The sequence below is a fragment of the Oryctolagus cuniculus genome, chromosome 20 (assembly GCF_964237555.1).
Source record: "Oryctolagus cuniculus chromosome 20, mOryCun1.1, whole genome shotgun sequence".
Classification (NCBI taxonomy): Eukaryota; Metazoa; Chordata; class Mammalia; order Lagomorpha; family Leporidae; genus Oryctolagus; species Oryctolagus cuniculus.
In genome coordinates, this window is record NC_091451.1 from 46,365,304 (window position 1) to 46,609,832 (window position 244,529).

Here is a 244,529-nt window from a genome sequence, read left to right on the forward strand (position 1 = left end):
CCTGGACTTAGGCGAGCTCCTTATCCTGATCCCCAGGGGACAAGCTCCACCCTGGGAAGGGGCCCAGGGCGGGCCCCCAGCAGAACCCTGGGGGAGGCGGCCTCTGCTCGCCCACCCAGGCCCGGTGGAGAAGCGGGCGCGGGAGGAGCCGGGCAGGCGGCAACGCGCAGAAGCGGGAAGCTGGGCGAGGGAAACCGCAGCTGAGTCAGGAGCCCTAATTCAGGCTCGGGGCAGGCGCCGGCGTCGCCACACAGCGGCCCAGAGGCTGGGCAAGACGACTCCCGGGGCGGGAAGTCCACTTCCTCCGGGGCGCAAACAGGGGGTGACTCAGGGGCGGGCGCATCGCGGAGGGGGGAACAGGGGTGGGGGCCGCGGACGGGGCTGGAGGCGGCGTCCCGGGCGCCCCAAGGCTGGCAGAGCTCGGGCCTGGCTCTGCCGCGGCCTGGACATCCCACTACCGGACTGCAGTAGCCTGAGGCCTGGGTCGCTTCCAGCCGGGGCGGGCGGGCTTCTCCCCGGTTCTGCCCCGCCCAGGCCTCACCCGGCCGGGGGCCGAAGCCGTCCCATCCCGTCCTCCGACATCCGCCAGGGGCCCAGCAGGGCCGCCCCCGGCGGCGCACGGTGCAGGGACCCAGTGTCCCCCGCGATGGGGGGCGGGCAGCGGCCGCCCACCGGCCCTAACTCGCGCATGAGGGAAATCGGGGCGGGCCCATCCCAGCTGGGAACGGGGGGCTTTTATTTTTGTCCTGGCTGGGGGCCCCTCCACCACGAGCGGCACCCACAGACCCGTCGGCCCCCCGCGTCCTCTGGGAGCCACGCCAAGGGCGGCCCGGCCGCTCCCAGGAGCCCGCGCGGGGGGGCGGGGCATCGTGACGTCATCCCCGCGCGTCCGGAGCCGGAAGCGCCGGAGCTGCCGCCGAGGTCGCGCGGCCACGTGTGGAGGCGCGGGGAGCAGGAGCGTCCCGGGTGAGACTGCGGGACCCCCGACGCCAGCGCGGGGGGGAGGGGCGCGCGGGCCGGTCGCGGCGCCCCGGGCCTTCCGAGGCCGGCCCTGGGGCGCACCTCCGCCTCCCGTGGATCGCCCCTCGGCGGCCGGGCCTGGTTCCCTTCCCGCCTTGGGTTTTTCTGCCCTCTGCGCCCCCAGCCCCATGCCGCGGACGCTGACGCCTCGCACGTCCCCCTCCGCCTCCTCTGGGGGAGGCTGAAGGAGGCGCTCCCGGGGTTCAGCCTGGCTCGGAGGCACCCCACAGGCCGTTGGCTGCACCCGGCTAGCGACGCCTCCCGAAGGCCTCTGCCCGCCGCAGACCCGGGGCGTGGAGCCAGGCCTGGGCGAGGGTTCCTGGGCCCAGCCTCCCCCCCTCCGTCCCTGGGTTGAGCTCAAAGGCCCTGTCTCAGGCTCCAGACCAAGAAGCACTTCCGATGTCCGAGCCCGGCGCTGTCCAGCTGCCCTGTCCCGCAGAGCCTGGGCCCGAGCCCGCCAGCCCTCGTGCCCGAGCCCCAGGCCCCTGACCTCGTGCCCACACCTCCCCAGGTCTCTGGCACGTGCCCGACAGTAACACCATGAGCTTCGTGGCTTATGAGGAGCTGATCAAGGAGGGTGACACGGCCATCCTGTCCCTGGGCCACGGCGCCATGGTGGCCGTGCGTGTACAGCGAGGGGCTCAGACCCAGACCCGGCACGGCGTCCTGCGGCACTCGGTCGACCTCATCGGCCGCCCCTTCGGCTCCAAGGTGACCTGCGGCCGGGGGGGCTGGGTGTACGTGCTGCACCCCACGCCCGAGCTGTGGACGCTGAACCTGCCGCACCGCACACAGATCCTGTACTCCACGGACATCGCCCTGCTCACCATGATGCTGGAGCTGCGGCCCGGCTCCGTGGTCTGCGAGTCCGGTGAGCGCCGCGGCTGCTCCGAGCTCAGGCCCTCCCCGCGGCCCGGGGCGGCTCTAGATCTCTCTCTGCAGGATGGGGGTCGACGGCAGGAAACCCGCTGGGAGCTGGGCTGTCACCTGAGTGGGAGGCGGGAGGTGAGGGGGACGGACCAGTGATGACCCCTGGGGGAGATGGTGCCTGGATGAGGCGGCCAGGGGTGCGTGGCGCTGACCAAGGTGCTGACACAGGCCCCGTCCCTGTGCTGTGGGGTGGGGGAGAGGAGCTCTCCTGGAGAGAGCCAGGGCTACCCCAGAGGCTCACTGTGGTGGGGCCGGCCCTGTGCTCGTCCGTCACTGGGCCTTCACCGGCCTCGGGACGTAGTGCCCATGTTGCTGGGCCAGGGCCCAGGGGTGGATGGAGGTGCCTGGGAGTCAGCAGTCCCCGTGAAGCGAGTAGACTGGCGGGAACAGCCTGGTCCCTCATGCAGCTGGACGCCGGGTGGCCTGTTCCCCGTCGGCTGGGGAGCTGGGACCCAGCTCAGGGAACGCTCTGAGCACCACTGCTGCTGGCTTTGTGAGGGCCTCAGGCCACCCTGACCCCTCCGAGGGGTTCTGGGCAGCAGTGGTGTGCAGAGCAGGGCTAAGAGTCAGCACCATCAGTGCTGTTCCCCCCTCCCAGGCCCTTGCCCCACTGCTCCTGGGCCCCTGCGATGTGCCAGGTTCCCCTCACGGAGCGGGGCAGGAGCCCTGGCCCGGTGCTGTGGCTCAGGAAGTCGAGCAGAGGGAGTGGGCCTGGCTGACCACCTCAGCACTAGTGATTGCCATGAAACCTCTAAGCGCTGTCTGAGGGCGACTCGGGGTGGGGGGGTCCCTCCAGCCATGGCAGCCGGGAAGGTCTCTGAGGAGTGGACATTGAATTGAAAATGACGAGCGTGCCGAGAGCCGGGAGAGAGCCCTGTACCAGGAGCAGCCGTGCAGAGGCCCTGTGGTTGGAGCCCGTTGCGAGTGTGGAAAAGGGAGTGAAACTGGGGAGGAAGTGTGCACCTCAGGGTCGATAGCAGGCCGTTCGTCCCATAGTGAGAAGCAGAGTGTGCCTGGCCGTGCAGATGTGGCCTTGTCTGAGTGAGCTGGAGAGGATTTGCTGGCTGTGTGTTTTTGTAAACATATATTTATTTATTTGAAAGAGTTAGAGAAAGAGAGAGACAGAGAAAAGATCTTCCTTCCATTGGCTCATTCCCCAAATACCTACCATGGCTGGGACTGGGCCAGGCAGGAGCCAGAAGCCTCCTCCGGGTCTCCCACGCGGGCGCAAGGGCCCAAGCACTTGGCCGTCTTCTCCTTTTCCAGGCCAGAGCAGGAAGTGGAGCAGCCCGGACTTGAACCTGTGCTCATGTGGGGTGTCAGCGCTGAACAACCAGGGCCCCTCCTGATGGCCAGCTTTAGACAGTATTAAAGGCAGCCTTTGTGGAGAGCCAGGAGGGAGGGGCGGGGATGTGGGAAGAGGGTTGGCTCCCAGAGATTCAGGGAGAGCGGTGAGTTATTGGTGAATTGGATCGGGGAGAGGGGAGCCAAGGGCACCCCCGCGGCACCGGCCTCGGCAGGGGTGGACATGGGCTGGGTCAGTCCAGCTCTGCACTTGCTGACCCTGAGCACCGCTGGTGTTAAGGGAGGCAGCATGTGTGAGCAGGCGCTGCAGCAGGAGTCTGGCAGGACCGCCCAGCGCCGGGAGGGCTCGTCGTGGAAGCGGCCCCGAGGCTGATGGGCGGCTGTCGGGGAGCACTCAGGATAGCCCTGCGGGACGTGGGGCGGGTGCAGTGAGTGGGAGGGAGAGCGGTGGCTGCCGGGCCACGTGGCTGAGGCTGAGCAAGGTGGGAGGAAGGAGGGGTGAGGTGGGCAGCTGCTGACGGGAGTGGGGTATCTGCTGTGTGGAGGGATGAGAGGCCAGGGCTTATCAGCTCTGCCCAGACTTCCCACAAGGCCAGCCCGTCAGGTCTCAGCTCCACTGTGCCCGCGCAGTAGGTGGAGCTGCCACTGTCCTGGCTCTTGTCCACGCCCATCAGTCCCGGCTGGCCTCCCCACTAGCACGGGGCCGGTTTGAGCACCCCAAGCCCAGTGGGTGGCCGGACGGACAGCCTCTGGATTGGACCTGTTTCATTGCAAGCCTGGGTTGGCCTCAGGGGCCTCTTCAGGTCTGCAGGTGAGAATGGGTTTGTTTGCTGGGAGGCAGTCCCCGACGCCTGGCCTGCCCCATCCCACCAGGCACTGGCAGCGGTTCTGTGTCCCACGCCATCATCCGCACCGTGGCGCCCACCGGCCACCTGCACACCGTAGAGTTCCACCAGCAGCGAGCGGAGAAGGCCCGCCAGGAGTTCCAGGAGCACCGCGTGGGCCGCTGGGTGACTGTGCACACCCAGGACGTGTGCCGCAGCGGCTTCGGTGTGAGCCATGTGGCGGATGCCGTCTTCCTGGACATCCCGTCGCCCTGGGAGGCCGTGGGCCACGCCTGGGACGCCCTCAAGGTCGAAGGTGTGTCCGCGGCTCGGGAGGGGTGCACGGCTCGGGAGGGGTGCACGGGGCTGAGCTCCCAGGCCTCGTCCTGGCTCGGAGGCACGTGGAGCCGGGAGAGTTCTGAGGACCCCCAGGCCACACAAACAGCAGAGGCCGGGCTCCGGCCCTTCTCGGCCAAGGTGGGGAGGGGTCAGGCTGGCTGGAGGAGTCCTCTCCCTGCTCGCCCTCTCCTTGGCTGTGCCCCCTGCCCACGTGAGATGGGAGCCATCTGGGGGCCAGGGTGGAGGTTGCAGGGGTAGCCCCTGCTCCCAACCATTTCCTGCCAATCCCTTCCCCCACCCCCGGCCCCGCTGCTGCAGCGCCTGGCAGGCCGGCCCCTTTTAGGGAAGATGCTGCAGGCGGAGGCGGAGCGGCCTGGGAAGGTCGGCCCTGAGCCAGGGAGGCGGGCGGCGGGGCCCAGGGTTTTTCCCTTTTCTGGAGAAGGAGCTGGCGCAGGCCACCAGGGCCCCTCCCCCTCCCAGCTGTAGCTGCCTTCAGGAGGGCCTGGGAGGACGGTGGGTGGGAGCTCAGGCCAGCTCAGATAGCAAGTGGGGGCCCCTGCTTGCTGGCTCAGGCTTGGCCCTGGACCGCGTGTCCCTGGTCTCTGCTGAGATGGCCTGGGGCCAGGAGTGGGGGGTGCAGCCACTGGGCCCCCACACGGACATGCCTTCCCGCTTTGCCCACGCTGCTCGGACCTTGGTCCAGGCCGCTGGGGACGCTGAGCTGGGGCCTCATTCTGTCTTTGCTGTTGCTGTGGCGCCTCCCTCAGGCTTTTGGCTGTCTGCTTCCTGGCCTGGGCGCCCCTCCTAGGCCTTGCCTGGACTTGGCGTTCTGGGCCAGAGGCCCCAGCCTCTTCGTGGACTGGGTGTTCTGAGGCAGCTCGCTTGTCTGGGGGCGGGCCCTGCCCTTTGGCCCTGGTGCTGAGCTGCAGGTACCTCTTCCCACCTCAGACCGCCCAGGGGCCCCTGGTCTGCCACGGCTGAAGGCGGCAGACCTCGGGGTGTGAGGACCTGCCACGCTGTAAGCTGTACCAGGATTGGACTCTGATGCGCTGCAGGCAGGCCTGGGGAAGCAGGTGGGCTTCCCCAGTGGGAGGCAGCAGGGAGGGGCTGTCAAGCTCTGTTCAGAGTGGGCACCGCCTGTTCCCAGGAGCAAGCGACAGCCCCTCATTTCCTGTGACAGCAGCAGCCCCCGCAGCCCCGTGCAGGCGGAGCTGTGAGGATGGCTGTGCTGGCACAGCCCGCCTTGGCCCGGCCCTGGCTGCCTGCTGGCTGGAGACAGTGGGCACAGGACAGCTGGGGGTGCTGTCTGGAGGGCTTGGCCTGGGCAGGTGAGCTGCAGCCCCAGGAGGGCTCCTGCCCCAGGGCAGGCCAGTTGGTGACGGTGAGGTCTCCACAGGGCCCTTGAGTCCTGGGGTTCCAGCTGTCTGTGGCCCAAGGCTTGGCATCTGTTGGGACTGTCTTAGGGTGAGGTCAGGTCCCAGGAAGGGCTTCTGGGGGTTCTGCTGGCCCCTGCCCTCTGACCCCATCTCCTGCTCCTCACAGGTGGGCGCTTCTGCTCCTTCTCGCCGTGCATCGAGCAGGTGCAGCGCACGTGCCAGGCCCTGGCAGCCCGCGGCTTCACGGAGCTGAGCACCCTGGAGGTGCTACCGCAGCTCTACAACGTGCGCACAGTCAGCCTGCCCCTGCCGGACCTGGGGGCCAGCATCGGGCCCCCCGCCGGCTCTGACGCCAGCCCCTTCCGCAGCGGCACGCCCATGAAGGAGGCCGTGGGCCACACCGGCTACCTGACCTTTGCCACCAAGACCCCAGGCTAGTGGGCTGTGATGGGAGCCCCCAGGAGCTGGGAGCACCACAGGCCTGGCTAGGAGGCCAGCGTCTTCCTTGTATGGTCAGCAGAGCCTGTCTGGCCTGTTTTGGAAACAGATGGCAGGGCGGGGCTTATGGCCTCCTGGGTGGCCAAAGGGGGAGGGTACGGAGGGGTGGCCTTGCTGGAGGCCTATGGGACTTTCTGGTTCTTAACAGGGGAGACCTCTGCCCACGTCACTGTCCAGCTCAGGCCCTGTCCCTACTGCTGTGTTGCCAACATGAAGTCTGTCACAGGCTCTCCCGGTATTGAAGCCAGGGGCTCTAGGTTGAGGGTGACGGGTCTGACCCAAGCGGCAGCGGGCAGAGGAGGCAGAGGAGGCCTCGGCCTGGCCCTGAGGCTGGTGCTGGCCTCCAGGTCTTGGCCGTGTTCACCCTGTGCCTGTTGCAGGGCCGTGGCTGCTGGCTGTCCTTGAGCTTAGCCAAAAGCTGAGGGTGGAGCTGACCCCAAGACCCATGCCCTAGCTCCTCTACCCTCGCGCAGTGCTGAGGAGGACCAGGGGAGGTGACTCTGCCATGTGTGTCCCCTATGGGTGCCAGTTCGAGTCCCAGCTGTCCCACTTCTGATCCCAAGGGCAGGGCAGCCGCTTCCCACCAACTCTGGGGACCTGCCTCCTGCTGCCCTGGCCCAGCCATGGCTCCCACCCAGAGGACAGCGTTGCCTAGGGTGCCCTGGTGGGCTCTCTGTTGAAGCCAGGGTTCACAATCCTAGACTTCCTCAGGTACCCCTGCCTCTCATGAGACCCTGGGGGTCATGGGGAGCCCCTGTAAGGGACAGTGGTGTGAAGTGGGGCAGAGGACCGTAGAGGATGGGCGCCCAGGGCCTGGTGTGCTGCCAGTGTGGCCACCCTGTCGCTAATGCGTGAAGGCCCAGGTGCCAGCCTCAGCTTCCCCAGCGTCTGGATGCCAGCCCAGGGCACTGTGCTGCTAAGAGGCCAACCCTCGTGTGCCCGACAGGGCGCTGAACGTGCCGCCCTTACGTGTGCCCTGGCTCCTGCTTTTCCCTTCCCCATCCCAGGGTAGGCACCACGGAGGCTTTCAACTCCAGGACAATGGCCTGACTCAGTGGACAAGGGGGCGAGTATGTGGCCACCCCCATCCGACTGCAGAAAGGGCCCCTTGTCCCAGAGGTTGGGAGGAGTGTGTGTGTCCCTGTGTGTGTCAGCACCAGGCCCTCCCTCTAGAGCCCTTGGCCTTACACCTCACTGTGTACACACCCCCTCCTAAACCCTGGAGGGTCCGCCCTCTTGATTCCTGGGGAGTCCCTGGAGCTGCAAGGCCTGTCCACCCAGCTTCCTGGGGGACAGCTGCTGTTGGAGCCCCGCCCCACCTCAGGTAGCCCTCCAGCTCATCCCCCAAACATGAGCTAGGCTGGCCGGGGCAGCAGCAGCTCCTGTGCTCCTCGAGGCCCTGTTGATGTGCCTTGCTCAGCACTGCTTTCCCAGCCTGGCCCACCCTCCAGCAGGGGTGTCCCACACAGGTCACCTCCCGGTGCTGCTGCAGCTTGGGAGCCCCCCGCCCCGCCCCCAAACGCAGCAGAGGAACTGAAGTCACGCGGTACCCAGTTCTGCAGACGGGCCCTGACTCCCAGAGGAGCAGGCTGGGCTTGCAGTGAGCCAGCGGTCAGCAGGTCCCTGCTCACCTCTGAGTCAGTAGCACGGGGTTCCTCGCACGGCAGGGATCCATGGGAACCTGCCCAGCCCTCACCCAGCCCTCACCTCGGCCTCCCCAGGCTGGCTGAAGCACATCTCCCTGCGGGCCTGGGCCCCACCGCCTCGCTCCCCTGCTCTGGTCCAGACCAGGACCCACCCTGGAAGGCTGGGCCAGGCTGGGCCTCAGGGCAGGGTCTTTGCACCGGGGCGGGGGGGTGAGGGACACTGGGATCCAGGGGCTTGGCCTCTGTCCAGTGGGATGACGGGGATGCTGTAGACTGCCCATGTCCCTTGTGTCTCTTTCAGGGCCACGCTGTCATCTCCCAGTCTTTGGCCTGCATGCTGGAGGTCAGGGCCTCCCCTGCCCCACCAGGGCCCACTGTGCAGCTGGGGGAGCTGCCTGTCTGCCTTTAACACTGCATCAAGTGCCCTTGTTTCCCTGTGTGACCCCCACCCCCTGTGGCTACAGAGCCAAAGGGCAGTCATGGAGGACTCCTCAGGAGAGGGGCACCTGGGGGGCAGGTGTTCAGGCAGCCACTGCCAGTCCCCGGGCTGGAGCAGCTGCCCCTTGCAAGGGTCTGAGCGTGGTGCCCAGCAGGCCTGGTGCCCCACTCTGCCTGTGGAACCTGAGGTGCTCCTGCCCCTGCCAGGGAGGGCCTTTCTCCAAGTCTTGGCTCCTGATGCCTCTTGGGCAGTTGGATGATTTATCAGGATAATGTGGAGGGGAGATCAGAAAATCCAGGCTATCATCTAGAGGTGTGATAGGCAGGAAGCTGCCTGGGCTGGGTGTGGCCAGGTGGCTCTCACTTGACCTCCGTGGGTTGCAAGGTGGGCACCATCCACGTGCTGACGGCCACCTCCGCCGAGCATGGGCATGGTCTGCCACGAGCCGTGGTGCTCCCTGGTCAAGGCCCTGTGGCTGGAGCAGGGGCCGTGCGCTGGGAAAGGGAGCTGCCCTCTGCATGCTCCTGGTTGCTTCCTGAGACGGAGAGCGGCAGAGATGTTCCCGTGGGCTCCCTGCGCCCAGACCTGTGTGCTGTGCCAGGGGCCCGCACGGCCCAGCCCAGGCGGGACGAGGGCGTTTCAAAGTCAGGCTGCTTCCGAGGCAGCAGCGTTGGCGGAGGGAATAGCTCGGCTCCCACCAGGCTGAGAATAGCTCCGAATTGGGTCACGCTCACCCGCAGCTCCGGTCACAGCCTGCAGCCTTGGTCAATAATCAGCTTTCTCCCCGACATCTGTCCCTTCAGAGGGGGCAGGTGGTGCGGGCACATTGTTAGAAGAAGCAAAGCAGAGGGCATGGAGTGAGGGGAATCTATTTTGGAAGGAGAGGCCCCCTCCCCCACCCTGTCCCCCTCCACTCTGCTGTTAGCCCCCAACTCCCTCCATGCCCATGCCCACAGGTGCTGCGCCAGGTGAGGATGCTGGGTTGGGTCAGCTGAGAGGGTAGCCGCACCCTTGCCATCTTGGGACAGTGGGGAGGGGCTACCCTACTCCGAGGATTCTGGGAGGATTCTGGGACTCGTTCCTCCAGCCCTGGGGCTCCCACTGCCAGACCCTTACACCCCACATCCCCTAGCCACGTTTCTCCAAGGCCCCTGGCTGTGCATGCCGCCCCTCCCACCCCCCCGCTGGCCACCATTTCAGTTCAAGGAATGACAACTTCCTTAGGGACGCTGCAGTGTTGTGCAAGGATGGGGGCTGGGATTTGCCTGAGAATAATCCCAGGCGGGGGAGCGGGGTACGGGATTCTTTGTGCAATCTCTGGTATTGCATTTCTGTGACATTTTTCATAATCAAAAAAAATTTTTTAAGGGAAGATGTTGGATCTTGGCCTGCTCTTCCTGCTTTAAGGAGTGTAGTTCCTCTCTTCAATAAAGGGGGCTGGGGAGCTTTTGGGGGGGCGCCTAGCACAGGGGTTCAAACACCTGCAGCCCATGTCCGAGTGCTGGGGTCTGAGTCCCGGCTCTGCTTCCAGTTGGGGCTTCCTGCTGATGTGTTCCCGGGAGGCAGCAGGTGATAGCTCAAGTGGTTGGGTCCCTGCCACCCACTTGGGAAACCTGGATAAAGTTCCAGGCTCCTGGCTTCAGCCTGAGAACTTGGGAAGTGACTCAGCCGATGGAAGTCCCTGTCTGCCTTCCAGGTGAATGGAGGACAGATGCGCAGGAAGGAGTCGGGAGTCATTGCCCCCAGCCGTGCCCTTCCAGGGCTCCAAGGGTCCCTTCCAGGGGACTGTGTTGTCCCCGCCGGTTCTCACGCTCGGGGCTGGTAGGAGACCAGGTCGCCTGGTCCCTGGCAGTGCGCTCAAGGCTGCACCTCCTGGTGTGGAGCAGCTGGCTGGGAGTGAGTGCAGGGTGGGTGTGCTCAGGACCACCTACTTCTGTCCCCACAGCCCCAGGAGGCCTTCCCTCCCCCCAGGCCTCTCCCCACTGACCCAGCTCCTGACCGGGGCATGCACCTGTGTGGTCACTCCCAGCCCTTTCCAGCTCTGTCCTTCAGGGCTGCCGGCTGCTTCCTGCACATCACTTGCTCGTGCCCAGAGGAGAGGTGGGGGCGCGGCAGTTCTGACCATTGTGTGACCTCAAGGGCGTCCTGGCCGTTTGTGCCTGCAGGCATCACCCAGGGGACAGGGCAACCTGCACTGGGCACGAGATCAGCATCTCGGCTTCCTCCGGCAGGCCCAGGAACGCGGGCAGCCGTGGGTGGACGGTGGGGGCTGCAGAGGCTCATTGTGGAGCTCCAGGCAACAGGGAAGGAGACGTTTCTTGGCGGGAATGGGGGTGTCCCAGGCAGCCCTTGTCTCCTGCTGTGCTGAGTGCCCCCGCCCCGGGAGGTCTGGGCACAGTGGCTGTGTGGCACCCTCCTGGGGCCTGGAGGCTGGCCCGGGTTCCCTGCCCTGCCCCCCTCGTCTGCTGGCACCCTCCTGGCTTGTCGCAGGGCCCTGGCTGCCCCTCAGGGCCAGGGCTTGGAGTTTCGGTGGGACCCACTACCTGCCTGTGGACTCGCTCGGCACTCCCGTCACCCTGAGGCCGTGCCCCGTGTCCGACTGGCCTCTGCTTGTCAGAGAGGAAGGGTTGGTTTTGCTCCCTCAGGCTCCACTTCCTCCTTCCGTGGAGAGACTGCTAAGGAACTCGGTCAGGGCCAGCAGCGGGTGGCCCAGGCCCCTTGCCATCCAGGGCCTGCTGCCACGTGGCTGCCCCTCACCCCGCCGTGCTCCTCGCACATCTTCCACGCTTGCTGAAGCCTCCACCAGGGCCACACTCCGGCTTCCCACTCCTGTAGCCCTGCGGGCCAGGCCCGGGACCCCCAGAGCTGCTGGCCTTCCCCACGCCAGATGGGGGCTCCAGGGCTCCAGCCACACTGCACATCCGTGTGCCTGGCACGCCACAAGTATTCAGGGAGTGCGCAGCCCAGCGTGACCACCTGTCTCTGGTCCTCACTGGCCCCACCGGACAGCCCTGGCCTCTGCCCATGGAGTGTGCAGTGCTGATGGGAGGAGGCAGCTCACCCTCCTGGCCCAGGCTTTGCCCTCTCCCCGCTATAGCCCCCAGCTCCTGTGGGATGGGGCACCCTCGGCAGTGTCCAGACTGCTTGTGGGGAGGCGTCCAGGAGCCAGCCCGCGTGCGCATGCAGGGTGCAGGGAGGTCCAGCAGTGACCCACACGTCTTGTCGCTGCCCCTGGAGCCCCTCCTGGACAGGGGATGAGCTGCCTGGCAGCTTCCTAGCCTCTTAGACCCCTGACGCCTTCCTGTGCCCCAGACACTTGCTCCTCTGCCTGAGACAAGACAGACAGCTGAACACGGACCCCTCCCCAGGCCCAGCAGGTGCAGTCCCCATCAAAAACAGTGGGGGGGGGGATCCTCCCCTTCCCTCCCCCACCCAGTCCTCTTCCCTGCCAAGGCTGAGCTGGGCCCCTGGGGTCTCTCTTAGGCCAGGAGCTGGAGACAAAGAGGCAGCTGCCGACGGAGTGAGGAGGGGGCCACGGCCTTTGTGTGCACCCGGCCCCTTCTGGTGACCTCACCGCCGGCCAGAGAAGGGCCCTTTCTTCCTAAGATCGGCCGTTGGGAGTCCGTCTGGGGACAAAGCCGTGACCAGGCAGGGGACCAGCGAGCGGCTGGCTCCCCTCACAGCATAAATTAGGGGGGGGCAGGTGGAGGAGGGGAGGGTGGCTGCAGCTGGTATCTGGGAGGGGGCACACACTTGGGCATGCAGCCCCCCCTCAGCTGACACATGGGGTGTATGGGCTGCCCCCTCCCAGCCTCACTCATTCATTCATTCCCCCGTGTTCCTTCATTCATTCCACAGATGGTGCTGGGCACCGGCCCAGGCAGCCTTGTCTGGCAGTGCTAGGCCGGGGCTCCCAGACTGGAGGGGGAGTTGGGACGGACGGGTCGCGGCTGTGAGGGATCCTGTTGCCCAGTCTGAGGTCACACAGCAGCAGGAGGGGTCAGAAAGGCAGCTGGCTCTGCGTGTGTGTGTCTGGTGACACCCACGAGTGACCACGAAGGGCTTTCTGTCCCTGGCCATGCTCCACAAAGCATCCCCGCAGCCCTGCTGGCCTCCAGCTGTGTCTCGTCCCCTGGCAGGACACCCTTGCTGGAGACTGCAGGGGCAGGGCTGGTCTAGGGCAGTGTGGATGGCACAGAGGCAGGTGGCTGTGTCATCCGGAGTTCTGGGCAAAGACTGGCAGCCCGGGCTCCCGAGCCGGGCTCCCCAGCCTCCCTGGACACTTGCCTCATCCCTGCAGCCCCGAGCACGCCAGGGCCAGCCCAGGCGGGCTTCCTGCAGGCAGAGGCCGTGAGCTTCGGGCTGGGCAGGACTCCAGGCCTTGGATGTTGCCCCACAGCCCTGGGCCATGTCCCGACTGTGCCGAGGACAGGCCAGCCTGGTGTCCAGGGTGTGAGGCCCTTCCTGTGAGGCATGTGGCTTCTGGCCTGCCCACTAGGCCAAGAGCCCCAGGCCTGAGGACTCGGACGCTGGCTGCCCGGGAGCACCGAGAGCTCTGAGCTGGCGGGAACTGGGACCCCTCCACGCCCTTCGCAACCACTAGTGTCAGACCTCCTGCACCCCAGGCCCCAGCATGGATTAGGAAGTGCGCCCCCACAGGCCAGGGTGAGGCTGCCAGGGCCCCAGTCCCCTGAGGCCGGGGCGCGTGGCCCCCCCAGGAGCCCCAAAGGCCCCACGCCCCTCCCTAGAGCTGCTGCCGTGGCGTCGTGGGGGCGGGGTGGAAGTAGGCCAGTGCTTTGTGCCGCGTTGCCATGGCGCTGTCCCAGCCTGCACAGGCAGTCTTCCTCTGGGCCTGTTCCCAGCCCCTGCCCAGGCCCAGCCCCCCAGGGGTGCTCCCAGGCCTAGCGCCATTCTCTACCCTGGCCCTCAGCCTTGGGCTGCTGGGGAGGCAGTGTGCCACCCCAGTACACACACTTGGAACCCCACACTGCGCACAGAAGCACAAGGTAGGAGTGCACATGCTCATACATGCAGCACACGTGTGCACCCATACAGGTGTGCACACTGCACACAGGCAGCACACATATTCCTACACACGCATGAGCTTACGTGTGCATGCACAGACCTGCCTACCCCACACATGCATGTGCGCATAATGCACACATACACGTGTGCACACACAACACCCGTAGGCGCTCAGCCAGGCGGTGAGAGCCACAGATCTCTAAGGGCTTTGTTCTTAAGACATCTGCAGGGCAGGGGGACGCAGGCTCTCAAGACCCTCTGGGGCTCTGAGGGGTGCCCAGCCCAGAGCGGGGTCTCAGGGGTCTCAGGGTCTCCCACCTCATCCAGTTCTGAGACCCAGCTCACGCCTGAGCTCGGGGAAGGACAAGTGGCCTATGAGCAGCGGCGTGCGCCTCCCACCCCCCACATCCCTGGGCCTGCTGGGCTTGGGACCTGTCCAGGCATCTGCTGGCACGATGCTGTGTGCCGTGCCTGGAGCTAGACCCGTCACCTCATTCTGTCTGCACAGCCCCCACGCTGAGGGGTGTCAGCCCCATGGACAGGCAGGACGCACGCAGGCAGCAGCAGGAGCAGGAGGCGGCAGTCCCTGGGGACCCCAGCAGAGGGGTGGCGTCTAGCTCCAGGGAGCCCAGGCCCCACTGTCTTCTGATGTCAAAGAGTGGCGTCTGGGTGTCTGGGGAGGGAGGTGGCCCCAAGGTCCCTAATTCCTGCTGGGGACAACAGGTGAGCAGAGGTGTCAGGGCAGGGTGGCTTCCGGGGCGGGGGGCGGGGGGGCAGGGAGAATACCCAGGCCCTCTGAGCACCACAGCTGGGCCCACTGATGCCCTGCCTCCACCTCCCTGTCCGACAGCACAGACCTGCCGAGAGATCCCAGTCCCCGTGAGGCACGCGTGCTGGCCCCTGAGGAGCAGGTGTGTGGCGCAGGACACGCCTCTCCCCGCGGGCGCAGCGTCCTTCGCAGTGCTGGGTTCACAGCCTCGCTGTCCTGGGTGTAGCAGCCCAGGCGAGGGCGCAGGCGGCCCCTGCGCGTGGCCCCCAGGGTGGCTCTGGGCCTGGGCAAGGCAAAGGCGGTGCTGAGCAGTCCCAGAGGGCTTTCTAGGGCAGGGAGCGACGGCGGGGGAGGGGCCTGACCGGCTCCTGCAGCTGCTGTGAAGGCATGGGGGCCGGGGGGCAGGAGCTGAGTCTCACTGCACCCGGCCTCCCGCCAGCCCCAGGGAAGCACAGGGGCCCGCAGGCCTGGACCCCCGTCCCACCCCCGACACGCGCACTGCATGGCCGCTGCCTGGAGCCTCAGCTGCCCTGGCTGCCGCCGTACATCCACTGTGTGGAGTGCGGTGGACTTTTTTTTTTTTTTTTTTTTAATTATTTGTATTTTATTTGAAAGGTGGAGATACAGCAGAGAGATCTTCCATCTGCTGGTTTGCTCTCCATATCTCAGCAGCTGTCTGGGCAGGGCCAGGCTGAAGCCAGGAGCTTGGAGGGGCCCCACACACATGGCAGGGACTCCATAACTGGGCCATCGGGTGCTGTGCTGCAGGGCGTGTGTTAGGTGAGCCAGGTACTCTGACATTGAGGCAGGGCCCCGACCAGTGCGAATGCCCGCCCACTGGATGGGCTGTTTGTGCCTACCTGTCCCGGCTCTGGGGGCAGGAGAGCAGCTCCAGACTGGGCTCCTGGCTCCAGCCAGGCCGCGTGCCCAGGCCCCGTCCCTCACTCTCCTTTTCCTGCCCTGGACCCTGCAAACACAGGTACGCCCTGGTGGGCTCCCTGGCCCCTGGGTGGGAGGGGACGGCCCAGCTCCAGGGTGTCCCTGAGAGGCAGGGCATCATGCAGCCCAAGAGGCCTGTGCACGATGGGGCGGGAGGTCCCCAAAGGCTGCGGCAGGAAGCAGCATCGGCTTGGGCTGTGGAAAATGCACACGAATCTCTCAGGAGGCAGACCCCGGGGTCCCAGCAAGGGCTGGAACTGTGCGGAGACCTCCTCGGGGAAGGAGAGCCCCGCCACCTTGATGCCAGGGCCTGACAGGCCAGCAGGCCCTGTGCTAACTGGCGACTGCGCCAGCACCGTCCATCGCCAGGCTCAGAAGCTGCCACCCAGGCGGTACCAAGGCCACCTGTCCACCGTGGGTTGGGACAGGTGCAGCTGGCGGTGGCCCAAGCATAACAGCCTCCCAGGCTGGCTGGCCCAGGCCCACTCACTTCCGGTCAGCCTCCTGAGCCGCTCAAAACCTGGCCTTGGGTGCCGCCTGGTGGCCAGACCTGGGAGTACACAGCAGGCAGGTGTAGGTGTCCGGGAATGCCAAAAGGAGCCCCGAGCAGGTCAGGACTGCCTGGGGTTCCCCCTCCCAACCAGGCCCCACCTGCTGTGGGACAGGACAGATGGATGCAGAACCTTGAGCCTTGGGGAGGAGCCTCTGGTGCAGGACGTGGTGACCCCAGTGCCCAAGGCCTCGTGGGGTCCTGTCCCACGGAACCCCCTGACCACATCTTTGCACCTGCTGTTGGCTCCACCCACCTGCACACACTCCCCTCGCCCGTGTGTGGCCCTTGCCCACAGCCACCCCGGCTGTTGGTCCTGGGATGGCTGGTCAGGATCAACGGCTGTGGGATGCCCTTTCCTGGCAGGGCGGAACCCAGGGCCCCAGGGGAAGTGAGGCCCATGCACCTGGGCTGAGGGCCAGTCTGCAGGGGGCGCAAGGCCAGACTTCATCCCAGAGAAGCTGGGCGTGACGCTGTGCCAGCCCTGTGGCCATGGCTGGTCTCTGGGCCCTGAAACTCCTTGCACCTCTGAAAACCTCTTCAGCGAGGCCCAGGGGTTCCGCCACACGCATCTCCTGTGGCCGGAACCTGAGAGGCCCCCAGGCCCCTGCTGCCCTCGCTGACCCCCAAATCCTCTCCACTCTTCCTGCCCCCTTCCCTGGCTCTCCTGCCCAGCCCCATTCTCCCAGCGAGGGGGCCACTGCTGCCACCAGGGTGAGCACTCGGCATAGTGCCCAGTCCTAAGATGCCCACAAAGTCCCACGGGTCACCCAGGGCCACCGTTCTCCTGGCCCGACCCGGCAGGTGGGGCTCTTGCTGCAGGCCCCAGCTCAGTTAAAGACGGCAGCCTCGGGGGCCCTTCCTGCGCCCCAGGTAGGCAGCTGCTCATGGCTGAGCGGCTCAGACCCACACCTGGCAGGGACCCGTGGGGGGGATCCCGCCCCCAGCCCCCCAGCCGGCTCCTGCAGTGACCGAAACCCAGGCACTCCGGCGCGGGTGCAGCGTCTCACTGGCGTCCTCAGCGCTGTGCACACGCCTGCCCTGCAGTGTGAACATGAGACGCGGGGTTTAACGTCTGCCTGTCGGGGAGCCAAGTCCCAGTGGGTCTGTAACAGTGTCTGAGGCGTGTGGCCCAGGCGTCAGGGGCTGGGGCAGCGGCTGGGGCAGAGGCGGGTGCTGCGCAGGCTGCCGCAGCTGGGCTCGGCGGCTGGGCTGTGGCTCTCACAGCCCCTGGGCTCCTCGCCCTCCTCCAGTCAGCGCTGGGCCAGGCACACCATGAACGAGCAGGTCTTCCCCCGGGCGGCCATCAGGTGGCCCTGAGTCCATGTGCACCTGTGACCAGGCACCAGGTCTTCATGGAAGAGGGGCCTTGGGGATCCTGGCCAGACCGCCATGGCTCTTATGCCCACAAGTAGGCACGGAGCCCTCTCCTCCCAGCCCAGGAGTGACGGCACTGTCCCTGCTTGGGCTGCAGTGCTGAGCCCTTGCTGCCAGCCATGACACCTGCTGGCACTTCCTCCCCCAGGCCTGGCTGGGGGGGACGAAGTCCCAGAGGCCACAGTGTGCACCTGCAGCCTGCTTTTCTTCTCACCTGGCCGGGCACACCCCTCCCCCATGCTGCTGCTCCCTGGGGAAGGGACTGGGCACACGCTGAGCCAGGGACAAAGCACGGAGCAGCTGTGTGGGAATGGCGGGCAAGGGGCAAACTGGGGGCCTTGGGGCAGGTGTCCCAATATCTGGTGCACCTGACCCCCAGTCCAACCGCCCACCAGCACCAACCCCGCCTTGCAAATAGGAAACCGAGAACCATGGCGACGAAATGCAGTTGTCAGGTCCCAGGTCGGTGGCAGCAGGGCGAGCCGGCATGGGGTGGACCTCGCCAGCTACCGGCCTTGTCTGAATAGGGCAGCCTGGCCCAGTGAAAGTCCACGGGGAGACGGGGCTCTCTATCTTGCCCCTCCCCCTGGGGCCTGGACAGCCTGTGCAGCTCTGAGCACATCTCGGGGAGGGTCGGCCACAGCTGGGCAGGGCCCGGAAGCTGGACGCTGCCCACCACATCCCGTGCAAGCCTCATCAGCAAAGTGGCGTGGGCCACGTGTGGGGGCGAGACAGGCAGATGAGGTGCCCAAACTCATCCTCTCGTTCAGCTACACAAGTGCCCCCCGACCCCCGTCCTCCACAGCCAAAGCCAAGGGCTGCCAGGAGTCAGGGACCGGAGCGGAGGGAGGGCCCCAGCACAGGCCCGACCACCCTTCCTGGAGGCTGCTGACCCGAGCCTCGGGGCTGGCAGCCACCACCTCTCGCCACGCCAACGCCCTGCTCTCGGTTCCAGCTCTCAGCAGTCATCAGACCCAGGACAGCCAGGGGCAAGGTGAGTGCCCCGAGCCCTTGAGGACCAGTCCAGGGACCAAGGCGTGGGGTCTGTGTATGCGAGGGTGGGGGGCGGGGGAGGGCTGGCTGCAGGACCTGGATGGGGTCCTCGAGGGCCACCACGGGGGCAGAGGTCACAGCAGCACCCGGTGCCCAGCGCTGGCCCTGGGTGTCCTCGGTGCCCCTCCCCGGCCGCCCCACCACACTCCAGCTGTCCTCCCCGCCCCTACCAGAAGCCCCGTTCTCTGCCAGGGCAGCGAGCAGGCGGCTGCTCGGATTCCAATCCGCCCTGAAGGAACCCATCTGGGGGAACCCGCGGAGGGAAGCTGACTCTGCTTTCAGATGAGGAAGTGCTAAAGAATTAGTAACAGCAGGGGCCGGTGCCGTGGCGCACTTGGTCAATCCTCCGCCTGCGGCGCCGGCATCCCATATGGGTGCCAGGTTCTAGTGCCGGTTTCCCCTCTTCCAGGCCAGCTCTCTGCTGTGGCCCGGGAGTGCAGTGGAGGATGGCCCAAGTGCTTGGGCCCTGCACCCCATGGGAGACCAGGAGAAGCACCTGGCTCCTGGCTTCGGATCAGCGCAGCGCCGGCCGTAGCAGCCATTTGGAGAGTGAACCAGCGGATGGAAGACCTTTCTCTCTGTTTCTCTGTCTATAACTCAAATAAAAAAGAATTAGTAATAATAACAAAGGGACAGCACTTCCTGAGGGCGTGTGTGCACCGGCCACGCCCTCACCCACTTTTCAGAATAAACTGATTCAGGGAGCTGGGCAGTTCTTCCAGCTTTTTTTTAATAATTAAATTTTTTTTTATTTTTCAAAATTTTTTTCAAAGATTTATTTATTTATTTGAAAGTCAGAGTTACACAGAGAGAAGAGAGGCAGAGAGAGGAGAAAGAGAGAAAGAGAGAGAGAGAGAGAGAGAGAGTGAGTCTTCCATCCGCTGGTTCACTCCCCAAATGGCCGCAATGGCCGGAGTTGGACTGATCTGAAGCCAGGAGCCAGGAGCTTCTTCCGGGTCTCCCACCTGGGTGCAGGGTCCTTGGGCCATCCTCCCACTGCCCTCCCGGGCCACAGCAGAGAGCTGGATGGGAAGAGGAGCAGCCGGGACTGGAACTGGGATGCTGGCAGCGCAGGCGCTGGCCCCCCAGCTTTTGCTTTTAAATCTTCAGTTTTATTTATTTTCACTTGAAAGCAGAGACAGAGATCTTCCACTGCTCCACTCCCCCAAATGCCTGCCTACAGCTGGGGCTGCGTCAGACTGTAGCCAGTGGCCAGGGACTCCATCCAGTCCCCTGTGGGTGGCACCTGCACCTGCTGCCTCCCAGGTGGGCACTGGCAGGAAGCTGGGCACAGAGGCCGGGACTCAAACCCAGGACTGCAGTCTGGGACTCGGGCATCCTGAGTGACATCTCAAAGGCTGTGCCAAATGCCCCCCCCCCCAGCTGTGAAAGTGGCAAAAGTGACTTGAACCCAAGTGGCCTGGCCTGCCTGGGCTCCTGCTGCACAGCCAGTGTGCTCACGGGGGTGGGGGGCTTCTGTGAACCCTGCGGCCCAGGCAGCCACACGCGGATGCAGGAGGCTCTCTGGGGGGGCCCGCGCCCCGCGTCTGCACATGCTGAGCCCTACCCGCCACGTGGCCGTGCAGGCCTCTGGGGAGGTGATCCCGTCTCAGAACCACCTCTCAAGTCGACTCAACACCAGCACCTGCCCGGGCCTCACCGCGCCCCTGCCACACCTGCAGAGGCTCGGCAGGGGGTGGGGGGGCGACCAGGGTCAGCTCACTGCAGCGCAAACAGGACGGCCCGGCATGTGTGGACCAGCGAGCAGGGGCTCAGCCTCCCTGGGTGCTGTCCTCCGTCCCCGCCCCCCCAGCCCAGCCCCGCCCCGCCCAGGCTTCCCCACCCCCTCCTGCCTTAAGCACGCAGAGGGGGGCTTCTTGGTCTAAGGAACCCAAGGTCGTGTGCTCACCTCTGAGTGCAGAGGACTTACTGAAGGTGCCAAGGTCTTCCCAAGTAACCTTTTCTTTGAGAGGCGGACAAATGAGGTTCCAACTGCTGGTTCCCCCCAAAATACAGCCAGCTCAGTCTAGGTCTCCCGCATGGTGGCAGGGACCCAAGGGACCGACTGCCTCCCAGGTGCACAGTAGCAGGAAGCTGGAGTCAGGGTCCGGAGCTGAGAACAAGTCCAGGGGCTCTGATGTGGAACACAGGCATTGCTAGCGTTAAGCCAAACACCTATACTCCGCAGTGTCCTGTTCATGAGGTGTTGGAAAGACAGTGAGACACCTTCCATCCTCTGGTTCTTTCCCCCGATGGCCACAATGGCTAGGGTCAGTGCAGGCCAAAGCCGGGAGCCTGGAACTCCATCAGCGTCTCCCACGTGGGTGGCAGGCCCCGAGCGCTGCACCGCCCTCCGCAGGGAGCTGGGTTGGAGTGGAGCAGCCGGGACTCCACCCGGCACTCACGGGTGCTGCTGTCAGGCGGCGGCTTAACTCCCTGCACGGCGCCAGCCCCTCCAGAGTATTCTTTCCAACCCACTCTCGGCTGGCTAAGCCCGCACGGCTAGAGAGGCTGTCTCTGCTGCATCACGGGCTCACGTGGGAGCTGGAAGCAGGCAGACGACAGAGGTACCCGCAGGAAGAGGCCGGGACAGAGGTACCCGCAGGAAGAGGCCGGGACAGAAAAAAGTTGGTGCCACCACGGAACGGACTGAGCGTCAGCAAACGGCTGACGGGAGTGGACCTGGCCGCGCAGGCACCAGAGCTGGAGCGAGGCTGCCGGGCCCAGGCGGGGCTGACCCCGAGCCCTCCTCAGGGCTCTGCAAGAGGCGGGGCCCAGGCACCGCGACCGACCGCACTCGGTAACTCTAGACTCCTCTCCCAGAAGTTTCCAGAACCATGTCCCAGAGTTTCTTCCTCTTTCTATAAAAAGGTCAATTTCTGTGTCAGACCACAGCCCCGCCCCCAGCTGTTGGCAAGGGGACAGAGACCCACTCACTGCCACCAGCTGCAGCAAGGAGCCCACCCGCCACGCTCCGCCGGCCTGGCACTACAGGGACCCTCCCACGTCACACACGTCAGGTGACGACGGGCGGGGCCAGAGGGAACACACCAGACTCAGCCTCTCTCCACTACAAACATGAAGCCGAGATTTATTGCGTGGATCACCAAGGGCGCTAATCGGTACCAACGGTCCCGTGGTTAACAGGGGCGGGGACCCAGCGCACCGCGATCGGCCACTCCTCCCCAGGGAAAACACCGGCGTGGTACAAGCTTTGCAGACAAAATGAACACAGACCCCCGAAACCAGATAAAAACCAGCGACGTAAAACAAGCGCGAAAAGCTAACACACCCCGGGCGTACAGGCGTCGGCTCGGGCACACGGCGGCTCCCACGGGCTCGGGCGCCACAGGCCCCGTGCGTGAGGGCTGGTTGTGGGCAGCAGCCGTGGCACAGACAGGCTCGGAAGGGACGCAGTCCGTGCTGGACGGCCACTCAGGGCCGACGCGGACCGCTCCAGTGCGCCGGCCGCACGGCCGCAGAAACCAGACGTCAGCTGTCAGAGCGTCGGGCGCTGAGGGGAGAGGCTGACGCTAACGTGCCCACAGCGCCGGGCCAGATGAGCACTCCAGGGACTGCGCTGAGCACCGGCAGGCGCCAGGGCTCCAGCCCCAGCACACAGGGTCTGCGTGTGCAGCAGGAGGGGCCGCACCTCTGGGGCCGACCTCAGCTCCTCGCAGGCACTTAAGCCTATTCCTCTACCTCTCACCTCCTGCCCGGCTGCCGACTCGGGGCACCGTGCCCTCGTCAGGGCCGCTCCGGGAAAGGCACTGCCAGGGCACGGGCACACGCGGTCCTCGGGAAGTGCGGACAGGGCCGCCCTGCCGCGTGCCGGGCGCAGCCTCTCCCTGCCGGCGGTGGGCTCGGAGCGGCCCCGGGCAGCAGACGCCGCCTCCTGTGACCGGCCCGGGGTTCTCATCCTCCTGGCACCGGGCCCTCGGGTGCAGATCCACAGCAAACCCAGCCGAGGGCGTCTGACAGCCGGCGCTCCGCTCCCCTCTCCGAGGCTGCTGGGTGTCTTCATGATCACGCGGCACACAGAGGGTTAACTTCTCAGAGACAGAGACCGGAGCAGGACACACCCACCCCCGGGCTGGGCGGGGCCTCAGCGCAAACCCGGGGTGGGGGGTGGGGGGGTCTGTGCCCCACTGCACTGTGGAACCAAAACTTCCCCCTTCTCATAATTCTTCCAGTATTCCGTGAAGTCATGCCCAGTTTACGCTTAAATTTGCGTATTAATACGTGCACACCCCCACTTACAATCACAAGAACTACATCTACTTCCCTTTCTGATGGAAAGCGGGGAACACCAGCCACAGACCTCGCGCCCGCCCGGGAGGGAGGGAGGGGACGAAGGGGCCGTCCTGTAATGACAGCTGCTTAGCGACATCAAAAGCAGCAGGTACTGAATATAATTTCATCAAGTTACAAATACTGAGACTGAAATATGCAAGTACAAACCACAGCCCGGCTGGGGAGCGGGCGCGCCACGAGATGTGGAGGTCTCACGCAGTGCAAAACACGCCGGGCCGCCGCGCGGGCTCCGCACCCGCCGCTCAGTGCTCCCACTCGCGGGCGCCCACTCGCGGGCTCAGTGCCCCACTCGCGCCGGTGCCCCACTCGCAGCCAGTGCCCCACTCGCAGCCAGTGCCCCCTCGCGGCCGGTGCCCACTCGCGGCCGGTGCCCCCTCGCGGCCGGTGCCCACTCGCGGTCAGTACTCCCACTCGTCCGACTTGAGGTCCAGGTAGCTGAGGATGTTTTGCGCCAGCTTCACGGCCTGCTTGCGCGCGGCCTTGCACTTCTCCTCGCCCTGCGGGTCGACCGCGTCCAGGGCCAGCAGCTGCTTGGTGAGCAGCTCCTCCAGCCGGATGTAGTTCTTGTCGCTGCGATTGCCGTCGAAGGACAGGACCTCCCCCTGGATCTCCGACAGGTTCCCCAGGACGCTCCAGACGGCCTGGTGGGACGGGTGCTCGGCGCCCACGCTCTGCTTCCTCTTCTCCAGCGCCTCCTTCAGGTCCACGTAGGTGACCAGCGTCTGCACCTCGATCACCGCCCGTCTGCGCGCCTCCCGGATGCAGGGGTTCTTCTCCAGGCTCACCTCGTCCAGCTGCCCGATGAGGCCCTGCAGCTCCGTCTTGGAGCTCAGGTACAGCTCGGCCGGGCTCTGCGCGCGCAGAAGCTCGGCCCTGACCTCCCGCGTCCTGGCGCGCACCTTCTCTATCTCGAGGATGGACTGGTTCTGGCCCAGGTCGAAGGCGCGGGTCGTGTCCGCCTCCTCCTCCAGCTCCAGGTACTTGAGCAGCTTGTGGATGTCCTCCACCACCTCCCTCCGGTAGTTCCTGATGTCCGGGTGCCCGGCCACGTCCAGCGCGTCCAGGTCGGCCAGCAGCCCCGAGAGCACGCAGGACAGGTGCCGGCAGGTCTCGTCGGCGCACACGCCCATCAGCAGCGCGACCACCGTGCCGCGGGCCTTGCTCACCGTGCACATCACGGCGTTGATCCTGGCGACGCACGGGTGCGCGTCCTCGGACAGCGGCAGCGACGGCTGCTTCCGCAGGCAGTCCTCCAGGATCTCCTGCACGGCGCACACCCTGCTCAGCGCGCGGTAGCGGGCTTTGCGCAGCGAGACCTTGCCGCCGGTCTTGACGTGCGTCAGCCGCAGCACGATGTCCTGCAGGCGCTCCTCCACCTCGTCCGCGGCGCAGCCTCCCCCGCTGTGCAAGGGCGCGATCTCGTCCTGCGCCAGCGCCTGCGCCTCGCGGAACAGGTTCCGGATCTCCAGGCGGCGCGGGTGGCTGGCGTTCTGCTCCAGCTCCTTGAGCAGCCGCTCCGTCTCCTGCGCCGCCCGCTTCCGCGCCTGCTGGACGTCCCCCCTGCCCTCGGTGTCCACGGAGTCGATCTCGAACAGCTGCCGCGTGAGCATGCGCTCCAGCCTCCGGTAGGCCTTGTCGTCCGCCAGCCCGCTGAAGCCCAGCACCTGCGGCTCCACGGCCTTCACCTCCCGCTGGATCTCCTGCAGCCTGCTGATGGCCGGGTGCTGGTTTCCCATGTCCATGCTCCGCTGCCTGGGCTCACGAGCGCTGCGGGGCGACAAGAGAGCTCATTCAGAGCGGCCGCCGGCAGGTCCGCGGACCCCGGCCGGCAGGCCCAGGGCCAGCCCGAGGGGCCGCCCGGCCCGCGGCACAGAACAGCCCGCAGGGCACGCCCGGGCCAGCAGAATGCGGGACAGGCCCCGCGACGGGGCCCCAAGCTCCGCCGGGGCTCCCCGCCCGGGACAGCGCCCACTCTGCCTGCACTGCCTCCCACGAGGGCCCGCGGGCGCCGCCGCGGGCCCGGGCCTCCCTCCCTCTCGCACTTTACCCGGCGGAGGTCCCGGCTCCCCGGAGGCGCGGCGGCGAGGTGGAAGATCAGCCCTTCACCGGGTGCGGCGGCGGGGCCGGGCCCCTAACGGCATCCCCTTCAGCCCCCCGGCTCGGTCTGGACGGGGCGGCCGGTGAAGGGGCCGGCGGCGGCGGCAGCTACTGGCCGCAGCGGCCGCTCCGGGCGTCTCGGCCCCGGGCCCCCGGCTCGCCGCCGGCCCTGACCTCACAATGGGCGCGCGGGGGAGGCCGAGGCCCGGGCGCCCCGCGAGGACGGGCGGGAGGGGCGCGGAGCGGGGCCCAGCCCGGCGGGGAACCCGGCCAGGCGCGGCCGCGTGGGAGCCCGTGGGGGGGAGCAGGGTGGCCCGGCGGAGCCCCGCGCCGGCGCGCGCGCGGAGAGAGCAGACGCGATCGCCGGCGCCCCCGCACCACTCACCCGCGCCATCACGCGCTCCGCTGCCGCCCACGACTTCCGCAGAGCCCGCGGCGCCCCCGTCCGGGGCCGACCACCCCCAAGCCCTGGGAAAAGACGGCTCCGCGCCCGCGCCTCACCTCGAGCCGCGCCCCGGGCCTCTGGGACGACAGGGATCGGGGAACTGTCGCCGGCGTTCGCCCGCGCTGCCCGGTCCCGGCAGGCCTCCTCCGCGCCGCCCCGTCCCCACAGACCCCCTCCGCGAGCCGTGTCACCGCGGGAAAAGCGCGCGGTCGGCCCCTCCGCGGCGCGCCCGCCGGCTTTGCGACCCTGCCGTAAGGCAGCCCCGCTCGCCGTCGCGAACGCCGCCGGGTGCCGCGGGAGCAAGGTGGGCGCGGCCCCATGGCGGCGGTGCGGCGGGCGCCGCGGACCCTCGTCCCGCCCCTCTGCCGGGCCTTCGCGGGCGGCGGCGGGCGGCGGGCCCCGGAGCGCGGTGCGGAGCGCAGGGAAGCAGCGCCGAGCGGGGTAAGCGCGCTGCCGGGGCTGCCGGGCCGCCCCCGGTCTGGCGCCCACCGCCGCGGTGCACGGACCTGGTGTTTGCCCGAGGGCGAGTTCCAGAAGCGCCCGGAGGGGCTCGGCGAGTGGCTGCGGCCGCGGCGTGCGGCCGGCCGTGCTTGTCCTCAGGCGCTGGCGGGCCGGGGCGGTGAGGCCGGCGCGGAGCCGGGCCGGGCAGTGGTTACGGAGCGAGGAGAGGGGCGGTGAGGCCGGCGCGGAGCCGGGCCGGGCAGTGGTTACGGAGCGACGAGAGGGGCGGTGAGGCCGGCGCGGAGCCGGGCCCGGCAGTGGTTACGGAGCGACGAGAGGGGCGGTGAGGCCGGCGCGGAGCCGGGCCCGGCAGTGGTTACGGAGCGACGAGAGGGAGCCCGCTGGCCGTTGCGACACTTTGGGCCTGCGGGTTTTCGTGCGGCCGCCGCCCCGACTTCCGCTCCCACGCGCGCACACCCACCAGGCTCGCGGGTGTCTGGGGAGGATTCAGCCTCTGAAAGGCGCTGGCGGGGGCAGCCGTGTAGCAACGAGAGGGTTGCGCGGGGTGCGGCGTTTCCGCGGCCGGTTTGGGCGCCGGTGCCAGCGCCGCAACAGGTCCCGCAGGCTGCTTGCTGGAGAACCGGACCCGCGCAGGGGCTGTGCGGGCCGTGTGGTCAGGTCCTGTGCGGGCCGTGTGGTCAGGGGCTGTGCGGGCTGTGTGGTCAGGTCCTGTGCGGGCCGTGTGGTCAGGGGCTGTGCAGGGCCGTGTGGTCCGGGGCCGTCTGGGACTGTGTGGTCCAGTGGCGTGCAGGGCCGTGTGGTCAGGGGCTGTGCGGGCCGTGTGGTCCGGTCTGTGCGGGCCGTGTGGTCAGGGGCTGTGTGGGGCTGTGTGGTCCGGTCTGTGCGGGCCGTGTGGTCAGGGGCTGTGCGGGGCTGTGTGGTCCGGTCTGTGCGGGCCGTGTGGTCAGGGGCTGTGCGGGGCTGTGTGGTCCGGTCTGTGCGGGCCGTGTGGTCAGGGGCTGTGCGGGCCCGTGTGGTCAGGGGCTGTGCGGGCCGTGTGGTCAGGGGCTGTGCGGGCCCGTGTGATCCAGTGGCGTGCAGGGCCGTGTGGTCCGGTGCTGTGCAGGGCCGTGTGGTCCAGGGCCGTCTGGGGCTGTGTGGTCCGGGGCCGTCTGGGGCTGTGTGGTCTGGTCCTGTGCGGGTCGTGTGGTCGTGTCCTGTGCGGGCCCGCGTGGTCCAGTGGCGTGCAGGGCCCGCGTGGTCCAGTGGCGTGCAGGGCCGTGTGGTCCAGGGCCGTCTGGGGCCGTGTGGTCCGGTGCTCTCCGGAAGAGGCAGGGCAGAGCCGGAGCCGCTTGGCCGCGTCCAGCATTGTGACCCCCGCCGTGTGCTCGGGGTCCGAGTGTCCGTGCTGCCGGGTGTTGGAGGGAGCTGGGGAGCCGCTGTTGCCCAGGGCAGTCGTGTGTGCTGGGCCTGCTGCGGGCGCCCCAGGTCGGGTGTTCCCGAGGGCGCCTTCCAGGGTGAGTACGTCTCTCCTATGTGTCCACATCTCTCCCACGTGTCCACGTCTCTCCCACGTGTCCACGTCTCCCCCACGTGTCCACGTCTCCCCCACGTGTCCACGTCTCTCCCACGTGTCCACGTCTCCCTCGTGTCCGTCTCTCCCTCGTGTCCACATCTCTCCCTCGTGTCCGCGTCTCCCACGTGTCTGTCTCTCCCTCGTGTCCGCGTCTCTCCCTCGTGTCCACGTCTCTCCCACGTGTCCACGTCTCTCCCTCGTGTCCACGTCTCCCCCACGTGTCCACGTCTCTCCCACGTGTCCACGTCTCCCTCGTGTCCGTCTCTCCCTCGTGTCCACATCTCTCCCTCGTGTCCGCGTCTCCCACGTGTCCGCGTCTCCCTCGTGTCCGCATCTCTCCCTCGTGTCCGCGTCTCTCCCTCGTGTCCGCGTCTCTCCCTCGTGTCCACGTCTCTCCCACGTGTCCACGTCTCTCCCTCGTGTCCGCGTCTCTCCCTCGTGTCCATGTCTCCCTCGTATCCGTCTCTCCCTCGTGTCCGCATCTCTCCCTCGTGTCCGCATCTCTCCCTCGTATCCGTCTCTCCCTCGTGTCCATGTCTCCCTCGTATCCGTCTCTCCCTCGTGTCCGCGTCTCTCTGGTGTCCGTGTCTCTCCTTCGTTCTCTGTTCCGCCCCTGAGTCCGTCCCGCGCGCTGCATTCCCTCTCTGGCCCCTGGCTCCTAACAGAAGCACTGCAGAACTCCTGTCAGGCGTCGCTCTCACCCCAGCCCAGCGAAACCTCAGCTGCCCAGTGTCCCCGCACCCTGCCCCTCCCAGACCGCGTCCTGGGTGGTGTGCGCCGGGGGTCTCGTAGCTTACCTGCAGGATCTTTAAGGCATGCATACATTATTTATTTGAAAGGCAGTTAGAGACAGAGAGAGAGAGATCTGCTGCTGGTCACTGCCCAGACAGCTGCTGTGGTCAGGGCTGGGCCAGGGTGAACCCAGGAGCCAGGAGCTCCACCTGGGTCTCCATGCGCGTGGCAGGGGCCCAAGGGCTGGGCCGTCCTCTGCTGCTTCCCCAGGAGCGTTAGCAGGGGCTGGATGGGAAGTGGAGCAGCCAGGACTTGAACCTGTGCCGGTACGGGGTGCTGGCACCTGTTACGCCGCGACAGCGGCCCCTCTTGTGCTTTTTGACCGTGAACTGTGTTGCTGAAGCAGCGGTGGAGTCGTGTGTGGTGGTGCTGGTGCTTCCTGCACAGGCTCGCCCCGTGGCCCCGTGGACACCGCCACGCACAGGTCCCGCCCGGTGGGGCCACGTGGCGCCGCGTGCGTCCCCGCTGCCTGCAGTGGTGCTGGTGCCAGGGCTGGTGTTGTGATGCCACCAGATCAGCGTCCCCTGCCACAGTGCCGCTCTGAGACCCGGCCGCTCTGCCTCCGACTCAGCTTCCTGCCAGTGCGTCTGGGAGGGCCGTGGGCAAGGGCCCAGGTGCCACCATGTGGGAGACCACGACGGAGCTCCTGCCTCCTGTCTCAGCCCCGCATCTGGGACGTGAGATTTTAGTTATTTATTTGACAGGTAGAGTTACAGACGGGGGGGCGGGGGGGCTTCCATCTGCTGGCTCACTGCCCATTTGGCCACAGCGGCCGGAGCTGAGCTGATCTGATCTGAAGCCTGGAGCCAGGTACTTCCTCCAGGTCTCCCATGTGGGTGCAGAGGCCCAAGGGTTTAGGCCACCTTCTTCTGCTTTCCCAGGTCATAGCAGAGAGCTGGACTGGAAGAGGAGCAGCCGGGACTAGAACCGGCGCCCATTCGGGATGCCAGCGCCACAGGCAGAGGATTAACCTACGGCGCCACAGTGCCGGCCCCTGCCTCTCTCTCTGTCACTCTGCCTTCTAAATAGTAAATAAATAAATCTTCAAATGCAAATGCTGGTGCCAAGTCCACTCATCCCGAGGCCTCCCAGGGAAAGTGTGACGCTCGCAGCGCTGGACTGGCCCACGGCCGGCGGGCAGCCTGGCTTGAGAGCAGTGGAGCCGGACAAGCTCAGGACACTCTGTGCCGGCGCTGCCAGGTGGCAAGGCCGTGGCTCTGGCCACGGGGGCGGGAAGGGCGAGGTGCGTCCTTAGCAGGGTGATGGCGTCCGTGGGATGCCCTTCCGAAACCAGGAGACTCCCTGTTGGTTTCCGAGTGGGAAGCCCGCTCGGCGTGGGCTGCCCTCTCGGTGAGCTGAGGGTGTGGTGTGGCGTCTGTGGAGTGGGCATGGTGGAGGCGTGGGCCCCGGCCCTGGCCTGGCAGGAACGCTGCCCCTCTTTCCTTCCCCGTTGCTTTGCCCACGGTCACTGGGTTGAGCAGGGCACTTCCAGGAGGAGGTGCCCGGCCTGGCACCGCACGGTTACGGAGGCAGAAGGATTCGGCTCCCGCCCCCGACAGGCGAGACGGGGCTTGACCCTTCCTCTGAGATGCGCGCGGGCCGGCCAGGCGGCTCCCGGGGAGTGTCAGGCTCGGGCTTGCCAGGGCCCGGGGAAGCCAGGTTTCAGGGCGCCGGGCGGCGTTCCGGCACTGTGCCCCCTGACGGGACTTTCCTCTTACAAAGCGGTGTTCTCCCAGGGCGCAGCTGCTGGTGACGTGGAAGTGCCTGCTCACAGGGCCAGAGCGAGGGCCGCAAAGGCCACGCGGGGGCATCTGTGGGTCAGTTTCTTTTCGTTTAAGATTTACTTATTTTATTTGAAAGGCAGAGTTAGAGAGATCTGTCTGTTGGTTTACTCCCCAAAGGGCCACAGTAGCCGGAGCTGGGCTAGCCTGGCGCTAGGTCTCCCACGTGGGTGCAGGGACCCAAACACTGGGGCCCACCTCCGCTGCTTTCCCCCGACCATTAGCAGGGAGCTGGATCAGAAGTGGAGCAGCCGGGACACGAACCGGCGCCCATGTGGGATGTTGGCGCTGCAGGCGGTGTCCTCACCCACCATGCAACAGCGCAGGTTCTTCCCTCGGTGGCTCCTGGATGTGGGAACGTGAGCTTCTTGTTGCGCAGGCTGGGATGGCTCGGAGCATTCCCGGGGCGGGGCCTGGACGGGGCGGGCCCAGAATCTCAGGCCCGGCCAGTGGGGAAGCAGGGAAGGCCGGGGTGGGCGGGGCTGCTCTGGGGACCAGCTCCAAGACAGCCATGGGACTGTTCGGCTGGCTTTTCTGTGGAACACTGGAGATTATATTGACTCTAGGCTGATGAATAAAATACTGAAGATCAGGTATTACAATCCTGCCTAAAAGGATTCAGTTGCTTAGCACCAATAGTTTTTTTTTTTTTTTTTTAATTTGGAAGACAGTGACAGAGCGCGAGCGAGCGAGCGAGAGCAACCAGGGCTGGGCCAGGACTGCCCAGGAGCCTGAAACCGCGCCCGGCGCTCCTGCGAGGGGTCGGGCTGGGCACTCGGGCCGTCAGTCACGTGCCGCCTGCTCAGTCATCAGAGCAGCGGGGACTTGAACCCCGCTGGATGCTGACGTCAGGAGCAGCGGCCTAGCCCCCTGCAGCACAGGGCTGGTGTGGCTGCAGGCCCCAGCTGGGCTGTGCTGCTCTCCGCTCAGCTGTGACGTTGCACTGAGACTGCCCAGGCGCCAGACAGAACTGACAGTGAGAGGCGGGAAGGCGTCTGGGTCTGCGGCAGGAAAGGCCTGCGGGACGTGAGGAGGGTGCGGGGCAGTGCCGGTTTCACTAAGCCTGGCCGTGGGCCCCACCCCCAGCAGCAGCGGCTGCCCAGGCCCAGCTGTGTCTGGACCTCTGCGCCAGCTCCCTCTGCCCTACTCCAGCAGCTGGCCAAGGCTGCCTTGCGTCGCTGACCTGTCCACTGGCACCGGGGCCTCAGGAGGACCGGGGTCCCCTCTCCCGGCTGCTCGGAGTTCACAGGGAAGTCCTGGACAGGCTCCAGAGCCGGCCGTTCAGGGCACCCAGCCCCAGCCATCAGCTCGCTCAGCACTGCTGGGCGGGGAGCGACACCGCCTGCAGTGCCAGCATCCCATGGGGTGCTGGTTCGAGTCCTGGCTGCCCCACTTCCGGTCCAGCGCCCTGCTATTTTGCCTGGGAAAGCAGCAGAAGACGGCCCACGTGCTTGGTCCCTGCCACGCAAGTGGGAAGGCCCCAGGTGAAGCTCCTGGCTTCAGTCTGGCTGTTGGAGCCATCTGGAGGGAACCAGTGGATGAAAAATCTCTTTCCCCCTCCCTATGAATGAATGAATGTATATTTTCATCTGTAAAGATGGCTGGCTTGGCCAGCGCCACGGCTCACTTGGCTAATCCTCCGCCTGTGGCGCCAGCACACCGGGTTCTAGTCCCGGTCGGGGCGCCAGATTCTGTCCCGGTTACTCCTCTTCCAGTCCAGCTCTCTGCTGTGGCCCGGAAAGGCAGTGGAGGATGGCCCAAGTGCTTGGGTCCTGCACCCACATAGGAGACCAGGAGGAAGCTCCTGGTTCCTAGCTTCAGATCGGCACAGCTCCGGCCGTTGCGGCCATTTGGGGAGTGAACCAGCAGAAGGAAGACCTTTCTCTCTGACTCTCTCTCTCTAACTCTGCCTGTCAAAAAAAAAAAAAAAAAAAAAAAAAAAAAAAAGAATGGCTGGCTGTCCTGGCGGTGTTTCCATTGTCGCCAACCCTGTGTAACGTAGATGACACCACGACATGGTCTGTAAGTTAAGCCCTGCCAGGGGAGAGTCCATGGGAGGGACTCCATTCCCCCAGCTGCTTGGTGCCACCGAGAAGAGGGAGGGGCCCCGGGGACCCATGGGCCTGCGGGAGAAGCAGCTGTGGGCAAGGGGCCACAGCTGGGGGGCCCCTCACCTGGGGCTGAGCGAGAGCCCGGAGGGCCCGGGGCTGCGCCTGAGGCCTGCTGAGGGGCTTCCGAGGCTTGGGGAGGGTGGGGGCGGACGCCAGGAGCCAGGCAAGGCCCCGGATGGGAGGGGGCAGGAGACACCTGGAGTCTAGGCAGCCCTGGACGGGAGGGGGCAGGAGACACCTGGAGTCTAGTCCCAGAATTGTGGGGGAAGAAGTGGGAGTGCCCACCGCATCCCCGGGAGGTCACCTGGGGCGGGGCCAGCCGTGAGGACCGGGTTTCGTGGCTGTGTGGGCAACACCGGGGTGAAGGTGTAACCGAGCAGCCCTCCGGAGGCCTGGTTGGTGAAGAGCAGAAGCCTGGAGACGGCCGAGCTGGGACAGCCTCGCTCAGGAAGCGCTCGCGCCGCCGGTCTAGGAAGGTTTCCTTCCGGCGTCTCCAAACACAGGGGCACAGATTTGCTTCTAGAGGACCTACGGATAGGAAAGTCTAAAGACTGCATTGACGTGGTGATCTTGAATGTTCTATCATTCCGTAAATATCTTTGGGGGAATAAAACCTTTTTAGGGGGGCTGGCGTTGTGGTGCAGCGGGTTAAGCCACTGCCTGTGAGGCCAACATCTCATGGGCGCTGTTTCAAGTTCCGGTTGCTCCGCCTCCGGTCCAGCTCCCTGCTAACGGCTGGCACCTTCCTGACCGCTGTCGGCCTTGGCCGCCCCTGGCTGCAGGCAGAGAGGCAGCCCTCCCTCCCTAGGCCCTCGTCCAGTCTCTGAATGGCGTGGTAACTCTCACTGGTCTGCAGCTCATCTGGACGGCGAGGGGCATTTTCTGTCGGGTTTTGTGTTTGTTTTTTTACCAAAACTCTAACTTGAGGGTGTTTGGCACGATGGTCAGAGGCTGTGCTTGGGACACCGCATCTCGTGGCACAGGGTGTCGGTTAGTGTCCGGCTCCACTTCCAGCTCAAGTGCCGGGGCTCCTGCTGCCCAGGTGGGGTCAGGTTCTGGCCCCCTGACTTCAGCCTGGCCTACCCCTGCCCTCGCAGATGGAAGATCTCCCTCCCTCCCTCCCTCCCTCTCTCCCTCCCTCTCTCCCTCTCTCCCTCCCTCTCTCCCTCTCTCCCTCCCTCCCTCTCTCCCTCCCTCTCCTTCTCTCTCTCTCTCTCTCTCTCTCTCTCTCTCTCTCTCTCTCTCTCTCTCTTTCTGTCTTTCCAGGAGAAAGGCAGGACTCTTCCTTGACCTCATCTGTTAAGATTCTTTCACTCTGCGCGTCTGGCGCGGTCACCGCCTGCCGGCTCTGCTGAGTCACGGCGCTGGCTCGGCTCTGCGTGGTGCCTTCCGGAGCTGAGCGCAGGCCCCAGGCGCTCTACTAGCTGAGGGCAGGGCTGTGAGGTGACCGCGCAGCAGCTCTGTGTGTGACCCACGTCCCTGTGGCCACACGATAAAACTGGGCCTGCGCCACAGGAAGTGGCCGGGCGCCGCCCCGTCGGGCTGCCCCAGCGTGCGCACTACCGCTCACTCCTGGCACCCTTGAAATCCCTATTTTTAGAGCGCTTGGAATTGAAAGGTTTGGGGACATTGTGGCCCAGACTCACTGGGCTGCTTTGGAGAGAGGCCGGCTCGGTGTGGAGCTGTCGGAGGGAGAGCTGACGGCTGCCCCACCCCCCGCCCCTGCCGGCCTTCTCTTGGTCTTTAGGTGACTGTCAGGGTGGGGTCCAGGGACCTGCGAGACCACCAGACTCGAGCTGGGGACGGCGTAGACCTGGATGGCGCTGATGAACTTTAAGCTCTCCACGCCCTTTCTTAGAGTGACCCAACCCCGTCCCCTGCTGCCCGTGGCTCCTCTCCCTTCTGTAGCCTGTGGTCACTGTCAGCCCGCCTGGTCAGCTGTGTCAGTTTCTGAGACTACTGTCTCTGCCTTTGCAGATGAATTCATCAGTGGGCATCGGGTGGGCAGCAGCTGGTCTGTGTTAGATGTCGCGAGACCTGCATTTTTCGGCTGCTAGGAGGCGCGGCCCGTAACGCTGCGGCGAGCTTCGGAGGCCTCCTGGAGGAGGTGCCTTCCAGCTGCCGAGCAAATGTTCATTTCTTTGTTTTATTTTATTTTTCTCTTGGATTAAATGGAGTTTCTTTTTTTTAAAGATTTATTTATTTTATTTGAAAGAGTCACACAGAGAGAGGAGAGGCAGAGGCAGAGAGAGAGAGAAAGGTCTTCTATCCGCTGGTTCACTCTCCAATTGGCTGCAACGACCGGAGCTGCGTTGATCAGAAGCCAGGAGCCAGGAGCCTCCTCCGGGTCTCCCACGTGGGTGCAGGGCCCAAGGACTTGGGCCATTTTCTGCTGCTTTCCCAGGCCACTAGCAGGGAGCTGGATCAGAAGTGGAGCAGCTGGGACTTGAACTGGTGCCCTTGTGGGATGCAGGTGTCACAGGTGGTGGCTTTACCCACTGCAGCACAACACCAGCCCTGGAAGATCTCTCTGCCTTTTCTTTTTTCTTTTTCTTTTCTTTTTTTTTCTTTTCTTTTCTTTTCTTTTATTTGAGAGGTAGAGTTATAGACAGTGAGAGAGAGAGAGAGAGACAGAGAGAAAGGGCTTCCTCCCATTGGTTCACTCCCCAAATGGCCGCAATGGCCGGTACTGTGCTGATCCGAAGCCAGGAGCCAGGGGCCCCTTCCTGGTCTCCCATGCGGGTGCAGGCACCTGGGCCATCCTCCACTGCCCTCCCGGGCCACAGCAGAGAGCTGGACTGGAAGAGGGGCAACCGGGACAGAATCTGGCGCCCCGACCAGGACTAGCACCTGGTGCTGCCCCCCCCACATTAAGATTTATTTATTTATTTAAAAGGCAGAGCTGTAGAGAGGCAGAGGGGGCTGTTTTCCAGCCGTTGGTTCAACTCCCCAAATGGCTGCAGCGACCAGAGCTGCGCCGATCTGAAGCCAGGAGCCGGGAGCTTCTTCCAGGTCTCCCACGTGGGTGCAGGGGCCCACGCACTTGGGCCATCTTCTACTGCTTTCCCAGGCCACAGCAGAGAGCTGGACTGGAAGAGGAGCAGCTGAGACTCAAACCGGCCCCCTCTTTTTACCTTTCAAGTAAATTAATTAATTTAGAAAAAATTTAAAATACATTTAAAAATAGCTTATATACAGTAAAATGAGTGTGTCCATTGTAAGTGTGAAAAACTACGCTGAATTTGAGAGATGTGTAAATCTGCAGTCAGCACCCAGGAGGACCTGAGGTCCCCGAGGATCCTCTGTGGTCTGCCTGGCTCTCCCTGGGCGCCACCACCCTGCACCGGCCACACCGCCCCTCTTGGCTGCGGGCTTGCGAGCTGCTTCCTGGCAGGGCCCGTGGGAAGTCTCGGTCGTGGTCGTGGTCGTGGTGGCAGCCACGACCGTAGAGATTTCCGAGCTGAGTGCATTTCGTTTTTTTCTTCCCTAATGTTCACGTTGCTCTGTTGACAGCCTGGTGTTTGATGGTTCAGCTGACCCTCTGTTCTGAAGGCCAGACGCTGCGCCTGCGCCACAAGTCAGGGTGCAGAACCGCTTCACTCCCAGCTTGCTGTGCAGTAGTGTCCCTGCCCCGGCGCCTGTCTTCCAGATGCTCTATAAACAGCCACAGAGCGTGCAGGCTCTGAGTAGCAAAGTGCGTTTCTGACTGCTGGTGCGCCCAGAGCGCCTGTGGAGAGGACACGCCTGTGTTCCCGCTGCCCAGGGGAGGGACTGCTGCTAACAGATTCTGGTGGTTGTCCGCAAAGGCACTTCTTTTTTTAAAGATTTATTTATTTGTATTTGAAAGAGTAAGAGAGAGGGAGAGACAGAGAGGTCTGCTGGTTCACTCCACAGATGGCCTCAATGGCCGGCGCTGGGCCAGGCCGAAGCCAGGAGCCAGGAGCTTCTTCCGGGTCTCCCGCGTGGGTGCAGGGCCCGAGCACTTGGTCATCCTCCACTGCCTTCCCAGGATACAGCCGGGACTCACACTGGCGCCCACAGGGGATGCCGGCACTGCAGGCGGCGGCTTTACCCGCTACGCCACAGCGCCGGCCCCCTTTAAATTTTTATTTATTTGTTTTCATTTTATTTGAAACACAGAGGGGGCCAGTGTTGTGGAGTAGAGGGTAGGCTTCTGCTGGAAACACGGACGTCCCAAATCCGGTGCCGGTGCCGCTTCTGATCCAGCTTCTTGCTTTGTGCCTGGAAGGCAGCGGAAGTCCTGGCTGTGAAGGCTGTCGGGACACTCACTTTACATGGAAGATCTCTGTCTCTCCGCCGTTCAAATAAATGGGCCTTTCTTTCCCCAAGAGAGGAGCAGAGGAAGAGCTCCCACTTGATGGACTCTCCAAGTGCCCTCGGCAGCCAGGGCTGGGGCGGGGAGGCTGCGGCTCAGCCCCGGAGTCCCGCCCGGTGGCAGAGACCCCAGTGCCTTGGCCAGGGTGCACACCAGCAGGGAGATGGAAGCAGAAGCAAACCAGGACTCGAACCAATGTGGGATGTGGCCCTCCCAAGCGTGCCTCACCCACTGTGCCAAATGCCTGCCCGGCAAGCAGGTGTTGATGGGAATATGTGCATAGTCGTTCCCCCTTGTCCTGGAGGCACACTCCCCAAATGGCCGCAATGACCACGGCTGTGCCAGGCCGAAGCCAGGAGCCAGGGGCTTCATCCAGGTCTCCCACATGGGTGCAGGGGCCCATGCACTTGGGCCATCTTCCACTGCTTTCCCAGGCCACAGCAGAGAGCTGGATTGGAAGTGGAGCAGCCAGGACTTGAACTGGCGCCCATGTGGGATGCCGGCACTGCAAGCAGCAGCTTTACCCACTGACCACTTTTTTACATATTTATTTTCTTCTACTTGAAAGGCAGAGGGACACACAGAGAGAGCTCTACCATGTGCCGCTTGATTCCCCACATGGCCACAACGCCAGGGTTCGGGCCGGAACTCCGTCTGGGTCTCCGTGTGGGTGGAGGGTCCCGAGCTCTTGGGGTGTCTTCTGTGCTTCGCTGTCAACAGCAGGGATGGGGCGGGGTATCGGGCTCGGACCGCATTGCGATGGGGGACGCCGCGGCACAGTGCAGCTGTGCGGTCTGCCTGCCCTGCCGAGAGGTAAGTGAGAGATGAGAACGAGAAGGGTAGTGAGGACCTCTGTTAAGTCCAGACTGACCTTTTGGAGCGACAAGGGTGTGCTTGTTTGTGTGTTAATCCCGTTCCTTTTGTTGAAGGCCTCCGGGTTCTGCCCTCCGAGGAAGTCTTGCCATGACTGGATCGGACCCCCAGACAGGTACTCAAACCTGCGACCTGTTCACTTCTACATCCCGGAAAACGAGTCGCCGCTGGAGCGGAGGCTGCGGGAGTTGAGACAGGAAACACAAGAGTGGAACCAGCAGTTCTGGGCGGCTCAGAACTTGACTTTCGCTAAGGTGAGCTGGGGTCTGAGTCGGCAGGGAAAGAATAGCACAGGTGGCCACGCGGGGGCGCCAGAGCCGCGCGCTCCCTCAGCCTCCGCCCCCTGCGTCACTGTTGACGAGCGTGGGGGCGCCTGGAGGCACAGATCGGGGCCCCCAGGGCGGTGCTGCCTCCTCCTGGATGAACTGTGGAAGGGAATAATTAAGCTTTATCCCTCCGGGTGCATTTTAGTCTGTACATTTGTGAACGGGACCCCCAAAGTTTACTGCACATCTCATTTGCTTTTTTTTTTTTTTTTAAGTTAATTTATTTGAAGTCAAGTTAACAGAGAGGGAGAGACAGACAGAGACATCTTCCATCCACTGGTTCACTCCCCAGATGGTTGCAACAGCCGGGGCCAGGCCAGGCTGAGGCCAGGAGCCAGGGGCTTCCTCTGGTCTCCCACGCGGGCACAGGGGCCCAAGGACCTGGGTCATCCTCGCTGCCTTCCCAGGTGCACTAGCAGGGAGCTGGATGGGAAGTGGAGCAGCCGGGACACAGACTGGTGCCATGTGGGTGTTGCAGGCGCAGCTTGACCTGTCGCCACCGCGCCGGCCCCTGGGCCTCCCATTCCAGATCCTGGGCCTCCCATTCCAGCCCCTGGGCCTCCCATTCCAGATCCTGGGCCTCCCGTTCCAGCCCCTGGGCCTCCCATTCCAGCCCCTGGGTCTCCCATTCCAGCCCCTGGGCCTCCCGTTCCAGCCCCTGGGCCTCCCGTTCCAGCCCCTGGGCCTCCCATTCCAGATCCTGGGCCTCCCATTCCAGCCCCTGGGCCTCCCATTCCAGCCCCTGGGCCTCCCGTTCCAGCCCCTGGGCCTCCCTTTCCAGCCCCTGGGCCTCCCATTCCAGATCCTGGGCCTCCCATTCCAGATCCTGGGCCTCCCATCCAGATCCTGGGCCAAGCAGGAAGCTAACACGGGTCTTGAGAGGGACCATTTCTCAGGATGCCGCCCGCCTTCCCTGGAGCAGAGGGGCGGAGCACAGAGCGATTCTGACGGCCATCTTCTTTCAGGAGAAGGAGGAGTTTATTCACTCAAGACTCAGAGCGAAAGGCCTGGGCCCGAGAGCTGAACCAGGTCAGTACGTCTCTGCTTCTCCTCGTTGTTGGGTTGAGCAGCTCCGTGAGAGGTCAGGAGAAGGGGTGCCGAGTGAGGGAGGGAGGCTCTGGGGTGGGCACTCCCGGGCAGGCGGGCACTCCCAGGCAGGCGTGTGGGGAGTGAGCCAGGCAGGTGAGCACTCCCGGGCAGGCGGGCACTCCCAGGTGAGCACTCCCGGGCAGGCGGGCACTCCCGGGCAGGTGAGCGCTCCCGGGCAGGCGGGCACTTCCAGGCGAGCACTCCTGGGCAGGCGTGTGGGGAGTGAGCCAGGCAGGCGGGCACTCCCAGGCAGGCGTGTGGGGAGTGAGCCAGGCAGGTGAGCGCTCCCGGGCAGGCGGGCACTCCCAGGTGAGCACTCCCGGGCAGGCGGGCACTCCCAGGTGAGCACTCCCGGGCAGGCGGGCACTCCCAGGTGGGCACTCCCGGGCAGGTGGGCACTCCCAGGCGGGCACTCTCAGGCAGGCACTCCCAGGCGGGCACTCCCAGGTGGGCACTCCCAGGTGGGCACTCCCGGGCAGGCGGGCACTCCCAGGTGGGCACTCCCGGGCAGGCGTGTGGGGAGTGAGCCAGGCCAGGGAACTCTTCTCCCTCTCTCTGTCCTGCTGCCTTTCAAGTATACAGAAATAAACATTTTTTAAAAATGGTTTTTAAATGGTTTTTGAGCAGAGTCTGGAGAGGCGTGGACGGTAGATGGGTTGGCCCGTGGGCCACGTGGGGTCTCTGGTCAGCTGCCGAGTCTTCTGGTAGTGTGGAAGGACAGACGCAGACGAGCGGGCGTGAGCTGTTGCAGTCAGTGCTGTGAGGTGTCGTCCGTTGACCCCTGCTCCAGTCTGTTCTCTGGGCGTGGTCAAGACTGTTGCACTGGACACGCAGTGACAGCTGTGCCCTCCCCTGGTTCTGCCTGTCAGTCACCTGGGTCTCATCCTGTCCCTGCCCGGGAGCCAGGCTGGGTCAGCTCCTCCACCTACCGTGCGGAGCAACAGAGAGAGAGTTACCTTCCATCTTCTGGTTCATTCCCAAATGGCCAGCTGAGGCCATCCAGGTCTCCACGTGGGGGCAGGGCTCAAGCACCTGGACCGTCAGCAGCTGCTTTCCCAGGCGCGTTAGCAGGGAGCTGGATTGGAGGGAGCTGGATTGGAGGCGGCTGGGCCTCAACCTGTTGAGAGAGAGAGAGGGGCTGTGTTTAGAGGAAGGCAGGCGCCCTGAGGGCTGTTTACACAGGAGGTGGTGGGGAGGGGCTTGTGTCCTGGCAGCGTGGAGGCTGTGGTCCCTCAGCACTGCCGCGACGGTGCGCGTGGTACCTGAGCTGGTCTGCTAGGCCGCCGAGCCACTCACGACGTGGGTAGCCCTCAGGACGCCCGTGTTCTCAGTGAATACAGAGCATCTACCTGCCGGTTACTCGTGGCTGGGAGACTGGATTTCCGTCGCGCCCTCTGCAGTACAGACGGGTTCCAAATGGGCAGGAGTCAGCCCACGAAGAGGGAGAGCAAAACCAGCCCGGCGTTGTCTGGGGAGCGGCCGCTCTCTGCGCGCGGCCCGCAGGCCCCGGCACAGACGCGGGAACCCCCGTCCAGAGCCTTGCTTCCTGGACGGAGCGCTGGGACCCAGGGCGGCTGGGGCTGAGTCCAGGCGGGAGCTGGGGTGGGGGCAGCTGCAGGTGCGGGGCCTCGGCAGGGAGGAGCCCAGGGGCTGCACAGCCGGCGTCAGCATCCAGGAGAGACGTCCAGTTAGCCCCGAGTGGTGGGTGGCGAGTGCCCGTGGCAGAGATTACACGGGCCGTGGGACTGGAGGAAGAGCCGCTGCAGACGCGCGGGACGAGCACACCGGGGACTGGTGCCTGGTGCAAGAAGACGAGGTTGCTCCGATTGTAAATTCTGCATGCTGGGGCCGGCACTGTGGCGTAGTGGGTAAATGCAGTGCCAGCGTCCCATGTGGGCACTGGTTCGAGTCCTGGTAGCTCCACTTCTGATCCAGCTCTCTGCTGTGGCCTGGGAAAGCAGTAGAAGATGGCCCAAGTCTTTGGGCCCCTGCATCCTCGTGGGAGACCTTGAAGAGGCTCCTGGCTCCTGGCTTCAGATCGGCTCAGCTCCAGCTGTTGTGGCCATCTGGGGAGTGAACCAGCAGCTGGAAGACCTCTCCCTCTTTCTCTGTAACTCTGATTTTCAAATAAATAAATCTTTAAAAAAATAAAAATAAATTCTGCTTGCTTCTTAAGCAACAAGACCTCAGTCTACACTCACCAGGTTCATGGGGGAAGGTGTTGGTGACGAGGCCTGGGCTGGTGGGTTCTCTTGATGGTTTTCCAGGTTTATCTCCACAGCGCGTGCCAGGAAGCAGGAAGGGGAGCGTGAGCTGAGGGGGTGTTGTCACGGGGAATGAGCGGCGCTCTGCTGGTGCGCCTTGCTGCGCTTTCTGTGGCTTTTTTTTTTTTATTGAGCAAAGCGGAAGTTTTATTGACAGGAGCCTCTGGGTGCGGCAGCCAGGAGGCGGTGGGGTCGCCCTTGCTACATTGTCCGCAGTCGCGGAGGGGAAGGGTCTCCGCACTCCACACTCCTAGGGGCCCACCCGCTCTGCGCGTGTTCACTGGGAGACGTCCCCGGGGCAGTTCTGTGGGGAGGTCTTCCCCCAGTGTTGCGCTCGGGGGAGAGGACGGCGTCCGTGGGGTGGACGTGGCTGGTTCTCAGTGCGGGTGTGGCTGGGGCCTGCTCATAAGCACTGGCAGCTGTGCGCTGTGAACAGTCAGCAAGCGTCCACGGTGCTTCTCCTCGGCGTGGGCCTTGGTGTGGGCGAGTTTGGGTGAGGAGGACCCGTCCATCCTGGCCGCTTACGGCAAGGGAGGGGTCAGGTGGGGGCCGCCCTGCCCACCTGCGCCTGCGCCTGCGCGGCTCCGACAGCACAGCCCCAGTGAGCGCCTCTGCCTGGGCCTCCTGCCCTGTGGCCAGTGCTGCCCATCCCTGATGCTACAGTGAGTGGAGCTGTTTTCTTTTCTAAGGATTTGTTTATTTATTTGAAAGGCAAAGTGACAGAGAGACAGACAGTTATCTTCCATCTAGGGTCACTCCCCAAACGCCTGCCTTAGCCAAGGCTGGTCCATGCCGAGTCGGGAGCCAGGAACTTCATCCGGTCTCCCCCGGGTACCAGGAATCCAGTGCTTGAGCCACCGTCCCCGCCTCCCAAGGCCGCGTCAGCAGGGAGCTGGGCTGGAAGCAGAGGCTCCGGCGTGGGGTCCGGGCGCCCAGGCAGCGGCCTCGCCTGCACACGGTGCCTGCCTCAGGGTGGTCCCGAGCTCGGTTCAGAGTTCACTGCTGGCGTGCCGAGGGGAGGCTGAGGGGCCTGCCCTGTCCTGCGGAGCAGGGCAGTGCCCGCCCTTGCAGCGGCCGCTTCCCTTCGGTTGACCCTTTGAGTTCCTGGCTTGCAGGTCCGAAGGCGACGCTGAGTGCAGAGGAAATGGCCGACTTCTACAAGGAATTTCTGAGGAAGAGTTTCCAGAAGCACATGCATTACAACAGGTGCGGATTCCCTTTTCCCTGGACGTTTGAACGGCACGTCCCCACTCCTGCCCTTGACGACATTCATGCTTCTGTCAGAGTAGAGGTTGCATGACCCTAGCTTGTTTTGCACTCCTAAGTAAAATCGGCAGCTTGGGGATGCTTGTGGCACCTGCGTAGCGGCGCTTGGGGAGTGGGCCCTGAACACTCTGGACAGGGCTCTTCCTCAGAGGAGACCCGCTCTGGGCTGGAAGCGCAGGAGCAGGGCTCGCGTCCGAGTGGCGCTGGGCCCCGTGGCCAGGCTCACGAGGAGGGCGGCCGCTGCGGGTGGAGAAGAACCGAGGCTGCGAGCGCATCTGCCACGCGCTGCTGCCGACTCGCTCACCGGCCACTCACTCACCGGCTGAGAGCTGGTGGAGACTGCGGGGCGTGTGCGGGGTGTGCAGGCTTCCCCTTGGGCCCACCGTGTCGAGGCAGCCAGATGAGGCGGGTGCATCCAGGCAAACACCGTCCACAGCTGTTGATACGCGGCCTTGGCAGGCAGGCTGGCCCCTGGCACCCCCACGCCGCACAGACTGGGCAGCCTCTGGTGACCTGGGCAGAAGCACCTCCCACCACCCAAGAGTTGCCTGCAGAAAATGAAGTGTCAGTCCAGTTAGGCCTCCAGACCCAGCGCAGTGCTCAGGAAATACGGGAGACGCGCCGCCGAGCCCAGTGTTGATGTTCTACAAACGCGTTTCTTCACTGCTCCGTCGTTTGTTTCATCAGATGCCGCGACGGTGTTGGGATTGTGTCGGGTTTTCCAAAAGCTTTTTTTTTTTTTTTCTTGAAAAAAGAAAAAGAGAGAGGCAGAGATCTTCCATCTGCTCATTCACTTCCCAAATGACCACAACATCCAGGGCTGGGCCAGCCAGGAGCAGGAGCCTCGTCTGGGTCCCCAGCGTGGATCAGGGGCCCAAGGACTCTGGCCATCTGCTGCTGCTTTCCCAGGCCATGGCAGAGAGCTGGAGCAGAAGTGGAGCAGCCGGGTCTCGAAGAAGCGCCCTCTGGGATGCTGGCACTGCAGACAGAGGCTTTACCTGCTATGCCACAACACCAGCCCCTCAAGAGCTTTTTTTTTTTTTTTTCTTTTCTTTTTTTGACAGGCAGAGTGGACAGCGAGAGAGAGAGACAGAGAGAAAGGTCTTCCTTTGCCGTTGGTTCACCCTCCAATGGCCGCCACGGCCGGCGCACCGCGCTGATCCGATGGCAGGAGCCAGGTACTTATCCTGGTCTCCCATGGGGTGCAGGGCCCAAGCACCTGGGCCATCCTCCACTGCACTCCCTGGCCACAGCAGAGAGCTGGCCTGGAAGAGGAGCAACTGGGACACAATCCGGCGCCCCGACCGGGACTAGAACCCGGTGTGCCGGCACCGCAAGGCGGAGGATTAGCCTAGTGAGCCGTGGCGCCGGCCCCTTAAGAGCTTTTAAACTAGTTACAAATACATGACGACCTGTACAACTTGACTTCAAAAAGTTTGTGGAAAATGAAATTAGATGATGTTTATTATTCTGGTGCAAAAAAAATTTTCAAGTGCCTGCATAGTTCCTTCACGATTTGCATTTTTCATGAATTTCGTGAAGGCCCGTCTATTTCCAGGTCAAATGACAAGAAATCAGGTTTGAGAGTTGCTTTACAATCTGGCAGTGATGGGGCAGCGTCGTGGTGCAGCAGGTCAGGCTGCCATCTTTGACGCTGCATCCTGTATCTCGGTGCTGATTCGAGTCCCAGCTGCTCCACTTCTTCTTCTTCTTTATATATATATATATATTTATTTATTTATTTCAAAGGCAGAGCTACAGAGGGGCAGAGGCAGAGAGGTTTTCCATCCGCTGGTTCACTCCCCAAGTGGCTGCAGCGGGCTGGAGCTGCGCCGATCTGAAGCCAGGAGCCAGGAGCTTCTGGGCCTCCCACACGGTGCAGAGAGCTGGATCGGTAGTGGAGCAGCCAAGACCGGAACCAGCGCCCACGTGGGACGCGGGCACTGCAGGCGGCGGCTTTGCCCGCTACACCACAGCACCGGCCCCTGCTGCACTTCTGATCCAGCTTCCTGATAATGTGCAGGATAGACTGTAGAGGACGCCCAGGCCCTTGGGCCCTGCCACTCACTGGGAGACCGGGATGGAGCTCCTGTTGAAACATCTGGGTTCTGTGGTTCGTTCTTTTCTTCCTTTTTTTTTTTTTTCTTCTTATTTTGTTTATTTGAAAGGCAGTTATATAGAGAGGGACAGATAGGGAGAGAGAGGTCTTCCATCGGCTGGTTCACTCCCCAAATGGCTGCAATGGCCAGAGCTGGGCCAATCCAAATCCAGCAGCCAGGAGCTTCTTCCCGGTCTCCCACGTGGGTGCAGGGGCCCCAGCACTTGGGCCGTCCTCCACTGCTTCCCCAGGTGCATTAGCAGGGAGCAGGATCGGGAGCGGAGCAGCCGGCCCTGTCACCCAGGCACTCTGACGCGGGATGTGGGATGCGGGTCCCAAGCGGCTGCCCCGGAGAGGGGAGGTGGAGCCGATTCTCCCAGTGGGTGCTCGGTGCTTTGTGTGCAGATGAAGTGCCAAAGCCAGGACCACTTCCCCCCATGTTTGCTCCTGAGACCACCCCCACCCCATCCCCTGCCCCCACCCCGTCCCCACAGTGGGTCTCCAGATGCCGCAGAGACTTAGCACTGAGCAGAAGGTGGGGGAGCGTGGGGCACACGGCAGGGGCCTGACCCTGGCCTGACTCAGCCCAGTCAGAAGGGAGGGGCCGGGGCAGCGGTGAGGAGGCTGGGGGCCAGTCGGCTCACCTTTCCTGCGGCGCCGGGCTGCGACTCGGTGCTTCTGCTCCTCTGCAGAGACTGGTACAGACGTAACTTGGCCATCACCTTCCTCATGGGCAGAGTGGCCCTGCAGCGCATCTGGGACGTGCTGAGACGGAGACGGAAGACGAGCACTTAGGAGCCCACCCAGACCCGGGCTGACCCGCAGTGGCCGGTGTCCGTGGGGAGTGGACGGCAGCAGGAGCTCATTTTGTGAGCCTAAAAACTGTATGTGACCCGGGTCCCACGGCTTCCCGGGGAGCCCTCGGCCCGCGTCTCGGGGCCACCTGGCTCCCTCCTATCTCTGGATCTCGTCCTGCCGTGCTGTGAAGCCCAAGTAATATGTGCAGGTTTTCTCTGTTTGAATTCTATCAGATCAAAATGGAATAATATACAAATACTAATAAAGTTTTACTTGAAACCTTGCCTCTGTCAATGGATGATTGGGAAGCCGGCTGCCACACTGCCCTGTTCCCTGGCCTGGGCCTGACCCCAGAGCGCAGTTGTCCCGTGACGCCGCAGCTCCTGTCAGAGCCTGACTCGGGCAGCCCCTCCTGGTGCACCGACTTCCCGCCAGGCCATCGTTTCCGTGCTGCGTGGGACGGAGGCTGTGCCTGTCCCGCGAGTCGGCCTGCAGGGGACACGCCGCCTCTCCTGGGGGGAGCGGATGCTGCCGTGGATCTTGCCGGCTGCCTGGCAGTCATCGGTCACCTTGCGGTGACAGGCGAGGCAGAGCGCTCCGTGGCTGCGGTGCTGCCGCCAGGTCTTCCCACGGGGCTTTTACTGTCCTGTGGGGACAGGCAGGTGGCAGCAGAACCTTCGGCGGCAGCCTGGGGTGTGACCGGGGCGCCCCGGCAGCTCCTCACGGCCATCTGCAGCAGCCCCCGCCTCCGTGGTTAGGGCTGCTGATCTGCCCTGCGTGGTCCTTCTTCAGTCACGTGCGGGGCCCAAGTTTAGGGCAGACAGTGCTGCCGGGCGGGCTAGGCCAGGCCGACGCCGGAGCTAGGAAGTCCACCAGGTCTCCCACGGGGTGGCTGGTAGGAACCTGTGTACTTGGAGCTGGAGCCGGGAATCGAACCCAGGCACCCCAGTGCAGGGGGTGGCTTTCCAGCCGCTAGGCAGTGCCCCTCCCGCTCACCGGCTCCCTCCGCGTCTGCAGTGACTTCACAGTCAGCAGGGGCGAGGATTGAGAGCTTTGCGGCTCAGGAGAGTGGCCCCTGAGGCACGTGCCGGAGACGCTGCTGGTGGGCGCAGGCAAGCCGTGGGCAGTGCTGTGCAGCCAGGGGCCTGCGGCTGACCACTGGCTTCTGAGATGCTCTGGGGTCAAGGTCGCTGTGTCCCGGGGGTGTCTGCCTGGCGCAGATGGCTCAGTTACTGAGCAGAGTCCGCCCGCAGCCAGCCTGGCGACCAGGCACCAGTATTTGCGTGGTACGGAGACCCGGTCTGACCACGCTGTGCTCCTCTTACCCGGCCTCTTCCAGACCCCCGGCTCCTGCGTCGGATTCCGGAAGCCTCACGCGAGAGAAGCTGACTCAGTGCCAGCTCTGGTGGGGGCAGCCCGGGTCGGAGGACAGAGACCCCCGGGGACAGACCGCCCGCTCCCTGCAGCTGGGAAGGCCCCAGACCCGGGGCCCACGGCGTCCCCAGTGCCAGGCAGGCGCAGTGCGTGGTCTGCCTGGGTCAGAGGACAGAGACCCCCGGGGACAGACCGCCCGCTCCCTGCAGCTGGGAAGGCCCCAGACCCGGGGCCCACGGCGTCCCCAGTGCCAGGCAGGCGCAGTGCGTGGTCTGCCTGCACGCCAGCTGCCGGCCGTCCGACAGGAAGGTGCCGTCCAGCGGGCAGCAGCCGCGCACGCTAGGGCAGGACAGGCAAACTTGAGGCTCTCGTCCTTGAGGCCAAGGACACCATCTCTGGAGTCAGGTGAGTGACAAGCAGACGCGGGTCTGTGGTCAAGGGGAGGGCCAGTGGTCTCCGTGAAGCTGTCAGGAGCAGTGGCCCTGGGGCCGTGCCCGGGCCCGCAGGGAGAGCAGCAGTTGTGGGTGGCTTCACGCCCCTCGGCAAGGCGCGCGTCACCGGTACGGTGCTCGTGGGGACCGCTGGACAAGCAGGACAAGGGGTGGGCGTCTCCGGTCTCCGTGAAGCTGTCAGGAGCAGTGGCCCTGGGGCCGTGCCCGGGCCCGCAGGGAGAGCAGCAGTTGTGGGTGGCTTCACGCCCCTCGGCAAGGCGCGCGTCACCGGTACGGTGCTCGTGGGGACCGCTGGACAAGCAGGACAAGGGGTGGGCGTCTCCTCAGGGCGCCCGAGTCCCGTGTGGGAGCTGGGGTCAGCCCCTGGCTCCCGCTCGGTCCCACCGTGTGAGGACGCACATAGTTGGTCCCCAGCACCCCACTCTGCTGTGTGAGAGGAGCATGGGGAGCCTCCGTGGTGGTCTTGGCTAGGAGGGAGAGGAGGGGTGGGCACTGGGTGCAGGGGTGAGGACGCCCTGGGGACACCCACATCCACACTGCAGTGCGCAGTCCCAGTCCTGGTCCGGCCCAGCCTCCTGCTGAGGTGCACCCTGGGAGGCTGACTCAAGCGCTTGGGCCCTGCCAGCCTCGTGGGAGACCAGACCGAGCTCCAGGTCCAGGCTCCAGCCATCATGGGCGTCTGGGGAGTGAGCCAGCGGATGAAGACCTCTCTTTTTTTAAGATTTATTTTTATTTATTTGGAAGGCAGAGTTGCAGAGAGAGAAGGAGAGACAGATTTTCCATCTGCTGGTTCTCTCCTCAAACGGCTGCAACATTGGGGCAGGACCAGGCTGGAGCCAGGAGCTTCTTCGGGGTCTCCCACGTGGGTGCAGGGGCTGAGCACTTGGACCACCTGTGCTGCTTTCCCAGCTGCATTGCAGGGAGCGGAAGCAGACATGGAGTAGCACCCACAGGGGGTGTTGGCCTCACAGGTGGAGACAGCCTGCTACGCCACAGCGCCAGCCCTCTCCAAATACGTGTTAAATGCTAAAATGCTAAGTTCAGTGAGTGTATTTTACCTCAATGTAACGGAAAAACAACTAGGAAAGCACAGATGGTGAAAACAGTACAAAACACGTGCCGGCGCCGCGGCTCACTAGGCTAATCCTCCGCCTTGCGGCGCCGGCACACCGGGTTCTAGTCCTGGTCGGGGCACCAGATTCTGTCCCGGTTGCCCCTCTTCCAGTCCAGCTCTCTGCTGTGGCCAGGGAGTGCAGTGGAGGATGGCCCAGGTGCTTGGGCCCTGCACCCCATGGGAGACCAGGAGAAGCACCTGGCTCTGCCTTTGGATTGGCGTGGCACGCCGGCAGCAGTGGCCATTGGAGGGTGAACCAACGGCAAAGGAAGACCTTTCTCTCAGTCTCTCTCTCTCTCACTGTCCACTCTGCCTGTCAGAAAAAAAAAAAAGTACAAAACACGACTCCATGGCTGCATCCCAGCAGGACGACCCAGCACGAGGGAGCTGACTGAGCAGGCGTTTCACAGGACAGTGGAGATGGCCAGGGTGCGCACGGCGGGCCGCGGGTTAAGCCACGGCTTGCAGCTCCAGCGCCCGTGTCTCCCGCCGCCCTCTTCCAGTGCCGCCCTCCCGGGAAGGTGCAGACGGCCCAAGAACTGGCCCCTGCCGCCCGCCTGGGAGACCAGCATGCAGTCTGCATCCTGGCTGTGGCTGTTCGGAAAGTGAATCAGCAAATGGAAGCTCCCTCTCTGTCATTCTGCCTTTCAATAAATAAATAATCTTAAAACAACAACAACAACTAATGGAAATGGGCAATAAGTGCCTGCAGAGATCAGCAGCTTAGTGGAGAGGGAAACGCAGACCCAGCGCAGGTGCAGAGTGAGGGGCTGGTGAGGGCGGGCACCCAGCGCAGGTGCAGAGCGAGGGGCTGGTGAGGGCGGGCACCCAGCACAGCAGAGTGAGGGGCTGTGAGGGCGGGCACCCAGCGCAGGCACACGAGGGGCTGTGAGGGCGGGCACCCAGCACAGCAGAGTGAGGGGCTGTGAGGGCGGGCACCCAGCGCAGGCACACGAGGGGCTGTGAGGGCGGGCACCCAGCACAGCAGAGTGAGGGGCTGTGAGGGCGGGCACCCAGCGCAGGTGCACGAGGGGCTGTGAGGGCGGGCACCCAGAGCAGGCACACGAGGGGCTGTGAGGGCGGGCACCCAGCGCAGGCACACGAGGGGCTGTGAGGGCGGGCACCCAGAGCAGGCACACGAGGGGCTGTGAGGGCGGGCACCCAGCACAGCAGAGTGAGGGGCTGTGAGGGCGGGCACCCAGCGCAGGTGCACGAGGGGCTGTGAGGGCGGGCACCCAGGCCGGGCAGAGGCGTCAGGCCCTTAGGGGAAAGGTCCAAGCGTTCCTTTTCCCTTCAAACTGGTTCTGTATCACGTGTTTTATTAAACTGCTATTTACTTTGATTATATGTGAAAGGCAGAGAGAGAAACAGACTCTCATCTGCTGAGTCACTGCCCGAGTGCCCACAATAGCCAGAGCCTGGAATTCAGTCTGGATCTCCCACATGGGGGGCAGGGCCCAGCTCCTGAGCCTGCACTGGCTGCCTCCCAGGCTGGGAGTTGGGGGACGCTGGGTGGGAAGTGTAGGAGCCAGGACTGGACCCGGGCACTCCAGCGGGGGCGGCATCTTCACTGCTGAGACCAGCATGGCCCCTGGATGTTTGTTTGTTTTTTGTTTTTTTGTTTGTTTTTTAACAGGCAGAGTGGACAGTGAGAGAGAGGGAGAGAGACAGAGAGAAAGGTCTTCCTTTTTGTCGTTGGTTCACCCTCCAATGGCCGCCACGGCCGGCGCACCGCGCTGATCCAAAGGCAGGAGCCAGGTGCTTCTCCTGGTCTCCCATGGGGTGCAGGGCCCAAGCACTCGGGCCATCCTCCACTGCACTCCCGGGCCACAGCAGAGAGCTGGCCTGGAAGAGGGGCAACCGGGACAGAATCCGGCGCCCCGACCAGGACTAGAACGCGGTGTGCCGGCGCCGCAAGGCGGAGGATTAGCCTAGTGAGCCACGGCGCCAGCCGTTTGTTTGTTTTTAACATTTATTTATTTATTTATTTGAAAGGCGCAGAGGGAGAGGGGTCTTCCATCTGCTGGTTCACTCCCCAGATGGCTGCAATGGCCGGAGCTGGGCCAATCAGAACCCAGGAGCCAGGAGCTTCTTCCAGGTCTCCCACATGGGTGCAAGGGCCCAAGGACTTGAGTCATCTTCTGCTGCTTTCCCAGACCATAGCTGAGAGCTGGATTGGAAGTGGAGCAGCTGGGTCTTGAACCTGTGCCCATGTGGGATGCCGGCACTGCAGGCAGCGGCTTTACCTGCTACACCACACCCTGGCCCTTGGATGTTTATTATAAAGCTAAACATACAAAGTAGGATCCAGAAATTCTATTCCTAGGTATTTACTCAAGACAAATTAAAAAGTATGTTCCTAAGAAGACTGGTGTAAGAAAGCTCAGGTGCACATTCATATCGACCACAGTTAAAGCAGCGCAGGCTCCTGTCGACAGTCGGCGGCCAGACGCAGGGCAGCATGGATGGATGCCAGAAAGAGGCGGGCCGGAGTTGTGCAGGGCTAAGGTGCTGCTTCTGACGCCAGCATCACAGACCCAAGTGCGGCTCAAGTCCCAGCTCCTGCCGGTGCGCCTGGGAAGGCAGCAGAGGATGCCCCAGTGCTCCGGGCCTGCACCCACGTGGGAGGCCTGGATGGAGCTCCCGGCTCCTGGCTTTGGCTGGCCCAGTCCTCGCTGTTGTGCCGTTTGGAGAGTAAACCAACAGGTGGAAGATATTCTCTCTCTCTCTCTCTCTCTCTCTCTTTCTCCCCCCACCCCGTCTTCCACATAAACAAATGAATGCAGAATAGAAGAGGGCTGAGTGAAGGACCCCGACACAAAGCCCACTAACACAGTGCTGGAACAGGCAGATCTGGTCTACGGTTAGACAGAAAGAGACAGAAAGCAGCGCAGTGGTTTCCGGGCCGTGGTTGGCGGGGCCGCGGCGGGCAGCTGTGCCCTGGGGTGGGAGCGTCCCACAGTTGCTGGGATTCTGAGATTCCTCAGACCTCCTCGGCTCCCTGGAGTTGTGTCAGCCCCTGGGATTGATGCCTGGCGTGCAGGCGGCTGTGGGCTCTGGCCCCAGAGTTGCATCCACTGTTGGCCTGCTTTTCCATAAAACTAAAATGGCAGAACAAACAAACAAACAAACACCCAAACTCCTTTTTTTTTTTTTTTTTTGGACAGGCAGAGTGGACAGTGAGAGAGAGAGAAAGGTCTTCCTTTTGCCGTCGGTTCACCCCACAGTGGCCGCTGTGGCCGGCGCACCGCGCTGATCCGAAGGCAGGAGTCAGGAGCTTCTCCTGGTCTCCCATAGAGTGCAGGGCCCAAGCACTTGGGCCATCCTCCACTGCACTCCCGGGCCACAGCAGAGAGCTGGCCTGGAAGAGGGGCAACCGGGACAGAATCCGGCGCCCCGACCGGGACTAGAACCCGGTGTGCCAGTGCCGCAGGCAGAGGATTAGTCTAGTGAGCCACGGCGCCGGCCCAACACCCAAACTCTTAGTGAAAAAAGCAGGCAGTCTCTGAAGTAAAGGTGGCTGTAGCATAAAACAGACCCTCTCCCAGTGTGCCCCTAAGGTGTGCACTTCCCTGTTGCGAACGTCCCCTAAGACAAACACTGAGCCTGCTGATGCTATGAATGCTGAAGCCTTCTGGGTAAATTCTACTGAGGTTTGCAACGTAGTACTCTTATCATCATTATTTTAAGGTTTATTTATTTGAAAAGCAGATGGCAGGGGTGAGAGAACAGCGTGAAGAGACCTCTCCCCAGGTGGCTGAAGCAGCCGGGCGGGGAAGGCCTGAGCCCGAGAAGGGGCTCCAGCCGAGTCTCCCACGTGGGTGCAGGGGGCCCAGCACTGGGGCGGCTCCCGCTGCCTCCCAGTGCATCGGGGGGGCTGCACGGGAGGCGGCACGGCCAGGACGCGTCTGGCACCGGAACCGGCTCTCTGAAATGGGTGCCGCTGCACCCTACTGTGAAACGCACCCAAGAGCGAGGCAGAGGGGTGGGGGCGGGCAGGGGAGCGCGGCCAGCCAGGAGGGCGGCTCGGCCGTCTCTGCGGCGGGCCGTGGGTGCTCCCTGCACACTTTGCTCACTGCCTCTGTGAATGGGAATGTGTGGGGCCTCAGCGTTCCCGGGCGGCTTCCAGGGATGCCCGTGGTTACCCAGCGGCACAGGTGCCACCCCTCTCCCAGTGCCCGACATCCTCCTCTTGAGATAACCACGCAGAATACATCGACTCCGTGCCACGTAGCGTGGGCAAGTCCACTTCCCCTCTGGGATGCCTCCTGATGCTGGATAGACGTCCTCCCGGAACACGGCCCCACCCCCAGCACCTGGCTGAGCCCAGAGGCAGGTCTGGGCTCAGGTGGAATGTGACGGACAGACAGATGGTGCACCCAGCCAGGCCCACCTCTGCCCCGTCGTCGCCCCAGACACTGCGGGTGGGCTCCCCAGGGTGCTGCAGGGCCTGGGATGCTGTGTTTGGAGAGAGGCCAGCCTGGCATCAGCGTGACAGGGACAGTCAGCATGTGACTGCTCGGGGTTGGGTCACGGGGCCTTGGGAGGGGACCAGCCGCCACACCGAGGCGTCCCGTGGGGTCTGTGGGGGTGTGGGACACAGGGTCCCTGGTGGTCTTGCGAGAATCCCATGCTGCTTTCTTGGGGAGCTGGGTGGAGTCCCCCTACGGCCGGGACAGCAGAGCACGCGTGAGGGACGGGGACGCAGAGGGTGGGCTTCACTCGAGCCCCCACGTGCCGCTGCTCCCGCTGTCTGGGCAGCGGCTCCTGGAGCTCTCCACAGCGCATCCCTCTCTTTGAAGGAAAAGCTCCCTGGAGATCGGGTGGACTCCATTTCTAGAATTAGTCTGACAGCAGACAGGGTGTGACCGCGGGCCAGAGCCGGCAGGACCCAGCCCAGATTAGCCCTGGGTCCGGAAGCCGAGCCCGGGCACACCCAGTGACTCGTCCCCAAGCCTCACGCAGACGGCTGCCTGGGCTGGGAGGGGCAGAGCCTGGGCCTGTGACTCAAGGACAGCCCCCCCCAGAGCCCCCCATATCCAACGCCCCTCACCGGCATCTGTGGACTGAGCTTAGACCCTCAGAGTCTAGGACGAAGCCTGCCCCCACCCCCCAGAGAATTCACATGACAAGAAGTCACTTCCAGGGGTTGTGCACAGTGGGGCTGAGCCACCGCCTGTGACACCGACGTCCTGTATCGGCCCCAGCTCCCTGGGAAAAGCGGGGGAAGATGACTTGGGCCCTGCATCCACGTGGGAGCCGGAGGAAGCGTCTGGCACAGCCCGGGCAGCTGCAGCATCTGGGGAGTGAACCAGCATGGGGAAGACCTCCCTCTTTTTCTGGAACTCTTTCAAAATAAATGGATAAATCTTAAAAAAAAAAAAAAAAAAAAGTCAAGCTGGCACCGCGGCTCACTAGGCTAATCTTCCGCCTTGCGGCGCCAGCACACCAGGTTCTAGTCCCAGTCGGGGCGCTGGATTCTGTCCCGGTTGCCCCTCTTCCAGGCCAGCTCTCTGCTGTGGCCCGGGAGTGCAGTGGAGGATGCCAAGTGCTTGGGCCCTGCACCCCCTGGGGGACCAGGAGAAGCACCTGGCTCCTGCCATCGGATCAGCGCGGCGCGCCGGCCGCGGCGGCCATTGGAAGGTGAACCAACGGCAAAGGAAGACCTTTCTCTCTGTCTCTCTCTCTCTCACTGTCCACTCTGCCTGTCAAAAACAAACAAGTCACTTCCTCTTCCATTTGGGGCCCTGTGTTGTTCGTCCACTTGTGGGGTCCTTCCCGCCCCTCTTTCCTGGGCTCCCCGAGGGACACAGGCATCCCCCATCTCCCAGCCCCTGCTGCAGCTCCGAGGCTGTCAGCTCCCCTGCCTGGGGCCCCTTGTTCCCCCACTGCCCATGTGCCAGCGCAGGCTCCTGGCGCTCTCTGAGGGAGCAGCAGGAGGTGGGAAACTGCCACGGGACCTTTTCACTCCGGCTTGGGCAAGGATCGGGACCCTGGCTCCCCCTGGGCCCTGTCGCTGCGCCCGGATCTGTGACTCCAGCCCAGGCTCTGCTTAGCGTCCCAGGCTGCCTGCCCATCTCCCCAGGATGCTGAGCGGGGCAGGGAAGGGTCGGAGGTGGGAAGGGTTTGGACGTCGGTGAGTGCAGAGGACAAAGTATGTCCATTTGGGAAAGGAAAAAGGAGAAACAGCCGGCGAGGAGGGCGAGGGACCCGGGTCAGGGCCTGCCCTGCACGGCAGGACCAGGGGCTCCTATAGCGACAGCCGAGCGGGGAGCAGCTCTCTCCCGGCTCCCTTGGAAGTGCTCTTCCATCTGGCAAAGGGTCCCTGGACCCTGGCTGCTTGTCCAGCTCTCTGCTGGCCGCAGGGCTGCTCAGTGCCGTTGGCACTTGAATGAACAGGTGATTCAGGTTCCACCCGGGGAGCCCCGGGGTCCTGCTCTCTAGGTCCCCCCGACAAAGGCGGAGGCCTCTCGGACCTGGGCCCTGGCTGAGTTAGCACCCGCACAGGAGGCACGGAGGGGCTCCCTCCACTCCAGCCTGCGTGACAGTGCCTCTCCAGGGCCAGCAAGGAAACCCCAGGACGGCAGTGCCGTCTGTCAGTCAGGGACAGGTGTGGGCAGCACAGGACCAGAGGGGACTCAGCATCTCGGAGTGAAACCCCAGGACAGGATGACCTGGAGACCGCCGCGCCCTGGTGCCGCCGCCAGGTGGGCTTCCTGAGGTCCCCGCTGGAGCTGCCGGGTGCTCAGGGCGTGGGGCACAGCACCCACATTTTGATCCAGGGCAGCGCCCCGGGGGCCCAGGCTGCCTGCTGATGGCTCCAGGGCTGAGCAGAACTCCTGAGGATCTTGACGGAAATCAGACTCACGGGGGTGGGAAATAAGCCCACCAGAGACCACCCGGCCTGGAAGGATGGACTCTGACACACAGGTCAGAGAAAAGCCAGGCTCTGTTCACAGCCTGGCAAGGGCGGGTGTCTGGGGACAGCACACTCAGAACAGGGAACGAGGCACACACACCTGCACACAAGTCCCTCCCCCCTCTCCTCACTGGCCGAGGATTGAAAAGTTCACACACCCTGATGCACAAGTCCCTCCCCCCTCACCTCATTGGCCGAGGACTCACAGGTTCACACACACCTGGTGCGCAAGTCCCTCCCCCCTCTCCTCATTGGCCGAGCACCCACAGGTTCACACACACCTGGTGCACAAGTCCCGCCCTCCCCTCTCATTGGCCGAGCACCCACAGGTTCACGGCCCACGCCCTTCCCAGCCGTCTCCCGCCCTCTGGGTTTCTCCTGTCTCAGAAGCCGGCCGTTTGCTGTCCCAGGTCAGCCCCTGTCCCCGCCAGGAGCCAGCCTTGCCGCGCTAACACCCGTCTCGTGTGTGAGCCCTGCGGGTGTGGCCGCGCCTGCTGTGTGTGAGCGGGTGTGGCCGCACCTGCTGTCCGAGGGATGGGTCAGCGTCAGAGATACTGTGCAGCACCAGCCTGGCCTCAAGCAGCAGCCAGCACCCCCTGGGGCGGACGCGGACCGAGAGCCCGGCCGGCCCAGGATCTGCGGGGAGCCTGCCCTGCCTGGATGCGGTACCTTTGAGAAGGGACCGTGCACTTGCCTCCCACGCCCCTTCCCCGTGCAGGCTGGGGAAAACCTTTGGCAGCAGGACTGGCGGAGCTGACGGTCTGCTGTAACCCGGCTGCAGACCCGACGGGTGGTGACCGAGTGTGCAGTCCCGACGCCGTGAGGCGACGGGGCTCCTGTGGCTGCACGGTGATCTGAGAACCGACCCTTCCTCATTCCCCGCGAGGGGAGGGGTGAGGCCAAGGAGAGCCGGGTCAGGGGCTGAGGGGACGCAGGCCCTCCCTGCCCCAGTGCCCTAGGCTGACCACACAGAGCACGGGAGGCTGGTGCAGGCGGGGAAGGCTTCCTGGAGGAGGTGCCTCGTGGCTGAGTCTCGGAGTGGCTGGGGGAGAGGGGCATTTTAGGCAGAGTGGATAGCATGGACAGCGGAGCGAACCCAGGGGCAGGGGAGGGTGGCAGCCCCGGTCCTGGGGCCCTGCAGGCCAAGCTGAGGAGTCTGAACCTGACGGCAGTCAGGACGCGGGAGCGGTGGGCGCCACGGACGCGTCCGCCTCTCCCCTGCCCGGCGCCGCCGGGTCCCTCCTGCCGGAGGACTGTCTCTGCCCGGGGACCTTGCCGGTGCTGCCCGTCGGCGTGGCCTCGCCCTAACCCTCAGTGACGGAGGGAGCCGCGGGGGCACTGGCATGGGTCAGAGGTACCCAGGGAGCGGTGCGGGGCCGCCGGGGGTCCTCGGGGGGTGCCGAGCCGGGGCGCAGGGCGCGAGCAGGGGGACGCCCGGCCGCCGTGACCCCCGCGCGCGGGGCCGCACCGGCTCGGGCGCGGGCCGACCACAGCGCCGAGGGCGCGGCCCCGCGCCGGCCCCTGAGTCAGCGGCGCCCTCGGCCGGCTGCTGAGTCAGGCCGCAGCGGGGATGCGGCGGCCGCGGGCACCGCCCTGCGGGCCCGGCCCGCACCCGGGGGGCGGGCGGGGCGGCGTCCGCGCCGGGGGGCGTGAGCGCCTCGGGGCGCGCTCGGGGGCGCACGGAGCCGGCGCGCGGCCCCCGACCCCCGCCCGCGGCCGCTCCCGGGGAGGCGCGAGTGACGTCACGCGGGCGCGCGGCATTGTGGGCGGGCGCGACGCGGAGTCGCCATTTTCGGCGGCGGCGGCGGCGGCGGCGGCGGCGGAGCGCGCGGCCGGGGCGAAGCTGCGAGGAGGGAGGCGTCGGGCGGCGCCGGCGGTGCAGAGCCCAGCGCCGGGCCGGGGATGCGTGGCGGCCGCTGCGCCGGCGCCCCTTCCCCGTGACCCGCGCCTGAGGCGGCCGAGGCCGCTCCCCGAGCTGACAGCGCGAGAGCGCACGGCGGCGAGCGGGACGGTGAGTGCCCGGCCCGGCCCGGCCCGGCCCGGCCGCGCCCGGGGCCCCGCAGGGTCGGGTCGCCGCGCGCCGGCCGCGCATCCCCGGCCCTGCCTCCCGGCCCCGCCCCGCATCCCCGGCGGGGTCCGAGCCCGCGGGCGGGGGCGGCGCGGCCGGCGCTTTGTCCGAGCCGGCGCTGCCTTCCGCCCCCGCCCGCCCGGCACCGCCCCGGCGAGCGCTGTCAGCCCCTCGGAGCGCCGCGGCGGGCCTGACGGGGGAGCCGGCCCCGCCGTCGGTGTGGACCGGCAGAGCGGGCGGAGCCGGCGTCCGGGCGGGTGGGCTGGGAGGACGACGCCCTTTGAGGTGCGGGCACCGGAGGCGCAGGCGGAGCGCTCGGCCCGGTGGGCGGAGGGCCGGGGCTTGTGAGAATGCACGGCCGCGCGGACTCGGCGTCTCGGGTGGTGTGGAATTGGGTGTGGGTGTGGGTGTGGGTGTGGGTAGCGCAGCCTCCCGGTGCAGCCGCGCCTGGCAGCCGGCGGGGCGGGGAGGCCGGGGCGCCTGGCCGCAGCCCCTGCAGGGCCGAGGGCCGAGGGCCCCCAGGGGCAGGGGCGCCCGGCGACAGAAGCTGCGGTTCAGATTTTACGTTCTTGCGGTGCTTCGTCGCACTGGAGAGGGAAGGCCCTGTCACTCTCCGTGAGGGCTGGAGAATAGACGAGGCAGGACAGGGCAGAGCTGAATGAAACGCAGGCGTGGCGCAGGCTGGCAGCGTCCTCAGTGGGTGGGTGGGTGTCAGGCCGGCGCTTCGCGGTGAGGAAGCGGTCAGCGCCTCCACAGAGCAGGTGCCGGGCAGTGAGGATTGTGCAAGCTGGACGGAGCAGGTGCTGCGCCGACGGGCAGCCCCCGGCGGCGGTGTCCACCAGCAGCAGGCCGCCTGGCCTGGGCAGCACCCCGACTCCTCATGGCAGTGGTGGGGAGACGCTCCGCGGCTGAGCCCAGCGGCTGTGCGGGGGCAGCTGGCCCGGGAGCCGGGTGGGGGCGGCCGGATTAGCGAGGATTGCAGGGGTCACAGTGACCTGCCCTGGGGTGCAGGCCGAGCAGCCCCGTGAGAACCCCGGGCAGATGGCGCGGCCCTCCGCCGAGGTTGCCCAGTGTCCCCCAGCACCCCACCTCCTCTGCCGCCTCTTGTGCCCAGGCTCGGGGGCCTCCAGGGCACCTGCCCCGCCCGACCCCCCCAGCCTCCCTCTGTCTAAACACCGTCACCTGGTGGCGGCCGCAGGGCGGGTTCTGTCGGCCCGCTCAGCGGCAGTGCCGCGCGCCTCATCCATGCTGAAGGCCTGCGTCTCCAGCGGCTTCCTCCTCTCTGGCTTGCGCGGCTCACTTCCCACCAAGACGGGCAATGGGAACAGGACGGAAGCAAGTTTGGTTTTGGATGCCTTAGATCCCAGGCGCTTGTGGGACCCCAGGCGGCCCAGTCGGCGGTTGGGAGGGGTCCGGACACAGGTGGGCTGGAGGTCGGGACTGGAGAGGCTGTATCCTGCTGTGAGAGGCCAGTGGCGTCCCGACGTCCAGCCGTGTGGAGAGGCCCTTGGGAGCCAGGGGAAGGGGAAGGGGTCGCGTTCAGAGTGGCTAGGCGGCCGGAAGGGCTGAGGAGAGCTCAGCTGGGTTAGGTGGTGGCAGTTGCTAATGACTCAGGTTCCCTTAGAATTCCCCAGGAGGCTGGCTGTCTCCTGCAGCCCTGCTGTGTCATTCTGCTCCCCGTCTCGGGTCAACAGGGAGTTACAGTTTACTTCGCCTTAACTGACTTTTGGAGGCAGATGGAGGGACTTGGTCTGCTTTGAGTGTCCCTGGCGTACTGCCTCCACTTTTAAAGGATGAACGGGACTTCCGGCTGAGTTGCGGTGCAGATTGAAAGCAGCCGGTAGGGCGGTTGTGCGGGCTGTGAGTGAAGCTCCGCTCGGGCGTCCAGTTCCTGCTGATGCATCCTGGGAAGGCAGCAGATGTGTGGGAGGCGTGGATGGAGCTGGGGTCTGGGCCAGCCTCAGCTGTTGTGGACATTTGGGGAGTGAAGCAGAAGGTGGGAACTCTTTGTTGCTCTTTCATATAAACAAATAAAAAACAACCAAACAAATAAATAAATCTTTTAAAAAGATGAAGCGGGGGGGGGGGGCGGCGCTGTGCGTAGTGGGTAAAGCCATGCCAGCTTCCCATGTGGGCACCGGTTCTCGTCCCGGCTGCTCCACTTCTGATCCAGCTCTCTGCTGTGGCCTGGGAAAGCAGTAGAAGGTGGCCCAAGTCCTTGGGCCCCTGTACCTGCGTGGGAGACCTGGAAGAAGCTCCTGGCTCCGGGCTTCAGATCACCTCAGCTCCAGCTGTTGTGGCCATCTGGGGAGTGAACCGGTGGATGGAAGACCCCTCTCCCTCTCTCTCTCCCTCTCCCTCTCCCTCTCCCTCTCCCTCTCCCTCTCCCTCTCCCTCTCCCTCTCCCTCTCCCTCTCCCTCTCCCTCTCCCTCTCCCTCTCCCTCTCCCTCTCCCTCTCCCTCTCCCTCTCCCTCTCCCTCTCCCCCTCCCCCTCCCCCTCCCCCTCCCCCTCCCCCTCCCCCTCCCCCTCCTCCTCCCTCTCTGTAACTCTTTCAAATAAATAAATACATCTTAAAAAAATGAAAATGCAGCAGGAGTTAGTTTCTTGGTTCTGCAGGGGCCCAGCTATCTCCGTTTGAGCCAGGTCTGTTCCCTGACTTGAGCTACTTAAGGTGGGAGTTCAGGCCTTTCTGAAGCTCCCTGTACCACCACTGCCAAACTGACAGCCGGTGGCACTGCTGTGGGTGGGGCAGCTCTGTGACATGCCGTCCAGTGCCGACACTGAGGGTGGACGGGCAGGGCACTCCACTCGGGATTCTGCTTCCACCCTGCGCCCCGCGCCCCGGCACGTGGACCGCGGCCGTGCTGCCCTGAGTGCTGCAGCTGCCTTGGCCTGCAAAGGCCTTGCTCCGCTTCTTGTGTTTGGATTGCCATTTTTGCTGGTAAAAGAAAGTTTTTTTTTTTTTTTAATTAATTATTTGAAAGGCAGAGTTAGACAGTGTGCGCATGGGAATGATCTTCCATCTGGCAACAGTGGTCAGAGCTGGGCTGACCCAAAGCCAGGCGTGAGGAGCTTCTAAGTCTTCCAGTTGGGTGCAGGGGCCCAAGGACCTGGGCCATCCTGCACTGCTGCCCAGGCCATTAGCAGGGAGCTGGGTCAGAAGTGGAGCAGCCGGGACTTGAACCAGCACCCGTGTGAGATGCCGATGCTGCAGTGGTGGCTTTACCACCTGTGCCGCAGTGCTGGCCCCAAGAAGGTTGTTTTTAAAAATGTATTTGAGAAGCGTAAAGAATGCACCACACACGCACCCCCTTCCCATCTGCTGATTCACTCCCGGCTGGCAGCTGGGAGCTCAGTCCAGGTCTCTGTGAGTGGCAGGAACCCAGCGCTGTGCCGTCGTCACCGCCGCCCAGAGTGAGCAGCAGCAGGAAGCTGGAGCCAGGGCGGGGGTGGAACCGGCACCCTGAGCTGGGACTCCTGATGTCCTCAGAGCTCATCTGTGATTTCTGTCGCTTTAAACTGAGCGACCGTTGAGTGTTGATGTGGTTTTAGGATATTTGTGTTAGTGTTCCATTTCCTGTTTAACAGAGTCCACGAGTTTAGTGGCTGAGAATGGCATCCCTGGGACGGTTTCCGAGTGGAGGAGCTGGGCCAGGCGCTGCTCGGGTCTCCTGTGCTCCGCTCGTGGGCTGCAGGTCTCTCTGGACCTGAGCCCGGGGCCCTTTTTTTTTTGTAAAGTTTTATTTTATTTATTTGAAAGACAGTTACAGAGCGGTAGAGACAGAGAGAGAGGTCCTCCATCCGCGGGTTCACTCCCCAGTGGCTGCAGTGTCCACAGCTGCGCAGATCCCAAGCCAGGAGCCAGGAGCTTCTTCCAGGTCTCCCATGCGGGGGCAGGGGCCCAAGGACTTGGCCCATCTTCTACTGCTTTCCCAGGCCACAGCAGAGAGCTGGATCGGAAGAGGAGCAGCTGGGACTAGAACCAGCGTCCATATGGGATGCGGGTGCCTCAGGCCGTGGCGTTACCCACGCGCCACAGCGCCGGCCCCAGAGCCTTGCTCCTGGGGAGCTGGGACCGATGTGCTCACCTTGCTGGCTCGGCACAGGGCTGTGTTCGCGCCTCCGATTGCCCACATTGCCTACCCCGTACCCAGCATCTCCGTGGTCGTCCCTGGCTTCTTCTCAGGCTTACGGGGCCCTTGTGGTCAGGGCAGGCCCACCTTGTCCTGCTGATGTGGGAGCACTTATCCCCAGGACGCTGCTGGTCGCGCTGCCTCAGCGCTCGATGGAGCAGCTGGTGTGTGCCCCTGGATGTTGGGACCAGGGCTGCCTCATCGCTCACCGCCACATCTCAGTTTTCCTGCTTTCTCAAAACAGAACATTTGTAACCAGCCTTCTGTCATTTGTCACAGGAGGGTGCAGCTCTGAACACATGCAGTCCTAAGTGGCAGGAAATCCTTGTCAAAATTGAGATAATTTTCATACTGTAAAATGCTAAAATTTTAAGTGTACTGTCCAGTCAGTTTTGATAAATTTGTATGAAGAACTGGGCCAGAAAGTTCTTCCATGCCACTTGCCAGTCCTGGTCATCGTCCCCCCAGCAGCACTGACCTGGTTTCTGGCACTGGAGGTTTGTGTTTGCTTGTTGCAGAATTTCACGCAAATGGGATGTTAACGTCGTATTTTGCTTCCAGTCTTTTTCATGCGTGTGAGGAGTTTGAGGCCACCCTGTTCCTGCAAGGGCGCGTGGTGGTGGCGCCTTGTCGGGCGCGGTCGCCCTTCGCCTGCCTGCTTTTGTGCAGCTCTGCCTAGGTCGCTGCCTCTTCGGTGCTGAGCGTGGGCGCTCTCTGCGTGTCGCGCGGGAGTCCTGGGCAGGGACTTGTCCTCCATGTCCCCTCCGTCTGTGACTTGAGTGGAGTTGCAGAGTGTGAGGAAGCCCAGTTTACCAGTGCTTCCTGGACGGTTCCTGCTTTCTGTTCTCTGAGTGTTTGAGTCGTTGCTCTCTTGGGAAACTCGTGACGCAGGTGTAACGGTGCAGGGAGGGTTGTCCCGTTCCTCTCTCCTGAGAGAATGCACTGCTTAAAAATGTTTTCTTTAATTGCTTTATTTCGTTAGAAACGTGCGTGGGTCTTACGACGTTGCGCCCACCTGACACGCTCCCACTCCGTTGGGTGGCTTCTCTGCCACAGGGCCAACAGGTCTGTGTCTGTGCGTCTTTTGCCCGGGACCCCGGGACCCCGTCACGAGTTTCTTAGCCATGTGGTCAGTCCCTGCCACGTACTCAACCGGACTTGAGACGTTTGCATCCTTAGGACTCGTCTTAGGAAAAGCAGGGTTTCCTGTGTTCATGGAGCCCCCCCTGTGGCATCGGGGCATCATATGTGCCTGTGGTCTCAGGCACGGAGCAGCCGGAGAAGGCCCGTGGGGGCTGGTCAGGGAGGTGGCCGCTTGGGAGCGCCGTCTCCTCAGGTGCAGTGTGGGTGCTGGCAGGCCTCTGGTCGATCCTTCCAGGATGCACGCACACCCTGAGACAGGCGGCCTGCTTGGTTGTTGCAGCGCTACCGGATCCAAGCACAGGTGCAGCCAGTTTCAGAATCTCCCCAGGGCCCCTCTGAGCCGCCGTGGGTGAGCACCCTGAGGGCTGGCTGGCCTGGTTCCTTCTTCTGAACTGCCCAAGAGGCGCCCGTGTGCCTTGGCTTCCGTGATGGTGTTTGGGGCGGCTAGATGCTGTTGTGGTCTGCTGTGCCAGCAGGTTTCCCTTCGCAGCGTCCTGTGGCTCGTAGGCCAGCGCCGTCTCATTCAGCCCCTCTCTGATCCAGGGTTAGCAGAGGAGATAGGCAGGTCAGATGGGGAAGGGTGGTCGGATCCCAGGAGGCACACTTTTCCTCCGCGGTGTGAGGGCTTTTGGGACGCTCTGGGGTTCTTTCTCAGCCATAGCCTCCGTCAGCCCCGGGCCGGAGATAAACTTCTGCCCAGGAGGTTCCCCATGGGCCCGTCCCATGATGGAGTGAATCACCTCTGTAGAATATGATTCTTAGTTGGGAAGGGGGCAGTGGACAGCTGGACAGAATCATTATTGGGGCTGGTGTTGTGGCGCTGTGTGCTAGGCCACTGCCCGTGACACCAGCATCCTGTGTGAGCAGTGTTTCAGATCCCAGCTCCTGCTGTGGCCTGGGAAAGCAGTGGAAGACGACCCCATACTTGGGCCCTGCACCCGCATGGGAGACCAGGATGGAGCTCCAGATTCCAGGCTTTGGCAGGGCCAGCCCTGGCTGTTGTGACCATCTGGGGAGTGGACTAGTGAATGGAAGATTTCTTTTTAAAGATTTATGTATTTGAAAGGCAGAGTTACAGAGAGGCAGAGGTAGAGAGAGAAGACTTCCATCCACTGGTTCACTCCCCAAATGGCCTCAACGGCTGGAGCTGGGACTATCAGAGTCCAGGAGCCTGGAGTTTTTTCTGGGTCTCCCACATGGGTGCAGGGGACCAAGGACGTGGGTCATCTTCCACTGCTTTCCCAGGCCACAGCAGAGAGCTGGATGGGAAGTGGAGTGGCTGGCATTCTAACTGGTGCCCATATGGGATGCTGGCACAGCAGGTGGTGGCTTTACCCACTAGCCCTCAGCACCGGCCCCTGGAAGATCTTTTTCTCTCTGTCTCTCCCTCTGTTTCTGTAACTCTGCCTTTCAACTAAATAAACACATCTTATCTACATCTATATGTAGATATACATATTTATCTGTCTATCTGTACTGATTATTGCAGAAGGTTTTTACATTTAGAAAATGAAGTAACTGGTGGTTGAGGAGTGTGGCATTTGTATGCTTATCCAAGGAGGTCATGGTTTGAAAGAGATGGAGATTCTCCTGGGAGACCTTTTGCTCAAATGCGAACTTCTCTGTTACAAAGACATGGTTCTTCCTGCGGCTCCCACCAAACCTGGAACAAACATGGAGGATGTGCCTGCTCTCAGGTTGTCCCCCTGCTGGCTTGGCACTGTGTAATTTCTGTTCTGAAGTTTCAGGGCCAGAACATATGTACGTTTTACTACTGACATTACCATTGCTTACTTTGCTTTTTAGTCACAAATTTTTAAATGAATTGAAGACTTCATAGCAGAAGAGCATTGGATGAAAAGATTGGGAACTGGAGCGACTGTTGTGATGTAGCGGGTAAAGCTGGCATCCCATATGGGTGCCGATTTCTATCCTGGCCGCTCGACTTCCCGTCCAGCTCTGTGCTCATGGCCTGGGAGAAGTAGTGAAGGACTGGCCAAGTGCTTAGGTCCCTGCACCTTTGTGAGAGACCCAGAGAAGCTCCAGGCTATCGCAGCTGTCTGGGGAGTGAACCGGCAGATGGAAGATCTCTCTCCCTGTTTCTTCTCTCCCCCCTCCAACTCTGACTTTCAAATAAATAAAATAAATATTTTAAAAAATGATTAAGAAATAGTTTTTTTTTTTTTTTTAAGATTTGTTTATTTGAAAGGCAGGGTTACAGAGAGAGGGAGAGACAGAGAAAGGTTCTCTATCCACTGATTTCACTCCCCACTTGGCCACAATGGCCAGGGCTGGGCCAGGCCAAAGCCAGGCGTGTCTTCTAGATCTCCCACATGGGTGCAGGGGCCCAAGCATTTGTGCCATCTGCTGCTGCCTTCCCAGGCACATCAGCAGGGAGCCGGCTTGGAGGCAGAGCAGCCGTATAAGAACTAGCGTCCACGTGGGATGCTGGCACTGCGGGCAGTGGCTTAACGTGCTGTGCCACAGCACCAGCCCAGAAATGAAGCTTTTTGTAACTTCTGGAAAAAGCTGAGAGAGGTTTGTGTCATTTAATATGGACAATTCAGTGTGTATTCTGTCAAGGTGTAACTCACCTGTGATAGAATTCACAGGGTTGTGCAGCCGTCACTGTCTGAGAACAGCCTCACTACCCTAAACAGGAGCCCTGCACCCGTTAGCAGGCACACACTGCCGGCCCCCTCGCCGTTCCTCCTCTGTCACTGCGGTCAGTTGGTGGACACTGGAGGGTCTGCACATCTTGGCCCTGGCCTGCAGCTTTGCGTTGCTCTAGCGGTTGCTGTTTCGGAGCGGTCGCTGCAAGTTTCTACGTGAGTGTCCGAGGGTGCTGCACAGTTTGGGGAAAAGGGAGTTAAAAGAAACATTTATTTTGGTGCAAAAAATTTTTGAAATCCATTCATAGTTTTTCACAGTATGACGTTTTAGAAGACCCTTGTACGTTTTGTTTTCAGTTTTGGGGGAATATATACCTGAGGGTGGGATTTCTGGGTGCTCATTTAATTTTCCGTGTGGACATGTGCCATCGGATCCACCGCACACTCTGGGCTTGAGTTCCGAGATACTGCGTGTCTCTTGTCTGGACTCCGGCGTGGGCTGCCCCTGCAGGCCGGCCCCTCCTGTGCCCGGTGCTCCCTGGGCTCGGCCTGCGTGTGGAGAGGTGGGCCGTGTGCTTGCTGGCTTCCCTGGGCTGCCAAGGTGTCCGCTGCTCCAGCTCGAGCTCGAGCTCCCGGGAAAACCTCCCTGTGCACCCTGCTGGGCTCTGCCAGGCGGAGGCTCCGGCTTCTCGCCTCCGTCCCGGTTTCCCTCAGCACGCACCCTTCATCACTCTGCGTCACTGTCAGAGGGGCTCTCGGCCTCCCCCGGCTGTGCTGCCTGTGCCCCAGACCTGCCGCTGTCGCCGTTGGGCCCGCTGTCTCCAAGGGTGCGGTTCAGGGGTTGTGACGCGAGCTGTGCTGTGCAGCCGCCTGCTCTCAGCCCCCACATCCCGGGGTGCCTGGGCTGTTCTTCTCCTTCTTTACACCATGCTGGCTGAATTGCACGTGGTGGAGCCAGGGGACGCAGCGGGACCGGGACGACAGCCTCGTGGCTCTCTGGCCTTCGCTGTCTTTCTGCTCATGTTTGAGAAGGGGAAGGGTGACAGCTGTGTTGCCTGTGGGTCAGCAGAATGCTTGGTTGTGGGCACGCGTGCAGTGCCCGAGGCTGAGGGGTCTGCGCACACTGACCGATCAGGCAAGATAGACACGGGATCCCTGCATGACAGAGGGACGCCTGACTCTGGAAGCTGGTGTGACCGAAGCCCACTGCGTGAGCTGCCATTACCTTTGAAGAGGCTGATCTGTAGTCTGGTCTATAGAGCCTAACTTTTTTTTTTTTTGGCAGACAGAGTTAGAGAGACAGAGAGAAAGGTCTTACTTCCGTTGGTTCACTCCCTAAATGGCTGCTACGGCCGGCGCACCGCGCTGATCCGAAGCCAGGAGCCAGGTGCTTCTCCTGGTCTCCCATGGGGTGCAGAGCCCAAGCACTTGGGCCATCCTCCACTGCACTCCCGGCCACAGCAGAGAGCTGGCCTGGAAGAGGGGCAACCGGGACAGAATCCGGCGCCCCGACTGGGACTAGAACCCAGGGTGCTGGCACCGCAGGCGGAGGATTAGCCTAGTGAGCCGTGGCGCCGGCCTGTAGAGCCTGACTTTTAGAATATAACCAGTCCTGGGGTGGGTTTTGTTTGTTTGTTTCATAAAAAATCCACTCTAGTCAGCATTTCTGTTCTTGCCTCCGCGTTCGGTTGGTGTGCTTTGTTAGAGTGGAGTGTCAAGGCCTCTTTGTGTGAGGGTCTAAGAAAAGCCTGCAGCTCTGGGCTGCCTGCTGGGGGTTGTTTTTCTTACTCGTGAGCTGTCAGAATCGCTCCTCAGGACGCACAGGGCTTGGGATTCTGTCCCTGTTCTGGGCGACGTGAGCTGAAGCCACTTCCGCTGCCTTGTCTCCTCAGCAGACGGGGTTACAGTGGCGACCGACTGACTACTACAGGTGTTTCTGTTCTAACACACACGAAAATGCTGGCAGGTGGAGACTCTTAGTTCACGTGTTGCAGGTGTATTTTTCACTAGTTTTCATCTAGTTCTATATGTTTTGGTATTCCTTGTATGTACAGATTAAAAACATAAACCTTTACATTTTGTGATGGTTTTAGATTTATCAAAAGTGGCAGAAACAGTACTGGCAGTTTCCTCAGTGGTGCCGTGGTTCATCTGTGGCACGGGAACTGGCACCGGCACGTTGCTGGTAGCGGAACTCTGCTGTGTGTGGGTCGTGTAAGCTTCCATCCACGGCGCCTTCCAGAAGAGCACATCGTGTTCTGACGCCACAGCTGGGTGGTCCACGCACAGAGCAGTTTCTCTCTCGAGTTCTGGAAGCTGGGGAGCTGGGACCATTGTTGGGTTCTGGCGAGGGCGTTTTCCTGGGTTGCAGATGGCCACCTTCTCGCTGTGTCCTTACGTGGTAGAGGTGTGCAGGAGAGCGCTCTGGGTCCCTTTTATTTTATTTAAAAATTTATATTTGTTTTCTTTGAAAGGCAGAAAGACGGAGATCCCTGTCACTGGTTCACGCCCCAGATGCCTGCAGCAGCTGAGGCTGGGACAGGCTGAGGCCTGGAGCCAGGAGCCTGGTCTGGGTCTTGCACGTGGGCAGCAGGGCTCCGACCACTTGAGCCACCCCGGTCTGGGTCTCGCACGTGGGCAGCAGGGCTCCGACCGCTTGAGCCACCCCGGTCTGGGTCGCACGTGGACAGCAGGGCTCCGACCACTTGAGCCACCCCGGTCTGGGTTGCATGTGGACAGCAGGGCTCCGACCACTGGAGCCACCCCGGTCTGGGTCGCACGTGGACAGCAGGGCTCTGACCACTTGACCCACCCTGGTCTGGGTCTCGCATGTGGGCAGCAGGGCTCCGACCACTTGAGCCACCCCGGTCTGGGTCGCACGTGGACAGCAGGGCTCCGACCACTTGAGCCACCCCTGCTGCTTCCCAGGGTGTGCATTAGCAGGGAGCGGTGACTGGGAGTAGAGCCGGGACTCGAACCCAGGCCCTGCAGTATCACACGCAGGCCATACGGGATCCAGGTGTCCCAAGCAGTACTTGCGCCCGTGCTTGTCCCACGGGGCACTTTGATCAGGACACTAATCCTATCACCTGCTCCACCCCCGCGGCCCAGTCAGCGTCTGCACCATCACACTGAGGGCTGGGTTCACATACACGAATTGGAGGGTCACACACGCAGTCCACTGCAAATGACCCTGATGGTTCTGAGAAGTGCTGGTCAGGTGTTTCGTAAACTGTCCCTCACTTAGTCTGTGTTTTTCTCATGGCTAGGCCAGGGTTTGGGTTTGGGTTTTGGGAAGGAAGACCGCTGGTCCTGGGCCGGGACTGTGGCCTGAGTCAGCAGGTTGAGCTGCGGGCTCCACTGCTGACATCTCCTGTCGCGGCGCTAGCTTGAGTCCTGGTGCTCTGCTTCTGATTCCCTCCCTGCTGATGCGCCTGGGCAGGCAGCAGGTGGTGGCCCGAGTGCTTTGGACCCCGCACCCAAGTGAGAGACCCAGAGGGAGCTCCTGGCTCCTGGCTCTGGCCTGGCTCAGCCCCAGCCGTTGTGGCCATTTGGGGAGTGAACCAATGGATGGAAGATCTCTCTCTGTGCCTTTCAAATAAATAAAAAGAAAGAGACCCCTGGTGCCCATGTTGGATTCTAATCCCATTTTGTCACAAGACAAGTCAGGGCTCTCGGGAGACGTGGCTGATTGTGGGGCAGGAAGCACGATGTGGCACAGCAGTCCGAGCTCCATCTGCAGGGCTGCTCTCGGCTGTGTGCTTCTAGTCCAGCTCCCTGCTGATGACCGGGCACAGAAGTGGGGGATGACCCCAGTGCTTGGGGCCCTGCCACCCATGTGGCAGACCCAGATAGAGTTCTGGCTGTTGTGGGGATCTGGAGTGAACTGGTGGATGGAAGATCTCTCTCTCTGCCTTTCAAAAAAGTAAAATAAATATTAAAAAAAAGTCTAGATGATCTGTAGCACTGTGAGTAGTGTTTGTTTTTTTAAGATTTATTTATTTGAAAGTCAGAGTTACACAGAGAGAGAAGGAGAGGCAAAGAGAGAGAGAGAGAGAGAGAGGTCTTCCATCCGCTGGTTCACTACCCAAGTGGCTGCAACGGCCGGAGCTGGGCTGATCCAAAGCCAGGAGCCAGGAGCTTCCTCTGGGTCTCCCATGTGGGTGCAGGTGCCCAAGGACTTGGGCCATCTTCCACTGCTTTCCCAGGCCATAGCAGAGCTGGATCTTTTTTTTTTTTTTTTTTTTTTTTTTTTTTTTTTTTTTTGACAGGCAGAGTGGACAGTGAGAGAGAGAGACAGAGAGAAAGGTCTTTCTTTGCCGTTGGTTCACCCTCCAATGGCCGCCGCGGACAGCACACTGAGGCCAGCGCACCGCACTGATCCGAAGGCAGGAGCCAGGTGCTTCCCCTGGTCTCCCATGGGGTGCAGGGCCCAAGCACCTGGGCCATCCTCCACTGCACTCCTGGGCCACAGCAGAGAGCTGGCCTGGAAGAGGGGCAACCGGGACAGAATCCGGTGCCCTGACCGGGACTAGAACCCGGTGTGCCGGCACCGCTAGGTGGAGGATTAGCCTAGTGAGCCGCGGCGCCAGCCTGGAGCTGGATCCTAAGTGGAGCAGCTGGGACTTGAACCGGTGCCCACATGGGATGCCAGCACTGCAGGTGGCGGCTTTACCCGCTTCGCCACAGCACCAGCTCCAATGAGTAGTGTTTATAAAAAGAAAAGAAAAATGACAGGGCAGTGTGAGAACACAGGAAGCAACTTTAAAAGGCTGCAGCGGCCAAGGCTGATGACAGCGATGCAGTGTTTTTAATGATTATTAGTGTTATTTAAGTCCAGTTGAAGTGTAAAATGAAAGTCCATGTTGATGTAAGTTATGAGAGAATCTAACGTGGCAGGTGCAGAGCAGGGACAGACCCTTCTCAGGGAATTCCAAGCTGTTGCAGTTGCCCGGCTCCCGGGGAGGTGCTGCTGGAGTCTCCTCCCTGCCCCTTGGAGCGAGGGCTGGCCCGGTGGTAGTGGGCAGCAGGGGGGGCCTGAGCGTCGGGTGTTGGTGCGTGTGACGCGCCGTTGTCAGAGCTGCGGGGTTTTGTAAGGCCGGGGTTTCCCTACTCCCTCGCCCGCCCCATCCGTCTCCCAGAGGCAGCTTTCGCTCGTTGCAAGTGAAGTGGTTTCCCGTGATTCCCGCCGTTCCTGACCAGCGCGCCTGTCGTCTGCCGCAGGTAGCTTCAGTTCCTGCTGCGCTGCCCTGCACGGGGAGACCCGTGTCTCCCTCGCCGCCGGCGTGCTTTGTGCACGCGAGACTAGCTCAGGACGCTGCCTGCAAGCTGATCAGTCTTCCGGGCCGCCCTTTTGTTTCCCTGGGAACTCATAGCCTCGCAGTTGGCACTGATTCAGCGTGGAGGCCTCGGCGCTTGTCTCTGGCTGGGGGCAGATCTTCAGGCACAGGTCCTGCCCCGTGTCCCCGTTTCAGTTGAGCACGGGGTCTAGCAGCCTGAGGAGGGGTGCGTGGGAATCCATTCTTGAGATCTCACGTGTCTGAGCATGCCTGTGGATTCTAGTTGAAAGAGAGCCACGTGTCTGAGCACGGTAGGTGTCCGGCTGCCTGTGGGTTCTAGTTGAAAGACGCTTACTCAGAGTTGGAAGGTGCTTGCCGAGTCACCTTTTGCTTCCAGTGTTGCTCTTGTGCAGCCGTTCTTGTTCTGCATCGCCTGCTCTCCGGGAACATGGAGGATATTCTGTCACCACAGATTTTTGTTTCCTAATAAAATTGGTGGTGTGTGTGTGCGGAGATTCCCCGCTGTGCCTTGGAAGAGCGCCGGGTGTGGAGCCAGGCTTGGGAAGGTTACCGCTGTCTTTGGTGGTCACGTCTCTCGCAGGCCCGACCTCGGCTTCCTGAAGCGGGAGGCCCGGCTGCCATTGCCGTCCGCTTCTCTGGGGGAGCCGCGGCCTCCTGTGTGGAGGAGTCTGCCCTGAGCTGGCGCTGTCCTCGTGCGGTCAGAAGGCTGGTTGTAATTCTGAAGGCTTCTGTTACTCTGTGGAGCGTTAAGAAGGCTAGTTGTAATTCTGAAGGCTTCTGTTACTCTCTGGAGCGTTAAGAAGGCTGGTTGTAATTCTGAAGGCTTCTGTTACTCTCTGGAGCGTTAAGATGAGCAAAAGAGGCACGCTCGTCCCAAAGAACATCCTTACTCTGCCTCTCAAATAAGTAGATGATCCTAAAAAGTTAAATAAAGTGACAACTTTACCAGCTCATAAGAACTGTGTTGTGTTTAACGGTTGTCTCTGCTGGACTGTTTCGGAGTAGTGGAACTGACCGACCACGTGCACGGGTGGTGTTTCTGTCCAGTGCTGCGCCCGCCTGCAGGTGCGGGTCTGTGCGTTGAGTCTCACCGCTGTCCTCCTGTCCACTCACTCTTAGCAGTAAAGCCCCTGCCTGTCGAGCAGGGTGTGGGGGATTCTCTGTTGCCGGCAGAGTCCAGTTACCTGCTCTGTCTGTACTGTTAAGTCTTATTTCAGGTTTGAGCATGCGCTTTTTTTTTTTAAGATTTATTTATTTATTTGAAAGCCCTAGTTACACAGAGAGCAAAGGAGAGGCAGAGAGAGAGAGAGAGAGAGAGAGAGAGGTCTTCCATCCGCTGGTTCACTCCCCAGTTGGTTGCAATGGTCAGAGCTGCGCCGATCTGAAGCCAGGAGCCAGGAGCTTCTTCTGGGTCTCCCACGTGGGTGCAGGGCCTCAAGCACTTGGGCCATCTTCTACTGCTCTCCCAGGCCATAGCAGAGAGCTGGATCAGAAGTGGGGCAGCCAGGACTTGAACTGGCGCCCATATGGGATGGCGATGCTTCAGGACAGGGCTTTAACCTGCTGCATCACAGTGCCGGCCCCTGAGCATGTGTGTTTTTTTTTTTTTTTTCTTTCTTTTCTTTTTTTTTTTTTTTGACAGGCAGAGTTAGTGAAAGAGAGAAAGAAATGGAGAGAAAGGTCTTCCTTTTTCCGTTGGTTCACCCCCAAAGTGGCCATTACAGCCAGCGCACTGTGCTGATCCGAAGCCAGGAGCCAGGTGCTTCCTCCTGGTCTCCCGTGCGGGTGCAGGGCCCAAGCACTTGGGCATCCTCCACTGCCCTCCTGGGCCACAGCAGAGAGCTGGCCTGGAAGAGGGGCAACCGGGACAGAATCCGGCGCCCCAACCGGGACTAGAACCCAGGGTGCTGGTGCTGCAGGCGGAGGATAAGCCTAGTGAGCTGTGGAGCCAGCCAATAAATCTGTTTTTAAAACTATCATTGGGGCCGGCATTGTGGCATAGTGGGTAAAGTTGCTGCCTTCTATCTGGCCCAGTCCTGGCCATTGCAGCCATGTGGGGAGTGAACCAGTGAATGGAAGATTTCTGTCTCTTCTCTCTCTCTGTAACTGTACTGTTCACCTAAGAAAAAGTCTCTTTTGGGGGGCCGGTGCTGTGGCATAGTGGGTAAAGCCGCCACCTGCAGTGCCAGCATATCATATGGGCACCGGTTCTAGTTCCGGCTGCTCCACTTTGATCCAGCTCTCTGCTACAGCCTGGGAAAGCAGTAGAAGACGGCCCAAGTTCTGGAACCCTGCTCCCGTGTGGGAGACCTGGAAGAGGCTCCTGGCTTTGGATTGGCGCAGCTCCAGCCATTGTGGCCAATTGGGAGTGAACCAGTGGATGGAAGACCTCTCTCTCTCTCTCTCTCCCTCTGCCTCTCCTTCTCTCTCTGTGTAACTCTGACTCTCAAATAAATCTTTAAAAAAAAAAAAAGAAATGCACTTGGATGTTTTGCTGCTTTTGTTCTTTGGCAGTAATTTCTGTTGCAGTTATTTCTTCCATAAAAAACAAGTCCAGAGCAGAAACAGGACAAGACGTGCCTGTTCCGAGGTCATCACTGAAATGCCGTTCGTTACTCACCTGTAAAACGTGGACGTGAACGTTCGGACGCTCAGGTGGCGAGAGGTGCACGGTGAGACCTGCTCTGAGCTTCGGCCTCTCTCCCAGCAGCGTGCATGACGACATGTCCACGATGGTGTACATCAAGGAAGACAAGCTGGAGAAGCTGACTCAGGATGAGATCATCTCCAAGACAAAGCAGGTGATTCAGGGGCTGGAGGCGCTCAAGAATGAGCACAACTCCATTCTGCAGAGCCTGCTGGAGACACTCAAGTGTCTCAAGAAGGAGGATGAGAGCAACCTGGTGGAGGAGAAGTCCAGCATGATCCGGAAGTCCCTGGAGATGCTGGAGCTCGGCCTGAGCGAGGCGCAGGTACGCCCCCCCGCCCCCCCGCCCCCGCCCCCGCCCGAGATGGGCGCCGTCCCTGGAGGCAGAGGCACCGGCCGCTTGCTGGGGTTGTGTGCGTTACGTGAACACCTGTGGATTGGGCGTGTCTGAATTTTAAAGAGGAGAGACAAAATAGAGGCCCCTGTAGGTGTCATTTGGGTTTGCTTTGGGCCCCTGTGCGAAAGAACAGCAGCTCAGGTAGTGTAGACGTGAGTGAGACAGGCACTGAGGCAGGCTGTCCCAGAGAGGTTCCCCTGTCAGGGCGGCCCAGGCTGCTGCCCCCTGCTGCCCGCGCGCCCGTTCCAGGAGCAGGGAACCGACGGGAAAGGCATGCCTTCTCCCTGGGGCGGCGTCCTGGGGCGGTGCACAGCCTCTCGGGACAGAGTCCTGGCCATCCAGCAGAGGTGGCAGTGGGGCTGGCGATGCTGTCTTGCCCATAGCAGTTGGAGGTGCTGAGGCCTGAGGGGAAGGTGGACGCTGGCCAGCCGCTGAAGCCTAGCAGTGCCCAGGGCCACTGTCCAGAGCTGCTTGTGTCTACTGGACGCAGAGATGAGAAACCTGGAAGTCCCTGGTTTTCCCCTCCGTAGCGTCTCAGGCTGCCAGTGGGTCTGAGTGAACGCGACACACTGACCCGGGCTGCCTGTTCAGTGAACCGAGAGGGCGGAGGAGGGCGGCTGGGTCACGGTTCTGCTCTCAGAAGGAAGTGGCCTCCTGGCCCCTGGTTCTAGAGCTGTTCCTCGTCCCCGTGCTAGGACACTCAATGGATGTCGTGAATCCCATTTCCCAGGTTTGAGGTTTCACGGTGAAGTTAGTGTGGCAGATAACATGTTTTAAAAAAGAAAGAAGGAAAAGCCACCATTTGGAGTTTCAGGTTTTCACCCCAGGAAGGAGGTGATGTGATTGCCACGAGAGCAGGGGCGGGCTGCAGGTGGCTGGCTCCCCTGCCGCCCCTGCCCCTCTGCTCCTAAGGCCTGGCCGACGGCCTCAGGCGGGGCCTGGTGCAGCCGCTGGGCTTTCTGGCAGCACCATAGGCCTGTGACTGCGCCACGGCGCCCTGACTCTTGCGGTAGCCACGAATAACTTCCCTTCCCCCGGAACAGAGAGGGCTTTGTGTGGCCTCCCTAATCCAGTCCTGCCAGCAGCTGCCCACCTGCCGGTGCTCAGTGCGCACAGCCTCCCGTGTGGGAAAGGGCCTGTGAGGGTGGGGGCTGTCCAGGCAGCAGAAAGACAGCAGCAGAGTGGCAGGGCCTGTGCGAGCTCCGAGAACACCAGTGTGTTTCCCAGAGCTGCTCTGATGGGGTGATGGTTCCCATCGCACCCACCGTGTCGCTGGTGGCCCTAGGGTGCAGAGAAGTAAACAGCAGGTTGTACTTCCAGGTGCTCTGGAGACAGTGTCCGGGCATCAGCCAGAGCAGGTGGGTGGAGGGACCTTGTTGGGCAGCACTGCAGGCCGTCACCGTTTCCACTGCCAGGTTATGATGGCTTTGTCCAATCACCTGAATGCCGTGGAGTCGGAGAAGCAGAAGCTGCGGGCGCAGGTCCGCCGTCTGTGTCAGGAGAACCAGTGGCTGCGGGATGAGCTGGCCAACACGCAGCAGAAGCTGCAGAAGAGTGAGCAGTCTGTGGCTCAGCTGGAGGAGGAGAAGAAGCACCTGGAGTTCATGAATCAGCTCAAGAAGTATGACGACGACATCTCCCCGTCGGTGAGTGCTGGTGCCGCGTGCGCGCTCGGCGTCCAGGGAGCCCACGTCCGCAGCAGCCTCGTGATGGCACCAGGGACCACCCTTCCCCTCGTCCCGTCTCCTCGGCTCCCTGCCAGTTCACCGCAGGCATTTCTCACTGTCTCAGGGTGAGGTGTGTCTTACAGGGTGGGTTCTGGGGGGGCTGTCCTCCTGCCGTGCGTTGTGTCCTCATGGAGGAGGGGCAGCCGTGGAGCAGATGAGCCGCACTCGCCGCCCTTAGGTCTCCCCTTAGGGCACTAATGCCATCGGGAGGCCCTGCTACCCTCGTGACCTCACACGCGTGGTCCGTCAGTAGCACTCGGTCTTACTAGGCGCACTGCATTTTGCCTTCCTGTTCCTTAGCTGGATGTTTGGATGTGAGAGACGCACTGCCGGGGCCTGTGGTGGGAGTGAGAGTGCGTGGAGGTGTTGGTGCCAGCTAGTGATTGCCCTGAACACTGGAAAGTGCTGAGAAGGGGAAATCTAGTTCCGTAGAGTCAGAGACTTTGTAAGCTTTTTATTTTGAAAAAATGTCAAACGTGGGAAACATGTACAGTGAGCTAATTCTCCCCACCTCCAGGCATGCCTGTGAGTGCGTCTGTCTGCACTGGCTCCAGCAGGCGGCCCTGCCACAGGCCGCTCCCTAGGATGAGGGAGGGTGTTCTGGGAAGCCCAGGGTGGGGGCAAATCAGGGAATGAATGATGGATTTTATCTATTTTTTAAAGATTTATTTGTCTGTTTGAAAAGCAAATTTACAAAAAGAGAGAGAGATACAATGAGAGAGAGAGGGAGAGAATCTTCCATCCATTGGTTCACTCCCCAGATGCCCACAGTGTTGGCTGGGAGAGGCTGAAGCCAGGAGCCTGGAAGGTAGCAGGTATCCAAGCACTTGGACATCTCCCATTGCTTTCCTGGGTGCGTGAGCAGGGAGCTGGATCAGAAGTGGAGCAGCCAGGACTTGAACCTGTGCCCCTGTGGGATGCTGGTGTTGGCAGGTGGCAGCTCAGCCCACTTGCCTCAACACCAGCCCCAAGCCAGGGGATCTGGAATGCCACAGTGTGTCATCTAGCCCCTTTGGTGCTTGTGTCCCAGCGCCTGTCACAGCACATTGGGGTCCACAGGGTCAGGGACACCTACCCCTCTCTTACCTGCCGTCTGCAGCAGTCTTCAGCCTGTCTGTCTTTCATGACCTTGGTATTTTTGAAGCAGACAGGCGGTTGTTGATACGTCAGTCCTTGGTTTAGCTGTGTCTCATGCTTGGATCGCGCGTCCCACAGGGAGTACTCTGAAACAAGTGCTGTGTATTGCCCAGATTATCCCTTCCAGAGGCGAGCTATGTCTGCCAGGGACACTGCCCGGTCTCACTGCCCGGCTGTGGTCTGTTTCTCCGATGTGCAGTCTCTGTTTGCCCCCGGCTGTCGGCAGCATCTGTGGCGACAGAGCAGGGTTCCCACCTGCCCGTCATGGTGGGCAGCAGAGGGAGGGGCCCAGTCCCTCTGTTCCCATGGTGACCACAGCTGCACCATTTCAACAGGTCTTCACATGTCATTTCCAAGTAAGATTTTAGTCCAAGTAGAGGTTCCCTGTTCAACATGAACTTGCTCAGAACACAGCCCGAGAACCGGAGGCAAGGGAATGGGGTCCTGGCTGTGCGGCCAGATCTGGCCTGCTTGGAGGTGGTTCCAGTCCAGCAAGCCTCTCATTGCTCCTTGTTGTGCTGGTAAACATGCCGAATTGTGGCTGCTCTTATATTCGATTTTAATAAAAAAAAAATACTTATTTGAAAGGCTGAGTTACAGAGAGAGGGAGAGACAGAGATCTGTCCACCGCTCACTCCCTACATGGCTGCAGTGGGTGGAGCTGGGCCGGTCTGAAGCCAGGAGCTTTCTCCAGGTCTCCCACGTGGGTGCAGGGGCCCAAGCATTTGGGCCGTCTTCCCCTGCTTTCCCGGGTGCATTAGCGGGGAGCTGGTCGGAAGCGGAGCAGCTGGGGCGGGAACCAGCGCCCACATGGGATGCTGGTGTTCAGGTGGTGGCTTCGCCTGTCATGCTGCAGCGCCGGCCACATTCATCTGAGTCCAGTGAGAATTTTCAGTGAGGGACTGTTCTCTCCTTTGTAGGAGGACAAAGACACGGATTCCACCAAAGAGCCTCTGGATGACCTGTTCCCCAACGATGAAGACGACCCAGGTCAAGGAAGTGAGTGCTGACACTGATACAAAGGTGTCCTTCCCTGAGCACACACGTGCCTGCCTCCCGCAGCGCCAGCCGGCGGGTGTGCCTTTTGCTTCCCCAAAGAATGTGCAGTCGCTTTGTTTCGCTTGGGCCATAGCAGCTGTCGGGCCAGGCCCCGGGGAGTGGGTGTGCGCAAGCGCAGGGGGTCCGTGGGTTCTCACACGTGGCAGAGGTTAGAATTTCTCTTTTTTTTCTCCTAAGATTTTTTTATTTATTTGAGAGAGAATTACAGATGGAGAGGAAAGTCTTCCATTCACTGGTTCACTCCCCGAATGGCTGCAGCAGCCAGAGCTGGGCCAGTCTGGAGCCAGGAGCTTCTTTTGGATCTTCCATGTGGGTGCAGGGCCAGAGCACTTGGGCCATCTTCCACTGCCTTCCCAGGCCACAGCAGAGAGCTGGATCGGAAGTTTAGCAGCCAGGGCTCGAACTGGCCCCCATATGGGATGCCGGCCCTGCAGGCGGAGACTCGACCCACTACGCCGCAGCACCGGCCCTGGAATTCTCTTTCTCGTTAGTCTCGTGCTGCGGGAGGTCTCAGCATTGGCAGTGGACGAGGCACCGGACGAGGCACCCACCCTGCCGACGTGCTGTTCAGCTGCCTCGGGGAGGGCTAGGCAAGGACTTCGGCGGCTGAGGGAGGAGCAGCTGCCCCGCCCTGACCGGAGTGGGTGCCGTGTGCCTGCCCTGGCTGGTGTGGGTGCCGAGTGCCCGCCCTGACCAGTGTGGGTGCCTGGCTGGGGTGGGTGCCGTGTGTGCCTGCCCCGCCCTGACTGGTGTGGTTGCTGAGTGCCCGCCCTGACCGGGGTGGGTGCCGAGTGCCCGCCCTGGCCGGGGAGGGCGCCGAGTGCCGCGCCTCTGAGGTGGGCCTCTCTTACAGTCCAGCAGCAGCACAGCAGCGCCGCCGCGGCTGCCCAGCAGGGCGGCTACGAGATCCCTGCGCGGCTACGCACACTGCACAACCTGGTGATCCAGTACGCTTCGCAGGGGCGCTACGAGGTGGCCGTGCCACTCTGCAAGCAAGCCCTGGAGGACCTGGAGAAGACCTCCGGACACGACCACCCTGACGTGGCCACCATGCTGAACATCCTGGCCCTCGTGTACAGGTCAGTGCTCGTTCTGGACGACTTTCCGACCAGCCTGCCCGCGGGCACGAAGTACCCTCCAAGCTGGGCGTCTGCGTCTGGTCACACGGCGGAGGTCAGTGGAAACTCTCCCTAGCAAGCTCTGTGGCGAGGACGGCCTCGGGCCGGCCCTGCCAGGGCAGCCCTGCCTCCGCCTGACTCCCCACGGGCTGTGCTGCAGGGTCTGTCGGTCCGGGCGTTTTCCTGGGTGCCTGTCGGTGCCCTGCCCAGAGCCTAGGTAGCTCCCTTGGGACCCTGGGACCCGCTCGCCTTCACCGCGTGGACGCTCCCTAGGCCTTTTGTCTGCAGCAGAGACCACGCCGTGTGAGGGAGGGCACTTGGCCGTGGCGCCCACTGCAGGAGAGGCGGTGGCCTGGGGGCGGGCAGCGTGCTGGGAGGGCCTGGCAGAGGGACCGGAGCCTGAGCAGGGCCGGGGAGGGCGGGCCGTGATGCTGGAAGAAGGCAGGACGCAGCCGTCCCTGTGGGTGGCCGACGGCTGAGCCGGGACAGCGAGCGCTCTGGCTGTCCCACGCTCCGACTGCTCTCCTGTTGCAGACGTGGACTGTTGTGCATGTTTATGTAGAAATTCTTTAGTCAAGAGTGTTTGCTTTTAAGATCTTGCTAGACTGTGCTAGGTTTCGTTCCAGAAAGCTTTTTTTAAAATTTAATTATACGCCTCCTAGCGCCATGTGTGCGTTCCTGGCCAGCAGTAGTTATTACCCGTGGAAGCGAGCTCAGTGGACGTAACCGGGTTCTTCCTCTTCTTTTTTTTTTTAAGATTTACTTATTTACTTGAAAGTCAGAGTTACACAGAGAGAGGTAGAGACAGAGACAGAGACAGAGACAGAGAGAGAGAGAGAGAGAGGGGTCTTCCATCCACTGGGTCACTCCCCAGATGGGCACAGTGGCTGGAGCTGCACTGATCTGAAGCCAGGAGCCAGGAGCTTCCTCCAGGTCTCCCACGTGGGTGCAGGGGCCCAAGCACTTGGGCCATCTTCTACTGCTTTCCCAGGCTGTAGCAGAGAGCTGGATCGGAAGTGGAGCAGCCGGGTCTTAAACCGGCATCCATATGGGATGCCAGCACTGCGGGTGGCAGCTTTACCCGCTACGCCCCGGTGCCGGCCTCTGTAACCGGGTTCTGTCGTCGATGTCCTGGGTGTGCACATCACACTGCATGGCCTCTCTTCCGTCCTGAGTTCTGTTACACTGTAAGAGAGACTTGCAAAAGACCTGATGGGTGTGTGTTCCGGAGACAGTGGTGTGTGGACGCCTGGTGCCTCCTGGAGGCAGCCTGGGCAGCGTCGGCCTGAGGAGCGGAGCCCTGGCTGAGGCTTCCCGTGCTCTCCGTCCTCCATGAGTTTCCTGAGGCCTTGCTTATTTCTCAGTTAGGACTTTCTTTTTCTTTTTTAAAAAAGATGTATTTATCTGAAAGGCAGAGTGACAGAAAGCAGCCATGACAGCCAGAGCTGAGCCAGACTGCAGCCAGGAGCCAGAAACACGGATTCTGTCTGGGCCTCCCACACAGGAGGCAGGGGACCACGCGCAGGGGCCGTCCTCGGCTGCCTTCCCAGGCTACTTAGCAGGGAGCTGGACTGGAAGTGGAGCAGCCGGGCCTCAGACCAGTGCCCCGTATCACAAAAATGGCCCAGGGTTTATTGTTCACAGGGTCCACTTTGCTTTCATTTGGAATTTTGAGTTTCTTGGTGGGCTTGTGCTGGGCTTTATTTCTGAGATCCTGATTGGGCAGATCTGTAGAGGTCCAGGTGTCCAGCAAGTTCCAGGTGAGGTGGTGCAGCTGTCTGGGGCCGCACCTGAGAGGCAGGGCTGTGACCTGGTCGTTGGCGGGTTAATAGTCCCAAGAGTGTTAGAGCATGTCCCAAGTGTGTTAGAGCGTGTCCCAAGGATGTTAGTGCATGTCAGTTTCAGCAGTACTTACTGTAACTCGTCTTAGTTCTCAACACACTTTTAGGTAACTTTCTTTTTTTTAATGGTGTTACTAGTTTTTTTTTTTTTTCCTCACTTATTTGACAGGCAGAGTTAGAGAGAGAGAGAGAGAGAGAGACAGAGAGACAGAGAGAAGGGTCTTCCTTCCATTGGTTCACCCCCCAAATGGCTGCTACAGCCGGCGCTGCGCCGATCCGAAGCCAGGAGCCAGGTGTTTCTTCTTCCTGGTCTCCCATGCGGGTGCAGGGCCCAATCACCTGGGCCATCCTCCACTGCCTTCCCAGGCCACAGCAGAGAGCTGGACTACAAGAGGAGCAGCCGGGACTAGAACTCGGCACCCATATGGGATGCCAGCGCCACAGGTGGAGGATTAACCTAGTGAGCCATGGTGCCAGCCCCAGTGTTACTAGTTTTTTAAAACTTTGTTTCCTATTGCTTAGTTTCACAGAATGCTCAGAACAGCTTATGATGTATACCAGAGTGGTTGGAGAAGAGAACAGTACACGAGGCCCTGCGCTGTGCACTGTGGTAACCCCGCCCTGCGACCCAGCATCCCATGTTGGAGCGCCAGTTCGAGTCCCGGCTGCTCCACCTCTGATCCAGCTCACGCTGATGCTCCTGGGAAGGCAGCGGCCCCGCCACCCACATGGGAGACCTGAATGGAGTCCCAGGCTCCTGGATTCACCCTGGCCCAGCCCTGATCATTGTGGTCTCTTGGGGAGTGGACCAATGGATGGAAGATCTTTGTCTCTAATGAGTTAACTAAGCAAGAACAACAGCTATAACATACAAGCACTTGGGTAGAATTTGTGGGATTCAGAGGTTCTGCAAACCTTGTTAATCCTGCTGTGCAGGGCAGAGCCTTGCTGGGCAGCTGTTAGCTTTCAGTTGGGAATGTGTGTGGTAGGTCTCTGGAGCCAGTTTTGCAGCACGGCGGTGGTCGATGGCACACTTAACCCAGGATGCACTGGGGCTGCTGGTTTTTTTTTTTTTTTAAAGATTTATTTTTTACTTGAAAGTCAGAGTTACACAGAGAGAGGAGAGGCAGAGAGACAGAGAGAGGTCTTCCGTCCAGTGGTTCACTCCCCAATGTGCCACAATGGCTGGAAATGTGCCGATCCAAAGCCAGGAGCCAAGAGCTTCCTCCAGGTCTCCCACATGGGTGCAGGGGCCCAAGCACCTGGGCCATCTTCCACTGCTTTCTCAGGCCACAGCAGAGAGCTGGATGGGAAGTGGAGCAGCCGGGACCAGAACCGGCGCCCATATGGGATGCTGGCGCTTCAGGCCAGGGCGTTAACCCGCTGTGCCACAGCGCCGCCCCCTGTCTTTTTCTCTGTCTCTGTCTCTCTCTCTGAAGACTTATTTATTTGAGAGGCAGAGTTACAGAGAGAGAATGAGAGTGAGAGAGAGAGAGAGAGAGAGCTCTTCCATCTGCTGGTTCACTCTCCAAATGGCCACAACAGCCAGAACTGGGCTGATCTGAAGCCAGGAGCCAGGAGCTTCTTCTAGGTCTCCCATGTGGGTGCAAGGGTCCAAGGACTTGGGCCATCTTCCACTGCTTTCCCAGGCCATAGCAGAGAGCTGGATTGGAAGTGGAGCAGCCAGGGCACAAACCGGCACCCATATGGGAGGCCAGCCCTATAGGCAGCCCCCCTACTTAATTCTTACTTCACAGTGGTAAGGTAGCATAGTCAGAGTACACGTGGGAGGGCAGGGACCTGGGGAGGTTGGGCAGTGTGGAGGCCACGTGGTCGTTACCTGGGAGCCTGAGCTGAGTGCGGTCAGTCCTGTCTGATATCCACCTGCCCTCTGCTGCCGTGCCTGCCCCGTGTCGGCAGCCCCAGGACAGCCCTGCGTGGCCAGTGGTGCCCAGTGGTCCGGGTTGGGGGACCCAGGCGAGAAGTTTATGAGATCTGATTTTGTAGCTCACCTGGCTGCCAGTGCATTTAGTGATGGGTTTCCTTGCAGTCTTCCCTCCCATACATAAGAGTTTTTTTGTTTTAGTTTTAGTTTTTTGGTAACTGAAGCTTAACTTTTATGTTCATAGTTCTAAAATGATTTTTCAATGATGCAGCAGCACTCTGTGTGTTTTTCCATTTAGAGATCAGAATAAGTACAAGGATGCAGCGAATCTGCTCAACGACGCCTTGGCCATCCGTGAGAAGACCCTGGGCAGAGATCACCCTGCGGTTTGTATGCCTGGTTCTTCCCTTCTCCATGCATTTGATTTTCCCCAAGGACTTGTTTTATCCAACTCATTTTAATATTAAACTCAACAGGGAAGGCTTAGGAGCCGCCTGTCCTAGCGGTGCAGGTAGGAGGCGTCTCCCAGGGCTGGCCAGCGGCTCTGCTCTGGCATTTGCCCATGCACACGCAATCCCTTTAGAGCCACCACTCAGTGGACCACCCGCTCTGTGTTCTGATCATAAATCAAATTGCATGTACCTCTATAAATTTGTTCCTCAAGCATTTATATTTTTATTGAAATCTGTTGAGATTTGCATACAGATCTATTTTGGTTGGCTTTGTGGCTTCCAGGGGAATTAAAAAAATCATGTTGTTGACGTTGATTTGTTTACTGTCAGTGTGTGTTCCGCCGTGTTACTTGGTGTCATCTGTTCTGTGAGTTGCTGTCTTGTAACGGAAGTCCTCCTCCTCTCTGAGTACAAGTGAGTCTGTGATGTGTGAGTGCCCTCGTCCGGGTCTGTTGCTGTTCTTAGTGGCTTTCTGTACTGGCAGGTGGCGGCGACCCTGAACAACCTGGCTGTCCTTTACGGAAAGAGAGGGAAGTACAAAGAAGCCGAGCCTCTGTGTAAGAGAGCCCTGGAGATCAGAGAGAAGGTAGGCAGGAGAGCAGGATGCAGCATTCTGTGTTTAAAAGACATTTCAGAAAGTCTTATTTTTTTTTATAAATATTTATTTATTTATTTATTTATTTGAGAAGCTGAGTTACAGTGAGAGGGAGAGACAGAGAGAGAAGTCTTCCATCCGCTGGTTCACTCCCCAGATGGCTGCAACAGCCGGAGCTGAGCCAGTCTGAAGCCAGGAGCCTGGAGCTCCCACGTGGGTGCAGGAGCCAAGGACTCGGGCCATCCTCCACTGCTTTCCCAGGCCACAGCAGAGAGCTGGATGGGAAGTGAACAGCCAGGACTCGAACCAGCACCCATATGGGATGCTGGCACTGCGGGTGGAGCTCAGCCTACTGTACCACAGCACTGGCCCCCAGGCTGAAGTCTTATTTATTTATTTGAAAGTCAGAGTTACAGAAAAGCAGAGGCAGAGAGAGAGAGAGAGAGAGAGAGAGATCCTCTATCTGCTGGTTCACTCTCCAAATGGCTGCAATGACTGGAGCTGCACTGATCGGGAACCAGGAGCCTCCTCTGGGTCTCTTCTGCTGCTTTCCCAGGCCATAGCAGAGAGCCAGATGGGAAGCAGAGCAGCTGGGACTCTAACCGGTGGCGGCCAGCCAGCACTGTAGGCAGCGGCTTTACCCACTACACCACAGCGCTGGCACCAGGCTTAAGTCCTGAGAAGTGACTATTGTGTTTTGTCATTACTGAGTGTTTCCTGAAAATAGCTTGTTTAATAGGATAGAAAGCTGGGAAACAGGTGGATCAGACTCACCTGAGAGGGGTGTGTGCTAGAAAGGGCAGCCCTGCCGGCCGCGAGCAGGGGTCCTGACATCGCAGGTGTCACGGGGTCTGCTTGTCGGGAAGTTGTTCAGTTAGATGCAAATCCCCCAAGTGTGTTTATGGGGATAGAGACTGAAACCGTTATTCTCAGAACTGAAGATGAGCTAGAGTGTGGGTGAAGTCAGCATCGTGGCTATCCAGTTCTCTGCTACCTTTGGTGGTCGCCAGGAGTCAGAGCGGCGAGTGCTTGTGCCGGCAGCTCTGTGGCTGTGCGGGACGTTAGCAAAGTCGGCCGTCAGCTGCACAGCGAGTAACCACAGGCAGATTAGCTGGGCATTGTCTGCAGTTACTTATCAGTGACACTGAGAGATTGGCCACTTAGTTTTGGGCCATAATGGCAAAGAATAGGCAGAGGAAAAATGAGAAGAAGCTCATTATAAAATTGTACAGGTGATTTTCTTTTAATAATTTATTTTATTTATTTGAAAGAGTTACAGAGAGGGAGAAACAGAGAAGGAGAGAGATCTTCCATCCGCTGATTCACTCTGCAATGGCCGCAACAGCCGGGGCTGGGCCAGGCTGAAACCAGAAACCAGGAGCTCCATCCAGGTCTCCATAGCAGGAGCCCCAAGCGTTTGGACCATCTTCTGCTGCTTTCCCAGCTAGCGAAACTGGGTCAGAAGTGGAGTGGTTAGGACTCGAACCAGCATTCATGTGGGATCTGACCTCACAGGTGGTAGCCTAACCCACTGCCACAGCACAGGCCCCTGCACTGAACCTTGAACTTCTGAGTTGAAAGTGCCTCAGCAGCGTGAAGCAGTGGGTTAAAACCGCCCCCTGCAGCGCCAGCGTCCCGCATGCCGCTCCGTGTCCCGGCTGCTCCACTTCTGATCCAGCTCTCTGCCAAGGCTTGGGAAAGCAGCGGAGAATGGCCCAAGCATTTGGGCCCCTGTCACCCATGTTGGAGACCTGGGAGAAGCTCCTGGGGTGTGGTAAGGGCAGCCCGCTGCAGGGGTGAGGGGCAGGTAGGGGGCAGGAGAGGAGTTGGTGAGTGTTTATTCGGCCTTCGATACAGTGTACGCTGCAGTGAGTGGTGCTTCGGCAACAAAGAATAAGCAGGAAAGCTTGGGCAGCTGTAAAGGTGGAGAAGCGGGTGATGTGCTGGTGAGTGACTGTGGAGGCGGGGACCTCCCCTCTGAGGCGCTGAGGAGAGCCCTCAGGGTGAGCAGCTGCGCTGGGAGAGGTGTGGGCCCAGAAGCAGGGAGAGTGGTGGGTAACAGGGTCTTCATCACGTGCAGTTCCCTTGTCTGCAGAGCGCTGCGTCCTGATGGCTCAGGGCTGCCCTGGAGGACTCGAGTCAAACAGGGCAGCCGGCGAAGACGAGCACGGTGTCCCCTCCCCCCAGGGCCTGCAGTGCGGCCTAGCGGGTAAAGCTGCCGCTTACCAAGCTGGCAGCCCAGAGGAGGTAAAGCTGCCGCTTACTATGGCTGCTCCACTTCCACTCCTACTCCCTGCTCATGTGCCTAAGCAGCAGAAGATGGATCAAGTACCTGGGCCTCTGCATGTGCGTGGGAGCCCCGGATGGAGTTCCAGGGTCCTGACTTAGGCCTGCCTGGCCTCGGCTGTCGGAGCCATCTGGGGAGTGAACCAAAGGATGAAGATCTCATTCTCCATGTCTCCCTGTCTCTGTGTAACTCTGTCTTTCAAATAAGTAAATGGACTTTAAAGAATGAAAATGGGAGTTCAAAGGGCTCCGGCGCCGCTCCTCTTACTGGTGTGCCGTGGGAGCCGTTGGAGGTGTGCAGCCTGGAGGTGGCGCGCAGTCGCGTTTCCGCTTTAGAAGGAGCTGTGACAGGAGCGTGCGGAGTGGACGGCTGCAGAGACGCGAGCCTGCGTTTCTGACTGACTGTGTTCATCCCTAGGTTCTGGGCAAGGATCACCCTGATGTTGCCAAGCAGCTGAATAACTTGGCCTTGCTGTGCCAGAACCAGGGCAAGTATGAGGAAGTGGAGTATTACTACCAGAGAGCCCTGGAGATCTACCAGACAAAGCTGGGCCCCGATGACCCCAACGTGGCCAAGACGAAAAATAACCTGGTAGGTGACGGCGGGCCGTGGCGTGGCCTGGGCTGTTCTTGCAGACTCAGAGCAGCCGTAACTCTGCCTGCCCATCGGGGTGTGTGCGTTGCTGCCGTGTGAAGGACACCAAACTCTTTCTTTCACTTCAAGGCTTCCTGCTACCTGAAACAAGGGAAGTTCAAGCAAGCAGAAACACTGTATAAGGAGATCCTCACTCGGGCGCACGAGAGGGAGTTCGGATCTGTAGACGGTAAGACGCTCTCCTGACGTTCACGCTGTGACGTGGTTTGCAGCGTGCAGTTGGTGATAGTGAAGTCCTTAGGACCTTTTCCAGGGTAGAATGCGATCTGGGACCACTGTGTAGCCAAGCGCTGAGTCACCGGGTCGGGCGGCTGCGTGTCCTGTCCCACAAGGAGTCCGTGCTGCCTCTGCTCCTGCCTGCGGCTTCCTGCTCATCGGCCCCGCCAGGCAGTGGTGACGGCTCAGTGACTGAGTCCCTGCCGCCCGTGGGGAGACCTGGGCTGAGCTCTCATCCCCCTGCCCTGGCCTTGCCCTGAGTTCCAGGCCCATGGGGAGGCCACCAATGCCTGCCTCGGGCCGCACTAGTTCACCTGCCTGTGAAGCTCACAGCCGTTTTCTCAGCGCTAATGGCCACTGAAGACTTCAGATACGCCGGCGTGACCGTGCTGCACAATGACGCAGAAACAGGACGGTGGCCTGCCGTTGCCAGCCAGGCCGTGCATGCCACTGTGGAGGCACAGCAGGGGGGTTGGTTTCTTCTTTTCTTTTTAAATATAGTATTCTTTTTTTATTTTTATTTTATTTTTTTATTTGACAGGTAGAGTTATAGACAGAGAGAGACAGAGAGAAAGGTCTTCCTTTCGCTGGTTCACTCCCCAAATGGCCGCTACGGCCGGTGCACCGTGCTGATCCAAAGCCAGGAGCCAGGTGCTTCTTCCTGGTCTCCCATGCGGGTGCAGGGGCCAAGCTCTTGGGCCATCCTCCACTGCCTTCCCAGGCCACAGCAGAGAGCTGGACAGGAGAGGAGCAACTGGAACTAGAACCCAGCACCCATATGGGATGCCAGCACTGCAGGGGGAGGATTAACCAAGTGAGCCACGGCACTGGCCCCTCTTTTTTTTTTTTTTTTAAAGGCCATCATTTTATTTGCAAGAGTTACAGAGAGGTAGGGACAGAGAGAGGTCTTCCATCCGCTGGTTCACTCCCCAATTGGCTGCAGTGCCGGAGCTGTGCTGATCTGAAGCCAGGAACCAGGAGCTTCCTCTGGGTCTCCCACGTGGGTACAGGGACCCAAGGACTTGGGCCATTTTCTGCTTTCCCAGGCCATAGCAGAGAGCTGGATCAGAAGAGGCGCAGCCGAGACTCAAACCAGCGCCCATATGGGATTCCGGCACTGTAGCCAGCAGCTTTACCTGCTACGCCACAGCGCCGGCCCGGTTTTTTCTTGCCTGGGGGGTCTGTAGAAACCACTTTTGAAAAATCTTCCAAAGGTGTCCTTTTTTCTGGGTTGTTGACGGGAGCGGTCAGTCTCTGCCGCAGGTGTCGTGGTGCTGGGGTGCGCGTGGTGCAGGCCCGGCATAGCCCTCGGTGCCCAGGTCCGGAGGTTCCGCCCTGACCTGATGCAGAGGCTTCGCTGAGCCTTGGGTGTCCCTAGCCCATCTCCTTAATTAATGCTGCTCCTCCCAAATCCTGCTCTTGGGGTGGACGGCTTCCTTGCAGGTGGCTGGCTTCTTCCTGCTAAACGCAGCTGTGTGCAGTTAGCTGAGCTCCAGTTAAAAGCAGTTTTTCTCGTGATTTATTCTCTGTGCGCGTGAAGCATGGGCTGATCAGGCGCTCCTTCCTGAGGCGGGTGTTGGTGGGAGGGGTCTGTCGTGGCTCACTGTAGCCAGAGTGCATTGGGTCCCAGCTGTGCCAGTTAGGGGGTATATTTGTACTTGTGTTCTCACAGTGGAGCTAGTTTACAACCATTATTTAAAAACACTTGTACTCTTTCCCTCCTAAGATGGGAGACCAGGATGAAGCTCCTGGCTCCTGGCCCAACACTGGCTGTGCAGCCAACTGGGGAGTGAAGCAGCAGATGAAAATCTCTTTGACCTTCTTTCTTTCTTTTTAAATTTGTTTATTTATTTGAAGTCAGAGTTACACAGAGAGAGGAGGAGAGGCAGAGAAGGTGGGGGGTCTTCTATTCACTGGCTCACTCCCCAAATGGCCTCAATGGCCGGAGCTGGGCCGGTCTGAAGCCAGGAGCCTCCTCCAGGTCTTCCACATGGGTACAGGGGCCCAAGGACCTGGGCCATCTTCTACTGCTTTCCCAGGCCACAGCAGAGAGCTGGATGGGAAGTGGAGTAGCCAGGACTCGAACCAGCGCCAATATGGGAATCTGGCACTGCAGGCGGTGGCTTTACCTGCTCCACCATAGCGCCAACCCCTCACCCTCGTTCTATGCTACTCTGTCTTTCAAATAAACAAATAAATTAAAAAAAAAATACTTTTATGACCAGTGGTAGTAGTTGTTAAGCATTAAGTCATGTGTTAGTTACTGAATAAACAGATTAAATGTGTGCTCTCGTGTCACTTTGTCAGCAGTACTGTGACTGATTCCATTAAAAATATTTTTATTTGAAAGTCATAGTGACAGAGCAAGCTCCCAAATGCTGATTCACTCTCTAGATGTCCCCCAAAAGCAGGGCCTGGGCTAAGTCAAAGCCGGGAGCTAGGAACGGGTTCCCTGCATTGACGGCAGGCACCTGGCTACTTGAGGCTACCTCTGCCTCCCACGGTGCGCGTTAACTTGAAGCTGGGATGGAGCGCGAAGCTGAGACTCACACCGCATGCTCTGAGAGGGTGCGGGTGTCCCAGTCTTAGCTGGCATCTTCACCGCGCTGCCCAGTGCCAGTGCCTCCTCCGCTCTGCGCCTGTTCGTTTGCGTAAGTGAAACCGTGCTGTCCGCATTCGCACTGCTGGGAGCAGCAGGAGCTGAGCTGGTGTCTGATGAGGTCATGCCTGAAACGCGTACGGGTTCGTGCCTCTTCTGCTTTGCTGCACTGTCTTCACTGCTCTTCTCAGACTTTCGTGTAGTGGCAGATTGTTGAGATTCTGGAGTTCCCAGTGTTAGCCAGACGCTGGCGTTTACAATGTTACGAGTAAGCTCTAGCACTGGGCAGGCTGTCCTGACTCCGTCTCCTTGTCCCTCGGCACCGTGTCTGGCCCGACAGGCTGTCTTCCAGGGCGCACTGGGTCTGTCCAGGTTGTAAGAAGTAGGGTCCAAGAGGGTCCTACAAAGACTGAGCCACGCCCTGAGTCACTGAGACCAGCAGCCTCGGTGCCGCGTGGTTCTGTCGCGCTCCAGTTGAACCTGTTTCTTCTTCCCTAGATGAAAACAAGCCCATCTGGATGCACGCTGAAGAGAGAGAGGAGTGCAAAGTAAGGACGCGCTACTCAGGCCTTCTCTAAATTGCTGTACTGCGTTCAGGGTAACTGCTCACCTCGCACTATGTGTTGTCAATTAGGGGAAGCAGAAGGACGGCGCGTCTTTCGGAGAGTACGGCGGATGGTACAAAGCCTGCAAAGTCGACAGGTGAGAAAGCCACAGGGCTCCTGGGCAGGCTGGGCAGGAAGCTCCTCGCGCTGATTGTCCGACCTTGTCCCCAGATTCCAGTAGCACGCCCACCGTCTTTGTAAATTAGGCCATTTACAGACGCAGAACTCACTGTCCGTCAAGCGCACTGGAGGACGGGAAAGCGGCTGCTGTGTAGGGGAGCAGTGCGCTCGGGCAGCCCTTTCCGGTGCGCAGCTGTGACGCCGCCACGGTGCTGACGCAGGCATCCTCCCCTCACTTCCATGCTGGGAGTGCGAGCCGGTGTGGCTGCCGGTCCCTCCGTGCCCTCTGAGCCGGTGTGGCTGCCCGGTCCCTTCGTGCCCTCCGAGCTGGTGTGGCTGCCCGGTCCCTCCGTGCCCTCTGAGCCAGTGTGGCTGCCCGGTCCCTCCGTGCCCTCTGAGCCGGTGTGGCTGCCGGTCCCTCCGTGCCCTCCTGTTGGGGGCTCAGCCCGGCCTGCTGCCTTCTTCACTTTCCTCGTCCTTTTGACGAGGCCTGCTGGCATCTGCTCAGGAACCTCTCTGGAATCAGCATCCCACCCTGGGGCTCCCCACGGCACTGACTGTGCTGCGCTGCACACGTAGACCCCGCGCTGCACACATAGACCCAGTGCTGCACACGTAGACCCCGCGCTGCACACATAAACCACACGCTGCACACGTAGACCCCGCGCTGCACACGTAAATTACACGCTGCACACGTAGACCCCGCGCTGCACACGTAGACCCCGCGCTGCACACATAGACCCAGTGCTGCACACATAGACCCAGTGCTGCATACGTAAACCACACGCTGCACACGTAGACCCCGCGCTGCACACGTGGACCCTGCGCTGCACACATAGACCCCGCGCTGCACACGTAGACCCCGTGTTGCACACGTAGACCCAGTGCTGCACACGTAGACCCAGTGCTGCACACATAAACCACACGCTGCACACGTAAAGCCCGTGCTGCACACGTAGACCTAGTGCTGCACATGTAGACCCCGCACTGCACACATAAACCCCGCGCTGCACACATGGACCCCCTGCTGCACATGTAGACCCCACTGTACACATGGACCCCGCGCTGCACACGTAGACCCCGCGCTGCACACGTAGACCCTGTGCTGCACACGTAAACCCTGAGCTGCACACGTAAACCCAGTGCTGCACACGTAATCCCCGTGCTGTACACATAAACCCAGTGCTGCACACGTAGACCCTGAGCTGTACACATAAACCCCGTGCTGCACACATAAACCCAGTGCTGCACACGTAGACCCTGAGCTGTACACATAAACCCCGTGCTGCACACATAAACCCCGTGCTGCACACGTAGACCCTGAGCTGTACACGTAGACCCCCTGCTGCACACATGGACCTCCTGCTGCACGCGTAGACCCCCTGCTGCACGTGTAGATCCCGCACTGCACACGTAGATCCCGCACTGCACGCATAGATCCCGCACTGCACACGTAGACCCATCTGAATGTGCATTGTATGCCACAGCACATTACATCTTTGCATTTATGTCTATATTTTGAGTGTATTTTTGAAGATTTATTTATATATTGGAAAGAGTTACATGTAGTGAGACAGAGACTTCCATTCTCTGGTGCACTTTCCAGATCGCACAGTGGCCGGGCGGGGCCAGACCAGAGCCAGGAGCCGGGAGCTCCATCCAGGCCTCCCAGGGGTGCAGGGCCCTGAGCACTCGGGCCGTCCTCTGCTGCTTTCTCCCAGGCACCGTAACAGGGAGCTGTATCGGGAGTGTAGCAGCCGGTACTTGACCTGGTACTCAATTGGGATGCCAGTGTCTAGTGGCACCCCCTGTGCCTCAATGCTGGCCCCAAGTTTGTTTGTTTAAAAGGCAGACAGAGCCGGCACCGCGGCTCACTAGGCTAATCCTCCACTTTGCGGCGCCGGCACACCGGGTTCTAGTCCCGGTCGGGGCGCCGGATTCTGTCCCGGTTGCCCCTCTTCCAGGCCAGCTCTCTGCTGTGGCCCGGGAGTGCAGTGGAGGATGGCCCAGGTGCTTGGGCCCTGCACCCCATGGGAGACCAGGATAAGTACCTGGCTCCTGCTATCGGATCAGCACAGCGTGCTGGCCGTGGCGGCCATTGGAGGGTGAACCAACGGCAAAAGGAAGACCTTTCTCTCTGTCTCTCTCTCTCATTGTCCACTCTGCCTGTCAAAAAATAAAAAAAATAAAAAAAAAAAAGAGGGATTGTTCACTTCTCAATCCTTTCTATAAAAAAAAAAAAAAGGCAGACAGAGAGAGAGACCAGTCCACTGATTCATTGCCCAAATGCTCTGAACAGCCAGGGCTGGGCCAAGCTGAAGCCATGAGCCTAGCACTCTATCTGAGTCTCCCGTATGGTGCCAGAGAACCATCACCCACTGCTCCTGGTACACACGGTAACAGGAAGCTGGCACCAGGAGCAGACTGGATATCCTGGCCTGGGCATTCTGATGTGGGGTGGGCATCTGGCTATTAAATTTGTTTTTAAAGATTTATTTATTTATTTGAAAGACAGAGTTACAGAGAGGTAGAGAGAGAGAGGGAGGGAGGGAGGGAGGCAGGGAGGGGCTTCCATCTGCTGGTTCACTCCCCAGTTGGCCACAATGGCCGGAGGTGTGCCAAACCAGAGCTAGGAGCTTCCTTTGGGTCTCCCTCGTGGGTGCAGGGGCCCAAGGACTTGGGCCATCTTCTACTGCTTTCCCAGGCCATAGCAGAGAGCTGGATCAGAAGAAGAGCAGCTGGGACTCGAACCAGTGCTGTATGGGATGCCGGCACTGCAGGCGGGGGCCTTACCCGCTGTGCTGCAGCACCGCCCCTTCCATTTGTGCATATTGTCTGCACGTGCTTCCATCTTAGTCATCATCTCAGAGACATGGGGTGCTTCTGTGCCTCGAGTGCTGCCGTTAGCGGAAGCAAAGCTCTCGAGGCGCACGTGTGTCTGCTCCCGTGGGTGTGGGTTCACTTCTGCGCCCTGCAGAGCAGGATCGCGCCGGCCTGTCTGCAGGGGGCCTCCTGCCCGCTTCATTCACAGGGGACACCCCCGGGCGGGCTCCGGGCTGCCCCGCTCTGCCCCTTGGTGCTGCAGAGAGAGAGACGTGAGCGCTAGCATGACCCCAGCACCCCTTGCTGCCTGCACACACCAGCTCTGCCTGACTGCCACACAGAGCCGGCACAGACACCTGTGTGGACAGTGCCAGTGGTGTGTGGCTGTGGCCAGGGCCTGGAGGGAGGAGTGTGTCCCCTGCCTCAGAGGCTGCCGTAAGCAGTGTCAGGGCTGCTTGAGCTAGATGGACTGTAGACTTCACTTCTGGAGTGGAGTGCCCGGAGGCTGCAGTGGGCCCTGCCCACACGTGTCCACCCCGGAGGCTGCAGTGGGCCCTGCCCACACGTGTCCACGCCAGAGGCTGCAGTGGGCCCTGCCCACACGTGTCCACCCCGGAGGCTGCAGTGGGTCCTCGCCACACGTGTCCACCTTGGAGGCTGCAGTGGGTCCTCACCACACGTGCCTGCCCCTGGAGGCTGCAGTGTGCCCTGCCCACACGTGTCCACCCCGGAGGCTGCAGTGGGCCCTGCCCACACGTGCCCGCCCCTGGAGGCCTCAGGGGTCCTCACCACACGTGCCCGCCCCTGGAGGCCTCAGGGGTCCTCACCACACACGTCCGCAACCTTGGGGGTCCCAGGGCTGCTCCCAGGGCTGCATGTGCTGTGCTTTCCTGCAGCCCCACGGTCACGACCACCTTGAAGAACCTCGGCGCACTTTACAGACGTCAAGGCAAATTTGAAGCTGCAGAGACACTGGAGGAAGCTGCCATGAGGTCACGCAGACAGGTGGGTGGGTCCCCTCCGGCTCCCACTGACCTGTTGGAGCTCTGAGTCGTTGCTGCTTTTCAGTTGGAAGGTAGAGGCAGAGAGAGAGCTCCCACCTGCTGGTTCACTGCCTGAATGCCTGCAACAGCCGGGGCTGGGCCAGGGCGGGGCCAGGAGCCAGAGCTCCATCCTGGTCTCCAGCACGGGGGCAGGGCCCACGCTCTGCTGCTCTCCCAGGCGCACTAGCAGGAGCTGGATTGGAAGTGGAGCAGCTGGGACTCGAACCGATGCCTGTGCATCAGCGTCGCAGGGGCAGCTTAACCCGCTACACGCCAGTCCCTGGAACTTTTTTAATGCTTGTTTCTTTGCATGACTTTGAAAGTTTGATTGAGAAATAGAAAATTTTGACTATTTTTGTTAGTACAAATAAAAGACCATTAATAAGATACTGAGCACGAGCAGCAACAGCAAGATCTGATTGTTTGATTCCCCAGAATTCACCCTCTGAGGGCACCACGAAGAAAGTCAAACCACAGCAGAGCCCAGGACTCGAACCAGTGGGAGCCTGTGTGGGACGCTGGCACTGAGGCTGCGGTTTAACCCGCCGGCACCACAGCGCCTGCCCCTAGTCCAGTAATTTCTGTGTTATTGGAAAGAAGAGAATATTATCATATTACGATTCTGATTATCAAGTACAGTTGAGTCACGTGGTGTCCATACCCCTGTTCTCTAAGGCAGTGTTTGTTACAGGTAGAACGTTTCATTTATGTTACCTTTTTTTTTTTTTGTCAGCTGTACTTAGAAGTAACATTTGTATTTCAAATACCCGAATTGCACTGTGTCTACATCTTTCCATCCCTAGCTCTTCCCGGCCCTCCTTTGAGAGGTGGCGTTGATGTCTGTAGATTCGTGCATTCGTATCTTGGGAACAGCAGGGATCTTCAGTGTTATGAAAATAATACATGTGACTTCACAGTTCTTGCACCAAAGTAAACCTGTTTTTCTTTCATTTCCCCATAAAAAAGAAAAAAGTGAAGGGACAGCCCACTCAGCGGCGAAGCTGCCTGCAGGTCATTGCTGGTGGTCAGTGTCAGGTGTGGAGACGCCTCTGACAGCAGCAAGCTGCCCCTCGCGCCCGCTAGGATGGCCGTTGTGAACCACGTGGGACGTCACAGGGGCTGGGAGGGGCCTGGCAGCCGGCGCCCTCGTGCTGCCGGGAGGGAGAGCAGTGGTGCAGCACCGTCTGGTTGCTTTGTGCAGTTGCCGAGCGTTGCTTGGCCGGGGGACCCAGAGGGTGGAGCACGGGCTGGTCATCACTGCAGGGGGCCGTGCCCAGTGGTCTCTGCAGACACTGGACTAGGCGGAGGTGCTGTCTGGGTCGCGGTGAACTGTGTTTTCCAAGTGGATCTGCAGATGTCCAGCTCTGGGCCACTGCCGCGGAGGGGCCCACGCCCGTGGCCACCCTGGAGGCCTCTCCCTCCCCTCGGAGGAGCCGCTGTTGTCATGTGTCCCTCTGGAACTGGGGGTTCCGATTTTCCCAGCGAAGTGAACGCGAGCGCTGACGCGTCCCGTGCTTCCCGTCCTGGCCCGCAGGGTCTTGACAATGTTCACAAGCAGAGAGTGGCCGAGGTGCTCAATGACCCTGAGAACCTGGAAAAGCGCAGGAGCCGCGAGAGCCTCAACGTGGACGTGGTCAAGTACGAGAGCGGCCCAGACGGAGGGGAGGAAGTGAGTATGGGCGTAGAGTGGAACGGGGTAAGTACAGCGCGGCGCAGCCTGGCAGCGCTCGCCGGGCCCCCGCCCCTCCGTGCCAGGCAGTCGCCCGCTCTCGGATCAGCTGCTGCTTTCGCTTCCTTAACTTGCGCTCGCTCTGTGCGTACTGGAAGGGGTGCTTTCTCAAGCGGTCGTGGGCGCTGTGTGGCTGAGTTCTGAGCACTTAATGCTAGTGAGTGTCCTTGCTCCAAACTGTCATCCTTAACCTGATTCACGTTAACGCGGGGTCAGTGTGGCGGACAGCTAACTCGCGTCTTTAACTCACCCGTTGGGTCGCTAACTACAGTGCTGCTAACCTCCGGGCGGGCGCTGCAGGTCTGAGGAGTTCAGGAGGGGGGCCGTAGGGCAAAGCCCTGAGGTCCTGCTCCCCCCTCTGCCTCAGCTCTGGGGCTGTGCCGGGTGCTGACCGCTGACACAGAGTGGGCCCCTGAGCCTGGCCCAGCCCCGGGTCTCTCCCATGCGCCTCTGAGCTGTTTGTCCAGTGGTTGCCAGAGGGCCTTTAGCGAGTGAGTGGAACACACGGGTAGCTTCTGTACATGGAGTGGTGGCTTTGGGATTCTGCCCCTACCGGGCAGGCTGAAGGCAGGCCCCACCGGTTCAGGTGCACGCTCCTCGTCTTGGAAGCTGCATTTGCGCAGCCTGATTAGCTGTAGTAGTGGTTCTGGCCTTTCTTGCCGTCTGCTTTAGTGTGTGACTGCAGCGTGTTCTCGGGATTTCCTGTAGCTGTAGCTGGGTGAGGAGCTGGCGTTTTGTAGGAAGTGTCAGTAGCAGGTCCAGGGGAGCTCTCCCACCGTCTGTACCTGGCTGCTTTCTTGCTCTTTCCTGTGCCGAGACAGCCAGTGAGTGTCTGCTCTGACCCCCCCCCCCCGCCCCGGGTCCTCTGCCCCCCGCTGCAGCCCTGCAGAGCCCCGCGCTGCTTCCTCGACCCAGGGTGCAGCATGAAGTTTAGAGGAACCTTGTTGAGACAGATTTCTAGTCCACATTTATACATCACGCGAGTCAGTGTGTTGGGAGGCTCGGACGAGGGAGGTGTGCGGAGGGGCGTGGGGCTCGTGGGCTGTCGCCGCAGCCCTGCACGCCTGTGCCTCCCCACCCTGGCTCCCTCTCTGGCCCTGACACGTTGTGCACGAGACGTCGGGTGCTGCTCCTGAGCAGCAGGACGGCGCCCTCGGCTGCCGGGGGCCTGCGCTCCGTTCCCGGAAGCCACCCCAGGGCAGTGGCCGCTGACCCGACTGCGCGTGCGGGGGCTCCCGCGGGGCTGTGGCCTCTGGAGGGGCCGACAGGCCGCGGGGCTTCCCGGGAGGGATTTTCCAGCTGAGGGCGTGAGGAGGCTGTGCTGCGCTCCCCTAAGTTTGATTGAATTTTATTTTCGAAGCCTGCCTTTGTGTCTTAGAAGAGGCAGAGGTGGCAGTGTGCGCCTGCGCCTCCCCTCAGCAGCTGGGTTAGTGCGATGGAGATGGAGGGGCGCGGGAGGCGAGCGGGAGCCGGGGCCGCCGCGCTGCGTCCCCTCCTGCTGTGTCCGCACCGAGGTGAGACTGGGAAGTTCCTCACGCTGTTCTCGCACAGCAGAGTGCGCTGAGATGGGGGACGTTTGAGAGCCGGGACCGCTGAGGCCGGCGCTGTGGCACAGTGGGCCCAGCCTCCACCTGCAGTGCCAGCATCCCACATGGGCGCCAGTTCTCGTCCCAGCTGCTCCACTTGGATCCAGCTCCCTGCTAGTGGCCTAGGAGAGCGGTGGAGGATGGTCCAAGTGCTTGGGCCCCTGCACCCGTGTGGGAGACCTGGGAGAAGCTCCTGGCTCCTGGCTCTAGCCTGGCCCAGCCCTGGCTGTTGTGGCCATTTGGGGAGTAAACCAGCAATGGTAGACTCCTGTCTGTCTCTCCCCCTCTCTGTGTAACTCTTTCAAATAAGTAATAAAGTAAATCTTAAAAGATAAATAAAAACCAGTACCAATTCAGCTATTGATAGGTAGGTGTACATCAAGATTTTTTAAAATCGGGAAATAAATTAATTGTTGAGGTAGATGTTAGTGCTGTGACCGTCATCTCTCTCTCTCTCCTTTTTTAAGATTTTATTTGAAAGACAGAGTTAACAGAGAGAGAAAACGCAGAATGATTGTGTATTCCTGGTTCCCTGAATGGCCGCAATGGCTGGGGCTGGGCCAGGCCAGAGCCAGGAGCCAGGAGCTTCTTCTGAGTCTCCCATGTGGGTGCAGGGGCCCAAGCACTTGGGCCATCTTCCACTGCCTTCCCAGGCTGTTAGCAGGGTCCTGGAGAGGAAGTGGAGCAGCCGGGACTTGAACCATCGACCACTGGGATCCAGCACGACAGGCAGCAGCGTAGCTCTCCGTGCCGCAGCGCCGGCCCCGTAACCATCGTCGCAGTGCACAGTGCGGATTCCGAGTTTTATTAGAGTAGCTTCATTGTTCTTATTATAATAAGAACTTATTATGCATCTATAATGAGAAAATACCATTTAGATTGCACCTTCTGTTGGGGTTCTGCATACGATTTTTTTTTTTTAATTTTTTTGACAGGCAGAGTGGACAGTGAGAGAGAGACAGACAGAGAGAAAGGTCTTCCTTTTTGCCGTTGGTTCACCCTCCAATGGCCGCCGCAGCCAGCGCGCTGCAGCCGGCGCATTGCGCTGATCCAAAGGCAGGAGCCAGGTGCTTCTCCTGGTCTCCCGTGGGGTGCAGGGCCCAAGCACTTGGGCCATCCTCCACTGCACTCCCTGGCCACAGCAGAGAGCTGGCCTGGAAGAGGGGCAACCGGGACAGAATCCGGCGCCCCGACCAGGACTAGAACCCGGTGTGCCGGCGCCGCAAGGTGTAGGATTAGCCTAGTGAGCCGCGGCGCCAGCCCTGCATACGATTTTAACCCTTTAAGAAAGGATTTTAGTGCTTTTTAAAATGTTGCAAACTGCTGAGAAGACCTTGTGCCACAGTGTGGGGCGGCTCCAGACTCAGCAGAGGTGCGGGCAGGGGCTGAAGTCACTGTCAGTGTTTCCACCTCGTGCGCGCAGGGGCCCAGCGCTGGATGCAGCTGCTGCCTTCCCAGGCTCATTAGCCGGGAGCTGGACTCGCTCCCAGGCTCTGAGAATGGGACGCAGGCGCCTCAGGGGAGGATTCACCTGGTGTGCCACTGTTGGGGAATGAGATGATTGCAGTTAGAAATAGATGCATTTTAATGTTTTTTGATTTTTTTAAGTTCTGAATTTAAAACTTTCTGAAGAATTTTGAAGGTGACCAAGATATATACCACAAAGAAATAAATATAAAAGATATATATATATAAATGTAAAAACACGAAATCATCAGAAATTCTGCTGTACATAGATAGTAGCTAGCACTGTGTTTTTTTTTTTTTTTTAAGATTTATTTATTTATTTATTTGAGAGGCAAAGTTACAGAGAGAGGGAGAGGGGGAGAGGGAGAGAGAGGGAGGGAGGGAGGGAGACAGAGAGAGAGAGAGGTCTTCCATATGCTGGTTCACTCCCCAGATGGCCACAATGGCTGGAGCTAGGCTGATCTGAAGCCAGGAGCCAGGAGCTTCTCCTGGTCTCCCATGGGGTGCAGGGCCCAAGGACTTGGGCCATCCTCCACTGCCTTCCTGGGCCACAGCAGAGAGCTGGATGGAAAGCAGCCAGGACTTGAACCGGCACCCACATGGGATGCCTGCACTGCAGGCGGCGGCTGGGACTCAAACTGGTGCCTTTATGGGATGCTGGCCCCATAAGCAGGAGATTAGCCCACTGTGTCACAGCCCAAGTCCTCACTGTGTGCATTTTTAATCAGTTCATTGTGCGATGCATTTCTGGTCAGAAACCCCACGTTAGCAACATAAATATTCTCTCACTGCAACTGACAGAGGCAGACAGGTTTTGAAAGTTCTGGAGTGGGTGGATCCCACGTGAGGTGGCGGCCAGCCTTCCTGCTGGGTCTCCGGGGCCCAGGGCCTCGGGTGGCAAGAGCAGGCTGGGCAGGTGGGTGGCCCTGTCAGCCCAGGGGCTGAGTGTGGGAAAAAACCAGACACAGACATGAAGTGCCGGTGTGTACTGTGCCGAGTGTCCAGGTGCGGTCCAGCAGAACCAGCCCCGCCGCAGTGTGCCCAGGGCCAGCAGCTAGCGGAGCTGTGGGGGCGCCCGCGTCCTTCCCAGAGCAGCCAGGACGTGTGTGTGCGGTCCAGCAGCGCTCTCGAGGCGTTGGTAACAAGTTTTATTTTTCCATTTAAAGATGAGAAAAATGAAGCTCGGGCTGGTTAAATGACCTGCTCAGCGGCCATGGTGAGTCAAGTGGGCGGGCGCAGGCGGCTGCTCTGCGAGCTGGCACGCCAGGGGCGCCACTGCCTGTGGGCCACTCCGGTCTGGAGCGGCCCCTGCATGTTCAGACGCGGATAGGCTGTGGTTTCTCAGGTTCCGAGTGTCTGCCACGTCAGTGTTTCAGAAGTGGGAGCCCCTCCTGGCCTCAGGGAGGACGTCGGGGTCAGGGGAGCAGCGCCCATGGCTGCGGGGCCCTGGGGCTGCGCTCAGTTCGGAACCGCATTTCTTACAGTGGCTTAGAAGCCCGTTCACTGGGGGGAACTGCGGACACAAGCCCCTCCCTGAGACGCGTGCTCGGCTGAGCCCCCGGCCCAGCAGAAGCAGGCACAAGGCCGCCCCAGGGCCAGGCCGTGCAGGGCAGCGCGGGGCGGGGCTGTCCTGTCTGGCGTGGTTTCACGTGCTCTCTCGTTTCTGTCTGACAGGCCTAGCCGCCCGTGTGCCTCTCCGCCGCTCCTGCATGCCGGGCGGCGCTCCTCCAGCTCCCTCTCTCTCCAGCGCCGCCTGCTGTGTCTAGCCACCCTAGGATCTATCAGACTGCACCTCTCTGTGACTGGCCACTCCTCTCGGTGCTGCTGTCCTTTGTGGGGGTTCCTGACTCTGTATACTTGTAGCTTTGCCAGATATGTACTTAGGATTATAACTGTATTAATAAAACCCATTACTGTGTAATACATGAGTGTGAGAGTTAAGAACGACTAGCTGTTCACTGTAGCAGGCAGCTCCCAGTGTCACACAGGTGTTAGCCAAGGCATGAGGCCCCTGCACGTGCTCCCCTCACTCAGACCCCGCGAGCGCCCCGGGCCCCCGGGCCCCCCAGGATTTGCGAAGTAGCATTTGCTGTGTAGTCTTTGTGTGACATTTTGGCAATTCTGCTTTTCTCTACTAATCTTCAAGTGCTCGGTGGTTGTGTATTTGTGTCTTTCTAACTTCTAATAAACTCACTCCAGCTGACCTGTGTCCCGTCTGTCTGCTTCCTGGCACTCTGCTCACTCTGGGGGCGCAGGCTGGGCGCTTCCGGAGGTGACGGGTTCCTGCTGCTAATCCTACTAAGTGATTCCTGCCAAGAATAAAGGTTCTGTGTACACACTGTTCGCGTGTTCTTGATTTTCATGTGCAGACAGACTGGATTGTGTTCGATTGCTCATGTCTGAAACTGTGGGCCACAGCCAGGCCACCCTTTGCTTGCAGGTGTCTAGGATTTTTGGTGATTTGCACAGTGAGCATTCTGGTTAACTCCCAGCCATGTGTATGCTCACATGCAGGGCAGACATCCTGTGAGGGTGCTGGCGGGCAGAGCCTCTGGGTGGCGCTTAGGCGGCCTGTGCAAGGGACGCGGCCGCCAGGTCTGGTGGCACTTCCCTGGCACGTCCCTGGCACGTCCCGGGGGGATGCTCACGCAGTAACCAGACTCGGCGGGGCTGGTCCGCCCGCAGACGGCAGCGTCAGTTCTCCTTGGGGGATGCAGTTCCTTCCAAGGAGCTTCTGGCCTGGACGGAGGCGCAGCCTTCGGGCGGTGGGGACTGCTGGCGCGGGGCCTGGCGCGGCGTCACCGCTGTCGCGTCTCTTGCAGGACGGCGGAGGATCTCTAAAGCGCAGCGGCTCCTTCACCAAGCTCCGGGCTTCCATTAGGCGCAGCAGCGAGAAGCTGGTCAGGAAGCTGAAGGGCGGAAACCCGCGCGAGAGCGAGCCCAAGAGCTCCGGGTAACTGCCCCTCCCGCCTGCGCCCGCGGCCCGCCCCCGCCGCCCGGCCGCAAAGCCTCCCGCGTGGCTAGACAGGAAACGTCTGGACCTCGGGTCCTGGCCCTCCACGGGAAAGCCGCCGTCGTGACGGGTTTTGACACGGAAGTCTTGAAGGGTTAGCAGCCCACGCGGCAGGGAGCCCGCTCTCAGGCCTCTTGCGATGTTGAAACCCGAGGTGGCGGGCGGCAGGGTCTCCAGCCGTGCCATGCCGTTGGCGGGGGAAGCCCCAGCTCGCTCAGCAGCCCCACCCTCAGCTGTCCCTGGAGACCCAGGGTGCCGACGCACGTGCCCTTGCCACGCTCGGCTCTCACGGCCTCGTCACGGCCCTCTCACTCAGTGCCGCTCGTGACCGGGCCCCGCCCTCTCGGTCTGAGAGTTGGCCCTGCGTGGTCAGCAGGGAGCCGAGGCCCTTGACGTGGGGCGGCCTCGCGGTGACTGGTGGGCCGAGACCTGTGTGCTCTTGTCCGGAAGGCTGATGGCTGTGGAACCGCAAGGACAGGTCTTCGTCGGGCCGTTTGTGCTGAGGGTGCGCAGCGGGGTGGCCCGCGCCCCTCCCACGCCCTCACGGCTGTCGCGACTCCTGGAGGCGGCGAGCTGGTCTCGCAGGCCTGCCGTCCTCACGCCTCTGTGCCGGCTCTGAGTCTGAGTGTGGAGCGGGCCCTGCCCTCCGCGTGACAGCGGGGTGTTCCTGCGGTTCCCTCGCTCTCCTCTGTCTTTAGCAGGATCACAAAACTGAACACAGCGTAGCAGCCCCCGTGACCAGAGCCCTCGGTGCTGTCGGGGCTGGCACCACCCGCCCTGGCGTACAGATGTGGGCACCGGTTCAGGTGGGCGTTTTCCCAATCACTTAGCAAGTCCCACATCATCGAATGACCGCCCAGCTGGGCCGGTCCACTCGGGCTCCCAGTTGACCTTTCTAGTGAGTTCGGGGTCGCGCTGGCCTGGATGTCGCGGGGCCAGTGTTCGCAAGGGCAGGAGGCGCGGTGGCCGGGAGTCAGGCTGCCCCTCCCACCTGCGGGGGCAGCAGGAGGTGGCACTGAGCGTTCAGAACGCGACTCACCTGGATCCGGTTCGATTCCCTGCTTAGTCCGTCAGCAGTTTTAGGGAAAAACTGAACGGACTCCAGCAACATTTGTGTAGGCTTTGGGGGAGCCGTTAGTGTATCCTGGCTGGGACATCTTGGGGTGAGCTGATTGGAGGGAAACTGCCGCTCAGGAGTTGCCAGCCCTCGGGGACCTCGGGGAGCGCTGTGGGCACTGGCGCGGCTGCGGCGGCGGTTAGTTCAGCCTTCGCGGCTCGGGCGGCCGTGGGAAGGCCGTCAGTGACCACCGTCCACACCCACACTGTCAAGTATGGTCACAGGTGATGGCAGGCTATTGGTGATCAAGTATTTCAAGACCTCAAATGGGAGAAGATGTGAGCGTAAAATCCCTGTGATTTTTTAAGTGTGTAGCCATAAGTTGTGTTTTTTTTTTTTTTTTTTTTTTAAGATTGATTGATTGGCCGGCGCCACGGCTCACTAGGCTAATCCTCCATCTGCAGCGCCAGCACCCCGGATTCTAGTCCCGGTTGGGGCACTGGATTCTGTCCCGGTGCCCCTCTTCCAGGCCAGCTCTCTGCTGTGGCCCGGGAGTGCAGTGGAGGATGGCCCAAGTGCTTGGGCCCTGCACTCCATGGGAGACCAGGAGAAGCACCTGGCTCCTGCCTTCGGATCAGCACAGTGCGCCGGCCGCAGCGGCCATTGGAGGGTGAACCAACGGCAAAAGGAAGACCTTTCTCTCTGTCTCTCACTGTCTACTCTGCCTGTCCAAAAAAAAAAAAAAAAAAAAAAAAAAATTGATTGATCTGAAAGGCAAAGTTTTACAGAGAGAGCTTGGTCTTCCATTCACTGGGTCATTTCCCAGTGGGGCTGGGCCAGGCTGGAGTCAGGAGCCTGGAGCTTCATCCGGGTCTCCCAAGTCGGTGGCAGAGGCCCACCTTCCGCTCTCTCCCAGACACATCCGCAGGGAGCTGGGTCGGAAGTGGAGCAGCCGGTGCTCATATGGGATCCTTGTCACAGGTGGCAGCTTACCCACTGCGCCACAGTGCCGGCCCCTAACATAGAAGTTTTGGTTTTTAAGTGAAATACCAGCTCAAGTTCATTTTAATAATGATAAAGTTATTGTTCCTACTTTTTTTTTGACAGAGTGGACAGTGAGAGAGAGAGACAGAGAGAAGGGTCTTCCTTCTGTTGGTTCACCCCCCAAATGGCTGCTACGGCCGGCGCTGCACCGATCCGAAGCCAGGAGCCATGTGCTTCCTCCTGGTTTCCCATGCGGGTGCAGGGCCCACACACCTGGGCCATCCTCCACTGCACTCCTGGGCCAGAGCAGAGAGCTGGACTGTAAGAGGAGCAACCAGGACAGAATCCAGCGCCCCGACCGGGACTAGAACCTGGGGTGCTGGTGCCGCAGGCAGAGGATTAGCCTAGTGAGCCACAGCGCCTGCCTGTTCCTACTTTTTTTTTTTTAATTTATTTATTTATTTGAAAGTCAGAGTTACACAGAGAGAGGAGTGGCAGAGAGAGAGAGAGAGAGGTCTTCCATCCAATGGTTCACTTTCCAATTGGCCGTAACAGCTGGAGCTGTGCTGATCCGAAGCCAGGAGCCAGGAGCTTCTTCCAGGTCTCCCACACGGCTGCAGGGGCCCAAGTACTTGGGCCACCTTCTACTGCCCTCCCGGGCCACAGCAGGGAGCTGGATCGGAAGAGGAGCAGCCAGTCTTGAACTGGTGCCCATATGGGATGCCAGCGCTTCAGGCCGGGGCGTTAACCCGCTGCGCCACAGCGCCGGCCGCTATTTCTACTTTTAATATAGAAAAATACATTCTGCATCTGCGCTTGAGTGCGAGTGCCCCCAGGGCCACCCACTCCCTTCCTAAACGCACTTGGCTGCACCAGCAGGGGGCGCCACCTGCAGCCCTTAGACAGGAAGGGAAGGACGCGGTGCTTGGGGAGAGCATCTGGCTGAGGGTGGGCACTGGACACGGTGGACGGACGTCCGTGTGAGGGGTGCGTAGCGGTCAGGGCGAGCCAGGTAAAGGCCGCCTCCACCCGTGGGCCGTCCCCAGGACCCCCAGTGGAGCAGGTCACTGCGGGGCGAGGAGGGACAGCTCTGCCGTGTCTCCTGTTGCCGTCTGACCCATGTGCTGATCTGTTTGTCCTCGCATGTCCGTGTCCGGGGCGCAGCCTGAAGCGTGCCAGTTCTCTGAGCGTTCTTAACCTGAGTGGCAAGGCCTCTGAAGACCGCTCGCAAGTAAGGAGCCTGCCCCGGGGCCGCTCTGGGCTGCACGGCTGCACGGTGGCGGCTCTGGCCCCCGGTCTCTCCCCAGCGTGACGGCGGTCGTTGAATACCCCTCGTCACCACGCCGATGTGCCGCGTGGCCGGCTGTGTGTCACTCACTCACTCCTTGTCTGAGTCAGCTGTCGCTCCAGCTCCAGGGACGCAGTGACTGACACGCTGTCCCCGTCAGTGTCCCTTTCCATCCTTCGGGTTGGCACCCATGGGTCCCCTCCTCCTTAAAAGAATGGCGTCTGCGTTCTCATTTCTCTTCGCAGTCAAGTATGGCCGCCGCAGTGTGGCCAGGGCCGTCCGTGTCTAGAACCTGGTCCTCTTGCCCAGGTGCCTTGAGCAGACGTGCCAGCCTCGGAGACCGTGGCTTTTGGCAGCGGGCCTGGACTGTGGCTGGTGGGGACACTTCTAGCTGACAAGCTATTAGGTGGCGATGGACAGCAAGGGCCTTGCCGCTAGCCTGCCCTCACCGGGCCTCCCCGTGGCACCCTTGGGAGGTGGCCTCTCACGTGCTGCACCCCCAGGAAGCCTAAAGGATGCTGGGTAGTTTGCTTTCAGCACTCCTGGTAACGAAAGGGTTGCTGATGAGACAGTCTCTTTTTGAAGATTTATTTATTTTGAACGGGTTAGAGGGAGAGACACAGGGATCGTCCATCGTGCCGGTCACTCCCCGGAGGGCCAGGCTGGAGCCAGGCGCTTCATCTGGGTCTCCCACAGGGGTGCAGGGGCCCAGACCCTTGGGCCCATCCTCTGCCGTTTTTCCCAGGCCATGAGGGCGCGGCGCGGCGTGGGTGGTGGCTGCACCCCTGCCCCACAGCGCCAGCCCCGAGCCTTTTAGCTTCCCGCTTCCTGAGGTTCACACACAGGGGCTTCAGAAACTGGGAAGCCACGTACGGACTTCGGCACCCGTTGCCCCAGGTGAACCTTTCGTTCCTCGTTTCCACCAGCGTTTGGAAGCCCTGGTGTCTGCCCGGGGCCCGGGGCTGGGAGCGCACGCTTGCAGGCCTGCGCCGAGGCCTCGGCACCGCCTGAGTGTAATTCTCCCTGTTTTTTCACGCAGGAACGAAACCTCTGAGTGCCAGCCATACCGACCTGGCCCCCTGAGGTCAGGCAGAGCCAGCTAAACCGGGAGGCGCCGGGCCCCCGCGATCTAGCTGACCTGTGGGGGCAGATGTAGTCCACAGCGGCCCTGCCCGCTCCCTTCTTGCCATGACTCCGAGATGTTTAAGTTCTGACACCATAACGGGCCGCACCGAAGAGCCCAGGACTCGGCCCCGTGTCCTCCGCGTTGTCACCTGGGCCGGAGAGCCGCCGACGTAGAAGTGGTTCCCCAGGGACCGGAGGGGCTTCTCGGCCCGGGGCTGCGGTCACCTGCCCCCCCCCCCCCCCCAGCCAGTTTCTCCCCCTGTGGCTAAGTGTGTGGAGGCATGCTTTATTTTTAAAAAAGCTTTTCTTTATAAACAACACAGCGGACTTTGACAGGACGTCAGGTCAACCCCAAGGCCTCCTTTAAGGTCCTGTCTCGGCAGCCGCTCGGCGAGCAGGCGTCCCCGGGCCTCCCCGGGACGGGGGTGCGGGGCCGCTAGCTGGGACAGGTCGGCTCTGTTTTCATTTGCTAGTGTGGGCGGCCCCAGCCTGCCAGGTGTTGTCACGCAGGGCTGTTCAGAATGTCGGTGCTGGGTGAGGAGAGGGCTCTGGGCAGAAGGCTCCCGGCCCTGCCGCCTGGCGCCGACGCCGCCGGGGGCAGAGCCTCCCCTGTGTGACACCCAGGGGGGTTCTGGGGGCTCTCCCCACCAGGAGCCCTGCCTGCCCCCACCCCACGCTGCCGCCTGCCCCGCGTCAGGCCCCTGGCGTCCCTCGGCAGGGCTGCTGCTCGCTAGAAGGCCCGCGTTTGGGAAGCGCACCTGGTGCTGCCGTGGCACGTGGCTCCGGAGCCGTGGGCGCAGACAGGCCTGGGCAGTGGCCCTCGGGCGTCCTGCGGGCCTGCATCCGAGGCCGTGCTGGGGGGCCGAGGGCTCCGCAGGCCTGGTCGTGAGGAAGGGGGCTTCGTGCTTCAGGCCACGGCAGCTCTGGGCGCCGCAGGGTGGTTGTTGAACTCCCAGCACCGCGCCGGCTACGGCCAGTTTGCAGTTCCCGGGAGAGGCGTGCCGAGGGCCCCACGCGAGGCCCGGCCCCTGGTCCCTCAGTTTCCATGAAATAAGAGTGAAAGGCGCCCTGCACGGCACACAGGCGGGGGTGGTGCCCAGTCGTGTCCTACAGGGAAGCCCGTGCTGGGTGACCGAGGGCGGCGGCCAGGTCCGGTGCTGGTGGGACGCACACAGTTAATCTTCTGGAATGAGAAAGCTGCTGGGATATCATGTAATCAGAAGTTTAGGGTTGTAGTAAAATCCATCAAACATCTCCAGTGTCCTTGTTTACGTCTTGCAGGGTGGACTTTGCACTGCCGTAGCCCTGGAACTCCCTTGGGAGATCCGTGTCTGTGTGTGCACGTGGTTCTGAGCCGTGCAGGGGCCCGGTTCCCAGCCCCGGCCAGAGGCAGGTGCGGGCGCCCGTCTGGGCTCACCGGCCCGGCACTGGGTGGGAGGGACCTCAGAGCCACAGAAGCGTTTACAGAATGGTGGAGAGGCCACCTGAGGGGTCTTCAGGGAGAGGACTGGGCCGGGGCCGGCTCTGAGGCTGTTTGGGGGTCGCCAGTGCTGGACACCGCCCAGAGAAGGGCCTCCCGCAGGGCCAGCCGCAGCCGCTCCTGGGAGCAGCCTTTGTCCAGGGGCCCGTCCTCCTCTGGCTGGACTTTGTCTTGCCTGGAAAGTCTTTGGGACTGTTTATAAAATGCTTTATTTTCTGCTCTAAAGGTTGCTGCAGAAAGGCTCTTTGCTAAAAATCCAATCCCAAAGTAGCTTTCTCCCGCCACAGCCGCACTGGGGACGTGCCCTCGGCCGAGCGGGGCGTCCTGCCCCAGGAGCGCCCCAGGAACTCTGCGGCTCCAGGGCCGGCGCCCCCCACCCAGTGCCACCGCAGGGGGCCGCTTGCCTGTCCTGCGTCCCCGAGAGCAGGGAGTGACTCATTGTGACGGCGTGACCCAGAGCAGGGGTTCCTGTGGTGCCGGCAGGCGACAAGCACCAGCAAAGAGGCGCTGACGCCCAGAGGCGACTGCTCCCAGGGCTGGCCGGGCGGGCGGCGCCTGGAGGTGGGGGTGGCCCTGGGTGCACTCTGGGGGTGTGGCATGAGCAGGGTGGCCCCCTCACCTCCAGCCAGCAGGGAGCTTGCCTGGGGGCCACAAGTGGGGGCGGGGCCTGAGGACTGCCCTGCCGGGAAGGGAGCCCCTGTGGGGCTGGGGCAAGGGCCACCAGCCTCCGAGGGTGGGCCTGCGCGCAGTCGGTGGGTGGGTGCGTCCCAGAACCCGGAGGAGGGGAAGCACAGCGCCCCCCACACCCGAGGTGGCCCCTGGGCACTACAGCAAGGGACCGCCCAGGATGCCGGACACACGACCGGTGCCCAGGGCTTCAGGGATGTGGCCAGACGGGGTTCTGTGGACCTGGCCAAGCCACTCTGCAGCCACCCCGTCAGTGGGGCTCCGTTCCCGGGGTCCCACGCACCCCTTCCGAGTGGATGGTGTAGGCGCAGGAGGAGGGGGGCAGGTGAGGGGAGAAGAGCACCCGCAGGGTCCGAGCCGGGCCGCCAAGCACCGCCTCCTCGCCACGGCGCCGGTCGGCCATCAGCCTCAGCAGGAGCTGGTTGGCCCAGGCTGTGCCCAGGGCTGGAGAAGCGCGCGTGTCCCCGGAACTGCGAGGACAAAATGCAGCCCTGACGCCTGTGCCCTCGGCACCCTGCCCCCTGCACCTGGGCCACGCCCACACTCATACTCAGCCCTGCCCCCTGTACCTGGGCCACGCCCACACTCATACTCAGCCCTGCCCCCTGCACCTGGGCCACGCCCACACTCATACTCAGCCCTGCCCCCTGCACCTGGGCCATGCCCACACCCCAGCCCCTGCCCCTGGGCCACGCCCACACTCACCCCTGCAGCCCGGGTGCTGTGTCCTGCTCCTCCACGGTGTCTGTCACCTGCCAGAGCCACGGCAGTCAGCTCGAGAAGGCCTCGCGGGGTGCCCACGCCACACCCACCACACCCACGCGTGCCCCAGCCGGAAGCTCACCTGGTTGATGCACAGCACCGGGCTCTGGAAGGCGTGGCTTAGCCGCCGCAGTGCCGCCCCCAGCGCCTGCAGACGCCTGGCCCTGGGCACTGAGGCCTGGGCGTCAAACTCACAGCGGAATGGGGCTGCCACGGAGTCGATGACCACCAGGCGGGCCATGCCCCGAGACAGCAGGACAGGGACCTTCCGAGTCACGCACTCCAGCAGGGCGTCCTGCGCAGGGAGAGGCGGGGAGGGAGCCCCAGAGCCTGTGACCCTCGGCTGCTCTCCTGCGAAAGGCTCAGCCCTTCCCTCCCGCCTGCTGCCCCACAGCTCACGCTGGCTTCCCGGCATGCCCCCCTCCCGCCCTCCCCGCCCCCACTGTCACCGCGGTGCCTGGTCCCCGCCCTTCTGTGGCTCCACCCGGTGCTGAGGCCACAGAAACCTCCAGCCAGGGGCCACCCTGACCACCAGGCCGCTCTGGACGAGCCCTGGGAACAGCCGGCCTGTTGGTGTCCGGGCTGGGGGGACCCAACCGCCCGGGCACAGAGCTCGGGTGCTCGCGGGCTGCAGACAGGGTGGCCGGGCCGTCTAAGGCGGCGGCCACTGCCCCCCTGAGGGAGTCCCGCGTGTGCTTTGTCCCCAGGGCGTCCATGGCAGAGTTCCTCTGTGCGGAGAATGACAGCAGCAGCCTAGAGGACGCTAACGTGAACGTGAGTTCCGCCGCCTCGCCCACAGCGGGCAGGGGGTGGGGCCTGTGGCCACTCTGCAGGCCTGGGCGTCCGCATGTGGGGGGGACAGGTGCAGCCCCAGGGCTGCCCGTGCAGGTGAGGAGGGTGCGTGCCTGCCCCGAGAGCACGGGTCCCCCCGTGGCACTTCAGGTGGACACTGGACAGAGCTGCTGGCCACATGCAGGCCTGACCTGTGGCCTTCTCTTGCAGTGAGCCTGGCCTGCCCTGGACTGAGGACACCGCAGGTGGCCTGGGGCCGGCCCCGTGACGGCCTGGGCTGGGCTGGAGGGCCTGCCGCCTGGCACCCGCGGTACAGCGCTGCGGCATGGCCCTGGGCGCCTGCTGGGCGGGGGCCTCGTGTGGCCTGGGGCCCCAGGGCCCGGCTGTGCCCGTGCGGCAGATCCAGGGGCTGTGTCCCGAGCCTGCTGGGCCTCTGTTAACTTGTGTGTGTGATAATGTATTTTATTGTAAATTTTTTTAAAATTAAAAGTTTATACAGCTCGTCCTTTACTTGAAAACGTTTCTGTAACAACGCTTCAAAGTCTGGCCGGCTCTCCCCGAGGTGGGGGCCCTGCCCAGGAGGCCTGGCACACGCTGGGCTGTTCCCCCTGCCCCTACCCCACTGTGCCTCCCGGACCCTCGGCAAGGCTGGGGCAAGGCCGGGGTCCCCTGGGCCCAGCCGTGTCTGTGCTGCCACGAAGCCAGCATCTGAACGGTAGCCAGGGCCGGGTGCCCGTCAGGCCCTGGCAGGGGGGCAGAGCTGCCCGATCCCCTGTTCCCCGTCAGAGGCGGGGGTGGGGCACCAGGGCAGAGGCTGGAGGGCAGGAGGTGGCAGAGGAGGGTCCTCGGCCCGGGGGGGGGACCCTGCCACCTGCCCAGAGGCCACTCGTGCCCCCAGGGCGCAGCGGGCACCTGACCCCGCACCTGGAGCCACCCTCCCAGGCCCGGCAGGACCCTGCTCCCATCCCTCCCCCCCGGCCCGCGCCACGCTCACCACATCTGCCGCGTGCTCCACGAAGATCTGGCTGCTGAACCGTATCTTCCCGACCTCGTCCCGGGCCACGTCTGCCCGCAGCCGCCAGTGCTGCCCGATGAGCTGCTGCAGCCGCCTGGTGGGGAAGGCGCCCTCCGTGCAGATGTAGACGGCGCCTGCGGCACAGGCCCGCTGAGCCACACCCGAGCCCCTGCCCCCGCCCCCGCGGGCCGCACCCCACTCCACAGCCAGCTCACTGGCCGCCCGTGCGGGCTCCACCGTGCTGGACCCAGGGACCAGCAGTTCCCTCCACTGCCGAGGCGCCCGTGTCTCTGCTGTCCCTTGGAACGCCAGCTCACCCGGGGCCCAGCAGCCCTGGGGCAGCCCTGGCCCGGGCTCCCTGTGCCAGAGAATCTGCCCCGAGCAGCCCACAGCCGCCCTGAGACTTAGGGCACGCGATTTCCAACAGAGATGCCAGGAAAATCCAGTGGGCGAAGACCTCAACCTGGGGTGCTGGACGCCGGGTACCCACACGCAGAGGGGTGAGGCCGGCCCGGGCCGCACACGCAGCCACGGCGGAACTCAGAGGCGGTGGTCAGACCTCGCAGGCGGCCCTGCCCCTCAGGCTGGGCAGTGGTGCGCAGCTGTCACCCGGAAGCACCAGCAAAAACCGCGCTCTGTGGGAAAAGCGTTTGTGCTTCCAAGGATGCCACCGCGATGGGGACACCCACAGGGCCCGCTGGCCGCAGGGCGCCAGCACCCCGGCTGCTCAGCTCTCCACCGTGGCCCGGGAAGGCAGCGGAGGACGGCCCAAGTGCCTGGGCCCTGCACCCGCGTGGGAGGCCAAGAGGAAGCGCCAGGCTCCTGGCTCCAGCCTGGCCCAGCCCTGGCCTCTGAGGCCATTTGGGGAGTGAGCCAGTGGGTGGAAGAGCCCCCCTTCCCTCTCTCCCTGATGTTCTTTCAAATAACTTTTTTTTTTTTTCAAAAGTTCATACAAAATGAAATGTGTGAAGTATTTTTGAAAACCATGCATGTTTGCACGTTGGTGGGAGATGCGGCTGGAGACAGCAGGGTGCAGGGCGCAGCGTTCAGCCACCCAGAGAATGGAGGATGAACCCTAAACCCAGGAAACCACGGGAAAGAAAACCAGTCCCAGCCGGCACTGCGGCCTAACAGGTGCAGCTGCCACCCTCAATGCTGGCGTCGCCCAGGGAAGAAGGCTGCTCCTCTTCCAGCTCTCTGCTGTGGCCTGGGAAAGCGGAAGACGGCCCAAGTCCTCGGGCCCCGCCCCCACACGGAGACCCGGGAAAGCTCCCGGCTCCTGGCTCCTGGCTTCGGCCTGGCCCAGCCCTGGCTGCTGTGGCCGTTCCGGGAGCGCACCAGCGGGCAGTCTTTAAGAGGCCCCACAGCGTGCGTCTCCACCCACACGGAATGTTGCAGACAGGCGCGTGCGCGGAGCCCGGCCCTGCCCCCGTGCCTGGCTCAGGGCTTCCCGGGCCAGCCCAGCCTCTCGCTCCCTCTCCGTTCTGGAGGGCGGCACCGCAGAGGGGACACGGGGACAGCAGGGGTCAGCCTGGCCGGACGCGGCCCGGGGCCCCGGGTACTCACCGGCCTGCAGGCCTCCGTGCTGCCTCGGGAACTGCACGGCCAGGCAGAGCTGCAGCGCCAGCTGGGTCTTCCCCGCCGAGCCGGGGCCGGCGAGCTCGGTGATGCCGTCCAGGGGCAGGCCGCCGCGGAGCAGGCCGTCCAGGACCGGGCAGCCCAGACTCAGGCGCTGGTGCTGTGCCGGGAACCTGTCCTTTTGCTGGTGCAGGTGCAGCGCTGTGGGGCAGGTCGGGCGGGGTGAGGGCCCGCCCCGAGGCTGCCTGGCGTCCACCGGGCGTGCTCCTTGGAGGGCCTGTCCGGGGCTGGCACACCGACGAGAAACCGCCGTCCACAGCCAACCCAGACTGCTGGCCGGCACGTCCTGCACGCCAGCTCTTCCATGCCATGTCCGAGGGAGACCGGGGCCCTGCCTGCCCAGCGTCCCGACGCCGCCCCTCCCCGTGAGGGCCCCTGGGGTCGGCGGGGCGGCTACCAGAGAGGGGCCTCGTGCTGGGTCCCGGGAGGACGCGGCCCCCATCACAGCCTGCTCAGCGCGGGGCCAGCGAGCTCACTGCTGCCGCCGGCCTCTGACGGGCAGCCCTGCCCTGCCTCCTGTGCCCACCCTGGCCTGCTGCTGCGCTCTGAGCTGTGGCCAGCCCCGGGCCCGCGGCACACGGTGCCCACACGGGCGACGACAGACCCACACGTCAGCTCCCCAGAGGCCGGCGCCCGGCGCACCTGTGAGGACGCTGCTGCCTCGCAGGGACAAGGAGGCCGCTCTCAGCAGGTGCCGGACGTCGGGGCCGGACAGGCCGGTCACTCTCTGCAGGTCTGGGCCAGAGAAACGTAGGAGCTCCTTGGCTGACTTCAGTTTGGCTGAAACGAGACAGGGGCTGCCGTCACGCGCACTCCTTGGGACTGGACCCCCAGCCCCCCAAACCCTGAGAAGCCCTGACCGTCCCGGGAAGGGAGGCCAGACCTGACGCCCCGCACACAGGGGCTGCAGGCATGGCCTGGCAGCCGCGGGGACAGCAGGTCCTGGGGGAGAGGAGCCGGTGGGGACAGCGGGTCCGGGGGACAGGAGCCGGCGGGGACAGCGGGTCCAGGGGACAGGAGCCGGCGGGAACAGCAGTGCTGCCCAGGCACCGGGGGAGAGGAGCCGGCGGGGACAGCGGGTCCCGGGGGACAGGAGCCGGCGGGGACAGCAGGTCCCGGGGGACAGGAGCCGGCAGGGACAGCGGGTCCGGGGGACAGGAGCCGGCGGGGACAGCGGTGCTGTCCAGGCACCGGGGGAGAGGAGCCGGCGGGGACAGCGGGTCCCGGGGGACAGGAGCCGGCGGGGACAGCGGGTCCGGGGGAGAGGAGCCGGCGGGGACAGCGGTGCTGCCCAGGCGCCGGGGGACCCCGCTGTGGGGGGAGGGGGCGTGCACGTGTGCGCTGCTCCCCACTTGCGGGCTGTCCCGGTCCACCTGCCTGAGGCGGACGGGTGGCCCGCAGGGTGCAGGCCCCCCCATTCGTCCAGGCCGGGAACCAGGGCTCTGTCTGCGGCGTTCACTTTTGTCTTACTTGAGGCAGGGACCGAGGGACACCGCCCCCCGTCCCGCAGCTGGGCCAGGCTGACCGGAGCCGGGAGCCCCCCCCCCCCGTCTCCCCTCAGGCACCCGCGCCCTCGCCGCCGCCTCCCCCGGCACAGAGCACCCACCTCTCCTGACCGCGGTGATGATTCTGGGGTTCAGGTCCAGCTGATCCATCTCAGTGCGCTGACCGCAGACGGGCGGCGAGCACAGGGCGCTGAGCCCCGCCGCCGAGCCCCGGCTGACGCACCTGCCCGCGGGCGACAGGTGCCCAGCGCGTCTCCACAGGGCCCTGGGGGGCAGGACACTTGGGGAGTCAGCCTTGGGCCACCGGGCGCCCAGCCGGGGACAAAGAAGGCTGTGTCCCCGGCCCGGGCAGGCGGCCTGGCCCTCCCAAGGCCAGGGCGTGCTGGGCGGTGCCGGGGTCGAGGTCCTGGCAAGGCCCGGCGTCCGGGGTCAACTCTGCCGCGGGGGCCGGGGCACGAAGAGCGGGAGGCCGGCCTGCACGATGTCTCGGCCGGGCCGGGCAGCCCCGGGCTCCTGGTCACCCTGGACGCCCTGGGAGGGGCTGGACGTCCTGCTGGGCCCTGCGGCCCTTGTGCTCAAGCCAGTGGCTGTCCCCTTTTGGCCCGAAGCAGGGGACAAGAGGTCCAGCCCCGGAGGCCCTTCCGCAGCGGGGGATGTGGGGCTGCGGCTGGGCAGGGCCTGGGCGGGGCTCCGCCCGCTCAGCGGTGAAGACCTGCACCTGGCCAGGAGGTGTGGCCAGCCCAGGGCACGGCCGGGGCGCTGTGGGCAGGCCGCTGGACACACGCCCAGGACCAGCCACGGAGATTCCTCGGCCGGGGGCCTGGCTCCTAGGCTCACCCGCACGGGTCCTCACGGACGTCGGCTTCAGCCAGGTCGGTCTGGCAAGCCCACCCCCGGCCAGTCTTCGGCAGGAGCCCTGCTGGTCACTTCGCCCAGCATCCCCGGCCCCCGCCGGGGCCTTCCGGCGCCGCAGCCCGAGGCCGTGGCTATGCACCAGGCTACGGCACCCGGCCCGCGCCCACCCGGCCCGCCTCGCGGTGGCCGCGGCCCGCCACAGGCCGACTGCTGGGGTGGACACGCGGCTCTCAGCACAGCGCACGCCCTGGCGGCCGGGCACTCACGCCGGGGCCCGCCCCAGACCCCCGTCCGCAGGGCTCCTCCGGCCTCTTCCCGGCCAGGCCGCCCCCCCTCAGCCCCACGAAGCCCCGGCCCCCGCCCGCCGCGCTCACCTCCCGCGCGCGCCGCGCCTCCCGGCGCTGTCCCGCCCCTCTCGCCGTCTCTGCCAACGAGCGCGGGGTGCCCCGCACAGGCTGCACCAATCAGAGACGAAAAGACGCCTACGTGGCTGACTAAGCGGCCACTCCAAAGTCTCAGTTACCCCGAGGGGGGCGGAGCGGACCCTGGCCAGCCCTCGCTGCCGATTGGTGACCGAACGCAGAGTGGCGGAGGAGGTGTCCTCGCACTCGTTGGCGAGGACAGCGATGGGGCGGGGCCAGCGTTCCGATTGGTCCGAGCTCCAGGCCGGGCTCAGCGATTGGGCGGCGGCGCCGTCCGCCGCGGGGGGCGGAGACGGGCGGGGCGGGGCGGTGCCCCAGCTGCGCGACAGCCGGGCAGGCGGACGGCCCGGGGCCGAGGCGGCGTCATGTCCTCGGGGGTGGCCGCGCGCCGCGACGCCAAGAAGCTGGTGCGCTCGCCCAGCGGGCTGCGCATGGTGCCCGAGCACCGGGCCTTCGGGAGCCCGTTCGGCCTGGAGGAGCCGCCGTGGGTCCCGGACAAGGAGGTAGGACCGCCCCGCCGCCCGCGCGCGACAGGTGGGCGAGGGGCCCGGCGCTGGGCGCCGCCCGGGAGGCCGCGGGCCGCGCGGCGGAGGCGGGCGCTGCGGCGGGGCGGTGGCCCCGCGCCCCTGCGGTCCGGCAGCTGCGCTTTCCCGCCGGGGGGCGGACGTGCGCGCGGGGCGCCGGGGGCCGTGCGGGGCGCCCCGCGCGCGGCGAGGTGCACGCGCCCTCGAGGCTGCGGGCGGCGCTGGTCCCGAGCCCAGAGGTGACCGGGGTTGTGGGGGCGCTTCGTGCGGGCGGGGCGGGCCGGGCCGCGGGCGGGGGCGAAGTCCGGCCTGGGCTGCAGCGGCCGCGCGGGGAGGGGCGGCCCGAGTGTGGGTCCGCTGCGAGCCTGCGCCCGCCCGGTGCCAGCCGCGGGCGGCGAGGGGCGTCCTCCCGGGGGCGTGGCCGGGGGTCGGGCACGGCTGTGGGGTTGGCACAGTGCAGCCCTAAAACCTGAAGCTGTGGCCGCGTCCCGCGCGGGCTCCTGCTAATGCGCCCGGGACAGCGGTGGAGGCTGGGCCCCTGCGCCCGCGTGGGAGCCCGGGCTTCGGCCTGGCCCAGCCCCGGCTGTGGAGGTCATCTGGGGAGGGAACCAGCGGATGGAACTTGCGAGCGCGCGCCTCTCCGTAGCTCCGCCTTGCAAGTAAGTAAAACTTTGAGAACTATTGAAAAGTAGTGGTGACGCCGAGGACGGGGCCGTGTCGCGTGGCAGCGTCCCCTGCCCGGATCTGGGTGCACAACCTCGGAAGAGACTCAGGATCGCTCCCTTACGAACCCCGGCTGCCCGAGTGGTTGGGCCAGGCCCGCAGGCGAGCCCCAGGTGGGCGGTGGGGGGACCGGACGGGCCGGTTACCCTGCGCGGTGCGGGCCGGGCCCTGTGCAGCCCGGGGCGGGGGCGCGGGCCAGGGTCCTACCTCGGTCCCGGGGCAGGGGCTGCTCCCGGCTGGGCAGCAGCGTGGCTCCTTGGCGCCAGGATCCCCGTCCAGGTGGGCCAGGCCAGAACCTCCCCTGGCGGCACGGGGGCAGCCGCCCCGCAGGGCTGGGCGTGGCCTTGAGGGGTGGGCGCACTGCCCCGGCGGGAGGCGGGTTCCGGTGTGCAGTCCAAATCCTCGGACAGGCGAGCTCCTATCTGTGGCCCCCGCCCCCCCGCCGGGCCTGGGCTGGGCCGGCAGCCAGGAGCTCCGTCGGCGTCTCCAGCCGCGGGCCGGGGTCTGCAGGGGAGCCCGGCGCGGGGCTTAGCTGCTCCGTCTCCCCGGCTCCGTCGCGGATGAGTCCAGGTGAGGTGAGGGAATTCCAGAAGCTACGGAGCGTGGAACTGGAGTTTATTTTGTGCAGGATTCTGAATCCACGCGCAGTCCTCTCCAGCGTGGCTGTCACTCCCGCGGGTGTCTCGGCTCCTGGCCCCGAGGCTGCCCCGCTGTGGAAGGAGCGGGTCGCCCAGGGTGCAGGGGCAGCCAGGCAGCGCCAGCATTTCTTTCAAAGGCGGAGTCCGCCAGGGCCGGGCCAGGCCGAAGCAGGAGCCTGGAGCTCCATGCGGGTCCCCCACGCGGGTGCAGGGCCCCCGCGCCTGGCTCGTCCTGTGCCGCTGTCCCCGGCCATCAGCAGGGAGCTGGAACCAGACTCGGGCCGGCTCCCGCATGGGGGCAGCGGCCTCTGATCCAGGCCTGGGTTTGTCTGTGGCTGCGAGGGGCCCTCTTTTCTTTCTTAAGATTTATTTTTTTATTTATTTGAAAGGCAGAGTTACAGAGAGGCAGAGAGAGAGGTCGGTCGGTCTTCCATCCGCTGGTTCACTCTCCAGATGGCCGCAACAGCTGGAGCTGAGCTGATCCGGAGCCAGGAGCCAGGAGCTTCCTCCGGGTCTCCCATGGGGGTGCAGGGGCCCAGGACTCGGGCCGTCTTCCAGTGCTTTCCCAGGCACAGCAGAGAGCTGGATGGGAAGTGGAGCAGCCGGGACTAGAACCGGTGCCCATGTGGGAAGCAGGTGCCGTGCGTGGTGGCTTTACCCTCAGCCCGGCCCCAGGGGCCCCCTTTTCTTCATATCACCAGCCGGGGGAGACAGGTGCCCAGCCCTTGGCCGGACAGCAGGGGAGTCGGTTCTGAGGCCTCCTGCCCCGCCCCACACCCGCTGTCCCTGTCCCCAGTGAGCTCCCAGCTTACCCTTGGGCACCTGAAGACTGGGGGGGGCAGTGGGCTGAGAGGTGCCCCAGGCTGCCCCTCCCCCTACCCCCTCCCCAGCTGGGTCACCCGTGGGCTGCCCCTCCCCCTCTCCAGCTGGGTCACCCGTGGGCTGCCCTCCCCCCAGCTGGGTCACCCGTGGGCTGCCCCCCTCCCCAGCTGGGCCACCCGTGGGCTGCCCCCCTCCCCAGCTGGGTCACCCGTGGGCTGCCCCTCCCCCTCTCCAGCTGGGTCACCCGTGGGCTGCCCCCCTCCCCAGCTGGGCCACCCGTGGGCTGCCCCTCCCCCCAGCTGGGTCACCCGTGGGCTGCCCCCCTCCCCAGCTGGGCCACCCGTGGGCTGCCCCTCCCCCCAGCTGGGTCACCCGTGGGCTGCCCCTCCCCCTCTCCAGCTGGGTCACCCGTGGGCTGCCCCTCCCCCTCTCCAGCTGGGTCACCCGTGGGCTGCCCCTCCCCCTCTCCAGCTGGGTCACCCGTGGGCTGCCCCTCCCCCTCTCCAGCTGGGCCACCCGTGGGCTGCCCCTCCCCCTCTCCAGCTGGGTCACCCGTGGGCTGCCCCCCTCCCCAGCTGGGTCACCCGTGGGCTGCCCTCCCCCCAGCTGGGTCGCGCGGGCTGAGTTGCGCTCGGCCTCCCTGTGTCCGACGTCCACGCCGGCTAGCAGCTTCCTTCGTGGATGATTTCGTTTCACCAGCACAACCACAGAAAGTGCCTGTGTGCAGGGCTGCGGGAGCAGGTGCAGGGGCGGGTGTTGGGGTGCAGAGGTTAGGGCGCCTCCCCCCCCAGTGTTTGCTCACGAGGCTCCATACCCGAGTCCTGCGCCCTTGTGGGAGACCAGGAGAAGCCCCCGGCCCGGGGTGAACCGGGGACGGTGGACGGCGGCTGCTGTCACTCTGCCTTTCAAACACAACTCTAGCAGCTTATTGTCACGTAACACTCGCCCTTTGATCAGGGCTGGGAGGCAAACTCAGCTGCTGGGTGCACCCCCTCTGGAAGCCGGCTTTCCGGTCTGCTGGGGCGGCCCCTGGCAGCTGTCACCGTCACTGCTGGTGCCCAGGGAGCGGCTTCTGGTGGTGGTGTGGCTGGCAGAGCCTCTGAGGGCAGTGGTGGGGGATGGTGGCCAGCCAGGCGCCCTCACAGAGCCGCTGACCGGTTCTGGAGGCCGAGACACGGCTGAAGAGAAACCCAGAGACGGCAGCGAGGGGCTCTCAAGGCCAGGCCCCCACCTCAGTCGCGATGGCTGGTTTGGGTGACCCGCGCCCCTCTGGGGTGCTGTGGTGACAGGAGCAGCGCCACCCCATGGCCTTGCCCCGGTGATCTGAGGAGTTGGGCTGTGGCCAGACCCCAGGTCCCCACTGGCCCTAGGGAGCTGTTGCCAGGGATTGGATGGCCTTAACCCCCCAGAACCTGGGCGCCCGGAGGCCACGCCCCCTGCAGCCGTGGGCTGTTGGCGGGCCCAGCACGGGAAGGGGCGTTTTACTGTTTCGTCCCCAGTGGATCGATTTCTACAATGACTCCCCTGGGGGCCTGCATGGTGGCTGTGGGGGTCCCACACGCTGCCTGGCCGGCACAGGCTTGCAGGGGGGCACGGTGACCCTGCTGCAGCCCAGCAGGTGGCGCCGGGCCCCTCTGGGAGAAGGGTTGGTTTCTCAGAGCTGAGGGATTCCCAGTGTGTGGGTGGGGAGGCTGAGCGGAGGCCCGAAGGCCAGCCTGGGGAGCCTGGCTGCTGACCACCTGTCCCCCTGGCCTGGCTTCAGATACTCCACGTCAGCAGGCTTGCAGCTGTGAGGCAGCCATTTTGAGCCATCTGACATTTTTTTATTTATTTGAAAGGCAGAGTGACAGGAGAGACATTGAGATCCTGGTCTTCCATCCACTGGTTCAGTCCCCAAATGCTTGGAGCTGGCCCAGGCGGAGCAGCCAGAGGCCCAAGCCCTTGGCCATCCTCTGCTGCTTCCCAGCCCCAGCAGGGACAGGGTGGCATGGACGGGACTGGAGTGGGCACCCCGGTCGGGCAGCACGCAGGCAGTGGTTTTAACCCGCTGTGCCGCAGCGCTGGCCCTAAAGCCCACACTTTCCAGATGTCTTCCTGGCTCATGCTAGGGTCCGTCCACGGCCGACCTTTGGCCCCAGGAACAGGGCTAGGCCGAAGAGCAGCTGCCAGGAGCTCGCGGGTCCTCGGGCTTGGCCAGGCAAGAGTCACATGCGGGCCCCGGGCCTGCTCCCCGCCCGGACCCCGCAGCTTGACCCCGTCTCTCCTCTCCAGTGCCCGCGATGCATGCAGTGCGATGCCAAGTTTGACTTCATCACCAGGAAGGTGAGCTGAGGCGCGGGGCCGCGGGAGGCCGCGGAGCTGGGCCCGCCACGGCGGCCTTGTGGACGTGGGGGTGCAGCCCTGTGCTGGCCGCTGCGGGCGGCGGGACCGACGCGCCAGGGCTGGAAAGCGGCGCTCCCAGCCCCTCACTGCGCCTCCTCCCCAGCACCACTGCCGCCGCTGCGGCAAGTGCTTCTGCGACCGGTGCTGCAGCCAGAAGGTGGCGCTGCGGCGCATGTGCTTCGTGGACCCCGTGCGGCAGTGCGCGGCCTGCGCCCTGGTGTCCCACAAGGAGGCCGAGTTCTACGACAAGCAGCTCAAAGTGCTGCTGAGCGGTGAGCGGCGCGGGGCTCGGGGACACGCGTGCCACCTCCCCTGTTGGTCCCGGCTTTGCCGGGCCCACCCCCGGGGCAGGCTGCCTCCGGGCCCCTGGCCAGCAGCAGGACGCGACCTGGGCTCAGGGTCGGGGTCTGCCTCGCTGGGGCCTCCGCAGGGCGCCCCTCCGGCTCCGGCCTTACCCGCGGCCCACCCCCACCCCACCCCCTCAGGTGAAGCAGCGGTGGGGGAGGGGTCTGGGTGGTCGTGAGCCCCCTGCCCCGCGTGTCCCGCAGATCACAGGGACGGGCGGGTGCGGGCCGGGTTCACGTCTGCTTCTGCTTCCCAAGGAGCCACCTTCCTTGTGACTTTTGGAAACGCGGAGAAAGCGGAAACCATGGTTTGTCGTCTGTCCAGCAATCAGAGGTGAGAGCCAGGGTCCCGGCCGGGCAGCCCTGAGCCCGCCCGGCAGGGAGTGGACGCGCGGACCTCTGCTTGCGCAGGTACTTGTTTCTGGATGGAGACCGGCACCACGAAGTCGAGATCGCACGCGTGTGCTCCGTGCACACCCTCACGGAAGGCTTCCCCCCTGGAGGTGAGTGGGGGGCGGCGGCCGGCCCCCCCTCCGTGGGTCACTTCGTCACCGCTGGACTTGAACCAGACGTAGCCACTGGGACTCCCGGAAAAGGCTGGAGCGGAGGCCCCGGGGCCCCTCCCGTCACGCCTGGCGCCCCGTGAGCTGCCGGGGCGTCGTCCAGAGCGCACGTTGCTGGCCGCCCGCGTAGCCCCGCCCACTGTCTGACTGGCTTGGTTCTTCCTTCTCTCCACTGCCGCCTGCCTTCCTGACGTAGACAGACACACTCACACTTACACCAGCCTCTTGGGGAGCCCGCCCGCCTCTGCAGGTCAGCCCGTCCCGCCGGTCCCCTGCATGCCTCTGTTCACGGGCAGCCCGTGCCAAGGCTCCTTGTGACACAGTTGTGGGGTCCGCTGTGTGGGACCCGAAGTGTGAATGCTTCACGCAGGCGGCGGTGGCTGTGCCTGCCAGCACTGGGGGGCCAGGTGCACGGCGTGGGGGCCCTCCCGGGCACTCGGGCTCCAGGCCTGTGAGGCGGCTGATGAAGGGCAGGGTCCGGAGAAGCGGGGCTCAGCCCGGGCCCCGCTGCACTGCCACGCCCCCCGCGCAGCTCAGGCGGGCAGTCAGCAAAGTGGCCCCGGCAGACCTGTGAACGCCGAGCGTGCCCTGGGGGTGGTTTCTGGAGCACATTCCGCCTGCTCTCGCCAGCGTTCCCTCGGACGTTAGAGTCACAGAGGTGGAGAGATCTTCCATCTGCTGGCTCGCTCTCCAGATGGCCACAGTGGCCGGAGCTGTGCCGACAAGGCCAGGAGCTTGCGGCTTTGGGTCTCCCACACGGTACAGGGGCCCGAGCACTTGGATCGTCCTCACTGCTTTCCAGTCAGCAGGGAGGTGGAGCAGAAGTGGAGCCGCCGGGACTCCAACCGGCATCCACACGGTACCTGGCGCCGCAGGCCAAGGCTTTAACCTGCTGCACCACAGCGCGGGCTTCTTACAACCTGGAGATCTGGCCAGAGGCAGGTGGGGACAGTGCGGGCCAGGCCCTCCCAAGCAGGGTGACCCCCTTGTCCCGTCCAGGGCCAGAGCCCCGGCGCCTCCCCTGCCGCGCCCTCGGCGTCCAGAGGACCGGGGCCTCCTCCGGGGCGGGTCCCAGCTCAGGGTGTGGTTTCTCCTCCGCTGCAAGGCCTCCTGACGCCCGCCCAGGGGCGGCCCCAAGCCGTGACCTCTGACCCCCAGGTGTGCTGTTCGGGTGGGAGGCCGACAGCCCTCGCGTAGGGTGCGGTGATGCTCGCGTAGCTTGGTTTGCCCTGGTGCCTTTCGCGCCTGTGAACTTGGTGCCCTCCCCACCAGGAGGCAGCGCGCGCGCTGCGGGCATGTGCCTGCAGTACACGGTGCCGGGTGAGGCGCGCGTGACCCAGCTGAAGCTGACGGCTGCGGAGGACAGCAGCGCCAGCAGGAGGCAGGCACTGGCGTGGCTGGCAGCCATGCACAAGGTAAGGGCTGGCCAGGGCGGGGTCCGCCTCCACTGGGGGCTTGACCGCGGTCTCGGCTCTGGCCGGCATTTACGTCTGGTCCCCCTTCAGGCTGCCAAGCTTCTCTACGAATCCCGGGACCAGTAAGCCCACTCGTGAGCTGAGCTCAGAGCGCGTCTGGCCACCAGGCAGGACGGAGCTGCTGTGCCCTGCACACCCCCGGGCCCCTCACCGGGCGGTGCTTCCCCGAGCTGCACTACTGCTGAGCGTGCTCTGTGCTGGCGCCTGCAGACGGTCCTGTGCCGCGGGGCCAGCTTCCTCTTTCTACTTCACGCACACGACTGTAGAGCCATTTGTATACGATGCTTTATGATTAAAACTATTTTGCAAGTACAGGTCAGGCTCCCGCCTTCCCGTGTGCAGAGAACCTGAGCGTGGGGGGAGCCGCACAGGCCCACGGCCTCGGCGCAGCCGGTGCCTCCGGCAGTCCACACACGACTCACAGGAGAAAGCCGAGGGCCTGTGTTTTAATGAGAACATCTCCAGCACATTCTGGCAGTTTCAAACGGCCTGGCTGAAAACCACTTCTGGTGTACAAAAGCCTTGACGTGCACTTCACACGCCAGCGAGCACCCCTGGACTTGAGCCTGGAACGGGGGCAGGCCGCTGCTGCTCCAGGCACCAGCTGCACCCTAGGGGAGCTGCCTGGCAGGTGTGCGCCAAGGCCTCCTGCTCACAGGCATGCGACTCAGGGCCCTGGTGCCAAGTCTGCCAGCCGCAGCACTGGGCCAGCATGAGCGGCCTTAGGTGAGCTAGGCCACCTGGAGCAGGAGGGGGACACCGCACATGGCCCACGTGGGGTGGCCACAGCCTTAGACATGAGTCCCACAGGGCTCCGTGGGTGGTAGGGAGACAGTCACAGGGGGCAGGGCTCCAGCGAGGGGCACACTCTGCGGCACTGGGGGCCGGCGGGGGGGACATGCCCGACAGGGGCCAGACGGATGAGAGCTTTGTCGTCACTGGCAACCAACCAGGAGTTCGTCACGGGCTGCTCGCTGGCAGGGGAGGTGTCTGAAAGCCGGGTATTTATTTGGGTTTACAGTAATTGGCAAATGGGGACAGGCCTCACCTAGGAGCTGCAGGGTTCACATTGTGGGAGGTGCGGGCGAGCACACAGGCGCAGCTTCCTGGGGGCAGAGTCGTCTCGAGGACCCCGCCGTGCTCAAGGGAGCTTCAGGCAAGCGTTCGCTGTCGGGGCTTGATCCGTGGATACAGCTGAGAAGCAGAGGAGGAGCAGGCCTTGGGCCACGGGCACCAGGCACACCTGGGCCTCCACCTGCCGTCTCAGCTTGCCCCCCCCCCCAGCAGGTGCACAGAGCAGGGGCTGTGTTCAGTGGCCAAGGAGCACCAAGGTGGCCCCTCTGCTGAGGCCCTGAGCACACGTCGCCATGAAAGCTGGCCACCTGCAAGCTGCTGTGTTCCCACCCCCACCAGACACTCCGGGCCGCAGAGAATTCTAGAAAAGCACACGCATGGCCCGAGGCTGGCCCCAGGCATGGCGGCCCCTTGCAGCGCTCTCGGCTTGCACACGGGCTCCCAGCAGGCCTGGCCCCCCGCAGTGACAAGGATGACCAACTCCCACCCTGCAGTGCAGAGGGCGCGTGGCGTGCTCACCCCCAGCAGGTTTTTGGGCACATAGCCCTCCCGCTCGCCAAGGCGCGCCCACCACCACTCGGTCTCGCTCTCGTCTGCACGTCGCAGGATGCTGATGGTGTCCCCTTCATGGAAGGACAGCTCGTCACTGTGCTGGGCCTCGTAGTCCCACAGCGCGTAGACGGCACCCTTGTTCATCACGCCCAGCTTCTCCTGCACACCTGGAACCAGAGGACACAGGGCCTCAGCAGAGTCCCTCCAGGGCAGGACCACGAGGTGGAGGTCGGGGACCAGGGCCAGCCCCGGCACCACAGGCCTCGCCAGCCCCGGCAGCTGCCCTGTGTCACCAAGAGGAGGTGCTTCCACTGAGATGCTGGCTTCAGAGATGCAGGTGTGTGTGGTGAAAGGCATTTCTTAGGTGAAGCTTACAAGTCCGACCTAGGACAAACTTCCCCAAGACACCTCCTCCTGGGCCAGTGAACAGAGAACAGAGGTCCCTACAGCGGGCCCCGCCCACACAGCCACTCACGTGGCTGAGCCACAACCTCCCAGTGAGCCCACAGGCATGGGAGAGGGCCGTCCTGCGGGACACCTGCTTCCAGCCCGTGACAGCTGCCGTCCCTCTCCAGGTTGGCCAGATTCCCTGGGCTCTTGGGTCACCACTCCACAGGTGTGTGACTGTGTGGCCTGGTGGCTGTCTCAGTTCACCCCTGGACCCAGGAGGCTCCCAAGTTCTACTTGGAATGAGTGGCTGTGACTCCTGGGCTTCAGAACAGGGCTGTCCAGCTCCTGGGCACCCGGCCCTGGCTGGAGCAGCGTAACTTGGACACAGGCTTCCCTCACTGGGCCCTTGGCATGCAGAAGCGCACCCAGCAGCCGGCGTGCAGACGGGAGAGCAGCAGAGGGATCACCTGTGTGTTGTGGCCCGGAATCCTCTGGTGTGGATTTCCACATTTTCAGGACTGACTGAAGGGGCAGTGTGGAGGGGACAGGGGCATGGGGCACCTGTGCAGTGTGCCCAGCCCAGGGGCAGACCCCCGCATACCGTATAAAAACTGGGAGCACTGGAGGTAGCCTTCCTCCATCTCCTCACACTTGTCTGCGGCCGTCTCCACGTCGCTGATGGTGGAAGCAAAGATGGCGGCGCCGCTCTCCACCAGCTGTTTGCAGAGGTGCACGCTGTTGCAGGAGGCGGCACAGTGCAGGGGCGTCCTGGAAGAGAGCAGGCCAGGGAGCTTCTCTGAGGACAGCCCACTGTGCGTGGTGCTGTGGCCCACCCGGCTGCCGGGGACGCGACCGTCGGGAGGCAGGGGTCTGCGCTGCTCCTAACGGCGGGACTTCTGACCAACGTAGGGAGAGAGGATGGACAGCAGCAGGAATGCACACAGGACGTAGCTGTGTGGACTGGGCCCCGATGCTGACACGACCTCCCACACAGTCTGCACAAGGACCGCCCAGGGGGCAGGCTGGTGAGACCCAGTGGCCCCCAGGGAGGAAGTGCTGGGCACCCCACGCTGAGCCCTGCGTCCTTACCATCCATCACTGTCGGCAGCATTGACATTGACCCCGAAGTCCAGCAGGAACCTCACGATGTGGTGGTGGCCGGCACACACGGCGTTGTGCAGGGGGGTAATGCCCTCATCATTGGGCTCACTGGGGTCTTCCACCTAGGACGTGGGGCACGTGAGCGCCCACCCCCTACCTTGCACACACACACACACACACACCCGCAGCAGCACTGGATCCTCTACCTAGGACATGGGCATGTGAGCCTGGGGGCCACCCCTCACCTCGTAGATGACCCTCTGCACCAGGTCGAACTCTCCTTCCAGGGACGCGTCCAGGAGCAAGGCCAGGGGGTTGAAGCGCACCCGCAGCCCGTGCCCCGTGCGCTCCGAGTTGGGCTTCTTCAGGTTGGTGCGTTTGCCCTGTGGGAGGGAAGGGTGCTTTCACTCAAGGGGGGTGCGTCTCAGACACCCCTGCAGCTGCTGGCCCCCATGCCGCCCGGGCAGCCCAGCTCCCCCAGGGAGGTTCCCCCCTCCCTCCTGCCTTCAGGTCTGTGGCAGCGCCGACGCGCACCGTGGAGGGTGCAGGCGGGTGTGCGACAGGGGGCACAGGCGGTGCAGGACCCTGCTCTTCCCCTGGGGAGGGGGCCTCGGTCACGGGGCTCGGGGTCTGCTCTGTGCAGGGGGCCGTGGCCACGTTGTTGTTGTCGTCCTCAGCCGGTGCTGCAGTCGGGTGGGTGGTGGGGGGGCAGATGAGCCCCTCGGGTTCTGGGGAAGGTAACTCGTTGTCGTTGGCATCTGACGACGGGGCGGGCTCTTCGGGGAGCGGGGCTGTAGGCCGGGCGGGGCTGGGCTCCTCCAGGTTCCCATTGGCATTCGTGTTCCCGTTGTCCACGTCGGCCAGGGTGCCCATGAAGTCCTGCGAGGGGCCGGGCTGGTAGAAGGGGGCGCCCTCCATGCCACCGGCCAGCGTGTTGAAGCGCTGATACAGAAGCTTCTGGATGTTGGGCCCGCTGGGACCCTCGGGCTCTGTGATGGAGCTGCGCTTCTTGAGGGGCCGGGGCGCGTTGGCCAGCTTCCTGCGCAGGGCCTCCAGGTCAGCATCGCTCTGGTAGCGCAGCGGCGAGTGCACCATGGGTGTGAGCTTGGTGGGGCTGAGCGGCCGCGGCAGGCTCTCCACCGGGCCGCCCTCCCCCGCGGGGGCGGGGCCCTCCTGCTCCGGCTCCTTCTCCCCGCATTCGGAGGGCGGCTGAGGCTGGGGCGTGCCTGAGCCCAGCGACCCGTGAAGAAACGGGAGTGGAGACGGTGAGGTGGACCCTGACGGCAGAACGGGTTTCCCATACACTGGAGGAAAGACACAAGGGCAGGAGGTTACAGGGCCTCGGCAGGGGGGCACCTGCAGAGGGGCGTGGGCTGAGAACCGCACAGGCTCCTTCTGGAGGGCGGAGCCTCTCTGATGGACTGGTTTTCTAGTTGGGGTCCACAATTGAGGCTGCCTCCCTGTCCTGTCTTCTGGCCAAGCAAGAAGACAAAACCACCACACACACCCCTAAGCCTGGGCAGGTGTGCCTCGGGGCAGAATCCTGCCCGTAGGGTCCATGTGGACCAGGACAGCCAGGCACACGCTGGAGTCCCTGAGGCTGCAGCAATGCGCAAGACGTCCAAGGACGGCCCGGCCCGGCCGCACAGCCCGCCAGCAGGGTCAGGCAGCACCTCCTCCACATGTGAACACCTGGGCAGTCCTCCGGTCCAGGGCTGTGGGCTCCCGGGCAGCAGGAGGCCTGCTGGAGTCACCCAGGCCCTGTGGCAGCCGAGTCCTGTTGCCAGTTCCTGGCACAAGTTACCACACAGCAGAGATGGGAGGCCCCCTCCCCCACTTCCCCTTTCACTTCGTCTCGTGCTGACTCCGAGGCCATGCTTGGTAAGCATTCACTGGACCCTGAGTGGCACACGGCCCAGGGCCGTTCCCTATTTGAGAGGAGCACAGAGCCCCACCGCACCTGCTTTCACGGATTTATTCGCGGCGCTGTGCACTGCCGTCTGGTAATTCTTGGGTGGCGTGGCTTGCTGGAGGTACATGGAATATATGGAGCTCGAATTCACTGTCTGGGGTCCTTTTCTGGGCGACTGTGGCCTTGACCCTTTATCGGCCAGAAAAGGCCTAATGGCCACCGTCAGCGGGAGTTCAGGTTTGGCGTCTCCGGCCGGAAAGGCAGGTGGGGCTGTGGGCGGGTACGTGGGGCTTGGTGGCACCGAAATCCTCTGCTGAATCTGCTGCGAGGAGCCTGGTGGGGGGATGCTGGCGGGGGGCAGCGGGGCGGCTTTCTGCCGACTGGGAGGGCCCGTGCCGGCCCGGGGCAAGCTGCCCTCCTTCCTCCTCTCCAGGGAGCTCGTCGAGCCTGGAGCCAGGGGTGGAGGACTCGGGTACGCCGTGTAGCTCGGGGGCAGCTGCCTGCCCACACCGGGGACGGCAGGTGGAGCTTTACCAATCTCGACGCCCTAGATCAGGTGTGGGGGAGAAACAGCGAGTCAGCCCCGGACAGGGTGAGCACAGGGCACACGCCCGACACGACGCGCATGCCCCGTGCACGGCCCAGGCCTGGAAGGTCCACTGCCCCTGCACACCACTCAGCGCCTGCGGAGTGGCTGCCGGGCTCTGCGGAAGCACAGGCGGCCTACCAGCTTCTCTGGGGCTCCCAGCGCCGACAGGGGCAGGGGCTGGCTCGAGATGGTGCCCTGCTTCAAGGCCCCCTCCACGCCTGGGTCCTTCCAGTCCGCGCTGGCCGTCGGGGCTGGTTTCACTGAAGAGCCGGAATTCTGTTTTAACGTTGGCCAGTTTCCATCATTAGCTTGGAAAGAGCACAGGATTTAAGTGAAAATTTAACTTAATTGAGCCAACAACTAAGAGTAGCAGCACTGGCTGAGCGGATCACTCTGGGGAGACTCCGGTGAGCAAGTGGGGCACTGCCCGGGCCAGTCACCCCACCACAGCGGCAGGGGCCTCGCGGGCACTGCGACTCCAAGCACAGGGCAGTCCTGACTGACCACGGTCAGCACACCGTGTGCCTTCCAACACTGGGACAACTGCACAGCAACTGCGGAACCCGACAGGCTTCGCCTGTTCCACTGCCACCTCAATCTGCGAGGAGTCCCAGCCTCAAGTCACCCCTGACGGAGGCGCCAGCGAGGTCCCAGCACCACGCGGCAGACAGAGCAGCGGTCACTCCCGCAGACAAGGAAGCCAGCCACCAACTCGAGTCCTCAGGGAAGCCACCAGAAGGATTTTTAGAGCGTTTTCCAAACTGAAAAAGGGCGCACAAGAGCCGCCTGGCAGCCAGGTCACTCCCAGGGACCCGAGTGCCTTTGGGTGTGCGGGTCAGCTCTGCTTTCCTGGCGAATGGGCACAGCGGCCGGGCTGGATGGACGGGAGGCAGAGGCTGAGCAGGCCCCGCCCTCAGCAGCAGTTTGCCCAGCCCATCTGCTCCCAGCCTCCTGGCGGCTTCTGCACAGGTGCAAGGCAGCGGGGGGCGGGGAGGCTGGGCCACGCCAGGCGGCCCCAGCACCAAAATCGCCGTGCTCTGCGGCTTCCACTCGCCCTTGTTGGGGGTCTCAGGTGCTGGGGTTGTGTAGGCCAGAGATTCAGACACCAGAGACCAGGAGGCAGGCAGGGCCGGCACCAAGGGGCTGGGTATGTGCCCTCTCTCAGGGTCATGGCAAAGGGAGGTATCGTGGAAGCCACCATGAGTGACCACAAAGTGGTTTTCCTAAAAGCCTCATAAGAACTCAGAAAATCATCTTAGTTTGTGACACATGGAACCCGTGCTGGTCTGGCACTGGTTGCCTGGCATAAACCCTTCCCGCGAGGGCGGGCACGTGTGGCCCAGCCGTCACGCCTGTGCCAGGGGACACGTGAGGTCCGGGTGGCGGCTTTTCCAGTGGAGGCCCAGTGAGCAGCCTTTGTCAGTTTGGAAACCCGATGATTAGAGGCAGGCCGCATCGGAGGCTGGAGTGCCCCGCCCGTCCGCCGACATACAGTTCTGAGTCGCGCTTGCCAAGCGCCTCGAGGAGCCGCAGCCAGGCCCAAGGTCAAGGTCCGACACTGTCCATGTACCGGTCACTCTGGGTCTGCTGTGGCTATCTGTGTGACACAGAACCAGCACAGTGGACACCAAGGGGTGAACATCCCTAGCGGGGGATCCCACGCCCCAGCGCCACATCCCGGCTGAGTCGCCCAGCCTTGGGGCTGAGCCAGGCTTCCTGTCCAGTCACTGTCAAGCGAGGAGGAGGGACCAAGGCGAAGCTCCCAACAGGATCATTCTCGGGAGCATGGTGTTCTCAGGCTGCAGGTCTGTGACCCGACCCGAGTGAGACGGAGGTCGCCGGCTACGCTTCCTGCCCACCCCTGGAAACAGGAAGTACCTAAACCTGCTGTAGGGCCAGGCAAACCGCAGACGACAGCCTCTCAGAGAAAGCTGCGCAGGGGCGGGGCTGCAGGGCGCGGTTAGGCCTCTGCCGGGGACACACGCCTCGTCTGAGTCCTAGCTACTCCTCTTCTGATCCAGCCTCTGCTGACGGGCACCCTGAGAGGCAGCACGCCGGATCTGTGCCGCGCCCGTGGGAGACCCAGGTGAAGCTCCCGCTTCCGGCTCCTGCCAGCCCAGCGCTGGCCACTGCGGGCATCTGGGGAGCGAGCCAGCAGGTGGAAGAGCCGTCTCTGTCTCCCTGTCATTCTGCCTTTCAAGTAATTAAGTAAATCTAAAAATCAAGCACACACACGGGAGAAAGTGCGTGGGGCATTTGGCACAGTGCTTCAGAGAAGGCTTGGGACACCTGCATCCCGCATCCCATGCCCGAGTTCAAGTCCCAGCTCTGCTCCCAACTCCAGCTTCCTGCTAAGGCACACCGTGGGAGACAGAGGGGATGGCTCAAGCACTTGGCTCCCTGTCACCCACATGGGAGACCTGGGTTGAGTTCCTGGCTCCTGGTTTCATTCTACCCAGACCTGGCAGTTGCAGGCATCTGGAGAGTGAACCAACATACAGAAGATCTCTGTCTTTCAAATAAATTAAAATTAAAAAAAGAAAAATCAGGAGCTGGCACTGTAGTGTAGCGCGTAAAGCCCCTGCCTGAGGCACCAGCATCCGATACGGGCACAGGCTCAAGTCCCAGCTCCTCCACTTTTGATCCAGCTCTCTGCTATGGCCTGGGAAAGTAGTGGAAGATGGCCCAAGTGCTTGGGCCCCTGCACCCACATGGGAGACCCAGAAGAAGCTCCTGGCTCCTGGCCTTAGACCAGCACAACTCCGGCCATTGTGGCCATCTGGGGAGTAAACCAGTGGGTGGAAGATGTCTGTCTCTCCTTCTCTCTAACTCAAATAGATAAATAAATCTTAAGAAAAAACAAGTCAGCAGATAGGGGTTCGCCAACCCCAGGGCTCCGGGGCTGAGATGTGGCCATGAAGAGACATGAGTGGTTCTGGCCCCCGAGGACTCGCAATGCCCCCCTGCTGCGGGGCTCCCCGCAAGTCAGCAGCTGGTGACAGGAGCACCAGGCAAGGCCAAACAAAGCCTGCAGAAAACCAGCACGGACTGCAGAGTCTGCCCCAGGGGACACAGTTCCTGACACCGTGTGTCACAGGGCAGCGTGTCCCTACCGTGACAAGCCGACTCCCCAGGGATGCACAGGCCGGTCCCACAGCACAGCTGTGTAGTCAAAGACCACAGGAGCCGGCTGTGCACAAGGCAAAGACCTGCACAGCGCTCTGTCCACAGGGAGGCAGCCCAGCATCCGGGCCATGCCATGCTGGGACAAGCAGCAGGCCCGGGTTGTGGTGCGGCGGCCACTGCTGGCACTGAGGGCCAGGGCATGCAAGCCCGTGGCGGGAGAGCGCGAGGAAGGCAGTCTCGGTACCTGTGTTTTGGAGACTCCAGCTCAGCACAGGTTGTGTTCTCATTCCAGAGACACCATCACCGTTGGGTGTATGGTTCCCCAGGCACGACCCAGGAACACCAAGTGCCTGTGGGGTCTGAGTTCAGGGGCTCAGGCTCTGCTGCCAAAGAGGGCTGGGCCACTCACCGGATTTGGATCTCCCATGGACAGCACTGGAGGCGACAGTGAGGGACTGGGGCTTCCCAGGATCCGCTGTAACAGGGAAGCTCCCAGCACTGGGGACCTGGATGTAGGGCCCCACAGCAGCAACTCTGCCAGACGTGCTCAGGGGCGACTGTGGGGACGACGTGCCGTTCACACGGGTCAGCTGCAGACCGAAGAAACCAGGGTCAGCATTCCCTGAAGTAAAAGAAACCCTGGGCCTCGTGTGGCAGGCCGCAGCTCTGACGTGAACCACTCGCCAGGCCCGTCCTCGGCAGTCCTGTCGCCCCGGGAGACCGGCACCTCTCAGATCAGAGAAGGGACCTTCAATCACTACAACCTCACAGTCCCGGCTCCTGGGCGGAGGACAGGCAGGCTGGGGGACGTCCTTGCTGGCCGGCTGCCTGCTCCACTCCCATCCCTGGGCAGAGGGCGGTCGGGCCTGCATAGACCATGCAAAGGGCAGGTGCCACGGCCAGCCAGGCACACGGCATCGCTGCAGGCACTCCGTGGTGTGTGCTCTGACAGCAAGACTTAAGACACCCGCCTGACTCCTGGGAGGGGGAGGAGGTGACAGGCCTGGGACCACGGAGGAGAACACAGGTATCAGCAAGAGCGAGGTGACGCCCTGGAGAGACATCCAAAGCGCAGGTGCAGAGAGCGGAGCTGTAATTCCTACAGCCCACTTCAGTCTTCTCCGCTCCGTGTCTGCATGAAGCGAAGGACTGGAACTAACCACCGTCACTCTGGAGAGCAGGGCGCAAGGCCCTTCCTTAAACCTCACAGTTCTAATCCTTGTTCCGTAAGCAGATCTGAAACTCAGGATACCAAACAAAGGCTTCTTAAATATAACCCTAACACAGCATTTTGCTTGAGAGTTTGCAAAATCCTTCCACCTGGCCTGGGTAATTTCTGTGGCAGTACCCAGGGCAAGAGGACACAGGCCTGCGGCCTACATGGCCATCTGGGCAGTCTGGCAGAGGTGCACGGGGAGGACAGAGGCCAGGACCCGTGCTGAGGCTGCAGCTGGGCCCGGTCTGGACCCCTCTTGCTGGGAACCCAGGCATTCTTTAGGAAGTGGACTTTCAGGGCCAGCGCTGTGGCACAGTGGATTAGGCCTCTGCTTTTGATGCAAACATCCCATGTCAGAGTGCCAGGAGAATCCTGATCCAACTTCCTGCTAATGAGCAGGGGAAGGCAGCAGACAATGGCCCAAGTGTTTGGGCTCCTGCACCCCTGGGAGCGACCTCAATGGAACCCTGGTTTCAGCGTGGCCAGACCTTGATATTATAGCCACCTGGGGCATGAACCAGTCATCTCTGCCTTTAGAAACTACTCTAGATAAATAAGAATTTATTTATTTGAAAGGCAGAGTTGACAGAGAGAAGGGGGAGAGACAGAGAGAGGTCTTCCATCCACTGGTTCATCACTCCCCAGATGGCCGGAATGACTGGGGCTGGGCCAGGCCAAGCCAGGAGTCCAGAGCTTCTTCTGGGTCTCCCCGACGGGTGCAGAGACCCAGGCACTTGGGTCGTCCTCCACTGCTTTTTTTCCTCAGGCACACCAGCAGGGAGCTGGATTGAAGTGGAGCAGCTGGGACCGATATGGGATGCTGACATTGCAAGCTGTGGCTTAACCCGCTGAGCCACAGCAATGGCCCCTCAAATAAACCTTGAAGACAAACAAAGAAGAACCGCACAGGAGCGAACTCTCCCCTCCTGTCACCCCGTGTCACCCCGCGTCTGCTCGGTCACGTGCCTGAGCCTTCTTCCCGTAGAGGCGCTCCCGCAGCTCGCCGATGCGCCTGTCCATCATGGCCACCTCCGCGGTGCGCTTGTTCAAGAGCTCCTTCTGCTGCTGCAGCTTGGAGTTCTGCTCCTGGTTAAGCTGGTTACGAATCTGTGGACAGAAGACTGTTTCTGTGCCTGCGCTAACCAACCTCACTCCCAGGGAGATGACGGGAGCGGCGCCGGTTCCGACGCGTGTTCCAGGAGTATCTCACAGAACACCGCCAGGAAGCCAGGCAGGATTCCAGAACAGAGTGAGCCTGTGGGACTGCACGTCTCCTCCAAAGCACACGGTGTGACCGTACCACCAATGACCACGTGACCACAGCCGCAGGCCTCTGACAGGCCGAAGCCGGGGGCTGGGAACTCCATCTGGGTGTCTCACGTGGGTCTTAGGGACCCAGGTACTTGGGCCATCACCTGCTGCGCCCCAGAACCTAAGGAACAGGGGTCAGTGGTGAGGCGGCCCAGCGTGCAGGCATGGAGAGCCCCAGTCGCTCCGAGCAGCCTTAGTGTCTCGCAGCCGCATTTTGGGGAGAAGTGATCGCTTTTCCTCCATCTTTCATTCTTTAAAAAAATACCTCCCGGAGGCCAGCACCGTGGTCGTGGGTAAACCCACCATCTGCAGCACTGGCATCCCATGTGGGCACCAGTTCAAGTCCTGGCTGCTCCACTTCTGATCCAGCTCTCTGCTGTGGCCTGGGAAAGCAGTAGAATATGGCCCAAGTGCTTGGGCCCCTGCACCCCTATGGGAGACCTGGAAGAAGCTCCTGGGCTCCTGGTTTCTGATCAGCACAGCTCCAACCGTTGTGGCCATTTGGGCAGATGGAAAACCTCTATCTCTCCATCTCTCTCTCTCTATCTCTGCCTTTCAAGTAAATAAAATCTTTTAAAAAAATCTCCTTATTTATTTGAAAGGCAGAAAGACAGAGAGAGAGATCTCATATCCATTGGCTCACTCGCCAAATGCCCACACTGGCTGGGGCTGAGCCAGGCCGAAGCTGGGCGCTCCATCCAGTTCTCCCGCATTGGTGCAGGGGCCCAAGCACCAGAGCCATCACTGCCGCCTTCGAGGGTGAGCTTCAGCCAGAGGTGACGCCAGGACTCGAACCCACACACTCCAGTCGGGATGCAGGTGTTCAAGGTGGTCTCTTAAATGCTGGGACCAACACCAGCTCTCCTAAAACACTCTTCTTAAACTGGATCGCAGTCCATGTCACACAAACCACAGCCCACTGAGAAAATAAACCATAAAATCACTGTACTTTAAAAAAATCACCTAGAATGTAAGGGCAGTCCCAAGTTCTTGTAACAGTTGCAACTGTGTCAAAATAACTATAAATGATTTCACGGTTTGTAGTTAAACACCTTTAATCACAGAATGATGTATCAAGTTCTAATAAAACAGCAGAGCTGGTTTCTGGGGGCCGGCATTGTGGTGCACAGGTTAAGCGGTCACAGTGACGCTGGCACCCCAAGGGAGTGCCAGTTTGGGCCCTGCTTCTCCACTTGAGATACAGCTCCTGTTTCAGAGCAGGCAGATCCAGAGACAGAGTGGACTCTCCAGCTCTAAGCGCAAAGGTGCAGGGTGGCAATGTCCCGGCTGCTGTGGGAGTGGGTGCCAGTCTGTGAGGACACAGAGGTCCCTGCACTGCAGTTCTAAGTGGGGGCTGAGTGAGCTGTACCTCAGTAAAGCGGCTTAAACAACTCCCTCGTGGTCGACACATTCTGTGGTAGCTATTCTGCTAGGACCAGGACCTGTCCTCGGCCCGAGGACTTCAGCCCGCACACGGAGGCCGGAAGGCGGTGGGTGGTGGGTGTTTTTGTGCAGCCACTCCTGGACCCAGGCAGGTTACCTGGAGCTCTTGGTACAATCTTTTCAACTCCACCGCCGCTGGTCCCGTCAACTTGCCGTTGTACGACTGGAACCCGTTCAGTTTTCCTTTCTTTAAATCTTCCAGTTGCTGACTCAGCTGATCCACTCTTAAAATCGCAGTCTGCACTTCCTGCTTCTTCTCCTGGAACATGGCGCTGAACCTTTCTACCTCAGCAGCTGAAACGGCCCCGGAAGGAGGAAGGTTACCAGGAAGGAGGAAGGTTACCCCGGAGTAGTCCGTCCGTCTTTGTTTCTGCAGCACCAGCCCCTCCAGCATCGCGGGGCAGGTCCTGGAGAAACAGACAGGCACGATCCACACATGGTGGGCCGCTCCTGGGGCAGACCACGCATCTGCATGGGGCAATCGGGTCCACAGGCCAGGCTGGCCCAGCTGCTTAGTCAGCAACACCAATGCACCAACAGGACCCTGCAGTCCTGCCCCGTGCATCCCTGTAGCAAGACCCACGCTAACGGGACTCAGTGATGGATAAACTCACAGTCCTCAAAGAAAACACAGCCGGCGTCTGTCTGGTTTGTCTTAGTGCACGGCTGCGTTTTAATCTGTTCAATGAAAACGGGCCGCCATCGGAAGTCTCAGAGCATCCCCACCCCGCAGACGGCGGCTTTCCCAACCCAACAGAAGGCTCTTCCTCGTGCGTCCAAATCGCCTCCCCTCACCAGATCACCTTCCCTCACCTCCCGGTCACCAAATCACCTCCCCTCAGCCCATCACTAAGTCGCCTCACCCCATCCCGTCACTGGATCACCTCAGCCCCATCACTGGATCACCTCCCCCCATCACTGGATCACCTCACCTCACTCCATCACTGGGTCACTTCCCCCATCACTGGATCACCTCACCTCACCTCACTCCATCACTGGGTCACTCCCCCCATCACTGGATCACCTCACCCCATCACTGGGTCACCTCCCCTATCACTGGGTCACTTCCCCCATCACTGGATCACCTCACCCCATCACTGGATCACCTCACCCCATCACTGGGTCACCTCCCCTATCACTGGGTCACCTCACTCCCATCACTGGGTCACCTCCGCCATCACTGGATCACCTCCCCTCCCCCATCACTGGATCACCTCCCCTCCCCCATCACTGGGTCACCTCCCCTCCCCCATCACTGGGTCACCTCACCTCACTCCCTTCTCCTTTGCTCGCAGGTGACAGAGCTTGGCATTAGCGCACAGCAAATGCCCCGTGACCCCATGACCCTGCCTCCTGCCTCCCTCGCGCGGCAGGCACCTACACAGATTGCCGTTCATGATCTTGCTGTAGTCCACCTGTCCCCTCATGGCGCGGATCTTCTTCAGCTTGTTTTCCTGGGCTTCCACTCGTTCTTTCAACTTCTGAAGTTTCTCATTTTCAGAAAGGGACTGCTGCTGCCGACGCTCCTGCTGCTTTAGAAAATGTAAACGCTGCTCCTAACACGGGGAGAGAGAACGCAGCTCTGAGAACTGACACGCACTGCTCCTCACCCTGAACACACAGGCACACACCACGCGTGCTGCAGTCCCACCCAGCTCAACGACTCTTAGAGACACACCACAGAATCCCGCACACATCTGAGGACGTAAGACTGAGAAGATGGGGCCCACGTAAGTGTGAGCTGATCCAAGTGTAGACTTGGACGTGAGGACTGGTCTACACCAGCGGTGGACACAGTGCCTCTCAGAGAGCTGCTGGCAGTGTGCGGGCCAACCTCTCTCACCATGAGGCATGGCCAGCAGCGGCTTCCTGTTGTCAGGAACGGGTTTCCTGCTGCGACAAAGCGGCTTCCAAGAATCCCTGACTTACTTCCTAAAGGAAAGCGCTCTGGCCAGCAGAGATAAGGCATCAGCAAGGAGATACACCTCACTGCTAGGGACGCACTGGCTTCCTCCCGGGTTAGTCTGTTACAAACAACAAAGACTCACAGTGCAGCAATAATAGGGTGATTCTAAACTAAAAACACGCAGTACTATTATTTCTTCCCTACTGACTGAAAATACACCTGAGGACAGTCAACACTAACATTCACGGCCCCATGTGTGCGTCCCTAAGTACACCTAGACCAGGAGGTGAAGGTGCGAGTGTGTGGGCTCTCCCACTACGTGGGCGGCAGGGAAATGTGCTCGCACGGTGGGCATTCTTCACCAGCCTGTAGTCTGCATCACTGAAGATACAATCAGTTAAACCACCACCAGCAATCCTCGCATGAGTATTTGGAAAGGAAAAAGGCAGTTAGAAAATTTTATAATTACACCATACCACATGTATTCCCTCTCAGGAATCTCATTAATGGATGAAGTACTTTTCCTATTAACTTCTGGGTTTGATTTTTGTGAGCCCAATTTTTTAGAACAACGCGACTTACACTGTTGCCCACATGAAAGCAGCAGTGCCGCGGGGAGCGCTGGGTCTCCGGCTCGCGCTCAGGCGCGTCAGACCCTTCAAGGCCGTTCACCGCGGAAGCTTCCGGCAGGCGGAGCTCTGATTTTAGCCAAGTCATTTTAGAACGACTTAACCATTATTTCTAAAAATTCTGGACCGTAATTTACAAAGTTGCAACAACAAAGGGAGCACTCCGTGTCTGAGGAGCACGGATGATGGCGGGAGCCCGTGAAGCAGCTGCCGCCATCCCGGGGCCCTGAGCAGTGTGTCCATCACAGCCTGCCGATTCCCTCTGGGACGCGCACCGACCACACAGCCAGACGCCGCGGAGAAAGGAGCTGACGACAGGAAGCAGCCCGTCCTTCCGGCTCTGACCTGTGGCGCGGCCCGGGGGTCCTCAGGCCGACCTGAGCGTGCTGGAGCGCTCTGCACGGCGCTTCCTCACCGGCTCGCCGCGCTCACCTTGGCAACCAACATCTGCTGCTGGCTTTCGATCTGCTGCTGCTGCCTCGCCGCCATGTCCTGCAGCTCCGAGAGGGTGAGCTCGACACGGGGGTTCCCGACCTGCAGGGACGGAGACCGCGCAAGCGCCAGCTGATTGCTGCAGCACTGGCAGATTCCAGGCAGGTTCCCCCGAAGGGAGGAGGACACGCAGCTCAGTTCCTCCTGAGAGTGTCTCTGGTCAGGCACTGCTCTCAGTAAATGGGAACAACACTTGCTAACGCATGATCATCAGATCCTGTGTTTCCTAACAGGCCCAACCTCTAGAAAACCTTCGCAAATGTGCAATTTCGGACAGTCCTCCTTTTGGAATGGCAATTCAACAGGCTGACCTAAGAAAATGGGGCTGTTCAATGTTTAGGGACACACAGCCCCAAAATCAAAGTGCAGGGGACATCTAAGGACGAAGTCAACTCACTGTCATGGGGCCCAAGAAACCAAAACACACAGCAGATTCCAAAACACAAGTATCTCATAAATACAGCATAGGCAGGGCTGGCACAAACTGCTGACGTTACATACGTCGTCTCTTCCTGTACACCTGTGCCCCCCCACAACGGCCCTGAGCACATTTAAACGTCTCATACTCAGGGTCATCAGAGTTAAGCAGGCACAATGACTGGGCTTCAAGGACTCAGCATGACTCTCAGATCCCGGTACCAACACAGAAAAGCAGTCTGTGCAGCTCGCTGGTGAGACGAAGACCAGGTCAGACGCATTTCGGATGCTCTGCCTACTGCTCTGCGACTTCTGGAAGCCAAGCGAAGGCAGAGGGAGAGACCGTTCCACATCCTCACCAGCTCAAAGGTTCCCCTTCCTGGGTCCGGTCGTCTTTCACGTGTAAATCAGCCTGCATTACGTCATTCTCTCACTGGACTGTAAGCCCCTGGAGGTCAGGACAACGCACCTAAATTCACTGCATGGCCACATCTAGAACAGTGCCTTCACACCCATTTGCTATGCAACGAATATTCACAAGGGAAAAAAGCACGACACTTCCTCTGACAGAGGCACACACACAGGCGGCAGAGAGCAGCACCACGTCCCGCCCCCAGGGGTGATGTCTGCCACACCCAGGCCAGGGGGCCAGCCCTGGAATGACGAGGCGCTGGGCTCCACTCCGCTCTCACTGCACAGGAGACACTGAGCCCAGAAGAGACAGAGCTGGTGCCCTGTGCACACCCGTGTGCACGTGACCTGGACAGTGAGTGTACAGAGCCCTGTGCTCTTCAGAACGAATCTGTACAGTGGGGACTGCGCCCTCTGTGGTGAGCGGTGGGGACTGCGCCCTCTGTGGTGAGTGGTGGGAACTGTGCCCTCTGTGGTGAGTGGTGGGGACTGCGCCCTCTGTGGTGAGTGGTGGGGACTGCGCCCTCTGTGGTGAGTGGTGGGGACCGCGCCCTCTGTGGTGAGTGGTGGGGACTGCGCCCTCTGTGGTGAGTGGTGGGGACCACGCCCTCTGTGGTGAGTGGTGGGGACTGTGCCCTCTGTGGTGAGTGGTGGGGACCGCGCCCTCTGTGGTGAGCGGTGGGAACTGTGCCCTCTGTGGTGAGCGGTGGGTACTGCGCCCTCTGTGGTGAGTGGTGGGAACTGCGCCCTCTGTGGTGAGTGGTGGGAACTGTGCCCTCTGTGGTGAGTGGTGGGAACTGTGCCCTCTGTGGTGAGTGGTGGGGACTGCGCTCTCTGTGGTGAGCGGTGGGGACTGTGCCCTCTGGTGAGTGGTGGGAACTGTGCCCTCTGTGGTGAGTGGTGGGGACTGCGCTCTCTGTGGTGAGCGGTGGGGACTGTGCCCTCTGTGGTGAACGGTGGGGACTGTGCCCTCTGTGGTGAATGGTGGGGACTGCGCCCTCTGGTGAGCGGTGGGGACCGCGCCCTCTGTGGTGAGCGGTGGGGACCGCGCCCTCTGTGGTGAGCGGTGGGAACTGCGCCCTCTGTGGTGAGTGGTGGGGACTGCGCCCTCTGTGGTGAGCGGTGGGGACCGCGCCCTCTGTGGTGAGTGGTGGGGACCGCGCCCTCTGTGGTGAGTGGTGGGGACCGCGCCCTCTGTGGTGAGCGGTGGGGACCGTGCCCTCTGTGGTGAGTGGTGGGGACCGCGCCCTCTGTGGTGAGCGGTGGGGACCGTGCCCTCTGTGGTGAGCGGTGGGGACCGCGCCCTCTGTGGTGAGTGGTGGGGACTGTGCCCTCTGTGGTGAGTGGTGGGGACCGCGCCCTCTGTGGTGAGTGGTGGGAACCGTGCCCTCTGTGGTGAGTGGTGGGGACTGCGCCCTCTGTGGTGAGTGGTGGGAACTGCGCCCTCTGTGGTGAGTGGTGGGAACTGTGCCCTCTGTGGTGAGTGGTGGGGACTGCGCCCTCTGTGGTGAGTGGTGGGGACTGCGCCCTCTGTGGTGAGTGGTGCAGAGGAAGCTGGCACCCTGCACACATCGGGGGACACTGCCTTCTCGGCAGCAGCCCTGCTCCACAGCATGGCGCAACAGCTCACCGACCTTCTGCAGGCCGGTATCACCCCAGGTGCTGCAGGCAGTGCCCTGCTGCCCCCTCTCTTGGCTTCGTATCAGCCCAGCTCTAATGGTTGTGGCCATTTGGGGAGTGAACCAGTAGATGAAGATCTCTCTACCTCTGCCTCTCTGTGACTGCCTTTCAAATAAAAAAATAAGTTTTAGAGAAGGGGAGGGGAGGGGGGGAAGGGAGGAGGGGGGACGGGGGAAGGGAGAATGGGGAGGAAGGGGAAGGGAAGGGAGGGGAGGGGAGGGGAGGGGAGGGGAGGGGAGGGGAGGGGAGGGGAGGGGAGGGGAGAAGAAGAAACAGGTATGGCTGTGTTGCAACCAACTATATCAAAAATAAATAAATCACTGGATACACATACATCCTAGTCTACTTCTGATACAAAACTTGAAAAACTGCCCCACGGGTAATATGTTAAGAAAATGAAATGATGACAGGTGTTCAGGAACAGCACAGTGAGGTCCAGGTTCTCTTTTAAAGTCAACGTTTACACACAGCGAAACGCACCCACCTCCACCTGCACAGCCAAACAAGGACAGCCCCACCACGACACACATTTTCTCATTCTAGAAAGCTCCGCCAGGCAACCCCTGACCTGCAGGGTTTTGTTGCTGTTAAGACAGACTCATTCTGTCTCTGAGAATTCCACAGAAATGGGGTCCCAGGGAGCACTTGTCTGCATCTGGCTGCTTCCCCTCCTGTGCCAGGGTCCCAGTGTGTGGATCATCGCAGATGCCCGCCCACTCCGCTGCTGGGGCTGCCAGGTGGGCTGTGTCCACTCCGTGGTCACGAGGGATAATGCCGCGAGGAGCAGTCACGCACCTGTGCTCTGGCCTCCCTTGGGTAACCGATGCCAGGAAGTGCACCTCTGACAGACACTGCCCAGCGTCCCCCTGGCTTCCACCAGCAGCGCCAGAGCATGGCCCTCCCACATCCTTGCCAACACTCAAAGTCATCGAAGCTCACACTTTAATTATCCTCTTCTCAAATAAAACGCTAACCCTCTGATGAAGAAAGGATTCCATACAAATGGTATTTGGTAAGTGATGAAAATGCACCACAATCAGATTTTCAATAAATGAGCTAAGCACATGGTTTGCCAAGACCCAGTGGAAAGAGGGCTGATTTCCCACATTAATCTCCCATCTACATTGATTATGTGTCCGAGTCATGACTCAGAAAGCTAACAAAACAGTGTCTGGAAAACAGAACTGGGTTTTTACAGCTCTTAACACTACAGTGCACTGGTACTCTTGTCTACAGTCTGCTGGTCACGCGGCTTGAGCCAAACACCCTTTGTGTTCTCACACTCTGCCTCAAATGTAATTGCTAAACTGGTGGTCCTATCATGAGTGTACTGAAACCATAAAGTGGGCTGGTGCTGTGGTGTAGTGGGTAAAGCCACCGTCTGCAGTGCCAGCATCCCATGTGGGCACCAGTTCACGTCCTAGCTGTTCCTCTTCCGATCTAGCTCTCTGCTATGGCCTGGGAAAGCAGTAGAAGATGACCCAAGTCCTTGGGCCCCTGCACCCACATGGGAGATCCAGAGGAAGCTCCTGGCTCCTGGCTTTGGATCAGCCCAGCTCTGGCCATTGTGGCCAATTGGGGAGTGAGCCAGTGAATGGAAGACCTCTCTCTCTTTCTCTCTGTAACTCTGCCTTTCAAATAAATGAATAAATCTTAAAAAAAAAAAAGTTTCTCAAAACAAACCATGGCAGACAATCGAGCAGTGTAAATACAAGACTTCCATCCTGTGTTACTGGTGATGTATTTTTGTGGATTTTTCTCTCTCCCATTTTATATGCCAAGTAATGTACAACTGAAGCGTCTGCCAGTATCCACCACGCATGACCACTCCACCGAAGGCTGCAACTTTCCCTCTGCACATACATCTGTCCCATCAAGCACTTTGCTACTGCAGTTTTTTTTTTTTTTTTTTTTAAGGTTTTATTTATTTGAGAGAGTTACGGACAGTGAGAGGGAGAGACAGAGAGGTCTTCCATCCACTGGTTCACTCCCCAAATAGCTGCAACGGCCAGAGCTGTGCTGATCTGAAGCCAGGAGCCAGGAGCTTCTTTCAGGTCTCCCACATGGGTGCAGGGGCCCAAGGACTTGGGCCATCTTCTACTGCTTTCCCAGGCCACAGCAGAGAGCTGGATCAGAAGAGGAGCAGCTGAGACTAGAACTGGCGTCCATATGGGAGCTGGCACTGCAGGCGGAGGATTAACCTACTGCGCCATGGCGCGGCCCCTGCAATTCTTAAAACTACGCCATTTTCCAGGCACTACACAAATGCTCTGTAAGAACTGATTGTGTTTTTTTTTTTTTTTAAGATCTATTTTTTTTATTTGAAAGGCAGAATTAGAGAAAGAGGGAAAGATAGAGAGATCCTCTGTCTGCTGGTTTACTCTCCAGGGCTGGGCCAGGCCGAAGCCAGGAGCCTGGAACTCCACCTGGGTCTCCCACATGGGTGGCAGGGGCCCAAGACCTGGGCCATCATCTGCTGCACATTAGCATGGAGCTGGACTGGACTCAGCTGGTGCTCATACGGGATGCCTGCATTGCAGGCGGCACCACAATGCCAGCCCCCAGAGGTGAGACTTGGATACTATAATTTCAGGCAAGTAAACACACTTATCAATTTAATCAATCCAACTGCTCCTGGTCAGAGAACAGAGTAGGGTGCAAATCTGAATTGTCTGTCACGCGTGGACGAATCCTCTGTGTACAGTCACATGACCAGGGGGTGGCTGCATCTGCATCCTCCCTCCCTCTGTTCTACCAAGCACACGTGCTAACACTACTTCCTTTAATGTACTCTCTTGTTTAGTGGTGTGTTTTTTTGTTAAATTATTTATTTGAAAGCACATTGATAGGGAGGAAGGGTAGGCGGGATTGCTCAAGGTATCCTTCATCCACTGGTTCGCTCCCCAGCTGGGTCTGGGCCAGGCTGAAGCAAGAGCCAGGACCTCCAGCTGGGTCTTCCTATGCATGGCCGGCACCTTCCTGACCCTTCCACTTCTGCTCACTGACCCAGCTTTTCCCGAGGCCCCAGCACTGTCTCTGACTTCAGCCAGCCTTGTCCTGAAGACACACTGTTGCTCAAGCGCTCTTTACCACATTCCACGCCTGTGCGCATCTCTCTCTGCCAGGACCACCCCGGGCTGCTCATGTTTTCCCTGCTGCCCATAATGCCCAACTCCACGTGCCTGAGGACCCAGCAGCAGTGCCATCCGCTTCCCGAAGCTCTGCCTCAGTCTCTAAGGGAATGCTCACGTGAGTGTTCGCTTTCAGAGAGGGGAAGAAGTCGGTACTTCCTTCTTTTTATTAAAGAAGTAACGCTTTAGGGGCCAGCGCCGCGGCGCACTAGGTTAATCCTCCATCTGCGGTGCCGGCATCCCATATGGGCGACGGTTCTAGTCCTGGTTGCTCCTCTTCCAGTCAAGCTCTCTGCTGTGGCCTGGGAAAACAGTCAAAGACGGCCCAAGTCCTTGGGCCTCTGCACCTGCATGGGAGACCAGGAAGAAGCTCCTGGCTCCTGCCTTTGGATCGGCGCAAGCTCCGGCCATTGCGGCCATTTGGGGAGTGAACCAACAGAAGGAAGGTCTTTCTCTCTCTCTCTCTCTCAGTCTATAACTCTACCTGTCAAATAAATAAATAAATAATCTTTTTTAAAAAAAAGTAATACTTCAAATTTCTTTGTTTTTGAGAATTTTTAAATTATTTTCTATTTTATTTGAAAGAGAAAGAGAAAGAGCTTCTCATCTAATGGCTCACTGCCTAAATGCCCTGAACAGTCAGGCCTGGCCGGAACTCAATCTGGGTCTCCTACATGGGTGTGGCAGGGACTCAAGTACACACACCATCACCTGTGGCCTCCCAGGTGCACATGAGCAGGAGGCCAGGTGAGGCACGGAGGAGCCGGGATGGGAACCAGGTGCTCTGATATGGGGTGCAGGTGCACTAGGCAGTGTCTAACCACTGTGTCCAAGGCTAGCCCCAATTTATTTTCACTTATTTGACAGGCAGAGAGCAGTGTGAGATGTTGTTTCTGCCGGTAACTCCCCAAATGCCTGCACAACAGCTGGGGTGAGGCCAGGATGGAACCAGGACTCCATCTGGGACCCAAGTGCAGGAGATACCTATTGCTTCCCAGGGCGTTCAGCAGGGAGCTGGAAATGGAAGCAGAGCCTGGACTCGAACCACGCACTGATGTGGGATGTAGGTGTCAAAAAAGGGTGTCATTCCTAATGCACCAATGGACATCCACCCCACAAGTCGGTATTTCTTTGTGAATTCTGAATTCTAGAGATTAAAAAATCAACATGTAGGGGGCTGGTGCTGTGGCACAGCAGATTAATGCCCTGCCTGAAGCGCCGGCATCCCATATGGGCACCACTTCTAGTCCCAGCTGCTCCTCTTCCGATCCAGCTCCCTGCTATGGCCTGGGAAAGCAGAAGACGGTCCAAGTCCTTGAGCCCCTGCACCCACCTGGGAGACCAGGAAGAGGCTCTTGGCTCCAGATCGGCGCAACTCCGGCCATGCCACCATCTGGGGAGTGAACCAGTGGATGGAAGACCTCTCTCTATATATATAACTCTTTCAAATAAATAAAATAAATCGTCAAAAAAATCAATCATGGAATGCAAATGCTGCAGTCAGCACGTTATAGTCAGCTCAGATCTCGGTTGACACTTAGAAAACCCCATGGATGAAAATCCTCAAGCTTACTTTACTGCAGAAAAGCTGAGCTTGGGCAGCTGGCTGGCTCCCCCTGGCTGACCTGGTGGGTCAGGAGCAGGACCAGGGCAGCTGCTGGCACGGTGCGTGTCCCACAGGAAGACGGGGAAGCCTGCTCAGCACTGGTGTTGGGCTAACGGCTAGGACACCGGCCGTGGTGCTCCCCTCCCGTCAGCAGGGTGCCTGGGCAGTCCTGGCTCTGCTCCAGCTTCCAGCTTGCTGCTGACGCATGCGCTGAGAGACAGCAGTGACAACTCGGGTGGCTGGGTTCCGGCCGCCCGTGTGTGAAGCCTGGGTAGGGCTTTCAGCTGCCAGCTGAGCCGTGGGTTTTGAGGGAAGGAACCAGTGGATGGGGGATCTCTGCTTGTCTGTCTCTAATAAGTAAAAATTTTAGGGGTCAACGCAATGGTGTTGCAGGTTAAGCCTCCACCTGTGACACTGACATCCCATAAGGGTGCTGTTCAGGTCCTGGCTGCTCCACTTCTGATCCGGCTCCCTGCTAACGCACCTGGGAAAGCAGTGGAAGATGCCCAAGTCCTTGGGCTCCTGCACCTGCTTGGAGACCAGGAAGAAGCTCCAGGCTCCTGGCTTTGGCCTGGCCCAGCCCTGTCCCTTGCAGCCATTTGTAGAGTGCTAGTGGATACATGTTCTCTCTCTCTCTCCCTCCCTCTCTCTCTCCATCTCTCTCTCCCTCCCTCCCTCTCCTTCTCTCTCACCCTCCCTCCTCCTCTAATTCTGTTTTTCAAATAAAAAAAATTTTTTTAAAAGAAATAAAAATTTAGGGGCCAGTGCTGTGGCACAGTCAGTTAATGCCCTGGCCTAAAGCACTGGCATCCCATATGGGCGCCAGTTCTAGTCCCGGCTGCTCCTCTTCTGATCCAGCTCTCTGCTATGGCCTGGGAAAGCAGAAGATGGCCCAAGTTCTTAGGCCCCTGAACCCATGTGGGAGACCCGGAAGAAGCTCCTGGTTCCTGGCTTCAGATTAGTGCAGCTCCAGCCGTTGTGGCCAATTGGGGAGTGAACCAGTAGATGGAAGACCTCTACCCCTCTACCTTCTCTTTCCCTCACTCCCTCTGCCTCTCTGCTTCTCCTTTCTCTGTGTAACTGACTTTCAAATAAATAAATCTTTTTTAAAAAAAGAAAAAATTTTAAAACTTTTAAAAGCTCAACTACATCTTTGACTTTTCTTAGGACAATTTCACATAAGCAGATTTTGAGAGGCAGAAAGACAGAGGCTGGGGGAGCATGGAGGGATAGCACTCCCATCTGCCATAACTCATTTTCCAAATATCCATAGCAGCCACACTGGACCAAGCCAAAGGCGGGAGCCAGAGCGCAGTCCAGGCCTCCCACACGAACGGCAGGGACCAGGCCCCGAGTCATCACAGCGGCTCCCTAGGCTCTGCGCTTGACTCAGGGCCCCAGCATCCCAACTGCTATGCCAATCGCCCACCGTGGGAATGGGCCAATTTTATTTATCTTTAATTTTTATAAAGATTTAGTTATTTATTGAAAATCAGAGTTACAGAGGGAGAGGAACAGGGAGAGACTGACAGGTGTAGAAAGGGAGTAAAACAGGAGGAGACAGAAATGACGAGGGAGATGGAGGGAAGGGAGAAAGGGGAAGAAGCGGGGCCAGCGCCTGGCGCCTGGGTTAATCCCATGTGGGCACCGGGTTCTAGTCCTGGCTGCCCCTCTTCCAGTCCAGCTCTCTGCTGTGGCCCAGGAAGGCAGTGGAGGATGGCCCAAGTGCTTGGGCCCTGCACCCGCATGGGAGACTGGGAGGAGACTCCTGGCTCCTGGCTTCGGATTGGCGTAGAGCCAACCGTAGCAGCCATTTGGGGAGTGAACCAACAGAAGGAAGTCCTTTCTCTCTGTCTCTCTCTCTGTAATTCTACCTGTCAAATAAATTTTAAAGGCAGGGGGCAGAAGGGGTGAAGGGAAAAGAAGGGAGAGGGAGGAGAGGGTGAAGGGAGGGGGGAGGGGGAGAGGGAGAATGAAGAGATGGGGGTGGGAGAAGGGGGAGGAGAGGGAGAAAGACATCTTTCATCTGCTGGTTCAGTCCCCAGTGGCCACAACGGCCAGGGCTGGGCCAGGCCGAAGCCAGGAGCTTCATCAGGGTCTTGCACACGGAGGCAGGGGTCCAAGTATCTGGGCTGTCTTCGGTTGCTGTTCCCAAGCCATTAGCAGGGAGCTGAATCAGAAGTGGAACAGCCAGGACACAAACTAGTGCCGATAAGGGATGCTGGTGTCGCAGGTGGCGAGTTTACCCGCTACGCCACAACACCGGCCTCTGGGCTAAATTTAAAACCTCAAGTCTGATCACTTTTTGAGAGATGTGTCTCAAGAACTTTCTCTTCTGGGATAGTAATGACGTCCTCCTATAAGCTGGATGTTTAAGACTGCTATAAAGAGAGGCTAGAGCCGTGGTGTGGTGGGAAAGCTGCAGCCTGCAACGCCATATCTCACACAGGCACTGGTTTGTGCCTGGCTGTTCTCCCAATCCAGCACCCTGCTCATGACCGGAGAACAGCAGCAGCAGGTAGCCCAAGTGTTTGGGCCCCGCCTCCCACGTGGGAGACCCAGGTGACGCTCCCGACTTCAGCCTGGCCCAGCGCTGGCTGTTGTAGCCATCTGGGGGAGTGAACCAGTGGATGGAATCTCTCTTTGTTTCTCCCTCTTTCAAATAAATAAATATTTTGCTTGCCTTAAAGATCATTCTGCTAGCTGATGACAGCCTCTCTGGCATATACGGTCATCTCAGAGGTTATGCGTCTTCTAAACTGTAGCCTGTAGGTAACTAGGTAACTGGATTTTTTTTTTTTTTTTTTTTTTTTTTTTTTTTTTTTGACAGGCAGAGTGGACAGTGAGAGAGAGAGACAGAGAGAAAGGTCTTCCTTTTGCCGTTGGTTCACCCTCCGATGGCCGCCACGGCCGGCGCACTGAGCTGATCCGAAGGCAGGAGCCAGGTGCTTCTCCTGGTCTCCCATGGGGTGCAGGGCCCAAGCACCTGGGCCATCCTCCACTGCACTCCCTGGCCACAGCAGAGAGCTGGTCTGGAAGAGGGGCAACCGGGACAGAATCCGGCACCTCGACCGGGACTAGAACCTGGTGTGCCGGTGCCGCAGGTGGAGGATTAGCCTAGTGAGCCATGGCGCCGGCCTGGATACTTTTTATATTACATTGCCACCCTTTCCAATTGGATTTTCAAGTATTTTCCTTGAAGATCAGTCTCGCGTTCACGTAGCTGTGGCTCTGCTGTGAACGCTGTGAAGGCTCTGAGTGCAGCCTCGCTCCTGGAACACAGCCAGGACCAGGTGCAGGCACACGGCACAGCAGGGGCCGGCCCCCCCCTGCAGGTACTCCAGCCCTGGCCCCTGCCCCGCACCACTTCCTTCCTGTCCCACCCTGTTTTACAGCTCTCTCCTCAGTGTTTCCAGAAACCTTCCTGATGTCCAGCCTGGAAGGGTGGCCGAGCCCCACTCTGGGTGCCGGGGCCGTGTCCTGCTGTCACAGTGCTGAGACTGAGGGGCTGCCCCACAGACGTCCTCTCCTCTGCACAACTCAGGGAGACCTCAGCACCCTTCACCAAACAGCTGTTCTTTAGGTCTTTGGTCTGTTTAAAATGAAAATAAACCGGACGGAATTTTTTTTCTTTTTCTTTTCTGAGCGAAGCAAGATTTATTTAAATCAGAAACCTGCTGCAGCAGCCAGGGGAGGGACACAAGAGAGGGAGATCCACGGACAGAATTTCTTTAGAAGGAAACATCAAGACTAGCTGGTAGTCACTTGAGTGTCCCCCTAGTCCCTTAAAAAAAAAAAAAAAAAAAAAAAAAAAACAACATGATTTGAAAGGCAGAGCAACACACACAGAGCACTAGATCTTCTGCCTGCCGGTTCACTCCCCAAGTGGCCTCAGCAGCCAGGACGGGGCCAGGAGCTCCATCCACGAGGGTGGGAGGGACTCAAGCACCTGGGCCATCCCCTGCTGCCTTCCCAGGCCATGAGCAGGGAGCTGGGTCGGAAGCAGAGTAGCGCGCTGTGCCACACCGCCAGTCTCCCCACCATCCTTCAACCACACTGTGGTGCTCTCTTGTGCGTGTCTGTCCCAGTAAGGAAGTACAGGTCCACATCCTATCTTCTAAGTCATCGTTTCAGACTGGGGAAAGCAGCAGCCTCCGACTAGTTTCCCGAGTGTTAAGTGACTTCTCTAGAAAAACATCACTTCCAAGGTAACAAGCCAAACTCCGGAAAAACGCGCAGAATAAAAGCCGCTTACACTCACAGGCTGGTCTAGAATATCGCTTCATCCCTTTTTCTTCTTTGTATCTCTCCAAGGCTATGATTTTTCAAGTCTGGAGAGTAACTTTAATTTACCTGCTTAGCAAACAAAAACACAGGTAATGATATCGAGATTATAAACAGGCAAGCTGGTCTAATCTCACAGAATGGTCAACACAGTCGAGTCTTCCTAGCAGCTGATTATACTCTGGAGTGGACACAGTCCACATCCCAACAGCTAAGTCTCAAATTAAAGAGCCAAGTTCATGTCTCAACGTGGAAGGACTCCCCAGCACTGAAGCAACACCACAAACTGAGTTACTAAATGACGAGGGTCCACCCTGCCAATGTGGCAAAGTTCAACACTGCAGGAAGCTGGACAGAGGGCCCAGGTGCACCGAGAACAGTGACAATGACGCATACCCCACCTCCTGCAGAGCCACAGGTGGACACCAGGGGACTGCTGTCTCCAACAGCACAGCCGACAGGACACTGGGAATACACTCAGGACAGCGACAGAGATCGCTGGGCAGGCACAGCAGGAAGGAAGCCACAGGGACCACAGAGGAGAACGCCGAGGTCCCGGGCAGTGAAGGAGCTGCAAGGCCAGCTCTGCCCTAACGGCGTCCGCTCGCCTGCACGCTGGCTCCCTGCAGCTACTGCCGCTGACTGAAGGAGGAAACACACCCACCCGGAAGAGGGCAGCGGGAAAGCGGTGCTGAGTGAGGGGGAGCCCCAGGGTCAGCACCAGAGGCAGCCCTCAGTGAGCTCTGGGTCCGCAGAGGGCACAGCAGGAGCCCATCTTGTGCCACTCCTGTGCACCTCCAGGAAAGCCCCACCTGCATCCAGGCCTCAGGGCAGGCTCTGAGCAAAGCTCCGAGACCAACAGGCAGCCTGCTCTGAAGAAGCCACACACGCCAGGATCGAGGGGTTCTGACGGACAGCCAGCAGGGGCAGGAACAGACTAGGGGGCTGCTAAGCGCAGAACGTGAAATAACTCATTGAATGCGTTTAAAGTCAGAGCAGAGAGCAACCAAGGAGATTTGGGGAAAAAAATCAACTAAAACTTCAGGAGAGGGGCCAGCCCTGTGGCACAGTGGGTAAAGCCGCCGCGTGCCGTGCCAGCATCCTATATCAGTGCTGGTTCGAGTCCCGGCTGCTCCATTTCTGATCCATTTCTGATTCTGCTCTCTGGGAAAGCAGTGGAAGATGGCCCAAGTCCTTGGGCTTCTGCACCCGCGTGGGAGACCAGGAAGAAGCTCCTGGCTCCTGGCTTCGGATCGGCTCAGCTCCGGCCATTGCAGCCATTCAGGGAGTCAACTAGCGGATGGAAGACCCCACTCTGTTACTCTTTCAAATAAATAAAAATAAATCTTTAAAAATAAATATACATAAATCTTTTTTTATTTATTTATTTATTTATTTATTTATTTTTTTTGACAGGCAGAGTGGACAGTGAGAGAGAGAGACAGAGAGAGAAAGGTCTTCCTTTGCCGTTGGTTCACCCTCCAATGGCCGCCGCTGCAGCCGGCGCACCGCGCTGATCCGATGGCAGGAGCCAGGATCCAGGTGCTTTTCCTGGTCTCCCATGGGGTGCAGGGCCCAAGCACCTGGGCCATCCTCCACTGCACTCCCTGGCCATAGCAGAGAGCTGGCCTGGAAGAGGGGCAACCGGGACAGAATCCGGCGCCCCGACCGGGACTAGAACCCGGTGTGCCGGCGCCGCTAGGCGGAGGATTAGCCTATTGAGCCACGGCGCCGGCTAAATCTTTTTTAAAAAAGGAAGAGCACAGTAAGAAGGCAGAAGACGACCTGCAGAACATGACAGTAGAGAATCTTCTAGAATGGTTGGTGGATGCCAATCCTCAGAATCAGTTCAACAAAGCCCAACAGGGAAATCACAGGAAATTGCACCTACTGCTCAAGTGGAGGATTACTCAATTTAATTCCATTAAATCCTCAAACTTGACTAAATGACAGCAAAAGGATTCTCAACACCAAATAGAAATCCACAAAAGCCTGAGCAGAGCCGGCAGAAGCGACGAGGAGCAGCTGACCTAGAGCCCCAGAGCTCGGCTGCAATCCAGAGATAGGCAAGGTGCACAGACCAGCAGCATTTCAGACAGCAGGACTGCCCTGCAGGGGGCACAGGCAAGTCAGTGTCCAGACAGCAGGACTGCCCCGCAGGGGGGCACAGGCAAGTCAGTGTCCAGACAGCAGGACTGCCCTGCAGGGGGGCACAGGCAAGTCAGTGTCCAGACAGCAGGACTGCCCTGCAGGGGGACACAGGCAAGTCAGTGTCCAGACAGCAGGACTGCCCTGCAGGGGGACACAGGCAAGTCAGTGTCCAGAGAGCAGGACTGCCCTGCAGGGGGACACAGGCAAGTCAGTGTCCAGACAGCAGGACTGCCCTGCAGGGGGCACAGGCAAGTCAGTGTCCAGACAGCAGGACTGCCCTGCAGGGGGGCACAGGCAAGTCAGTGTCCAGACAGCAGGACTGCCCTGCAGGGGGACACAGGCAAGTCAGTGTCCAGACAGCAGGACTGCCCTGCAGGGGGACACAGGCAAGTCAGTGTCCAGACAGCAGGACTGCCCTGCAGGGGGACACAGGCAAGTCAGTGTCCAGAGAGCAGGACTGCCCTGCAGGGGGCACAGGCAAGTCAGTGTCCAGACAGCAGGACTGCCCTGCAGGGGGGCACAGGCAAGTCAGTGTCCAGAGGGCAGGACTGCCCTGCAGGGGGGCACAGGCAAGTCAGTGTCCAGAGGGTGAGGGGCATCAAGACCCCCGCCCCCAGCAGCATGCTCCTGGGTGAACCACTGCTCTCCCACCCAGCAGTCTGAAGCTCTCTACACAACTCGATGTTATCTGGCCTGACAGATGGCGAGCACAGCTGAGTCCTGAATACAGGTGGCGGGGCTGGTGCTGTGGCACAGCAGGGAAAGCCATCACCTGCAGTGCCGGCATCCCATATGGACGTCGGTTCAAGTCCCGGCTGTTCCACTTCCAATCCAGCTCTGCTATGACCTGGGAATGCAGTAGAGGATGACCCAAGTCCTTGGGCGGAGTCCGTGCAGGAGACCTGGAAGAAGCTCCTGGCTCCTGGCTTTGGATTGACACAGCTCCGGCTGTTGCAGCCATTGAGGGAGTGAACCAGCCAATTGAAGATCTTTCTGTCTCTCCCTCTCAAATAAATAAAATGTTCTTTAAAAAATGCTTCCAGAAGTATACCCACATTGTGGTCAGTTCATTTGACAAAGATGGCAAGACAGTTCCACAGGGAAAGAATGTTCTTCTGGGGGCCAATGTTGTTATGCAGCAGAACAAGCTGCCACCTACACGGTCAGCTCCCCCGTGAGAGGCAGTGCCAGTGCCGGCTGTTCCACTTCCGATCCGGCTCCCTGCTAGTGCACCTGGGAAAGCAGTGGAAGACGGCCCAGGTGCCATGGGGAGATCTGGACGGCAGCTCCAGGCTCTTGGCTTCAGCCTGGCCCAGTGCCAGCCCCTGCAGCCACATGGGCAGTGAACCAGCGGATGGAAGGTCTCTCTCTGTCTCTCCCAGTCTCTGTAACTCTGCCTTTCAAATAAATAAATAAATAAATAAATCTAAAAAAGAAAAAAAAAAAGAATAGTCTTCTCATCAAATGGTGTTGGGATAACTGGATGAACTGGGATCCCTACCTCCCACCACACACAAAATTAACTTAAATTAACAAAATTTAAGAACTAAACCTAAGAAGCGCTCACAAGAAAGCCGAGGGATTCCCTGGATGCACAGGACTAAAAGCTGACTGAGTCTCTCAGCGTGGCCGGCTGAGAGGAAGGGAGGGGGCCCTGCCGTTCCCCGGGCTGCGCGTCGGCCCCAGACACTGAGTCCTGCCAGCCCTCCCAGCTGCCTCCACGCGCAGATTAGCCAGACTTGCTGACCTGCAGTTCTCCAGTTCTCTGAGAACCACGCCCGCCCCAGCCTCCTGCTCACTGAGGGCTGAGTGCCAGCGCAGCCCTCCCAGCTGGCTGCTGCTGCTGCTCCCCCCCACCCCCCGAGGCAGAAGGTTCCGTCATGATTCCACAGCCAGGAACACACACACACACACACACACACACGTTTCTGGGGAACAATGTGCTGACCGCCGCAAACTAAAAACGAATGCAAACGTGCTTTGTGGACAACAAAATGCTCGGAGGCGGCACGTGATCGGGCTGAGAGGCAGGCGTGTGCCCATAAACACGGGGCCTCTGTGACGTGCCGCGTCCAGCTCGGCCCTCCTCCGGGCCCACTCCCTGGCTTCTCTAATTACAAGCTCACAGGAAGGGTACAAACGCAATCTTAATTCTGGGTTCAGTTTTGTGGGTCTTAAATATATACATTATCTCCATGCTAACAAGAATAATTTCATCAAGGAAGAAAACCAGACTCAACCAATCAAACCCGGTCCACCGCTCTGGTGCGGACCCTCAGAACCACGTGCACCGTCCCACCCACTCACGAGCTACTCCAGGTAACAGCAGCTCTGAATGCCTACTGCAGCGCACGCCTGTAACCTGGCAGTGTGAGGCAGTCACGGGGGGACGCCCCACCATGGGGGTCTGGGCGCTACCGCTTAGGGCTTCTGAAGACATCTGCCTGGCACACTCAGGAGCTCAACGTGCGGCCTGGACGGGTACAGGAGAAGCCGGGGGCGAGGCGGTGTGGCACGGTGCGGCACGGTGTGGCGGAACTGGAGCCAGGCAGGAGACGCCACACCTGGAGATGACGAGCATTTCTACCCAAGTGGCCCGAGGATCACAACACTGAAACAAATCGAAGAGAACAAACCCAGCACGCCACACGGCCTGCGGTGGACCGCACCACACAGTAAAGCTACAGCCGCCGCAGACCGAGTACAAACGACTGACAGTCAACAGACACAGACGCCATCCAGCCGGGCCACGAGCTCTCTGGCCCCCTGGCAAAGCCGGAAGGGAAGGCTCCTGTCCTCATTTTTCAAAGAGGGAGTCCAGGGACAGCAGACGCAGGCACGTCCGTCACGCCGGCGTCCCACCAGCAGAGAGGGGGCCAGCTGCTCGCACTCAGCGAGTCATCGGAGGCGGCACTCTGCGTGGGCCTCCACACCGCACACCCGTGTCCTGCACCTCATCTCACCCAGCGCCAGGCCCACGCAGGGCTGAACCTGCCCGGGGTGATACACCCCGTCAGTAGCAGAGCCAGAGAAAGAAACCAACCACTCTCCCAGGCTTCACGAAACTTGCAAACAAAACAGGGCGGAACCCCCCAGCTGCTCACCCTCCCCACACACGCCGACATTTCCAGCAACCGAGCCCCCACGCCCTCTCCTGAGCGCCACGCCCACCAACTCAACTCCATCCCAGAGACAACAGAAGCTGCTGCTCGCCCAGCCAACTCTTTTCCTTTAGATTCACTGATTTGAAAAGCAGAGCGACCGAAGAGGAGGAGAGACAGAGACAGAGGTATTTATTTATTTAAAAAGCAGAATGAGAGACAGAGATCAGGAGCCAGGAGCCTCTTCCAGGTCTCCCACGTGGGTGCAGGGCCCAAGCACCTGGGCCTCCTCCACTACTTCCCCAGGCACACTGGCAGGGAGCAGGAATGCAAGCGGGGCAGCCAGGACTCAGAAGGGGGGCAGAGGCTCAGCAGCCACGCCACGCCACGCCACGCCACGCCACGCCACGCCACGCCACGCCACGCCACGCCACGCCACGCCACGCCGGCTCTTTGGCAGACTTCATCTCCACACCAGCCTCGTCTTTCAAACTCGACACCGCACTGAGAGGCGAAGCCCGTCTGCCTGCTCAGCTCTCAGTCTGGAGCAGCCGTCTGCTCCTGCAGGGACAGCGCCTCAAGCCAGGTGTCGCACGACTCCCCAGCCCAGCCCAGCACCCTGCTCTGAGGGACAGTCTGTCTGGGTCATGGAGCACCGCAGAATACCACAACCACACCGGGACTGCTTCCTTGTCAGTCTGTCAATGCTTTTAAGTATTCAACGGAAATGAACTATTTCTGCTGCTAAAGTAATTCTTTAAAAGTAAATTACAATCCACACTCATTAACACCTGCAAAAAGCAATTAAAAACTCAATTTGCTTTGCCCTTACCCCATTCTCAGTGCGCTTTTCTCCAGGGACGTTCATTACGTTTCTCTGAGTTCTCTGCTCTTGGGTCTGACGGCCACCTAAAGAAAGACAAGGACCAAGATACTTCACACTGGAGAACCCACGCTCACACCGCGACACACACGGCACACTGGAGAACCCACGCTCACACCGCGACACACACGGCACACTGGGAAACCCACGCTCACTCCACGACACACAGCACACTGGAGAACCCACGCTCACTGCGCGACACACACGGCACACTCGACAGTGAAGCCCCAGGCCCAGAAAGCCAAGGGTCAGCACAATGAAGGAAAGTTTACAATTCATCTTTGTTTTTTTCCAAAGATTTATTTATTCATTTGAGAGTGCTTCCATCCACTGGTTCACTCCCCCATTGGCCGCAATGGCTGGATGCGCCAATCCAAAGCCAGGAGTCAGGAGCCTCTTCCAGGTCTCCCACACGGGTGCAGGGGCCCAAGGACTTGGGCCATCTTCTACTGCCTTCCCAGGCCACAGCAGAGAGCTGGATCGGAAGTGGAGCAGCCGGGACTCGAATCAGCGCCCACATGGGATGCCAGCACTGCAGGCAGCAGCCCCACCTGCTACGCCACAGCACCGGTGTGGTGGAATGGGAAGGTGAGAAGGTCATGCCAAGATGGCTGCTGACAACAGAAACTGCCTGGCAACAGGCCATGATTGGATGGCTTTGGAAACCACATGACAACAGAGCCTGACTGACAACAGGCTGTGATTGGATGGTTTCAGAAACTGCCTGGCAACAGAGCCTGACTGGCAACAGGCTGTGATTAGATGGCTTTGGAAACTGCCTGGCAACAGGCTGTGATTGGTTAGGGCAAAGACCGCCCCTTGACCGGATTGGCTGCCTTGGCTATATAAGCTGCTGTACCAACTGAAAGAAACGAGTCTGCAGGCTGCTTGCCTCAGGCCTGCTTTCACCCGACTCCCGGGGTCTGTGTGGTGACTCCGCGCCTCTTGCCCCCAACACACTCTTCCTCTCAGGAATGAATCCACTGCAACACACCGCCCCTTGCAATTTGTATCTTAGACTTGAAGTTGTTCAAATGAAATCTTTTCAAAACATTCCAGAATCTCGAAATTGACTTGACATCAGAAACCTTTTTAACACTTAAATATGGTAAAGGGGGATGGGTGTGAAGATGCCCACATCCCATATTAGAGTGCCTGGGATTGAATCCTGGTCCCACTTCCCTATAGCTTCCCAGCAACACACACCTGGGATCAACAAGTGACAGCTCAAGTGCTAGGGTCCCTGCCATCCACAGAGGAGGCCTGGCTGGGGCTGCAGCCCCCTGGCTTCTGCCTGGCCCAGTCCTGGCTAATGAGAGCATCTGAGGAGTGAACCAGCAGACAGACAACCTCTGTCTGTCTATGTCTGTCTCTCCGTCATTCTGCCTTTCAAAAATGTAAATAAAAATTTTTTTAGAATTTTTGACAGAGTTAGACAGTGAGAAAGAGTGAGAGAGTGAGAGAGAGAAAGGTCTTCCTTCCGTCAGTTCACCCCCCAAACGGCCACAACGGCCAGAGCTGCGCCGATCTGAAGCCAGGAGCCAGGTGCCTCCTCCTGGTCTTCCATGCGGGTGCAGGGGCCCAAGCATTTGGACCATCCTCCACTGCCTTCCTGGGCCACAGCAGTGAGCTGGATTGGAAGAGGAGAAACTGGTTCTAAAACCCGGTGCCCATATGGGATGCCAGCGCCGCAGGCGGAAGATTAACCAAGTAAGCCACGGCGCCAGCCCTTGTAAATAAAAATTTAAAACTTCTATTTTGTTATTTTTTTAAAAAAAGATTTTATTTATTTATTTGAGAGGTAGAGTTACAGACAGTGCGAGGGAAGGAGAGAGAGAGAGAGGTCTTTCTTCCATTGGTTCACTCCCCAAATGGCCGCAATGGCGGGAATTATGCCGATCTGAAGCCAGGTGCTTCTTCCACATTTCCCATGCAGGCACAAGGGCCCGAGGACTTGGGCCATCTTCCACTGCTTTCCCAGGCCACAGCAGAGAGCTGGATCAGAAGAGGAACAGCTGGGACTCAAACCAGCGCCCATATGAGATGCTGGCACTGCAGGTGGAGGATTAACCTACTATGCCACAGTGCCAGTCTCTTGTTACAGTTTTGAAAAAATGGCAAAGAATGCAGATTCTACAATTAAAGTTAAAATTTCTCAAGAAGGTTTTTATATTTTAGGAGACTAAAATAAAACAAAATGGGGGCAGGCCTGTGATTAAGTGGGTTAACGTGCCACTCACAACACCCACCGCCCTTATCAGATGGGCCAGAGTCCCAGCTGCTCAGCTTCCAATCCAGCTTCCTGCTAATGCATCTGGGGAGGTCACAGATGATGGCCCAAGGACTTGGGGTCTGCCCCCAACATGTGAGACCTGGATCAAGGTCCTGGCTGCTGTGTCAGCCTGGCTCAGCCCTAGCTGCAGCAGGCGCATGAGGAGTAAACCAGCAGGTAGATTCCACACTCCCATCCCCACCCCAAGAGCTACTCTACCTTTCAAATAAATAAGTGCATTTTTAAAAGTAGAAAATGAAAACGGATGCTAAACACTGATTTTTCACTAACAGAGTTGAACCAGGAACACTACCTTAAATTTGGCATTTTTAAACTCCCTGTGGTTTTGTAAAAACTAAAATTTTGTTTACAAAGCATCAAATGTAAACAGAAAAATTCTCTGCATGTCCCGTCATTTTCCACATGACGCACGATTCTACAGGCACAGCTCCAGGCTGCACAGACCCACGTCTGGGACCCGCTGCAGGCAGCTCCTCCCTGGTCCCAGCCCTGGCTCTTGGTGCCGGGTGACAACCATCACGCCAGAGTCTGCTGCACGCATGGCTTCCAAGGGGCCCGCACCTACTGTTCAAAACAACTTCTCTGGAAATATATATTTATTGAATTATTTAAAAGTTTAAAAAAACAACTTCTTTTTCTTTCTTTTCTGTTTTATTACCTGGGAAATCTGGAAGTTAACGCACTTTACAGATATATCACTCCACCTGAAACTACTCTCAAAGGAGGAGATATCGCCCCCAATGAGGCAAACACTGGATTGTGAGGGCAGTCTGAGGACAGGCAAGGATGACACGTCTAAAAGAGCCTCCCGGGGCTGGAACTGTGGTGAAATGGGTAAAGCCCCACCTACCACATGGGCATCCCATATGGGAGCCAGTTCGAGTCCTGGCTGCTCCACTTCCAATCCAGCTCCCTTCTAATACACCTGGGAAAGCAGCAGAGGACGGCCCAAGTGCTTAGGCCTCTGCCACCCTTGTAGGAGACCTGGAGGAAGCTCCTGGCTCCTGACTTCAGCCTGGCCACAGCCATCAAGGCCATCTGGGAAGTGAGCCAGCACTTTGGAAGATCTATCTTCATATTGGAAGATCTATCTTCATCTCCCTCTCCGTGTCTTTCTCTATCTCTGCCTTTAAATATATATATACATATATGTATGTATTTGTGTATATATATGTAACTATATATACATATAATATTTTTGTATTTTTTTAAAACCTCCTGGGGGTGGGAAAGACGATCAGACTATGACATCTGCCACCTCTAACAGCTCACAGGGCAAATTAAATTCCTGGTTATTTTTAGCATTTTCAAGGAATAAAGGAGACAGGTTAGCTTAATTTTACTCAATTGCTACCTCTTCCATACAACTATCAAGAAATCAGGACGGGGGCTGGTGCTGTGGCGTAGTTAGTAAAGTAGCTGCCGGCATCCCATATGTGCACCAGTTTAAGACCTGGCTGCTCTGCTTCCAATCCAGCTCCTTGCTAATGCACCTGGGAGGACAGTGGAGGATGTCCCAGGTGCTTAGGCCCCGTACCCATGTGGGAGACCCAGAAGAAGCTCCGGGCTCCTGGCTTCAGCCTGACACCACTGCAGCCATTTGGGGAATGAACCAGTGGATGGAAGATCTGTGTGTGTGGGGTGTGTGTGTGTGTGTGTGTGTGTGTGTCTTCCTCCATCTCCATAACTCTTTCAAATAAATAAAAAAAAAAAAAGAGAAAGAAACCAGGATGGGATGCCATCACATACATTAAAATTAGACCAAGTCCCATCTCCTCTTTGAGGGTAAGAAGGAAACTTGATGACCTGGCAGCTCAGAGAGAATCACAGACAAATGCTTTCGGTGCATCTACTGTGCACCAAGCTCCCCAAGCACTTCCCACACCTCATCAGCCCTCACCTCGCTATGGGCACTGTGCACCTGCAGACGGCGAAGGGACGTCCCCTGCCCTAAGTGAACAGTGGGCTGGGGACTGAAGGCCGCGGCCCCTCCTAACTCACCACACGCGTGCAGGTCCTGGTCTGTGCTCTCCGCTGGCTGGGGGAGCGCCCGAGTGCAGTGAGTAGTAAGGGGACTAAGGCGGACCTCGCTCGCGCGCCCTTCTCTTCGCTTCCAAGGACACAACTCCCACCTCTTAGTCAAGGGGTGGCTTCTACCTCCTGTCACGTCCTGTAGCCCTACACACAGCATTTACCCAAACACAATCTCCTTCCAATAAGACTCAGCAGTGGTAGTAGCCCTGCCCTCTGCAAGAAACCCGAGTCTGGGTCCTGCACCGGGGTGGGAGACACACGTCTGTGAGCAGAGCAGGAGCCCCCCAGGGAACGCAGGCCAGAGCCAGTGTTCTCTCCACTACCTCCTCCTCCAGCTGCGGTGGGTGGGATGCCATCAGCACAGGCAGAGAAGGGGGCGCTGGCACATCACAGCAGTGGGAGGCGGATCCTGAGCGAGGGCCAGAGACGGGGCAGAGAGAGTCAATGACAACTCAACTCACTCTGAGGGCTGTGGGGGCCACAGGTTCTCCAGTCTCCACCCACCTCCTGCACCAGCCTCGGTCAGGAAGGCAGGTCCCTGTGGCCTCATACCTCCCTGGCGGTCACCCCAACGCCTGCCAGGGTGCAGAGGCTCTGCCCTCTCCCCTGGAGACCCACTCTTCTTGGTGCTCTGCTCCGTCCACATGGGTGGTCGCCCGCTGGGCCCGTTCACCACACACACACGCTGCGGCCTTCCCTATAACCTTGGATGGTTCTCAAGACTCCTTTACGGTCTTTAACTTTGTGACGTGAGAAAGACAAAAACAAAAACCCTCTCTTGGGACACCAGGGCTTCTGCAGGCACAATCCACCAGTGAAAGTGAACAAGGGTTGCTACTTGTGTGAGCACAACAAGGGGACGGCGAGGTGGGGAGCTCAGCTCCGAGCAGTGCCTCGTCCACACCTAGGGACCTCCTTGGCAAGGGCTGTCCCTCCCCGTCCCTGTCCCGAGGATGTGGAGCTGAGCCTGGGGCCTCACGGCCCTCACTAAAGCCGCTGGGGAGTGAAACCGAGACACAAGCGAGTGCCGTGGGAACTACATGGGAGCAGAAACATTATGTCAGAGAAGCAGCATTGCATCCAAGGGGAAAGTGTCCTTCAATACGGAACACAAAGGGCTAACTGGGAATACAGAATCTCCTGTTACAAAAAGATCTCCTTTAAAGTTCATTTAAGCACCAGAAATACCTGTAACCTTGTTAGATAATGGTTCTCTTAGCTGTACAGTGTACACATGTTCAGAAAAAGACGCTTTTATTTCCCTTAAATTTTAATTCAAAAATAAGTAGTGTATTCCCACAGCTCACGGTGGCTGGCTCTCCACCAGTGTCTCATCCTTCCTTCCAAGGACACGCCATAAACAATCACCCTGCCCCACGGTCACACGAAAGGCACCATGCTGGGCTCACTGGGCGTGTCCAGGAGGGGTGCGGCTGCAGGCACAGCTGAGCCACACTGTGCCCGAGTCGCTCCGCTCATGCCCAGGCCCAGTTTCTGGACAAACTCCCACAGTGAGACTGGTGGTTTCAGAGCTGTGTGCCGACTGCAGCCCACTCCCAGCAGGTCCCGATCTCCAACGCCTCCGGCAGGAAGCAGCATCAGCACAGCTTCCCGCGCTTCTGCAGGAGTACGCCTCCACACCCTGCAGGCAGCCCAGGCCCCGAGCAGCTCTCTCCCTGGGCCGTGTGGGTGCGCGTCCTCCCCATGTTGCACTGAGCTCTGCCATCGATCTTCCAGCGCTCTCTACACGTCGGGGAAGCCGGCTTCGGCAGCGTGAGCGAGCAGTGCTGCCCCCGTTTCTACTTCCTCCTCTGACCCGGCTCAGGATGCTGACTGTGCGCTGACATCTGTACTTACTGTTGTTGAACTCACTTGGGACCAGCGTTTGGCTCAGGGGTCAGGGAGCCTGGTGGGACGCCTGCCTCCCCTATCAGCACGCGTGGTTTCAAGTCCCAGCTCTGCTCTTCATTCCAGCTCCCTGCTAATGCGCACCCTGGGGGCAGCAGGTGACGGCTCGAGTGGCCGGGCCCCGCCACAGACTCAGAGACCTGTCCTGGCTCCCAGGCCCCTGCGGAGTGAACCCGGGAACAAGGGCTCTCTCATATCCATTCATCAGTTTTGTCTTATGGTTTAGTGCTAGACCTAGAAAGCCTTGTCCACTCTGTATTGGCTGTTTGTTGGGCAAGTAAAAAAAAATTTTAAGATTTATTTATTTGAAAGGCAGAGGTATAGAGAGTCAGAGGCAGAAAGAGAAATGTCTACCATTCATTGGTTCTGAAGCCAGAAGGCAGGAGCTTCCTCCAGGTCTCCCACGTGGCTGCAGGGGCCCAAGCACTTGGGTCATCTTCCACTGCTTTTCCAGGCCACGCAGAGAGCTGGATGGGAAGAGGAGCAGCCAGGACTTGAACTGACACCCATGTGGGATGCTGGCACTGCAGGCAGCAGCTTCAGCGGTTATGCTACAGAGCTGCTTCCCCAAGGATTTTCTAATTGTTTCATGTTTTTTATTTCAAAGACCTTCATCGCCGGCGCCGCGGCTCACTAGGCTAATCCTCCGCCTTGCGGCGCCGGCACACCGGGTTCTAGTCCCAGTCGGGGTGCCCGATTCTGTCCCGGTTGCCCCTCTTCCAGGCCAGCTCTCTGCTGTGGCCAGGGAGGGCAGTGGAGGATGGCCCACGTGTTTGGGCCCTGTACCCCATGGGAGACCAGGAGAAGCACCTGGCTCCTGCCTTCAGATCAGCGCGGTGCGCTGGCCGCGGCGGCCATTGGAGGGTGAACCAACGGCAAAGGAAGACCTTTCTCTCTGTCTCTCTCTCTCACTGTCCACTCTGCCTGTAAAAAAAAAAAAAAAAAAAAAAAAAAAAAAAAAAAAACCTTCATGTTCCAGCACCACGTTCCTGTCCATGCCGAGCGCCCTGCCTGACAGCCCCGGGCTGGGCCAGGAGAGCCTGCTTCCTCGCGGGCTGTGACCTGCACTGCGTAGCCGAAGGCCGTAAGCCCCTGGCCTTCCTATCACAGGAGAGTGAAGGGGACGCAGTGGGTGTCTGTGTGTGTGTTTACTTCAACACGTATCCTTTTTTCCTAACATCTACAGCAAAATCAACAAACGAGGAAGAAAGCACTCATCTACCTTGTTCACTGCTCTCGGCAGGGGAGTCCTCGTGGCGCAGGAAAAACTTCACTTCTTCCCTCCGCGGCCCCCACTTCTGCAGGTGGTCGTACATCATGTGATCGAAGGGGATGGGACGCTCTAGGAGAAAGACCACATCTCACTCACTGCGGACCACGCCCCTCGCACGTGAACGCCCACAAGCACGCGTTCTAGAATTCAAAGATACTACCAGCACTGCCCTCCAACTCACTTCAGGCAAACAACTTGGGCAACGCTCAGTAAAACCACTGAAAGCCTCTACGACGTCCATCGCAGAGCAGCGCGCGGCCAGGTCAGCAAAGTGTTCACTGACACAGCACCCGTGAGGTGGGCACTGTGGCGCAGCGGGTCAAGCCGCAGCCTGCAATGCCAGCATCCCCTAGGAGCGCCGATTTGAGTCCTGGCTGCTCCACTTCCGACCAGGCTGCCTGCTAATCCACCTGAGAAGGCTGTGGACCAGCAGATGTAAGACCTGGCCCTCTGTCACTCTGCCTTTCAAAGTGGCTTAACTCATTATACCACAACGACGGTCCCTGTTCTGCCATCAGGTAAATGCAAACAAACATTTTCAGTTACATTTGAAATGCATTTAGTTTATATTACTGAAGACTTCTGTTCTCCGTAAGTGCTGGCAGATTCAATCCTGTTGCCAGAATGAGCCCTGTCCACCTTTCTACGCCAAACTGCCACATGTGACTTTTTATTTAACATTTACTTACGAGGCTGGCGTTGTAGCACAGTAGGTGAGGCTGCTGCCTGTAGCGCTGGCATCCATATGGCTGCTGGTTTGGGTCCCAGCTACTCCACTACTGATCCAGCTCCCTGCAAATGCACCTGGGAAAGCAGCAGCAGATGGCCCAAGTCCTTGGGCCCCTGCACACACGTGGGAAACCTGGAAGAAGCTCCTGGCTCCAGATCAACCCAGCTCCAGCTGTTGTGGCCATTTGGGGAGTGACCAGCAGATGGAAGGTCTGTCTCTCCCTCTCTGTAGCTCTTTTAAATAAATACTAAATAGGGGCTGGCACTGTGGCTCAGCGGGTTAACGCCCTGGCCTGAAGCGCCGGCATGCCGTATGGACGCCAGTTTGAGTCCCGGCTGCTCCACTTCCTATCTAGCTTTCTGCTATGGCCTGGAAAAGCCGTAGAGGATGGCCCAAGTGCTTGGGCCCCTGCACACCCATGGGAGACCCAGAAGAAGCTCCTGACGCCGGATCGGCGCAGCTCCAGCTGTCGCGGCCAACTGGGGAGTGAACCAGAAGATGGACGACCTCTCTCTCTCTCTCTCTCCGCCTCTCCTCTCTTTGTGTAACTCTGATTTTCAAATAAAATAAATAAATCTTTAAAAAAATGAATACTAAGGCCGGCGCCGCGGCTCACTAGGCTAATCCTCCGCCTAGCGGCGCCGGCACACCGGGTTCTAGTCCTGGTCGGGGCGCCGGATTCTGTCCTGGTTGCCCCTCTTCCAGGCCAGCTCTCTGCTGTGGCCCGGGAGTGCAGTGGAGGATGGCCCAAGTGCTTGGGCCCTGCACCCCATGGGAGACCAGGATAAGCACCTGGCTCCTGGCTCCTGCCATCGGATCAGCGCGGTGCGCCGGCCGCAGTGCGCCAGCCGGGGCGGCCATTGGAGGGTGAACCAACGGCAAAGGAAGACCTTTCTCTCTTTCTCTCTCTCTCTCACTGTCAACTCTGCCTGTCAAAAAAAAAAAAAAATGAATACTAAGGCCGGCACCGTGGCTCACTTGGCTAATCCTCTGCCTGCGGCGCCAGCACCCTGGGTTCTAGTCCTAGTTGGGGCGCCGGGTTCTGTTCCGGTTGCTCCTCTTCAAGTCCAGCTCTTTGCTGTGGCCCGGGAGTGCAGTGGAGGATGGCCCAAGTGCTTGTGCCCTGCACCCCATGGGAGACCAGGATAAGCACCTGGCTCCTGGCTTCGGATCAGTGCAGTGCGCCAGCTACAGCGGCCATTGGAGGGTGAACCAATGGAAAAAGGAAGACCTTTCTCCCTGTCTTTCTCTCACTGTCTACTCTGCCTGTAAAAAAAAAAAAAAAAAAAAAAAAAAAAAAAAAAAAAAAAAACAAAAAAAAAACACACTAAATAAATCTTTAAAAAATCAAACACCATGATTTAAAAAAAAAAGAAAGCCAGAAAACCAGAGCGGATGGGGCAGGGGAGCAGGCAGGGAGGGGAGGGCGTCCATCCATGGTTCACTCCCCAGGTAACTGTGGCAGCCAGGGCAGGGCCAGCCAAAGAGAGGAGCCACAGACTCCATCCAGGTCTGCCAAGTAGCACCTGCTGCCCCCCAAGGCCAGGCTGCAGGCTGAACTGAAAGTGGAGGAGTTGGGACTCGAACTGGCACCGCACTAAGGTGTGGAGGTAACCAGGGCGGTGGCCTAACTCACTGTGCCACAGCACACAGCAAAGCCAACAGTTCCTGAGAACACCAGAGAACTCAGGCATCAAGTTGACAAGGATGTCCTGTTGATGATGCCTTCCATTGCCTGCCTGTGAGGAGCGCAGGGACTGCGTGCATCAGAAGAAAGCGACTCTGGGTCTGCCCCCTCTGCCATCTCAGTTCTGGAAATTCTGGACACTTGACAGCTGACTGGCTGCACATATTGACAAGACCCGCCTTTCAATTTTATTGGTGTCTTTTTTTTTTTTTTTCCTGACAGGCAGAGTGGACAGTGAGAGAGAGAGAGACAGAGAGAAAGGTCTTCCTTTGCCGTTGGTTCACCCTCCAATGGCCGCCATGGCCGGTGCACCGCGCTGATCCAATGGCAGGAGCCAGGTGCTTCTCCTGGTCTCCCATGGGGTGCAGGGCCCAAGCACTTGGGCCATCCTCCACTGCACTCCCGGGCCACAGCAGAGAGCTGGCCTGGAAGAGGGGCAACCGGGGCAGAATCCGGTGCCCCGACCGGGACTAGAACCTGGTGTGCCGGCGCCACAAGGCCAAGGATTAGCCTAGTGAGCAGCGGCGCCGGCCCTTTTTATTTGTACAGAAGTTTTTTTTTTTATTTATTTTTATTTTTATTTTTTGACAGGCAGAGTGGACAGTGAGAGAGAGACAGAGTGAAAGGTCTTCCTTTGCCATTGGTTCACCCTCCAATGGCCGCCCCGGCTGGCGCACTGCGGCCAGCGCACCGCGCTGATCCGATGGCAGGAGCCAGGTGCTTTTCCTGGTCTCCCATGGGGTGCAGGGCCCAAGCACTTGGGCCATCCTCCACTGCACTCCCGGGCCACAGCAGAGAGCTGGCCTGGAAGAGGGGCAACCAGGACAGAATCCAGCGCCCTGACTGGGACTAGAACCTGGTGTGCCGGCGCCACAAGGCCGAGGATTAGCCTAGTTAGCTGCGGCGCCGGCCCAAGATTTTTCAAAAAGATTTATTTATTTATTTGAAAGTCAGAGTTACAGAGAGAGAGAGAGAGAGAGAGAGAGAGAGAGAGAGAGAGAGAGAGAGGTCTTCCATCTGCTGGTTCACTCCCCAAATGGCCGGAGCTGTGCCGATCTGAAGCCAGGAGCTTCTTCTGGGTCTCCAACACAGGTGCAGGGGCCCAAGGACTTCATGCATCTTCTACTGCTTTCCCAGGCCATAGCAGAGAGCTGGATCCGAAGTGGAGCAGCCAGGACTCGAACTGGCACCCATGTGGGATGCCGGCACTGCAGGCAGTGGCTTTACTCGCTATGCCACAGCACTGGCCCCATCAATCTTTTCTAACTCTGAGTCTTTGTACAATAAATCCTTCTCTACTCCAAGATCAGAAAGATATTCTCTTACGCTCTTTCCGTAAATGTTGAAGTATTGCCTCTCACTGACTGTGGAACTTATTTTGTGTATGACATAAAGGTCTCATTCTATTTTTTCCATCAAGTACCCACTGAACAGTCCATCCTCTCCCTCAGCCCGTGACCGCACCTCTGCCACGCAGCAGGGCATCAAGTAGGCCATGGGCACTTCTGGGCGTGTTCCCTACTCCGGGGGCTGTGGTTCGTCTCTGCCCACACAGTGAACCTGACGACTACCCTTTCGTGCTAAGTCCTGCTCCCTGGTATGCCAGGCCCCTACGCGGCTTGGTTCCAAGAATGTGTTCACATATCTCAGCCCTTTGATCTCGCCTTACAGTATTTTAGGAGCAGCTTATCAAGATCTTTTTTGCAAAACACAGGATTTTGTCTGGAATCAGTTTATTAATAAATAAATTTGGAGAGATTCTGACATCATGGTGATACTGATTAATGAACATGACTGTATATTGTCGCTCCCCCTCTTCGTGGAGGAACGACACAGGACCCTGCGCTGTTCTTTCGTCTGCTCGGCCCTCCCCGGGTTTGCTGCTGGTTCTTCCCGGGTTGGCTACCGTCCCTTCCACCTCCGTGGAAGGGCAGTTCCCCCTGGCCGCATTCCCCACTTCCGCAGGGGAGCGGCACACCGCCGGCCGGCTCTTCTCGGGGGCTGCACAGGTGTTCCCCTTAGATGTTCCCCATAGATGTTCCTGGTGCATGCCGTCTCTCTCCTCCTTTATGGTCCTCCTCCGCCAATCCTAACTCGGCTGCCCACACGCCGAGTACGCTGCTCTCCAATCAGGAGCAAGTCCTACAGTTTATTAGTTGAACTGGAGGCAGCTGTGCGGAAGCTGTTTACTTCTCTCCCAGCGCCATATTGTGGGAGAGCAGATGCATAGAATAAGTCTTAATTCGAGTAACTTAGTCTAGTCCGGATTGCTCCCCACAGATCCCCCTTTCTTTTTATTTTTGGCGTTGATACGCGCCTGTCTTCGGTGTCCCGCGGCACACACTCTGCTCTACTTGCTAGAGTTGCCACAGGCTCTTACAAGTCCTATCAATCAGGAAAACCGAATCCGGGTCCTCTCTTCGCCATGTTATGAGGAGGTTTTTAGGCGCTGATGCGTGCCTGTGTTCGGTGCCCTGCAGCGCATGCTCTGCTCTGCCTGCAGGGGACTTACAAGACCTATCAGGCAAACCGAATCCAAGCCTTCTCATTGCCTTATTGTGGGGGAGACTTATTAGTGTTGGTTCGTGCCTATCTTCGGTGACCTGCAGCTCATACTCTGGTCGAGCTGCTTGCTGGCGCTTACCGCCTTAATCAGGCAGACCGAATCCAAGCCTCCTAATTGTTGCATTGTGGGGAAGCTTTACTGATGTTAATTCGTGCCTGTCTTCGGTGACCTGCGGCGCATAAGCTGCTAGCCGCCGCAGGTGCTCATCGTGCTCATCGCCTCACTTAATCAGGCAGACCGAATCCAAACTTTCTCGTTGCCATGTTGAGGGGAGGCCTTTCTATTTCTCTATTTCTCTATCTCCGGGCATTCCTATTTCTCCCATTTTACTTCTATCTCCCAGCATTCTTATTTCTCTCATTTTATTTCTAAACTTCTATTTCTCTTATCCCTGCAGCTTCCCGGCGCCTCGCGCTGCCGGCAGCTTCACGGCTCCGCGCAGCTTCAGCCCGCGCCTCATCTGCGCGGCTCGGCTTTGCACGGCTTGGCTTCGCGCGCTCCGCGGTCTCCACGCTTAACCCTTTCGCGTCTGAACCACGGCCTACGCCAGCCCCGTTCCCTATCTATTCACGCCCCGTGCTCTCTCTGCACACGGCGGCTTCCGCGAGTAACACAGCGTAGCTTACGTGTCCGCCACTAGCATTCAATCTAAGTTCCCCGGGCTAGCCTGGCGAATTCAACCCAGCTCACGTCTCCGCCCCACGATTTGGCTTCCCGTCCTTTGCTCCCCGGGCTAATCAGATGGATCCCAATCTGGCTTACGTCTCAGCTTCTGGTTTCAACTTTTCGCCCCCTATTCCCGGGCTAACTTGAGAATCCCAAAGTGGCTTTCGTATCCGCCTCAGCCTGCCCCCCGCGGCTTCAATTTCCCTAACACTTTTCTCTACCCGGTATGTTTCCCCAAGCTTTCCTCCAACGATATTCCTCCCTCATTTCTCCTGGCCTCTCCCCACAGTCCGCGTCCGAGTCTGTTTGTTCTAGCTTTCACTTTCGCTTTCGACCTTAGAGATTTCTCCCAGCTTCCCCCCGTAGGCCGTATACGAGTCTATGCCTAGGCTTTCAACAGCTTCTTCCGGCACCCTTTTCGTCCGGCTTTTCCCTAGGCTGTTTGCTAGTCTCTCTCTCCGGTAATTTCCCAGTTCTTCCCGTTTCTTCCCTCCTAAGTTTGCTATCCGTTCTAGGTTTCCTATCCGAGTCACGGCACCATTATGTCGCTCCCCCTCTTCGTGGAGGAACGACACTAAACCCTGCGCTGTTCTTTCGTCTGCTCGGCCCTCCCCGGGTTTGCTGCTGGTTCTTCCCGGGTTGGCTACTATCCCTTCCACCTCCGTGGAAGGGCAGTTCCCCCTGGCCGCATTCCCCACTTCCGCAGGGGAGCGGCACACCGCCGGCCGGCTCTTCTCGGGGGCTGCACGGGTTCCCTTAGATGTTCCCCATAGATGTTCCTGGTGCATGCCGTCTCTCTCCTCCTTTATGGTCCTCCTCCGCCAATCCTAACTCGGCTGCCCACACGCCGAGTACGCTGCTCTCCAATCAGGAGCAAGTCCTACAGTTTATTAGTTGAACTGGAGGCAGCTGTGCGGAAGCTGTTTACTTCTCTCCCAGGGCCATATTGTGGGAGAGCAGATGCATAGAATAAGTCTTAATTCGAGTAACTTAGTCTAGTCCGGATTGCTCCCCACATATATCACCATTTTTAAAAAAGATGTATTTTTTAATTTTTTATTTGAAAAGCAAACTGACAGAGAGAAGATGACACACAGAGAGAGAGAGGGAAGGAAAGAGAGAGACAAAGAGAGATTATCTTACATCCACTGGTTCACTCCCCAAACGGCCACAACACAAACTTCCTCCAGGTCTCCCACGTGGTGCAAGGGCCGAAGCACCTGGGCCGTCCTCCACGGCCTTCTCAGGCCGTTAGCAGGGAGTTGGATCAGAGTGGAGCAGCCGGGACCAGAGCCAGCTCCGATGCAGATGCCAGACATGGAATGTCTGCATCACAGTGGTGGTGGGGCTTCAGCACTGGGCTGCACGATGGCCCTTCTCCGTTATGTTCAGGAACTGTGCTCTTCAGCGATGGCTTTGAAGGCTTCACCACGGAGGTCGCACACACCTGAACTTACTCCTCCACACTTGGGGGCGTTACATGTGCACATTCTACTTTAAAACAGCAATTATTTTACTTGGGAGTAACTTTAGACGATTAACGTTAATATCTTTCTTTAAAAGATCTGTTTTATTTATTTGAAAGAGTTAGAGAGAGAGAGAGAGGTCTTCCATCCTCTGGTCCATTCCCCAAATGGCCGCAATGGCCGGACTTGAGCTGAGCTGATCTGAGGCCAGGAGCCAGGGGCTTCTCCTGGGTCTCCCACGTGGCTGCAGGGGCCCAAGCACCCGGGCCATTTTCTGCTGCTTTCTCAGGCACATTATCAGGGAGCTGGATCAAAGTGGAACAGTCAGGACTCAAACTGGCAACCATACGGGATGCCGGCTTGTAGGCCAGGGCATTAACCCACTGCGCCACAGCGGCAGCCCCTAATGTTAGCAGCTTATGCAAGGATGGTCTATTTATCAACACTAAGAGGTGACACAGGTACCTGACTGCTGAATTCCCGGGCCTACTTGGATTTCACCAGCTCTGCTGCCAGATCTGGCCCAGGAAACCACACGGCATTCACGTCACGTGCCCCTGGTCTTCAGTCCTGTAGGTATCTGGGAGAACAGCTCTGACTCGGCTTGACGGAGCTCCTGGGTTCTTGGTGCCCTTCTCACTTCCTGTCAGTGTGCCCGCTGTGACCAGGACACATCCCTGGCAACGTGGACCTCCACGGCCCCGGGGGAGCTGCGCCGCTTCTTTCCACGAGTGCCCCCTCAAGTCAGGAGGCGCAGCCCCGTGGTGAAGAGGGACGCAGCTCCAGGTCCTGCAGGCGGCGGATTCTCTGGGACCCTTTGTGAGGGCAGCTGTGCCTCCCCCGCTCATCTCCTCCATCATTGGGATCCGTCTGGACTCCTGAACACTCAGCTTGAACTTCGGGACCACGCGCTGTCCCTGCCACAGGTCCTGCTCTGTGGCGCCTGCCCGGGCCAGGGGCACCAAGGCTGCTGCTCCAGGAGCGGGCACGCGGCAAGGCCGAGAACCGCCGCCCTCAACCCGCGCTCCCCGTGGAACTCTCGCGTAGCAACAACGCTGACACTCACGGCCGACCCGTCCTCCCTGCTCTCCTCAAAGCCCCATCTTTCCCTCTATCCTGCCGCACGGGCCGGCAGCACCGGGGGAAGCAGAGGCCCAGCCGGGGCTTCGGGCCAGCGAGAGCTCTCACTGGGTCATCAGGACCACGAAAGGGACACCGCCTCCCTGCACGAGATGCTGACGGCGCAACCTCCAGCAGCCTCTTCTGGAACGAGCTGCACTCGGCCACGGTTTTCCAATACGCTACAGAAATCGTGGTTTAATACTTCCGAATCTGGGTTTTTTGTGTAAGTGTAGTTTTTACAAGGAGATGAGTGATCGTTTGTGTTTTCACCAACCAGCCAGCTCTGATGCCCCGTGCTCCTGTCTCTCCACAGAGACTTCTTAATGCTACTATGAGGGGATTTTTTTATCATGAAGAAAAGAACCACAATTCTTCAACTATTACAGATTCACATTTACCTTAATATCGCTGTTGAAGATGCCCTGGAGGACGGTCAATACAAGACCACCTTAGCTGAGAGTTCTGATCGGGCAGCAGCACCTCACGTTGGCAGGATCCTCCCGCCGGCGTTACAAAGAGCCTGTTCCCTTTCTGAGGTTGTAACGCGTGCCTCAACGGCTCTCGATGGCAAGTTGCCATTCCCTGCAAAGTGCAGAACTGCCTCTGTTCAGAGCGAAACTGGCTTCCACCTCTCTTCTGCTCCTGCTCAGATTAACACAGAAGACTGCACTGGGCTCAGAAAATGCATCCAACGTCCACCTCTTCTTCTAGCGTAGAGGCGTTTCCACACTGACTGATTCTGCTCTCGGGAGACGTGGCAAAAGCTGCCTGCCAACCATCCGGTTCTGCAGTCTTTGGGGACGGAAACCACAGATTCAATTTATTTCATCTGTTTTGGTTTAAGTTTCCTCTTTGTTTACTCAGATATACTCTTTTCACAGCGTGGCCTACTTCCCAACATACAACACAGCTCATTTGCCACTTGCCATCCACCTGCACCTGCTACAACCTAAGTTCCACGGGAGCGCAGATGTGCAGAGTCAAGGGCACCCAGCGGAGGACTTGCACGGAGGAGCACTCTCAGATGGCCCTGCGCCGCCTTGGGCCACAATACTCACGCAAAAAATTATTACCTTTCATGCAAAAAAAAAAAAAAAAGAAAAAAAAAAAGAAAAAAAGCTCTACTATCTAAGAAAAAAAGGTGGAGGCAGATAAGGAATTAAAAGTAATAACCAAGGGCCAATGTGCTCAGGATCTGGAAGCAGAAACCAGGACAGAACGCGCAGGCTCCACTGTGGCCCCTGAAGCACACTCAGGACGACGTCATAGCCTTCCTGCAGACCACGAGGCCCGGCCTTTTTTTTTTTTTTTTTTTTTTTTTAAAGATTTTATTTATTCATTTCACAGGTAGAGTTACAGTGAGACGGAGAGACAGAGAGAGAGGTCTTCCATCTGCTGGTTCACTCCCCAAATGACTGGGACTGGGCCAATCCAAAGCCAGGAGCCAGGAGCCTCCCCCAGGTCTCCCACGCGGGTGCAGGGGCCCAAGGACTTGGGCCATCCTCTGCTTTCCTGGGCCATAGCAGAGAACTGGATCAGAAGAGGAGTCGCTGGGACTAGAACCGGCACCCACATGGGATGGGGGCGCCACAGCCGGAGGATTAACCTACTGCGCCACAGCGCCGAAGGCCTGGCCTTCTAGTGCCTCCTTTGAGTATGGGTCCAACGCTCACCTCTCCAGCTCACGCGACAAACGACAAACAAAGTGTGCTGCACTAGACAATGGAGTAACATCCGCTCACAAAAGGAAGGATTTACTGACACGTGCTCCAGTGTGGATGAACCTCAGAACCATTACACTCAGTGCAAAAGCCAGCCAAGAGGGCCACACATCCCACGGCTCCATCTGTGAAATGCCCAGAACAGGCAAGTCTGCACACAGAGAAAACCAGGCTGTGGCCACCCAAGAACGGGGGCAGAGTCACGGCCGGCATACGTCTGCAGAACTGCCTGTGGTGCCGGCTGCACCACTCTGGGCACAGTAACACCATGGGATCGCGGGTGTTGAAGGGGTAAACTGTGTGGTATGTGAATTTAATCTAAGATTGCTAAAAAAAATAACAAAAAAACTTTAAGACCTGATTACCTCTAAGTACCCTTTAAATACTTCCATTTGGATGCCCATCTCATTATCTCCTCAAACTCAACTTGTTCCAACGGATGTGCCTCTTACTGTCCAGCACAGACGCACAGGTGCCACACAGCTGCCACCTGCTCTCCCTCCTCCAAGCATCGCCCTTCCTACAACGTCCACACAGCCCCAGGGCAGGCACCCGGCCAGGAGAAGGCTCCCAGCTCCCGGTCAGTTGGGGAGCGCAGCAGGGCATGGCAGCGCTGTCCGTCTCCCCCTCTTTCTGACTCTAAGACACAAACAGGAGATCCGCGCAGGCCTCTCCCTCTGTGTGCCTGTGAAGGCCACCGCCCCCGGGCAGCCCCGCAGGCCTTGCGCGAGCTGGTCTGGCGTCAGTCTCACTGCTGCCTTCTCAACACCACACCCTGGCTGTCTCACAGCACCCCATGCTCCTCCTCCACCTCTCCTGCCCTCGCACGGACCCCTGACGTGGCACACCTGGCCTGTCTCCAGAACCCAGCTCCTCCTCAGTGGTGCAGAACTCACTAACCACGTCGCTTCCACTGACCACCGACCCACAAACACCAGCTGACAAGTCCCTTCACAGCCAGAGCCAGGGACGGAGGAGTCACTGGTCACAGGGTTTTGCACCGTGGAGCACAGTCACGCCTCTACCTTCATCGAGGTGTCCGAAGGGACAGGAAGGGCAGGTGGATAACCCGGCACGCGCCAGCACCGCGAGGTCTCAGAGCACCTGGCACGGTCCTGTCCCGTCACCACAGCAGCAGTGTCCATCTGATTGGCACAGGATGGCGGCACGGCCATCTCCGGAGCCCAGCACTCACCGCTCCCCCGCCACACCTCCGCTAAGTGGCAGCCGCCTTCTCCGGGCTCCTTGCAGAACTCCACAACATCGCGACAGGTTGTTTCCGGTGTTATGGGAACTTCTGTTAAAATCTGCTCATTGTTGCTCAGGAAGACGGTCAGAATCATCTGCGAGAGAGAGATCAGAGCTGCAATGTCCAGTCTGCAGCACAGAAGCGGTCCTCTACCTTACCCTCCCCTCCCCTGCAACAGCCAGCCCTCCCAAACAGAATGCCTGCAGGATGAGTTTCTGGACATAGAAAAGCAGATGCAGTTCATGTAGAATAAAGAAGACAAAGGAGGAAAATCCCAAGAACAGACCTGAACTATGGGACACCATGCAGCCTGGGAACAGCGGCACCGGCACACAACCCAGTCCATCCCAGCCCCACAGCAACCCCAGGCAGGACCAGGGACATCTGAGCAGTTAAAATACCCACACCTCCCACACGAGCATGCTTCTAACAGGGCAAACATTTAGGTGTACATCAGAAACAAAAAACCTGAATAAAACTCGAGTAACTTTTTTTTAAAAAACCTTGGAGAAGGGGCTGGCATTGCAACACACCGGGTTAGTCCACTGCCTGGACACCAGCATCCCACGAGAGTGCTGGTTCTAGTCCCAGGGGCTCCACTCTGAGCCAGCTCCCTGCCAAAGCGCCTGGGAAAGCAGCAGAAGCACCTGTGCAGGAGACCCGGATGGAGCTCCGGTAGCACCATCTGGGGAGTGAACCAGAGGACGCAGGAGCACGCACATGCGCTCACACACTCCCACTCTCTCTGATGCTTTCAAATAAATCTTTAAAAAAAAAAAAAAGAGGGCAGAAAAATCCAGACATCATGAAACAAAAAGCTGGGCACTTGGCCTAGCAATGAGAGTGCCGGTAAGATGCCTGCATCCCACCTCAGATGCCTGGGTTTGAGCCCAGTCCCAGCTTCCTGCCAACACAGATTCTGGGGGGAGCAGGTGATGGCTCAAGTCCCTGGGTCCCTGCCACCCACACAGGGGACCTGCAGTGAGTTCCCAGCTCCTGGCTTCAACCCAGCTTGTTGCGGTCTTTTGAGAAGTAAACCAGTGGACGAAAACTCTGTTTCTGCCTCTCAAAACATTTTTAAAAATTAAAACCTTTAGAAAGATAAAGATTGATATTTTCAAGTAGATCAAAAGAAATAATCTCTTACAAAGCAAAAAAAGACAAACTGGGAACAAAAATTTTTTTAGAGATTTATGTATTTATTTGAAAAGCAGAGTTAGAGAGAAGCACACACTGGTTCACTCCCCAAATGGCCACAATGGGCAGAGTTGGGCCAATCTGAAGCCAAGAGCTTCTTTGGGGTCTTCCATGTGTGTCGCTCCCCGTCTTCATGGAGGAACGACACAGGACCCTGCGCTGTTCTTTCGTCTGCTCGGCCCTCCCCGGGTTTGCTGCTGGTTCTTCCCGGGTTGGCTACTATCCCTTCCACCTCCGTGGAAGGGCAGTTCCCCCTGGCCACATTCCCCACTTCCGCAGGGGAGCGGCACACCGCCGGCCGGCTCTCTCGGGGGGCTGCACAGGTGTTCCCTTAGATGTTCCTGGTGCATGCCGTCTCTCTCCTCCTTTATAGTCCTCCTCCGCCAATCCCAACTCGGCTGCCCACACGCCGAGTACGCTGCTCTCCTCCAATCAGGAGCAAGTCCTACAGTTTATTGGTTGAACTGGAGGCAGCTGTGCGGAAGCTGTTTACTTCTCTCCCAGCGCCATATTGTGGGAGAGCAGATGCATAGAATAAGTCTTAATTCCAGTAACTTAGTCCAATCCGGATTGCTCCCCACAGATCCCCCTTTCTTTTTATTTTTTGGCGTTGATACGCGCCTGTCTTCGGTGTCCCGCGGCACACACTCTGCTCTACTTGCTAGAGTTGCCACAGGTTCTTACAAGTCCTATCAGGCAAACCGAATCCGGGTCCTCTCTTCGCCATGTTATGAGGAGGTTTTTAGGCGCTGATGCGTGCCTGTGTTCGGTGCCCCGCAGCACATGCTCTGCTCTGCCTGCAGGGGCTTACAAGCCCTAACAATCAGGCAAACCGAATCCAAGCCTTCTCATTGCCGTATTGTGGGGGAGGCCTTACTGATGTTAATTCGTGCCTGTCTTCGGTGACCTGCGGCGCATAAGCTGCTAGCTGCCCGCAGGTGCTCATCGCCTCACTTAATCAGGCAGACCGAATCCAAGCTCTCTCATTGCCATGTTGAGGGGAGGCCTTTCTATTTCTCTATTTCTCTATCTCCGGGCATTCCTATTTCTCCCATTTTACTTCTATCTTCCAGCATTCCTATTTCTCTCACTTTATTTCTAAACTTCTGTTTCTCTTATCCCCGCAGCTTCCCGGCGCCTCGCCCTGCCGGCAGGCTCCGCCCCGAGGCTACTTCTCGGAGGCTTTCCGGCTGAGCCGCTTCAGCCCGCGTCTCTCTCATCTGCGCGGCTCGGCTTTGCGCGCACACTCCGCGGTCTCACACTTAACCCTTTCGCGTCTGAACCACGGCCTTGCGCCAACCCCGCGTTTCCTATGTACTTGAGCCCCGCACGCTCTGTCTGCGCGCGGCAGCCTCCGCGAGTCACACAGCGTAGCTTACGTGTCCGCCACTAGCATTCAATCTAAGTTCCCCGGGCTAGCCTGGCGAATTCAACCCAGCTCACGTCTCCGCCCCACGGTTTGGCTTCCCGTCCTTTGCTCCCCGGGCTAATCAGACGGATCCCAATCTGGCTTACGTTTCAGCTTCTGGTTTCAACTTTTCGCCCCCTATTCCCGGGCTAACTTGAGAATCCCAAAGTGGCTTTCGTTTCAGCCTCGGCCTGCCCCCCGCGGCTTCAATTTCCCTAACACTTTTCTCTACCCGGTATGTTTCCCTAAGTTTTCTTCCAACAATATTCCTCCCTCATTTCTCCTGGCCTCTCCCCACAGTCCGCGTCCGAGTCTGTCTGTTCTAGCTTTCACTTTCGCTTTCGACCTTAGAGATTTCTCCCAGCCTCCCCCCGTAGTCCGTATCCGAGTCTATGCCTAGGCTTTCAATAGCTTCTTCCGGCACCCTTTTTCGTCCGGCTTTTCCCTAGGCTGTTTGCTAGTCTCTCTCTCCGATATTTTCCCTAGGCTGTTTGCTAGTCTCTCTCTCCGATATTTTCCCAGTTCTTCCCGTTTCTTCCCTCCTAAGTTTCATATCCGTCCTAAGTTTCCTATCCGAGTCACGGCACCATTATGTCGCTCCCCCTCTTCGTGGAGGAACGACACTAAACCCTGCGCTGTTCTTTCGTCTGCTCGGCCCTCCCCGGGTTTGCTGCTGGTTCTTCCCGGGTTGGCTACCGTCCCTTCCACCTCCGTGAAAGGGCAGTTCCCCCTGGCCACTTTCCCCACTTCCGCAGGGGAGCGGCACACCGCCGGCCGGCTTTCTGGGGGCTGCACAGGTGTTCCTTCAGCTAGATGTTCCCCTTAGATGTTCCCGGTGCATGCCGTCTCTCTCCTCCTTTATAGTCCTCCTCCGCCAATCCCAACTCGGCTGCCCACACGCCGAGTACGCTGCTCTCCTCCAATCAGGAGCAAGTCCTACAGTTTATTGGTTGAACTGGAGGCAGCTGTGCGGAAGCTGTTTACTTCTCTCCCAGCGCCATATTGTGGGAGAGCAGATGCATAGAATAAGTCTTAATTCCAGTAACTCAGTCCAGTCCGGATTGCTCCCCACACATGTGGGTGCAGGGGCCCAAGCACTGGGGCCGTCTTCCACTGCCTTCCCAGTGCATTAGCAGGGAGCTGGATGTGAAGTTGAGCAGCTGGGACTGGAACCAGTGCCCGAATGGGATGCCACAACGCGGGCCCCTAGGCAAATATTTTTAATTCATATTACAAATAAATGGCTGACCTCAATAAAGAGCTTCTAAAATATGAGAACAGAAATAGAATTCATTAACAAAGAATTAGCCAAGAAAGTAAATTAACACAGCACAGTAAAAGAAAAACAAACACTGGAACATATAACCTATTTGAAAAAATAAAAGCAGGCCTTATTTCACAGTCTTATTTACTGGGCACATGCTGTGGCCCAGCGTGCTCAGCCCCTGGTTGAACGCCGGGGACCGAGCCCTGCCTCCACTTCCAGCCCAGCCCCTGCAAACACAAACTCGGAGGCAGCAGGTGATGACCGTGCCTGGCCTGACACCCACATGGAGTTCTCAGCGCCCCGCTTCAGCCTGGCCCAGCCCTGGCACTGAGGGCATTCGGGACAGTGAACCAGCAGATGGAAGGTCTCTCTTTGCTGTTCTTTCACGTAAATAAAAATAAACTTTGAAAAACTGTTGGGAGGGGGTTGGTGTTGTGGTGTACCAGGTTAAGGCCCTGGCATCCCATATGGGCGTCAGTTCGAGTCCCAGCTGCTCTACTTCCCACCCAGCTCCCCGCTGGTGCACCCTGGAAAGCAGCGGAAGATGGTTCCTGTGCTAGGGTCCCTGCCACCCACCTGGGAGACCCAGATGAAGCTCCTGGCTCCTGGCTTTGGCCTGGCCCTGGCTCAGTCATTGTGGCCATTTGGGGAGTCAACCAGCGGATGGAAGGTTTCTTTCTCTCTGCCGTTCCCTAATTCTGCCTTTAACATAAATAAATCTTTAAGAAAAACTGTTTTCATTTTATTTGAAAAGCAGAGCAACACAGAGAAAGGCAGACAGACAGATGGAGACTTCTATCCGCTAGTTCATTCTCCAAATGGTGCTACAGCCAGAGCTGGGCCAGGGGCCTGGAACTCCATCTGGGTCTCCCATGTGGGAGGCAGAGACCCAAGTGCTTGGGTCATCATCTGTTGCTTCCCGGGCTCTGATTAGCAGGAAGCTGGGACTGCAAGCATAACTGGAACTTGAACCTGGGCACTCCAACACAGGAAGTGGGCACCCAACACAGGAAGTGGGCACTCCAAGACAGGAAGTGGGCACCCAACACAGGAAGTGGGCACCCGTCACAGGAAGTGGGCACCCAACACAGGAAGTGGGCACTCCAAGACAGGAAGTGGGCACCCAACACAGGAAGTGGGCACCCGTCACAGGAAGTGGGCACCCAACACAGGAAGTGGGCACTCCTACACAGGAAGTGGGCACTCCAACACAGGAAATGGGCATCCAACACAGGAAGTTGGCACCCAAAAGGCATCTTGATTGCTGCACCAAACACCTGCCCTGGCCTTTTTTAAAAAAACCTCACCACAGGCCAGCGCCGTGGCTCAATAGGTTAATCCTCCGCCTAGCGGCGCCAGCACACCAGGTTCTAGTCCCGGTCGGGGCGCCGGATTCTGTCCCGGTTGCCCCTCTTCCAGGCCAGCTCTCTGCTGTGGCCCGGGAGTGCAGTGGAGGATGGCCCAAGTGCTTGGGCCCTGCACCCCATGGGAGACCAGGAGAAGCACCTGGCTCCTGGCTTTGGATTAGCGCAGTGTGCCGGCCACGGCAGCCATTGGAGAGTGAACCAACGGCAAAGGAAGACCTTTCTCTCTGTCTCTCTCTCTCACTGTCCACTCTGCCTGTCAAAAAAAAAAAAATCTCACCACATTGATTTAAGATTTTTTAAAGACTTATTTACTTATTTGAAAGGCAGAGCTACAGAGAGAGGCAGAGGCAGAGACAGGAGTGTTCCATTTGCTGGCTCTGCTGCTTTCCCAGGCACACCATTGAGGAGCTGGATCGGAAGTGGAGCAGCCAGGACTTGAACCAGCGTCCATATGGGATGCTGGCACCACAGCTGCTTACCCTGCCATATCATAGCACTGGCCCACACCTAGATCTTGGGACATCATATTGGAAGGGATTTTTTTCTTTTTACAGATTTACTGATTTTATTGAAAGATAGAATGACAGAGAGCAATACACACACAGATTGATTTTTCTTCTATCCTCTGGTTCATTCCCAAAATGGCCACAACACCCAGGGCTGGACCAGGCCAAAGCCAGGAGCCAGAACTCCGTCCAGGCCTCCCATGTGGGTGGCAGGGACCCAAATACATGGGCCATCATCTGCTGCCTCCCAGGAGGAAGAGGAAGTGGGATGTGACACCAGGCACTCTGATTCACGAAGAACACACCCAAGCAACACCTTGTGCCTGGTGTGCACAAGGCCGGTGCCTGGAAGGGAATTTTTAAAAACAATATTCCCGGGCCGGCGCCATAGCTCACTTGGTTAATCCTCCACCTGTGGTACCGGCATCCCATATAGGCGCCGGGTTCTAGTCCTGGTTGTTCCTCTTCCGGTCCAGCTCTCTGCTGTGGCCTGGGAGGGCAGTGGAGGATGGCCCAAGTACTTGGGCCCTGCACCCGTATGGGAGACCAGGAGGAGGCACCTGGCTCCTGGCTTCAGATCGGCGCAGCGCCAGCTGTGGCAGCCATTTGGGATGTGAACCAACGGAGGGAGGACCTTCTCTCTCTGTCTCTCTCTCTCACTGTCTATAACTCTGTCAAATTAAAAAAAATTTTTAATTAAAAATAAAACCAATATTCCCGAAGTCCAATTTAAACCAGAGATTTATTTACTGACAAAGTATTACAAAATACCAGTTTAATCTTTGATCAATCAGAAACAAAAGCTGTGTTTGAAAACTCTCTTCTCCTTTAAAAATCTCTGCTATCGGCCAGCACCGTGGCTCACTTGGCTAATCCTCTGCCTGCGGCGCCAGCACCCTGGGTTCTAGTCCTAGTTGGGGCGCCGGGTTCTGTTCCGGTTGCTCCTCTTCAAGTCCAGCTCTTTGCTGTGGCCCAGGAAGGCAGTGGAGGATGGCCCAAGTGCTTGGGCCCTGCACCCGCATGGGAGACCAGGAGGAGGCACCTGGCTCCTGGCTTTGGATTGGCACAGTGCGCCGGCCATAGCAGCCATTTGAGGGGTGAACCAACAGACAAGGAAGGCCTTTCTCTTTCTTTCTCTCTCACTAACTCTGCCTGTGGAAAAAAAAATTCTCTGCTGTCAACTAAGTATGATTTTAGTTCATTGCTGATTTTTTTTCCTATAGATCACCTTAAATTCTTACATTCTGAGATTAAATATCATTATATCAATGGTCAGGTTGTATGTAATCAAAACTGCTGAGTTTTTTAAATTAATTACTTTATTTGAAAGGCAGAGTGGGGGCCAGTGCTGTGGCACAGCAGGTTAAAGCCCTAGCCTGTAGCACTGGCATCCCATATGGGTGCCGGTTCGAGACCCGGCTGCTCCACTTCCAATCCAGCTCTCTGCTATGGCCTGGGAAAGCAGAAGAAGATGGCCAAGTGCTTGGGCCCCTGCACCCACATGGGAGACCAGGAAGAAGCCATCTGGCTCCTGGCTCCAGATCGGCGCAGCTTAGGCTGTTGCGGCCATCTGGGGAGTGAACCAACAGAAGGAGACCTTTGTCTCTGTCTCTCTCTCTCACAGTCTGTAACTCTACCTCTCAAATAAATAAAATCTTAAAAAAAAAAAAAAAAAAAAGTGAGGACCCAGGAACTCCAACTGGTCTCTCGTGTGGGTGGCAGGAACCCAAGTACTGGAGCCATCTCCTCCCGCCTCCCAGGTGCAGTAGTGGGAAGCCGGAATAGAAGCACGGAGTAGCCAGAACTCGAACTAGTCACTTCAGCAGGGGACAGCTTAAACTGTTACCACCACAATGTCTGCCCCAATTTCCTTGCCACCAATGTCCCCTCACTCCAGCCAACCGTCCAGGCTACCAGCTCATCACATGAAGCCCCTGCTCACACCGACACCCCGTCTGCCAGCAGCCCTTCCCACGTCTCCTCTGCACGCAATCAGGAAGTGGCTTCTCGATGAGTGCTCTCTAGAGCTCACCTCTGAACCTAACTCCCCTCCTCCCGAGACGTGGATGTCCAGAGTGTTCCACCGAACACACTGAGAGCGCCCCAACCCAGGACAAACCGCAGCTGCTCACTTCAAGTCCCGGACGTCAAGCCCCGAGCACGTTCCCCCTGGCCCCTCTGCCGGCCTGTCTGCGGACAGACCTCCCTCCACCACCTCCTCTCACAGGGAGCCGACTCTTCAGGCATCTCTGCCCACGGACTGCAGCAGCAGCCACACTAACACAGGCCCCATGCAAAGACAGAAGCCCCTCCCACCCTCAGAACTGAGAACAGACACGCAAGCTGTGCCGTACACAAGCATCCTCCCTTCAACACACAGTCCTACTCCCCAAGAATTGTTTTCCACAGTCAACAACACTTGCTCACCAGCCACACGCGGGATTCACAGAAACCCGACAGCTTCTGCATACTGAAACCATAATCTGGAACTGCACAGGCGATCCCTGGGTCCGGTTCACACACATCAAGCACTGACACGTACCTGCTTCACCAAACAACTGGACTTCATCTTTACTCCTCCTGCACGTGTATCCTACAGTTGTGACGGTGACCACTTTACAATGTGAATCGCCTGTTTTCAAGTCCTAACAATATGCTTTCCCATACAATGCTTCATAAATCAAAATCCCAAGTCAGTTTAAAATCACAAAAACTTCCTCCTCTACTTGACGATTTTCCCTTCACGTGCTCCTACCCCGGCCCCCAGTGACCAGGACAGGCCGTTTCCCTGTGTTCCAGACTTTCTTCCCCGCACCAGGGTTGGTCCTCACCGCCACAGGATGGTCAAACGCTGCCAAAGCCACTGTCCCTGAAGACAGGGCTGTGCACACAGCTGGTGTTCTTTTCAAACGACAGACCCTGTTCAGCTCATTAACACATTCAACAGGACGAGCAGAGGTAGAATGACAGGGCTTCAGTCTGAACATTTATTCTTAAAAGCTGAGAACTCCCCAAAATAACTTAACCATTCTGTTTCATGGTCTAATAGGCTCTGTCTTTCCTAATTTGAGCAAAATTCGTCTTCCTGAATCTCCAGGATTCAAAGCCAATTTCACCCCAATCACGGCAGATTAGGGAACATTCAGTCTGCAGTCCTGACCTGATGCCGCCTCCTTCCCCCAGGCACCACCTGCACCGGACGCTGGAAGGCACGGGCCGCCCCGGCACAGCAGCAAGGTTTCTCCAGCTTAAGAAAACTCAACCACCTCCAACACAAATGTGCTACTGTGCTGGGTCCAGATCCCTGGCTATCTTAATGTCCCTGAAGTCACAACATATCTCAAGTGACAGCACTTCATAATGCTGAAAATGTCTGTATTTTTTGAAATGCAAAGTAAGAGAAGGGAAGGAGGGAGGGAGGGAGAGGGAGAGGGAAACACCCACAAGAGTAAGAGGGAGAGAACTGTATCGTCCCTTCCATCTGCTGGTGCATTCTCCGAATGTCCGCAACGGCCAAGACTGAGCGAGGCTGAAGCCGGGAGCCAGGACTGGGTCTGGGTTTCCCACCTGGGTGGCAGGGAAGCAGGTTCCTGAGCCATCACCACTGTGTCCCAGGGTCTGCATCAGCAGGAAGCTGGAATTGGAAGCCAGAGCCGGAATCACATCCAGCACTCTGACGAGGGACGAGGGACACGGGCATCCGAGCCACCAAGTAAGCCACCAAGTATCCACGCACCAGTGAATGGTGTGTTACGGCATGCAGTGGGGTGCTATTCACCAACAAATGCAGCAAAGCACTGACGCATGCAAGAAGCCAGACACAAAGACCACACACGAAGCCGCTCCCCTTGTAGGCAAGGACTGCAGCAGCCCACTGGAGAGAGATGAGCAGGTCAGCAGTCTGACTGGGAGGGACGGCAAATAACTACAAAGTTTCTCTCTGGATGATACAAATGTTCCACAATTAGATGGTGGTTATGGTTACATAAGTAAATTTACTGAAGATCACTAAATTGTTCACTTAGAACAGGGGAAATTCATGGTATATAAATTAGAGCTCAATAAAGCTGCTCTTAAAAAGCAGTACCTTTTAAAACTTCCCGAAAAGCAAATAAAACACGTTACAAAGAGACAAAGTCTGGGACAGGGCAACCCGAGGTTCATGCTTGGCCCTGCTGCTGATCCTGCTGCCGCCACTGGGGAAGCTGCTTCCTTAGCACCTGTGGGTCTTGGCCCCCAGAAGGAGCTCAGCAGATAATTTGAATGAGGCTCCTTTTAGGTCAGTGGCTCTCAGAATAAAGATTTCTTTACATGGAGAGAGGGAAAGAGAGCAAGGTTTTCCATCTGCTGGTTCACTCCTCAAATGCTTGCAAAAGCCAGGGCTGGGCCAGGAGCCTGGAACTCCATCTGAGTCTCCCATGTGGGAGGCGGGGGGCCTAGTACTCTTCCAGGTGCATTGGAGGGATCTGGATTGGAAGCAGAGCAGCTGGGCCTTGAACTGGCGCTCACGTGGGATGCCACCATTGCAGGCCGCGGCACAACCTGCTGTGCCACGATACCTGGCCCTGACCCACTCAGGTAAAGCGTTAGCTCCCCCCATTCACTTTTACCACTGACTTCTTTCCAGGGGAAAGGGAACTCCAGAACAACAGAAATAAGCAAACGATGCTAAAAGCCGCATCAAACTTAGTGACTCTCAACCACACCCTTGGCAGGCACTGTGTACGGGGCTCAGGAAAGCACAACGTGGCCGGCGTGGAGGGACGGCAGAGAGATCCTCTTAGCTTTCTGCTGGGCCACAGCGCCAAGATGAAAACAGATGGGACTGGCACTGTGGCGCAGCAGGTAAAGCAACTGCCTGAGTTGCCAGCATCCCATATTGAGCACACGTTCAAGTCCCGGCTGCTCCACTTCTGATCCGGCTCCCTGCTAATGAGCCCCCAGGCTCATTAGCCCAGAAGATGGCCCAAGTGCTTGGGCCCTTGCACCCACGTGGTAGACCTAGATGGAGTTTCAGGCTATTGACTCCAGCCTGGCTCAGCCTTGGCCATTTGTGGCTATCTGGGGAGTAAAACAATGGATAGAAGATCGATCAACTGATCTCTAACTCTGCCTTTCAAATAAAAAAAAAAAATCTTAAAAAAAAAAAAATCCAAAAGATGAACACAGACACTAAGCATCTCTGGCCATAACCTGGTATAACTCTGTTCACCAACTGCAGTCTCAGAAAGGGCAAGTGGGCGTTCACCCTGCAGTTAAACCCAGGGCCCCTCACTGGGTGCCTGGGCTTAAGCTCCAGCTCCTGCTCCTGCTCCAGCTTCCTGCCAGTGCAGACCCTGGGAGACAGCAGTGACAGCTCAAGAGCTCTGGTTCCCAGCCCCTAAGCGCGAGATCTGATTCTGTTCTCAGATTCCGGCTAAGGCCTGGCTCAGGCCCAGCCAGCGCAAGCAAGCACCTGGGGAATGAACCACTAGTTGGAAATTCTCCCTCCCCTCAAATAAATAAAATCCCAGAAATGCTGCTAAGGAAGCCAGTCTGAGTGACCTAGACTCTCGGAAGCGCCACGCCCCTTTCCTGAGCAGCCTCTCACAGCCTGAAAAGCAGAGGCAGAGGAGGAGGAGCTGGCCCACCGCCTCTCACACCCCACACTGCACCTCCGTGACCCACTTCCAGGGGTACCGCGCACACAGGAGGTCTGTGGGGACCTCACCGCCTGCGCCTGCCCTTCTGATGCATGGCTCCCTGCAGAACGTCCTCGGGCTTCCCCCTCGCTGAGGAAGGGTCCAGTGCAGGACACACTCACTGGCTGCTCGGGCTGACCTCCTACTGCACTCTGCCCTCCCTGCCCCAGACACACTGGCTGCCCACCCTGCCTCCAGCACAGTAAGTGACTCCAGCCTCAGGCCTGGGCCCCGGCTCCACTCAGCTACCGCTAAACCCTCCTCCCAGGCCACTGTTCCGACAGCACCTGGTCTGGGGGGCATTCCTGCCCATCAACCAGAAACAGCTCCGTGCTCCCACTGGCTGGCCCTCAATACGCCCAGCACTGTCCACGCCTGACTCGTGTTCCACGTTTACTTGTCTGCATGACTAGAACAGCTGACGGAGCCTGCCTGCTGCAGAACAGGCACTCCACAAACCCTCCCAGCACAGTGAGGTCTCCACACCACAGAGTCTCCAACACGAAGGGGTAGTGCTTACAATGCTACCGTCTTCAGGGTCTCCACCCTCCAGCACGGGTGCACACCCAGACAGCAGTGTGAACACCAGTGCTCCACCCTCCAGCACGGGTGCACACCCAGACAGCAGTGTGAACACCAGTGCTCCACCCTCCAGCACCGGGTGCACACCCAGACAGCAGTGTGAACACCAGGAGCCCTTGGACCTACGGTGGATGTCCTACACTAAACAACTCCTCCTTCCACAAGGTGGCACTGCAAGGCAATGGGGTGAAAAAAGAATTAACTACAGAAAAATGTGGGTATAATTTAGTAAGATCATTTTAAGTTAAATTTACATAATCAGGATCATTATTTGAAAAAGAAACAGAACTGCACTTAGGAGACTGACTCTTAGTTAAAAGAGCAGAAGACTGTAGTATACTTTTACCCTGTTACGGGACACATGCATTTAGGAATTCTAGAAGCATCTCCTCTAAACAGCCATTAAATTAGACCCTCGTAACCCCATCAATCGTTTTGTTCAAGCCACAGTTTTAATCATTTAAAATATAAATGCATATAAAAGTATATATTCTGGCACTAAGTCCTATCCCGAGACGTCCACCTGGTCCATCTGTCAGGCATATTCTCTTTGTTGATCTCCGCTACCTTGCTCATCACCACGAAAGACAAAAATAGGAGCCAGCATCATGCTGCAGCAGGTTAGGCCACCACCTGTGACATCGGCATCCCACAGTAACTTCTACCACGTAAAATCTCCCTGCCACGAACATGAACTGGTGCAACCTGGTGACATGCCGCTCTGGGAATACAGAAGAGGCCTTTGGCCTCCCCACTCTCCCTGGCTCCTTGAGCATCTGAAAGCACTGCTCTCTGAGACAATCTCCCTAAACCTCACAGAAAGGCAAACCTGGTGAATTTTCCCTAACACTCAGCTGTGCCGTGACCACAGGCCGTGGAAGTGACACGGCTGACAACACTAAAGACCGCGCTGGAACAGGACAAAGGCAGCAGTCCTGCTGCCACTGCTCCCCGGCAGGCAGATGCTGTGGGAGGACACACACTGCAGAGGACAACCGAGTGGGCACTGCAGGATGAGGCTTCTTACTGGAACAGGACAGAACCGTCTTGAGAGCAGAGGACAAGCCACAGCACCCCATGTGGAACAGGATGTGCAGAGCACGTGTTTGCCACAGGGCCTGTATCCTAAACACACACGAAACTCACACGATCCAACTTAATAGGAAAATTACCTGGACATCTCACCAGAAATGACACACGAAGGCAGGCGAGCACGCGCAATCTGACGTCACAGATCACTGGGGAACTGCAGAGCAAAACTGAGGCGCTGGCATCGGGGGCAGCAGGTCAAGCCAACGCCTGCAACACTGGCATCTCACACTGGAGCCAAACACTCCCAGGGAGGCCACCATCCCACCCCCGGAGGCAGCTGGTCGTGGCTCAAGTGGTTGGGCCCCTGTCACCCACATGGGAGACTTGAGAGATGCTGACTCGTCCCAGCCGGCTCAGTGCCAGCTGTGACGGGACCACTTCCCCATCTCCCTCTCCCCATCTCTCAGATAAATAAAACTTTAATGAAACAATGAGATGCCACTGCACACCAATTAGGCCAAAATCCAAAACACCAACTCCATCAAGTGCTGAGAGTGGTGAAGCAGCGGGAACTCGCGGGTGGGGCAGTTTGGTAGCTTCTCACACAATGAAGCATACTTTAGCCACATGACCCAAACTGGACTCCATCGCATTCTCTCCAAGGAGCCAAAAACTCCCATCCGCACAGAAACACACACGATGTTTACTCATGTGCAACCCAGATGCAACTCAGAAGGGACCCAGATGGCCTTCCGTGGCGTGTTCAGATCACTCAGCAATGAAAAGAAATGAGCCCTCAAAGCCAAAAACAAACAAACAACGACAACAACAACAAACCAAACCCTGGAGGAAGCTTAATTGCATATTGACAAGTGACGTACACCAGCCTGCAAAGGCTCCAACTACAGCAGGCTCTGCAAAGAGTGATACAGCGCAGGCAGCTGCAGGCAGCTGCCAGGATCAGCAGGAGGCGCACAGGGCGGCGAGCTCATGTGTGTGAATCCGTCGTGATGGGCACACGTCCTACACCTGCTGAATCCCAGGGGGCACGTGCAGCACAAGCAGTAACCCTGGTGCAGACAACGGACTTCAGTCAGCAGCATTCTATGCACGCACAAGCGGTGACACGCGCCGACAGGGCAGGGGTCTGCCACTCCGAGAGGCGCTGCTGGAAAACACCGAATGGACTCTACCTTCTGACCGTTCTTCTGTGGATCTGCAGCTGTTTGAAAGTCCATTAAAATGAAACAAAGAGCCCAGCAGACAGGGGAGGGAGCTGTCCTCACACGTCGACTACAGGGACACGTGTGTGGGTACAGCCGTGTCAGAACTCGGTCATCCTGTGAAAAGTGTTTCCTCGTGTGGGTTATGGCCAAGAAAGTTTGAAAGACACTACTCGGAGGTGTCCTGGACAACCAGGACTTCGTAGACTATCGGGGGCCACTGCCCGGGGGAGACACTGCTGCTGCTCACGGGCACTGGCTGCACACTGGGACTCGCTCAGAGCTGCATCACCTCAGAGGCAGGGCAAAGCACTCATCTAAGGCACTGAGCTAACAGACCCCAGCCAGGACTTTGACTCCAAAAGCTTAGGCTCTGAACCACTACTCTAACGCACTTCTAAATAAAAAAGGAGGCCAAAGTTTTAAATACTTCCCTGCTTATAATGTATTCCCCTATTATATAACGTCTCCTTTTTTTAAAATTTTTTAATTTTTATTTTTGACAGGCAGAGTGGACAGTGAGAGAGAGAGAGAGACGGAGAGAAAGGTCTTCCTTTTTTGCCGTTGGTTCACCCTCCAATGGCCGCCGCGGCTGGCGCATCGCGCTAATCCGAAGCCAGGAGCCAGGTGCTTCTCCTGGTCTCCCATGGGGTGCAGGGCCCAAGCACTTGGGCCACCCTCCACTGCACTCCCGGGCCACAGCAGAGAGCTGGTCTGGAAGAGGGGCAACCAGGACAAAATCTGGCGCCCCGACCGGGACTAGAACCTGGTATGCCAGCACCGCAGGCAGAGGATTAACCTACTGAGCCTTGGTGCCAGCCTACTGTAAAGATTATTTAAATAAAACTACATAAATTATTTAATTCCTTTTTCATGGCCTTTTCAAAACTTTAAGTATGCCAACAACTCTCAGAGTAGACTTGTTTTCATACACTGCTTTGCAAAATTCAAGAAAATATATTCCTGCATTGGATATATTTTTTAAGAAATATTTTTCAGGGGCCAGTGCTGTGGCACAGCAGGTTAAAGCACCAGCCTACATCACCAGCATCCCATATGGGTGCCAGTTCGAGTCCTGGCTGCTCCACTCCCAATCCAGCTCCCTGTTAATGTGCCTAAGAAAACAGCGGAGGATGGCCCAAGTTCTTGGGCCCCTGCACCCACATGGGAGACCCAGAAGAAGCTCCTGGCTCTGGATGGGCTCAGCTCTGGCCTTTGTGGCCATTTGGGGAGTGAACCAGCAGATGGAAGACCCCTCTCTCTGTAACTCTTTCAAGATAAATAAATCTTCAAATAAGAAATATTTTTTCAGGGCCAGCAGTGGCGTAGTGGGTGTATGGGTGCCGGTTTGAGTCTCAGCTGCTCCACTTCTGATCCAGCTCCCTGCTAACACCCCTGGGAAAGCAGAAGATGGCCCAAGTGCTTGGGCCCCTCTATCCACATGGGAGACCAGGAAGAAGCTCTTGGCTTTGGATGGGGCCAGCCCTGCTATAGCACCATCTGGGGAATGAACCAGCAGATGGAAGATACTGCTCCCTCTCTAACTCTTCCTTTCAAATAAAATAAAATAGATCTTTTAAAAATAATATTTTTTCCACTTTAATTTGTTTGAGAACTTAAAACATGTCTACACAAAAACTGTACATAAATGTTCATAGCAGTATTATTTACAAAGCAAAAAAATGTAAACAACCCAAGCTGATAAATGGCTAAACCAGAAGTGGTCGCCCTGCACCAGGGAACACTACTGGGCCCCAAAGGGGACAAGGTCAACTCTGCAACACGGCTGAGCCTCGGGATCATCGCGCCAAGTGAGAAGAGCTGCATGCTGGGGTTCAAGTCGCATGATCACTTCCACGACACTTCCAGAGTGGGCAAACCCGGGAGACACCAAGCAGGCCTGCGGCCGCCAGGGCGGGAGGACGGGGGTGAGTGCAGGGTGTAGGCGGGGTGCTCATACCACTGCGAATCAAACACTGCGCTAGGAAACGTCACACGGACAACCCCTACTTTCTCACGTCTTCAAATACAAAAAATTTAGAACGATTCCTTTTGCCAGCAGGAAATGAGGTATAAAATGTAATTCGTGAAACGGTGTCCCTGAAGAACACCCTTATGTGATCACATGCATAGACATTCAACAGTAACTACCCATCCCGTAAGTACGACTGACAGAGGAAAAGCAAATCCAACAGCATCCTTTTTTTTAAACAATGCCTCTGTTCATCTTGATCAGATTTGGGCCAGCTCTTGAAAACCAGGATGCTGCGTTGATCTTGTTCATGAGAACAGAACTCTGAGGTTCTATTTTCAGAATGCTCCTCATCTGCAGAAATGCAGACAAAAGTGTGGAAAAGAAACGGTCCCAGTCCCTGGAGATTATCTATGCCATTTACAAAGAGAAAATACTTACCTAGATGTCCTCAGGCCTGTGGCATCTAAACCGAGGCACTGATGACAGGAACCCTGATAAGACTCCCGTGAGACAAGACAGACCACTGTGGTGCAGCAGAGGACATGGCCGATCAAGTTTCACCTAATTAGGTGAGTTCCAAGGAAGAAAAAGCTCAGTGTTAGCACTGCTGGGTGACTCCTGTAACCAGGACCTCGAGATCCCCATCAGAAGGAAGTGGGTTAAGCCACGGCTTGCGAAAGCGGCACCCCACGCCTGAGCACCGGCTAAAGTCTGGCTCCTCAGCTTCCAATTCAGCCCCCTGTTAATGCACCTGCGAACGGAGCAGAGCTGGTCCAAGTAGCTGGACGCCCACTGCCCACATGGGAGACCCAGAGTTCCAGGCTCCTGGCTTCGGCCTGGCCCAGTTCCTGCTGATGTGGCAGCAGATGTAAGATTTTTTTCAAAAACAGGCAGAGTTAGAGAGAGACAGAGAGAAAGGTCTTCCTTTTTCCATTGGTTCACCCCCAAATGGCCCCTATGGCCGGCGCATTGCGGCTGGCGTGCTGTGCCGATCCAAAGCCAGGAGCCAGGTGCTTCTCCTGGTCTCCCATGGGGTGCAGGGCCCAAGCACCTGGGCCATCCTCCACTGCACTCCCGGGCCACAGCAGAGAGCTGGCCTGGAAGAGGGGCAACCGGGACAGAATCCGGCGCCCCGACCGGGACTAGAACCAGTTGGAGCACAACACGCCGGAGCTCCCAGTTCCCCTCACTCCCGCGTGCTGCCAGCCGAGACGCGCGCAGGTGCTTACACTCAGGACGAAACTTACAACACGATCCTGAGGACCAAAAGCTCATGCAGCGTAGCCTCCACAAACAGCATTGTTTCAGCATTTACTGAGAAGCACAGCACTGCCCACAGATCAGACAGTCCACAGCCACGGCACAAAAAAGCACCGGAAACACAGACCGAACCCTGGAGTGTCTGATTCCAAAGCTTACGTTACTACTCAAGTGGCTCCAGAACAGACAGTGCTGATTCTCCAACACTTAGAAAACCCAACCATTCAGGCTGCTCGCCCTGCTGAAAACTCTGGGAATAATCTTTACCCCAAAGCTGGAAAACAGCAACATAGTATCAGGCTATTTTTAATAAAGAGCTCACTGCTTGCTTATACTTGCACCTTTGAAAAGCAAAATATTCTGAGTATGAATATGAGAGGAAATTAGTAGACATTCATTAAAAGATGGATACACTCGCAGCTGAGTGCCCGTTGCAGAAGGAAACGCAGTGAAACGCCAAGTGCCTTCCCACTCTGGAATTCACTCCGCTGGGAACCTGGCCTGGGTCCACTCACAGCACCAGAGCCCTGTGCGACACCGGGAGGCCGTCCGCATTCCCGTACTATGACATTCGTATTACGGGGAGTGACGGACATCCTGAACGTCGACGTTGGCAGGGAGCTCGGCACACTCAGGAAGGGAGGGGAACATTTTCAGTGCCCTCAATGGCCATCTGCCAAACGGACTCAGCCCTTCATGGGGTGTGGGCTCCCGGGGACCTCTCTCATCTTACACACATGCCCCCCACGCTGCTGGATTGGGAGAGACACTTGACATTGAGAACTTCCTCATGGGGCTGGGGCTGGGGCTGCGGCGTAGTGGGTAAAGCTGCCGCCTGCAGTGCCAGCATCCCATATGGGCGTCGGTTCAAGTCTCTGCTTCTGATCCAGCTCTCTGCTGTGGCCTGGGAAAGCAGCAGAAGATGGTCCAAGTCCTTGGGCCCCTGCACCCACGTGGGAGACCCGGAAGAGGCTCCTGGCTCCTGACTTTAGATCAGCACAGCTCCAGCCATTGAGGCCATCTGGGGAGTGAACCAGTGGATGGAAGACCTCTCTCTGTGTAACTCTTTCAAGTAAATGAAATAAATCTTGGGCGATAGAGAGAGGGAGAGAGAGAGAGAGATGCTCCCCACAAGGATCTGTGTTGAGGGCCCGCCGCCCGCCAGCCTCTGAGTGCTCAGCACAAGGCTCCCGTCTTGGAGTTTTCATTAGAGATGGGATAAAGAGACAAAACAAAAGTGTAAAACAGACACCACAGTGGGTGGCGGTACACACTGTGGAGAAAAAGGGCAAAGGCGCCCGGAAGGCGGTAACTTCTGCTGCAGTAAGGAGTCAAGCCGCCCCTCTGCCTGCCTGGTCACCCCCCCTCCCCACCGCCTGCCTGCTGGCTGCTCAGCCCTGCCACCCTGGTGACAACCCACCATCCAGATGGCACCTCAACACAAGACAAGACACCGAATGAGTCTGGCTGGTGCTGTGGCATGGCGGGTTAGGCCACCACCTACAAGCCAACACCCCAGATGGGTGCCGGTTCAGGTCCCTGCTGGTGCACCTGGGTGGACAGTGGAGGACGGCCCAGGTGCCTGCACCCCTGCACCCACATGGGAGATCCAGAGGAAGCTCCTGGCTCCTGGCTTCAACCTGGCCCAGCCCCAGCCATTGCGGCTCTGGGGGAGTGGACCAGCAGATAGAAGATTTCTCTCTCCCCCCTCTCTGTAGCTCTGCCTCAGAAATAAAAATGACCAAAAAAGAAAGAAACAAAGCACCTCACTGGAGGAGGTCAAAGCGTGAGCCTGGGCCACAGCCAGAGGGAAGAGCATCGGACAGGAAGCGGCAGGAACGTCGGCAAGACCAAGCGTACCCAGCCCAGCTTGGCCGGTGCTGAGGATCAGGGGGGAGAGTCAGAAACGGGGGCTGGCACTGGCACAGCAGGTTAAGCCGCCACCTACAACACTGGCAACTCTTATGAGCACGGGTTCAAGTCCCAGCTGCTCCTCTTCTGATCCAGCTCCCTGCTAATGTGTTGAAAAAGCAGCGGAGGATGTCCTGAGTACTCGGGCTCCAGCAATTCACATGGGAGACCTGCATGGAGTTCCTGGCTTTGGTCCGGCCCAGCACCAGCCATTGATGCCGTTTGGAGAGTGAACCAGCAGATGGAGGATCTCACACTCTCACATTGTCCCTTAACTCTGCCTTTCAAATACATAGATCTTTATAAAAAAAAGAGTAAGAAGTGAGAGCTAAGCTTCTGATTAGGCTTTTTCTTGAAGGCAGACTGGAAGCACCTGGAGGATTTTGAGCTAAGAAGCGTCATACCTGGGGCTGGCCCCATGGTGCAGGGGGTTAAGCCACTGCTGCCAACACTGGCATCCCATATCAGAGTGCAGTTTCCAGTCCCAGCTGCTCCAACTTCCAATCCAGCTCCCTGCTCCCACACCTGGGAAGGCAGCCGCTGATGGCCCAAGTCCTTGGGCCCCTGCATTCAGGTGGGAGACCCAGATGGAGCTCCTGGCTCGGCCTGGTTGTTGAGGCCCCTGCAGACCCACTCACTCGCTCCTCCTACTTTTCAAATAAATAAATAAATAAATATTTTCTAAAAACTGGTGTATTTGTAGTTGGCACTGTGACGTAGTGGGCTAAGCCTGCGCCTGTGGCGCCCCATATGGACACTGGTTCTCTCTCCAATGGCCTGGGAAAGCAGAGGAAGATGTCCCAAGTCCTTGGACCCCTGTGCCCACATGGGAGACCTGGAAGAAGCTCCTGGCTCCTGACTTCGGATCTGCCCAGCTCTGGCCGTTGCGGCCACTTGGGGAGTGAACCAGTGGATGGAAGACCTCTCTCCCTCTCTGCCTCTGCCTCTGCCTCTCTGTAACTCTGCCTCTCAAACAAATAAATTAACCTTTAAGGCAGGCGCCACGGCTCACTAGGCTAATCCTCCACCTGCGGCGCTGGCACACCAGGTTTTAGTCCCGGTCGGGGCGCTGGATTCTGTCCTGGTTGCTCCTCTTCCTGTCCAGCTTTCTGCTGTGGCCTGGGAGGGCAGTGGAGGATGGCCCAAGTGCTTGGGCCCTGCACCCCATGGGAGACCAGGAGAAGCACCTGGCTCCTGCCTTCGGATCAGCGCGGTGCGCGGGCCGCAGTGCGCCAGCAGCAGCGGCCATTGGAGAGTGAACCAATGGTAAAGGAAGACCTTTCTCTCTGTCCCTATCCACTCTGCCTGTGAAAAAAATAAAATAAATCTTTAAAAAGCACAAAAATGGTGTATTTTGCCCCAAGAATTTACAGGTTCACTACGGCTGCTTTGCTGAGAACAGGCGGAGGGAGCAGGCACAGAAACAAGCATGTGCGAGAGAGTGCGCACCCTGGAGGCGGCGCAGAGCAGAAGCAGCGTGTCCCGCGAGGGCAGCTGACAAGGGGGCGGGCAGAGTGGCTGCAGAGGCCGCCACACCCGCTGCGAGGGGCCCCAGAGCTGTCCCCATTCCTGCCCATCCCAAGACCCAGTCGTTTCTCTCGCCCTCCAGTGTCCTCCAATAAGCCTCCTTTTTTTAAGTGGCTGGAAAACAAGAGTTGGTTTCAGTCACTTGCAACTGAAAGGAACCTTAGCCACGACGACCATTCAGAGACCCAAGGGCCAGCCATGGCTCGGCACTCACTCCAGGCAGCCGGTTCTCGCAGTAGAGTACAGACGGAACCCAAGTCCGGCTCCTCGGCCTGCACTTGTTGCATGAAACCACAGAGATTCCAGGCCTTGACCAGTCCTCTGCAGAGAGCTCAGAGCAAGGGGGAGGGGCTGGCAGGAATACTGGCTTCGGTCCAGTGCCTTGAGGCGGCAGGTGTGAGGAGCAGGGACTGTCCTGCTGTGGGGAAGGCCCCTCCCTTCCCACCGCCTGGCCAGGGCGACATCTCGGTGCCTCTGTTCAGGGCAGGGAAGTCCCAGCTCTGCCAGGTCAAGAGCTCTGGCTGCCGCTTTGCACAGAGGAGAGAAAACAGGGCCGAGCACGGCCGACCACTGCTCCCACCTCACCGTCTTTCCGCACTGACACCAAGTATCCCCTCTGGCCTCAGTCGGTCAGTGTGTTATTACTGGCTCGGCACTCAGGATGCCCTTACAAGAATCCACATTTTGACACAAAAATAAGGCGTTTTGTCCTCTAAGATAGTATTCATACTAGTCCTACTAAGAGAAAGGCATACGTTCCCAACTACAATGACAGGTGCTTCAGTGTTTTCTAAGTCACTAAAGTTGTTCTGTTAAGATAAAACACGTCTCGGGCCGGCGCCGCGGCTCACTAGGCTAATCCTCCGCCTAGCGGCGCCGGCACACCGGGTTCTAGTCCCGGTCGGGGCGCCGGATTCTGTCCCGGTTGCCCCTCTTCCAGGCCAGCCCTCTGCTGTGGCCCGGGAGTGCAGTGGAGGATGGCCCAAGTGCTTGGGCCCTGCACCCCATGGGAGACCAGGAAAAGCACCTGGCTCCTGGCTCCTGCCATCGGATCAGCGCGGTGCGCCGGCCGCAGCGCGCCGGCCGCGGCGGCCATTGGAGGGTGAACCAACGGCAAAGGAAGACCTTTCTCTCTCTCTCTCTCACTGTCCACTCTGCCTGTCAAAAAAAAAAAAAAAAAAAAAAAAAAAAGATAAAACACGTCTCAGGGGTAGGCACTGTGGTGCAGCGAGATAAAGCTACCGCTTGGGGCCCTGCAGCGCCCAGGACCGAGTCCCACCTCCACTTTCCAGCCAGCTTCCTGCTAATGTGCCTGAGAGGCAACAGCTGATGGTTCAAGTACTTCAGTTCCTGCTACCGACGTGGGAGGCCCACAAAGAGTTCTTAGCTCCTGCTTCGGCCTGGCCCAGTCCTGGCCACTCAAGTCCCAGCTACTCTGCTTCCAATCTGGCACCTGCTAATGCACCCCGGAAAACAGAGGAGGACGGCCCAATAGTTGGGCCCCTGCCACCCATGTGGGAGACCAGGATGGAGTTCCTGGCTCCTGGCTTTGTCCCGGCCCAGACCTGCTGTTGCAGCAAATGGGAATTAACCAGCAGATCCTGTCCTTCTGCCTATCAAATCAATCCATCTTAAAAGAAAAGAAAAGAAAAGAAAAGAAAAGAAAAGAAAAGAAAAGAAAAGAAAAGAAAAGAAAAGAAAAGAAAAGAAAAGAAAAGAAAAGAAAAGAAAAGAAAAGAAAAGAAAAGAAAAGAAAAGAAAAGAAAAGAAGGAAGGAAGGAAGAAAGAAAGAAAGAAAGAAAGAAAGAAAGAAAGAAAGAAAGAAAGAAAGAAAGAAAGAAAGAAAGAAGAGAGTGCACAACCCAGCAGGTGTCCTCACCTGCAGGGTCCAGCAGAGCAGGAACAGCACCAGCCCTGCACCCGCGTGAGACCAAGCAGCTCTGGCTCCTGGCTTCGGATCGGCACAGCTCCAGTCGCTGTGGCCATCTGGGGAGGAACCAGTGGCTGGAAGACCTCTCTCTCTGCCTCTCGAATAAATAAATCTTTTTTTTTTTAAGTATCTTCACTTTTTTAAGATTTATTTATTCGAAAGACAGAGAACAAGATCTTCCATCTGCTGCTTTACCCTCCCAAAGGCCCACAAAGCTGGGCCTGGGCCAAGCTGAAGGCAGGAGCCAGGCCTCCACACAGGTCTCCCACAAGGGTGGGCCTGGGCCAAGCTGAAGGCAGGAGCCCAGGACTCCACACAGGTGTCCCACAAGGGTGGCAGGGCCCCAGCTACTGCTCCTTCCCGGACCCGTTAGCAAGGAGGGGATCAGCAGAGGAGTGGCCGCAACGTGAACTGGCGCTCTGGTACAGAATGCTGGAGTCCCAAACGGCATCTAACCACTGCGCCACAGGTCAGCCACAGCGTTGCAAGTGATAAATTAACACCCTGCTTTTTAAGAGTCAGGGAAAATAACGAAGTCCCCTAACGACCTGAACTGCAAATGGCTGGTATATTCCTTTCAAACCTCTCCACAGTAGGATTCCCCTGCAATGAGGTCACATTAAACAGAACGGTGGTTTTCCAGCTAACATAACAATGTGTTTGGGCATCTTCCCACAAGAAAACATACAATTCTGCTTCATTTTTCAGGCTATGTATCATTTTTCTCTAGAAGCACACCATAACTCTTTAGAGACAGGCATCACTGTTGTCCCTGTATGGATGAGGACGTGAGTTCTGAAAAGTCCGGCAGTGTGACTGAGACAAGCCTGGAGCCAGGGCTACCCGATTCTGAGGTTTGCTTCGGCAAACACTCCCGCCTGGCAACCTGCCTCTGCCTGCAGCCCTGGGACAGCAAGGCCGTGTCTTAGGTCCCCAGTGCCTGTCGTCGTGTGGACACACAGTCGAAGCTGACACAGACGTGTGTATGCCTCCCGTTTTTGTATTACATTTGTCCCTGCTGAGCCAATCCTGGCTTTCACAGTCCCAGCACCTAGTCGGGACACACACACAGCGCCTCAAAGTGCTGGCCCAGCACAGGACTGCCCCCCACGCAGCCAGGCCACGTCCTGTCTCAGGATGCCTGTGTAGCTCGTGGAATCACCTGCTTCCCCGGGAGCTACCCAGACAAGGGCTTCCCGGCGGGGAGCAGGGTGCCGCAGCCGCCCCGGGGTCCCCTCCCTCTGCAGTACCAACAGCAGGAACGACGGTTTCATGACAAGCTAGTGAAGCTTCAAACCACAAGAAAGACATTGAACATTTCACACCAAAACGAGGAGGCACCTCAGTTTAGATGGCGGCGGCAGCACCTGGGGTGGGAGAACATGGAGACAGGAGGCGCCGCAGGGATCCGAGTGTCTGAGCCCTCCAAAGACTGCAAACCCCAGCTTACACATTCGTCCTGCCTGGCCGCACAGGGTGCGGGATTTGGTTCCAGGGATTTCTAGCACCAGATTTCTCCATATATTAGCCAACACCAACACCTCACCAACTACTAGAAACTGGGCTTACTTTTTTTCTACCTCACCATCCACCCTCTCTGGTTTTTTCTTTTAGTATTTATTTATTCCGGGGGGGGGGGGGGCAGAGACAGACGGCACTGCTCAGATGCCCACAACGACTGGTTTTTTCTTTTAATATTTATTTATTCCGGGGGGGGGGGGGCAGAGACAGACGGCACTGCTCAGATGCCCACAACGACCAGGCTGAAGCAGGGAGCTGGGAACCCAGTCCTGGTCTCCCACGTGGGCGGCAGGGACCACTATCCGAGCCGTCACCTGCCACTTCCCAGGGTGCACAGTGGCAGGAAGCCAGCACTGAAGTGGAGCCACGACTCAAACCCAGGCCCTTGGTCATGGGTGCTGGTGTCCCAACCAGAGCGTTAACCGCTAGGCCCAACATGCAGGAGCACGTTCTTCCAATGTAACATTACCACAGGCTTCAGATTAAGAGACTTTCAGGAACAATTAGTTGTCACACTTGAAAAAAAAAAAAAGCTGGCAAAACACAGACATTCCTTTCTTCATTCAGTTTAGTCGCGGGACTTGGCTATTTTGACTTTACCACAAAAGCGCGGGCAGTGGCCACGGCTGGCTCACAGACGCCCTGTTCTCCCTTCCTGGTGCCGCACAGAAGCCTCGCTGCCTGATCACCAGCAACCCTGGAAACCCACCAGAAGCCAGCGAGACCACAGGCCCTCCCTCCGTGCTCAACCCTGCAAATCACCACCACCGTGGCTGACCTGGGCTCCTGGGCGGGTTTCGTAGTTGTCCTGCGGCAGGACAAGAGGCCAGCCCCGGAGTGCGAAGCAAGCCGCTGCCGTGCAGCTGGCGTGAACAGGCACACTCACACCTTCACTCTTGCCCTCACCCAGGACCTCAGAGCCCAGCCTGGCCCTGGACCAGGCTCTGGGCCCACTGTCCACCCTCCCTGACCCTGCAGCATAGACAGAAGAGACAAGAGAAAACCACAGCGCAGACCTGCAGTGTCCCACAGAAGGGCCAGGGTCAGACAGACTCCTCACAGTGAGCGAGCACTGCGGCAGCTGGGGAGGGAGAGCGGCCAGAGGGCAGACTGGACAGCAGGGCTGGCTGCCCATCAACAGCACAGGCCAGCAGCCCTGCCCAAAGCACCCGGCAGGCCCTTCCACTTGACCCTACGCAACCGTGATTTGGCTGCTTCACTCTACGAGATGAGGAGCTACGAGATACTAAACGGTAAAAATTGTTTAAAAGATTTATTTATTTATTTGAGAGGCAGAGTCACAGAGAGAAGGAGAGACAGAGAGAGAGGTCTTCCATCCGCAGGTTCACTCCCCAAATGGCCCCAACAGCAGAGCTGGGCCAGTCCGGAGCCAGGAGCTTCTTCCGAGTCACCCACAAGGGTGCAGGGGCCCAAGCCCCTGGGCCGTCCTTCGCTGCCTCCCCAGGCCGTAGCAGGGAGCTGGACTGGAAGTGGAGCAGCCGGGACTCAAAACTGGCCCATGGGATGCCAGTGCCGCAGGCTTAACCTACTACACCACAGCACCCGCCCAATCTAAACAGTAATTTTAAAATATTTCAATCTTATTTTTTCTACTCTATTTACAAAGACTAGAAGATGAAACTCAAACAATCCAGTGTGCAAGAATGCTCCAAGTACAAGAACAGAACAAGAAAGTGTCCCTGCAGGCAGGACGAGCGGTGCCCTCAGAGCCCATGACAGCGGTGCTGCGGCCCTGCGTCCACCAGCACGGTACACTGCTGCAGGCAGGGGCAGGCCCAACCGTGCCAGACACAGAACGTCAGTCAGCAAGCGAGACCGATGCTTCTCCTTCACCTGTGAAGACGCTTCTCAGAAACTCGGGCCAGCACTCTGGTGTGGCGAGTTAAGACGCTGTCTGCAGTGCCAGCATCCCACGAGGATGCCAGTTCAAGTCCCAGCTGCTCCACTTCGGATCCAGCTCCCTGCTAATGCGCCTGGGAGGGTAGTGGAAGATGGCCCAAGTGCTTGGGCCCCTGCACCTATGTGGCTCCTGGCTTCGGCCTGGCCCAGCCGTGGGCTGTTGCTGTCATTTGGGGAGTGAACTAGTGGATGGAAGATCTGACCTTTCTCTCTGTGTAACTCTGACTTCCAAATAAATCAATCAATCTTTAAAAAAAGGAAAAAAAAGGAAAGAAACTGAGCAGTCTCTGAGGCCGGCGGGCTGGGGTCTCGGGCCCCTCAGACAGAGGCAGGATGTCCTGCACCAGCAGGCTGCAGCGGGGCTGGAAAGCTGTCTCCAGACCAACCGGCGTCTCCCCACTAACAGCTTCTCGTGCTGCGTGTGTGACCTTGCGGCTTAAATCCCACCTCCAGGGTGGGTGCAGTCTTCCACCCAGAGCCGGCAGGGGAGGGGCTGAGGCCCTGGGGAGAGTCAGACTGGCTCCAAAAGACTCTGGCTATCTTGTGTGACCTTAAAGTTTTAAATTATGCCTTTGGGACCAGCGCTGTGGTGCAGCAGGTTAAGGCCCTGACCCGCAGTGCCGGCATCCCATATGGGCGCCGGTTCGAGTCCTGGCTGCTCTACTTCTGATCCAGCTCTCTGCTATGGGCTCGGAAAGCAGTAGATGGCCCAAGTCCTTGGGCCCCTGCACCCGCGTGGGAGACCTGAAGGAAGCTCCTGGCTCCTGATGTCAGATCAGCTCAGCTCTGGCCACTGCGGTCATTTGGGGAGTGAACCAGTAGAGAGAAGACCTCTCTCTCTAATTCTTTCAAGTAAATAAAACAAATCTTTTAAAAAATAAATAAATCACGCCTTCAAGTTAGTTGCAATCTTCCACCCAGAGCTAGCAGAGGAGGGGGCTGAGCCCCTAAGGAGACAGTCTCCAGGAGCCCCCCCTCACTATCCAGGGTCTCCAGGAGACCCTCCTCACTATCCAGGGTCTCCAGGAGACCCCTCTCACACTCTTTGAGCCCCAAGCCAATCAACATATGTATGTGGAAATCCCTGTCCAATGGGCACACCCAACAGGATAACCCAATGAACAGTAATGCCTTATTAACCACTCCCCTTTGGAAGTGGATCAAAGGCCTGGAACATGCAGAGCCTGGCCCTTTTTGGCTCTTTTTCCCTGTCGCCCTGGACCTGCAAGCTGCCCCTGCACCTTCAGGGCACATGACCTTTGGGCCACCCACTCCATGCTTTCTGGCCTACAGGTTCCTCCACATGGCTGGCTTCCACTGCTCGATATGAATCCAGATTTCTCTCTTAGATAGGGCTCTCACTCTCCTACGCATTTCTCTCACCAAATAAAAAGCTTAAAAATTAAAAAAAATAGAAACGCTTTAAAAACAAGGATACTTCTTCAAAGCCACCGTCCCACTTGGGCACTCCATGTTTTCTTTTTTTTTTAATGATGTATTTATTTATTTGAAAGTCAGAGTTACACAGAGAGAGGAGAGGCAGAGAGAGACGTCTTCCATCCGCTGGTTCACTCCCCAACTGGCCGCAACAGCTGGAACTGCACCCATCAGGAGCCAGGAGCGTCCTCCAGGCCTCCCATGCAGGTGCAGGGGCCCAAGCACTTGGACCATCTTCTACTGCTTTCCCAGGCCACAGCAGAGAGCTGGATCAGAAAACGAGTGGCCGGGTCTCAAACTGGCGCCCATATGGGATGCCGGCACTTCAGGCCAGGGCTTTAACCCGCTGCGCCACAGTGCCGGCCCCCAAACGCTTTCTCTGTCACTTGCCAATCAAATAAAAGTTTCCTTTCTGTCTAATAAGTTTCTGCCTCTTTGTAAACTGTTTCCCGGCTTTTGATTTCTATACTAAGCTGAGGAAAAGAACCCACCGGCACCACCCTCCCCTCCACGGCCAGTAACAGTCTCCAAGGCAGGAATCCCTTCAGAACACTGTGAATCAAAATCACTTCCACTCTAGAGCCGGCAGCCACGCGGGAAAGGAAGGCACCTTCCACAGCGCTCACTGCACACACGCGGCCCTCGAGGGACCGCCAAGACCTCCGTCTCACAGATGGAGACAGAAAAACCACGCCGCTCACCCATGACGACACACTAGCTAACGAGCCGGGACTGAAACCCAGACGGCCTGCTCCCCAGCTGTGCTCTCAGTACTGCACTACCCCACCTCCCAGGAACTTCTCAAACACGACAGCAGACAGCAGCCAACCAAAGGGTTAACTCTTCAGAAGAACAGCAGTCTCTGAATGGATGAGATTTAACCCCTTATGAGAGCCGAAATCCACAACTGGCAGCCTGGTCCTCCGTGTGATGGCCACTATGCCGTGAGGCTACCGAGAACCTGAGACGTGGTTAAGTCGAGCTGCTCCATAGGAGGGCAGGTGCTCGGCCTAGCTATGGACGTCCCCCACAATCCCAGCTTCCTGTGGACACACAGGTGATGGCTCAAGTGCTCAGCTCCGGGGCCGGCGCTGTGGCACAGCAGGTAAAGCCACCGCCTGCAGTGCCGGCATCCCATGAGCACCAGTTCTAGTCCCGGCTGCTCCACTTCTGATCCAGCTCTCTGCTACGGCCTGGGAAAGCAGTGGAATACGGCCCAAGTCCGTGGGCCCCTGCACCTACATGGGAAGACTTGGAGGAAAATCCTGGCTCCTGACTTCAGATCGGCACAGCTCCGATCGTTGTGGCCAACTGGGGAGTGAACCAGCGGATGGAAGCCCCCCCCCCCCACCCTCCACCCTTGCTTCTCCTCTCTGTGTAACTCTGACTTTCAAGTAAATAAATGAATCTTAAAAAAAAAAAAAAAAAAGAGTGCTCAGATCCCTGTCTCCCTCACGGGAGACCTGAATTAATTTCCCAGCTCCTGGCGTTGGTCCAGCCCAACACTCCCTATTGGGAGCACAAGGGAGTGAACCAGCGGGTAGGAGATTTCTCTCCCTCTGTCTGTCTCACTCTCTCCATTTTTTTGTTTAGAGCTCATGGGAGGGGCTGGCATTGTGGGGCTGCAGGTAAAGCTGCTGCCAGCAAGGCCAGCATCCCCTATGGGTTCCGGTTCGAGTTCCAATCCAGCTCCTTGCTAACAGCCTGGGAAAAAACACAGAGGCTGGCTGAAGAGTCCAGGCACCTATCACCCATGTGAGAGACCTGGAAGAAGCTCCTGGCTCCTGGCTTCAACCTGGCTCAGCCCTGGCCATTATGGTCTTATGGGGAATGAACCTGCTGATGGAAGACTTCTCTCTCTCTCTTTCCTCCCACGCTCTGACTTTCAAATAAATAAATCTGTAAAATAAAATAAAATTAAAGCTCATGGCAAATACATATTATGAAAACACTATGCAGAGATTTCAAAGTTTTTTTGGACCAAAATAAGCTTATCTTCTATCTCCTTTTTCAAAAACCTTGTTTAAGTCCCCTGGTATGCATACACTACGTTCTGGAATCTGAGAGACTTAATGGGAAGGAGGGAGGGAGGGAGGGAGGGAGGGAGGGAGGGAGGGAATGCAGAGGGCCCACACTGTGGCGCTGTGGGTGAAGCCACCGTGTGCAGCACCAGCCTCCCACATGGGGCCTGGGAAAGCAGCAAATGGCCCAGGCGCTCAGGCCCCTGCACCCACACAGGAGACATGCATGAAGCTCCTGGCGTTGGTCTGGCTCACCCACAGCCACGGCTGCCATCGCGGAAATGAACCAGCAGATGGAAGATCTCCCTGCCTCCGCCTCTCCCTCTCTGTAACTCTGCCTTTCAAAAAACAAAAAAAAGTAAGACACTTCATTAACAATGTCTGAGTACTATGACATGCTGAAATACCTCGGATGGGATGGGATAAGTACGTTACTGCAATCACCTTCACCTGCGTCTTTGTCCGTTCCCACGTGGCTCTAGGAAGGTTCAAGCTGCACGTGTGGCTCCAGCCGGGCTTCCACGGCACCGCTCACCTGAGACACCGCAGCTGTCCGTCACCGCGACTGTTTACTCTTTTCTGATGACTCAGGCACCGTGAGGGCCTTAACTACCACCCTGCCCGCATCTGCAATCTGCAATTGTGCTATCTGGGGTGCTGACGGCGGTCAGGCTGTCCACCCGCAGACCTCAGCCCCAACCACAACCTCAGCTCTTTGTGCAATTCCCAGTCTGGGACCCCTCTTGATAGCCAGTCTGACGCTCCACAGCCACATCAGGTGCAGCCTGCAATGATCTAGAATCCAGGGAAATTAGAACTGTGTGACATGTAGGAATAAAGACTGTGGGGGCTCAAGGAGGCTCCCGCATGGGTTCAGCGCCAGTGCACGGGTCCTTTGCAACTGTTTTGAGTGCTCAGAGACTCTTCCCTGCCTCAACGCTGACTCAGATACGTAATCCCAGCCTTAACTTGCTTTACGGCTCAGGTTAAAAATCAGCCGGCACTGTGGTGCAGCAGTTAGGCCACCTCACGCAGCACTGGCATCCCACATGGGCACTGATTCAAGTCCCAGCTGCCCTGCTTCCGATCCAGCCCCTGCTGTGGCCTGGGGAAGCAGCAGAGGACGGCCCAGTCCTTGGCCCCTGCACCCACGTGGGAGACCCGGACGGAGTTCTGGGCTCTCTCGGCTTCGGTCTGACCCAGCCCAGCAGCTGTGGAAGAACTAACTCTGCCTTTCAAATAAGTAAATAAATATTCTTTAAAAAAGTAGCTTAAGTGGGGGTGGGCACGTAGCCTAGCAGTGAGCACACGTGACCCACACTGGAGTGTCTGGGCTCAGCCCTGGCTCCCGACTCCGGCTTCCCGCTACGTGCGCCCTGGGAAACAGCAGGTGAGGGCTCAAGTAGCTGTGTCCCTGCCACCCCCACCCCCACCCACCCAGGAGGTGACCTGGCTGCATTTCCGGCTCTGGCCCCAGCCCCAGCCGGCCCGGTCACTGAGAACCTCTGGGGAATGAACCACCAGATAGGAAGCTCTCTCTTGTTGCCCCTCAAAAGGGGGAGGGCTAAATGGGTAAATTTTACGTTCTGTGCGTTCCACCACACACACACACAAAATCCTTGTTTTTTGCAGGAACAAGTTCCAACTCCTCCCCGGGTCAGACATGCCTCAGACAGACTGATGCCCCTGCTCCCCACCCTCGCCTCCCCTGTCCTCATGCCAGGTGCGTGCCCCCAGCCCTGCACACTGATGCAGACCCCAGCCCCCAGCAGCTCCTCTGCCTGGAAGCCCCCCCAACACCTCTACACACCCCATCCTCCTCAACCTGCACAGAGGCTCCCCCTCTGGGAACAGCCCCAGTGCCAGGCTGAGCAGACTGCTGTCCCCACCCCTCTCACAGCCCACGGAGAGGCCCCACACTGTGAGCTCGCTGGACAGGACAGACCCAGCTGCAATGATGCAGCTACCAGGGGCACGCAGTCCTCAGTGCTGAGGTCAAAAATGCTTTCACGGGTGCCCCAGGAACTGTCAGGGGTCACGGAGAATAAAGCCCCCAAGGGCAGGGCGTGTCCCACAAGGTAGCATCTGCGTGGAGGCCAGGACATGGGAGTGCTCAGCTTACCCCACGGGGAGGAAGGCCACTTGTGAGATACACTGTTACTACGCTCATTTAAAGAGGGATGAGGCACAAAGAGGGGAAACAGGGCTGGTGGGTGGCGAAATCAGAAAGGGAACCCACTCTGGCCTCTGCCGTCTACTGACGGCCACGGTGCCACACGGTCACTCCTGCTTTAGTGAACCCACAAGTGAGGGACGTGCGGCGCGAGCTTCACAGGCCCGGCAGCAGCCCACACCACCAGAAAGACAGCGTCAACAGCCACTTAACTCAAGGCTCAAGGTTTTCTTTCACGTGATATATTTATCTTCCTTCAAGAGTAACATCATCCTGAACATTGCAGACTTCCTAGACTCAACACAGCCACAATAAAACTCACTCTTCTCACAGTGCCCAAACTTACTCATTCTCAGGCGTTCTTTATCTTAAAGGGAAGACAAACCGGGGGCTGCTGAAGCAATAAAGCTGTTATCTTCAACCCCAGCCAGCGCACTTCCTTCCTCTCTCACACACACTCCTGAATGTGCGTGTATGCACTCATGTGCGTGCAGCACCCCCCACCCCACCCCCAGCAGATCAGGTTAAGGCAGACCTACAACCCGGCTCCTAACTGCTCTTTATGTCGGTTCTGAATCTCTCTCTGTTCCCCACCAGCTCCAGAATTATCTGTCATGCAAACTGGGGGCCGGCGTTGTGGCGCAGCAAGTCAAGCTGCAACCTGCAGTGCTGGCATCCCATATGAGCGCCAGTTTGTGTCCTGGCTGCTCCACTTTGAAGCCTAAGTAACAGAGACAGAGAAAGATCTTCCAATTACTGGCTCACTCCTCAGATGGCTGCAATGGTCCCAGGCGGATGGCCTCCCACGTGGGTGCAGGGGCCCAAGCACTTGGGCCATCGTCCACTTTCCCAGTGCGTTAGCAGGGAGCTGGACTGGAAGTGGAGCACTGGTGCTGCACTAACCCGCTATCCCAATGCCAGCCCCTACACTCCACTTTTTAAAACATTTGCTGGTCTCTGGTTTTCCACAGCAGCAAGCCCAAACCCTGCTATGGCACAGACACACCTCTTCACAGAGCTCAACACTGCCTTCCTCACTCCTCTTCCACTAACAGTTATCAAGGGAGCAGTGAGGACGCCCGGCTTCAGTCCCCAGCTCCTGCGCCCGACTCCAGCCTCTGCAAACACATCCCGAGCGGCAGCAGCCACCACCTGGGTACTCGAGTCTTGCCGCCACCCAAGTACTCCAATCTTGCCACCACCCGAGTACTCGAGTCCTGCCGCCACCCGGGTACTCGAGTCCTGCCGCCACCCGGGTACTCGAGTCTTGCCGCCACCCGGGTACTCGAGTCCTGCCGCCACCCGGGTACTCGAGTCCTGCCGCCACCCGGGTACTCGAGTCCTGCCGCCACCCGGGTACTCGAGTCCTGCCGCCACCCGGGTACTCGAGTCCTGCCGCCACCCGGGTACTCGAGTCCTGCCGCCACCCGGGTACTTGAGTCCTGCCGCCTCCCGGGTACTCGAGTCTTGCCGCCACCCGGGTACTCGAGTCTTGCCACCACCTGGGCGACCTGGACTGAGTCCCTGGCTCCAGCCCAGCACACACCACTGCAGGCATTTGGGGAAACGAACCAGCAGACAGAAGCTTCTGCTCTCTCTCCCCTTCTCAGTAAATAGTTTAAAACACACTTGCTGAGCACCAACACATGCCAACTGATGGGCTAGGTGGTGGCGGCATAATGATGGATAAACAGAGAGACTTACAGTCTAGGACATGAACAAAACTAACCAAACAGTCCTACGATGTCCGAGGCTGAGGGGAAGGCACCCGGCCCAGCAGTCGGGAGTCCGAGTACTTGCTCTGCCCCCAGTGCCAGCTTTCCGCTCACGTTCAGGCCGGGAGGTAACAGCTGATGCTCAAGTACTTGGGCCCCTGCCACCCATCTGGAAACCCAGATTCAGTTCCTGGCTCCTGGTTTTGGCCTGGCCCAGCCACAGCTGTTGTGGGCATTTGGGGAGTAAGTCAAGGGATGGGAGTTACTGCCTACATACTCTTTCAAAAAAACACAGGACAGACACATGGAGTTGGATTTTCTGAAATCAGAGATGGCGAGGAAAGGATCCGATGCTGAGCGCTCACTGCACGCCGGGCGCCCCCCACAGCTCTAGCCCACCCACAACAGTCACCGCGAATGCCTCCATCTGTACACGGGACCTGAGGTCAGAGCACCCACACGGTGCTCACGCCGGGGTCCCAACTCCGACCTGCCACAGTGAAGTCACCCAGCCCGGCCTGCTAACAAGAACTGCTGCCGCGGCAGGGACGCAGCACCGTCTCATTTCCTCCGCTCCTCCCCACGGCTGCCGCGTCCTACAGGATCCTCGGCCGCCTTTCGCCACCACCTTCCCCACGCTGCCCCAGCAGCACAGGCCTGCGCCGGCTCCTCCAGCAGGCCGCGTTTGCTCCGACCACAGGGCCTTGGCATCCGCTGCAGCTACAATTACAATCCCACCTCTGGCACAAACCATGGTTCCACCAAAACCTCAGCTAACATTTCCTCTAAACACACCAACAATGCCACTAACAAGGTCCTGCACGGGACCGCATGCTAGTGTTTCAAATGCCTTGATGAATTTAAATGGAAACTGCCTCAACTTTTCCAGTCTTTGCTCTATATTACGTCACCAGGAAGATACTTTACCAAATCCGGTACCAGCAGCTTTTGCTGACCAGACAGGCAGCGCTCTCTGCTCTCAAACAAAGCAGAGCAATCAAGACGAGAAAGGATCGGGGCAGTCTGATCCCCCTCTCCTATCCTAGAGCTGTCGTGTGTGAAAGGACTACGGCAACCGCCCCACGAGGCTGAGACACTGTGCCCATCTGTGCGCGCACACACACACACGAAGCCTGGTGACAGCCGCGTATGTGACACCAACACAGCGACCCCGCAACGACTCAAGTGCTGACCAACTAAAGACCCCAAGCAACGTCCACGCAGGTCCTGAGGAAGGAAGGGAAACACTTCACGTGCTTACCTGAAGAGCTGTCTCCAGCACCAGGGTGGCGGGAGTGGTCACTGTCCAGATTCCCCCCGAGATGCTTATAAACACTGAGCTCCATTTGAGACAAGCACACAGGAGGAAGTCCAGCCACGTCCAACTCGGCACCTCCAGCAAAGTCCCTCAGTCCCAGCGGGCTCCTCGGGGACGGGCAGCTGGCAGCAACAGCTCCGGTCTCACGGTCTGGTTCAGAGCCTGGTTTTACCGTTTATAGCGGGGTGGGGGGAACCTTGGCCAAGCTTCTCTACCTCTTAAGCCTCAGTTCTCCATAAAAACAGGACCACCAGCACAAAGCCTCCGCTACACACGGTGACAAACACTGCCTGCTGAGCACGCACTGTCACCAAACTGAATCGCAGGAAGTGAAACAGCTGCGAAACTTGCCGGCTGCACAGCAGCCATCAGCAGAGCCAAGCCCTCAGACCCTCTTAGAAACATTCGGGCTGGGGCAAGCAGGGCACATCAGTGCCCACGGCGTCCGGGATCCCTGCAGACCTGGCTCCAGGCCCGATTGCAGCTTCCGGGAGGTAGCCCTGGTGCACCCTGGGAGGTAACGGGTGACAGCTCACGTGACCAAGTTCCTGCCACCCATGCCAGGGAGGGAGGTGGACCCAGAATGTGTTCCCAGTTCAAGCTCTTGCAGGCACTTGGAGAGAGACCAGCAAATGGGAGACCTCTCTGTATTTCTCTCTCTGCCTTCCAAACACAAAAAAATGAGAAAATTTTGGCTAGTCATATGTAAGAAACAAATGATCTTAAATGATTATATTCTTCTTAAAACTTTGTTTCAAAGAGACCAGAGTTCAGGGGCCAGCACTGTGGCACAGCAAGCCAAACTGATGCCTGCAATACTGGTAACCCTATCAGAGCACTGGTTCAAGTCCTGGCTGCTCCACTCCTGATCCAGTTCCCTGCTGATGTGCCTGGGAAAGCAGACGACCAAGTACTGCCACCCATACGGGAGACCTGGATGGAGTTCCTGGCTCTTGGTTTCGGCTTGGGCTAGACCCAGATGTTGTGGCTATTTGCAGAATAAACCAGGAAATGGAAGATCAACATTATCTCCCCTCCCCCACAAATAAATATCTCCTTTAAAAACAAAACCAGAGATTAAAAATAAAATCTTGTCCAATCATCGGTGTCTTGTTTACTGGTTAGCTATAAATTCCAACCCATCAGGGCTGGTGCTGTGGTGTAGTGGGCCAAGCCTCCACCTGTGGCGCCAGCACCCATGTGGTGCCAGGTCACTTCCCTCCTGCTCCTCTTCCGATCCAGCTCCCCACTAACGGCCTGGAAAAGCAGAAGATGGTCCAAGTGCTTGGGCCCATGCACCCACATGGGCAACCCGGAGGAGGCTCCTGGCTTCAGATCGGCGCAGCTCTGGCCATTGCAGCCATTTGGGGGGTGAACCAGTGGATGGAAGACCTTTTTCTCTGTAACTCTAATTTTTTAATCCAATTTATCAAGTAACTTAATTCATAATAATAGCAGAGTTCTCACTATCTGCCCTATCACACAGATAGGTGGGCACAAGGAGAATACTGACGGGCTCCCAGCACAAGCATCGCTGGCCTCAACCTGAGGCAGCCAACGACAGACCCTCATCAAAGCACCTGCCACGTGTCAACTGCTGGACTGGTCATAAACTCACGCAAGCCACCAGGTCTGACTCGCTTCACAGGTGAGAGACGGAGACCCACAGAGCTTAAAGCTAAAGGTCACCGCTGCTGACGAGTGAGGTCCAGAACAAGCCTGCTCGTTCCAGTTCATTGTCTGTCAGTTACAGGACATGGCCGTATTCTGGCACCTTACAACGTTTCTACAGGGCAGGCATGGCGGCAGGGCCACATCCCACACTGGAGTGCCGGCTGGCATCCTGGCGCTCTGCTTCTGGTCCACTTCCCTGCCGATGCACCCGGGAGGCAGCAGATGCCAGCTAACGTGCTTGGGCCTCTGCCCCCACACGGAGACGCACGTGGAGCTCCTGGCTCCTGAAGGCATTTGCGAGGTGAACAAGTGGACAGAAGATCTCTGTCATTAAATATTTAAGATTTACATAGTTGTGGGAATGAATACTTGAAATGAGTGAATGTTTACAGAATGAAAGCTAAATATATACTTTTTTTTTTTTACAGAATTTGTTTATTTGAAATGCAATGTTAGAGAGGAAGAGGCAGATCTTCCATCTGCTGGTCTACCCCTCCCCCAAATGGGCAAAACAGGTGGGGCTGGGCCAGGCTTGAAGCCAGGAGCTTCACCCAGCTCTCCCATAGAGGCGCGGGCCCGCGCACCTGGGCCACCTCCTGGCGCTTTCTCAGGCACATCGGCAGGAAGAGGGAGCAGAAGCGGAGCAGCCAGGACTCAAGCTGGCGTCCAAGCGGGTGCCAGCGCCGCAGACTCACCACTGCACCACATCGGCCCGGGAAATGTTTTAAGCAGTTACCCGTTAACAGAAAGCGGAGTGACTACACCTCCCAGGACGCCCACTGCTTTCATAAGGGAAAACTCCAAAATATAACTTTGTTTAAATGCAGAAAGTCAAGGAACTTTGTCTAACAAGCAGAGACTCCCACAAAGAAGCCATTGTGTCAGCTGAGAAGGCCGCCTTACTCCCAGCTCCTCCCAAGACCTGAGCTCTGATCAAGTAAGGTGCCGCACACACCACACACTGACTGAAGACTTCAAACACACACACCCTACACCAGCGCTGCCCACGGTGGCAGTCACCAACCACACAGCTGCCGGCCCTGGACACACGCCGGTCTGAACGCGGCACACAGTATCCCCAAGTCGTGTTAGGAAAGTGATACACCATGTTGGTGGCTTTTTCCGCACTGACTACACGTTAAAATAATATTCCGGATACCCTGAGTTAATTAAAAACATTAAAATTAACACCTTTACACCACTTCCCATGGAGTGACTAGAAAAATCTAAGACTGCACTTATGGCTCGCAGCACACCTCCCCTGGCAGCGCTGCCCTACGCTAACTACATAAAAATGTTTTCTTTAATGATTCACCAGGATGATTAACACCAAACGTACAACAGAGAAAGAACCTTATTTACGCTCTGGGCACCCAGCGTGAGGCACGACCCAGTAAGGATGGCACCTCCTTCAAACCGGGGCATCCCCAGCCGAGCCCCAGGGCGCGCACGCAGGCGGCAACCCTGCAGGGTCCCGAGGGGCCACCGAGCCGGAGGGCATGCGCCTCAAATGTGCAGGGTTCAGGCAGCCCCTGGGCCTGCTTTTAAACAGGCAGCACGTGACCACCAGGGAAACCTGCGGAAACTGGGAGGGCCCAGCAACCTTCGGAAGGCATCCTGCGGGTCCGGCGGTCCCGCGTGGGGAGCGCGAGCCAGCTTCCCGAACCAGGCACGCACTCCACAGGCACCCCACCCCCCCGCTACACCTGCACCCTAAACCCAGCCAGAGCGAGCGAGCGGCTGCGGCCGCCTCAGCCCGCACGGCTAAAACCACAACTCCAACCTCGAAGGCCTGTTCGCCGCGGGAGCCGGCCGCCGGCCGCGGGGCTCAGGGACTCGGCCTACCCAAGGTCACGCAGCCCGGCGCCCGCCGCACGCAACGCCTTCCATCGCCGCCAAGCCCGGGGCCCCGCAAACGCCGCGCGCCGCCAGGAAGCGCCAGCAGCGGCCACCGGGGCGCCCCGTCCTTGGGGGCAGCGCGGCAAGGCCACGGTCCTCCGGCACAACTCGGGAGCACCTGCTCCCCCGGCAGCCCCGCGGGCCAGGCCGCCCCTCCTGACACGCAGGCCCCGCTTTTCCCCCGGAGCCCCGACGGCGACCCGCAGACACCCGGACCCCGGGGAGGGGGAGGCAACCTGGGCCCGGGACAAAGGCCCCCCGCGGCCGCCGGGGCCGCGGGCCCGAGCGTGGGAACGCGCGAGCCGCGGGGCCGCCCCGCCGGTGCGCTCGCTCCGGCCGGCGCCGCGGCCCCGCCGCCCCCACCTGCCCGCCCCGGGGGCGCCGCGGCCGGGCGCGCCCGCCAGGCCACTTCCTTCCCCGCCCGGCCGGCCCTGCGCGGGCCCGCGGGGGCGGGCGCCGCAGGCAGGGCTGGCTTGGCCCGCGGCCCGCGGAGGAAGCCGCCGCCCGCACCCACCGGCATCATCTCGGCGCGGTCCGCGGCGGCGCCCTCGGCCGCCTGACAGGACGCCGGCGCCGCGCCGCTCCGGCCGCCCTCACAGGCCGCACGCCCGCCGCGCCGCTCCCGGCCCGGCCGCACCGAGGCGGCGGCTGCGACGGGCTGCGGGGCCCTCGTCGGCCCTGTCGCGCCGCGGGCTGCTGCGTCTCCGTGCCCGCACCGCCGCCTGCGCCACCGCCGCCGAAGCCCGGCCGCGCCCGCCGCCCGCCGGGCTCTCCCCTCCGGCCCCACAGGCCCCGCCCCGCGCGTCGCCCCGCACAGGGCCTGTCGCCGCCTCCTATTGGCCGTGCGGCGTGGGGGGCGGGCCCGGGGGCGGGGCCCGGGGGCGGGGCCCGGCGCCGGCCAGGTGCGAGCGCGCCCTGCGCGTCCGCGTTCCCGGAGGCGGGGGAGGGGCGCGGACCAGGCCGCAGCGGCCGCCCCCGCAGTGTGGGCGCGTGGGGTCGAGCCCGCGCGAGGGCCGCGAGCCCGGGCTCAGGGAGGCCTCCGGGGCGACAAACGGCGGCCCAGGGAGGAACGGCGAGTCACGCGGGGCTGGGACGCGGAGGTGGGCGGGGCCGGGTGCGGGGACAGCGCCCCCGACAGCGTACGCGACCGGGACACGCGCGCCCCACCTGAGCCGCTCTCCGCCCCGGCCGCGGCCTCTGCGTGCGCGGGGCCGCCCCCGGGGGCTCCTCGGCCCCTGGCCTCAGTGTCGGGCGGCGGGCAGGGCCGGGCCGGAGCGCAGGCTCGGCGGGCGCCGCAGGTGGGCGGGCACCCGTGCCGGGCCCTCCGCGTGCGCCCCTGGGAGCGCCGGGCCCTCTGCGGAGCTCCGGGTGGCTCTGAGCACGCCCGGCGCCGGCGGCCTCGGACGCGCCCGGGCGCAGAGCGCCCCGCGGCCTGGCGGGCCGGGCGAGGGCTGAGGCTGAGGCCCGGGACTCACCGCCGGCCATGGACAGGTCGACCCGGCACCGCCGCGGCGCGCCCCTGGGGCCAGCCTGGGCGCTGGGGAGGGCGGGCGCGGGCTGCGGCACGCGGTGCCTGCTGCGTAAACGCTAGTTAACACCGCCATTAGCAAACCGGCCCAGTGCGCCCCTGTCCTGGGGTGTTTGAACTTACAGGTAAATGGCTGGGGCCGTGGGCGCCCCTCTCTGTCCCCCTCCCTCACCACAATTGGAGGAGGAGAGGAAGTTCCAGGCAATGAGCCATCCCTCCTAGGCTGGAAGTTGGGGACCGCCGTGTCGCATCTGTAACCGAGGGAGGGGTTGGAGCGCGTGACCCCAGGGACCTCCCAGTTCTGACCGCAGATGTTCGTGGGTGCGCCGGCCCACCAAGCCTGGCAAAGGACAGACTGCCAGGGCGCTGCAGAGATGCCTCCTAGGGAACGGTGTCCAAAGACGCCCACTCTGCTTTGCAGAGGCAGCCTGGCCCACAGGGGTCCTACTGTCGGCCCGGGACCTGTGGGCACGGGCAAGGCCCCCTCCCTGCTCCAGGCAGGCATCTGAGTGAGGCAGCCCAACCCCCCCCCCCAGCCTGCTGACCACCATCAGGCATCCAGCCCGCCCCTCCCACCTGTCCTAGAGCTCTGGGCCTCCGGCTGTAGCCTCCACGAACAGCCGCCCCTCCTTCCCGACGCACAGAGGACTTTGGTCACAAGCACCCACACTCGCCAGTCGAAGCCCCCAGCGTCTGCCCATCCTTGAGACCCCGGTGCAGAAGGGAGAGGGCCAAAGGACCCTGGGCTGCATCGTTACCTTGCACAGCAAGGTAGCTGTCCCCTGCGCAAATGAATGGCAGCAAATGTTGAACGTCTAGGGGCTGGTGCCATGGCACAGTAGGTTAATCCTCTGCCTGCTGCGCCGGCATCCCATATGGGCGCCGGTTCAAGTCCCAGCTGCTCCACTTCCAGTCCAGCTCCCTGCTAGGGCATGGGAAGGCAGTGGAGGATGGCCCAAATCCTTGGGCCCCTGCACCCACATGGGAGACCCGGAGGAAGCACCTGGTTCCTGGCTTCAGATCGGTGTAGCTCCGGCCATTGTGACCATTTGGAGAGTGAACCAACGGAAGGAAGACCTTTCTCTCTGTCTCTCTCTCACCATCTAACTCTATCTGTCAAATAAAAAAATATTTCAGTGCACTTCCTACCTGGCAGTCTTAGGAGTACTGAGAAGCTGCAGAGGTCACACAGAACCCCCAGACGCCTCCCCACCCAGGCTTTCACGTGACTGTGGTGCGCCCGTGCCAGCTGACAGCCGGGAGCCACGGCCGCCTCAAGTCCTCTGCGCAGCTTCCCTGCTCTGCCTCAAGGTCCCTGGCCCCGGAGCCCATCCGGGACGCCGGGCGACGCCCAGCTCCTTCGGCCCCCTTGGCTGTGCCGGTTTCCCCCGGGGAGCCCCAGGTGCCCCCAGGTGCCCTGCACTGGGAGCTGGCTGCTGTCCGTCACTGGTTGGGAGGAAGGCAAGAGAGGAGGAGGCCGTCCCACCCACTGCCCCGTGAGTTGGCCCTGTTGGGGATGGCCTTCGTCACAGTCAGGGCCTCTGTGTCCTGACTCAGCTGTGCGTCTCACCGCGTCAGAACCGAACCCTGGGGTAGTCTGCCGGGGCCGCCGGTCGGGCGCCTGGGCCACAGAAGCTTGCTTCCTCACGGCTGTGGTGGCTGCAGAGCTGCGGCCCAGGGCTGGCCTCGCCTTGCCCAGCAGCCAGCCGCTCGGTGTTTGTATGTGAGTGTGCCTGAGTCGGTCTCCCTGTAGGGGGCACGAGGCATCTTGGACTAGTGCCCACCCCAGAACCTCAGTGAACCTTAATTTCCTCTCTAAAGGCCTTTTCCCAAATACAGTCATTCTGGGGGTACTGGAGTCAGAACTCTGACGTACAGTCCGGGGGGACCCGAGTCTGTCTGTAACAAGAGCCTTCCTAGCGTGGTTCCAGTCCGCCTTCGCAGCCCCTCTCCCACGTCCCCAGCGCCCCAGACCTAGGTCCTATACCCCAGGTACCTTGAACCCTTTGCTGGTGCACCCACATCCCTGTAGGAGAGGAAGCAGCGGCCATGGCCCTCGGCAGTGCTGCCTGTTCTCATCAGAGTCCACGTCCTGCGGCTGCACTGCTTCCTCCCAGGCTGCTCAGCTCTGTGCCACCTTAGGGCTGTCACCGTGCCTGTCCCCAGGCAGCCAGCAAACCGGCTCAGTGAGCAGGTGCTGGACCCTGGTGACACTGTCTCCACGGGGTCCCTGTCCAGCTCGTGTGACAGAGACAGCTGCTTCCACCCAGGGAAGGTGACCGTGGGCTGGGACTGGCAGGTGGAGGAGGCAGCTCTGGGGCTCCAGGGGAGGAGGGCCGGTGAGAAGGACGTGAGCTGAAGGAGTTGGCCAGTGAGGGACGCCCTGGTGGGAGCAGGGCCAACACGGAGGTGGTGAGGCCAGACTGGGGGTTCCTGGGCTTGGGAGCCCGGACGTCCTGGTGAGTTACCCAGGGAGCAGAGAGCCCCAGCTGGTGTCTGTCAATTCCGGTGGCTGGCAAGGGGAGCTGCAGGCGCAGGGCAGGGCCTGGCTGGCGTGTGGTTTGGACAGGAACGTCCGTGCTGGGGGCTGGGGCCCGGCCTCGTGAGGGGCAGTGGTGGGTTCTGAGCTGATGTGTGCTCTGCTGTGCCGCCCCTCAGAGAGCCACGTGTCAGGAGTCTCCTCCCTCTGTCCAGCCTGGGCCCATCTGCTTCCCACCCTGACACCCACAGCCACCCTCACCCCTCGCCTCCTGTGCAGCCTCCCCATGGCCGGAAGTGCACCTGACACGAAACCCACACTCCCCCCGCTGGGACCCCTCGGTGCCTTCTCAGTCGCCAGCGGGGGTCGGGGAGGTCAGACCCTAGGGGCCCCGGCTCCCACGCTGCGGACAGTCCCTGCCCTCCTCCTGCCAGCCCCTCACCGCGGTGCCTGTGTAGGCTACCGGGACAGACAGCTGCTTGCGCGATGGTCGACTGTGAACCAGCCCCGGTTCCGTGCTCCTCTGGGGCTCTGAGTAGTGTTTCTGCCGTTGCTGTCACTGCTGGAAGGGTGGAGCCATGTGCCTGCTCCCCGTGTCTCCTGCAGGGCTGCGCCTGTGTGTGCACCACGGGCCCCAGCGCCAGCACAGGGCAGGTGCCTCAGACAAGCTGCAGTGCCCTGCTCCGTCACCGCCACGCCTAAGAAAATGTACGGCCCCAACCAGCCCAGCAGGCCAGGATTTCACACCCTGGGCATGGGGAATGGGTCCTGGGAGCACCCCACCCCCAGCCTGTGCCCACCGCTACCCTGAGCCTTGGGTCTCCACGCCCAGGGTGCAGCAGTAGTGTCCCCACCACCACCGTGCAAGGCTGTGAGGCGTGGAGAGGCTCCGCCCCACACATGCACCCTGGCCCCAGCACATGTGTGGACACCTGGGGACTCCTTGCCACAGGCTCCGCCTCTGGTGGGTGGGGCCTTTCCATTTTCAGAGGGTTTGCTGGACACAGTGCTAGGGCACACACTCTGGGGTCTACACCGTGTTCTCCCAGGGGTCTGTGGAAAGGACACTCCATCTGTCTACCCATCCTTCCTCCCGTCCATGTATTCTTCCAACTGTCCATCCATCCTTCCACCCATCTATCCATCTGTCCATCCATCCAAATACCTGTCCATTCATCTAACTGTTCTACCCATCTGTCCATCCATCTGTCTGTCCATCCAAATACCTGTCCATTCATCTAACTGTTCTACCCATCTGTCCATCATTCTTCCAACTGTCCATCCATCCACCTGTCCACCCACCCATCCATCCATCCATCCACCTGCCCATCCACCCATCCATCCATCCACCTGTCCACCCATCCATCCATCCACCTGCCCACCCACCCATCCATCCATCTGTCCACCCATCCATCCATCAACCTGTCCACCCATCCATCCACCCACCTGTCCACCTGTCCACCCAGCCGTCCATCCACCCACCTGCCCACCCACCCACCCACCCACCTGTCCACCCACCTGTCCACCCATCCACCCACTTGTCCACCCAGCCGCCCACCCACCCACCTGTCCACCCAGCCGTCCATCCACCCACCTGTCCACCCAGCCATCCATCCACCCACTTGTCCACCCAGCCGCCCACCCACCCACCTGTCCACCCAGCCGTCCATCCACCCACCTGTCCACCCACCTGTCCACCTGTCCACCTAGCCGTCCATCCACCCACCTGCCCACCTGTCCACCCAGCCGTCCATCCACACACCTGTCCACCCAGCTGTCTGTCCTCCTATCCCTTCCTGACCTTCCCCATGTCCTCTGAGCGAGGCAGGAGGAGACAGACTCACAGTCTGGACCACACGGAGCGGCCCAGCCCTGCGCACAGTTTAGGCTCCCGTCTTCTGTTCTTCCCCAGGCCCCCACCCGCCTCATCGGGGGTTTTGCTAACTCCCCTTGCAGCCCACCGGCAGCTGGGCAGTCCCGCCCCCCGCCCGCCCCCATGCTCCGGCCCCTCAGGTGCTTCCAGTTTGCTGTCCCTGGGGAAACAGATGGCTTCCGCGAATCGGGGGAATTCCAGGAGGTTATTTACCAGGAGGGGCTGCTTGCGGAAGAGGGGTCCAGGGCCAGCCCAGGACTCTGGGACCTGCGTCGTGGTGGGGGGGCTGTTCCCACCGCGGTGCGGGGGGGAGGTCACCAGCCAATGAGCGTCAACAGGAGGCCAACGTGAGGGCACCGCCAGCGGCTGAACGACGGTCCTCTGAGGCCGCCACAGGGGAAGAAGGGTTGATTCCCTGGCTGCCCAGCCTCCCTCTTCGGGGGGCTTCACCGGGCCAGCCACACCCCCACCCCCGGCGTGACGGGTGCCAGCAAGACTAGAAATGTCCCTCTCCGTTGCTGAGACCGTGGCGTGTCCCTCTGGTAACCCTGAAGGCAGCTGCTGACCGCTTAGCCTGCCTGGCTGAGCAGGGAGGGCCGTGTCGCCGAGCAAGCGGGACACAGTCAAGGCCTCGGAGGGCTGAGCTGGAGAACACTGGGCGGGCGTGTGGCCTGGATTTGAGTCCCAGCTCCGCTTGGCCTCCTGGGATGGCCGCAGAGGACGAGAAGACGCCCAAGAACCGGGGCTGCTGCTCCCACGTGGGACCTACGTGGGAGACCCAGATGGAGCTCCAGGCTCCTGGCTTGAATCTGGCCCAGCCTTGGCCATCGTAGCCACGTGGGGAGTGAGCCAATGGATGAGATTTCTCTCCCACACGAAGGATCTCTGTGAGAGACCCCAGTGGAAAGAGGGGCCATCAAAGAAGGAGGCACTTTTCTCTGAAGGGAGGAGAGAACTTCCACTTTGCTTATGGCCTTGTCCAAATACTGACAGTTTGTGGACTCAAAAGGCTTCCATAGCCCAAGCAGCTCATGTCAAGAATCTCAGGTGGTCACTGACGTCATACGCAAGAGTGTTACTTGTTAAGTTAACAACAGAAGTCACCGTGCACTAACTCCCCATGCAGGACCTGTGTCCTCAATAAGTTGTATTATGAGAGTTAACTGTAAAACCAGTTCTCAGTGTGTGTGTGTGTGTGTGTGTGTGTGTGTGGATTGTTGAAATCTTCACTTAGTGTAGAGTTGGTCTTCTGTGTATGAAGTTAATTGAAAAAGAATCTTAATGGAAAATGGAATGGAATGGGAGAGGGAGCAGGAGGGGTGGCAGTGGGGGTGGCAGGGCGGGTATGAGGGAAGGATCACTGTATCCCTAAAGTTGTACTTGTGGAATTTGTACCCATTAAGTAAAAGGTTTCTTTGGGGAAAAAAAAAGTTTCTTTTTCTCTCCCTTTCCCTCTCTTTCTGTTCCTCTGTCCTCCAAATCAATCGATCAGTCTTCAAAAAGGAAGAAAGAGCAGACCAAGGCCCGCCCCTGAATCACACACTTTAGTTCTTTCGGGGCTTTATTGAATTGTTTTGCATAAATCTGTGGTTGCCCTATATTTCTCGACTTGCGACTCAAGATGCGATGGGTCGGCTCCTGCGGGCAGGTGAGGACGCAGCCGCCTCGTCTGATGCCAACGCGTCCGTTTTCCCTGCTCCCAACAGTTACGTGCAGACCCCACCCCGCGTCTGGGTCCTGGCGGGTCGTTTTGGATGCGCTCTGCGCTCGGGCCGGTTTGCTGTAGCGGTTTTACCCCTGCAAGGCAGCCTGCAGGTGACTGGCTGGCAGGAGGGAAGCCAGGCTGCTCAGTGCACAGCTTCCCTGCGCGGGCAGGCTGCGCAGGCAGGCTTCCCGACCCTGAGAGGTCTCAGCAGTAGAGCAAGGCTTTGAAAAAGGCAGGCGGAAAATCCTGTCCACCACTCGGCCTGGGGAGACAGCAAGCACTGCTTCGCTCTTCCAAAGCCTACACCTGCTGGGGCTGGGAGCCCGGAACTCCATCCAGGTCTCTGCTGGGAGGTGAGAACCCAGTCACCTGAGCCGTCCCACCGCCTCCCAGGCTGTAGCAGGAAGCCAGAGTCAGGAGCCAGTGGTGGTTTTGAACCCAGGTGCTCTGCTACAGGACGTGAGCATTTCTTTATATTTACTTGCTTATTAAAGATTTATGGATTTATTTGAGAGAGAGAGAGTTACAGACGAGGGAGAGACAGACTGTTCTTCCATCTGCTGGTTCACTCCCCAAATGGTCGCAACAGCAGGAGCTCGGCTGATTGGAAGCCAGGAGCTTCCTCTGGGGCCCCTACGCGGATGCGTGGTTCAAGTACTTAGGTCTCTGTCCGCCCTGTGGGACACGGGGATGGAGCTCCTGGCCCAGCCCCAGCCGCTGTGTGCAGCTGCGTAGTGAACCAGCGGAGAGGCACTCTTTGTCTCTCTGCCTCTCAAGTAAATAAAGCAAAATTAAAAGAGAATCAAGCAGTGCCCTGCTTCCTTCCGGCCGCCATGGCTCTGGACTCCCAGGGCAGAGTTCCGGGAGCTGCAGCCGCACCCCTGCCCACTCGGCCTGGGGTCAGCAGCCCTGCCCCTGCCTAGCCCAGCTGTGAGCCAGGCACCTCCTGGGCGCTCCTCACGACCCCAGAGGAAGACCCCCACCTCCCTTTTGTGTGTGGACAGAGAGGTGGCGCTGCTACAGGCCGGGCGAGGGCCCGAACCCTGGGTCTGTGACCACAGTGCCGTGTGGCTGTGACAGCGCACGTGGGCCGGCTGGGCGGCTGCTCTGATCTGCCGGGAGCGCCAGCCCCGGCAAGCCTCCCGCTGCGCGCCGAGGTGCTGTGTTTTGCCTAATGAGGCCTCGGGGCGGGGCTGAGCTGCCTGCCAAGTGCTGTTGACGGGAACTTGGAACCGGCTTCTCTGCTGGAGGCTCTCAGAGCCACGCTCGCCTCCCTCATCCCCGGAGGGGGAATTCGGGGGGGGTGCTGTGGAAGAGGGGCAGGGCTGCAGAAGACTCTGCGGACACGCTGGCCAGTGTCACAGGATGGCGCAGGTGACCACCCAGCGAACGACAGGTGGCGGTTCCAGGCTGAGGGGGCTGGGCCAGAGCCCCACACCTGCTCTGCCGGGATGAAGAACCGGCACTGAAGCTGTGGGTGGTGGGCAGGAGCCCCCCGCCCCGTGGGAGGGACATGGCGAGGGGCTGCAGCCGGCATTGCTGCCCAGCTGCCTCCTGCTGCAGCCTTCCCCGGCACCTTGGCCGCCTGGTGGCCCCCTTGGGGGTCGCGCACCCCCCAGGGAACCCTGGCTCCTGGCATCAGGCCAACCTTGCCTTCCTCAGTGGGTTCGCCACGTGCCATCTGCCTCTGGGGAGAGAGCACTTGGACTCCCGAGATCACACGGGCAGGGCTGGGCCGGGAGGCCCTGCAGCCTGTTCCAGGTGCTTCCTGCCCCGTGGGCAGCAGTGTCCATGCCTGCAGAGTGGCGCCAGGCAGTGCCAGGCAGGAGGCAGGCCTGTGGCCCGGGGAGTTGACTTCCTGGCCCCGCCCCTGAGCAGGGGCACAGGGCCTGCTGGGCTGCCTGGCTCCTACAGTCCTGCTAGAGCAGGATCCAGGCCCCCCTCACTGGGCACTTCCGTGTGCAGGACAGGAGCAGGGTCCAGCCCCCCCACTCGCCACTTCCATGTGCAGGACTGGAGCAGGGTCCAGCCCCCCCCGCACTGGCCACTTCCATGTGCAGGACAGGAGCAGGGTCCAGCCCCCACACTGGCCACTTCCATGTGCAGGACAGGTGCAGGATCCAGGCCCCCCGCACTGGGCACTTCCATGTACAGGACTGGAGCAGGGTCCAGCCCCCCCCCCGCACTGGCCACTTCCATGTGCAGGACAGGAACAGGGTCCCGGCCCCCCCACTGGTCACTTCCATGTGCAGGACAGGAACAGGGTCCCGCCCCCCCGCACTGGCCACTTCCATGTGCAGTGCTCCCTGCAGGAGGGCTGCAGTTGTGGGCAAGTGGAGTGGAGTATGTGTCCCGGAGGCAGCGACGTGCCCCAGGCCCTGGCACCTGCTCCAGAACTCGGGCAGGCTCGAGTCCTGCGTGGTCCCAAGGAGGCCCAGGTCTGCAGGGGCCCTGTGTTCCACTCCTTCCCGGCTACTGAGACCCTCACCTTTCCGTTCCACCTCCAGCTTGCCGTCCTGAGCCCCACCCCGCCTCTGCACCTGCTACAGCTTCAGCCGGGATGCCTTCGATCCCACAGCCTCTGTTCCAGGCGCGGTCCCTGCCCCACCCCGGCTGCGCTGCATGGCCTCCCCAGCCTGGGCCCAGGTCTCCTTGTTCCGGGACTCAGGGCTGGAGAAACAGAGTGGCCTGGTCCCGGGTTCCCCCTCCTGGGGCCACCCCCTGGCTCCTGGCTGCCCAGGACACCCCTCCCTGCCTGGCTTCTCACAGGACAGGGAGTTACACCATGCTGGCGCACTGGCCCTCACTGGAGAGAACGAGGCTCACCGCAAAGCCCAGGTGCGTGCGCCAGAAGTCACAGCTTCACACCGGCGGACGCTCACTGGTAGCTGCCACCCCTGGCACTTGACCTGTGGGCAAGAGCCGGTGCCCGGGGTGGAAGGAGGGATGGCCCTTACCACCAGCTCCGGCGTCCCCCCCCGAGCTCCTGCCCACCCGTCCTGTCCCAGCAGTCACGGGTGCCACCGCCCACTTCCGTGCCTGTCGGCCCGTCTGTCTGCACTGCCCCTGTGGGGGACCCCGCCACTGTGCAAGGGCCAGGCACCCACAGGTGTGCCGGGAGGGGTGAGGAGGGAGCCCAGAGCCTTCTGGTCCCTCTCGTCTTACAGACGGGAAGGCTGTGGTGCGGGCGGGTCAGGGCTGGCCCGAGGACGCTGCAAAGTGGGGCAGCGTCGGGAGCGGCCGGCCAGGCGAGCGACCTGAACTCTGCCTTGCTTGGATCTCAGGTGGGGAGCTGGGTTCCGGCAGGCTCCCAGAGCTGCAGGTACAGGCCAGTTTCAGGCCGGTGTGGGGGACATCCTGAGGTCACGCTGTGTCCTGCAGCCTGCCCTGACCACAGCTCGGGTGTCTGTGAGGGCAGCAGGCATGGGGGCGGGGCGCTGCTCCCCACAGAGGGGCTCTGGGGCAGCAGGACCCTGTCCCCAGCTGTCTCCTTGCTGCATGGGCCCCGAACAGGATTGAGTCAGACCTGAGGTCAGAGGGGCTTGACCAGCAGGGTCCCTGCCCTGAGGTTCAGCTCAGAGCCCTCTCACTGCCCGTCCCCCCTGACTCACTTCTTGGTCCCTGTCCACCTGCGCCCATGTGGACCCCTCTGGGGTGCAGCCTTGCTGGGTCCCAGCCTCGGCTCCCCTCTGCCTGTGGTCTCTGCCCTTTGTCCACGGCCTTGCAGCTGCACATCCCAGCACACCCAGCCCAAGCCTGTCGCTGGCTCTGAGCGCCTGCTCGTTGGGTCCTGGGCCTGGCCTCCTGGACAGCTGCTCACCGAGCCGGGGGCCCCAGGTGTGTGCAGTTCAGTGTGGCCGACGCGGCGATGCTGTCCTTGTCACAGGCCCGCAGCCGTCCCAGCTCCTCCTGGGGAAGGCCCCTCCCCTCCCCCACCACTTTCTGGGGACAAAGGGCCCCGGGGGGAGGGGGTGGGCAGGTGCTGCCCTCTTCATTCCTGAACGCTTTCCTGCTGTTCTCTGGCCAGGGTCCAGCCTGCAGGGCCCTGCCCAGGGACTGGGAAGTTCCAGCAGGGAGAGCCTGCCGGCAGGCAGCAGCCCTGAGCACCCAGCCTGAGCCGGCCGGCGTGTCCTGCGAGCCACAGCTCCTTCCTGCTGGCGGCTTCCGTCCTGCAGCAGCCCTGCCCCAGCCCGGGGCTGCCCCGCCCATGTCCCAGGCTTGGTGACAACAGTGGAGTGGACGTCAAGGGCCCAGGCTTCCTTCAGCCCCTCCTGGCCTCTGCCTCACCCAGCCCCCTTACCCTGCGGCTGCCTGCCCTGGGCCCAGCCCCCTTGCTCCCCAGCCCCAGTCCCTCCTCTCCCTGGACCCAGCTTGCGACCTTCAACCTGGCAGATGGACATGTGGTGAGCAACCCCCCAGGCCAGGCCCCCGCTAGTGTGCTGGTCATTGCTGAGGGTCACTGCTAGGTCTCTTCCTCTCCAGACCCGGGATGCGCTCTGCCCACAGTGGGGGGCTGGACAGCTGGGCGGGGGCCTCTCTCCCTGGCTGGTTGGGCCTGCAGTGGGGAAGGGCCACTGTCTTCATTGTTCCTTCCACAAACCATACCTAGGAGGTCCTGAATTTTGTTAAGGGGGAAAGGACGTTTCTAGAACCACAGCTGGGGTAGGGTGGGGGGCAGCGCTGTGGTGCAATGGGTTAAAGCCCTGGCCTGAAGTGCTGGCATCCCATGTGGGCGCCGGTTCTAGTCCCGGCTGCTCCTCTTCCCATCCAGCTCTCTGCTGTGGCCTGGGAAAGCAGTAGAAGATGGCCCAAGTGCTTGGGCCCCTGCACCCACCTGGGAGACCCGGCAGAAGCTCCTGGCTCCTGGCTTCGGATCGAGGCAGCTCAGGCCGTTGAGGCCAACTGGGGAGTGAACCAGTGGATAGAAGACCTCTCTCTCTGTCTCTATTTCTCTCTGTAACTCTGTCTTTGAAATAAATAAAATAAATCTTTTAAAAAAAATAAAGAAACCGGAACCACAGCTGGGTCACTGGTGGTCTGCAAGTTCAGGTCCCTGGCCAGCAGGCCTTGGTGCTGCTTACGGCAGGAAGGCAGTGTGGCAGCGGGCTCTGAGCACCGTCCAGGATGGGCCCGCGGTCCTGCGTGCTGTGGGCGCCCCTGTGCTCCCGAGCCGCTGCAGGAGGGGCCTCCTCTCCCCACTGCGTTCTCTGCGCCCTGTCTTGATCCACGGGGCCTCCACCGTGCCTGACAGGGACCCGGTCAAACCCACCCCTCCCCCGCCACTTCTCAGTGGGGTTGCAGGGAAGTCAGGGAGGTAAACAGGCCCAGGGCCCAATTCCTGGCTGGAATTCCTGGCTGCAGGAGCAGGCCTGGCGCTAACCGGTCAGGGCTCTGAAGACTTCCTTCCTGCAGATCCTGTTCTGGAGGAGGGAGTGTCTGCCGGAAGAGCCTGGGGACAGAACTGTCACTGCCGGTGGCACCACTGTCCCCACTCTGACCCGGTTTGGCCCTGTCCACCGCCCTGCTCGTCCAGGCTCCCAGACCATTTACTCAAGTGCCTTCCTCACTGGCCGCCCAAGCACAGTGCCCGTCTTGCTGCCCCCACGTGCCCGGGACTGACCCCCGCTCCAGCGCCTCTCCTCCCTCGAGGTCACTGGGGCCGACAGGGCAGGGCCCATGGGGCTGACTCCAGCAGGCGCCAGCAAGAGTTGGATGGAAGGACAGTGGGGTGAGCAGACGGGTGTGCGGGTGCGTGGACAGTGGGGTGAGTGGACGGGTGTGCGGGTGCGTGGACAGTGGGGTGAGCGGACGGGTGTGCGGGTGCATGGACAGTGGGGTGAGCGGATGCCCATGCAGGGACATGGATGGATGGAGGGAGGGAGGGACAATGGGAGGGAGGGAGGGAGGGAGGGAGGGATGGACAATGGGATGGAGGGAGGGATGGAGGGAGGGATGGAGGGAGGGATGGACAATGGGATGGACAATGGGATGGAGGGATGGAGGGAGGGAGGGAGGGACAATGGGATGGAGGGAGGGAGGGATGGACAATGGGATGGAGGGAGGGATGGAGGGAGAGAGGGATGGACAATGGGATGGATGGACAATGGGAGGGAGGGATGGAGGGAGGGAGGGAGGGAGGGAGGGAGGGATGGAGGGAGGGATAGAGGGAGGGAGGGATGGAGGGAGGGAGGGATGGAGGGAGGGAGGGACAATGGTATGGAGGGATGGAGGGAGGGAGGGAGGGACAATGGGATGGAGGGAGGGAGGGATGGACAATGGGATGGAGGGAGGGATGGAGGGAGAGAGGGATGGACAATGGGATGGATGGACAATGGGAGGGAGGGAGGGAGGGAGGGATAGAGGGAGGGAGGGATGGAGGGAGGGAGGGATGGACAATGGGATGGAGGGAGGGATGGATGGACAATGGGAGGGAGGGAGGGATGGAGGGACAATGGGATGGAGGGAGGGAGGGAGGGACAATGGGATGGAGGGAGGGAGGGATGGACAATGGGATGGAGGGAGGGAGGGATGGACAATGGGATGGAGGGAGGGAGGGAGGGACAATGGGATGGAGGGAGGGAGGGAGGGACAATGGGATGGAGGGAGGGAGGGAGGGACAATGGGATGGATGGGGGGATGGATGGATGGATGGATCCCATGTTCCTAGCAGTGGCCAGGGGCCACCCTCCCTGCATGCTCAGGGTGTTCGGGGGCCCTGGACAGAGGGGTCAGAGAGGCTGTCCATAAAGCAGCTGAGAGGGGAAGCCGGAAAGCTGCCTTGAGGTTTGGGAGCGCTGTTCCCTGAGAGTAGGCAAGATTCCCCCGCCCCGAGCCCCCGTGGCTCCCGAGGTAAACCCAGAGCTGAGGCAGGAGTGGCCGGAGGCAGCGACGGTGGGAGCCCGGCGACGCTGGCGCAGGCCCCTCTCGCTGCGCTCCCGCTGGTTGAACCTGATGTTCTGTGCTGGGACGGACAGGGGCTCCACATATTTTCTTTTTAACAAAGTCTTTTTAATGAAGGCAGCACACAATCCACTTGGAACAGCAGTTGTGATGCAAAAACGATCCCGCTCCCTTCCCCCCAGGGTCCCCCAGCTCTGCCTCTGCCCCGGCCTGCTCCAGTCTCCCGCGCGCCAGCTCTCTGCCATGATCGACTCACAGGACAGAAGGTGCAGAGTCGGCCACACCAGACCAGCTTCAAATCTTTTCAGAGAGGGGGACAGACAGACAGACAGAAATCTCCTGTCTGCAGGTTCACCCCACGAACCAGGAGGAGGGGCCGGGTGCCAGCGGACAGAGCGGGGTCCTGGGGGCGGGGCCGGCGGCAGAGCCCCTGGCATCGCGTGAGGACCCTGGAACCCGGCCAGCTGTGGGCGTTGGAGCACGACCTGTTATGGGATGTGAAGTCACATTAGCTACAAAAACACACACTTTCACACTGACCCCTGACCCCTCTGGGGACCCCCCCACCTCTCTTCTGCTTCCTGTTCTCTGTCTGGTCAACCCCAAATGCTGAGCACAGACATCGTCCAGCACCCTGCCAACACACACACACACACACACACACACACACACACACACACAGGGGTCTTGGGATGGACGTGGCCTGCCTGGAGCCCTGAGCGGGTGCCAAGCTCTGGTGTTAGGAGTTCTACCTGGCTCAGGAAGCCTCCGGCTGACCCGCCCCCGTCTTACAGACGCTGAGGTGAGAGGCCTCCTGGGATGCAGATCCCTGCACTCCTGCCCGGTACCCGGTACCCGGCACCCGGCATGGGGCACAGCAGGGAAAGCCTCCACCTGTGGTGCTGGCATCCCATACAGGCACTGGTCCAAGCCCTGCTGCTCCTCTTCCGATCCAGCTCCCTGGGAATGGCCTGAGAAAGCAGTGGAAGATGGCCCAAGTGCTTGGGCCCCAGAGTCTGTTGTCTTACCCAGATGGGAGACCCGGATGAAGCTCCTGGCTCCTGACTTTGGCTTGGCCCAGCCTTAGCTGTTGCAGCCATCTGGGGAGTGAGCCAGCAGATGGAAGACCTCTCTCTCTCTCTCTCTCTCTCTCTCTCTCTGTCTCGCCTTCTCTCTAACTCTGACTTCCTAAATAAACAAATGAATACATATATATTTAAAACAAAACCAAAAAACAAATACGGTTCTCCCTCGCGGTGCCCGCTCCTGCCCAAGCCTGAAGCCCTTTCTCCCCGTGCTGACGGCGGCAGGCCCCACCCCCACCCCGCTCCCACCTCCCTGGGCAACCTGGGCCGGGCTGCGGCTACAATGGGCAGCCTGTTTGCTGGAAGGAGACAATATTTGGCTTTCCCTGGGAGCAGTGCCGCCCCTCCCCTGGCTGGCAGGAACTAGCTCTCGTTGGGTAGGGTTGGGCAGCTAGGTCCCGGCAGGAATGGGGGGGGGGGGCACCAGTCAGCGTCCCTCTCACCGCTCCGAGGTTTAATCATTAATGGGCACGTCTGGCCTTCGGTTGAGGGATGGAATTTGGGACCTGGAAGTCCGACACATAATTTTGTGTGAAATCACCTGTTCCTTGATAAAGCTGGAATTGAGGGCCTCCCTGCGAGGTGGCCCAGGGGCTCGCTTTTGGGGGCTGCGAAGTAGCTTCTAGAAGATTTCTTACACATATGACGGGCAGCCGGGCTGCAGGGGTGCACCCCGGCATGTCTACAGCTCCCCTGGGGCTGGGTCCCTGTTCCAGGGTCCCCCAGTGAGGAGCTGCCAGGACAAAGGGCTCCCCACATTCCCTGCAGAGGCCAGGGGTACGGTCAGTCCTGAGGAGGGAGCCCCTGGCCTTCCAGCTTGGCCCCAGGCCCAGTCAGCTCTCCCGTCTGGGCACCCAGAGCCCAGGCCTCCCCCACTGCCCTGGCCCTGTCCTTCCTAGGCACCGCCTGCCCACAGAGAAAAGCCTGGTGAGGGGGTGCGGTTCTCCTGCCCCTCCCCACCCTGGGCAGGGCACGGTCCTCCTAGCTCAGCCTGTGGTCCCATCACCTGTGTTGAGAGGCAGCAAGGGCGTGTCACCCACAGCCCAGTGAAATGCAACTGCCCAGGGTCAATGTCACACGGGACCCCCGCCCTCTATCTCGGGGCATCTCCCTACCCTCCTTTCCCCGCGCCCCCCCCCCCGGGACCCTGAGACAGGACCCTCATGCTGGGCACTGCTCAGCGTGCCCCGGGCAGGCCTGTGCTGCTCTGCTCTGGGACTGTGGCCATCCCAGGGGTTCATCTCCCTGCTGTCCTGTAGTTCCTGGGATGGGATCCTCCTGCTGCCAGTCCTGAGCTTGGACGGTCAACGCTGGCCCAGGGCCTCCTCCTACTGGGCATGGGTCAGGCTCCCCCGGAAGGGCCGGTCAGAGCTGCAGAGTGGACACAGGTGGTTGGGGCTTGCCCACTGTCCCCCAGGAGCCTTCCTGGAACCCAGGAAATCTAGGACAACGTGGGCAGGAGACCCCTGGGGGCCTGGCGGTTCCGTCCCTGCTCTGGGGCAATCAGGCATGGTCGCCCAAGGGTGCTTCCAGGGACAGCGGCTGGGGCTCCCCAGAAACACTCCCCTCCTTTGTACCCCTCCGCCCCGGGCTCTGCCCAGCCGGCACCCCACTTGGCCTTGTGCCCAGCAGCTCTCCAGCCCCGGCTTCCTGGATCAGAGCCGTGGATTGGTCTCTGCTGCTCTTAGGATCAAACCTAAAATTTTCAAGAACTTGACCCACAGATAGGCGACAGCTCTGAGTTTCCATCCCTGGTCCCTGCCAGAGCCGACTCAGCAGCTCTGAACCTGGGAGAGAAACCCGGGCGTGCAGGGCCTCCCAGGGAGCAGGCTCACACCCAGAGTGGGCGGCACAGCACCTGCTACCCTGGGGCGTCACCACTGAAAGTCACAGGCCCCTGGGCTCCGGGCTCGGCGGGGAGGGGCGGCTCCTTATCTCCTGCTCCCCAGGCGAGAGGCGGGTGATGTTTTCCAGATGTCTGGGCAGCCGCCTCCCACTCCCGGCCTTGCCCGGGGTGAGCCCCTGCTGAATTCCTGTGTGTGCTCCAAGCGGCAGCACGGGGCAGGATGGGAGAGCAGGGAGGGCGGGGTGGGGCCCCGGGGATGGCCCGTGAGGCCCAGCCCTGGGCGACCTGGTACGGCTGCAGGTGCTCTCCAGGTGGCTGGGGCTGTGCTGGTGTGGCCCACTCCAGCTGGGGGCTGTGAGGAGCCGGCTGCTGTGGGACAGGGGGCTGGAGGCCCGGGAGGGGACCTGGCCAACCCTGCCCTGCATGCCCGATGGCCCCTGGACACTGCTGGGATGACTCAGCTCCACTCCAGCCCCTAGCGCTGCTGCCCCTGTGGAGGTGACACAGGTGCCCCCCCCCCAGGGACCCAGGTCCCAGCCTCGGTCTCTGCCCTGTCAAACGGTGAGAAGCCTGCACCTGCCGAGGGGGAGACGGCACAACCTGGGTCCCTGGAGCACGGACAGCGCTCGCGATGAGGCCCTGGCAATGACCCCATGGCAGAGACGCCGACGGAGCGCCTGGCTCCTGGCTTGGGCCTGGCCTGGCCCCGGCTGTCGCAATGATTCGGGGAGTGAACCGGTGGCTCGCAGATCTCTCTCTGCCTCTGCCTGTCACGCAGTCTGTCAAATAAACAGACCTTTTCAAAAAAGACTAGCACTTCTCTTGTTTCTTTTTTCTTCTTTTTTTTTTTTTTGACAGGCAGAGTGGACAGAGAGAGAGAGAGAGAGAGAGAGAGAGAGAAAGGTCTTCCTTTGCCGTTGGTTCACCCTCCAATGGCCGCCGCGGCCGGTGCGCTGCGGCCAGCGCACCTCGCTGATCCGATGGCAGGAACCAGGTACTTATCCTGGTCTCCCATGGGGTGCAGGGCCCAAGTACTTGGGCATCCTCCACTGCACTCCCGGGCCACAGCAGAGAGCTGGCCTGGAAGAGGGGCAACCGGGACAGAATCCGGCACCCCGACCGGGACTAGAACCTGGTGTGCCGGCGCCGCAAGGCAGAGGATTAGCCTATTGAGCCGCGGTGCCGACCCACTTCTCTTGTTTCTTAAAGGCTTATTTGTTTATATTTGAAAGGCAGAAATACATAGAGAACAGGAGAGAGAGAGAATCTTCCATCCACTTGTTCGCTCCCCAAACGGCCGCAACAGTCCCGGCTGGGCGAGGCTGAAGCCAGGAGCCAGGAGCTTCTTCCGGTCTCCCACGTGGGTGCAGGGGCCCAAGGCCTTGGGTCATCTTCCGCAGCTTTCCCACACCGTTAGCAGGGAGCTGGAGTAGAAGTGGAGCAGCTGGCACTTGCGCTGGTGCCCATTTGGTTGCCGGCACTGCAGGCAGAGGCCTAACCCACTGTGCCACAGCGCCGGCCCCACTCCCACACCTTAAAGGAAGCAAGCAGCTTCCTCCCAGACTCCCAGGCCTGCTCTTTCCTTCCTGTCCAGTTCCAGGGTCCCCCAGGCAGGACAGAGGATGAGAGGGGCGGTGACGGCAGATGCCTCGCGGCCACCCTGGGCACCGGCCACTCCCGCAGTGTCCCAGCCCCGCCTGCCTGAGGGCAGCCAGGAGACAGGGGTCCCCGAGGGTGCGTGGCGGCAGCAGCAGGCTCCCCTTTTGGAGACACTCACAGGGGCCGTAGGTTTCCGTTTTTTTTCCAGAAAGCACGGCCATGCCTGGATTAGCAGCCAGAGGTGCTGGTGGCGGCCTCGGGCCCTGTGCAGCCCCCGCTGGCCTTTGCCGGGAACAGCAGCACAAGCGGGGAAGCGTGGGGGCAAACTAGCAGCCCCACCAGGCCAGGCTGCCTGCCTAGGGCCAGGCTCCGGCTTGCTCATCAGCCCCATTGTTCCCCGCTGGGTTCCCACTGGGTCACCAAGCCCTTCTGGGCTGGGCGCTGTGTGGCTGCTGGGATCCACGGGGTGACCAGGCCCCTTGGCCCCTTGCTGTGGCAGGCAGCAGATGGGAAAGAAGCCCCCACCCTTGTGCACTTCCTAACAGAGCGCCTGAGCACACAGCACTCGGGGTGGGGGTGCAGGGCTCTCCCTGCCCCCCCCCCAAGCCGGAAATGAGCTTCCTCGCTCCCTCTGACCTTGGCATCCTGATGCCTGTGGGTGTGGGGGTCTTGGATTCTCCCACAAACACCTGCTTCTCTCCCTGCACGCCAGCGGGTGCCACCCCTCCACCGTGGGCAGGGACTTGCTCTCCTCTCTCTTCCCCCGCACTGCAAGGGCTTGGGGTGCAGGGCCGGGAGCAGGTTCCACTGGCCCTGCCTCCCCTGCTGGGCGGGCAATGCTCCTGGAGCCTTTGCTTCCTGCCGGTCCTGTGCCCCCCCCCCAGGGGGGGAGGGGGCGGAGCCTGCAAGCTTGCAGGAAGATGATGCAGAGGCCTCTGGGGCCCCTCCTGGGCCGGCCTCACCTCTGCTCACCCGGACGTCCGCCTTGGAGTCCCTGGGAGGCAGCCCAGCTGAGGCTGAGCAGTCAGGACGTGAAGGTACAGGTGGACCGCCGAGGGAGGAGGGACTGGAGCCAGAGTGGGAGCTTGGGGCCTCGGCGGTGCCCTCGCTGGCATGCACAGGAAACGCCAGCCGGCCTCCTGGCCGCCGGGCCGCACCCCACAGTGAGGATGAGACCAGGGGCTGCACCAGGCTGGTGGAAAGTGGCAAGTGCAGGGCCTGGGAAGGCGGGGGTGGGGGGGCGAGGAGGGTGGGGGAACCTCCGCCCAGGGCTTCACCCACCAGCCCCTTCTCCACTGCAGCCCCACGCGGGGCTTGGGGTGGGGGTGACAGACGGGACGGTCACAGTGTCTGACTCTGCTGTGCGTCCCCCACCCCATCTTTTTACTTAAAGATTTATTTCTTCATTTGCAAGGCAGAGGGGGATGGGGGGGGAGGGGAGAGAGAGAGAGAGAGAGAGAGAGAGAGAGAGAGAGAGAGAGAGAGAGAGGCAGAGACAGAAAGACAGGTCTCTATCCACCATTCACTCCCCCAAATGGCTGCAACAGCCAGGCCTGGGCCAGAACAAAACCAGGAGCCAGGGATTCGTTCTTTTTTTTTTTTTTTTTTTGACAGGCAGAGTGGACAGTGAGAGAGAGAGAGACAGAGAGAAAGGTCTTCCTTTGCCGTTGGTTCACCCTCCAATGGCCGCCGCGGCTGGCACACCACGCTGATCCGATGGCAGGAGCCAGGTACTTATCCTGGTCTCCCATGGGGTGCAGGACCCAAGCACTTGGGCATCCTCCACTGCACTCCTGGGCCACAGCAGAGAGCTGGCCTGGAAGAGGGGCAACCGGGACAGAATCCGGCGCCCCGACCGGGACTAGAACCTGGTGTGCCGGCACCGCTAGGTAGAGGGTTAGCCTAGTGAGCCGCGGCGCCGGCCAGGAATTCATTCTTGTTTCCCACGTGGGTGCAGGGACCCAAGCACGTGGCCCTCCTTCCGCTGTCTTCCCGGGCACAGTGGCGGGGAGCTGGATCAGAAGCAGAGCAGCCAGGACTGGAATCGGCTCTCTGATAGCGGATGAAGGCATTGCAAGTGACAGCCCAGCTCATGTGCCACAATGCCAACCGCACTGATTTTTTAACACTCGAGTCCTGGTGCAGTGACAGTGGCTCTGGCCCCTGAGGCCCCAGGAATGCCCCTTGAAGGGGCCAGGCATGCCCAAGACCAGGGAGCAGTGGGCCAGCCCCTGGGTGGCTGTAGGGGCCGGCTGTGGCCTCTGGGAGCCCTGCTCGGTCCCTGGAGCCCCCAAGGTTCCATGGGGCCCGCTCTGCCTCTCCTCCACTGGCACGGGGACATTGAGGCTGCTGGCACCCTTTGGGTCTGGAGTGGCTCAGGGGGCACACACTGGGGCAGGCCGCCTGAGGAACGCACCCTCTCCTACCACCACCAGTTCACCACCCAGTGAGCACCACAGAAGCTGTTCCCTCTGGGAGACAGCCCCTACCCAGGGGACCGGGCCAGGGGGCACTGCCGTGACCTGTTGGAGGCGCGTGGTGGGGCTGAGTGACCCTGCAGAGGTCCTTAAGGCCGAGGGCCCAGTGGCCATCAAAACACCCCTGGGGCCGGTGGTGGCTACCAGCGTTCCACACGGGGCACCGGCTGCTCCACTTCCCATCCAGCTCCCTGCTAACGTGCCTGGGAGAGAGGTGGAGGACGGCCCAAGTGCTTGGGGCTTGTGGGAGACTGGATGGAGTTCCAGGCTCCTGGCTTTGGCCATCAGGGAGCAAATCAGTGGATGCAGAGCGCTCTCTCTCTCTGTCTCTCTCTTCCCCTCCTCTCTCTGTATGTCTGCCTTTCAAACGTATAAAATAAACCTTGGAGAAGGAAAAGGAGAAGCCGCACACTCGCCTGCCGGGCACCAGCACCTGCACCCTGGCCCGGCCTCCCCTCTCCTGACCCTTTCCCGTCACCCCACGCCTGCCAGGCGGGGCAGGGGTGATTCTTTTATTGTTTTCCAAGTGGCCTGTTGTTTTCTGAGTCCACACGCTTGTCACAAAGACCTGTGCTCCTGAGTGGGCGGTGTTATTAGCTGGGCGCCCCGAGGGGAGGTGACTGGCCTGGTGGCAGTGCGTCAGGGTCAGCCACGACACCAGGACAACAAGGAGGACAGAGTCGGGGCACTCGGATGGGAGCTGGGGCCCCCACCGAGCCGATGGAAACGATGGATGCCCGGGCCGGGCCCCGCTGCTTCCTGTGCCGGGTCTGGGCTGAGGGTGGGACAGGGCCGCACTTCCCTCGGCTGAGCAGACTCAGGGAGGCCCTGGGGTTGGTTCTCTAGGGCTGGGAGGCCACTGAGAGCTGGGGTGGGCTTCTCCCTGAGGAGGGACCTGAGGCTGCCCGGGTCCAGGGGCTGAAGGCCCCTCTTGGCAGCCCCAGGCAGTGGGGCAGGGGCGGGAGTCCTGCGAGGAGCTGTGTGTGTGACCGTGTCCCTCACCTCAGCCCTCTGAGTCACTGTGTCCCTGCTCCGCGGGTGACCGTGTCCCTGCCCCAGCTTTGTGAGTGACCGTGTCCCTGCCCCGGGGCTGCAGGTGACCGTGTCCTTGGGTCCAGCTATGCAGGTGACCGTGTCCCTGGGTCCAGCTCTGCGGGCGACCGTGTCCCTGACCCGGCTCTGCAGGAGACCATGTCCCTGCCCCAGTGCTGCGGGCGACTGTGTCCCTGGCCTTAGTTTGGCTGTGACTTTTTCTCTGGCCCTGATTTTAGGGCCCCCATCTCAGATGTGTGTCCTGGCTCAGTTCATCACACAGTCTCCCTGACCAGCTGATGTGGACACTGCTTGGGTGGAGGCAGTGAGGGTCACCTGCCCAGGGTCACACTTTACCGAATGTGACTCGAACGTGGCGCCACGTGACCCTCAGTGCCACATCACACAGGCGGCAGGGCCAGGTGGAGGGGTCGGCAGCCGGGAGGTGGAGGAGGCCCAAGGGGCAGCAGTCTGCCGCCGCAGTCAGTGGGTTGTCCAGCGAATTCCGGCCCCAGACTGCGGCCCATGCTGGCTGTGTGAGCCTGGATGGGCCACCGACGCTCTCCGACGCCGCCCGTCTCGCGAGCCCGGGTAACACCGGCTGTGATTTCAGGGGCGGGTGGAGGAGGGTTGAGAGCAGCTACCTCACTCGGCTGCAGAGGCCACGGCCAGCTGGTAGGGTCCTGAGGAGGGCGGCTCCCGCTCACTCGGTTCTCAGCAGGGAGGCGGGCTCCAGTGGCGCCTGCCTGGGGGGTGAGGGGCCACTGTCTTCCTCCCCCTTCTGCCCTGCACCGTGGACCTGACCACGAGCCCCGCCTCCCACAGGAGCCCCGCGCCTGCACCTGGGACACAGAAGCCTTGGCCTTGAGCTGTGGGATCCCAAGGCTCAGTTCTTGCACTTTCTCCGCGCTGGCCACCTGCAGGGGCCCTTCCTGCCCACGGCCAGGCCCCTCACCATTTCAAGGCCTGGCCAGGACACATCTCCCTTCCAACGGCTGCCCTGCCCCTGTGGACACAGCGGCCGCCTGTATGTGGGGGCCTGGGGGCCACCGGGCGGCAGGGGTGGCATCCTGGGGGGCTGGCCCTGAGCTCCATCTTCCTGGCACCTCCCGCGGGCGGCTATCCACCGCACCTCGACGTCATCCTCCGGATGGGGGTGGGGGGAGCTGGGAAGTGGGCGTGTCTGCTGCCTGCCTGCCTCCCGCGGGGTAGACTGTGGGCATGCTTGGCCGACTTGGGGATCCCCAGGAGTGGGGGTGATATCGGAATTGGCCCCCTAAAATGTGAAATCGGAATATGACCCCCTGAACGTTCCCCAAAAGTGCCATGTGGGTGCCGTACGGCATCACCTCGTGCTTATTAGTAAGTTCCCAAGCTTAACAAGCCTGCGGGTCCTCGCCTAACACTCGGAGAGGCCTTCCGGCCGCCGCCGCAGAGGAACGAGGCGGCAGGGTGCATTTTAAAGCTTTTACTTGGTGAGAGAAGCGCATGGGAGAGGGAGTGAGGCTTTGTCTCACTGAGGGGTAAATCTGGTTCACACCGATGCCGGGAGCCAGCCACGTGGAGGAGCGTCCTGCCAGGGAGCATGGGCGGTGGCCCGAAGGCCAGGTGCCCTCGAGGCGCAGGGCCACACAGACCCCACCCTGGCAAAAGCCCGAGGAAAGGGGGGGCTGGCACACCGTGGCCCGGGGTTCTAGTGCACTTCCAAAGGAGAGTGGTTAAGTAGCCTGATGGGCCGGGGGTGCACAGGTGTGGCCAGGTAGGGGCGTGCGGCCACACGGGGGTGTGGTGAAGACGTGGTCTTCCCGCTCGCAGACCTGATCAATTTTATCCCATGTGCCTGCCCACAACAGGGGCCCGAGAGCTCGGGAAGACCCCCCGGGGTAGGGCCTGGATGCCGGCGGGGCTGGGGGTGCTGTGCCCTCGGGGCAGCCCCGAGCACCGTCGGGAGCCCCAGCTGGGTCTGTGCACGCCTTGCCGTCTGCCCGGCTTCTCTTTTGAAGAACATGCCGTGGGCCGTGGGCGTCCGGCACGATGCCTTGGGTGGCTGGTCCTAGGGCGTCTCGATTCGGAGGCAACACTCTGGGTGTGCAGGTCCACACTGCGGTCCAGCCGTCCTGGAAGCTTCCCGGAGCCCAGCCGGAGGCCAGCACAGAGGCGGCAGCAGTGCATGCTTGTAGAATGAATAGATGACCTCCAGCGGAGGTGCCGAGCCAGAGTGAGGGCAGCAGGGCGGGGCCTCACCAGGCTCTCGGGCGTGATTCTCCCACACCCTTCCAAGAAGGTGCTGCCTTTAACTGTGTTTATTTAAAAGCATCCAGTAAGTCCAGAAGGCACCGCGGAAGAAACTCAAGTCCATCTCGCATGGCGCTGTCGCTGGGCTCCCGCGTGCTGCGTGTGCAGAGGGCATCACACGGTCCGGCCTGGGCTGGCCCGGCCTCCGTCGCCTTCTGGGCCACACGGATCCGGGTCCTGCCGCCCGCACCGCCGCCGAAGGTCCTCTGTCCTGCACAGGGCTGGGCAGGGCCAGGCTGGGCTGAGGGTGCAACCTGGGTGCTGCCCCAAGGCCCAGAGCCAGGGTGCTACTTAGGGCGCCCAGAGGAAGAGGAGGCGGGGAGGAAGCCGCTGCCGGCTTCCCTCCTGGCGCTGCTTCCCTGTGACTCAGCGCTGCCCCGGCCACTGCCGGAAACCACAAAGGGCTGCGGACACGGGCACTGCCGGGTCCCGGGCGCGCTCCCGCGCTGGGGCACACTGGGGTCCCGGGCGCGCTCCCGCGCTGGGGCACACTGGGGTCCCGGGCGCGCTCCCGCGCTGGGCACTGCCGGGTCACGGGCTCGCTCCCGCTGCCTCCATTCCTGGCGTTTGACTGATCAAAGCCAGGGCAGTCCCGGGAGAGGGGCGGGGACAGCTTGGGCGCGGCGAGGGTGCGTCCCACACCAGGCCTGGGCTGCATTCTTGGCCTGGTTGCCCGGGGCCCTCCCTGGGTCTCCTGGCTCACAGGCCCCGCCGCCCTGTAATCTGCCCGCCCGGGCTGCACCAGAGAAGAGGGGGCGTCCCCGACGAGCCCCGAGCGCTTGGGTCTGTCTGCCTGTGCGGCGGGCGGAGAGGCTGGGCCGGCCACCCGTGGTCCCACCGGCTCCCTGGACAACGGAGACCCTGAGAGCTGCCCGCCTTGCTCCAGGGTGCAGTGCGCCCCCTCGTGGTGAGAGCCTGCAGCGCCTCCGTCCCATCAATCCCGCAGCGGTCGCCGCGGCGGCTGAGCCGAGCCTGCTGGGGAACACCGGAACGGGCACCGGCAGACCCCGGCCCTGCTAGTTCACTTCCAGAAGTGGGCGGACTTGCTCCTGTCGGAGACGGTCCACGGGCCCGCCTGTTGGCCGCCTTCCCTTCTTCCTGGTCTATCCTGAGGCAGAGGAATTTTACATCACCAATGGCCGGCTCTCCCACCCGTATGGGGCCAGGGGAGCTGCAGCCGGGGCTGACCAGCTGGGCCGCGGTGGGGGGCGCCGGGCCCCAGGGCGGAGAGCGGTGAACACCGCCTCCACTCCAGAGGGAGAAGCCGCAGCGGACCTGTGCGGGTCTGGGAGGGGATGGCTGCCTCCCTCCGGCCTTCCAGAAGGGGTGCCGGCAGCCCCCCAGGACAGCAAGGAGCCGGGGGGCAGGGGACGCTGGTGGAGTCTCCAACAAAGGCTGCTCTGTCCACCCACTCAGAGAAAACACGTCCCCTGGACACCTGCTCCCGACTCCTGTAACCCAGGGCTCAGTCACCTGTTAACCAGGTGGGGGCCGCGGAGGCCAGCGTCACCCCGCGAGCTGCTATCTGCCTCCTTGGTGATCAAGAGCAGCCAGGTGGCCTTGTGTCCTGAGCTCCACCCGAGACCCAGAGCAGGGTGGCGGCACCGTCAGCCTTCCCAGAGCCAGGGGGGCGCATGGGGAAACGGAGGCCTGGCGAAGGCGTTTTCCTCTCAGCCGCCCACCCAGGCCACCTGTTCCAGGTACACGCGCAGCCACTGCCATCCAGACCAGGAGCGGGGGGCTGACATCCGTGATGCGTCAGCTCTTACGCGCTCCATGAAACTGCACGGAATGAGGGCCTTGCAGGTCAGAAGTTAAATCCCAGAGGGTTACGGCAACTGAGGATGGACTTGGCCGTGGGAGCAGGAAGCCGCCCCACCAGTGCGTCTCGGGGAACCCTGGGCCCGAGGGTCCCCACAGGCTGGCCTGAGACCAGAAGACCAGGAGAGGAGCTGGGAGTCACACGTCCCCACTCAGACCTGGACCGGGCAGGGGCCGGGAGTCCTGATGGCCCCCGTGGGACATGGGAGCCACCACTACCTCCTGCAGCCTCTCGTGGCCAGGAGCAGCCGCAGTGCCGGGACCCATGGTGTCTTCCTCCGCTCCCTGAGGCCCTCACAGGACACGGCGGCACCTGGGAGGAGACACGCAGGGGTGGGCCTGGCGTGGGGAGTCGGGAGTCAGCCACGCGCCTGCATCTAGCCAACCTGGGTCAGCTCACGCTGGCTCACCCGCCAGGCACCCTGGCTGGGCGTCAGGCCTGGTACACTTGGGGCTGGCTCGGGGAGGGACGTGTCTGGTCAGCAGGGACACTGCCTGCTGCTCCACTTCTCCCTCTCCTCCTCGCTCCTGCCCTCCTTCCTCACAGAAGGGAGCCCAGCTCTATACCTGAGCTGGGAAGCAGGGGAGAGGCCGGGCCTACCACCCAGAGGTCAGGGGGATGGGGGGCGGAGGACAGGTGGCGGGGGAGCGGCTCTGCTCCAGGGCTGGGGGTCTGAGTGCCAGGGTGTGCCACCACCTCCCGGGGGCTCTTGTAGCTGAGCACCGCCCCCCCCCCCATGTCCCATGGGTCAGGTCTGCATTTTCTGCTGGTCCCCACATTTTTTTTTTTTTTTTGACAGGCAGAGTGGACAGTGAGAGAGAGAGAGACAGAGAGAAAAGGTCTTCCTTTGCCGTTGGTTCACCCTCCAATGGCCGGCGCACTGCGGCTGGTGCACTGTGCTGATCCAATGGCAGGAGCCAGGTGCTTCTCCTGGTCTCCCATGGGGTGCAGGGCCCAAGCACTTGGGCCATCCTCCACTGCACTCCCTGGCCACAGCAGAGAGCTGGCCTGGAAGAGGGGCAACCGGGACAGAATCCGGCGCCCCGACCGGGACTAGAACCCGGTGTGCTGGCGCCACAAGGCGGAGGATTAGCCTAGTGAGCCGCGGCGCCGGCCATGGTCCCCACATTGACAGCCACTGCTGCGTTTTGGGGTTTGATCTGCAAACACTCACAGTGTCTGCAGCTCCTTTTGACTGCTGTGTGGGGACATGTTACCCGGCAATGCCCGTGACTTGGGGCAGATGTCCTGTGGGCCCAGGGAGCCTGCCTGGGTGATGGGATGTGGGGGCGGCAGTGGGGGGCCCTGGGCAGGGGAGGGCACGGGCGCTGGCTTCACTGGACAGGCCAGAGAGCAGCTCTCACAAGGCTCCCTCTGTGCACCTCAACAGCAGTGAGAACCTGAGCCTGCCCGGCAGGAGGCTCCTCACTGTCCCCACAGCAGCCCCTCGGTGGGGTGGAGGAGGGGCCAGCTGGCCGCCCCCCGGCCCTGGCTACTTCAGGACACTGGCAAGTTGGCCGAGATGTCACCAAGGCACAGCCGGGCTATCAGTCACCTGGGGGCAGGGAGGGGCGGAGCAGCCTCCCCCATGGGGCTTCGTGCACAGGGGCTTGTTGGGACGGCTGATGGTGTCCAGCGCTCACAGGCTGCGCTGGGCAGACACAAACCCCAGCAGTCCTGGTCCTGGCTCTGCCTTGAGGAAGCCAGCAGAGGTGTGAGGGCAGGCAGGGCTGGGCAGATTCTGGGGGCCAGGGACGAGAACAGTGTCTGTCCCCCAGGGTCCTCAGACTCCCCAGGTGGGGCGGGAAGCCATCCTTGACCCAGGGAGATGGTGATGAGCTTCAGGACACCAGGGGGCCTGTGCAGAGCGTGTGCCTGAGCTGGGGGTTTCCGGGGCTGAGGCTAGCCGCACCTGTTCCTCAAAGCTCCTGGGCTGCGCGCCCAGCCTCCCACAGCGGCTTCCAGGGGACACACACCTGGGGCTTAAACAGCACTAACCTAACCACCTACTAAGAGATTGTTTGCTCGAATGAAGGAACGTCCTGCGTAGGCCCTGAGAACCACCCCGGCTCTGAAGAGCGAATCCGTGTTCCACGCGGGGCCCCTGCTGCGTTCGGAGCGCTGCGCCGAGCTTACCGAGGTGCCGCACGTGACCCCACAAGCTGGGGTCCTTCCACACACACCCCACTCAGCCTTCCCCCGTGGCAGGCTCTGGCTCCACCGACAGGACCGTCACGACCTGGCTTGGACCACGTGGGCTGAGCTGCTCCTTCTGGTGAACAGTAAGTGGGTTCTGGGCAGCACACAGTCCAGGTGTTGGGTAGGAAGTCAGACGTGTGTGTGTGTGTGTGTGTGTGTGTGTGTGTGTGTGACATAAAGGCCTGAAGAGAAGGCGTCTCTGTCCAGCATCTGCATCTCAAAGTCATCCTGATAATGTTTCAAGGGCAGCCCGGCCTTCACATCCTGCCCCGCCCCTCCTACCTGATAACCTGCCAGGTGGGGGCCCCGCCCCTTCTGCCTGACAAACCTTCCACAATCTCCCAGGTGCAGCCCAGTATCTGCATCTCAAACACCCTGCTCTGATCCCCATTCTCCAGGGGGTCCTGCTCACCCTTCCTCTGAACCCAGGATGGTGCCAGCTAGCCTTCCTCCTGTCCGATACCTTCAGGGGAAAACTCAGAAGTTTTTCTATTTACATCCAAAAAGCCCTTTGTTCCAAGAGCAGAGGTGGGGAAGCAAGACACATCTCCTTAAAAACCCTTGGCCTCAACCTGACAGCGCGCTCAGCCCTCTGCCTCTCTGCTGAGCCGCTCGCCTGGCCTGGCCAGGTCAGGCCAGGTGTACTCTCTCCACTCAACCTTGTAACCTCGCCCCCACTCACCCCAGTCTGAGCGACTGGGCACTCTCTCAGTCTCAGGTTCTGTCTGGAGAGGTGCCCATCCGTTCTTACAGATGTCCCTTCCCTAACAAACCTTGCTATTTTACCTCCTAATACTCTGTCTCACGCCTGAATTCTTTCATGCGCGAAGAAAAGAACCCTGCCCTTCTCTGGGAACATAGGGGCCTCATCCAGCTCTGCTCAAGACCCCACTGGCAGCCAGCGCCGCGGCTCACTAGGCTAATCCTCCACCTAGCGGCGCCGGCACACCGGGTTCTAGTCCCGGTCGGGGCGCCGGATTCTGTCCCGGTTGCCCCTCTTCCAGGACAGCTCTCTGCTGTGGCCAGGGAGTGCAGTGGAGGATGGCCCAAGTGCTCGGGCCCTGCACCCCATGGGAGACCAGGAGAAGCACCTGGCTCCTGCCATCGGATCAGCGCGGTGTGCTGGCTGCGGTGGCCATTGGAGGGTGAACCAACGGCAAAGGAAGACCTTTCTCTCTGTCTCTCTCTCTCTCACTGTCCACTCTGTCAAAAAAAAAAAAAAAAAAAAAAAAAAAGACCCCACTGGCCGGGCCGGGGAGAGGGCAGGCAGCAGGTACAGCAAGCTTTCATCTCCCTGGATAGTTCTAAACTTGTATTTGAAAGGCAGAAACACAAAGACCTTCCAATTTGTGGTTCACTCCCCAGATGTCTGCAACAGCCAGGGCTGGGCCAGGCAGGCCAGGTCTCGCAGGTGAGTGGCAGGGACACAGGGACTGGCACCACCATGGCTGCCTCCCAGCGCACAGCAGGAAGCCGGCTGGAAGCCAGGCAGCTGGGACCTGCACCAGGCCCTCTGCCACGGGATGCGGGTGTCCCGGGTGGCCACCCACGTTGCTCTGCCAAACACCTGCTCTCCTCCTGACTCTAACGGAAGTAAAGGGGACAATGACCAACAGCCAAGGCCCCACCGAGGGGCCCCAGGGCAGACATGCCGCTCCTCCCCCTGCTCCCAGCCTCACCTTCCCCGTAGAGGAGCTCAGATACCCAGAGTCCCAGCCCCAGCCCCAGCCCCAGCCCCAGCCCCAGCCCCAGCCCCAGCCCCAGCCCCGCCGGCGGCGACACCTTTGGTACACGCCTGCCTCTCGCTTAGCCAGTAGCATAGGCTTGTCCAAGATTAGGTGCACACAGCTGGTACAGTGAAACCAGGAATGGGCCAGCCACTCCCCAAATGGCCACCAACAGCCAGGGCTGGGCCCGGCTGAAGCCAGGATCCAGGACCGCCAGCCAGGTCTCACGTGGGTGCAGGGGCCCGAGTACGTGTTCCACTGCCCTCCCAGCACCAGGCGGGCGGGGAGCTGGACCAGAAGTGGAGCTGCAGCAGGGATTCATTCTGGTGCTCCGGGGCCGGCGCTGTGGCGCAGTGGGTTACAGCCCTGGCCTGCAGTGCCGCCATCCCATATGGGCGCTAGCTGAACTCCTGGCTGTACCCAGGAGTTGGGCCCCTGCACCCGCATGGGAGACCCAAAAGCTGGCTCCTGGCTTCAGACTGGCGCAGCTCCAGCCGTTGGGGAGTGAACCACCGGATGGAAGACCTTTCTCTCTCTCTCTGCCTCTCCTTCTCTGGGTAACTCTGACTTTCAAATAAATAAACAAATCTTTAAATAAAAAACCAAACTGGGGGCCGGTGCTGTGGCCTAGTGGATAAAGACACCACCTGCAGTGCCGCATCCCACACAGGTCACGGGTGCCGGTTCCAGTCCTGGCTGCTCCCATCCAGCTCTCTGCTGTGGCCTGGGAAAGCAGTGGAAGATGGCCCAAGTCCTTGGGCCCTGCACCCACGTGGGAGACCTGGCAGAAGCTCCTGGCTTCGGATCAGCTCAGCTCCGGCCATTGTGGCCATCTGGGAGTGAACCAGTGGGTGGAAAACCTGTCTCTCTCTGCCTCTCCTTTTCTCTCTGTGTAACTCTTTCAAGTAAAATAATAAATCTTAAAAAAAAGAAAAAAAGGAAACAAACTGGTGCTCCAACACGGGTGTGTGTGTGTGTGTGTGCGCGTGCGTGTGCGTGTGCGTGTGCGCGCCAGCACCGCAGGGGGCGGCTCATCCCACTGCACCGCAGCCCTGGCCAGCACTAAGACTGCTGACTCAGGCTCTCGCAATCCACAGGTGCTACAGCGAGGCAGGCTCCGCCCACTCACAGGGAGACCCCAGTCAGCCCTCACTGGAGGGGGGGGCCTGCCCCCCCAGGGGAAGGACGCCCGGACAGGGCCTGCCCTCAGGCAGCGGGGTTCAGGCCGGCTCTGCTGTCCCCGAGGCTGCTCGGCTGTAGCGGCTGCAGATGCGCACAGGACGCGGTGCTCCCCCACACCCACCCGACCTGAAGCCAACGCTGGCTGCGCAGTTACATTCAGCACTCACGCAGCCTCACGAGCGACTGCTTCCGGAATGTTCCAGAGTTGTCACTCTGCCTCC

At 60.2% G+C, this 244,529-nt stretch overlaps 8 protein-coding genes and 1 long non-coding RNA gene across 45 annotated transcripts; 6 read left to right on the forward strand and 3 right to left on the reverse strand.

Annotated features, from left to right (window-relative positions):
- The first annotated feature begins 835 nt into the window (after positions 1-835).
- Positions 836-6,964, forward strand: TRMT61A (tRNA methyltransferase 61A). 2 transcript variants are annotated; one of them, XM_008248639.4, is made up of 5 exons: positions 836-966; positions 1,532-1,731; positions 1,816-1,891; positions 4,129-4,395; positions 5,961-6,383. In XM_008248639.4, the coding sequence occupies exons 2-5, from the start codon at positions 1,561-1,563 to the stop codon at positions 6,230-6,232; spliced, it is 786 nt and encodes a 261-aa protein (XP_008246861.1). In that variant the 5' UTR covers positions 836-966; positions 1,532-1,560; the 3' UTR covers positions 6,233-6,383. The 2 variants fall into 2 exon arrangements, with proteins under 2 accessions (XP_008246861.1, XP_002721756.1); XM_002721710.5 differs by having other exon boundaries at positions 1,532-1,891; positions 5,961-6,964.
- Positions 6,965-22,662: 15,698 nt separating this feature from the next.
- Positions 22,663-25,588, reverse strand: BAG5 (BAG cochaperone 5). 4 transcript variants are annotated; one of them, XM_051834878.2, is made up of 2 exons: positions 25,453-25,588; positions 22,663-24,171 (listed from the first exon to the last, which is right to left on the reverse strand). In XM_051834878.2, the coding sequence occupies exon 2, from the start codon at positions 24,144-24,146 to the stop codon at positions 22,803-22,805; it is 1,344 nt and encodes a 447-aa protein (XP_051690838.1). In that variant the 5' UTR covers positions 24,147-24,171; positions 25,453-25,588; the 3' UTR covers positions 22,663-22,802. The 4 variants fall into 4 exon arrangements, with proteins under 4 accessions (XP_051690838.1, XP_051690836.1, XP_051690837.1 ...); XM_051834876.2 differs by lacking the exon at positions 25,453-25,588 and adding an exon at positions 25,003-25,163; XM_051834877.2 differs by lacking the exon at positions 25,453-25,588 and adding an exon at positions 24,887-25,007.
- Positions 25,196-44,981, forward strand: COA8 (cytochrome c oxidase assembly factor 8). 3 transcript variants are annotated; one of them, XR_011384991.1, is made up of 6 exons: positions 25,196-25,387; positions 36,913-37,110; positions 38,148-38,211; positions 41,651-41,741; positions 43,551-43,914; positions 44,592-44,981. XR_011384991.1 is itself a non-coding variant. In XM_051834886.2 (5 exons), exons 1-5 carry the CDS (start codon positions 25,265-25,267, stop codon positions 44,692-44,694), a joined length of 579 nt encoding a protein of 192 aa, XP_051690846.1. In that variant the 5' UTR covers positions 25,218-25,264; the 3' UTR covers positions 44,695-44,981. The 3 variants fall into 3 exon arrangements, 2 of the variants coding, with proteins under 2 accessions (XP_051690846.1, XP_069921545.1); XM_051834886.2 differs by lacking the exon at positions 43,551-43,914 and having other exon boundaries at positions 25,218-25,387; XM_070065444.1 differs by lacking the exons at positions 25,196-25,387; positions 43,551-43,914 and adding an exon at positions 33,308-36,796.
- Positions 44,982-55,700: 10,719 nt separating this feature from the next.
- KLC1 (kinesin light chain 1) lies at positions 55,701-109,494 on the forward strand. 14 transcript variants are annotated; one of them, XM_051834848.2, is made up of 17 exons: positions 55,701-55,910; positions 72,522-72,786; positions 74,274-74,504; positions 76,643-76,721; positions 77,635-77,860; positions 81,924-82,011; positions 82,562-82,663; positions 85,377-85,550; positions 85,683-85,782; positions 88,927-88,976; positions 89,063-89,130; positions 92,873-92,981; positions 94,554-94,715; positions 100,624-100,754; positions 104,020-104,086; positions 108,905-108,971; positions 109,200-109,494. In XM_051834848.2, exons 1-16 carry the CDS (start codon positions 55,900-55,902, stop codon positions 108,938-108,940), a joined length of 1,899 nt encoding a protein of 632 aa, XP_051690808.1. In that variant the 5' UTR covers positions 55,701-55,899; the 3' UTR covers positions 108,941-108,971; positions 109,200-109,494. The 14 variants fall into 14 exon arrangements, with proteins under 14 accessions (XP_051690808.1, XP_051690819.1, XP_051690811.1 ...); XM_051834851.2 differs by lacking the exon at positions 55,701-55,910 and adding an exon at positions 56,351-56,567 and having other exon boundaries at positions 72,525-72,786; XM_051834852.2 differs by lacking the exon at positions 55,701-55,910 and adding an exon at positions 56,428-56,567.
- Positions 105,535-114,666, reverse strand: XRCC3 (X-ray repair cross complementing 3). Of its 2 annotated transcripts, none has more exons than XM_051834879.2 (8): positions 114,377-114,666; positions 113,249-113,412; positions 112,285-112,422; positions 111,571-111,783; positions 109,984-110,138; positions 108,280-108,492; positions 108,141-108,187; positions 105,535-107,905 (listed from the first exon to the last, which is right to left on the reverse strand). In XM_051834879.2, exons 2-8 carry the CDS (start codon positions 113,295-113,297, stop codon positions 107,686-107,688), a joined length of 1,035 nt encoding a protein of 344 aa, XP_051690839.1. In that variant the 5' UTR covers positions 113,298-113,412; positions 114,377-114,666; the 3' UTR covers positions 105,535-107,685. The 2 variants fall into 2 exon arrangements, with proteins under 2 accessions (XP_051690839.1, XP_051690840.1); XM_051834880.2 differs by lacking the exon at positions 114,377-114,666 and adding an exon at positions 113,985-114,122 and having other exon boundaries at positions 106,939-107,905.
- Positions 114,667-114,789: 123 nt separating this feature from the next.
- ZFYVE21 (zinc finger FYVE-type containing 21) lies at positions 114,790-122,209 on the forward strand. 4 transcript variants are annotated; one of them, XM_051834888.2, is made up of 8 exons: positions 114,790-114,927; positions 119,403-119,453; positions 119,617-119,785; positions 120,116-120,191; positions 120,269-120,360; positions 120,617-120,670; positions 121,693-121,835; positions 121,926-122,209. In XM_051834888.2, exons 1-8 carry the CDS (start codon positions 114,790-114,792, stop codon positions 121,959-121,961), a joined length of 759 nt encoding a protein of 252 aa, XP_051690848.1. In that variant the 3' UTR covers positions 121,962-122,209. The 4 variants fall into 4 exon arrangements, with proteins under 4 accessions (XP_051690848.1, XP_051690850.1, XP_051690847.1 ...); XM_051834887.2 differs by lacking the exon at positions 114,790-114,927 and adding an exon at positions 115,370-115,607; XM_051834890.2 differs by lacking the exon at positions 120,617-120,670.
- A 112-nt stretch (positions 122,210-122,321) lies between these two features.
- PPP1R13B (protein phosphatase 1 regulatory subunit 13B) lies at positions 122,322-213,842 on the reverse strand. 14 transcript variants are annotated; one of them, XM_070065436.1, is made up of 19 exons: positions 208,930-211,212; positions 173,962-174,109; positions 171,444-171,837; positions 162,758-162,877; positions 155,250-155,326; positions 137,577-137,678; positions 135,991-136,165; positions 134,707-134,903; positions 132,822-132,962; positions 131,049-131,229; positions 129,006-129,110; positions 127,652-127,821; positions 126,973-127,471; positions 125,517-126,316; positions 125,258-125,395; positions 125,001-125,134; positions 124,513-124,679; positions 123,489-123,688; positions 122,322-123,089 (listed from the first exon to the last, which is right to left on the reverse strand). In XM_070065436.1, the coding sequence occupies exons 4-19, from the start codon at positions 162,852-162,854 to the stop codon at positions 123,048-123,050; spliced, it is 3,225 nt and encodes a 1,074-aa protein (XP_069921537.1). In that variant the 5' UTR covers positions 162,855-162,877; positions 171,444-171,837; positions 173,962-174,109; positions 208,930-211,212; the 3' UTR covers positions 122,322-123,047. The 14 variants fall into 14 exon arrangements, with proteins under 14 accessions (XP_069921537.1, XP_051690797.2, XP_051690802.2 ...); XM_051834837.2 differs by lacking the exons at positions 171,444-171,837; positions 208,930-211,212 and adding an exon at positions 213,727-213,842; XM_051834842.2 differs by lacking the exons at positions 171,444-171,837; positions 208,930-211,212 and adding an exon at positions 213,074-213,451.
- A 10,329-nt stretch (positions 213,843-224,171) lies between these two features.
- LOC127487885 (uncharacterized) lies at positions 224,172-225,153 on the forward strand. The gene is made up of 2 exons (XR_007915154.2): positions 224,172-224,547; positions 224,916-225,153. It is a non-coding gene; the product is annotated as an uncharacterized lncRNA (long non-coding RNA).
- Positions 225,154-232,491: 7,338 nt separating this feature from the next.
- On the forward strand, positions 232,492-239,930 carry LOC138847270 (uncharacterized). The gene is made up of 2 exons (XM_070065446.1): positions 232,492-232,611; positions 235,909-239,930. Exon 2 carries the CDS (start codon positions 237,448-237,450, stop codon positions 238,396-238,398), a length of 951 nt encoding a protein of 316 aa, XP_069921547.1. The 5' UTR covers positions 232,492-232,611; positions 235,909-237,447; the 3' UTR covers positions 238,399-239,930.
- The last annotated feature ends 4,599 nt before the right edge of the window (positions 239,931-244,529 follow it).

Bases quoted from the DNA above. Each gene is read 5' to 3' on its own strand.
- TRMT61A (XM_002721710.5), top strand. From the start codon at position 1,561: ATGAGCTTCGTGGCTTATGAGGAGCTGATCAAGGAGGGTGACACGGCC. The intron at 1,892-4,128 runs GTGAGCGCCGCG...CCATCCCACCAG, and splicing joins CTCCGTGGTCTGCGAGTCCG to GCACTGGCAGCGGTTCTGTG. The intron at 4,396-5,960 runs GTGTGTCCGCGG...TGCTCCTCACAG, and splicing joins GGACGCCCTCAAGGTCGAAG to GTGGGCGCTTCTGCTCCTTC.
- BAG5 (XM_051834878.2), bottom strand. From the start codon at position 24,146: ATGGACATGGGAAACCAGCACCCGGCCATCAGCAGGCTGCAGGAGATC.
- COA8 (XM_070065444.1), top strand. From the start codon at position 36,581: ATGTGCCGCTTGATTCCCCACATGGCCACAACGCCAGGGTTCGGGCCG. The intron at 37,111-38,147 runs GTGAGCTGGGGT...ATCTTCTTTCAG, and splicing joins AGAACTTGACTTTCGCTAAG to GAGAAGGAGGAGTTTATTCA. The intron at 41,742-44,591 runs GTGCGGATTCCC...GCTCCTCTGCAG, and splicing joins AAGCACATGCATTACAACAG to AGACTGGTACAGACGTAACT.
- KLC1 (XM_051834848.2), top strand. The intron at 89,131-92,872 runs GTGAGAAAGCCA...GCTTTCCTGCAG, and splicing joins AAAGCCTGCAAAGTCGACAG to CCCCACGGTCACGACCACCT. The intron at 94,716-100,623 runs GTAAGTACAGCG...CGTCTCTTGCAG, and splicing joins TGGGCGTAGAGTGGAACGGG to GACGGCGGAGGATCTCTAAA.
- XRCC3 (XM_051834879.2), bottom strand. From the start codon at position 113,297: ATGGATCAGCTGGACCTGAACCCCAGAATCATCACCGCGGTCAGGAGA. The intron at 111,784-112,284 runs GTGCGCCGGGCG...CCTGCCCCACAG, and splicing joins AGGCAGCAGCGTCCTCACAG to CGCTGCACCTGCACCAGCAA. The intron at 107,906-108,140 runs GTGAGTGTGGGC...TTGTCCTCGCAG, and splicing joins ACAGCACCCGGGCTGCAGGG to TTCCGGGGACACGCGCGCTT.
- ZFYVE21 (XM_051834887.2), top strand. From the start codon at position 115,455: ATGCGCCCGGGACAGCGGTGGAGGCTGGGCCCCTGCGCCCGCGTGGGA. The intron at 115,608-119,402 runs GTAAGTAAAACT...TCTCCTCTCCAG, and splicing joins TCCGTAGCTCCGCCTTGCAA to TGCCCGCGATGCATGCAGTG. The intron at 120,671-121,692 runs GTCAGCCCGTCC...CCTCCCCACCAG, and splicing joins GAGCCCGCCCGCCTCTGCAG to GAGGCAGCGCGCGCGCTGCG.
- PPP1R13B (XM_051834842.2), bottom strand. The intron at 125,396-125,516 runs GCAGGAGGGAGG...TCCCTCCCACAG, and splicing joins GCGCTGCCACAGACCTGAAG to GGCAAACGCACCAACCTGAA. The intron at 123,689-124,512 runs GTATGCGGGGGT...CTCTGGTTCCAG, and splicing joins GTGCTCCCAGTTTTTATACG to GTGTGCAGGAGAAGCTGGGC.
- LOC138847270 (XM_070065446.1), top strand. From the start codon at position 237,448: ATGGCGCTGTCGCTGGGCTCCCGCGTGCTGCGTGTGCAGAGGGCATCA.